Raw genomic sequence first — 288,358 nt, 5'->3', positions numbered from 1 at the left:
GCGCCCCTATTCTCACTTTTTAATGGTGTCCTTTTTCATGCAGAGGTTTTAAGGTTTGATGACATTAAACCAATTGATTTTTCCCCTTAACTGTTTATGCTTCTTGTATCTTAAACAAGACTTCTTTCCTGAATATCACAATTCAAAAAAGTTATTCTTCTGCATTTTTTTCCTGAAACTAAAAAAACTTTGTTTTTCATATTTAGCGTTTTAATACTCCTAAAATGGACTTTTAGATCTGGTGTGAGTTCAGCGTCTACATTATCTTTTTTCATATGGCTAATCAATTGACCTCAAACTATTTATTGAATAATTAATCCTTCCTCACTGATTTATATTGTTGGCTCAGGGATAGAGCAGGTTTCTATATTTACTTTCTAATATGTTTTAACTATCCTTTTGTCTTTACCATGTCAAAATCTTAATGACTTAATCATTATACTTGATAATGATATTTTTAAGCAAGGTTTTTATTTTAATTCCATTGTAATTAACATGCAGTGATTTAGTAGTTTCCTGTATAGTGATATTTAGCAAGGACATTTTTAGCAAGGACATTTTTCACAAAAAATGTTTTGATTTCTTGGACCTTTTTTCCTTCAGAGAAGGAATTCAATTTAATTCAATTAAATTGAATCAAGGAATTCAATTTAATTCAATTCAATTTAACATTGGCCTGCCAAGTTCCACACAAAAACTTAATGAAATTTGAAATGAACTTTATTGAAGTTATTGACTAATTTGGAGAGAGTTATTTATTTTTGTTACAGAAGATATTCTCAACCATGAACATGGTCTAACAAGCAGCTTCCCTAATCTTTGTCCCTTTCTCCAACGTGAGAATTTGCTCATAAGGCCGTTTGTCTCTTAGTTCTGTTTTCCTTTCTGAATCATTCATTTATTCATTCAGAAATATTTACCGAGTGTCTCGTCTGTGCTATCTCATTAGCTACCCTGAATTCCACTGTGTGAGATTTCATTCAGACCTGCCTGTGACTTCATCTTCTTTCAAACAAAGCTATCTTTTTTGGCTTTTGAAGTTTTAATTTTAATTCCAGTTAATTAATATGCAGTGTACAATAGAGTGGTTCAGTGCTCCCATACAATACCTGGTGCTCATCGCGGCAAGTGCCCCCTTCATCCCCATCACCTGTTCCACCCATCCCCCACACACTCCCCTCTGGTGACCATCAGTTTGTTCTCTAGAGTGGAAAATCTGGTTCTTGGTTTGTCTCTCCCTCTCTCTTTCTTTTTTCCTTTGCTCATTTGTTTTGTTTCTTAAATTCCACATATGAGTGAAATTGTATGGTATTTGTCTTTCTCTGACTGATTCATTTTGCTTAGCGTAATGCTTTCTATCTCCATCCCAGTCATTGCAAATGGCAAGATTTCATTCTTTTTTATGGCTGAGTAATATTCCATATTATATATACTAAAAATTCAAAAATATGTTTGATATAATGTATATTAAGTAATAAATACTATATTAAATTATATATATTAAAATATATATTAACATAAATATAGAATTTGTGAGTCATTCTTGCCCAGGGGCCATGCTAATCTTACCTGTATCGTTCCAATTTTAGTATACATATTACCAAAGTCAGCACAAACAAGAATATATCTTATTATTTTTTTCTTCTCTCTCTCTTTTTAAAAATAGTTTATTTGTTTAAGCAATCTCGACACCCAGTGTGGGGCTCGAATTTGTAATCCTGAGGCCAAGACCTGCACCTTCCACTGACTGAGACAGTCAGGTGCCCCCCAAACCACATTTTAAACTAAACTGGATGTTAACTTAAAATAGAATGACTAATAGGATTAAACCCTCCTAATGTGTGTTTGTGATTATTAAATAGAGCTGTCCACATACATCAGTCTCTGATACAAGCCACCTAGGTACAAGCCACCTAGGAAATATTTGAGCTTTGTCGATGTGTTTTATGTCTCTTCCCTCGAGTGCATCTGCTGGAGTACGGAAGTGTGGAATCAGTCATTCTGCTTCTTGTTCCTCAGCCTCCATCCACTCGGGAGCTCCATTCAGGAGCCATCTGTGGGAAGAACCTCCACGGCACAACTCATCCTGCGTGTCCCAGACAAGAAGTAAGCTCAGAGAGCTTGTGTGGTGTATGACAGAATGGAGGGAGACTTTGAAGGGGACTCAGCTGAAGTAAGGCCTCAGGGGACAAGGCTAAGTGTAGAAACTCAGGACACGATAATCAAAACCAGGAGGAACGTAGACATTTAAACTGTCTTATTTGCTCACATTTTGTTGTTCCTGGAAGAATACTGGGCAATAAGGAGATAACCATCGTGTTTCATACTGAATCCTGGTAGAGAAGTTCTGTGACTTTGAACATATTGAGAATACAGTCTCTTCCTTCCACCATAAAGTGCAAAAGGCACTTTGATCTTCTGCTGGTAAAAATAAAAATCAAGAGGGGCGCCTGGGTGGCTCAGTTGTTAAGTGTCCTCCTTCAGCTCAGGTCCTGATCCCAGGGTCCTGGGATCGAGCCCTCCATCAGACTCCCTCCCTGCTCGGTGGGAAGCCTGCTTCTCCCTCTCCCACTACCCTTGCCTGTGTTCCCTCTCTCATGTGTCTCTCTGTCAAATAAATAAATACAGTCTTTAAAAAAAATCATGAAAATGATTCTTAATCTTTGAGGACTGACTTCAAATTTCAGAAGCAGTCTTTTTCTGGGGGGGGTTTAAAAGGTTATGTTTAATTTTTTTCCTATTATTTAACTATTTTTTTCTCCCCTTAGTACATGCCCTCCCCATTGTCCAGCCCCCCCATCCCATCCCTTCCGCCCCCCCCCCCCCCCAGCAACCTTCAGTTTGTTTCCTGAGCTAAGAGTCTCTTACACTTTGTGTCCTTCTCTGGTTTCCTCCTGTTTCATTTTCCCTCCCTTCCCCTATGATCCTCTGTCTTGCTTCTCAAATTCCTCATATCAGAAAGTCTTTAATCTTCCAACTTAAAAAGTCACAAAGTATTTGGACCCCGTGGTTTTCCTTTTAACCACTTGAGAGGGAGGAAGTTTTTCAACTTCCTCGTGAATACATACACATCATATAAAGACTTTTCAAGTACAAATAAATCATTTGCTATTGCAATGACTTCAAATAGTTGGTTTTTTTTTTTTTTAATTTAAGGAGGGTGGAAATGTCTCTCTGTCTCTCTTTTTTTTTTTTTCCAGAATGAAATCACACTTGTACAGAGTTTGATAGAGCGGATGGATATAACACACGTTAAGAGGCTAAATATCTTGCACTCAGAGAAAATTCACATTTTATAAGAATTGTCTGGGTTTTCATTTTGCTTTTGTCACGATGGCTTCTTCAGGCCTCTGTTCTGTGCCTTAATGAACCTCGGAGGAAAGAGGAAGTGAAGGCTACACGCCCTGCCGGAGCCGGAGCACCGAGCAAGCTTTTTATAGCCGATGTTCCTTGCACATTTATAGGTGTGAAATACAAATGCAGTAGCCTTTCCTTTTGGCAATGATAAAAAGTTATTCTGACCACGAAAGCAGGAAGAAAATACGCTATTTTCTGTGGCTGTTGCCTTTTTATTCTCTTGTCTTCCCTTTTTCTCACTGTCAACTCCTCCTCCTTCTTTTGGTGCAGAATGATACAGAATAAAAAGATTAAAAGGCAGCTGTGAGCGTAAGTGTGCTGGCTAAAGGCTGTCATAATATCATGCCAATAAGCCGGCTCTGGGTGGGTTAATGTTAGTATTAAAACTTTAAAATATATGGTCTTGGGCACGTGGGTGTCTCAGTCATTAAGCGTCTGCCTTTGCCTCTGGTCATGATCTCAGGGTCCTGGGATCGAGCCCCACATCAGGCTCCCTGCTCTGCGGAAAACCTGCTTCTCCCTCACCCTCTCCCCCTTGCTTGTGATCCCTCTCTTGCTGTGTCCCTCTCTGTCAAATAAATAAATAAAACCTTAAAAAAACTGTATTGTCTTTCTACTTGGCCATTGTGAGTGACCACCGGTGGTGATTAAGCCTAAAGCCTCTTTGGACTAATCATTTTGTGTTACCTGTAGGGCTGAACTGTCACTCCTGTTCTTGGTACAGTTTTTACATTTTTTTTTTTAAGATTTTATTTATTTACTTGAAGAGAGAGAGAGAGAGTCTGAGCAGGGGAAGGGACTGTAGGACTGTGGGATGGTTTGAACCTGCTGTTTTTCAGTTTTAAGAACATGCTTCCTCAGTAGCTGGAATTCAGAATTCTTCAAAGTTAGCCCGCAGAGAGATTAAGTGAAAAAAAATCCTACAGCTAATAGTGGAAAACCTGGACTCAGTCAAGCCCCAATTTTTAAATAAGTCAGCTCTATTGTGGTACAGTTTATGCACAATAAAAATACATTCATTAAAAAGGTACCTTTCTGGGGGTACCTGGGTGGCTCAGTCGGTTAAACGTCTGCTTTCGGCTCAGGTCCTGATCTCCGCGTTCTGGGATCAAGCCCCGTATCAGGCTTCCTGCTCAGCAGGGAGTCTGCTTCTCCCTCTCCCTCTGCCTCTGCCCTTCCTTACTGCTCATTCTCTCTTTCCCTCTCTCTCTCTCAAATAAATAAATAAAAATCTAAAAAAAAAAAAAGAGGCACATTTCAATGATTTTTTGAAACATTTCTACATCCCTATGATTACCACCAAGATCAAAACACAACGCTTCCATCGTGTCAAAGCGTTCCCGGCCCCGTCCAAGCACCCTTCCCCGCCATGCCTCGCCCAGGCAACAGCTGGTCTGCTTTCCGTCACGGCAGATTACAGGTGTCTCTTCCAGGTTTTCAGAAAAATGGAGTCGCTCAGTGTGTCCTCTTTCTGTTTGCCTTCTCTTCCTCAGTATCATGATTTTGAGGTTCATCTATGCTGTCTGAATCAGTAGTCATCCCGGCTTAGGTAAGTTGACTCTGTATAAATTACAACTTCCCTACAACTAGTTTGTTTGATTTTTTTTATCCTTAAGATGACATTTTGATTATGCAAGATATATGTAGGGTGAGGTCTGGGGAAGTTCTCAAACACAGAGCTTCTCTGCCATCGGCTCACGGAGTCGGAGCGCATCATCCTCCTGGTGCATCAGCCTTCAGTGAACCCGCTGGGTGCGTTCACCAGCCAGGAAGCCCCGCTGACCTTCGGGGTCCAGAGTTATGTCATGTAGACACGATTGATTGACTCACCAGTCAAGAGACTGAACTCAAATCTCCAGACCCCCTCTCTTCCCTGGATTTCTGGCAGCCGAAAGCCTCAAACTTTCTGTCATGTGCTTGGTCTTTCTGTAGACCATCCCCATCCTGAAACTTTCTAGGGGTCCATCCTAAGCCACATTATTAGCCTAACAAAGGCATTCTTTTTTTTTTTTTTAAACTCGGGAAATTCCAGGAACCAAGAACAAAACACGTATGTCTTCTTCCTTGTACCACACCTCCCCACACTCATGCTCCCATGTCGCTCTCTGTCTAACTTATTTTACTTAGCAAAATGCTTTCAAGTCCCATCCATCTTGTGACCAATGTCAGGATTTCCTTCTTTCTCATGGTTGGATAATATTTCACTGGGCATCCATACTATACCTTCTTTACCCCTTCATCTGTTGGTGGACACTTAGGTTGTTTCCTTATCTTGGCTTCTGTGGATAATGTTACGATGTTCCTGCAATTCCTGTACAGGTGTCTTTTCAAAATCCTGTTTTCATTTCCTTTGGCTATATACCCCAAAGTGGAATTGCCGGATTGTACTTCTATTTTTCAAGTTTTTGAGGTTCTCCAAACTGTTTCCTGCAGTATCTGCACCTGTTTGCCTTCCAGCCAATGGCATATAAGATTCCCATTTCTCACCAGCACTTGTCTTTTGTGATTGATTTTTTATAATATTCCACCCCATGAGTTGCCTTTTTGCTCTGTGTTTTATTTTGTTTTAACTACAGGTGACTCTATTGAATGTTCCAAGGGAATGAATGCCAGGAATCTCATACCAGCAAATGCAATGCAGTACAACTTAGCCTTGAATGGAGTCTGCTTGCTCCAACAGACACTAGCCATCTTTGATCTGGTTTAAATTTTACAAAGTCAAACATACGTAAGTGCTGAAATCATACTTAAAGTTAAAGCCAATGGCATCTGCAGGAGGAGAAGCCTACTTATATTAATTTCAATGTAAAGTTACAAGAATGAATGCATGTTAATTTTGAAGTAATCTTAATAGCTAACACGTCATGGTGGCTTACATGGGCCAGAATCCTATTAAATGCATCACGTGGCTAAGGGAGATTGGAATGTTAGAGTGGATTTGTCACTTCAGACCTGTTTACCCACACTGGGAGGGTCCAGAATACACACCTTTCACAAGTACTATGAGAAATATGTTTGCAAAAGGAGCGCTGGCATCCTTGGGGAACTTTGTAATTGCTGTTCTCTGCAGACCCCAACTTATAGTGGGAACTGCTGTCACTGAACTGGGAAACCTAAATGCAATGAGAGTAATTGGATCCAAGGTGGCAAGGGCCAATTCCAGGATCAAAAGGAGGAGACATCACTACAGGTCCATATACATTACCAGGATAAAACGGAATGTTGCGAACAATGGTCAGCCAGTACCTTCAACTAGTTCGAGGAAATGGACATACTCCTTGGAAGGCACCAAATATCAAGCTCAAGCAAGAAGAAATAAACAACCTTGGGTTTTATCTCTACGAAGAACTTTCAGTTTTGTAGTTGAAAATCTTTACCCAAAGAAAACTGGTAGTTGAATACTATCAAATGTTTCCATAATTCCCTTCCCTGCAGAGTTCCCTCCAGAGTTAATGTCCTCCATGGGGGCATTTGCATGTGAGACTTGGAAGGGGGAGGCCAAGCAGCAGCAAGTAGCTTTCATGTGCAGAGGGTGGGTGCAGCATAGCAGCTGTCCTGCTCATGCGTGGTCTTACTCTCTGCTGGCTCATCTGGTTTAAAGGGACAGGAGCCAGGCCCGCATCTCCTCCAGCTCCTGTGCTAGGCTGGAGCACTTAGCTTTGGCACAAGAGTTCACCTACAGGTCACTCGAATCCTGGAAGCTGGGAGCAGTGAGAGGGGTGGACTTGAGCTTGTCCATCTGTGCTCCATCTCATGTCCTTACAGCTTCCAATCTTTCCTTTCTCTATCTCCCACTCACATCCACCTTTCCTTCCTGAGTGCCTGCCCCACTCACTCTGGGCCCCAGCACTGGAAACAAAAGCCTTCGATGTCTGGTTTAACCAACTCCCTCAGTTCGGTTGGGTCAAATCACTATTTTAAATCCCTTATTACACATAGCTCCTCTTGGTCCTATTTCTCTGATGGAACCTTGATTGAAATACCAGCTGAGGGGCATCTGGGTGGCTCAGTGGGTTAAAGCCTCTGCCTTCAGCTCAGGTCATGATCCCAGGGTCCTGGGATCGAGCCTCACATCGGGCTCTCTGCTCAGCAGGGAGCCTGCTTCCTCCTCTCTCTCTGCTGCCTCTCTGCCTACTTGTGATCTGTGTCTGTCAAATAAATAAATAAAATCTTAAAAAAAAAAAAAAGAAAGAAATACCAGCTGAGCTACTGTTTAAGACTTCAGCCATTTGCAGTGACTCTTTTTTTTTTTTTTTACAAGAAACATTGTGTATTTCTATCAAATACCAGTTGGAATTTAAAAATATGTATATATGACATAGATGTTCATACTCTAAATAAATATTGTGCAGGTCTACAAATGCCTTGGGCAGCTTCTGCTTCTAGTAAGAAGGTCAATGAATTAGGCCTCTTGATTTTTCTTTCTTCTTTTATTTCATTGTCCTCTTTTTGTTTTCCCAAGTTTCTTCCCCACTCCCTCACCTTTGGCCCCAGTCAACATTTTAATTAGTTAATTAAAATGTTTGTTGAGTATTTACTATGTGAGTGCATGTACAATGTATCAGTCATGTGGGGGCAACTAAGTACAGAATGGAGAACACCATACAGATAGTTTAATGTTGGTCTTCTGGGAGACAGGCGTGAAACAAAGGAATAAACACAGGGATATATGAAGGGTGGGAAAGGAGGATTCATAAGAATGGCCACCAAGAAACATACTTGCACATGACATTTTTCAGTTCCTAGCCTCCCACAAGGTTGTAGTTTACAGAGTACAAGCAGAACCCTGGAACCTCATACTCCCTCCAGAAGTGGAAACTTCTAGTCAAGATCTACCATACGCATTACATAGTTATTTTTCTTTGATAATTTCAAAAACTGCCTTCAGAGTTTTTCCTGTTACCACCAGGCGGTAAACTTATTATAATACATTTTCCATAATGTTAATTCATAGGAGATCTGGATTTATATTAGGTTAGATAACTGGCTTTAATTAAGAACAGGAGAAAAAGTAGGTGATTCATTTTGACTGATGGAATGACTTTTGGTCACCAGCACCAGATCTGTGGTAATCCACAGCGCCCATCTTCTTGTGGTAAGTGACCTTAGAGATTCATTTCCAAACCTGGTCCTATTCATTTTCCCATGTTGCCCAAATCTTTCAAGTTTCTGTATTTGTGTATTTTGTAAATATATCTATCAACATATTTTCTTAGATGCAGGAAACCACAGATGTTGGTGAAGATGTGGAGGAAGAGGAACCCTCCTGCACTGTTGGTGGGAAGGCAAACTGGTGTAGCCACTCTGGAAATCAGTAAGGAGGTCCTCAGAAAAAGTTAAAAAAGAAAAAAAATAGAGCTACCCTGTGATCCAGCAATTGCACAAGATATTTACCCAAAGGACACAAAAATGCTGACTTGAAGGAACATACGTGCCCTGACGTTTATAGCAGCATTAGCAACACTAGCCAAATTATGGAAAGAGTCCAAATATCCATCAATAGATGAATAAGGATAAGGAAGGTATGGTACATATACATACATATGTACGCACATGGAATATTACTAAGAACAAAAATCTTGCCATTTGCAACAACACGTATGGAGCTAGAGTGAAGTAAGTCAGTCAGGGAAAGACAAATACTGTATGATTTCATTCACATGTGGAATTTAAGAAATGAAGCAGATGACTATAAAGGAGAAAAAAAGAGAGAGGCAAACCATAAAACAGACTCTTAACCACAGAGAACAAACTGACCATTGCCAGAGGGGAGATGGGTGGGGGTGGGGGGTTAGGGAGGGCACTTGTGATGAGCACTGGGTGTTATATGTAAGTGATGAGTCACTAAATTCCACTCCTGAAACTAATTTTACCCTATTATGTTAACTAACTGGAATTAAAACAAGACAAAACAGAACAAAAAACTTGAAACAAACAAAAAAATCGGTATTTTCTTAGAAAAGCTGGCGTTCAAAATGGATAAAGTGCCACTCTAAATACAGCTTTTATTTTTACGTTTCAGATTACTTTCCAGTCATTTTCACCTAAGTCCTCATTTCTTCTATTAATTAAACAGTAATTGACGCCGCTGAAGAAACATTTGGGAGCAAGTTACCGTCTCTGTTCAGTAGATGGCGCTAGACACCAGGTTACCAGTCCTCCCCGCCCTTAACTTGAAGTGTTTGTTTTTTTTAATAAGCTAAAGGCTCCCATGAGTGTGGTAATCCTATTCGTTTTTTAAAGGAATATCACATTTGCTTAGTTTATTTATTTATTTTTTTTGCTCAACTGCCATATGGTTGAAATCTTTACTTTTTAAAATTCCACAATCTGAGAAACGTTTATTTTGAGGGCATTTTTAAATGGTTCTTGATCATGCTTATGAAAGTTCTAGAAATAAAGCTTATTTTATGCGCTCAAAGGAATACCATAAGCATTTATAGAGTTTGAAATACTTTTTGATGCATAACAGTAAAAAAATTGCCTGTGATCTGTGTTGATGAGGCTGATTTTGCCAGCTTTTTAGAAACTTTTCGGTTTTTGTTTTGTTTTGTTTTTGTTTTTTTTAAGAGATAGTGCACGTGTGGGCGCCAGCTTGTGGCACATGTGGAGGGATAGAGGGAGAGAGAGACTCTCCAGCAGACTCCATACTGAGTGCAGAGCCCAACTCAGGGATCCATCTCACCACCCTGAGATCATGACCTGAGCCAAAACTAAGAGTCAGACATCAGCCGACTGAGCCCCCGCCCCCAGGCACCCTGAAAGTTTTCATCTTTTAATACTTTCCCCATGAACTCTTCAGGGATGACTGTGTGTAATGCTATCTGTGTTTTATGCAGACTGAGTAAGAAGACTGTAGCCTACTTCACAAATGATTGTCTCCTTTAGTAGCAGTCACTAGAATGGGGAGCTCCTAAGGCTTTGGGAATTGACTAGAACCACTCAATACTTCAACATTTGGGCATGTCAGTTCGGATAATGTTACATTAACATTTTCTAGTTTCTTACATACTTGGACAGCGTTTGGGCTATGTGTGAATATCTTTGGAAAATGAGGTTCTGAGCATCTTTAAAATGCGTGACTTTATATGTGAACATAATTCTTAGCTACACATGCCAAGTATACACGGACATCTCGAGGGAAATTAAAATCACCAACATAATGAATTATCTCTCTTTAAATGTGGCCCTATGACTGACATTTGACTCTCGTACATCTGTGAAAATAGTAGCTGTTCTTTATGTTTAAGCAAGTACTCATGTTATTACACTGTCTGTTTAGCCCCAAAGAGGGCAGAACCAGGAGACCCAGTGCTAGGGGATTTACAGTTAGTCTCTTGTTTCTTGGTACATATGCTCATTAACATCCTGTGGGAATTCACTTTGGCATAGAACTGAATTTTCCAGCAAACTGAAGATGATTTCTTAGCCAAATACATAAATATTAAAAGAAAATTTCACTTGAAAATTCCTTAGGTTATCTTTCTAATTCAAAGTATACTGAATGTTTAATAATATATTTCTTCAATGAGACATTCTACTCAATAATTAGTCACCATTTCAGTGATTTTCATTACTGATCATTTTCAATAATTAATCATCATTTCAAACATCATTGCTAGTTTCTAAACTAACCATTTTTATAGAGTAGATGTGATGGGTGCTTTTCTATGTTTTATCATCTAGGTGATCTAAATATCAAAACTATTCAACATTGAGTACAGCATGGACATAGATATTAGAATGCATGCTGGCTAGAAACACCTACCCCACCGGACCAGGGGCTGCTGGCTATTAGCACCTGTGTTTACTTCTTCTGGTCTGATTCTCTACTCAACAAATTGCATTCTGATGACTAATTTGGGTCTCAGGTATTTTCATTGCTGGAAAAATGTGCTCCCGAGATTGAATATAAGTCTTCTGGTGACCTCTGTAAGGATGCATTGTCCTTGACCGGAAACGAACAAGCTGGTATTTGATCCATTGGTGACATGAGGGTCTAGTAGCTGCTAAGGAAGACTGAGGGCCAGACCTTTTATGGCAAACCCTCCAAACTGTGAGGCCCTTCCACAAAACCAGCTTACCCTGCCCCCTCCTGACCTGCTGCCTCTCTCCCATTTCTCTCTTTCACATCGATACTATCAACAGCGGAGGAGGAGAGAATCTAAAGTATGCTTTATGAGAAATTCTCCAGGTTGCCCACACTCCAAGATCAAGAATCATATGCTCTACCGACTGAGCCAGCCAGGTGCCTCTCTTTTGTACCTTTCAGTGAAAGCGTTGTTTCTCAAAGTATGGTCCTCTGGCCAGCATCATCAATCATCACCTGGGAACTTGCTAAAAATGTAAATTGCCTCACTGTAGGCTTACTGAACCGGATTCTTGTGGGAGGGCTCAGTAAACCATGATTTACTAAACTATGAATCAGTGGGAATTGAATGCTAAATTTCGAGAATCACTGCTCCGAGCATCACAGTTCTGACGTCCAAAGTCCTCTTGACAAGTGTGTTCTCTCCCTGGAGGCAGATCTGCTAGAGGAATGCAATCCTATCTTCAGGATCCTTGGTTTGAATCAAGGGGACTTAGAGGAATCAAGATATTGATGACTGACATAACTTGATTCATCTTTGTACAGTGGAAAGAGAACACCAATGAAAACAGTGTGCAAAATCCTTTGGGAAGATTTTTCTTGGTGAGTACTTGGGGGTACGCTGTCAATATTTGCTTTTGTATCCCTTCTTTTATTAATACTTCCATGGCTTTTAAAAAAAATGAGGTATAATTGACAAATAAAATTACAAGATATTTAAAGTATACAATGTGATGATTTGATATATGTATATACATTGTTTATTTGTTTATGGACTGTAAAAAGTAAACAGTTTTTTTTTTAAAGATTTATTTATTTATTTGAAAGAGAGAGGAACTGGAGCAGGAGGAGGGGCAGAGTGAGAGGGAGAGAGAGAATCCCAAGTAGACGCAAAAGCTGGGAGCCTGATGCAGGGCTTGATCTCATGACTGTGAGATCATGACCTGAGTTGAAGCCAAGAATCAGATGCTCAATTGATTGAGCCACCCAAGTGCCCCAAGAATGAATTTTTTTTTAATAGGGATCTTTGTTTTAAAATGAATCAAAGTGAAAGGAAGTGCCCATAAATGTGTCCATAAACGTGCTGTGTTGTATTTGCATGATAAGAAATCCATTCTGAGTAAGCCTATTTCTCTATCTTTACTATTTCTGTATTATATCTTAGTATTCCTGGAAGTCCTGCCTGGGACACACCCTGTGGTTGACTCTTTCAGCACCCATTTAAGCAGCTTTCCCTTCTCTCCTCTTACCACAGAGCATTGGAAGCCATATTCCCACCTCAGATTCTGGAACCCCTGGGGAGGCCATGTGACAGTCCAGCCCTTGAAGGATAGGCAAAAGTCACAAGGCAGTTCTGGGAACGCCTGTGCTTCTTAGGTACAGATGTCTCCCCTTTCTGATTTGGTTCTTCATCTTCCTCTGGGGGAAATGGCCTTGATTTCTGGAGTTTCCCAAGCTACTTTGAACATTAGGCCACAGCCTTGGGCCTGATACCACAGCCTTGGGCCTGATACCTTTGAGCCGCTGAAATGAAGCCAGCAACTGTCGAACCTCATGACATCAGTATGAGAGAGAAAAAAATCCTCACATAGTTACATTTTTCTACTAGTCGGGTTTTCTTCACACAACCCCTGTCTGAAGCACTGACTCCATAGAACTGGGCTGAGAGGAATTTTTCACAAATGATTTAGAATGAAGGTAGCAATGAGACCCATAGAAAGAGTTAAGAAGGCAGGACAAGGGCGCCTGAGTGGCTCTGTGGGTTGGGCCGCTGCCTTCGGCTCAGGTCATGATCTCAGGGTTTTGGGATCGAGTTCCGCATCGGGCTCTCTGCTCAGCAGGGAGCCTGCTTCCTCCTCTCTCTCTGCCTGCCTCTCTGCCTATTTGTGATCTCTCTCTGTCAAATAAATAAATAAAATCTTAAAAAAAAAAAAAAAGAAGAAGGCAGGACAAGCGGCATTCAGAGAGTGAATTTAGAGAGCTAGGGAACAAATTGCCAACAGGGCCTTCTCTGGGATGCCGCCGCATCTGCTAGTGCAGACAGTAGTTGGCAAACAAGTGTGATTTCCTAGACAGGCTCAGAGAAGGCAGCCACAAGTCCATGTTCGGTTGGAGGTGTTTGTGCCCTTTTCATTGCTCTCCAAGAGAATGTTCTCCATGTTTTGGGCAAGACCTTTCATCATTTGGAGAAACTCTCATATACATCGTGGCATAGCTCTCGTAACAAGCCTCTGATTATTAAATGTTATTTTGACAAACAAAAATATATCCTCACATTTCAAAGCCACCTGGCAGAGTGACCATATGTCTGGGTGAGAAATACCTTTTTAAAAAAAATATAATTTTTTATTTTTAATTAACATATAATGTATTATCTGCCCCAGGGGTACAGGGTGTGAATTGCCAGGTTTACACACTTCACAGCACTCACCATAGCACACACCCTCCCCGATGTCCATAACCCCACCACCCTCTCCTTACCCCCCAACCCTGGCATCCCTCAGTTTGTTCTGTGAGATTAAGAGTCTCTTATGGTTTGTCTCCCTCCCGATCCCATCTTGTTTCATTTATTCCTTCACTACCCCCCAAGCCCCCCACGTTGCCTCTCAACTTCCTCATATCAGGAAGATCATATGATAATTGTCTTTCTCTGATTGACCTATGAGAAATACCTTTTTAGAGATCTAACACAGAGCCCTGAGAATGGACAGTATGGCACTAAGTGGCTCATTTTCAGTGGTGTGCTGGTAAGCTAGTTCTCAAAACAAAACAAAACAAAACAAAAACCCAAAAAAAACAAAAACAAAAACAACCCAACAGAAAGCCCCCAACAAACTTGGTTGGGATTCCTTTGCCAAATTCTGTGCCCTAAATGTTACAAACACAGCAATTTCGTGTTATCCATGGTTTAACTGTTGGCTTGTGAAATTTCTAAATATTTAACCATTGGCTTTGGAAAGGGAGTAGGCTAGCTCCAGCATACCCCCGGGCACGTAGAGGCTCAGAGTTGGAAGGAACTGAGGATCACTTCATCCCCATTGTTTTATGAAAGAACCCTCCAGAAGGTTCACAAACACACACATTTTTGGCATGACCAGCCTGTCTTTGCCTAAACAATGCCACTACTGATTTCCCAGGGAGCCTGAAATGTTTCACCCTTCGCCACTCAAAGATGAGGGGAATGGAAGTGACTCAGGTCACAGATTTGGTGACAAATTTGTTTGGAGCACATTGTCTTTGAGTTTGTGAAGGTCCACATAACATGCGCCCATTATTTTGGTTAAACCCAGAAGCTTAGGTTTATTTGTTGCTTCCCATAACACTAAGGCTTGGTGGGGCAGAAGAAATGTCCTACCCAGAAGGCTTTCTCTCCTGCATCTCCCTGTTTGCAGTAGCCAACCCACGCCTCTGGCTGGAATGGGGAGAAGAAGCCCTTATTGGCAGCTTACATTCACCTGAGACACCAGATAACCTTTGCTGGGCCTGGGCCAGGGGACAGGTGGCACCGACAGGGTCCATGCGGTTGCAGCAGTGACAGGCTTGGGAGCTCGCCTGCTCACGTGAAGCTCTCCAGATAGAAAGCGGGAATCCGCCCTTTTTAGGAGACTAGCAGGTTGCTGCTCTGATTGTCTTTGGCTTCAACTAGATGTGGCCCAGGATTTTACGCTCTCAGATCACCGCCCTGCCTCTCGTGGTCCTGAAGCCAACGCTATCATGATCACATCCCAAATGATCAATTTCCGATCTAAGGTAATATATTGATGTAGACAAGTAGCATGGACCACCTCTACAGAAACCTTTGTTGCCTGGTGCAGCCCGGCAGGACCTTCCTGGGATTCTATACAGCTCTAGTGTCAGAGCTGGGACTAGAACTCGGGCCTCCCAGTTTCCAGGTGTTAATTAACTTGCCAGCATCATACAGCTAGTAAATAGCTACTAGATCCCAGAACCATGGTTCCAACCTAGGTTGGCTTACCCATTACCTATTATTTTCTTTGTAAAGAAAGGGAGGTAGCCAGCTTGCTTTCATCTTTTCTTGGGTATTTCCAAGAATCCTGAGAGAATGTGCTAGGTTAGATTTGGGCACTAGGTGGAACACTTAATCTAATGTGACTGTCTCTCCAAACCCATTGTTGATATAGATCTGAGGTTTAAGCGCGAGGGTCTTCAATATTTCCAGGACAGCAATATCTCCTGTGTTATAAACCCACACATAAGGTTTATATTGTCTATTCAATATATTCTGTACCTTTAGATCTGAGCTAGGCTGCCTCCTGTTTCAGGAGGCACGGGCAGATATAAACAACTATTTTTCTTGGTGTCATTGGTGAGAGAGAAAGGAAAGACCCTATAAGTCATACAGAAAAGTGAGGGAAGAGGAAGAAAAAAATAGATGGCAGTTGGATAAAATTCAAACTATCCAACGATTCAAACAGACTTGAAACTGAACAAATTCTGATGATGAGATGATAACTAAATGTTTTTCATCTTGCAACCATGGAAGTATTGGTCTGTGTTATGAGACGTCTGTTTCCACAATTACAGTTTTGTAATGTAATTTGATCCATTGTGATACTTGGAGGCATTTTAATTTTGAAAAGTTGTTGATGTAAAATATAACACTCAAAGCAGAAGTGTTAAAAATTCAGGGAAAAAAACGATCCAAAACCCAGAAGTAAGAACAGTGCATCTCTGAAGTGCTAATTAGTACCAGTTAATTGTGCACACACCAAGAAGACAGTTTGGAAAACCAAGAGCACTTGAACTAGAACATGGAATGAGGCTCACAGGTATATTGCTAATAAGAAGCTTATATACTGTGGAGGAGGTAACTGTTCATTCTTCACGGTGATTGGTTCCCATCTGAGAGTTTCTTAAATCAAAGGGAATTGGGTAGTGGCCACCTCCCATCAATTTTGGGGAATAATTTAAGTTTTGCTTATGCTTCTCAGCGACATTAGCAAGAAGGGACCCAGGTCAAGTTGACCCCAATTGTCTTACGAAAGTAGCTGAATTTACTTTGCTTGTATGACTAAACTGGTTTTGTCTGCTCTGGAAATTTTCAAGTCTGGTCTCCTTTTGTGTTTGAGTTTAACAGAAGGAAAAGAAGGGAAAATGAACAATAGCCAGAGATAAAATAAAGGACTATAACAAGAAACCCCAAAACCAGGGACAGACTGATGAAGTTTCAGAGTTCAAAGAATATTTAGAAGTATGTTACAAGCACATAGAACTTTGGTTGCATATGAGGGAGTATATTCTTCCCGTGTTGGTCAGTTTTATTTCAAGCAATTTTTTAAAAAGATTCAGAATTATCCTCTTATTTTATATGAGGACATGCTCAAAGTTTATATGCCAAATGCGTCAAGTCCACACTTGCTCTTACAGGCTAACTATAGAAGTGCCTTTGTTTACTATTTATTGAATGAGGACAATAGCCTCAAGCATGTGTGTTTTTTTGGGGGGCCATAATTTTAAATCCTTGAGACATTTATTTTAGAAATATCTTCTTTACTTAGCATATTGAGGATTACAAAAGGAGTATGTTTTAAAAAAGTATAAAAAGAGCCCCTGTTCTCAAGGAGCTTAGTTGTGGAATTATTGACATTCAAATCTACAGCCATACAAAAGAGATAGTGAATTAGCACACAAAGAAGACATCCTTTGGATTCAGCCTTTCTAGGTTTCTCAGCTTCTCCATTTAGTGGCCTTGATCTTAGGGAAATAATTTAACCTCTCCTATATAAAATAGAGATTTTAGCTATAGCAAGTGGAAGTAATGAGGGATAATCTATTCAAATAATCTATTCAAATGAGAGCTAGTATTATAATGAGTAGCCACGCTGCGGGAGGCAGATGCACCTGCCTCTAGGATTGCACAGGGATGCTTACTCGGGCTGCAGTGGTTTGAGAGTTTTCAATTATTAGTAGAATTTTGAAAGATGTGGGGTAATGAAGGAGCTCTTCCAGTTACGGGGAACAGTGTGAGCAAAATATTGGAGTATTACCTATCTAGTGACAATAAGAAGGTGTGACCTTGACCAAAATGGGCTTGTTTAGGGAGTCCAGCAAGTAGAGCCTGGACAGTAGGAAGAAGGTTTGAATGTGTGGATGGCTGTACATTTAGAGAGAGTGACCCTGTAGGCCTGGTTATGCAAGAAGGCTGGGACAGGATTCACACTGAGCCCCCATGATGTATTCTATCTCTACAGTTTTGTCTTTTCCAGAATGGCAGATAAATGAAATCACATATTGTTGGCCTTTTGGATTAGGCCTCATTCAGTTATTTTAAATGCATTTGAGATTGTAGGATGCTTTGCAGCATTCTTGGCCTCTGTTCACTAGAAGCCAGAAGCACTTTTACCCCAGGCGTGACAACCAAAAATGTTTCTAGATGTGGCCCAGTGTCCCTGGGAGGCAGCCCTTACTTCCACTCTCTCATCGAAAACCACCACTCTACCTCACTGGTTATTTATATATAATTTCTCTCTCTCCCTGAATTATAAACTCTAGGAGAGCAGGATCTCTGTGTTTTTTCTCAGTTCTAGATTCCCAAGAACATAGTGCATAGTACTTCTCACATGCTGTGCAAACATTCATCAAATAAATGAATAAAGAGACGGCTAAGCGGGGGTTTCTGAGCCCAACAAGCGCAGAGACTAAAGTGAAAGAGACAAAGAAATACACTTGAGCCGCATTTACAGAGTGAAAAGACAGGTGATGGGGTGGAACCATTATCCAATGTTGAATGCCACTACTGAACGCCTAAGTGATTTTATCGGTTTTATAGGACTTGACTTTACCAACTGTAAGGGCCTATTTAGCCAGAGTGATTTCACCTTGGTTGAACAGCCATTTTGTTGTTTATGCAGTAAAACTTAAACCTACCCTGCCCCCTCAGAGGAACTTACTTAGAAACAAGTCTGGGAAACCAGTAAAATATGGCTGACCAGCCCCTGACAACAGAGCCCATACACCAGGATGTGTCAGCTCAGGGAGAGATAACAAAGCCCAGATGCAAAGAGGAGTCGGGCCAGGTGGAGACATCCAATCAGTAAAGCGCACATACTATCTCCCTGACTACCAAGGAATGTGGGCCCGCCTTCTGGGCACCAAATCTGACCAGGGTGATAGGCTAGTTCAAATAGCTACTACGGGGTGAATTGTAATTCAACTGGCCATCCGTGTGTGACGCAGTATGACTGCAGCTTTCGCTGTATGTTGCAATCTCACTGACCACCTGTGTGTGGCCAGGCTCAACCACATGGCCCTTGCTCTATAAAAATTAGTCTGTGAGGCTGGGAGGGGTGGGTCACCCTCTCTGTAAGAGGCTGCCCCCAGCCGGTGGCTTTGGTTCTCAATGCTTGACTCAAAATAAAGCTTTGCTTGACCTTCGCTTTGTATTGCTCTCATCCTTTTGTCCACGGACCCTTCACCAACAACCTGCAAGCATTTAATACTATCCTGATTTTATTTTTAAAGATTTTTATTTATTTATTTGAGAGAGAGAGAGATTACATGTAGGCAGAGAGGCAGGCAGAGAGAGGGGGGAAGCAGGCTCCCCGCTGAGCAGAGAGCCCGACGTGGGACTCCATTCGGTGACATCATGACCTGAGCAGGAGGCAGAGGCTTAACCCACTGAGCCACCCAGGTGCCCCTAGCCTTACTTTAAAGTTGAGCTAATTGAGACCCAGAAAGACTCAGAGAGTCCCCGCCCACAGGGGAGGAGCCGCTCCACAAGTCAACCTGTCTCCAAAGCTGGAGGTCTTTCGGTTTTGTGCCATCTGTCGGAAACACTACTGGAGTCTGGACTCAGCCAAGAGCTATGGACACCATCACAAATACAACAATGTAAGCCTCCATCGTTAGGAAATAAGAAACTAGGAGCTAGGAAGTCTGTTCTTTATTCCCCGCGAGAAGCCCCGCAAACTTTTGGTTACATGGAAGTGGTACTAGTCTTGGTGAGATGGTGCGGGGGCAGACGGTGGCAGGTTAGCAGCTTAGCAGGGTTGTTTTTTTAAATTTTACTTGCGAGAGAGCGAGTGCGCGTGCGTGCATGAGGGGGCGGGGCAGAGGGAGGGGCTCTTGAAGCCGACTCCCCGCTGAGCGCGCAGAGCCCCGCCTCTGCCTGATCTCACCAGCCTGAGATCAGACCCGGTCCCCGTGATTCTTCAACTGCAGCAGAGCCCCCTTTGCCCGGGTGCTTTCCCGGGCTCTACAGCCGGGGTTTCTGTTGCAGGAAGATGTCGGAGGGACTGAACCTCGGTGCTTACTAAGCATTTCTGGGAGGTTCTGATGCAAGTGGTCTGTCTGCACTCCACATTTTCAGAAAATCTGGACTCTAGAAGAAAGAATAAGCAAGATGCATGCCAAGGGAAGGTGAGAAATGAACGTTAGGAATGAGGGGTTTTGGGGGTCAAGGGCTGAACGGGTATGCTTTGCGGGGCTTTGTGTTCCGAGTGTGAGGACCCGCTGCTGGGTGATGCGGACAGGGCCCGAGTCGTTCCTTCGGATCCCCAGCAACCTGGAAGCTGAAAACCCAGACTGTCTTTAAGTCTTTAAATATCAGTACAAGTATTCATTTGTATCAAAGATGGGGAAAATGCAGCCCATGGGCAAATCCGGCCCACCGCCTTTTCTTACAAATTAAATTTTATTGGAATATACCCTCACTCGTGTATTTATGTGGAGTCTGCGGTGCTTCCCCGCTGTCCAAGGTAGAGCTGTGTAGCTGCCCCAACTGACCTCATGGTTTGCATGTGTATCCAATGGTACACATGGTATAAATATTCACTATTTGGCCCCTTACAATAAAAGTGTGACCCTCCCCCTTTTTTGCAGAATATGTGTAGAATATGGGCCCTCAGTCAGTGGTTAAAGTATCCTTATGGCTTTGATGACATGCAAAAAGGAATTTTTATGTCACTGTTGCCCCCCAGCACAGGTGTGTCAGCGATTTGTGTGGAGGGAACCTACTGCAGAGGTGGGCTTTCCTCAAGGACATTATGTCCTGTCATGGCGCTGATTTTGAAGGGATTTAAGTGCATCCTACTCTCCTCTTCCTAAAAGATCAGAACTTCTTCTTTTTAAGAAATCAACCTTCTAGTTTTCTAAAGAACAGTTACTTTGCTGAGAATGAGGGAGAATGACGAGAAGGAGACTCACGGTCCCCTGGGGTAGAAACCATTTTTATAGCTCCTGCCTTGCCGAAAGCCACAAATCTGTTTATTTTGTGGCCGCTGACAGGATATACAAATTCTTGCTCGGAGACTGAGAGTCGCTTTCGTAGTTCATTCGCGGACTCATTCAACAAGGATGCACGAAGGCTTGAGGAACTCGGGGGCCTGACGGGGCAGGGATGTATAAAATGCATTGCGTGTTTGCCGCCTACTGGCAGCAAGACTGCTGATTGCCTGGAAGGCAGCCTCACATGTGCTGAAATAAAGCAACTATGGGAGGGCAGGGAAGGTCCCACCAAGGGGGGATAGAACTGGAGGGAAGATGGGCTTTGCACCTCAAATTACGCTTCTGTTTGTTACACAACAAATGATACACGAAGGTGCTAATAGCCATACATTAGAAAAAGCTTTGCCCCCAGATCTGAAACTCAAAAGAGCATCAAATGTAAGAATCAAATTTAAACTCATCATTTCCCAACCAATCTGCTTCCAGTTGCTCTCAAGCAACATCTGTCAGGCTTAAGCTCCAAGTGCCCCGGGACAGCTGGGGACAGAGAGAAACATATGGGATGCAGATGGTCCAAGGGAAATCAGGGGTGCCTGACACCTGCCTTCACATATAACCAGGGTCTCTTCAGGAATGTACCTGTCCTTGGTTTCTTTTAACAGGCGGGTCCAGCCCACCGAGCTGGTAGCTTTTTCTGGACTTATTTTCATTGGTAAGGAGTAAAATAAGTCTCAAGCAGTGGTTCTCAAAGATTGCTGCATATTAGAATCAACTGTAGGGCTTTTAAGAGACAACTGGCGTTTTAAACTCAGATGGTTCTAATGGGTAGCCAGATCTCAAATGGCTGCTCTAAATCAGTGGTCCTCCATTACCCGGAGGGCTTATCAGACTCAGACTGCAGGATTCTTCCGCCCGAGTTTCTGATTTGGTGGCTCAGGGGGCAGCTAGTGCCTTTGCATTTCTAACACGTGCCCGGGTGACGCTGGTGTTGGCTGGTCAGGGTCAACACTTTGAGAAGCACTGCTCTAAATGAAGATGATGAAAAGGAATGTTTGCTACAGAAGAGAAATGGTTCTTATTTTGACAAAAAATCTGTCCATTCTGCGTTTGGCAGAACGAGAAGAGGGAGATGAGTCTGGAGATGTCACTGCAGTATTTGCTGTGTGAGACCCACGTTCCTGGAATTGTGTGTGTCCATCTCTGGAATGCTCTCGTGTACCACCTGGGAAAACATGCTGCTTTGCAGGATTCTTGCTCTTTCTTTCCTTCCATTTCTCTTTTTACTTCTTTTTCTTTTTTTTTTTTTTTTTTACTTTCTGTTTCTGCCTGACTTTGTTAAAATACTAAAGAACTTCTGAAGGACTCAGGTGCATTCCAAATGCTTTTAATTTTACAGAAAACTTGAAATTTGAAAGTATTTTTTTTTGCAAAAAATAATCATTTTTAAAAAGATTTATTTATTTGAGAGAGAGAGAGAATGAATAGTGGGAAGGGGCAGAGGGAGAGAGAGAGAGAGAAGCAGACTCCATGCTGAGCATGAAGCCCGATGCTGGGCTCAATCCCAGGACCTGGAGAGCTTGGTCTGAGCTGAAGGTTGATGCTTGACTGACTGAGCCACCCAGGTGTCCCCCCTTTCTTTCTTTTGCAAAAAAATTATCTTAAATGATATAGGTATTTCTGATGGAAATACAGCTCTGTAGCCATCTAGGAAAAACTTGTAGCTAGTAACCCAAAGAACCCTTCCATAAGAAATAATTGTTGAAAAGTAATAAAAACACAACACAAATAATTAAATATATATGAAATCTCTATATTGATGTCAGCAAACAGGACCACACCCAATTACCTTCATCATTTAGGAAGCAATCTCATACTACCCCAAAATAATTTCTCCTTTAGCCCTATTTTATTATTTTTTTAAAGATTTATTTATTTGAGAAAGAGAGTGTGCAGGGCGGGGCACAGAGGGAGAGAGCATCCTCAAGCAGACTTCCCACTGAGCACAGAGCCCGAGGTGGCTCCAGCCCATACACGGAGCGGGAATCAAGAGTCAGACCCTTAACCAACTGAGCCAGCCAGGCCCACCAGCCCATCGCTCAGATGGTCATATTTCATTTTAAATACCTTTTCAGAAGCTGTATTCTCAACTGAGGGAATAATCTTCTCAATGAGCATGCCTATTTAGCATTGTTCTGTTTATACATATCATTTAATGAGCAAAGATTGCCCAGCTGGGTCTGGAATCCTAGGAAGCAGGTCAGGACAGGAAGCATGCTCACCCACTGCGGAACTGCAGCCTCGAGGGGAATCTGACACCGACACAGATGTCTCAGGAAGGAGGTAGTGAAGTCAGTCGGGCAGTGTCTGCAGAAGTAAGATCCGAGCTGGCCAGGAACGCTGTCCCTCTGGATAAATGCATTTTGAGTCTCCGCCTCTGGGAAACCAACAGCTCTTGAATATGCTATTTTTCTGCCTGGGTGGCTCAGTGGGTTAAGCCTCTGTCTTCGACTCAGGTCATGATCTCAGGATCCTGGGATCGAGCCCCGCATCAGGCTCTTCACTCAGCAGGGAGCCTGCTTCCCCACCCCCCCTCTCTCTGCCTGCTTCTCTGTCTACTTGTGATCTCTGTCTGTCAAATAAATAAATCTTAAAAAAAAAATCCCTTCATAAGGTTATTTCATCTTTACACTTGACTTTGCCCAATTCCACAGTCCAAGAAGACTTTAAAACTCCTTGCTCTGGGGGTTATGCGGCTATGACTAAAGGTTTGCGAATGAAGTCAAATCTGTAGAGGGCAGATGGCTGATTAGGATGGGGCTAGAGGAGGTGCGGTCTGGGGTTGTCTCTCACCGGCTCTGCGGCTCTGGCAAGGTAATGAACTTCTGTTTTCCAAATGTGAAGTTAGCGAGGCTAACTGCGGGTGCTCGAGGGGAAACTGAGAAGTGTCTGCTGCACGGTGCGGTGGTGCAGTAAATGTTGGCTCCTGCGCTTCCTGCTCCTTTGGGGACTTATTTCCTTGAGCAAATATTCACGGAGAGTCTTCTCCGTGGTGTGTTCCAGGAACACGCAGGTGGGCAAGAGTTCCTCCTTCAGGAGGACGTCCTAGTCTAAGGAGAAAGAAAACAGATACTTAAAAAACACTATGGTTAGGGCGACACAGGAGGGAATATGGGGGTAAGGGGCTCTCTGAGGGAATTCCCTGCAGGCAGAAGCCGGAGGCAATGGGGGGGGGGGACTTGTGTGTTTCCCTTTTCCCAGGGAATACAGCTTTGTGCTGCCTGCTCTCTGGCTGAAGATTGTTGTTTCTTACCTTTTTGTTTGATTTTTTGTTTGCCGTAATTGTGAACTGCCTCATTTCCTCACAGCCAAGGTGGATGTCCAAAAGCACTTTTAAATAAATTATGAAAAAGTTTTCAAGCTACTGACATTTTTTTCCCTGTTAGTTTCTCCCAAATATATAAAATTGGGGAATTTTGGAAGTAGATCTCAGAGGATATAAGCCTTGCATAGATGACTCCATTTGTTCCAAATGACTAAGTGGTTTGCTATCAACCAGGACTAGGTCCCTGGACTTCTAGTGCAGGATTCATAGACCATATCACACTTCTTAGGGCCCAGGTGTCATACATTTACTCTTCTAATAACATCTTTGTGCAGAACATTATACTCTTGTAATAATTTAATTAAATATTCCCTTTTGATTTAATGAAATGAAATACTTATTTAAATTAAATATACCAGTAATACTCTTTTCCTAATAGATTTTTTTCTTATACATTTTAATCTTTGTAAAGTTTCAAGCATCTACATTGAGTTTTCTTTTTTTTTAAAGGATTAAATCCAATGACTATTTTTTTCACTGAAGTCTTTTTTTGTTATTTTTAAGTTCAGTTAGCCACTGTAGAGAACATAATTAGTCCTTGATGCAGTGTTCAGTGATTCATTAGTTAAGTAGAACCCCCAGTGCCCATCACAGCACGTGCCCTCCACAATACTCATCACCCCGGCACCTTGGGTTTTCTTTTTTATTTTTCTTTCTTTCTTTCTTTTTTTTTTTTTAAAGATTTTATTTATTTATTTGACAGACAGAGATCACAAGTAGGCAGAGAGGAGGAAGCAGGCTCTCTGCAGAGAGCCCAATGTAGGACTCAATCCCAGAACCCTGGGATCATGACCTGAGCTGAAGGCAGAAGCTTTAACCCACTGAGCCATCCAGGCGCCCCTCACCTTGGGTTTTCAATGATGCCTGCCACCATTCCTTATTTTTATTCACACAAAGGATGCTGAGGGGACAGCCTTCAGATGCTTTTTCTAAATTCAAGAGACTCTTTAGAACCCTTCTACTGATTGAAAAATTTATTGTAATGTTAGGGAATTCCGAGTCAATAAGGGAAAAAAGGCTCAAAGATTCGATTCCACACTATTTATTGAGCACCTACCAAGTTCTGTATGCTATCTCTGCTCTTGAGATGTATTTCTGGGTGTCAATGACTAAACAACAATGAACCCCAGAGATCCCTGCTCAAGGGTGTGTGTGTGCACAGAAATAGTCAAGATATAAGTTACATGGCATAGATGAGTAAAGCACCTATTATTTTCTTAGGCAAAAAGTGACAGGGATAAGCTATAGAAGAGAAAAATCAAAGATCAGAATGAGGAGGATGGGAAGGGCTGGGATGGTGGGTGCATTACAACTTTAAACAGGGTGTCAGAGTAAGTAGGCTTCACTGAGAAAATTATCTTCAAGCAAAGGTGTGAGGGAAGTGAGTGAATTAACCTGACCAATATCACAACAGGGTGTTCCAGAAGGATCAAGCCAGGCTTTGTTGAGAGTGTGTCTGGAGTGTTCTAGGAAGAGCTGAGAAGTCACTGAGGCTGGTGAGGGGAAAAGAGAGAAAGAATAAAAGGTCAGGATAGGGAGTAAGACAGACCATATAAGCCTTTATAAACTGAAAATAAATAAATACATAAATTTAACCTCTGATGACATGGTTTTCAACATTAAGTAAACCAACACTATTTTCTACTCATAATTTTCTATAACAGTTATTTATCATTTCACGTAAATGAGTCTTTAGGTCTCATTAGGTCAACAGTCTTTAGAAATATTAAAACAGGTTTCTGGATAGTGGAGGGAAGATAATGGACCTTCTTAAGAAAGATATACTCAGAAGCCTGAACCCATAATGACAAGGGTCAGAATAAATATTGATTTAAATAAATTTTGCAGAAACTGTCATCCAAATACTTTTTAACTTTTTTCCTTCCCTAATTAAGCAAAAGTTAATGGCTAGCCTACTGTTTTTAGTATCAAAAACATGTGTATTGCTGACCTCTTTTTAAAAAATTAGTGCTATTTAATATACAAATTTTATTTATTTATTTATTTTAAAAAGATTTTATTTATTTATTTGACAGAGGGACACAGCAAGAGAGGGAACACAAGCAGGGGCAGTGGGAAAAGGAGAAGCAGGCTTCCGGCTGAACAGGGAGTCTGATGTGGGGCTCGATCCCAGGGCCCTGGCATAACTAAGACTAAATACGTCCCTATAACTAAAGAGTACACAGAATACACACCCATTTTAAAAGCCAAATACTTGACTTTCCAGCAATGAGACAGTCTTGCCTTATGTGAATGAAGTATAAAAAAAATTTTTTTTGGTAATACTTTAATTCTTAAAAAGAGAAACATCTGAAGAAATACGGCAAAATGTTAGTATCTGTTTAAAAAAACTTGGTAGTGTGTAGTTGGGAGTTTATTATACTATTTTCTGTAGTTATCTATACCTTTGAAATATTTCATAATTTATTTTCTTAGTGAATGATAGTTGGGGAAATGGAGGTAGTGTGCCTAGAACCTTTGATTAGAGAATTCTTACCCTGGCTGAGCTCATCCAGACTTCTAAAAATAATTTAAATACTGATAACAGCAACATTTTTCTTTGTAACTCTAACTTCTCCTGTGAGAGGTACACTCTTATGAACACAGTGAGCTATTCTACAGAGCCAGCGGGTACCCTAAACTTAGCCACACACGTTTCTGATTCCCCCTTCTGCCTGCTCCTTCTGAATGGGCTATCTTATAAATACTTATATAGAATAACAAATGGAAGCTAAAGCCCATAGTGATTGGAGACCAAGTTTCTAATGGCCAAATAGTGACACAGGTACACACAAAGTGAAAAAGCAAGGACTCAGTGCCCCCCTGCATGAACCTTCCTCTCTCAACATGCTGTCTTGGCTTAATGGGTCAGAATAACGCTGTCCATTCTCCCTGAGAAGTGCTGGAAAGTGGCTACTTGACCACAGTTTGGCATGGGGGAAGAAGTCAGTCCCGAGAAATCTGGTTCCCTCTCAGATGGAAATATGAAACTTTTCTCATAACTCTAGGTCCAGGAGACAGTCATAGAATAGTCAGTGACTGCTGGAGACAAAACACAAGTAAAACATAATCTAGGGAGGAAATCAATCAATGCCACAGAGAAGAGTGTTAACTCGAGAATTAAAAATAATTGAACTATTTTTTTTTAAATTTAGGGCTTTGTATTGTTTTGCTTTGTCCTTTTTTTTTTTTTTTAAGTAATTCTACACCCAAGGTGGGGTCGGAACTCACAACCTCAAGATCGAGTTGCATGGTTTGCTGACCGAGCCACCCCGATGCTCCTAGAACTAATTGAAATTGACAAGATATGTTGTTGAAAAGGGTAAAAAAGAAATAGATTTCAAGTGAAACAAAAGATTATGAAAAAGGAGCATGAGAAATTAGAAAACAGTTATTGTCCTAGAAATGAAAAATAGAATCACTGAAATTAAATGCTCAAGAGATGAGCTAATAGCTAACTAGACGTGGCTGCTTGTGCGTATGTCTGAAGAAACCATCCTAACTACACCATGAGAGGAAGTGATAGAACATATGAGCAGCTCCAGGTCACAGAGAGTAGATTGTATGTGTGCCTGTGGGGCTGGGCGTGGAGACACCTAGTGGGTCTTCAGTTGTCCCCATGTTAGTTTCCTGTGGCTGTTGTGACAAGGTGCCATGGTTGCATCAGTCCATTTGTTCATCATTGCATCAATATCCTAGTGTAGCTTTGGAATAAATCTTGTTACCTGGTAGTGTAGAAACTCTCAGCTTCGTTCTTCAAATTTGCTTTGGCCATTCCAGATTCTTTCCATCTCCATGTAAAATTTAGAATCAGCTAATCATTTCCTCGAAATATACCTGCAGGACAATTGAGATTACATTGAATATATAAACAGATTTGGGAGAATTCACTTTACCGTTTGGGTCTTCCAGTTCATAAGCATGCTATGTTGCTCATTTATTTAGTCATTCTCTAAAGCTTCTTAGCAATGTTTTAAAGTTCTCGGTACATCAACGTAGCACATCTTTCAATAGCTTGGTATTTTTTGGTGCTACTGTGTATGGTATTGATTTTTTACTTTGTCCTCCAACTAGTTTTTGTTGTTGTTGTAATTGTTAATATGTAGAAACATGATACTGAGCTTTTAACCAGCAACTTTGTTAAATTCTCTTTTTAATTTTGATAGTTTGGCTTTTTTTTCTATGAATACAATTATGTCCTCTATGAGTAACGACAGGATTACTTCTTTTTAATCATTACACTGCTTATGTATTTTTTTCATTAATTGCATTGGCTAGGATCTCATCTATGTATGTGCATACACACACACACACACACACACACTTATGTTCAGAAGTGGTTATGGTGGCTATCCATGTATTGTTTCCGATTTCAAGAAGAAAACTTTCAATAGTTTTCCATTACGTGTGAAGTTAACAACAGGTTTTTTGCAGGTAACTTTTGTCAGAAGGCTATTTTGTTCTAGACTTCATTTGCTGAAAATTATTTTTTAATCATGAGAGGATGTTCAATTTGATCAAATGCATTTTCTGCATATAATTTCTCTCATTTATTCTATCAACTTGATGGAAATAAAGTTTTAAAGGACAATATTGAGACAATTGAGGAAACTTGAGTATGGATTTTGTATGAAGAAACACAATTAAATCAAATTTCTTCATTATCATGATAGAATTCTGTTTATGTATAAATATGTTCTAGTTTTTAGGAGATACACGCTGAATTTTTTATGCCTAAAACTTATTTTTAAGTGATTCTGCAAAAAAAAATCTATCTGTTAAGATACATAAAAACACACAAATTGTATCTATCTATATAAAAATGTCGTAAAATGCTAGCAGTTGGTGAATTTAGGTGAGGGGTTTATGGGACATCCTTTTAATTTTATTATAGGTTTGAAAATTTTCAAAATAAAAGAAATTTGAGGATAAACAAGGAGGATACAAATACTACAGTAAAGGTGATTTAATAGTGAATCTTTTTCTTAAAAAATATTTATTTATTTATTTTAGAGAGAGAATGTGGGGGAGGAGGGCAGAGGGAGAGAGAATCTCAAGCAGACTCCATGCTCAGCATGAAGTTGGACACGGGGCTCAATCTCACAACCATTAGATCACAACCTGAGCTGAAATCAAGAGTCAGATGTTCAACTGACTGAGTTACCCATGCTCCCCTAATATTGAACTTTCTACCTCTCTAAGTGACTGGACCTTCTTTCCCAATTAATGTAACATTTAAAAAACTATTCATATATTAAACTGGAGAAAATCTTAACAAATGTAAAAACTAATTTTTTTAAAAAGATTTTATTTATTTATTTGATACAGAGAGACGGATCACAAGCAGACAGAGCGGCCGGCAGAGAGAGAGAGGGGGAAGAAGGCTTCCCGCAGAGCAGAGAGCCCAATGCAGGGCTTGATCCCAGGACCCTGAGATCATGACCTAAGCCACTCAGGTGCCCTTTTTAAAAAAGATTTATTTGGGGGCACCTGGGTGGCTCAGTGGGTTAAAACCTCTGCCTTCGGCTTAGGTCATGATCCCAGGGTCCTGGGATTGAGCCCCACATCGGGCTCTCTGCTCAGCAGGGAGCCTGCTTCCTCCCCCCTCTCTCTCTGCCTGAATCTCTGCCTACTTGTGATCTCTGTCTGTCAAATAAATAAACAAAATCTTAAAAAAAAATAAATAAAAAGATTTATTTTTTTGAAGTAATCTCTAGACCCAACATGGGGCTCAAATTTATAAACCCAAGATCAAGAGTCACATGACCTACTGACTGAGTCATCCAGGCACCCCATCAAAATTAGTTCAACAGAACTCTTTCTCATACTATATGAGATGAACTAAGTAAAAATTAATCATAGATGTTTAACTAAAAATCTAATCACCTTTACATTAAAATTTAAGTAAAGACTTTAATGTTTTAAAGTTTAATTATTTGAAATTCATATCATATTTAGATATGGAAAGCAGTCATATAAAAACATACCAATTCTGGACAAAGGAATAATCAGAAAAATTCACATCTTACATGTTTTATTTTATTGTTACATAAGAAAGAGTAATGAAGGGGCGCCTTGGTGGCTCAGTCCTTAAGTGTCTGCCTTAGGCTCAGGTCCTTCCTTATCCCAGGGTCTTGGGATTAAGGCCCGCATCCAGCTCCCTGCTCAGCGGGAAGCCTGCTTCTCCCTCTCCCACTCCCCCTGCTTGTGTTCCTTCTCTCGCTGTCTCTCTCTCTCTGTCAAATAAATAAATAAGTCTTAAAAAAAAAAAAGAAAAAGTAGTGAACTAAGCTAAAAATATTCTAGGAAGTTAACAAAATATCCTTTTTGCTTTTGCAACTTTTAATTGCTGTTTTCCTAATTATTTCCATTCTGCATGCTATTTATGCTACTATATGTCCTTTAATAATAAACATCATGTTTTTCAGATTTTTACTGTTATGAACAATACAGAGCAGGAATATTGGCTGAAAATTAATTAGAAAAAGGCCAAAGTATAGAAAAACTTTTTCTGACATTGTATGTGAAGTATAACATTGGAGAATGTATATATGTAATAGAATTGTGTTTTTGGCCCACCAAAACCACTGATAATGGGGAAAGAAGAAAGGCGTGACAAAGAGAATGATTTTGTTTTATTTCATTCTTAATTAATTATTTTTTAGATTTTATTTTATTTATTTTATAGACAGCGTAAGCCAGGGGAGTGACAGGCAGAGGGAAAGGGAGAAGCAGGCACCCTACTGGGCAAGAAGCCCAACATGGGGGTCAGTCCCAGGACCCTGAGATCATGACCTGAGCTGAAGGCAGAGACTTAACAGACTGAGCCACCCAGGTGTTCCCAAAACAATCATTTTAGATCAAATGTTCGTTTTAATAAAATTGTTCTGTTGGTTACCTTTCAATCAGATTGTTTTTGGATAGTTAGGGTTAGGATAAAGAGTGTGCTACCAAAACCAAAGCAGATAACAGAAAAGTATGTGTATTAGTTTTTCCATTTTGTATCAGAATTTTAAGAGTGGCTGTTGTCATTTTCACGGATTTATTGAGGTATAATTAACATCCAATAAACTATGCATATGAAATAGTACAATTGGATAGGTTTCGACATATGTATACACACTTGCGACCAACTCCACAATTTCTTTATTCCCCTTTGTAAATATCTCTTTCCCGCCTTTCCCTGCCCTCCCCTCCTTCTCTAGGCAAGCGGTGATCTTCTTTTTTCCTGTTGATTTTCATTTTGTAGAATTTTATACGAACAGAATCCTATAGTATGTACTCTTTTTGCTGACTCTTTTTCATTCAGTGTAATTCTTCCAAGATTAATTCACATTGTTGTTTGCAACAGCTGTTCATTTCTCATTATGGTTTACTGTATTCCATTGTGTGGATGTACCATAGTATATCTATTCACCTGTTGATGGACACTTGGATTGCTTCTAGTTGTATTATAAATACTATTGTTACGAACATCTGCATAGTATTTATTGTATGGTGATACATTTCCTTCTTCTTTGGTAAAAACTTGAGAGTGGAATGGCTGTTGTGTGGAATGTATATAGTCAACTTTTTAGGAAACCTTCCAACTGTTTCAGGTGGTTTACCATATTGGCTTTGTTATCACCAGAGTATGAGACGTCCAATTGCTCTGCGTTCTCACCAGCCCTTGCTTGGTAGGGTTAGTCTAGTCATCCCAATAGTTGTGTAATGGTATTTTACTGTAGATTTAATTAACATTTCCCTAGTGACTAATGAGGTTGAATATCTGCTCATGTGCCTATTTACCATTCACTTACCTTGCAGCAAATTTTATTGGGTTATATACCTTCTTATTACTGAGTTATAAGATTTCTCTGTATGTTGTTGGTACAAATCCTTTTGCAGATGTGATTCACAAATATTTGATTCCAGTCTGTGCCTTCATAGTCAGTGAAAGAACAAGAGTTCTTAATTTCAAGACAGTCCCCTTTATCACTTTTTTGGTTTAGCACTCATGGTTCTAGAAGTCTTATCTAAAATTTAACGTATAGGTCTATGATTCATTTTGAGCTCTCTCTGTCTCTCTCTTTTTTTGAATCTGGTTATTCAGTTGTTCAGGCACCATTTGTTGAAAAGCTATCCTATCTCCCCCAAATTTCCTTTATACTTTGTTAAATATCAATTGATTGTATACATGTGGGTCCACTCTTGAACTCTCTATTCTGTCTCATTGTTGAATTCGTCTTTACCACACTGTCTCAATTAATACAGCTTTATGTTTACTCTTCAAATCAGATAGTGTAGGTCATTTTCAAAGCTGTTTTGGTTATGCTATGTTGTATGCAATTATGAATTAAAATCATCTTGTCAAAATCTACGAAAATATTCTATACATTTTTCTGATCAGTTTGGGAGAGAGGGAACATGTTAGCAATATCCGGTCTTGTAACCTATTCATTAATGTGCTCTATCTTCCATTTACTAACATTTATTTAGGTTTTCTTCCATTTCTCTCTGTGGTCCTCTGAGTTTCCAGTGTATAAATCTTACACATCATTTGTCAGATTTATTTCTCAGCATTTTGCATATTTAAATACTAGTGTAAATAATACCTCTTTTCCAGAAAATATGGTCTACTCATTCATTTTTATGGTAAATGTTTTTTTAAAGGTTCTGATTGTTGTTAGTATATAGAATATAGCTGATTTTTGTATGTTGGCTTTGTATCCTGCAGTGTTGCTACATTCATTCATAGTTTAAGGTTTAAAAAAAAAATCTAAGATGACACCCTTTGTCTTAAATTTTTTTTTTCCTCCCTGTGGTAAGAACATCTAACATGAGATCTGATCTCTAAAATTTTCAAGTACGTAGGGCGGTATTGCTAGCTGGAGGCTCAACGCTGTGCAGCAGATGTCTAGAACTTATTCATCTTGCGCAAGATGGGAAACTGCTGTCCAATAAACCTTTTAATTTGCGTGCTTAGAATATTTATGTTTAATATAATTGTTCACATTGTTGGATTAAAATCTATCATCTTGCCAGGAGGCAAGGAAGAGCAGCCAGGTGGGAAGACACTGAGCCTCTCACTCAGCTCTTTTTTCTATCACCTCCACAGAACAAAAGTCTCAATCTGCTGAAGAAAGAGCAAACACATCTCACTACCCTCAGGACCAGGTGAGGACTTGAGGCACGGGGGAGTGGGAGGAAAAAAGAAACATTCTACTCCTGTGGGAAGAGCAGGGATATGTCCTGATACAAACTATTCCAGATCTTCTAAGGGAGAGCTAAGGAAGATCTCCTTGAAGGAGATCTTAAGGGAGAAGCAGGATCCCTGGGAAGACCCCACGCAGTTCAGGGATGGAGGACCTGAGGAAAAAATGCAACAACTCAGAACTCATGAGGAGAGGAGAGAAGCGCTGAGCGCTGCAGACATTGGAGAGGGCCTACCTCCTTGCAGGCTCTTCTCCACAAACCCTCCCAGGGGATTATGAGCAAGGCTGGAACAGGAAGGGATAGTGGAGGAAGCCTCCTTGTGGTATTGCTCTGTCCCTGGATTCCCCATGGGTCCATACACGCCTGCCATCTTCCAGTCAGACTTGAGTAACTTCAGAATTTCACCAGTCAGAATGGCTACCAAGAAACAACCAGTGTTGGTGAGGATGTGGAGAAGAAGGAATCTTTGCACACAGTTGGCAGGAATGTAAGTTAATGCAGCTGCTGTGAAAAATAAAACAAATGAACAAAAAAACAACAGAAACAGACTCATAAATACAGAGAGCAAACTGGTGGTTGTGGGGGGGATGGGGAGGGGGAGGTGTAAGCACAAAAGGAGAGGGGGATTAAGAGGTACTATTTTCCAGTTGTAAAATAAATCCTAGGGATGAAAAGTACAGCCAAGGGAGTAGAGTCAATAATAATAGTGTAACGACTTTGTATGGCGACAGATGGTTCCTCCGCTCCTCATAGAGAGCATTTTGTAATGCACGCAATTGTCCAAGCGCTCTGTTACGCACCTGAAGTGAATATGATGCTGTATGTCAACGATTACTCAATTAAAAGTCCCTCAATTAAATTAATTTTCAGTTAATTTACTGCAATTAAAAGTGAAAATGAAAAAAGTTACCTCATGGATCAGAGATGGGGAAAAAAAAAGAATTTCCGCTGAATTCTTCCTGCCAGCTTGAATGGTTTCCAGTATTTGCCAGAGGTAGACAGCTGTGCTCACAGCCAGTTTTTCATTGGAAACACCTGTCTTTCCTTAGCTTTGGGTGAACTGGTTGTTCTGTGAACATGATTTTTTGATGGATTTTAAACAGCTGTGACTATGCAAATTATTCAGCCTGCTTTTTATAAGTGGGAGCACTCTTTCCAGCTTTTTACATCCTATTCGGAAGCCAGAAGTCAAAAAATCATCATTTGAATAGGTGTGTGAAATGATGCTTGGATAAGAGATATTTTAAAATTGTTCTTCATTACAAATTTTACTCACCACAGTTGCAAATATATTAGAAATAAATCACTTACGTGGGAGACGAAATCCTTCAAACACCCAAACATTGGAATTGTTACAGAAAAGCTCTTTTTAAGACAATCATCACTGATTTTACAAAATTCTATGGCAATGATTGAAGCAGAATTTGTTATTGTGGCAGTATTTAGTGAGGGCATAATCACCCACATGCAAATAAATGACTGTGATCAGTATCAGCTCAATTCATTAGTGTCTGATGAGGTGCCCTCTTCCTGCCAGACACGTGGGGGCTTAACAACTCTGTTAGAATACTGCATTGTTAACTGTGTGCATATGATAGTTCTTTCTTTCTCTCTCTCTCTCTCTCTCTCTCTCTCATGCCCTTCTGATTATAAGGGACACAAACTTGGAATCAGTTTAATCCAGAAGAGATCAGTTCCCAGGTACTCTGTGTAAGCAAAACTGATGATAAATAATAACCCACCCTTCATGCTTCATGATGCTATTGCTAGGATCAAAAGAAATATATAATATAAATGGGAGTGCTTCTTAAACTCTGAAACTCTATACAAATAGAAGAGTTCAGGACAATGATGACTACATAAATATAGTGGCTTTTAGCGGCAAAGTTAAGTATCTCATAGCTAAATTGTGAGAACCCTGACAGATATTAATGAATAATAGGACCTCTTAGAGTTTCTTAGAAATAATTCTTGGGACGCCTGGGTGGCTCAGTTGGTTGGACGACTGCCTCCGGCTCAGGGCGTGATCCCGGATTCCCGGGATCGAGTCCCACATCAGGCTCCCAGCTCCAACATTTATACACTATATATTAATATATTTTCAGTTTTCTATATTATATAGACAATGTTTATATACATATATAATGTACTATATGTTCATGAGTATGTACACATCATATATATATATATATATATTCATTTACATTGTTTGTGGGATTCAGCCATATTGATACATGAAGATTCAGTGCATTTATTTTCACTGTTGTATAGAATTTCATTGTAGGAATATGTCATTATCCATTGTATTTTTTAAAAAGATTTTATTTTTTTATTAATTAATTAATTTATTTATAGTGAGTAGGAGAGCATTGAAGGGGGGCCAACGGAGAAAAGTAGACTCTTTGCTGAACACAGAGCAAGGCTGTGAAGCCTGATCTCATGACCCTGAGATCATGACCTGAGCTGAAATCAAGAGTCGCTTCACTGACTGAGCCATCCAAGTGTCCCTCCATTGCCTTGTTGATGAACATTTGGGTTGTTTCCAGGTATTTGTCATCAAAATAATGCTGAATAAAATTCATACAAGTATCTGTTTGGCATCATGTGCAAGAATTACTCTAGGGCTTGCACCTAGGGGTAAAACTGTTAGAGTATATGGTATACCTATCTTAAACTTTACTGAATAATGACAGTGGCTTTCTTTTTTTTTTAATTTTAAATTTTTTATTGTGTTATGTTAGTCACCATACAGTACATCATTAGTTTTTGATGTAGTGTTCCAAGATTCATTGTTTGTGTATAATACCCAATGCTCCATGCAATACATGTCCTCCTTAATACCCACGACCAGGCTCACCCATCCCCCCACCTACCTCCCTTCTAAAACCCTCAGTTTGTTTCTCAGCGTCCACAGTCTCTCATGGTTTGTCTCTGCCTCCAATTCTCTTCCCTTCATTTTTTTGACTGTGCATACCAATCTGCATTTTCCCACCAGCAATGGTTGGGATTTCTATTTTTCCACCAACAAATAGTAATTTTTTTTAAGAGTTTATTTACTTATTTCAGGGAGAACGAGCAAGCGAGCCAGCGAGCAAGAGAGCGTGAGCAGAGGGAGGAGCAGAGGGAAGCAGCTTGTCCGAGGATCAGGGAGCCTTGTGGGGCACTTGATCCTTGTGGGGCACTTGATCCCAGGACCCTGGGATCATGACCTGAGCCGAAAGCAGAGGCTAAACTGACTGAGCCTCCCAGGAGCCCCTCCACAAACAAACAGTATTACCAACATTTTCATTTTTGTGAAATTGATGGATGGGAAATAATATCCTTTTTTCAGTGTGTTTGCATTTCCCTGAGTCCCATTGAGTTGGAGCATTTCCTCATATGCATTTGGCTATGTGGTTTTCTCTTCTGTAAATTACCTTTTCATGTCTGTTACTCCTTTTCCTACTGTGTTGTTTGCTTTTTTAATGTATTGATTTCTGATGGTTCATATACATCTGCTATACTTTCATGTCACTTACATATATTCCCAAATTTTTCTTTCAATTTTTTTGGCCCTTTTAATTCTATTGTTTGATCCATGCAAGGCTTAGCGTTAATTAAAATTTATCTATCTTTTGTTTGCATTCTTACAGATATAAAGAATTTAACCAAAATTCTAAAAGAGCATTCATGTTTATATTTATTCCCAGACTAGAAAGATATCCCACAATAATTCTTTTTGATTTTGATATCTTGCTCTTGTTTTATTTTCCCCATTTAATTCAGATACTTTTATTCTTCATGATATGAGTGAATTAAAAAAGTAACAAATTTTAAAACTTATTTTTGGCTATGAGTTTTCCTATTTATCAATAGCAGTAGTATACCAAGTACTTGTCGAGCACCGGATGACTCTCAAGAGATAGAATATGGTGCTCTGTCTTCAGTGGCATTCTGATCCAGTTGAAGGGGAGGGTAAAATTATTAATACAAAATAAGCGTGCAATGATGTAGGTATTTGTTTGCTTTGTTGAGAGAAGGAGACATGCTATGGATAAAAAAGGAGAGACATTAAATTGACATATTCATGGTATTCTTCATAATATTAATGGGTTTGGAGCATATTCATGGATATGAAATGAATAGACAGAGGAAAGTGAACACATAGTGAGATTTAAACTCACTATGATAGTAACGTTCCTTGCGTCTTGGTATATAAATTAGGACACCTAACACCACAGAGCAGAACATTTGAGACAGAAACCAAGTCTGGGTTAAGGTCATAAACTAACACCTTTCACAGGCTGGGCACACAGCGACAACTAATTACTTACCATGCTAGTTGAATGCTTGAGATAATGCATAATGGGGAGAAAAAAGACAACTTTTGTTAGATTTTGACTGCCGGACCAAAAAAGTTAGATCTGGTGTTGTATGTGATGGGAAATCTTTTTTTTTTTTTGACCCCAGGTTTACTAGTAGCTAACACTTTACCCTAGGTTAGAAACATGGGAATAATTGGGTTTGTATCTTGATTTTTAATATCTAATCAAATTTTATCCTTTCCTACTTTGAAGTAAGTTTAAAATTTTCCTCTTTTCTACCTTCTCACTGCTGGTACTTTAAATTAGACCAGCATCTCTTCACAGCCGTGTTCCTGTTGGAGGTTCCTGGTGGTCCTCCAAATTTATTCTGTATTCACTTCCTAGGCGAAAATACTGCTGGCGTCACTTCACTATTGCTCAGAAACATACAAAACCTGCTTATTGTCCTTAAGTTACATTTCAGTCTTCTTGCTTTTAAAGTCTCTACTGTCTATTCTTTATTTCCCACTCGTTCCGCATCCTCCGTACGACTTTTCCTCTCCATCATTAAGCATATCCTCATTGTCCCCAGCTCATATCCAAGTTTATGCTACACAAAGTTAATTTATTCACCTTAATTTCCCAGCCTAGAATGCTGTTCTTCTTTTCTTTCTCTTACTTAGACTTAGCTCATCATTTATTAATTTTTTCAACTGGTGCGGCTTCAGTCCCAATTTAAAAAAAAAAAAAAAGGCTCCCGTACGCCTTTATCCCATTTCCCTAATTCCCTGATCTAATTAACAGGCAAACTTAAATGTAACGGGTATACTTCCTTTCCGTATCTTTGTACCAATCATAGACAGAAAGGCACAAATAGCGAGTGGGTGAGCAGACCCAAGTTCATTGCAGGAGCTTGATATATGTTGATTTATGACCAAGCAGAGAGGCAGAGAACAAGTATGTCAGCCCCATAGAGCTGAGAAAGGGGGGACTCACACCCACTGATAGGCAGTGGAATACAAGTTCTATAATAATGACTACTCCAATTTACTGTTTGCATAGGAAACTCCAGTTTAAATATTTATTATATTCTTTAGAACAGTGCCGTAATTGCCTTGTATCTTTCACTCTAGTAATTTCCCCCTCTAACCCTAACACTCCCTCTACCTGCTCCCTCTACCTCCCTGATACCTGGAACAGCTTACTCTCATCCCTCATTTGATGTCCCCTTTCCTTTATTCCTTTCACTTGTTTAAGCTCCATAACTTTTATATTATCTCCCCAAATTTCTCTATTTTTTTCCCTTGATACTGAAGATCAGGTTAGCCTGGATAGGAAAATATCGTCAAAAGATTTTTTAAAATTTCTGCACATTTTTTTGCCTTCAGCATTTTAACTCATTTTCATTGTTTGGGAAAGCAAACACCATAATAGCCCAAAGTGAATCAAATGACACCCTGTAATTTGCAGAATGTAGGGCTGACTCAGAGCTCTGATGAGTCACGCTGAATAACTCGTGGGGGGCTTACAGCTTTTGTCCCATCGCAGCCAAGGCCGCGGCCCGCCTGTTCTCACAACGCTCCTGGTACAGTGTTACTTAACTCAACACCCTGTAAAAGCAGGTCATCCGGGGGGCATCCTAACCTCAAAATTTGTCTTCTGCAGAGGAGACTAAAGGAGTTTTAGCTTAAGCCGGTAGCCTCCATGCAGCTTCTTGGTGCCTGTTCTTTTCATCATCAATTTGCTTTCAAAAGTAGTCTGCTCACTCCTTTGGAACTAGCTGACTCCAGGAAGCACTGCTCAGTGAATAGTTAGCAAAGCGTTGGACTGTGGGTCACCACCTATCCCTTAGCATCTCCACAGAGTATGAAAATGGGTCTGCAACTGAGACCATGCACCACGTGTGACGCTAGTTCCCGGAGCCACATCTGCTCTCCTTTGCTGTACCGTTTAGGTGATTCTGGGAGCCTGGCTAATGAATGGGGAATGGTGGATAGAATATACCTCATTTGCTTATATAAAGAAATAGGTATACTTGTCTTGGTCTATTTTTTAAATATATATATATAGATAGATTCTCCTCTCAATACTTTAAAGACTTTCTTGGTCAAAGAAACAAGTAAATAGAAATATTGGCCCCGAAGCAAACTAAATCCCAGTAACAATAATTTGGACATAAAAAATGGGGAGCATATTTATATAGTAAAATATTTCACAGCCATTAATAATTATATTTTCTGAGTTTTTTAAAAAAAAAGATTTATTTAAACAAAAAAATTAAAGATTTATTTATTTATTTTAGAGAGAGAGAGCATAAGTAGGAGAGCATAGGGAGAGAGAATCTCATGCAGACTCTGCTGAGTGAGGAGCCCAATGTGGGGCTCGATCTCACCACCCTGAGATCATGACCCGAGTCAAAACCAAGAGTCTGTGCCACCTAGACACCCACTCCCCCTTTTTTTTTTAAGTAATTTCTATGCCCATCATGGGGCTTGAACTCATGACCATGAGATCAAGAGCCAAGCACCCCTCTATTTTCAAAAAGTTTTTGATGGTGTTTGAAAATATTTGTCTTTTTTTTTTTTTTAAAGATTTTTTATTTATTTATTTGAGAGAGAGAGACAGTGAGAGAGAGCATGAGCGAGGAGAAGGTCAGAGAGCGAAGCAGACTCCCCATGGAGCTGGGAGTCTGATGTGGGACTCGATCCCGGGACTCCAGGATCACGCCCTGAGCCGAAGGCAGTCGTCCAACCAACTGAGCCACCCAGGCGTCCCTGAAAATATTTGTCTTAAGTAAAAAAAGCATCACCTCGATTTTATAAATATTACATTAAATCCAACTTCTTGTTCATACGCATGCATAGAAAATATTATGGAAGCTATCCAGAGTTAACAACGGTTAATTCTGTATGGTGGAATAAATTTTTTTCTTATACACTTTTCTTTTTCTAGAATACATGTTATACTTATTTATATTAAATATTTATATTAAATATAAATTGCTTTTCCCCTCAGATATTAGATGCTCCATATTTCCCTGTCGAATGAAGATACCCCAAAAGGATAAGGGCTCTGTCACCTTACTAGCTAACAAAATGACAGAGCTTTTGGTACAAAGAGCATGTGGCTCTTGATCATGGGGTTGTGAGTTCGAGCCCCACATCAGGAGCAGAGATTACTTAAATAAATAAATAAACTTAAGAAAAAAAAAGTGACAGAGCTTGACAACCACATGGGGATAGTTCATATCAAAAATTGAGTTGCTAAGGTCCTATGTATGAATCCTTGAATCAGTTTTGGGAACCACTCCTTTGTGTGTGACTTCATTAAACTTCTACCAGATGGGGCTGAGTCCTGAGTGCATGGAGGTATTCAAAAGGGAGGTTGGAGAAAAAAGAAACCCGAATTGTTCCATGATTTTGTTCAGGATTGCCTGTCTTGTTGAAAAACGGCATAAAACAATCCAACCATCCATTGAGGGGCTACTCTGAGTTAAGAAAACATTTTTTTTTCCCTGACAGCCATATCCAGGTCTACACAGTCATGGTACACAGTTAGTACCTTAAAGGGAGTGACTTAATTCATAGGATTCTGCTGTATATGGGCTGTGCTGAGGCTCAGGGCTTGTTGTGTTGTTCAGTCTTGGAAATTATCCTTAAGGAAAAATTTTAGGAGTGTTTTCTTCACCTTTTCATCAGTGCTCTTGTTTTTCTATATTTAATGTTTCCCTTTCATAGTTGTCTTTTACTGTCAGCTTCAAATCCTTTTTGGAAGTTAAGAGAGATATAAGCAACAAGCATACAAACATGCTTAAAAATGGGGCGCCTGGGTGGCTCAGTGGGTTAAGCTGCTGCCTTCAGCTCAGGTCCTGATCTCAGGGTCCTGGGATCGAGCCCCGCATTGGGCTCTCTGCTCAGCAGGGAGCCTGCTTCCTCCTCTCTCTGTGTCTGCCTCTCTGCCTACTTGTGATCTCTGTCTGTCAAATAAATAAATAAAATCTTAAAAAAACAACAACAACAACAAAACATGCTTAAAAATATTTGCTTTGGTTCTTTGGTAGGGGAGTGTAATTTTTCAAAAAGTTTTAATTTCAGTAATCTCTACACCCAACATGGGGCTCCAACTCATGACCCCTAGATCAAGAGTTGCATGCTCTTCCTATGAGCCAGCCGGGTGCCCTGAGGATGTATTTTTATTTATTTATTTTTTAAAGATTCCATCCATTTGGAGAGAGAGATCAAAAGTAGGCAGAGAGGCAGACAGAGAGAGGGGGGAAGCCGACTCCCCGCTGAGCAGAGAGCCCAATGCGGGGCTTGATCCCAGGACCCTGAGATCATGAACTGAGCCAAAGGCAGAGGCTTAACCCACTGAGCTACCCAGGCACCCCGAGGATGTATTTTTAAACAATGCAACCTATTTCATAAGAGTGCAATAAGTATAAATTATTATATTTTAATATTTTCCAGTTAGACTTTCGATATTCAATTTTTGCATCAAAACATTGTCATCATTTTCATTTCTTTTGATTTCCTTTAATTCACTGTGTTTTATAATTTAGGGCATACATAAATTAGTTTCTCTAGATCACCAAGGACATTTTGAACATTAATTTGCATTTTTATTGGCTGAATAAAAGCAGAAATGAAATTAGTACAAAATTCTGCTAATGAGTTCTTGATTTATAGAAATGAGTTATGCTATAAGAAACATGAATCATTAATTTAGTGTTTAATGTAGAGGAAATAAAGTTTACAAAATGTTGCAGCTTTATTATTATTACAAAGTTTACAAATTTATTATAAAATGTTGCAGCTTTTTTATTATTGAAATATATATGTGCACAGAAATATAATTGCATGTTATTATGCACTGTATTTACTGAAATTTATGACATCCTAAAGCATAATAAAGAGTTTTAATTTAGGTATTCAGGTATGCCTTAGTCATCTTGTGCTGCCATAACAAAATACTAGATACTGGGGGATTAAGCAATAGACATTTCTCAGAGTTTAGGAGTTTGGGAAGTCCAAGATCAAGGGCTTGGCAGATTCAGTTGAGGACACTCTTCCTGGCTTACAGATGGCAGCCTCTTGCTGTGTCCTAATATGGTAGAGAGAACAAGGGAGCAAGAGAGCAAGAGAAGGAGAGCTGTGGTCTCTCTCTCTCTCTTCTTTTAAGGACTTGAATCCCATCATGCAATTCCATCTTATGATCTCATCTACACCTAACTACTTCCCAAAGGTCCCACCTGCCATCACATTGCAGGGTAAGGAAGGAGGGCTTTAACATAAGAATTTTGAAGGGACCCAAACATTAAGTCCATAACAAGGTAACAGTGCTCTAGTGTGGGGACTCAACTCTTTTTGACAAATGTGTCTACATATCACACATGTAAGTAAAAGGATCATTGTATTTGTGGGAGTTAGATGGATGGCCGTGAAGGGAGATGTTTATTTGACATAAGTGGACACAGGCCTTTTCCTTTCAGAAACACCCTTGAAGAGAGGAGTGTCAGTATATTTTAAGGTACAATTGACCATAATGAGCTTCAAGATCAAGGTGAAGGATAGAAAGCTCCTTGATGCTCTCACTGAATTTACTATTGAGCCACCTGGTATTGGGCTACAGAGAGACTCTCTGCATGGATGGGAAAAGAAATGGTCTTATTATTTAACCCCCTTGGAATATGGTCTTTTGTTATTTATAGTCCAAAGCATCTTAAATGTTATAAAAATACATAGACTACCTGTCTACCAATGATCTATCTATCCATCTTTCAATAAATTAATTTTTTCTAAAACTAGTATTCTAACCAACATAATATTTCAGGTTTTATCAACCTAACAATGGATGATGGATGGATTTCTGCATGAATAATTTACTGCTACCCCATTATTTAAATGATTATATAATATTCTATTGAATAATATGCATGTATGAATAATTTTTATGTATAATTAATCCCCTATTTTTGGATTTTTAGCTCACATCATGTTTTTTACTAAAATAAGCAGGATGTAAAACAACATTCCAGCAGGTACCTCTCTGCATAAATTCAAACTTATTTACTTTGCATCTATTTCAAGAGATAGGAATGCTGAGGTGTATAATTGTGACCTTAGACCAAGGATTCTTCAAAGTATAATCTACATTCGCTGTTTTCTCTTCACAAACTTTTTATTTCCTGGACCACTGAATTTCGATTTCTCTCTGCATTTATTCCTCTGAAACTTTTCTTTCCAAGGCAAATTTAATGATGACTTTCCTAGTTTTTATCCTACTTGAGCTCCTTGTGGTATTGGAATTATTTGAAGTTCTTTCTTTTTGCTTTCTGCAATACCTACTTCTCCTCGCTTACTTTCTATTCTTCAGATTGTTCTTTCAAAGAGTTCATCGTCGGCTTTCATGCTACCATCCACCTCTTCCAATGTAGAGAGCAGCAGGTTTCATCTTTGGCCTGCTGTGCTTTTGGCACTCTTCATTCTCCACCTTGGGATGGACAAGTGTGGGCCTTCAGTGGTAGCTGAATCTCCTTGTTTGGGGGAGTCCCCATTTCCATGAGTGACAGGGGAAGACCAGGTTAATCCCTCTTCCTGTATACTGATAACCAGGATGGATAAGTGACCTAGACTTGGCAAACTTGATGTCTGATTTTTGGCCTTTGGGTATGTGGTGGAAAGGCAGAGGAGTGCTGATATTTGTGGTGTCCACAGACAAGGGCAGTGTCCTGATGCCTCTGGCAGGACTGGAAGTGCTAAGCTCATTACTGTGCTTCCTGTTTCTTGGGTCTCTGTAGTCCCCTTGGTTCCTGCCATTTTCCAATTCCAGTTTTCCAACCTTCAGACAAGTTTGTGAGTCCTTGATAGATGTTCAGTAAGGCCCTTTTAAAATTAAAAAAAAGTTTATATGGTGATTTTTTGAGAGATAACCAACATATGGCATTTTATAAATTTGAGTCATACAGTGTTTTCATTGTACACATTTATATGTTACAATAAGATCAATAATGTAGCGTTAGCTAACATGTCACGTAATCATTATGTTTTTGTGTTGAGAACAATTAAGATTTAATCTCTTAGCCACTTGGAAGCTCATTATACAGTATTTGACTATAATCCCTGGGTTGTGCAGGAGATACCCAGACTTATTTTTTGACTAGTGGCATGTTCATACCCTTAATCAACATCTCCACAGTTCTGCCAATCCCAACCTCTGGTGAACACCATTCTGCTCTCTATTTTCCCAAATTCAGCTTTTTTGGATTCCACATATAAGTGATATCATAAGGAATTTATATTTCTCTGTCTGACTTACCTCACTTAGTGTAAGGCCCTCAAGGTCTGTCCATGTTATCACAAATGCCAGGGTTTCCCATGTTCATAGATATGTATGTATCTCATATCTTATAAAGCCCTTTTTAAAAATTAAGATAACCATAGTTGCTTTTGTTTGTACTCAAAATCTCTTCTTGGAATAACATATACTTTTGTGGCTACTGCTGTGGCTTAAACTACTACCTGTATGCTTATGACTTCTAACTCAGGACTCTCCAAATCCCTACTGAATTCCAAATCACTACATCCCACTGCTCACTGAATATTTCTATCAAGATGCCTGTGGACAACACAGCTTGCTAAAAAGTGAACTATTTATCTTCTCTTCCAAATCCTTTCTGCTCTTCTATTCTCAAATACATATATACAATAGAAAATCAGCATCAGACAGAAGAACACATGATCTATTTTTTACAAGATGATATATTCACTGTTGTCTCTTCATATCTTTTGTATTTCCCAGAACCCTGAATTTTTATTTCTGTCTGCATTAATTCCACTGAAACTTTCCCAACCTACCAAAACCCATTCCAGTTTTGTCTTCTTAGCATCTCTCGCGTTGGCCCACCTTCTGCTCTCCTACTCACGCTTCTGAATTACTGCAGTTGGTAAACACTGTGATGTGTGCTTTTTGTTGCTCTCATTAGGACTTTTGCTTGAACATATGATATACTTCTGTTTCAATATTACTTTATAATTTATGTATGTCATTGGAATTATCATGTACTTTCAAAGACAGAAAAGTATAGTAATAACTGCCACACTTTCATTGTATAACATCTCAGTGATGGGGTCAATCCACACTTAGGACATGCTGGCAGAGAACCTTTCAGATTCCTGATGTATTTCTTCTATTTCTTCTCCTTTTCCTCCTCCCCCTCCCCCTTCCCTTCCCCCTTCTTCTTCTTCTCCTTCTCCTCTTCCTCCTCCTCCTCCTCCTTCTTCTTTTTCTTCAAGATTTATTTATTTATTTTGAGAAAGAGCAAGAGAGAGAATAAGCAGCAGGGAGGGGCAAAGGAGAAGAAAAGAGAATCTTAAGCAGCCTCTGCACTGAGCCTGGAGCCAGAGGCAGGGCTTGATCTCACCGTCCTAACCAAAATCAGGAGTTGGCTGCTTATCCTACTGATCCATCCAGGTGCCGCATGTCTTGATCATTTCTGAAAGCTCACTGTGTATCATGGATCAACATATGTTGTTAAATAAGTGAATAGTTAGTAAATAAATCATATTAGTAGTTGACTGTTCAGATTTGAGTATGTTAAATAGCTATGGCAAATTTTAATGTCCAGGATTGCTTTTCTCTTCTATCTAACTTGATTTTAGATATCTTATCACCTTCTGTGTTGTCATGGAATGCAGAATAATTTTGACTATAGAAATTTAATATACTTTAATCAAAGCATATTAAAAGTAAAATTAAAGGAAAAATGATGTTCTCTTTTCTAAATTACTCATCCCTCAGCCTTCTGCATATTTCCTCACATCTGTAGTCTGGCTTTATTCTCAATAAATGGCAGTTCTGGGACTCCCAGTCTAATATCCTCGATGAGGAACAAGATGATTTTGGGCACAGATATTTTGCTATTACAGTTTTTTATTTGCTTTGTTTGATTTAACAGAGCAAAGTCCAGTTTAAGATTAACTTTAGAATTTATTGATCATTGATTCCTTAGACATTTATTACTGAAATTAATTTAGAATTTTTTTTATTACTACTATTTTAAAATATTTTATTTATTTATTTGACAGAAAGATAGAGAGAGCACAGGTAGGCAGAGTGGCAGGGAGAGGGAGAAGCAGGCTCTCCATTGAGCAGGGAACCCAATGCAGGGCTCGATCCCAGGACCCTGGGATCATGATCTGAGCTAAAGGCAGCCACTTAACCGACTGAGCCCCCTGGGTGCCCCTAGAATTTATCATTTTCAATTCCTTAGAATTTATTGATTTTTGACTTCTTAGTTAAAAACCAGTCTTGATGACCCTGACTTGTATTCCAGGCTGTATGTACTCCAAAGCTTTTATTGTAATACTCCTATGACAACCAGAATGAAAAGAGACAGGGCCTTGAGGATAAAATTCCAGAACTAAGTGTTATAAGCAGGGTTGCGTCTTTGATCCTATACTTTTAAATTTTGTTTTCAAAACTGAGGGCAGTTTTTAGAGGGACTAAATGTTTGGTCTTGCCATATTACAGCAAATATTTATTTTTATGGAGTCTATATTTTGAGTATTTGAAAAGATTGAAGGCAACATGTTTAGGAAAAATTTAAATGTTCTCCAGCAGTCTATATTCACAGATGATATGGCCTTTCATTTATGTAAGACAACAAATCAAATTATTTGGTTTTATATCTATATATAAACTTTGCCTCTTAGATGTCTGGTAGCTAATGTAGTGTATATGGATTTTTTTTCATAATCAGTAGTACTCAGAGATAAAAGGCCAGCCTTTAAAATCCTGTCTCAGTTACCTGTTTGCACAAAATAAACATACCCAGCGGCTTAAAATAACAACCATTTATTTCTCAAGGTGGCATGTTGGCTGGGCTCTGCTGGGTGATTCTTCTCTACAAGGTGTTGACTGGCATTGGAGGCCTCTTAGGGCTCTGCTGGGCCTGAATCTGAAGGGAGGTCATACACATCACCACCAGTTGGTTCTGGCTGTTGCCTGGAGCACCTTGCTTCTGCTCACTGTGGCTTCTCTTTGTGGCTTGGTTTGGACATGCATGGAGGCCATACTTCAAGAGGATTAAATGGCAAATACCCATCGTCTTAAGGCCAAGGCTAAGACGGTCTCTTCTACTGCATTCCATTGGTCATAGTACCTAATTACAGGAAAGGCCTCTTTATGGGAGAGGTGAAATCAACTCTAGCCCTCACTGTGTGAAGTGAATTGGAAGAAAGGAATTGGGGGTTACAAATAATGATAGTTGTGTTGTGCACCTTGTTTCCCTGGTTTTTTGACCTCCAGGGAATTCAAGTCAAGTTTTGTGTCACTTAGCTAACTAGCCTAAGTCAGTTAAGCTACCCTTTTTAGTACTTCTTCTTCTTCTTTTTTTCTTTTTTAAATTAAGCTCTATGCCCAACGTGGGGCTCAAACTCACAACCCTGAGATCAAGAGTTGTATGCTCTACTGACTGAGCCAGCCAGGCAGCACCCTATTTAAAACTTTTGTTACCATTATTCCTCCTTATAATATGGCTCTTATGTATTAATTTTTATTTTGTATATTTATGTTATTAGTCATTAGATATTTATATATATAAACTAAAGATGTTTATATTTTTAAATGTTTTACTTTTAAAAATAGGTAATACAATCTTAATAATTCAAATATCTAAAGTATAAAAAAGATATACTGTGAGAAGTCTCCCTCCCATCCCTGCCTCTTTATATCAAGTTCCCATCCCCCTATTTCTTGTTGTTCTTGCCAGAATTTTTTTAATGCCTATAGAAAAAGAAAAATTCATTTATTTTTATTTTCCCCTCTCTTTTACTCAAATGGTAGCATGTCAAGTATACTGCTCTGTACACTTTATTTTTCATGTAACAATTATGGGAGTTACATTTTGTATAAATTATATGGAAGGGTGACCTTCCATATAAAAATATATATATACATATTTAAGAGATTTTTCTGCCTTTGGGAGTAGGTCAGATATAAACTGTAAATTCATAAATGATGAGCCAACTGTAGGATCTCTTCCAAAGATCAATCCATTCATTTGTTGTGTTGGATGGTATATATTATCATTTTCCTTCTTATCCCTCACCACAGAATTAGCTATATTTTTTCTCCTGGAATCATTGATCATTTATTTATTTCTTTAGGCTCATTTATTGTCTCCCTGCCACAGTTTCTAAGTTAATCCTGAAATATGTAAGAATCCTCTTCAAAAGTAAATTGTGTTGGGGCGCCTGGGTGGCTCAGTTGGCTAAGCATCTGCCTTCAGCTCAGGTCATGATCCCAGGGTCCTGGAGTGGAGCCCCATGTTGGGCTCCTTGCTCAGTGAGGATCCTGCTTCTCCCTCTCCTCCCTCTCTCTTTCTCAAATAAATAAACACAATCTTAAAAAAACAAAAACAAAGGTAAATCATCTCAAATGACTAAATCTGCTATAGGCATGGTTGCCAGTATACCTGGAGTAATCCCTAGACTTAAGAAAGGCTAGCCTTTCTTCACATCAGCTTGACCACATGCTCACGTTTGACCGAGATTTTGCCCTAGGCTCCCAATTTGTACTGTCGTTACTCCTTCCTCTGGGGTTGGATTCATATCCTGAAACCTTCTCATTTTTGCCCCTGATTAGCTTTGCCAATCAACTTCCTCAAGGACAGAATGTTTCCTTTAATGTTCTCTATCTTCCTGGATGAATATAGTACTAGAATTTGCTTCGGAATAAATTCTCTTGGACTCACACTGTCTACAGTCCCTTTCCTTACCTTTTATCACTTCATGGAAACTGGAAGCCTCTTCTCAAGTGGTTGACCAGAGTTCCAGGAGATTGCTAAACCAAATCCAAGTTCACCATTCATCTGTGGATATCCAGTTTGTACTAATGGTGACTAACATGGGGTATTATCCCTGAATCTCTCAAATTCCTTGCTCTGGACACAGTGTCTTTACATTTTCCTTCTTGTTTGGTGCTTAAATCCCAGCACGCCAGGAAGCCAGGCACACCTGATCTCTGATCCCATTCAACTTTCCGTGTATGTTCTGTTCATTATATTTATGAATCAGACAGTAGAAATAATTTATTGAATAACCTATTTGACCAGAGTTGATGAAATTTAAAAAAGACAGGGTTTTACTGAAGTAGTAACCTCCAGAAAGTATTTCAAAAGACAAAATAACACGAGCACACAGACACTTTACAGATCACTGGCCAATGAGTAGTATGTATGATTTAATACTGATGAACTCTTTCTAGGATTATAACATTTTGAATTTTGCTCACTCCTATTTCGTGACTGATTATAGTTTGAAAGTTATATCAGTCTGTTTCCACTTAAAAAATAGGTGAGCCATTATAGAAAAGAATTACCCTGAAACTAAGCTGCCTGTTAATCAATTTTTTTCTTTCAGATACTCAGTCTAAGTACTCATCTGCTTCATTTGGCAACATCATACAAATAGAAACATTATTTACATTATTAATTGCAAATAAATATTATGTCTAGTGGGCTTCTTTAAGTCATCTATTTATGGCACAGAATAATAACTTTGGCTCAACTGACTGGCTCAGTCTGGCTCAGTTGATAGAGCATGTGACCCTTGATCTCAAGATTGTGAGTTCAAGCCCCAGGCTGGGAACAGAGTTCCCTAAAAAAGAGAGGGGGGAGAAAGAAAAAGAATAATAGCCCCATTTGACAAAATATCTGGTATTATCACAGATCATATTACATAAGAACCTATTCCACATATAATTTGAGCAGTAGACCCCTTAAATTGGATAGTAAGAGTTAAGAATTTCAATAGACGTAAAATGAAACCGCATGTCTTCAGGCTCATATTCCACAGTATCCTCTTAATTAATTGTACAGAGACATGAAGGACAATGTGTATTTTATATAAGGAAGTTGGCCTCTTCTGGATTTCTCCCAATGTTTATTTAATTGTAGTCAGTAGGGTTTTTGTTTTTTTTTTTTACCATATGTACCAATTATAGCAAACTCTTTCTTCTAATTATTCGAAGTATGATTTCCCTCTTTATCCCCATTCAAAAGAAAGATGAAAGTGATGTTTCTTAAAAGAAGGCATAGAATGTACAAAGATGTGTCTTCTTCGTGCTTGAAAGGAAGCAATTTCTTCATTCATGGCATAACATTAAAATTCAATGAGGAAGATCTGATACAATGATTTGGAAGTAAAAGAAGTACACTGATTCTCCAAATCTTCAGCTCTTTGTTAGCACTCTTACAATTGCTGTTAGAAAAGCACTGTAGCTCTTGGAAGTGCTGGGGGCTAATGCCCTTGTTAGCTGAAAGGCACAGGCATGGCGTCAGAGGGTGACTGTGAATTAGTTTAGGCAGGTCTCCACTGGCAGTCTGGGCTGTGTTCAGGACTCACTGCATCTCAGTTGGCCTGTTCATTTACAGGAAGTCAGGCACCGAGGGGTGGCCATGTTGTCATGCCAGGAAGATATCTTCAGTGCACAGGGCTTTTCCCCAATAGGTGCTGATTGAGTGCAAAATCGCAGGCTGCGTTTGAACCACAAAGATGCCATTCCTCAAAGGAACTCTTTGATTTTCTGGGTCCAGCTTCTCTAGAAAATCTTGAAGTGTGTGATTGAAACCCGACTTGGGGAAGAGAAATGTCAAAGATTACATGCAGAGAGGAAATTCAAAGAGTGGCCGTGGGCCAAGATAGTTTACAAGTGGAGGCAACTGGGCTTTCCTCCAAGGTCATGTGTGAGGACTCCACCTGCTCTGCCCTTAAGCTGTAACTGTCACCCTCTCTCAGGTCAAATAAAGAATTATTTTCTTCAATAGGTATTTGATGCAGAACAGATTTTTCCTAAACTCCCACCATTGTGATGATTACTCTCATGGGACAGCACAGAAATATTAGGTGTCGCACCTGATCTTAAGCATCTGGTAAGATTATTGAAGAGATAGTACAGTTAAAAAATATGATTAAGACAGGTTGTAATAATATGCTTAAATGATATAAAATGGATGGAATATACCACAGGAATTTAAAGAAAGGTCAGTGTTAGATGACATTTAAGGTACCAGACTTTATAGGATGGATGCGTTTTGTCTGTGCAGGGAGGGTGAGTCAGTAGGGTGATTGGATCGGTCCCAATCCTGTTCCCTTGTCTCCACATCCCCATAGTTCAGCCCACTGATTTTGCCTCCTATAGACCCAGGCCTGGCCCCATTTCTGAACCATCCTAAGTGGGGTGTTTCCCAGCTTTTATCTGTTGGAAGGCTCTCAGATCGCCTTTGCTGCTAAAGAGGCCCAGAGTATCAAGCCCTGGTGACGCCATGGCCACTCTTTTATTTCAAAGTTCACACATATTTTGGGTCACATTGCATCTTCCTTCATCTCTCCAAACAGGTTGAAGCTGGAACCCCTGGTACCTATGAGAGGGGCCTTACTGGGAAATAGGGACTTTGCAGATGCAATCAAGTTTAGATGAGATCCTACTGGATTAGTGTGGGCCCTACTCCAATGACTGCTGTCCATATGAGAAGGACAGCTGGACTCAGGGACACACAGAGAGGAAAACGCCATATGAAGAGACAGTGTCACACAGGGAGAAGGCCATGTGAGGACAGAGGCAGAAACTGGCGTGAGGACACTACATGCCAGGGATTGTTGGCCCCCACTGGAAGTGAGAAGAGAAGCAAGAATCCTTTCCTAGAGCTGTCAGAGGAAACATAGTCTTACCAATGCCTTGACCTTGGAGTTCTAGTCTCTAGAGCTGTAAGAGAATAAATTTCTGTTGTTGAAGCCCCAGTCTGTGGTAATTTGTTATGGCAACCCTAGGAAACAAATACACATGGATTTTGAAAACCTTTAAGAGTTTCTTGCAATTTTCTTCCAGCACCTGCTTACTTTTATTCCCAGAACTTCTTTTTGCTGACTGTTCCTAACGATCCCTTTTTAGAGCAATGATGAGGTTGGGAATAATCAAAACAATCCAAACAGTAGACTGGTTAAAGAAATGATAGGTTAGCTCTACAGTGTTTGCTCTGCAATCACTCAAATGAGGGAGAGAGATATAGTTCTTATTCTGGAAATGACATGTCTTTGGGAAGGAAAGGCAAGTTACCAAATGGTATGTGTGAAACTATTTATTATTTTAAAATATATCTGAATACAAAGATATGTAAGTTAAAATGTGGAAAGGAATAGGTCCAGAGGTAAATAGTGGTTACCTCTGGGTAATAGGATATGGGGGATTTCTGTATTCGTATTTACTCGTATCAATTTTCTAATCTGTCTTAAGAACATTTATTTATTGTAAGATCCAAAGTTATTTATTAAATTGTTTGGCAACAAATAAATGCAGTTTATTATACTCAGTTGCCTCTTTAATAGGCTAAGTTTTCTTTGGCTTTAGCTTTCTTTGGCTTTCTCTTTGGCTGTTCTAAGTTTAATACTATGCCTTAGGTTGGATTATATTTTATCATCTCCAAGCCAGAAATTCAGAATATCTGCTCCTTTTGTAAAATAGGATCATTTTTATGGCCAAAAGAGAAGTATTTAATGGAGATAAAAACATGCATTTGTCATTTGTTTTTCTGTGTGAACTCTGAACATTGTGTAGCATTTAAACAAAACAAGCGTGGAGCCTCCTGTTATATTAAATGATGTACCCAACCATCTTCTCTCCTCTAGGGTGTCTTAGAAATCATGACAAAGTCAATTACTCATATGGCACTGACCATATGACCTGTTCATCCTCCAAAACCTGACTTAACTATCATTTCTAAAGAACCTCCCCCCCCATCTGCAGTTTTACTTTTGTGGTTTTCTATACAGCTTGAGGATAAAACCCAAAGATTTGATAAATGTATAATTTAGCTATTCAGGCAATGGGGTAGTAGAAACACTAGAAACTGTTCAGAAGCAAATAGACCCAGGTTTAGACCCCAGCTTTGCCACTTACTAGCTCTATGAGGGGTAAACCTTTATTTCTCTTAGTTTGCTTTCTATGTGTAGGTATGATAATGGACATACACGGTACAGTAAATATTACATGACTAAAGAGACCAGCCTGGGAACTCACACGAGAAACGGGCGCTACTACAAATCTTTGTAAAAACACTCGGAGCTGCATTTTGCTGTAAACAGTTCGCCGCTCTTCCTGACTGGTAAGGGGGGTGGGGAGAAGCTTGTTGCATTCCCAAGGCCACACACAAGGCTGGTCGATGCTTATTTCCAAAAGCTAAACGCATTTTCTTAGGCAGTCTTTTGTCATTTTAGTTATTAAAATCTTCAATTTCTTGGTATTCACATTTCCTTATTGAAAGGAAATTATTTTCCTCCCCTCACCTCGTGAGAAGGGAAATTTACTTCTTCAATAAGAGAGACAAGAAAAAAAAAATGAGATGAAAGTAAAAGCTGACAAAAACGTACACTTTCGTGGCTTATCTCTAAATATGTCTGTCACACATGTTTTATAAATTATTTTTAAAAAGAGAAGATTTACTACGAATTAAATATTGTACATGGACGTTAAAACTTGATAAAGCTCATGGATCTTGGCCGCTCTGTTGTCATTTTTGTAGCTGAATATTTTTTGGGGTAACAATTTAGTCCCATTTCATGAAGTAAATTTTGGAAAAACGTAATAGAGTGTTTTGATCTTGTCTTAGTTTTGAATCGAGCCACAAATGCTGCCCAGCGTGTGCGCCTTTCATTTCCACTCACGGGACCTCTTGCACAAGGATGGCAGGTCCTTGTGGGCAGTGCTTGGTCTGAACATTCCCCTTGGGCCTTGACTTGGTGCTTTAGCCCAAATCCAAGGCCATGCAGTGGCGCTGCTATGGGGTTTAAATAAGGAGCAGTGACCTCCCCTCTGTCTGTTGGCTGCAGTCTTTTGTTGTCACTGCCGAATTGAATCCTTGAAACTTCCAGGCGCCTGGGTGGCTCAGTGGGTTAAAGCCTCTGCCTTCGGCTCAGGTCATGATCTCAGGGTCCTGGGATTGAGTCCCACATCTGGCTCTCTGCTCTGCAGGGAGCCTGCTTCCTCCTCTCTCTCTGCCTGCCTCTCTGCCTACTTGCAGTCTCTGAATCCTTGAAACTTCCATTACTTTTAATGGTGGTGGTGGAAAAGGAACTGTAGGTAAATTGACAAACTACGATTTTGGTCCCTTGCATCTGTTGGGTATTGTCTCTCCCAGAAAGGTCAAGGACTATATTTTGATGAAATAAATAGGGCCTGACTTTAATTCTTCCAGGAGAGCCTGTTGGGGTTATTTGTACCCCCATCACTGTGCGATGTCTCCTGCAAGTCCCCGTGATACTGGGTTTTATGCGTCAATTTGACTGGTGCACAGGTGCCTAGACATTTCATCAATATTATTCTGGGTGTGCCTGTGAGAGTGTTTCTGGATGAGATTAGGCTTTGAGTTGGTAGACTGAATAAAGTAGGTTGACTGCCAGAAGTGGATGGGCCTCATCTGATCAGTTGAAGTTGAAGACCTCAATGGAATCAAAAGCCTCAGTAAGGGGAAACTCATCTTGAAAGAGAACTTTGGCTGGTTCCATTTTAACCTCAAAAGTAAATCATAAAAAGTTGGAACTACCAGACCAAGAAAACAAGGGCCAACTAGCCATCCAGAAGAAAGCACCCTTGAAATTTTTATCACATTGACCAAGAGTTTTAGGAAGATGATGTCACAGTTTCCTCCATTCTGTTTTCCCAGAAAAGAGGGCTTAGGGAGCCACAGTGTTGTTAGGAACTGTGTCGGTCAGTGTTCTGAGAAACAGAACTGATAGGCTGTACATATGGAAAGAAAAGAGATTCATGACAGGGAATTATTGGCTCACGTGATTATGGAGGCCAATTTCTACTTAGGTTCTTTCCAGCTTATCTCTTGGCTCAGGAGGAAGGACCTCTGATGGGAACTGAACCTCCCCCCTCAAGCAATAAGGACTGCCTTGAGCTAGAAAGACCCTCCCCGTGATTGACTCCAAAACAGTGAACAATTTGACCTTCACTCCCTACCTGCACCTACCCCCTATCCTGCACCTACCTCTGCCCCCCATTTTCTTTCTATAAACCTGGAAGTATTTTTGGCATTTTGGAGACAGGCTTTGAGATGCTAGGCCACTGTCTTCCCAATGTTTGCCTCACTGAAATAATTTCCTTTTTTGTTTTGCAACCATAAGTCTCTCTCCCTTTAGATTTTGTCAGTGGTGAGTGGCTGAATCTGGTATGTTTGGGACCCCTGGAACCAGGCACTCTCACACCCCTGAGCCCCTGCTACCATCTTGCCTGGCTGTCTTGAGCTGGGGCATAAGTTTTTTTTTTTTGTTTTTTGCCTTCAGATACTGAAACATCTGTTTTTTTGGGGTCTGGTGCCTGCCCGCGTTCAGACTGGGACTCACACCATTCGCTTGTTGGAGGAAGTCATTGAGAGGATGTGACCTCTGGCTGACCTGTGAGCTGGACCCCGGTGACTAGTCCCCTCCCCCTGCCCTTGGAAGATGTGCTCCCCTACTGTTCCCACTGCGGGAGCCGTTTGCAAGGATGCAGCCTGGAGAGAGAGATGGACAGTGTCCCTGCTGACCCAGGGAAGGCCTCTATATAAATTTTTAAGATTCTGGCAGGCTGGTGCGGAGATCTGCTGCCTTGAGCGCCCAAGACAAGCCTCAGATGTAAGTCCCCTTGCTCGTTCAGCCTGCAGCCTACTGATGGGAGCCGTTGCCTTTTCTTCCTGCACATATGGGGCAGTTTGTGAATCAGCACTGCCCTCCTGCTTCTCAGATGGCCAGCCTCAGCCTGAATGTCCACCCCTGGCTCGCTGTCTCTCCAGCTTCCCGACTGCAGACCTCAGGACCCCTCAGCCTCCATAATCACATGAGTCAGTAATTCCTTGTCACGGATTTTTTCTTTCCATATGTACAGCCTGTCGGTTGTGTTTCTCGAGAGAACCGTGACCAACACAGTTCCTAACGACACTGTGGCTCTCTACACCCTCTTTCCTGGGAAAACGGAATGGAGGAAACTGTGACGTCATCCTCCTAAAGCTCTTGGTCAGTGTGATGAAAGTTTCAAGTGTGCTTTCTTCTGGATGGCTAGTTGTTTTCTTGGTCTGGTGGTCTCAACTTTTTATGATTTACTTTTAATTTCATTGAATCGTTTAAGTTTCTCATAGTGCCTAGTGAGGTTTGAAGCAGGTTGTTCCAAGACAAACATTTAAATTGGATTGGAAAAGTGAGATGCTGCCCAATTCATGAATCACTAAATAAAGTGAATTAGAGCTTCAAAAATCAATCAATCAACCAATCAGAGTGGGAAGGAGGTTCCACCAACAATAAAGTGTACTTTTTACACCATTTAGTTTGATTATGATGTAAATTTCCATAGATATTGCCTGGCTGAGTAGAAAGAGCTTGGCTTTTGGTGTCAATAGATGGAATTTCAAGTTCAAGTTCCATCACTGATAAGCTTTGTGGTTTGGGGTAATTATATAATCACCTCAGGTTTTCAGTTTTTCACCTGAAAAACTGTGATGATGATGATGATGTTACCAATAACTCATTCCACACAGGACACTGGGTTTTTATGGGAAAAGGTGAAATGAGTGTGAGGTTGAATCAGCCAACTGTAGCCATCCTTGAAAGTTTAGTTCAGTTGCTATCTTCTGCCATAAAATCTTTTCTGATCCCGTTTCCTTTCCATGTTGGGAATATACTCTCACTTTTCTGATTCTTTAGTTTTTATCTCTATTTTTCTTATGGCAACTTTATTCCTTTATGTTAGAATAATTGAGTGTACGTTTCTGAAGATAGAATTCATGTCTAAGTCATCCTTTTGCAGCCTAAAATATTTATTTAAAAATTTCTTGTATGTAGCAGGTGTTCATAAATACCAATTGTTCATAAATACATGAAAACTTTTTCATTAAAATTTAATAAATTATCAGTTCATTGATTTATTCAAAATTTGTTTCTTAAATTAAAATAATCTATTCATAAACTATGCATTTTAAAAAATGGGATGACTTCCACATTCTTTTAAAAAAATATGTGGAGGGACGCCTGGGTGGCTCAGTGGATTAAAGCCTTTGCCTTCGGCTCAGGTCATGATCCCAGGCTCCTGGGATCGAGCCCCACATCGGGCTCTCTGCTTAGCGGGGGGCCTGTTTCCCTCTCTCTCTCTCTCTCTACCTGCTTCTCTGCCTACTTGTGATCTCTGTCTGTCAAATAAATAAATAAAATCTTAAAAAAATGTGGACTAGGATAATGTACATTTTGGGGTTATCTGGTATTACCAGTGGAAGGAGGGAGGGGATCCTCCAAGGCTCTTTTGTTCTCTGAAGGAAATCTTTGGAACTTTGCACAATCCACTGGAATCAGGGGAAGGATCTTCCACAGACTGAAATGGAATGCCTTTCTACCAAGTGAGTTGAAGCACTGTAGGGAATTTTACCTTTTTTTTTTTTTTGAACAGGGACTAAAGTAATGAGATATTTCTTGCTCTCATGAGTTTCTGGGACCCTGGGGTTGCCAATTTATATGTCCTCCTCATGGGAGTACACAGCTGATGTAGTGTCTATCCTGTAAGCTCAGCTGAAGAAGTTTAAGTCTGCAACACGTTTGGTACCCAAGATGGTCATCGTGCAGGGGGACTCTCAATCCAGTTCACCTGACCTCAGAAGGCACTGATAAGCATGCAGGGGCAATGAATTCCTGAAAAGACCTTAGATCAGTGGTTCTGAAACTTTAATGTTCATTAGAATCACATGGGGGTACTTAAAAATATTCTGATGTCCTGGGGAGCACCCCCTACCAATGACATCAGAATGTCTGGGTGTGGGAGCCAGGTGATGTCAATGTCCAGCAAAGCCTGGGAACCATTCCTTGCCTTAGACTGTCCATCTGTTTCTGAGCCTCCTACTCTTTCATGTACTACGATTTTTGTGTTTTTACTCCAAGTACCTAGTGGACATGGGTCTTGTTTAAGTTTCTGGAATAGCTTTCTTCAAAGCTCCTCTGGCATAATCTACTCCCTTTTACCTATCTATCTGATCAGTAGGTGCAAGTACTTTAAGACTTTGGTTCTTCCTAGGTCTCCTGCCCTGTTTGGTCTTGCATTAATTAATTAATGAATGGATTAATTAAAACTTGGTCATATGGAGACATTTTCTAAAATGTAAAAACTGAAGGATGATTCTGCTATATTTACTGAAGTTGGAAGTAACATTTGGCCAAGTGACATCTGATATTCCATAAAGCTTCACCAGAGCAGTATTTACTTTAGAACAGTGGTTCTTAAACTTGTCTGTACACTGGAATCACCTGAGGTGGGGAAATGAAGAGTTCTTGGTCAAAGGGTACAAACTTCCATTTCTAAGATGAATAAGTATCGTGGATCTAATATATAGCATGGTGATTATAGTTAATATTATATAATTGAAAGATGCTAGGAGAGTAGATATTAAATATTCTCATCATATCAAAAAATTATAGTTCTGTGAGGTAGCAAAATAACTAACCTTATTCTGGTAATCATTTCATGATATATACATGTATCAAATAATCACATGGTATACCTTACACTTACACAATATTATTTATCCTAACTCAGTATAGCCAGAAAAGATCCACATGTAAACATGGTGTATTTCCTAGCAAGATAAACATAAAATCTCACAACTGATGGTCTTTCCTCAATTCCTATTCCCTGAAACATCACATATGCCTTTCAACAAAAAATTACTAGGCATCCTAAAGGATTAAAAAAAAACCCCAAAATAAAAAACCAGAGCAGGGTGAAGAGACACATTAGACAATACAACAAGATTCAGAGATGGCAGAGATTTTGGAATTTAAAGTAACTATGTTATGGTATCTAATGAAAAAAAGTGGACAACATGCAAGACCAGATGGGTAAATTTGGGCAGAAAGATGGAGACGCTAAGAATTCAAAAGAAATGCTCTAATCACAAACAGTGTAACAGAAATGAGGACTACCTTTGTGGGGCTTGCCACTAAACTGGACATGGAGTAGGAGAGAATTAGTAAGTTTGAAGATATTTATTTTTTCTTTTTTTAAGATGCAGACTGAGATCTATAGACTGTATATCCCAGACTGAGATACAAACAGAAAAAAGAGAATGGAAAAATTGAACAGAAGATCAAAGAACTGTGGGGAAGTTACAAAGAAGATGATTTATGCATGATGGGAATATCAGAAGGAGCAGGAAGAAAAAAGAGCTGCAAAAATATCTTTAGTAATAATGACTGAGAATTTTCAAAAATTAACAGACCCCAAATCACAGATCCAGAAAACTCAGAGAATACCAGCAGGATAAGTCCTAAAAAATCTATAGCTAGCTGTATTGGGTTAATGTTGCAGAAAACCAAAGAAAAAACCTTGAAAACGTAGAGTAATGAGGATAGAAGTTATGCTGGATATCTTAAAAACTAGAAGCAACCAAGATGTCCTTCATTAAGGAAATGAATGAACAAACTGTGGTGTATTCATATAATTGCATTTAAATCAGTAATAGAAAGAAATGCACTATCAAACCCCCCAAAGACATGGATGGATCAGAAATGAATATTCCTAAGTGAAAAAGCTTTCATAATGAGAAGCTACACACCGTATGATTTTAACCACAGAACATCATTCTGGAACAGACAGTTATAGAATCTAAAAAAAAAAAAAAAGCAGTTGTCAGGGGCTTGGGAGGTGAATGGGTAGGGATGAACAGTGGCGCAGAGGGAATTTATAGGGTGATGAAACCGTCTGTATCATGCTGTCATAGTGGCTCTATGAGATGCATTGGACATAGTCCGTAGAGCTATATAGTGTGAAGAGTGAATCCTGATGTATGCTTTGGAGTTAGCTAATAAAATTTTTAAAAAAGGGGTTCATTTCTTCATTCAAAAAGTTCATTAAACATTTACTGTGTGCCTTTGTCATGTCACTGCTCCTCTAAGTGCTGGGGATATGGCAAATGTCCCTGCCCCTATCAATTTTACGTGGTAGTTGAGGAGACAGGTGATAAATCAATATGTAAATGTGCTAGGTGGCAGTTAGTAAATGCAGGTAAGTGTATAAAGATGGGGGAAGGCTGCTACCGTACACAGATGTTAGGGAAGGCCTTCCCGTTAAGACTGGACATATCAACAGATTTTTAGGGGAGTCTCATGAGCAAGTCATGTGGGTGTTTGAGGGAAGAGATTTTCAAGGAAAATAAATTGGCAGCATAAGGGTCCTAAAGTGGTCCTAAAGAGTGTGGCTGGTGTGCTGGAAAAATGGCAAAGAGGCCAGGGTGTGAGAAGGAAGAGAGAGCATGGAGATGGGATACAGGGGATATATGGGGAGGTGACAGGGGGCCATGTTAGGGTTTTGGCTTTGGCTCTGAGTAAGAAGGCAGGTCAATGAGATGGAAATGACATGACTTGATATGTTTTAAGGGGAGAATCTAACTTGGGGAGAATAGATTCTTGGAAGGCATGCTCAGAAGCAGGAAAATGCAATAGGTTTCTTTTTTCTTTCTTTCTTTCTTTTAAAATCTAGCCAGAAAAGTTGGTTTCTGATTGCTACTATATTGGGTCAATCAGCCTCTATTTTTCGGTAGGGTTGATTCTAGCAGTTTATACCTTACATTGAGAAACAATTTTTTGTTGTTGTTGTTGGCGGGGGGCAGTACCTGGATGGCTCAGTCACTTAAGCTTCCAATTCTTGATCTCAGCTCAGGTCTTGATCTCAGGGTGGTGAGTTCAAGCCCTGCATTGGACTTCTTGCTGCACATGGAGCCTGCTTAAAAAAAAAATTTTTTTTTTTTTTAAACTCAACAACTTTAGCATCCAAAGAGTGTCAATTATGATGTGTCACCAGGAAGAAGGAATACTAAAGCTTAGCCAAAATAATGATTTGTGTTTTGGGGAAAGGGACATGTTTTATTGTTTAAATCACTAACTTCCTGAGTTTCAATTTCCTTGTTTAAAAAAACATCGGCTTGGGTTAAATTTACAAGTTCTGAAATTCTATGAAAAAAATGCTTACAATTTTAATTCAATTATCATTGTACAAATTTATGTGGATGCTACAAATGCAGATAACAAAGTCAAGAATATCTTGCTAGTAAAATCCCACTTATGTAATTTCATAAAGAAATTAATTTCTAAAGAAATTAAAATAGACTTGACGTGGAGCACCTGGCTGGTTCAGTTAGTTGGGAAAACATGCAACATTTGACCTTGGGATCATGAATTCCAGCCTCCCATTGGGTTTAAAGATTACTAAAAAAATTAACTTAAAAAAAGGTTAAGGGGCACCTGGGTAGCTCAGTCGATTTAGTATCTGCCTTCGGCTCAGGTCATGATCCCAGGGTCCTGGGATCAAGTCCCGCATTGAGCTCCTTGCTCAACGGGGAGCCTGCTTCTCCCTCTGTCTGCCATGCCCCCTGCTTGTGTTCTCTCTCTCTCTCTCTCTGACAAATAAATAAAAGCCTTAAAAAAAAGCTTAAAATACACTTGATGGATCTTAATATTCATCATACAGATTAAATAAAACAATAAAATTTCATTTTATAACCAATTTTAATTTCTCCATCTCCTTTACATAATACTATATTTGAAATAGCTTTATTTTCTCTCATACATGGTGTGTACATGTTAGCATAAATATTGAAATATACAGATATTATTTCCAGCAGGAGTTAAAACTGTCATTATTGGCCAAACTATTATAAAATTGAACTTTAACATGTATATGTTGATATACAGATATCTGGTTATATAACATATCATATGATTCACAACATATAAATGACTCAATAGAATAGAAGTTAATGTTGCAGGAAAAAAAGTAGCAAATAGAGATGCCTGAGTAGCTCAGTTATGCATCTGCCTTTGGCTAGGGTCATGATCCTGGGGTCCTGGGATTGAGCCCTGCATCAGGTTCCCTGCTCAGTGGCAAGCCTGTTTCTCCTTCTCCTGTTCCCCCTGCTTGTGCTCTCTGTCTCTCTGTAAAATAAATGAATAAAATCTTTTAAAAATGTAGAAGATAAATAGGTTATTATTTTTGCTTCTGCTGCCACATTAATAATTAGTGATTAGAACTAAAATTTTAAGCCTTTAGTATTCTAATAGTATCAGTCATTAACCTATACACATACATTTTTAAAATAAATAACAATGCCAACTTATTACTGCTAGTTATTATCTGTGGCTATGAGAAAGTCATATAATCTTTCTAAACCTTTGGTTCCTCAGCTAGTAAATAGGAAACTAATAATTGCTATAAGTTTTCCTAATAAATTAAAAATCATATATGTTAGCTTCTGGCACAAGCTTAGCACACAAATTTAGAGAATGTAACTTGTGGACATATAGTTGATGTAAGAATTGGGAATCACAGTCAACTAATTTCAGTGTCTTAAATTTCCAAGACAATACTTAGAGTTTGCCTTGTTTATAAGAGAAAAAACCAATTTCAAATAAATGTTTAGTGTCTTCTTAGGTTAGCACATCATTTTTCTTTATGATAAAATACAGAGTCTGAGTTGGATTCAGTAACCAGCAAATAGCATTTTCTAGGTTTTTAAACACAAATTATTCCATGTCCTTTTTTGTCTAAAAGAAATATATATTTAGATACTTATTTTGCACAGGGATCACAGATTTGGGGGAAAGTTTCTTTGAGGATTTTCTTTGAGGATTTTCAATTCTATGGGTTCTTAGTTGTACTACTGGTAGATGTTTTTCTTTCATCTGTTTGCACGTGCTACGTTAGATGTCGTGGCCGACAGTCATACCTTGAGTGGTTTTTCAGTACTGCCCCCCACTGTGCTTTTGATTAGAAATTAGAGACTCAGAGCTGCAGGAGAGTACCTGATGTTCTACACCATGAAACGCCTCTCGAAGGACTTTCGAAACTTGGTATAATGCGCCTGCATGTATAAGGGATTTACTCTATTTCTCAGACCGTAGTGTCTAGATGACCTCTCAAAAATTGTAATAATCTAATTTCAGTTTTTATTTCATAAGTAGTTTATATAATTTTCTACTGTTTGGAGTCTCTTATATTTAATTAAATCTGCTTTTCTATGATTTTTTACTCACAGATTCTAATTTTTCCTCCCTTGCATTTCAGACATTTAGATTTGGTTCAACTTTCAACAATACTAGCCCTTCAACTATTTAAGGATCAATTATGGTACCATGTATGTTGTCTTTTCTAAGGTAAATACCTCCAGTTTCTGTAGTGGTTACCATGATAACACTGGGAAAGATGACAGATGATATATATATATATATATATATATATATTCATTGTTTATGCACCACACCCAGTGCTCCATGCAATACGTGCCCTCCTTAATGCCCACTACTAGGCTTATTCCACCCCCCACCCACCTCCCCTTCAAAACCCTTTTGTTTCTCAGAGTCCACAGTCTCTCATGGTTTGTTTTTATTTGAGTCTAGCTTATACACAGTATTACATTAGTTTCAGGTGTATGACATAGTGATTCAACTTCTTTATCTGTTATGCTCACTGCAAGTGTAGCTACCACCTGTTACCATATAATGCTATTACAGTACTAAGAGTATTGCCTATGCTGTGCCATTCATTCCTGTGACTTATTCATTCCATAACTAGAAGCATGTGTCTTCCACTCCTCTTCACCAATACCCCTACTTGCTCACACCCCCTACTCCCCTCCCTTTTGGCAACCATCAGTTTGTTCTCTGTACATACAGGTCTGATTCTGCTTTTTGTTTGTTTGTTTATTCATTGGTTATTTAGATCCCATATATGAGTGAAATCATATGGTGTTTGTCTGATCTCACTTAACATAAGACCCTCTAGATCCATCCAGGTTGACACAATCTCATCCTTTTCTTTTCTTTTTTTTTTTTATGGTGGCAAAATATTCCATTATGTATGTATTACATCTTATTCAAGGTTGAGAAGAACATTTGCAGATATCATTCACAAAAGTTAATTCAAATGTAGGAGTTGAAACCATACAACTTCTGGAAGAAAATGTTGGGAAAAATGTTCATGATATTGGTCTTGGCAATGATTTTTTTTTAATATGACATCAAAAGCACAAGCAACAAAAGCAAAAATCAAGTGGGATTCTATCAAACTAAAAAGGCTTCTGCACAGCAGAAATCAAGTGGGATTCTATCAAATTAAAAATCTCCTGCACAACAAAATGAACAATCAACAAAATGAAGAAAGGACTAAGGTAGGGGACAAAATACTTGCAAATAATTGTATCTGATAAGGGGATTAATATCCTGAACATATAAGGAACACCTACAACTCAATAGTAAAAAACCAGATAACCCAACTAAGAAATGGGCAAAGGATCCACCTAGCATTTTTCCAAAGAAAATATGCAAATGGCTAACAGGAACAAGAAAGCAAATTCAACCTTATTAAATCACCAGGGAAATGCAAATCAAAACCACAGTGCTAACACTTTACACTTGTTGGAATGGTTATCAAAAAGACAAGAATGCACACGTGCTGGTAAGGATATGGAGAAAAGGGAACTCTTTTTGTGGGAATATAAACTGGTTCAGGCACTGGAAAACTGTGTGCAAGCTCCTTGAAAAATTTAAAAATAGATTTACCGTATAATCCAGCAATCCCACATTTGGGTACTTCTCTGAAGGGAATGAAATCATTATCTCAAAGTGATATACTTTAGGTGAACTAAATGTTTCTTTGGTGTAATTTGAGCAAGGAAAACAAAAAGCCTACTTGCTTTTCAACATTTATCTCAGTCTCAGGTTATCCAACTCCTAAAAATTTTTTTTTAAGATTTATTTATTTATCAGAGATTGAGAGAGAGAGAGAGAGAGCACTATAGCTTGCAAGGTGGAGGGGAAGAGGGACAAGGAGAGAGAGTCTTAAGCAGACTCCACACTGAACTCGGGGCCCCACTCAGGACTAGACTTCGTGATTGAGCCAACTCCTAAAATTCTAACCCTTATCATTTCTTTAATTTCAATCACTTCAGTCAGAGGTTCTCAAAAAATGTAACCAGCAATCATAAAATTAAATCTAGCAGCAATATTGTAATTTTTGTAATTATTATTACAAATAATAAACAGACTAATCTGACTAATCAACAACCCTAATAATAACTGTGATTTATTATTTATTATGTTCTGTACACTGGGCTAAGTGCATTTCACTTCATTTATTTCTCATAATAACCGAAGAGCTATTACCATATTAAACAAATGAGGAAGCTAAGACACATGTTTTTGTTTTTAAAGTTTTATTTATTGAAGTTTATTTATCTCTACACCTAGCACGGGGCTTGAACTCACTACCCCAAGATCAAAAGTCACATGGTCTTCTGACTGACTAGCCAGGCACCCCTGTGGCACATGAATTTAAGCAACAAACCGACCTCTGCTAGCTATACTAAATGGAGAAATCACCAAAATTTAGGTCATCTGACTCTCTAACACAAATGTTTGCTATTGTGACTGTGTTATCTTTGCAAAGAGAAAAACCTTGACAGGAGGCAAGATAGGCAGATAGGTATTTCAAGACTAGAAGGACACAAAATGGTCTAGGACACACAGGATGCTCTACAGGATCTGGCAAAGAAGAAGAGGAAGAGAGCTTTGCAGAGCCAGGATTCAGCAGGGGCAAGCCCAAGTCACAGGAATAGTCAAAACTCTAGAAAGCAGGGATCTCAATATTTAGATGGTCACCTTGAGGCATAATCAGTTAATTTCAAAATTAAGTAAGCATTAGGGACATAAATACTTCAGTGCTATAAATCTTGATGTCCTACTCAACTGTTCATTTTCTTAGGCTAAGAAGGAAGGCTCTGTTTGACAACATTTTACTTCTAATTAAAGGGATGGCATGATTAATAATACTGATATGTGCTAGGTAATTACAGCGTTAAGCCTAATATTAGTGTGAGAGAATAGTGAATTTTTAATGTGTTGAAGAATAAGAAAGCCTGAAAGAATATTGCATAGACAATTAATTATAATCAATTTTGTAGAAGATAGGCAGCTACATTAATAGTCAGAATGTGGTTTACTGTTCACAGTTTATGCAGGAGCATCTGAAGGAGGCAGTGGGAGAGGAAACACTGTCTTCTGCATAAGCTGTTAGAAGATTATACCATGGGCTGGGGGCTTAACTGACTGGAGTTCTTTCTCTCAAGGTCATGACCACTAGATATCCAAAATCAAGATGTTATCAGGGTTACTTCCGGTGAGACCTTCATTCCTGGTTTGTAGACTTCTGCCTTCTTGTGCTGTCCTCACATGGCCTCTTTTCTGCAAACACACACACACACACACACACACACACACACACTCATACACACAGTACTGGTATCTTTTTCTCTGATAAGGACACCAGTTCTATTGATTAGGTCCCCATCCTATGGCCTCATTTAACCTTAATTACTTCCCTATAGGTTCTATCTCCAAGTATAGTCACATTAGGGCCTTCAACAGATGAATTCTGGGGGTTTATATTTTAGTCCATAATGTGCTGAATCCCACACAATCCTACTTATGCAGGGGGGAGAGTTCCTGTTTCTTCCCTTCTTAAAACACTCTTCCTTGGGCTTCTAACTGTGGATGTTATAAATAGTACCTCTCTCACAGGACTGATGTGAAGGTCAAACGCCTTATAACATAAAAGCCCATAGCACAGTGCTTGGTTGTGCTTAGGCTCAGAAAATGTTAGATATTGGTATTGTTGTTGGCTAGGTTTTAACTTTTGGAGAAATTGGGCAATGGGTTACATACTAAGATTTGAAAAAATTCATATGAAGAATGTTACAGGAAGGTGGAATTGACATTAGAGATATTAGAAAGGTCTTATGGGACAAAGAATTTATTTAAGGCGTAAAGGTCAACTTGTTTACCTCTTTGTTCCTAAGAAGTAAGAATAAATTATCAAAATAATGGGAGAAAAAATGGATTTTTCTCATAGCTGCTTGTTTGAAAAATGTCAACCTTTTAAGAATTTACAAGGGTGCAGTGACAATACATTAATTACATCATGAAATATGCAAATGGAGGTCAGTATTTAAAAGCATGAAATTCTGGATAAAATGAACATTTCTCACAGAAGTACCAAATTGATAATTATAATTTTCATGGAAGCTCTAAAAATACAACAGCTATGAAAGCAAAGCTTTAGAAAAACGAAAAGCATAGTATCATAAAATGATTTCTGATTTTGTTCAAATCCAGGAGGCTTTTGCACAAAGTTAATAACCTCCTGATGAAAAAACTCATAAAGATATTCCTGGGGATGAGTTAAATTCCCGGGAATGAATTACATAAATATATGATATATATAACATATATGGTTATAAAAGTTATGTATATTTATTAGAAAGAATTCTATTAATTAATCATTAGAGGTTTAGGATTCAGACTAGGAGAAACTTATTTTATATATGGATGCCAGGGATATGTTTCTGTTTAACAGATTATCTCTAAAACTTAGTAGCTTAAAATAATAATAAATACTATCTCACTCTTACAGTTCCTGTGGGTCAGGAATCTGGGAGTGGCTTAGCTGGGTGGGTCTGTCTTGAGATTTTCCACTACGTTTTGGGCAACATGAAGTCCCCTGAAGGTTTGGCTGGGCTTTGGGTATCAGCAAGACAGCTCTCTCCCATGGCTCTGGACTGCAGCCCTCAGTCCCTTGCTGGCTATTTGCAGGTGCCAGTCTCCTGGCACAGGGACCTCTCCTCGGGGCTGCTAGAGAGTCTGCATGACAAAGCAGTTACCTTGCCCCAGAATGGAGAGAAGAGAATAAGGCAGAGCTGGCAATGTCTTTCATGACCTTACCTTGAAAGTCACACACCATCACTTCTGCCAAATTTTTTATGACAATCAGTCACTATGATATTAATTTAGGAGGTGCCGACAGAGAAGAAAGCAGACCGAATGAGAATGCCTAGATCTCAACAGGGACAGCGTGAGTTTGTGTGTGTCGGGGGGAGGCAGCACAGGGGTGGTGATGGAAGGAGTTAAGGGAGGATGGTATTAAGTTAAAAAAATAAACCAAGAGGACAGCAAACCTCACCATCCTCCTTGTTGTCTTACTCCTAATGACCCAGCCAAGTTAAAGTGAAGTCGTATGAGTTTTGTGAGATTTTATTAAGATTTTATTTATTTGACACGCACACACAGAGAGAGCGAGTGAGCAGAAGCAGGGGAGCTGTAGGCAGAGGAGAGAGAGAGAGAGAAGCAGGCTCCCCGCAGATCAGGGAGCCTGATGCAGGGCTCGATCCCAGGACCCTGGGTCAAGACCGGGGCCAAAGGCAGTTAGTTGCTTAACCAACTGAGCCACCCAGGTACCCCCAAATCCTATGAGTTTAAGGGTCATATCTCTTTTTAGCTTTGTATTAGGTTCACAGTATAGAAAGCCTTCATTCTATAGAGGCCTGGACTTTGTGCTAAAATATACTCCAGGTAAAACCCATAAAGATTATTTATTGTTAGGCCAGAAAAGAATGTCTGTGAAAGGAACTGTTTAGTAACAGAAAGGTAGAAATGTGCTTTTGATTGTGAGTGTGGGTTGATGCAGATTTAGACAAAGTGACCTGATTCAGGGAAGGTAAGTTATCATTCTCAGTCATGCATGGTCATGATATCGTGAAGCTTGCATTGAGTAGTAACAGGGCTTGGATTTTTGTGGGTAGTTATAAATTCGGATTTTCTCTCTTGACGTCAGGAGTTCCGTTGAGCTGGAGAGACCTGAGCTGCCAGGTGTTGGTGAAGCTGAAGGGATGGTAATGGTCAAACCTCTGATTATTTCCTCAGTAGTATGAGCAAGAGGTGAACCCACAGAGAGTGTCCACCCCCGCCACGTTCCATTACTGTGGCCTATAGGAGGCGTGGGAGGGCGCCTCCTGGTGAGGCCCGTCCAGGTAAAGCCTTTCTAAGTACCTGAGGTTACACCTGATAGATGCAACAGGTTTGTAGCCAACAGCTGGATGCCTCAGTTGTTCCAGTTAAAAACCTGGTCAGATTGTATTTGACCACTTTTGATTCGGGAAATACGGTCACTGCAATTCTGGCTTTCTAATTGTGTTCCTTTTCTTCTGCCTCTGCAAGCTTGTAGCTTATACAGACTTCTTACTATAAAATTGGTAAAGGGTTTTCACTGAGGCACATAGGAGGAAAAATCAAAGGGCTTTATTGACAACTATGAAAAATAAATACTTGTGAAATGTACTGAACTTAGACCAACCTTTGCCGCTCTAGACCTGATATTTCTTTCTCAGTCTAGCGCAGCACATACCCTTAGTAAAATCGGTGAACATTTGCTTTGCATGTTTGCTTTTCTACATCTCCGTACCTTCTCTGACCTTCCAAAAGACAGTGACCTCACATTGCTCCCCTTGTTTTCCGAGCCTTGTGTTTCATTCTTCCACATCAAACTGCTTATGAACTAAACACTTAAGCAGATGTTCCCAAATATTTCTTTGTAGTTTGTCACCTGGAGATCACCATTCCCCTCAACTCCATCTTAGAGGTTGGTGTTAGAAGAAAAACAACTTGTTCAATGAAGGTACGCTAGAATTTTTGTGATTAATAGCCTGCCAGGTCTCATAAGTATGTTTGCATTTTAAATAAATGCAGCAACAAAACAAGTTGACCCAGATTGATCTCTAGATGATAGATTGTGGACTTCCAGGGAAAGTAATCAAGGAGGCATGGAATTGGAGCCAGAGAGGAGAAATGGGTGGGGTGAGAGTCGTTAAGTAGAAAGAACTTTTATATTCCTAAATTCTGTCGCTTAGATGTAGTCCCACTCTACTAGATACTCCGAGCTGTTCTTTTGCTTGAAGACAGACTGAAAAATTAGAATGAGAAAAATTAAGCAAATAGTCTCATCATTCACTGAATTGCTAGGCCAAAATCCTCAGTACCCATCTTTGATTCCTTATTTCATCTCACATCCCCTACCTTATTGGTCACCAAACCTGTAGATTTTTATAGGGTATCCAGATCTAACCACTGCTTCTCCTCCCCATGTCTACATTTGGTCCAAGACCCCATTTTGTGTCACATGACAACCTAACCTTCCATTGCTCCCCAGCACTCCTCAATACTGCTGCCACCACGCTCCTCTCTCAATGAGGTCAGATTGGGTCAACTGTGTCATTCCCCTGCTCCTAAGTCCAGTGGTTTCCCTCACAGTAAGAGGAAAATCCAAAGTCTGTCTATGCTTTGGTCCCTGGTTATCTCTTAGATCTCATTTCCCACCTCTCTCTCTTCCGCTCACTGTGTTCCAACTCCAGTAGCCTTCTTGTTGTGCCTTGAATGTGCCGAACATTTTCCCATGTCAAGGCATTTCCTTTTGCTGTCCCTTCCTTCCTCTTCCTCTTGGGGGTGGAGGTGGGCAGGGGAGGTCTCTGGATATTCACACGATTCTTCTCTCCATTCAGTCAGGTCTTTCTTCAGAGACTCCATACCCAGAAACCCGATCTAGCAAAGTTTTGCCTTCACTATTTACTTACCCTAATTCATTTTTTTCTTCATAGCCATGTAATATGTAGTAGTATGTTTCCCTACAGAAACAGAACAATAATTACATCCATTTATCTTTCATCTATCGCCTGTCGTCTCTCTAATCCGTCTATCTCTGATGATATGCCATCAGTAAGCTGGAGACCCAGGAAAGCCAATGGTGTAATTCAGTCCAAGTCCAAAGGCCTGAGAACCAGGAGCCCCAAGGGCAGAAGATTGATGTCTCAGGAAGTAAATAGGCAGAAAGTGCTGAATTGCAGTCAGGCCCTCAGTGGATTAGATGATGCCCATTCATATTGAGGAAGGCAGCCCTCTTCACTGACTTTACCAGTCAAGTGCTAATTTCATCTGGAAACACTCTCATGGACATACTTAACAAAAGTTGTCTAGCCAAATATCTGGGTCCCTTGTTATCAAGTCAGCTTGAGATATAAAATAACACACACACACACACACACACATACACACACAAACTTTACTCTCTACCCCTCACTAGAATATATGCTTCATATGGCAAAGGAAATTGTGTTTTATTCATTACTTTGTCTCCAGGACCTAGAGCAGTACTTGATATATAATAGCTGTTTAATTAAATATTTGTTGAATAAATGAATAATCTTTAAAAAGTAAGCATCTATTCTTTACATATATATATTTATTTTATATATATATATATATATGCATACATATATATATATATATATTTTTTAAGATTTTATTTTTAGGTAATCTCCATACCCAATGTGGGGCTTGAATTCACAACTCCAAGGTCAAGAGTCACATGCCTTTGGGTGGCCTGGGTGGTGCAGTCAGTTGAGTGTCTGACTCTTGATTTTGGCTCAGCTTATGAACCCAGCCAGGGTCATGAGATCTAGCTGTGTTGGGCTCTGCACTCAGCGCGAAGTGTGCATGAGAGTCTCTCCCCCTCTCTTTCTGCCTCTCCCCTTCCTCACATGTGTGTGTTCTCTATCTCTCTCTCTACCTAAAATAAATAAATAAATCTTTATTTAAAAAAGTCACATGCTTTCCTTACTGAGCCAGTCAGGCGCCCCTTTTTATATTTTTGATAAACAATAATAAATCTATTAAATTATTTTTTTTAATTCCTTGAGGAGAAAACCAGGACCTCATAACCTAAGGATAACAGAGAAGGAAGAAATGACAAAACCTATCATTGAGGAGCTCATGAATAGGAGGAGATAGAGTATTGTTGATTCTGTCCAGAGCCAATCACCTGTATTTTCACATTAAAATATTCTATAAGGGGCACCTGGGTGGCTCAGTGGGTTAAAGCCTCTGCCTTCAGCTCAGGTCATGGTCTCAGGGTCCTGGGATCGAGCCCCAAGTCTGGCTCTCTGCTCAGCGGGGAGCCTGCTTCCTCCTCTAGCTCTCTCTGCCTGCCTATCTGTCTACTTGTGATCTCTGTCTGTCAAATAAGGAAATAAAAAATAAAATAAAATAAAATATTCTATAAAATATACTAGCATTCTAAATATACACATACACACACATTAGCATTCTCACACAGTAGGCTAAAGTGATTACTGAAAAAAGTAATATAAGACAAAGTAATGAAAAATTAAGTAGTAATTGGATATGGTACTTCAATTTCAGTCCGAGTTCTGAAAAAAATTTTTTTTTCTTAATTCATAGAACCGTTTTCTGTCTGGATAGAAAAATGTAGCATCAAATTTATTGAAATATGATTTTTCCATGGTTTCACTCATTTTCCTTAGTACAGTACTTATTTTTCTCACTGTGTAAGATCATTTTGCCTCTTTGGGCTATGTAATCACTCAGTGCTATGGTTCATGTGGTCTGGCTGTTCTAAATGCTAGGGGAGCATGAAAATGTTGAATATTTTAGATTGTGAGCTCATTAAAGCTGTCCCCAGAAGGCTGATCACTGTAAAGGAACAAATGAAGGTAATGGCTAATTTTCTAGAAATCTGGGGAAAGGGTGTAACCAGGAGTGGAGCTGTCCCTGACATCAGACACCCCAGGCAGTCCCATTTCCCCAGAGCTATGGCCTGGGTGATTTTAAGAGAGAATGAGGCAGCCCTAAAACACAGGAAGCATTATTCCACTCGTGCTCGGGCTCAGGCCCACAAGGTAGAAATCCTTTTATACAGCCTTAGCTGTTGAAAGCCCCGGAAAGAATCCGTTGAAGTGTAGCTGGAGGTCTTCGAGAATCCTGGTGCTATTTCAAAGCAGATTCTTTTTCCTATAAAATTTCCCATCTTAATAGCAAGATTATTTATTTCTAAATATATTTCATTTACTTTCTCCCAGGCAATACATAGGACTTCTGATATGACTTGACAGAAATCATCATTGTGCCACCAAGGACCTTTATATCTCTTGTTTTAATGATTTCAAAGTCATTATGAAAGAAAGCGCCAGCAGCTTTGTACATATTTGCTCAAGTCTCTCTGCCACTTCTTTATTATTTCAACAAAGAGCAGATGGAACTTTAAAACCAGCCATGAAAATGGTGTATTTGCTCCTTTATCTATCTCAGTTTTTTTTTCCTATTTGAATTTTCCCCCCATCTCTGCTTTTTAGTATTATTAAATTCAGATGTAGGATTTCATATTTTGTTGTCCTTCCCTTGAATATTTGAATGTGTACTTTTTGTTTTGGGTTTCCATAGTTATACCATTTTCCCTGGAATCCCATAATGTTACATGCGCACAAGAAAGGATCAGAGGAAAATAGGAGAAGGCAGGTGATTATAAGGCAAAAATTACAGTTTTATTAAAATGTTGGAACTTAAGAGAAGCCTTGTAGCTAATAAGTTATTGAACTGGAATTCAAACCTTACACTCCTATGTCCAAATGCTGAATTCTTTCTATTATATCCAAGTGAAAAGTAGAGAGTGTTTGTGGGGGGGTAAATGTTAGGGATGCAGCAGAGAGAAATGATCATCACAAGCCAAGTGTTAAGTGGATATAATTGGGTACTATGCTGTCCACTGTGGAACTATGATATCAAGATTTTAAAAAGATACAGATGTAGTGAAAAGAAGGGCATCTGTACCCCGGTGTTCATAGCAGCAATGGCCATAGTCGCCAAACTGGAAAGAACCAAGATGCCCTTCAACAGATGAATGGATAAAGAAGATGTGGTCCATATATACAATGGAGCATTATGCCTCCATCAGAAAGGATGAATACCCAGCTTTTGTAGCAACATGAACAGGACTGGAGGAGATTATGCTGAGTGAAATAAGTCAAACAGAGAGAGTCAAGTATCATACGGTTTCACTTATTTGTGGACCATAAGGAATAACACAGAAGACACTGGGAGATGGAGAAGAGAAGAGAGTTGGGGGAAATCGGAGGGGGAGACGAACCATGAGAGACTGTGGACTCGGAGAAACAAACTGAGGGTTTTGGAGGGGAGGGGGGAGGGAGGATGTGTGAACCTTGTGGTGGGTATTAAGGAGGGTACGGATTGCATGGAGCCCTGGGTGGTGGATAAACAATGGGTCTTGGAACACTGAAAACAAAATAAAATTAAATTTAAAAAAGAAGTCTAATAGAAAAAAAAAGATTTAAAAACATGTTCATTCAAAATCTGTAACAAATATCTTTTACCCAGGATGATGAGTTTTAGGTTGGTAATATTTCTAGAATTGGGCTAGGATGTTGTATGTAGACACAATTTAAATCCCATTCTTAGACTCCTTGCTTTTTTAAAATACTACCATCACCGAAGTCATGCATTAATAACAAAACCATGTTGATTTCAATGAAACTTATTATATTATATTATATATGTTACAGTCCATCCCAATTTAGCTGTGTCACCATGCCAACAGGAGGATGTCACCAATGTGTCATTTATAATCGGGTGAAGAGGATAGATTGGCCCAGTTTGTCCACAAAGGGGACCTAGGTACACAAAGGGGGCATAGGCTTTGTTCTCAAAGGATTTGCTTTTTAGAGAAATGCAAATGGAGGGTTTTTAGGAATATTTGGGAAATGTCCTCTCTGGGTGAGTAGCTTGTGTCAGGGTTATAGGCTCTTTGGGAATAAAGAAATGACCGGTATTATGAGGCACTCTTTCCAGGATCATGATTATTCCAGGATCATAAAGCTTTCGGTAAACCTCTTTTGCTCCCTTAGAGTCATTTCTTTGCTCTGGGTCCTGACAGTCCTTATCTTTGCCCCTGGCCATTTCTCAGCTTCCCCTCTGCATGATCTGGATCATTATGGCTCCCGTTGTCCTTTGGGTGAGTCCGGGCCCCTCACCTAGTTAGTGTTCTTTGATGGGTGCCCTGGAGTGTCCACAGGAGTCACACTGATCTGGTTTCAACACTCCTGATTTATATCCTCTGCGAAGTTACTTTTCCCTTCTGGTCTGTTATCTTCATTTCCTCTAAAATGTGGGTTATCGTGTCCTTTTCAAATTAGTTGAAGAAATAACCAAGAGCAGTCATTTGAAGCATAACCTGCTTGTTCCATACTTCAGTTCCTCATCAACTGCTTGATTTTAAGTCCTTACCTACCTTATCTGCTGCTGTGTTAAGTCAGAATCAAGGAAGCAAGAGAAAATGTTTATTTAAAAGCGAGAATATGAAAACCAAACAAACCCAGGTCTTTTGAATTATCCTTCTTACTTGTCTTTAAACCTTTCCTCTTGTTGCCTATTACATTTTTTAATCTTACCCCAGATGTGTCAAGGTTTGCCTACTCATCTGTGAGTGATACTTCGAAATTCCCATGGCAACTACAGGCCATATAATTCCTGTCCCAGCCAACTGTGTGAGCTTTTCATGGTGTCCACTGAGCTGTGAGAACAGGTCAGAGCTGTAGAAGTGTCACCTTCTCTGACACTGACCATCAGTAGTTTTGGGGTTTTGCCATATTGCCAGCTGTTATCCCAGCTGTGGCTGAGGGGGGCGAGGGGGAGAGGTCGGTAGTGGGAGCAGACCCATAACAGACATGATAGAATTAACTTATAATATCTCTTTAATAAAGACAATATTGTCTACATTTTAAAGATGAGGAAATGGAGTCTTGGCTTAATTAATTGTGATCACACCCTGGATTCAAATTCAGGGCTGTGTGACTTCAGAATCGAATAAGCTAGGGTATGACTGCACCAGGCTGGTGAGGCCTCCTTGGTCTAGGACCTGATGGTCAGCCCAGACCTGCCCATTTGCTCTCTGACCCTGGCTCATCCGTTCACTCTGGATGTGGTCATTCTCTTCATCCACTTTCAGCCTCTGACCCTGGCTTTTCTGGGATGCCCTTGACCAAATTGTTCAGCTGAAGAGGGTGCTGTTATCTAATATACAGACACAAAAGAGGCCATTGGAGTCCCAGATCATGGCTTAGTTGTGCTGGCACTTGTGTGTCTTCCTCAGTTGTATTGAATGCATTAGGGATGGCTATTTGCTTTCAGTGGAGACAGAAATTGAAAGAGAAGTTGGTCTCCCCAAAGTTCCTCCTCTGCCTTCCTTATGAGATGACAACATCACAGGGAGCAGGTCTCACCTTTCCATAGCCAGACAAGATGGCGGTGGCTCCAAACCAAGCTCACCCCAAATGCTGGAGTAAGTCTGACCTAATGAAGCTGTTATGAAACAGGGGTAAATAATCCAAGTAGAACTTGGAAAAAGAGGAACCCAAGAGTTTGGGAGAGAGAACAGGTGGGATCATAAAGCCACAACCAAGTTCGAGGGCACGCAGCCTGTAGGTGGCAGACAAGCAAGCTAGCCATGATTGTCATAAGCTGAGCTCATACCAGTTGTTAATCATAAAACGTTTATGAGCTTTCTGTTTTGGAGGCTTTAGCATTTATACTCGCTTGGGGACTTTTGGCTTAGAAGAATGAAAGTTCATTTTTTGTTCTGATATTCTAACTGTTCCTATATCTAGCATATCAAATCCTATATAGTCGTTTCTATAGTGGAAGTGAATCTGAGTGTTTTCCTGTTATGCCCTTGTCAGTATCGGCCAACCTGTAGCGCACTCACAGGAAGTTTCAAAATGGTGTGTTGCAAAAATGTGTAATCTCAAGTAGAACTTTAGCTTTTTTCTTATTTTGGCCACATTTTAGTGACCTGTTCCAAGAAAAAGATTCATTATCTACCCTTTTAGGATGACTATGTTTATGTCATTAAAAATAGGTATATTCATGGATAAGTGAGGTAATATCTTAATCATTCAACGTATATTATTCCTATTGGGCAACATCATGGTGATTTTTAAATAATTTCTGAGATATGGTGTAATGAACAAATGATTGAATGTTATCTTCAGAAACGATCTAGAAGGCCATAAGACGAGGCATCTGGTTAGTGTATAATACGAAGCATAATCGCACATATTATTGGGGCAAATGGCAATTGTAGACTATATAAACACAGACTTAGTTACAGAAAGTTGGATATAATGGAAGAAATCTAATGAATAGATATATGAGAAATCCAGGGATTTTGTGTTTTAACATAAAGCTGCCCTAAAGGAAAAATAGAACAGATTTTCAGTTTGTCAAATGCTTGAGCGGTGTAAAAGCAAAGCCAAAATTGTTCAATCTCAAATAAGCATAAATCCAGTAGAGGGACTAATTATTTTCTGCTAGGATGCTTCCAAAGTGAGAGTAATTTAATTCTTTTTAAAGCTTAGTTTAAGAGCAGAATTTTAACCATATATTTTGCTTGTTAGTAGCGGCTTTAATAGCAAGATCTGATTTAAGAGAAAATCAATAATTTCTTGCATGTGTTATATGGTATTTTGGATTAAAAAACATTTTGTTGAGAAACAAGACAAAGAATCATAGGGAAGGGAGGAAAAAATGAAACAAGGTGAAACCAGAGAAGGAGACAAACAATAAGAGACTCTTAATCTCAGGAAACAAACTGAGGATTGCTGGAGGGAGGGATGGGGTGGTCGGGTGATGGACATTGGGGAGGGTATGCGCTATGGCGAGTGCTGTGAATTGTGTAAGACTGATGAATCACAGACCTGTACCCCTGAAACAAATAATACATTATAAGTTAATAAAAAAATGAAATTAAAAAAAACTGTTTTGTTATTTTCTCTCCATAACAACAGTGTGAAGTAAGAAAAGCATCATTATTCTCATCATAAAAAGGAGTAAACAGAGACTAGACTGTTCTAAGTTGTTTTTGTAGCTATTTCTATGGTTCTGGGCTCCTTTGTCTGGTCTTGGTTTTTGGTGACTGACCTAGGTAGGGGAAGCCATCTGAAGACAATAAATTGAGTGATATTCACACACACAAAAGTCCAACAAACAGCCATAAAACGTGGCATTGTTAAGCAAGTAGACCAAGAGCACATCTCTTTGGGGATTAGAGGCCTTGGCAGCTGCTTCTCAGGTCCGGGATCTTGAGCCTCTACCCCCATTTAGAGGCAGAGTAAGGATCTGCTTCCATTTTTTGATATAAGTAGTGTCAAAAGCCATTTTACCTTAAAAAAAGTCAGTAGCATATTTGCTATCTCCTGTAGCATATTTTGTTCTTGCCATTATTCATTCCTTTGATTTATCCACTGAGGGTCAATGTCAAAATAACATCTCAGGAGTGAGAAATGAGAAACATTACACTGTCATCAGCGTCAATGCCTTGGCTTGAATTAACATTCAGCTACAGAACTGAATTAGTTTATCTCATTATACAGTCCCTTATCAGAAGCCCAGTAGAATGGACACAAGGCAAGTTCATCTGGGAAAGGAAGAGGAAAGAAAGCAAAAGTTGGAAGAAAGGCATTCTGGATTGGGCACACTTGGGGAGTATAGGCAGCTTGCTGAATTGTCAATTAGAATGTGCTAAGCAAAATTATCTGAAATCTGGTAAAACATAGACGTGAAATTCTGTGCTCCTGCCCAGACTCGAATTCCATTTGTGCTTTTCTCAAATGCTATCATTTTCTTCTATCTTCTGGTAAGGTGAGAAGGAAATAGGAGGTCTGGTAAAGTCTGGGGGCTTCATTTGATAATTTCAAGGAGTATGTTTGGTTGTGGTGATGTAGTTGTAGTATTTAAATAGCTGTTTAATTATATCCAGATATAATTAAATGATAAGCAAACTTTAGAAGCACAAACACTTAAGAAGCACAAGGTATTGCATACTTTGGTACTTAATAATTACATGCTTGTTGAAATAGTTGATCAACTTTCACATTAATATCATAAAAAAGGCAACCGCATAACCCGTATAGGTTTCACATTTCTTAAAATATCCACCAGCAAATGAAACTGTTTAACATTAGTGCAAGAATCATTAAAAGGACAATTTAATTTTTTAACTATAGAATTAAAGTATTTCTGAAACAGTGGAGTGTCTTATAGTTTTGATAAATATGTGATTCCAGAAATATCTTGGTTAATGGAGAGGGCAACATCCATTCATATTGATAAATAGAAATGGAGTCAGCAGCTTCCTGAATTCCTTTGTTTAATCTTTATTTTATTCTTTTGAAAATTTAGCAAACCTGAAAAAACAGCAGTTATATTCACTGCTAGATTTATGAGATATATTTTTATCCCACTGTGCAAACTGAATAATATCTAATATGTACATACAACATCATCACCATAGAGAATCTAGAGATCCTTTAATCCAACCCCATCTTTAACAGCAACACTTCTCCTAAATCTCAAAGTTTCCTTTTATGTCAAGGAAACTCAATATAAACTCCTAGACTCTCTTTATTCATTGCAGGAACATTTACTTGATTAGTACATTTGGAAGAGTAACTGGAGTTATATATTATGTGTTTTCCTGTCACATTTGAGAATATTCAGTTCTGCTGGATGGGAAACAAGAAAAACAAATGGGATAGATGAAACTCCCAGGCTGTGGTAAGTGCCTACACTGAAGTCACTAACCTGTATGACACAGTTAAGCCAGATAAACTCAAGGGACATACAAGGGTTGGACACAGATGAAGAAGGATGGAGCAAATGAGAGCTGCTTCTAGATAGGAAAGGACTGGAATTAGTGAGTGAACATTAAATATTAATAAAGCATGGATCATGCCACATTCATACTGACAGCAGTATGATCCCTAAATCAGCCACCTGTTGGTGACACCAATATTGGCCCCAAGTATACAATGATGCAAAACTTCAGAAATAAGTCAGGTGATGCAGCAGGTCATTGAGAGCTACAAGTGTGGGTGGGCAAGCTTGCCTCTGCCTTCCCCAGTAGGGCAAGTGTGTGTTGACTCCAGGTGCCAGCCACCTGTTGGGTCCCTTTGTTCAATCTCAACTTTGTAACCACACCGTCAGCAGGGAAGGCTGATCCAGCACAGAGAAACAACGCAGGTGAACAGTGCATAATCCAGGACATATTGGAGTGGTCCTCCCGACTACACCATATTGTATCTGGTCTCTTCCCTTTGCTTCTTGCTGTATGTTTTAAACTTGATTCAATAAATTGTGTCACATTAACGTGATAGCCATGGTAGCCATTGGTAGCCATTGGTAGCCATTGGTAACTATTGATAGCCATTGGTAGCCATTGGTAGCCATGCCCTCCTACTGTGGGATCTAGCTGCTCAGAGAGAGCATCTACTTTAAGTTTCCCTAGAATTAAGATCTTCTGCAGCAGGGGAGGTTGGCTCAACTTGCCCACTAATGTTACCTGTGACAGGGAAGTCTATCTAGTCCTGTCCTATTTGGTTCTTACAATAGGCTGGGTCCCCATCTTACTCCTCACAGTTAATAAAGGTAACATTTTGACCTTTTACCTGTCATTGCTTTATTTTGTTTCTCAATTCATCACCTAGGGACCAAAGAGGAATGTTATTTACTGGACCATCTCAGAGGCCCCAGCCCTCCTCACTTTAGGGTTGGGGGAATTAAGGCCCAGGGAGTCCGCAGAACATTATATTGTCCTTGCTAGGAGAGTGGGTATAGTGGAGTTCTCATTTCTGTAATACAACAATGGAGGTACGGACTCCTAAGTGGTACCCTCCATCCCTCAGCTATTTTTCCTGTGGACGTTAACAAATTGGTGGCTTACCCTGTGGCTTTATTCTCTGGATGTGGAAGTATATACAACAACAAAAAAAACATTTTTTGCCCAAATGTTTAAAAGAGTCATTACATGGACATCAGGTCACCCTGCGCTATACTTAATTATCTCCTTCACTCTACCTATGTCTTATGTAGGTTAAGGACAGCGTGAAATCCAGGTATCTCTGTCTAGAATTACAGAAACGTGTTTCTCATTAGTTTCTACAGGTAATTCTTACTTAGTGATTCCTGGCTCTGAGTTTATACTTAGGCTGTGTCAGACCAGTGCTTCAGTGTTCTTGGTAGCAGGCAATGTGACCCTTTGACACTGTACTGGAGTTCTATACTCGCTAGACTTTCCTCTCTTGGGTCAGCTTCCTGCTGAGATCCCAACATTCTCCTTGTCATTTCTAAGTGTGTGGCCTCAGCTAGACTGCTTTCAAAGTCCTGGTTTCCTGACTTATGGATGTCACCTTTTCTGTCCTTTCTTCATTCTGTTTGTCCACTTAAGAAAGTGCTAAGATATTTTTTTAAGATTTTATTTTTAAGTCAACTCTACACCCAACATGGGGCTTGAACTCACAACCCTGAGACCAAGAATCATCTGCTCTACTGACTGAGCCAGCCAGGAGCCCCAGAAAGTGCTACAGTTTTATTTCTGAATTTTATGGGAGAAGACTTCCCTCATAGAATGATTAAAACAGTTCATTCACGGGCGCCTGGGTGGCTCAGTGGGTTAAGCCACTGCCTTTGGCTCAGGTCATGATCTCAGGGTCCTGGGATCAAGTCCTGCATCGGGCTCTCTGCTCAGCAGGGAGCCTGCTTCCTCTTCTCTCTCTCTCTCTGCCTGCCTCTCTGCCTACTTGTGAACTCTCTCTGTCAAATAAATAAATAATATCTTTAAAACAAAAAACAAAAAATAAAAACCAGTTCATTAACTGAGGCACCTGGCTGGCTCAGTTGGTTAAGTGTCTGCCTCTTGATCTCAGCTCTGGTCTTGATCTGAGGGTTGTGAGTTCAAGGCTTGCATTGGGTTCCATGCTGGCTGTGGAGCCTATTTCAAAAAACAACCAAACAGATAAACAAAACAGTTCAGTCACTAATAAAAAGGAGACTAATACCTTACATTTCATTTCAGCTGTTACCCACCTTCAACATCATTCAATTTCTTTGCCTTTATTTAGGTAGGTGCATTTTGTTCCAAGATCCATTGCTAACATTGAGAATGATGATTGCATTTTGTTTATCCACGATTCCCAGGACCTAGCACAATTCCTGGGGAATAAGGAGGAAATATATCATAGTGATTCAGAGCCATTGGAGGTAAACATTGTTTTCGCTTTGTCGTTCAGTATTTATTTTCCTTTCCTCGAATAGCACCCTGATACTTATTTATGGGACCAACTATGGCCAGAACTGGATATAATCCGGCAGGATTGTCATTCATTGTGCCCCAGGTGTGACTGCATGCCCCAATCTATGTCAATCAGACACTCATTCCCTGCATTTCAGAGATAAAAGCAATTTGTTGGTGGTGGTTGGTCACAGAGGAGCACCTGGGGGAGGGAGATGTCCACCAGTTCTTTTTTAAAATTTGAGGTGAAAAATCACAAAACATGCAGTTAACCATCTTCAGGAGTGCAATTCATTGGACTCACGAGTCCAATGAACTACCACCACTCTCCCCAAAAGACAACCCTATACCCACTAAGTCCTCATTCCCTTTCATTCCACCAGTCTTGCCGCCAAGATGCTTATTGTTATTTCTGGTCCTTTGATGTTTCCTTTAATTCTGTGAACTACTCAAGATCTTTAAAATAATTCTTTTTTTAAACTCAAGTTATTCAAAGTTACTTTCTCTTGCCTGCAACCAACTAATTGCTATTAAGACAAAGCTAAGAGTTTTGGTATCAGGAAATTGTAACCTCAACCGTAAACAGAAATTGTCAGGATTAAGTGAGATAATTCACGCAGGGCAATTCGAGATCTTAGTGCAGTGTATACACTAAATCAATGATAGGTATAATTGTTGCTATTATTATTATTGCCATTATTATTATTAAGTATTAAATGCATATTTAGTGGGTGAATTACTACTCAGTAAAATATCTCATCTCTCCCATGGTGTGTTTGCAAATTTGAACTTGGTCAAGTCTAGAAATGGGTAAATAAGATGAATAGGTACAAAGACACCGTATGGAGACATGCACATTAGGCAGGAGGAAAATGACCAAGTAAATAAATATTCAGAAACCTACTGGTGAATGCGTAACATTTTCCCTCCATTGTTATGTTTCTTTCCAAGTGAAGTGATGTCAATTATGTACCCCCTCCTGGCCTCTCTCTGTTACGAGTTTAGGAGCAGAAAGCAGGCATGTAACCCTCTGATTCTTCCTTTTTCTCTTTCTTGGATATGAGGCTTCTGCAGGAAGTGAAGCAAAGGTCCTGCTCTGGTTCTGGGGACAAGATCTGGGAGTTGGAAAACCGCAGCAGCTAGAGCTGCTGTGACTTATTTTCTCTTGGATTCCCTTGGGTTCCTGATGATGACATTGCTTTTTGCATTGTCATTTGGGAGGGAAAAAAATCTGTTTCCACCACTGATTAGAGAAAGAAGATACTGCCAAGATAGCGTGGAGATCACAAAATTCTGAGCTGGCCTGAAAAGGAGTGGAGAGAGATTGGATATTAGTTTTCAGTCAGTCACTGGGGATGTGGGTGTTTATTTGCTAGAGTGTTGATGTGAAAACTATGCATAGGTGAACCATGGGGAAACATATCTTTCCACAATTTAGAAGAGACAGTTGAAGGAACTGTAGTCACTGCTTTGCTTAAAATGACTTGAGTTAATTTATGAAGCTATTGCTAATAGGTTTTGAAGCTTACTCTTTTGATAGTTTGATTTAGTACCTGTGGATTAATTCTTCTGCATGGCAAATTTTTAAAAAGTCAGCATAGCTCTTTTGCTGTGATTTCTCAAGGTACGCTATTTTCTTAGCTGAGATAATCATTTGTTAAACTAATGGGAAATAATTGCCTAAGTACATTAGAAGAGACACGATTTCTTCCAGAGTTAATATATGGCTCAGGTTTAAGTTTTCTTTGACAAGCCCAATTATCAAGAACGAAGAAGGGAAAGGTCAGAAGAGGAAGTTATTCCCTCAAAAAAGTGGATTTTGTTGGATAGAACCAATATGATGGTGTTAAGAGTATGGGTCAATATAATAATGCTTGACATCTTCACAGAAGATTTCTTGAAAAAGAATTCTTTGGCTTGGTAGAAAACATCACTCTTTTAGGAAAAGAAGTCTCCTTTTTAACCCAACAAACATTCAAGGAAAGTAGGCAGAAGCTGAAGAAAGAAGATGGATCGTAAATTATTCAGCTAACAATGTTGACATAAGGTGTGAAGATTGATATGCCACTTAGCATATCAATGCATGCTCATTTTGTGGTCAATACAGACTCAGAATACATTGAATATATATTGAATAATATGATGAATACATTTGTTCGATATGCTTAGAATATAGTCATTAACATAACTTTATTTCCTTATAAGTGATCTCCATAAGATAGTCTTTCCAGGGCACCTGGGTGGCTCAGTGGGTTAAGGCCTCTGCCTTCGGCTCAGGTCGTGATCCCAGGGTCCTGGGATCGAGCCCCACATCGGGCTCTCTGCTCAGCAGGGAGCCTGCTTCCTCCTCTCTCTCTGCCTGCTTGTGATCTCTGTCTGTCAAATAAATAAATACAATCTTTAAAAAAAAAATAAGATAGTCTTTCCACTGTTTTCCATGGCTGCAAATTATGTCATGGTTGCACAAAAAGAAAATTTGTTCTTAAAGGCCCTTACAAAGGCAGAACTAATGTTAAAAGGTCTATGAATTTCAGTGAAGAAAAAAAGAAATAAATGATGTAATTTGGGGTGAGTGGCCAAGGGCCAAAGGGGGAGTCAGACATCAGGTTGATTTTCCAGTGTGATCTTCTCAGCAGAAAGCCCGAGGTCAGTCTGTCATCTGCCCCAATCTCTGGAAACTCCTTACTGTTGCCCAGCCACACCCTGGGCCAGTCTGGACCACACTTTGGTTCATGCCCTTCACTATACCTGGAAGCTTCTGAGCACTGGATTTATTAAAATCTTGGCTAGCTTTTAGGGGAAATTAAAAAAAAAAAAAAAGATGCCTCTTCCATGAAGTCTTCCCTCAGCACCATGGCCAGAATAACTGTTTCTTGCTCTGAGTGACAAGATATTTATGCTATTAGGTTACTTCCCGTATTTCACCCTACTTTGAAGATATTTGGTTTTCTCCTTTGGCTCTTTCTAGTCAGGGGTTCCAGAAGGAGAGCATAGTTTCTTCATATTTATATACACCAAAAATTCTTAGTACTAGAATTTATTTATTTATTTAACATAGAATGTATTATTTGTTTCAGGGGTACAGGTCTATGATTCATCAGTCTTATGCAATTCACAGTGCTCACCCTAGCACATGCCCTCCCCAATATCCAGCCCCACATGTCCATCTCCCAGCCACCCCATTTCTCCCCCCTCCCCTCCAGCAGCCCTCAGTTTGTTTCCTGAGATTAAGAGTCTCTTATGGTTTGTCTCCCTCTCTGGTTTCCTCTTGTTTCATTTTTCCCTCCCTTCCCCCATGATCCTCTGTCTTGTTTCTCAAATTCCTCATATCAGTGAGATCATATGATAATTTTCTTTCTCTGATTGACCTATTTTGCTTAGCATAACACCCTCTAGTTCCATTCAGCATTTATTTATTTTTTTATAAGTGTTTTATTTATTTGCTTTCTAAAATTCTAGAATAGTTAACATATTCTGTTTTATAAGTTTCGGGTGTCTCATACAGTGATTCAGCACTTCCATACGTCACCTGGTGCTCGTCACCAGTGCTCTCCTCATCCTACCCTGCTTTCCCCATCCCCCGCCCCACATCCCCTCTGGTGACCATCAGTTTGTTCTCTGTAGTTGAGAGTCTGTTTCTTGGTCTTAGGACTGTAATTTATTGTCATAGTCACCCAGTAGATATTTCTTGAATGAGGTTCTGATCTGAGTGATTACCATAATTTATGAGAGAATAAGAACTTGAATTAAAAAAAAGGGCTGTTACTCAGAGTTGGTAAAGGTATGGAGGATGACACACATTCCCAGAATGGTGGTTTTGTGGAATTGCTGCATCCTTTCTGGAAGGCAATTTTGCTAGTCATCAAAATTTGTTGCACACACCCTCTGTGACTGGGCAACTTAACTTCTTATATATGAAATGTAAGGCTTTTCAGAGTATGCACACATAGGAGAATGTCTTCCTGTTGTGTCTATCATAACAAAACCCAACTAACCACAAACAAAAAACTCAAAGCATCACATTACTATAGGGGACATGAATAGGATTTTTAATTTCCTATATGACCATCTGTGTAATTTGATTTTTTTTTTAACAATGAGTGTGTATTACTTTTTATAGAAAGAAGGAAATTCTCTTTTTTTTTTTCTTTGCTCAAAAAATTCCTGCTATGTTTTGGGGATTGTTCCTGAATAAAGATGCATCTGCCTCCCGTTTTAATTTAGCACAGAGGACAAGAATAATCTCTGAATCTGGTTTACAGCATTTTCTTAATTAAATCCTGTGCTATCCATCTACATATTTTTCACCAGTCACTCTCAAGCTCAAGTTCATGTCTCCTTAGTTCCCACAGAAGAAAGTCTGAACGTGCAGAATTGAGGGACATTCAGATGGACATCCCTTGTGGCCCTGTGCTCTATGCTTTTCTAGAGTGTCTCTACTCTCCAAAACTTGCCTTCTATCAGGCTTTCATGATTTTGACTTTCTGCTCCTGTCTTCTAGAATGCTTGGCTGGTAGCTACCCACCTTCCTTCCTTCCTTCCATGAAGCCTCTGCTAGTATGTCCCCTTCTCTGTGATGGTCTCTCTCACTATTCAGGTGTCAGGAAATTCTCCATTCATGGTGCTCTAGTCCCCTCATCTGCTCTAAGGTCATCCCATATTTATGGAGGCATCTTCTCTACCTGATGAATGCCCCTTGGGGACAGAGCTTTATTCATCTTTGTGTTCCCAGCTGTAGATGATTTTCATGAATTTTATAGAGGAACTGTTTGACTGTGGAAATTATGTTTTACTTCAAAATTACTACAAACTGATGATCATGGACTATTGTTTTCTCAAAGAACATCTTTTTCTCCACCATGATTTTAACCATTATGGTACCAAGGCAAAGACTCCTTTCTCTGCTCTAGTTACAAAGCTGGTTCATTCACTTTTCTTTGAAACCCATGATTTCTTCACCCAGTGTTTATGAGACATGGTGTGAATCCTGTTCTAGCTCTTTCTCATGAGGACTTTCTTGCAGCAGTTTTTAGATCATCTCTCCTTTCACATTCTCCTGCACTCATTACCACTTATTTCTCTTCCGGGAAGGACCCTCACAAAGTCACAGCCCTCACCTGACCCCATCATATATAGGACTGGATTAAAACCTTTACAGAGGCTGGAAAAATTGTGATCCCCTATCATAATGTCAGCCCCCACATTATGAAATGATAAAACACCAACTTACGTACATGCCAAAATTATAACTTCTCCGAAATTCTGTGATTATAGAAGTTTTTCAGAGCTTGACTTTTCTTCGGTGCCTTTGCTTTGCTGTGTCCAAATCCACATTTTAGTCTCCAGGTGTGGTGGTCTTTTAGCACTGGTAGCCTATTTCCACAAAGGGTGTTGAAAGATTTGCTTTAATATTGAGTATCGAAATACTTATTTTCATAACTCTAGGAGATGAGAGGGTCCATTCATATTCAATAGCTGTTATATAAGTTTGTCACTCTGGTTTTGAAGGAGATTTTGATTATCATTATTTCTGCCCACAGGTTACAAAGATTTACCAAGGCTAAGAACTTTTTTGCCAGCTACCCACAGTGTGCTGAACAGCTGGGATAAGAATTTCTTAACTATTGAGCTGGTTTTGTTTCTACCACCCCATGTTGTTTGCGTACTCTGTTTCTGTTTTCTGAAGGGTAGGGTTGCCAGATTTAATAAATACAAACACATGCAACGTTTGGGACCTACTTATATGAGAAAATTTTTTGTTGTTTATCTAAAATCTGAATTTAACTGAGCCTATTTTATCCAGCTATCCTCTCTGGAGAGAGAAGAAAAAGAAACCCTAGTATTTAATGAGAACTGAGTTCATTGCTTTTACTCATTTCATTGACTCTTAACAAAAAACCCTGCAACTTAAAAAATTTTTTTAGAAAATATTTTTATATAAATATGATGTGGTTTTATATTGTTATGGATAAAGAAACTGAAGCTTAGAGAAGTTACACTTTCAGTGCCAAGAATGGAGCACAGAAATTAAACTCTGGAGCAGGGATCAGATGAGGAAAAATGTTTGTGATTTTCTTTTTAATACTCCTGAATTCCTCTGGGTTCCTTTTGTTTGCATTATTTGTTTTATTTCCTCATCTTGGGGGGGGGGATTCCTTTGGAGAGCAGTACCTTCTGGTTTTGTCCAACTTAAACTCAAAATTAATCTCTTAGGCACTTGTCTTTGCAGATGGACATCACCTCAGCCTTTTAAGATGTGTATTCTCGGGGCATCTGGGTGGCTCAGTCGGTGAAGTGTCTGTCTTTGGAGTCAAGCCCTGAATCTGGCTCCCTGCTCAGCGGAGAGTCTGCATCTCCCTCTCCCTCTGCTCCCGCTTATGCTTTCTCTCCTTCTCTCTCTCTTTCAGATAAATAAATAAAATCTTAAATAAAATGTGCATTCTCCTAGTTCTCCTAGTGAGGATTTTAATCCCCAAGTTTTCAGGCTCTAAGTGTCTTGAGGATCACCTTATCTTTGGCAGAAAGCACTACTTTTCCACTTGCCAAGAGGAAGTGCAATATGCCTTTCTCCTTCGGGAAAGGCATAGTCAGATTTCTGAGGTCCTCTAGGCTCTGCAGCCTTAGATTTTTTTTTTTTTTTTGCCTAGAGGCTATTGCAATGTACTGCACGAGAATAGAAGGCTATGCAAATTATTTCAAGTGTGCATCCAAACACTTAATTTTTTTTATCTCCCACAAAGCATTTTTCAGTTCTCTCATATGAATTGAATTTTTCAGCCAAATCGTTCCATGGACAGGCAGTTACATTTACTTTCTTCATTGCTGATAAAACCTTCCAACTACAGAAGGCATTGTGCCTCCTGCCCGAAGTTACAGATTTCTTTCGTTGTTATCTTTGGAGTAGGAGAACAGTGTGTTCATCAACATTTACTGAGCACCCACTGGGCATAATGAGCGCTGTACTTGGGGAGTATAGCGCTGAGGAGTTTGAAAAATGGGAAAGCTATTCAGCCTTTCTTAAATAATTTAGAGTGATATGAAGAAGAAAATCTCAAATGTAAAATGAAAACAAGCTGAATTACTCCTGGGCCTGGAGATGTCGACCATCAGGTTGAAGAAACCAAGCCCGTTGCAGACCATAATGAGAGGCCTGCCCAGGGGCCAGGCATGCTTCTGGCCAAGTGCAGACAGACATTTGGAAACATGCAGATTCACAGAGTCCTTTGATGTAACTGGAAGGACATATGAAAGAGCTTTATCAGAACTGAACACTTGGGAGTTGGGGAAGACAACTTTGCAGGCTCCTATCAGTCGGGTGGAGAGGAAGTGAAGCCCAGGTTTAGGATTTCTTGCCAGAAACTGAAATATTTCTTCGTGGTTGTTGGCTTGTCCAGTGCTTCTCTGTTCAAATGTTCAAGGCCCAAACTTGATGCTTCCCTACATCTCTTCCTGACTTTGGACTCATGTGGATGGAGGATCCCAGTCCTTGCCTTTTCTCTTCCCTGTTGGTGGATGGAATCAGGCTAAGAGGTGAGCCCTTACTTGGCCAAGTAAGAACTTTATTTAGCTTTCAAAGCAACTTCTTTGAGACTGATTCTCTCACACTTACCTTTTCATATAGTTATGATTCTATTAATGGGATTAATTTAATCTATACCAACTGCAGTTTTACGTCATTTTTTTGAAGTGCTTAATATTTGGATTATTTTGAATGGTCCCGAAAGATTCTTTTGACTGCTTAGGGCCCACCTGATTACTTGAGGCATATTGGGAAATGGATAGCTTCTGAACATGAGGCATATACGTAAACTATATGACATTATATTAAATATGATCACAAAGAAACGAAAATATCCGGGGGAAGGTGAACTTTGGTAGAGTAATTATATATCTGTAATACTAAACGCAAATTTAATAAATATTTGTTGAGGGCTTGCTTTCCAATGGCAAATAAGAGCAAATAAGATAGAGCCCTAAGTAAGGAGAAACCACGAAATAAAGAGAATTTCCAAAAGTTAATTTCTTATATTAGTTTTACAAGATGTTGCTAGGTCTTGCTCAGAGCAGGGGCTCCATGGTGAAATCAGCTTGAATTACACTGAGATAAATATGTCTTTCTTATTAGGACCTCTTGGCACATTTGAAATGTTCTAAAATTTTTTAATCCTTGTGTGTGTGTGTGAGTGTGTACTAGTATTCTGCTTAATGCACTAAAGCACATGGACAGATGAGATGGTAAAGAAGTCAGCTGGTAGAGGGAGAGGAGGAGGGGGAGAGAAGGAAACTGTCATATTAATGGCAGAGCACTAGAGTGAAAATTCTTGTGGGTTGGAGGCAAATGGTTGTCCAGTTCCACTGTCTAAGAAGCAAGCCTTATTCTTTGATACTGGAAGAGCCAGTTTCCTCTGTCATATATATGTTAATATTTATATATAACAATCATTATATATAATTATATATTATACGTACTTACTTGTAATGTTCCCTTGCCTCATGCCCCAAACCACATCTACTCTTAACCTGCTTGACCTGAACCTTAGCATGGCTAGCCAGAGCGGGTATTCTTTCCTTGTAATCGACTGTGCTTAATATTTAATCATAATATTTAATCATAAAATTTCATCATTTAAATAAATTTGGTAACTAAACTTTTATCATTTCTTATGGTTTTCAAATGTATTCACATACATTCTCTCTCTTCTTTCTTCCAACAATTTCTGCAATAAGATAGGTATCGTTTTTAGTATTATTTTATTGATTAAGATGGTGTATTTCTTAGTCTCTTGAGGGTGATGATTGACATTTCAGGCAGAATGAGCGTTGACTATGAGGATATTGTAACCTGTTAGAAACTCTGGTTCCTAGGCACTCAATGCCCAAGCTCAGTCAACTTTAACCACTTCTGTATTTTTTTCCAAACCCTCCTCCAGGAGTGGATACAGCCACCAAGTTAGAGTCAGGGATCCTGCAGATAGAATATGATTGATCTGGATTTCCAATTCAACTGTTCTGACCACAAAGCTCATTGTCCTTCTGCTACAAAGAAATGTGTTTTTTCTTATTAGAGTCTGATAACCAGATAACAGGTGGACCTGACTGTACCTGAAAATGACTGTTGATTGAATGAATGGATGGTTGAGTAAACATAGATAGGTAGCCATGGAGGCCAGGTACCAATTTAAAGTTACAAAATTGAAAGGAAGAGAGAATTTGTTCAAGCCCCTTTTATAAAAGGTCATTTTCAATTGATTTTTGATGGAGTTTTTTTGCTTTTTTTTTTTTTTTTGGTGGAGATGCTGGGGAGAATAGAGGAAGGAAATCTTTATGAAACAGTCATAGCTATGGCAGAGACTATAACTTGGAATTAAAAACTATAGACTCCATTTATTACTGTTTATATCTTCCTTTATGAAGAAGTCTAGGGCGATGTATAGAAATCAAGTCTGTAATACTCTCTCTCTTTCATTCTTTCTTCAAATAATTTCCATTATGTGTACTTTATGTACTGGCTATTGAAAGAATGAAAATGCATAAAAGAGAGAGAGATGTGGTTGAGAACTATTACATATTCTGTGGAAAATGATCCTGGGTCTCATTACAGGTGATTTAGAAATAGGCAGGAGTGTCATTTTAAACTCTGGACTTTCCTAGTCATTGTATTCCGTGAGTTGTTGAAAAATCCAAACCTTACAATTGGAATTCATGTGAAATTATAGCCCATTGTCTTTTCTTCTTCAAAAGCAGTGCTCAATGTTTTATATGTACCGGGAGTGTCACTGTCAACCCTCCATCATGCCACCAACCTAAAAAAATTTGCTATCCTGAATTTGTTTGGTCTACTGTATGTAGATATTCTAGATAGCTCTTCTGGCCAAGAATGTAGATCATTTGTAATATAAGGGCAAGTTGATACAAGGAATCATGAAACTAGAGCAGATTTCACACACAAAAAACCCAAAAAACCAAAAACAAAAACTGCTAATAGGAGAAGGAATTTCATGGAGAAACCCTAGCAGGGAGAGCTGAAAGAAAACAGACCGGTAAATCTGAAGGGGCCCCCAAATGCTGGCATTTTATTTTCAGGACAGTTGTTGTGATACAGACTTGTCAGATATAAAATAATAATTTTATCTAGCTATTCAAATTACATTTTTAAAAAAAGATTTTATTTATTTATTTGACAGACAGAGATCACAAGTAGGCAGAGAGGCAGGCAGAGAGAGGGGAGGAAGCAGGCTCCCCGTTGTGCGGAGAGCCTGATGCGGGGCTTGATCCCAGGACCCGGGGACCACGACCTGAGCTGAAGGCAGAGGCTTTAACCCACTGAGCCACCCAGGTGCCCCCAAGTTACATTTTAAATTCTGGTACATGACAAAATGGTTCTTTTGGTATTAATCTCCGTTGTGGATTTGGAGAGCCATTGATTCAGCATTCTTCAGAGACAACTGTTTTTGTAGTACATTTTGTATTTGTATTCGAGTTTTGACAGGAAGTCTATGAAGTGCTTTATTCTAGCGATCTCTCTTTTGATGGAACGACACCAGCTGCCTCAACCTGAAAACAAAGGCCATAATAAGTCTCTCACTGTCCTTTATCCAGTCATCACGAAGACAGATCAGCTCCCCTAGAATCCCTCCAATCCTCACTTCCGCCTTCCTCCACCACAGTCCCTGTGTAAGGTGTCTTCATTTGTATGTACACACAACTGCCTCTCGAGTGACTTCCTAGTGATCAGGTCTTTGATTCGCCAACAAAGTATTCCTTTCAGTATGCAAATCCAACTCCAACTTCTTCAGTTGCTCTCTATCATAGGATGGAATAGAAACTGTCCTGGAACAGAAAGGGACATCATGAGCAAGCACTTCTCATCTGCGCACTTTGTGCTTGCTCCGCTCTATCACCAGCTAAACGAAACATCTCATGTTTTTGTCTTCCTCCGAGAGGTCCTCCTTCTCCTTCTAGTGCTTCTCCTTCATGTGCTTATCCTTCTCTTTCTAGGGAACATGGGCTTATCCTTCAAGTCTTGGCTTGGCTTCAAGTCCTCTCTTGGATATTTGAGTCAACACACCTCAGCAGACATAGAGACTACACTTCCTGACACTTTAATGTTTCTTGAACTTACTCATGATATTTCATTATGGTTTATTTTCATACTTGTCTACACAGCAGATGGTGAATTAACTGAAGCAAGAGCCTCTGTCTTTTCTGTCTTGAGTCCCATTATCTGCACTGTTGAGGGTTACATAGTATACACCCAATACATACTGAGTAAAAGGATGGATCAACTAGCTTGATTGTGGCAACTGTTTCATAATGTACACATATACTAAAACATCATGTTGTGTGCTTTAAATATAGATAATTTTGTGTGCCAAGTATACCTCAATAAACCCGAAAAAAGGGAAGTGTCATCAGTAGAAACAGTTATGTAAACAGCACTGTCCAGCTAAAGGAGAAATTGTTAGCAAATGCCTCTCCTTTGTGTTCTGGATTCTGAAAGAAAGAACATTTCTTCTTTTTTTCTTCACTTGTTTTGAAGAAGTGGAGATAATTGAAAAGGGGCCGTTAGGATATGGAACCAAGAACCTTCTGGCTATTACAGAGTCTAGAACAACAGCAACAAAGGGAACTCTTTAAGTGTCTAGTTGTTTAATTTGGAAGATAGTTTGCAGGTGGATAATAGAGAGTGGTCCTCTGAGAGTCAGGGGAGTGAGATGATGAAGCATCTGAAAGAGAATCTGAACCTGAGCTTGTCTGTTTGCCGGCACGACACTCAGATCAACTCACACAGAGTGCATAGTCAGGGCCCTTCGCAGAATCTGTCTTAGGGCGTCTGTTCTTTTGTTCTAGGAACCAGACGCGATTCCTGTCCCTTTCCCCTTGTTGGGTTTGCCTCCCTCTAGTAGCACTTAGTATACATGTGGTCTCTCCTGATAGATTTCCTTGAGGGCTGTGTATTTGATACACTTCTGCAAACTCCACCATAGGATGGTGGAGTTAAGTTTATCACCTAATCTGTAACACCCAAATTTTTCATCAACTCTGCAGATCAGACCAGAGTTTGATAGATTGTGCATGATAAGCAGTTGAATAGTCATTGTTGGTAATACTGATGGCGTGTCACAGATGTGTTTATTTCCCAAAAACTATATCCTAAGACTCATTTTGGCAGTTTCAGTTAAAAAAAAAAACACAGTTTTTCCCAAACATTTCTCCACCGTTTCTTCTTGAGGAGGAATCAACTAAATTCCTTCTACGTCATTGATTTCTCCAGTTCTTAGACCAAGGACTGTATAATTCTGCTCCTCAGGATTTGCAGGTTAATGAAGGATTGGGATTAGGTATTAAGTATATTGATATTTTTGAGAAAAAAAATTAGAGAAATCTCACTAGATACTAATATGGAAGAACTCTGTCATCTGTATGACCTAGGTCTCTCAAGCTCAGCAAGTAGAAAGTAGTAGAACTTGCAAGGTCAAAATGCCCATTACCTGGGATTCTGTGATTTAATAAGCCTGGTCATATAGAAGAAAAAATGTAAACTAAGAGTGTCCAGGCCTTCTTGAGTTTTTAGGTTATAACTGATACATGTAATGATTGTATTTTTGTATTTTTGTTTTTTACTAAAGTAATTCCTATACCCAATGTGGGGCTCAAACTGTATGCTCTTTTGGCCAAGCCAGCCGGACATCCTGGTTCTTAATAATAATAGGTATCTTCTGAAGATCCTCTATCTGTGGATAAGAGGAAAACATGAAAATGAAAATTTTCATTAAAAGCACAGTTCATAGTCCTCCAAATGCTGTCCTATACACTGAGGGTGGGGTGGCAGAGAATATAAAAGGGGGGTACAGTAATACATAAGCAGACCCCTGAAGGAAAGTGAAATGAAGAAAGAAAAACAAACCCAACTTTCATACTCTTTCGAACGGGCTTTCTTAGAATTTTTCAACTTATGGTCCAATAGAAGTATTTCTTATATCTTATGATAAATGTATTGTTCTAGTGACTCTTTTGATCTTTAAGTTATAAAATGTTTGGTAAAAAACCATTAGCTTATAGATAACCATATAATCTGTAAATAACAAATAGTTATATCTCTATTTAAAAATGTTTATATTTCTTATTTCTATTTAAAAAATACTTCTATTCCTTACTGCAGTTTCTTGTATCATATATATGGGTTAAAACCTCAGGTGCAGGGGCGCCTGGGTGGCTCAGTGGGTTAAGCCTCCGCCGAGCAGAGAGCCTGCTTCCCTCCCCACCTCCGCCTGCCTCTCTACCTACTTGTGATCTCTCTCTGTCAAATAAATAAATAAAATCTTAAAAAACAAAACAAAACAAAAAAACCCTCAGGTGCAATGTTGAGTAGATGTGATGAGAGCAAGCATCTTTTCCTGTTCTTTTAGGGAAAATGTTTCTAAGGCTTTAACAACACATTTGGATTTTAATTGATCATCTGTATTTGGATTAAAGAAATTGCCTTCAGTTCCTATTTTTTTAGGAGATTGACTCGTAAATAGTTGAATTTTATCAGATTTTTTTTCATCTATTGGGATACTCATATGGGTTTTGCTACTTTAATCTGTTGTGTAAATTAAACTAAGAGTAGTGAAACTATCCTTGATATTTTATTTTTTAATATTTAAAAAAAGATTTTACTTATTTGTCTGACCCAGAGAGAGATCACTAGAGAGGGAACAGAAGCACAGGGAGTGGGACAGGCAGAGCAGGCTGCTCACTGAGCAGGGAGCCCAACAGAGGGCTCGGTCCCAGGATCCTGGGATCATGACCTGAGCCAAAGGCAGACGCTTAACGACTGAGCCATCCAGGCATCCCATCCCTGATATTTAAAAAATTAGAAACAAACTTAAAAAAAGAGGAGATCCTACATTTTGTAATTATTACTGTTTTTTCTCTACACTCCTGGACTTGGTTCATAAATACTTATCTCAGATTTTTGTATCAATAGTTCCAAGGGGGAATGGGCCGATCAACTTGAGCATGGAAAGGAAAGGAAAGAAACCATTACTCTACCCATAGGCTGTACGAGGGTGGACTCGGTGCGTCTGTCTGTGAAAGAGAAAGAATCTTCCTCCCCTCATTGCATCCTGGGCAGTGTGCAGAGGAGAGGGGAGGCTCGCAGCTTCAGGGAACAGGGGTTAATCATGGGAATGGTGCAGTGAAAATCCTGCCATCCAGAACCAGCCCCACCTTCAGGAGGGAAGCGTGTCACAGGGGAGACCTGTGGCTCTTCATGAGGCAGGGACAGTTCTTCTGACAGCTGCTGCCATGCACTGGGCATAGCCGCTACCACCATAGGCATTTGCCCAGGGGAAGGGAGAAAGTGTCCCAGAGAAGACAAGACCCACAACAACAAAGTTGTCATCTCTGAGATCTGACGGGAGTATGCCGTTAGGCAGGTTGCTTCTCAGGGATCAAAGCTATGGCCCCTTTGGGAATGGCTTGCTCCGTTTAAAAGCTGTCATTCAAGAGACAATTACAATGGCGTGTTCACCTCACCCAGCCTTTCTGCTATCTCAGATCAAAACCTGTCCTTTCTCTCCTCTGCTAATCAGATATGCACGCAGCGAGGGCGATGTATTCATAAAGCCCGTCCATTACTCACCAGCTCCACTGATGGAGGGTTTGCTCTTCTCACTGACTGAAGGTGACAATGTCCCATTTATTCTATTGAACTAAAAAATGACATTTTACTCTCCCAGGGCAAAAAGCTAGCTTAAGCTTCAAATGATGATTCCTAGCTAGGAATTTCAATAAAAAACAAAAGCATAAGATAATGTTACAATAGACCATCTTCCTTTAGTTCTCTCTGGTTATTGCTTGGATTCTTAGCCTAATTCAAGGGAACTGAGTCGACTCTATGAATAATTTAATTTCTTGCTTCCCTGCTTAAAAAAAAAAAAAAGCTCGTAACGCAAGTTACCCAACAGCGTCCAAAGACTTACATATAATCGTTACTTTATTAATCAGAGAGACGCCTATGAGTTTCAGAGCAGGGCTTGTGTGAGTCAAAGTTTTGGTTTGGGTACATTTGTGAATTTTTAAAAGGAGGAGCTGCACTACCTTCATTATATCCTTAAAATACCCAAATACCAAAAATGTTAAAAACTACTGACATGGCAGAATGTGTTTTGTTGTTTTTGTTGTTGTTTTGTTTCTTTTGTTTTGAAGTATTAGTGTACCTTCTTAGAGAAACTGGAAAATCCCCTGGACAGTGGCCAATTTGGTGTCCTGCTTTCTGAGGTCACTTTTATTTTTTATTTATTTATTTTTAAAGATTTTATTTATTTATTTGACACAGAGAGATCACAAGTAGGCAGAGAGGCAGGCAGAGAGAGAGAGGAGGAAGCAGGCTCCCTGCTGAGCAGAGAGCCCGATGCGGGACTCGATCCCAGACCCTGAGATCATGACCCGAGCTGAAGGCAGCAGCTTAACCCACTGAGCCACCCAGGCGCCCCCTGAGGTCACTTTTAAAACTAGATATAAGGATTCAAGGGAAACTAAAAACTAAAATGGACTAGTAATTGTTTTTTAAAGTTTCATTTTCAGCTCTTATAATGCTGAATATGATATATACTCTTTGATAAAATGCATTATTGAAAATACTACAAGAAGACGGGTTACATTTGAGTTGTACCTCCACGTCTTGAGGAAGTAGATTTTGTAGACTACTGAGCTAGGTGGGCATGTCGGTTGTGGACTGTCAGGTTACCTTAAGTGGAAACAATTTTCCTAAGGAAAATGAGAAACTCTTTAGGGAATTTAATTGTAACATAATTCTTAGGCATGCCATTGTGTTCATTTTGTATTAAATGTTGATAATAATTATATTGGCTATTTTTTTAGCTATTGGAAAAATAGAGAAATTATATATTATATAACATATATGTTATATAACATATATACAACATATATAACATATATCATATATGTTATATAGAAAATATATAACATATATAAAAATAATATATATAACATATAACACATATATAACATATATAAAAAGAATACGGTAAAAATGGGGAATTTGACATGTGGCTTCATTTCATTTTGAAAATGTATGTTAAACACTAAACAAATTTATTTTCTACATAGGAATTTTAAGTAATTATTCACTGATTTTTTTATGGATCACATGCTAGGTGCCAGGCACACATCAGGCTGCTGGGGATACAGCTGGGGACGAAAGAGACAAAATCCCCGTTCTCCTGCAGTTTGTATCCTAGGGGGAAGAAATGCAATAGATGAATAAATCAATCAGTATAATCAATAAATATAAAGTTCCACACAGCATTAGATTTTGCTGTGAAACAAAAGAAAATAGGGTAAAAGAAAAGAGAATTATGGCTGTTAAAGATAAGGTGGTTCACTGAAGTATCTGTGGGGGGTAACTTGAGGTAACTCTAACATCCTTATGTTAGAAATAACATAAGGATGATGCAAGTTATGCAAAATGTAGAGAAGGAAAGAAGGAAAAGAAAAATAAAGAAAAAAAAGGAAGGGAGAAGGAGTAAGAAAAAAGGAAAGAAGGAGCACCTGGAAAATCTATGAGGACCTCACTGAAGTAACTTATAGGTAATGATCTTAACATTGATTGTGACCCATGTATATTTAAAATATTGTACACATGCACATGCACATCTCTCACACCAGAGAGCAGGCATCCAAATCGAACATCTCTTTTAGTTCAGTATTACCTTTTTACCAATGCAGCCATTTTGGTAATGCTTGAGAATGCCTATTTAGAAATAGCTATTAGAAAGAGTTATGAACTGCACAATAATATATACTTGGAGTTCATTTTTGACAAAGAGTACTTTACCAGCCTGATCACCCACTTTTTTCTTTAGATTTCACTCTGATGGTTTCTGGCTATTTCAAAAAATCAATGCACATTCAAAAGATGGAGGAATGCAAGCAGAAAAAATGAGCTACTAGCCTGAAGGCCATTTCAACAGGACTTTCCAAAAAAGAAAGAGAAAGAAAGACAGATAGATTTGAGCAACTACTTTTAAAAAAGTTTTTTTTAATGAGTGTAATTGACACAAAATGTTACATTAGTTTCACGTGTACAACACAGTGATTCAACTTCTTAATCCATTATGTTAATACTCAACACAAATGTAGCTACCGTCTATCCCTATACAACTCTCTTACCACATCATTGACTATATTCCCCATGCTATGCCTTTTATCCCCATGACATACTCATTCTATAACTGGAAGCTTTTTTTTTTTTTAAGATTTTTATTTATTTATTTGACAGAGATCACAAACAGGCAGGGAGGCAAGCAGAGAGAGAGGGGGGGAAGCAGGCCCCTCTGCTGAGCAGAGAGCACGATCCTAGGACCCTGAGATCATGACCTGGGCCGAAGGCAGAGGCTTAACCCACTGAACCACCCAGGTGCCCCTATAACTGGAAGCTTTAGCTCCCACTCCCCTCCACGCATTCTGCCCATTCCCTCCTTCCCCCACTTCTGGTTTATTCTCTGTATTTATAGACCTGATTCTGTTTTTTTTTTGTTGTTTATTCATTTGTTTTGTTTTTAAGATTCCACATATAAGTGAAATAATATGGTATTTGCCTTTCTCTAACATATTTCACTTAACACTGTACTTTCTATATCCACCCATGTTATTGCAAATGACAAGATTTCATTCTTATGGCTGAGTAAGAGTGCATTGTGTGCATGCCCGTGTGTGTGTGTGTGTGTGTGTGTGTGTACACCACATCTTCTTTATACATTCATCTATTGTTGAGCACTTGGGTTGCTTCCATATCTCAGCTATTGTAAATAATGGTGCAGTAAATATAGAGGTGCATATATCTATTCAAGTAGTGTTTTCATTTTCTTTAGCTAAATGTGCTATAGTGAAATTATTGGATCATATAATATTTCTATTTTTAATTTTTTGAGGAATCTCTGTACTGGTTCCCACAATGGCTATACTAATTTATATTCCCATCAATAGTGCATGACAGTTCATTTTTCTCCACATCCTCACTAACACGGGTTATTTCTTGTGTTTATTATTTTACCCACTTTAACAGTTATAAGGTGATGTCTCCCTGTGGTTTTGATTTCCATTTTCCCGACGATGAGTAATACTGAACATCTCATCTGTCTGTTGACCGATGCCTTCTCTGAGAAAAAATGTCTGTTCAAGTCCTCCACTTATTTTAATTGGATAATTTGTGGAGTGTTTTGTTTGTTTGTCCAGGTTTGAGTTGCATAAGTTTATGTATTTTGGAGATTATCCCCTTATTGAATATATCATTTGAAAATATCTTCTTTCATTCAGTAGGTTGTCTTTTTGATTTGTTGATGCTTTCCTTTGCTGTGCAAAATCTTCTTATGTTGATGTAGTTCCAAAAGTTTATTTTTGCTTTTGTTTCTCTGGCTTTGGGAGATGTATCTAGAAAAATGTTGCTACTACCAATGTCAAAGGAGTCACTGCCTATTATTTCTTCTAAGAGTTTTATGGTTTCAGGCCTCATATTTAGGTCTTCAGTTCATTCTGAGTTTATTTTTGTGTATGGTATTAAAAAGTGGTCTGGTTTCATTCTTTTGCATGCAGCTCTAGTTTCCCCAGCATTTGTTAAAGAGATTGTCTTTGACTTTCATGGATTTTTGCCTTCTTTGTGATAGATTAATTGACTATGTAAGAATGGGTTTTCCTCCCTGGGCTCTCTATTCTGTTCCAATGATCTATCTGTTTATTTTTGTGCCAGTACCATACTGTTTTAATTACTACAGCTCTGTAGATATCTTGAAATCTGGAATTGTGATACTTCCAGCTTTATTCTTCTTTCTCAAGATTCCTTTGGTTATTTGGTTACTTTGTTGTACTCACAAATTTTTGGTGTTTTTTTTTTGCTCTAGTTCTATGAAAAATGCTGTTGGTATTTTGATAGAGATTGCTTTGAATCTGTAGATTGCTTTGGGGACTATGGGCATTTTGATAGTATCAGTTCTTCTAGTCAATGAGCATGGAATATCTTTCCATCTCTGTTTTTGTCGTCTTCAGTTTCTTTCATCAGTGTTTTATAGTTGTCAGAGTACAAGTCTTTTACCTCCTTGGTTAAGTTTATTCCTAGGTATTTTATTCTTTTTGGACAATAGAAAATGAGTTTGTTTTCTTAACTTCTGATTTTGCTACTTTGTTATTAGTGTATAGAAATTCTACCAATTTCTGGGCATTAATTTTATATCCTACAACTTTACTGAATTAATTTATTACTTCTAGTAATTCTTTGGTAGAGTCTTGAGGGGCTTTTTAAATATACAGTATCATGTCATCTGCAAATAGTGATAGTTTTACTTCTTCTTTACCAGAATAGATGATTTTTATTTCGTTTTATTTCCTTTTTTTTTTAAAGATTTACCTATTTATTTTGAAAGAGAGAGAAAAAGTGGGGGAGGGACAGAGGGAGAGGGAGAGAGAGAACCTCTAGCAGACTCCCCACGGAGCCTGGAGCTGGATTGGGTCAGGGGGTCAGGAGGGCTGGATCCCAAGTCCCCGAGATCATGACCTAAGTTCATCCCTAGGTGGTTCCTAATATAAATAAAAGATGAAGTATAGAAAAGCACGAAACGTCGGTCACACATGTCCTTATATGTCTTTATAATACATTTATTTTTTAGAAAAGAAAAAGCAAAAGTATCCTGTAAATATAACATTTGAGAAAGCTACTAACAGGGCTATTCATGTAATGAAATAAATTCAATTTGTTGAAGTATCTTGGTTTTCAATCAAAAACAAGGGGAAATTTTCTTATGAAGTATTCAAAATTGGATGTAATATCTTGATAAATAAATAGATGCCAAAACTAAAAGAAAAAAAGAAAAAATCAAGGAAAATGTATTAATCCCTCCGACCTATGCCAAGTATGATCACCTTTTCTTGAGGTTATAAAGCCCTTTTGGTAAATATAGTTCACTAAGCCAGATACTTCTTCCTATGCTTTAAGTCATCACTTGGGTCCCTCTTTTCCTTCCACATAATCTTGCATCCATCAGCATTACCAATGGTAGACAGGATTTCAGGGTGTTTCTTAAGAGGTTTTTTCCCTACATCTTTTAAGCAGTTCATGCGAGTGGATATATCATGCTAGGGACATCACAGGGAGCCTTGAGCTCTCTGACCTACCATTTTATACATACACTCTCTTTCTCTCTCTCACACACATACATATGTATATATATACTTAACAGTCAATCTTCATTCTTCATGGATTCCATATTTACAAATTTGCCTACTTGCTAAAATTTATTTGTAACCCCCAAATCAATACCTGGGTGTTTTCATTGTCATTCCTGGACAAGCACAGAGAGGTGAAAAATTTGACTCTTCTGATACACATTCTCAGCTGAGGTCAAGCAAGGTGACCTCCTGCCTTCTTGTTTCAGCTCTTAGACTCTTCATTCTTTTTACGGTCCATTTAGTATCATGTTTTTCACATTTTTGTTCTATTTGTTGGTGGGTTTTTTTCTGTTTGAAATGGCCCCCAAGTGTAGCGCAGAGGTGCTGACTAATGTTTCTGAGCCCAAGAAGGCTGTGATGCGTCTGTTGAAGAAAATACACGTTAGATTAACTTTGTTCAGGCATGAGTTATAGTGCTGTTGTTTGTGGGCTCAATGTTTATGACTCAACAATGTATATGAAATATGGTGTCTTTAAACAGAAACACACACATAAGCCAAACTTATGTATTGATTTGTTGATGAAAGTGTGACCAGAGGCTTGCAGTAAGCTAACCCAATATTTCCTATAGGAGTAATGGTTCAGTATTTGCTATGTCAGTGTTTTTGGTAAATCTATAGAGCAAAACTGCTATGAATAATGAAAATCTACTCTATGTCTGTGTGTGTGTTTGTATACAAATTTATTTACTCCCTGTCATTTTTAAGTAATTCATTAAAAACAACTTTACAGTAAATGAAAAATTAATAAGCATCAGAGTAGATACTATGAAAGATGCATCAAGAAGACATTGTTCTTGGGTGGGAGAAAAGATATTGATCAAAGGGTGCAAACTTCCAGTTATAAGATGTGTAAGTTCTGGCAGCCTAATGTGCAGCATGGTGAATATTGTTAATAATAATGTATACTTGAGGGGCGCCTGGGTGGCTCAGTGGGTTAAAGCCTCTGCCTTCAGCTCAGGTCATGATCCTAGGGCCCTGGGATCTAGCACATCGGGCTCTCTGCTCAGCAGGGAGCCTGTTTCCCCGGCTTTCTCTCTGCCTGCCTCTCTGCCTACTTGTGATCTCTGTCTGTCAAATAAATAAATAAAATCTTAAAAAAAAATAATGTATACATGAAATTTTCTAAGACAGTAGATCTCAGATGTTCTCACCACATAAAAAAAAGGTTAGCTATGTGACATTGATGTGCCGATTCCTTTGATTGTGGTAATTATTTTATAATATATAGATATATCAAAACATCACATTGTACACCTTAAATATATTTAATTTTTATTTGTTAATCATTTCCTCAATAAGGCTGGAAAAAAAGAAAAGACATTGTTTTTACTTTGAGGTTGAGTAGATACGAATACATTTCTTTGAATTTACTAGATGGAAATTGCGTATATTTAAGGAGGCAATTCTAGATCTGGAAGGGGAGCAAAGAGAGTGGACATGGACATCCACAGAACACTGGGAACAAGTGTTGGAACTCTGGAGCCAGAATGCCAGGATTAAACCCTGGCTCTTCCACTTCCTGACTGGTTGGCTCTTCCCCAAGCCTGTTTCTCTTCTTCCTGGGCATACCAGCAGACTCTACAAATATGGCCGCATCACTGGGTTCTCTCCAATGGAACGTGAACAGGAATGATGTGTACCACTTGAAGAGCTGGATCATCAAAACTGATTGCTTGGCTCTCCTCGTTCTTCCCCCATGTGCCAGTTCATGAAGACAAGCACTCTATGACCTAAGTTCATCCCTAGGCAGAGCAGTAGCCCTGCCAGAGATGTCTAGGTCCTGATCCCCAGAACCCGTGAGTTTGGTACATTACATGGCAAAGGGTTGCAGATGGAATTAAGGTTGCTCATCAGCCAACCTTAAAATTAGTGAGATAATTCTGGTTTATCCAAGTGGACCCAGTGTAATCACAAGGTCCTTAAATACAGAAGAGGGAGGTAAAGAGAGAGCTGGAGAGATGGAGGCAGGTAAAGGAGCTGCACTGACATTGTTAGCTTTGAACATGTTGGAGGGAGCCGTGAGCCAAAGAAAGCAGGTCTAAAAGCTGCGAAGGGCAAAGAAACAGAGATTCTCCTCCAGAGTCTCCAGAAAGGAGAGCAGGCCCGCCAACAACCCGAGCATAGCCCAGGGAGACCTGTGTCTGAGCTGATCTACAGATCTGTGAGGTATTTATGCTGTCTAAATTCATGGTCATTTGTTACAGCAGTGATAGGAAATTAATATATACTACAGCTTGAAAACCATGTGTTGAAGGTGTCAGAGCCATCAAAGGGAGGGAGTATGGGTCCTTGCGTCTGCTCTAAGAAGAGAGCAGCAATCAGTCAGAACATCTGCTTTGGACTTGACATGACCAAAAATTAAAATTCTATTGTTTTGGAATTTGTTTTTATGGTGGCCAGTGGTACCTTGATTAAAACAACTTGGCAAGTTGCAAAGCCTCTCGCTGTCTTAGTTTCCTCGTCTGTAAAACATGTTGCTTATCACTTGGAGGGTTGGTTTTGCTCACCTCAAATTATAAAAATTAAAATTTATACCTATGAACCTGGGAGACTCTAGATTAGAAATGCTGGCGAAGTATAGGACTGTGGGTATGCTGTTTTTTCCTAGATTTTCTTAGGTATTTCCCATGTTGCTTTCTGGTGTAATGAGGAAAATTAGGTGTTAGTTTCTAGGCTGCTCTGGGTCGCTTTGTCTTTTTGATTTAAGTACAGTGACTCAACTCTCTTTCTAGAAAAAGCAGAGAAACAGCATTTCTTCCAGAAGTGTTGGGAGTTTGGGAAGTGTTATTTTTTTCTTCTTGATCAGCTCTGGCCGTGCTTTCTCTCCACCCGAGGCCCTGCCAATTGCAGGCAATTCCTCCTTGGTACCTTCTGGCATTGACCATCATCCAGGTTCTTTTGACACTTAAAAGATCACACATACACTAGACTTTGGTATTTAATACGATTTAAGGCTAAGGTAGGTGATTTATAACACAGAGCATTTTGCCACAAGTGTGCTAAAATTGGATAATATTTGAACCAATATTGAGTAATATTGATTTAAATAAATTTGCTTGGTCATTTTCCTTGAGTATCTGCTTGTGAAGAGTCCCAGTATCTGGCTATCTTGCTGGGCTCCTTCTTTTTAGTCCCCCTCCCTCTAATTGTCTTATGTCTCTCTCTCTCTCAAGCCATTGGAAGTAGCTCCAAATTCCCTCTTGTTGTAGTAAGTCACGCAATTTTACTTTTTATTTTATTTCTTTGACTTTTGGATTGTTCACTTTCACCTTTCTTCTTCAAACCCAAAACAGCCATTCATGGTTTTAAATAAAGGGCCATAGAGATAAGTAGTGCCATTTACTCAGAATTCCTGTAGTCAATATCGGTTTTGAGTGATTATTTCATTCTCTCCCATGGAGAATTGAGGGTAGAAATTCATGTTTGCATGAAAGGACTAATTTTACATGAGTCAGTCTGTGATGCTTAATAATTCTGACCAATATGTGATCAGTTTTAGGGATAAATTGTCTTCTCAGTTTTACACATGAGGAATTTAATGGGCATATGGAGGTTTTTATTTGTCTAAAATCATAAAACCAGCAAGTGGCAGAACTAGACCTTTGGTCACAGGTCCTTGGATTTCTATACCAGGATTCTTTACAATACACCAACCAACACTGATACACATTAATGATATACATTAATGAGATAAGCTGCATAGAGAAACTGCAAGGGAATAACTGGAAATCATAGACTCATTACAGAGTTTGAGGTGTTGGCATCAAGAAAAGAAATGAGAAGTTTTATGGAAAGGTCACGGAAGAGCTTTATAATTTTAAACAACTGGATGTCAAAGTCTGTGGAGACTAGAAGATGTGGTCCGGTTAATAGTCTGCTAAGCTACGATTATGCCTCTGACAGTGGCTCCAAGGTACATTTTGTGAAAGGACATGTTTGTGTTCTGTGACATTAACTTCAAAAGGTTATAGTTGTAGCTGAAAAAAATCCTAGCTTCCCTTGATCAGTTTGTGGAATCATCCATGAATTTTACCGAACTCTCCAAAGGTCCTACTTTTTGTTTATAATATCTTTGGATTTTATAAATATACTATACAAAGTAATTAATTTTTTATATGTCTCCCAAAAGACACTTTAAAAATTTGATGATGGGATGAAATAGCCTATCATTGGGGCAGACTAGATTACTTTATATTTGTGTGAAATTCATATTTGGGTGAAATGGCTAATTTTACATGAATCAGTCTGTGATGTTCAATAATTCTGACCAATATCAGATCAGTTTCAGGGATAAATCATCTCCCTAAATATTGTATCCCAACGGCGTGAAGTGAGCCACTAGCTGGTGGTATAGTGAAGGTCAGCCCAGCCAGGAATCACCTGGGAGTCACAGTCAGATTTATGTGGATCTGGAGAGTGCCTGAGAGCGGAGTGAGGCCTGGTTTAAATCCCCATTATTGTCTACCCATAGCCTGAGAACAGAGCATAAGACTTCCCTCCACTGGCACCAGGGACCCCATTAGTCTCTCCAAAGACCCAATAGGAAGAGGAGTTTTGGGCTCACTCGTTAATCTTGACTCTTGATTCATAAAAGGAAGTTTTTGTGTAGTTGAAGGATATCAAGATGTACCAACTTCACCAGTTATAAAATAAATAACTCTTGGAATGGAAAGTACAACAAAGTTATGAAGTACAATAACTCTTGGAATGGAAAGTCAGTAATACTATGATAATTTTGTATGGTAACTATACTTACCATGGTGAACTTTGTGTAATGTATAGAATTGTTGAATCACTATGTTGTACCCCTGAAACTAATACAACATTGTATGTCAGCTAAAGTTTTTTATTTAGATAATCTCTACACCCAACGTGGGGCTCCAACTCACAACCCCGAGATCAAGAGTCACATGTTCCTCCAACTGAGCCAGCTGGGTGCCGCTATGTCAACTGTATTTCAGTGAAAAATAAGGGGTTTTTTTTTGTCATTTAGAAACCCCATTTTTCATTTTTTCTTTCAAAAAAATCTGTTTCTTAAGACTGACTTTATGCCTAAGGATGCTATGCTAGAAGTTGAAGGCTGTAACTGGTCTTTTTTTTTTTTTGTAACTAACTGACATGTCTTATGTTCATTCTTGCTCAAAAGATCCCAGTTCTCCACCAGACTGTGTGGTACCTAGCTGACCAAGAGGAAAAGGATCACAGTGATTCATTTCAAAAATATTTCTATATTACATTTACATATGTGCATAAATAGACAATAAAGAAACACATACAGGCTTTCTTAACATATCCTGGTGTATGACAGGGAGTAACAATAAATCAATTCAGAAGTGCACAATTACAAACCTTTGGGATATAATAACTTTAGTCAGTGATATATATTAGTTATATATTAATTAATGGGTTTATTAACCTATTAATTCACCAGTAGTTAAAATAAATTGATAATCTTTTCCTTCATTAAAAAACAAACAAAACACAACAAAACAATTGTGGAACTAGAATTGTCATTGTTTTTCCAGAAAAGAAAATGTGGGGAGGTAAGTTGGTATATTGCTTCCATGTAGAGGTTAGCTTTAAGAGGAAATAGATTGAATCCATTATGTAATTGCATACATACTGTGGATTTGTTGCAAAACATCCTGGAGTTGGAGAACTTTCCTTATGGCCTTCTCAACATCTTGAGTGACTTGAGCAGGGACTTGAGCAGGGACTGAGAACCTGAAGTAAAGCTCTTCAGCAATGTGGACACAGAAACCTGCCAAAAGGAACTTAACGGAATTTTTTAACCTGAAAATATCTGTATCTGTGTATTTGTTATTTCCCAGGCTGTTATTTAACAATTTTAAAATTTACCTTTAATTTGGAGAATTAAGTATGGTAAGTATTGAGTGAGGGGAAATTGATCAATTAGAAATCAATTATTTTAGCCAGCTACGGCCGAGGACCCCGGCAGCAGGGCCAGTTTCAGGACTGTGAGCTGGCTCAGATCTACAAATTCAGGGAGAATAGAGACATAGATCACATTTGAGAATTGGAATGCAGTTACATGAAGTAACTGTCTTAAGTTCCAAGAAAGCCAAATCCTAAACTGGCATTTAGAAAAACCAAGAACCATTGCAACTTACATTATGGAATCCTCAAAAGTTCAGGAATTGGTGGCAGTAGGTACTTCTAGAACTGGGTGAAACCAAGCGCTTGGATCAGAAGGATGTTTCTGAGTGAGCCCTGCTGTTTCCTCCCCAGCTCCCAACTCCAGTGTCCCTGGGAGACTGTCCCTGCCCCCACCCTAGCAGAAGAATGAAGGGGCCCCTCCCCTTAGAGAGTAGGAGACACGGAGTTCCTATACTGGGCACACAAAGGTGGATTTATGATGTGAAAACTATTTAATAAAGTTCAGCTTCAGGGCCCTTGGCTTACGTGGACCTTGTCCAGAGCCCCGGAAAGAACCCTCACTGTGTGTTCGCATGATCCTGTGTTTTTGCAAACATCAAAACTGTAGTTCTACTGTACTCAGTTAAGAAAACCTCTGCCTTCACTTCCTCCTTTTTCTGCTTTATACTAACTAACCCTTGCGTCAGGCAGCTTTGAAGTAGCCTAGGCCTTTTTTGGAATGTGACTTGAGGACTGAATTAGGAGTATGCTGTTTTAGCTGCAATCTGTAGATATCTTTTGAAAACATTGCTAAAACCACGAGAAAGTGCAAATTCCTGAGTTGCAAATATACAAAGGGTACCTTTGGTCCTCTTTAAGTGTACTTAAAAAAGACAAGGGGCGTTAGCGAGGAGAAGGGAATTTGGGTAAATTGGAAGGGGAGGTGAACCATGAGAGACTATGGACTCTGAAAAACAATCTGAGGGGTTTGAAGTGGCAGGGGGGTGGGAGGTTGGGGTACCAGGTGGTGGGTATTATAGAGGGCACGGCTTGCATGGAGCACTGGGTGTGGTGAAAAAATAATGAATAATGTTTTTCTGAAAATAAATAAATTGGAAAATAAATAAATAAATAAATAAATATTTAAAAAAAAACAAAAAAACAAAAAACGAAGGGAAAGGGGCATGGCTCAGTCACAGTCAGTAGAATAGGCAATGTGATCTCGAGGTTGTGAGTTCAAGCCCCACGTTGGGCATGCTTTAAAAAAAAGTATACCTTAAACTTTCACAATGTTACATATATCCATTGTATCTCAGTAAAGCTGGAAAACACTTAGAAAAAAAGCTGAGGGGAAAAGTGAGGTCAAAACAAAAGTGACAACAGTGAGCAATTAGAGATATTCTTGAAATCAAAGTACGACAAAACATTTTCAAATTGTACTACAAGCTAGTAATTCATTACAAGAACAAGACCAGTTTTAATTAGGGACGATGGTTCATGCTTGATGGTTCATGTTTGATGACCTAGTTAATAAAGAGGAGGAGCAAATCATATGAACGCGCTGATAAAACATTTAAATTTCTTAACGTGAAAAATAATGAAGATGACAAAACCCATGGTGTGCCCTCCTCCAGGGACCAGCTGGTTACCCCCATTAATTCAGGGAGTGGTTAAGATTAGTCATCATACAAGAAAAACTGATAAATGTCCTGAAATCTTAGTTTATTTATGAAAGAAACATGAGATTTTCCTAAATTTTACAACAGTTCTAAAATTTGTATTGTATTTATAGATTACTTGTAAGTTAAAAAATTTTTTCTAAACTGTCAGTAATAGAAAATAAATTTCAGTCGACGATACTAGAGGAAAGCCTGAATTACCTTTCTTTTCTCTTGAAGAAAATGATGTTAACCCACTCTGTGTCACATGAAGGGGCAATCGTAGACTACGCAGCTGAAAAATGTAGGGAAATGAATACAGAGGTGTGTCAGGCAGACGATTAATAAAAACATCAGGTTATTCTTGATTCTATGATGTTCGTGTTATTTGTCAGCTTCTATAACTTGTAATTTGTTATGTTCTTTTCTCTAAATAAACACTCAGTTTCACGACTATTTTTATATTGGTGGGTTTTTTTTTAATTTTTTTTTTTTAAAGATTTTATTTTTAAGTCATCTCTACACCCAACATCGGGCTCAAACTCACAACCCTGAGATCAAGAGTCACATGCTCTACCAACTGAGCCATCCAGGGGCCCTGTCCTGTTCTTAGATTTGTAAATTTGCATTCTTTTTCTTTAAAAGGGGTTGCAAAATCATATATGCTTCAGGCCCACAAAACTCAGATGCACTGTAAGCCCAGTTGAGGACAGGACTGCCGTCCTGATGGCAGGAGGAGGAAGTGAAGGAATGAGTGGGGAATGTGAAGACAACCCTCAACTCTTAGGTTGGAACCTGCAGGACACACACACACACATACACACACACACTTGACCTCTTCTACTCACTGAGCTCACAAAACAGTCCTGTGACCAGAGAGCAGAAGAATCTTCTCTGCCCAGAAAAGTAAAGACTAGGTACTGATGTCAGGGGTTCCCCACAAATCCGCTCAGCCAGGCCACTCTACACAGTAGACAGATCTCATCAGAGCAGTCTCGGCTTCTAATCAGCTGTTTTGTCTTCTGTTACCCATGGGAACAGACACCCAAGAATTACCACAACCCGAGGGGAGTGTTGAGTAGTTTTGAAAAATGGAGACAGAAGCAGAAGACAAGTTAAGGGGGAACAGACTACAGGAAGAAGAAATATTTTCTAAAGCTATCACTAAGGTTGTCAGAGAGAGAAGGCATCTGTGAAATTAAAAAAAAACAGGATACCATGAAAAATAAAAATAAATTTAAAAAAAACACAGGACATCCTGAAAATTTAAAAGAGATCTCAGAAATTAAAAATAGGATAGCAGAAGTGGGGCACTTGGCTGCCTCGGTTGGGGGCAATTTGCAACTCTTGATCTCAGAGTCATGAGTTCGAGCCCCACCTTGGGTGTAGAGATTACTTACATAAATGAATAAATAAAAATTTTTAAAAGTGTGTGATAGCAGAAATGGAAAACTAGACAAGGTAAGGAAATGTTGAAAAGTAGAAATTAGAGAAGCAACCAAGGAGGGACATCATCAGAATCACAAGAATTTCAGAAATAAGAGGCAGAGAAAATGGAAAGAAACCAACCAAAACCACATTAAAAAAAAAAAAAATCCCAGAACGAAAGATTATAAACTGCCAGACTGAAAGAGTTTGGCATTTACCCCAGCCCAATGAACCAAATCAGACCCACAAGGTACATCATTGTGATATTTCACACCACTGGGGACAAACGTGATCCAAAGTGGGTCACCTACAAAGGGTAGAAACCACGTGCTTTCGACTCCACCACCACAGCAGCACTGGGAAAGGAGAAGCCGCCAAGCAGTGCCTTCGAGATTCTGAAAGAAATTAAGTCCTGCCTATATTTGATACCCACACTAGCTGGTGTGAGGCAGAGTGAAACGGGTTTTGGTCTTGCGAAGTCTGAAGAAAGTACCTCACACACACTTTAACTCCACCCAAACGAGGAGTAAACCGACATAGAGGAAGACACGGGTTCCAGGTGGCAGAATTCCTGGGAGAGGTGAAAGGAATCCGTGTGAGGGAAGTGAAGGGGAGAGCCTGGGCCGCCAGCTGTTCCTCAGGGACCACCGTGGACGCTGCTTCCAGAAGTGAACCCCTGATGCGAATCAATGTATTGACTGCGGATTGACCAGGGAGGTAAGAGAGGGATAAATGAGGTAAGAGAGGGATAAATCCATAGAAAATTCAGCACCTGCAAGAAAGATGACAATATCTGGAAAAGCAAAAACATAGTGTTACCAGTCACGTATTGCTGTGTAATAAATTCCCCCACAACACAGTGTCTCCAAACTACAGTACGGGTTTCTGCAGGTCAGGAATTCGGGAGTGGCTTAGCTGGAGGGGTTGGCTCAGATCACGGCAGTCTTCTGAAGCTTTGGCCGAGGTGGAAACATCTGTTGGCTGCCACCCCATATAGGAAGGAAAAGAAATCACATTATTCCCCTACTAGTTTACTTAGTATTGATCTAACCAAATCACAGAACTGTGTGGAGGAGAAGAGGAGAAGCAGATAGGCCTTTGTGTCATGGGGGGTGGAGGCCTGGAAAAGGTTGCTTGGTTTCTTAAATCGTCCCCTTCCAAAACAAAAAGGAGCTAGTGCCTAAAACCTAACAAGAGCTAGCAACAGAAGCATTTTTGTTTAGAGCTGCAAAGGTAGATGCCAGTAAAACCAATGGAGTCAAAAGTGCTGGTCTTGGGCAAGTGGGATGAGGCCGGGGGAGGGAGGGCAGAAAATAATGTCTCACTTAACAGACTTTGCTGTCTTATTAAACTATACCCACATAGAATTTGGATGAAAGCAAACTCTGATTAATAAAAGGAAACCAGTAAAAAAAAAAAAAAAATCAATTATTTTAAAATCGTAGAGCTAATTCTTCTTAAGGTACTATCTTACCTTAGTAACTATCTTAAATAAATAATGATCCTCTTAACAATGAATGAAAGTACAACCTTCAATGCTGTTAGAGTCTAATGAGTGTATAAGTGCATGAAATGAGAAAATTGAACTAATTTCCTTGTTTGCTTCCAACTCTGACAGCTGTGAGTCCACGGTACTGTCAAATGTAGATAATGTTTCATATCCTCCCTGTTGGGTGAAATTCGTTTTAAGTATCACTAGTAATAATTTCATATAGGATTTGATGCCCATAGTCCTAGAATTTTGTCCAAATGTTTGGACTAAAACCAAAATTCTTTTGGAATTTTTTCTTATTACGTAGATACTGTTATATTCATTTTGAAATAGCATATTGATCTGAAACATGGAAGTTTCTAAATATCTATGGTTTGCTTATGGAGCACCTTCCAGCACGAGAGCGGGACGTTGATTGATCCATCACTTGTAAGTTCAGTAAGCACTTAAGCCAAGGTGTCACTTTGGGAAATTTTGCCCCTTTTTGGATTGTTCATCCTGTTTTTGTTTGTTTGTTGTTTGCTTGTTTTGTTTTTTATCTTTCTCTGTATTTCCATTTCCTAATTTTTGAAGTTAGGGATTTGCTTGTGTTTTTCCTGGGTTTTCAGGATTTCCCACTATATTTTTCAACTTGGGCTGCCATACCAAGACACCACAGCCCGAGTGGCTTAAACAATAGACATTTATTTTCTCGAAGCTCTGAAGATCGGACATCCAAGGTCAAGCTGCTGCAGGATTGGTTTCTGGTAAAACCTCTTCCTGGCTTGTAGATGGGCGCCTTCCCCTCTGTTTCCACAATGTGTTTTCTTACCTTTCCCTTTCCAGGAAGAGAGAGAGAAAGAGAGCGAGCGAGCGAGAGAGAGAGAGACAGTGTGTGTGTGTGTGTGTGTGTGTGTGTGTGTGTGTGTGTGTGTGTGTCTGCAAACACTCTGGCATCTCTTTCTTTTCTTATAAGGACACCATTCCTTTTGGATAAGGGCCTCACCCTTATGACCTCATTTAATCTTATTCACGCCCGAAAGCCCCCATCTCCAAATACAGTCACGGTGAGCGTTAGGGTCTCAACATATGAATTTTGGGGGACACAATTCAGTCCATAACACCCATCATCATTCCCTGCTCATCTCCAAAACATCTTCTGCCTTCATCCTTCCTCAAAATCCAAATGGATTTGTTCCTACTCTTAGGGCTATTCTCTTTGCTCATTAAATGAATGAGTTTTTACTGACGACTGGTGGGTAAGACATTAACAGTAGCCTAAGGTAATATATTTGTATTTAAAAAGGAATCTTCCACAAATGCTACCTTACTGCAAGTTAGGTAAGCATTGCTAAGGTGGCAATCTTAGCCACACCTAAGTGGAAAACACAAGGGCTTCCAGAACACTACCATGGATGTCATTCTGTGAGAATGAATTCTCAAACTTCTGGTTGTCAGCGTGCCTATGTTAAAAGTGGAAATTGCAGACAGGACATCTCCAGTTAGTCAGACCTTACTGGCAACTGGACAGTGCCTTCGTTATTTCTAATGCATGATAAGAAATAACTAGTCAAAGATCTTTTCAAGATAGGGGAATCAAAGGATTAAGCATAAACTTTCAAGATCATAGGACAGAAGACGAAGACGATTCATTTTTTTTTTAAAGATTTTATTTATTTATTTGACAGAGAGAGAGAGAGAGAGATCACAAGTAGGACAGGAGGCAGGCAGAGAGAAAGGGGGGAAGCAGGCCTCATCCTGAGCAGAGATCCTGATGCGGGCCTCGATCCCAGGACCCTGAGATCATGACCTGAGCCGAAGGCAGAGGCTTAATCCACTGAGCCACACAGGTGCCCCAGAAGATGATTCTTGACCTAGTCACCCAGATGAAGGGAACTTGAAAAGTTGCAACCATCCTAGTAAGGTGTGTTTGTCACTAAAGTATTCATTATAATGGAAGACCTTGAAGGAACTTTCTGGCACCTGGCATCAAAGGATGCTTTGAACTTTTGTTCTTCTTGCTACTGATTTGTCCAGACTGTGTTTGAAATGGTAATAGTCTGGTTTCCTTGCATGTGGTGAACCCTACTAATTCTGTGAGTAGGCTTCCTTAAAAAATAATAACTGGCTTTCAGCTCTGCCTGTGGATTGATTCAGAATATAATTCTGCCTTTGGAAGAGCATTATATGAAGCTTTGAACCCCCAGATTTTTCAAAAGGACTCCCTTTTACCTCAGAGTAAATTCAGAAATACATTCACCATTTGTGAAGCTTTCTTTTTGCTCGACTCAGAAACCGTTTGCCTCATAGGTAACACTGTCTGTGATTCCAGACCAACACAACATAATTTCTCATGAATACAACCCACCAGTCACATCTGACTTGGAAGAAAACCATGGTGGCTGTTACTTGCTAGCATCCAGAGAGATCTCTTTGTACACCCCGTGTTTCCATTTGTTGTAAGTAAGCACTTTGCAGGCGCCTGTTCACTCTCATCATTGTCCCAGGGGCCCTACGGTGGTTGTTGCGATCTGTGAATCTCATGAGCCAAAGGAAAACAAAAAATTCTTGAGCAAATGGACAATTTCAATGTAATGGATGGATTCTCAGACATTCAGGAGGGGTCTTGGTGAACTGGCTCCGGTCACTGGGAAGATTTTAGGCAGACTATATGAGTGGTTTTGAGAGCTGATTGTGTTGGGCTACAGGTAAGCAAGGGAAGGCTTTCAGAGACTTAGAACACAGGGGATTCTATGTTGCACCACATCCTCAGGGGACCGTACTAGTTGCCTTAGGAAATTTACTTCAATCATCACAGGAGTATGTTCAGGTTAAGTCCCTATCTTTAATATCGGGAAAGCTCAGGTTAGTATCTTCCCTGAGAATGTTCCTGTTTGCTGCCTCGGAGTCAGGAGGTTGGTGTCACTAATATTCGCCAAGTCTTTCTGCACCAACAGGTCCCTCCTTGCTAATTTTGTGGGTCATAAGAACAAAGAGGACTTTAAAGAATGAAAAGCAGTGTGCCTAGGCATCCTTGGTAGCTGTCAACTCCTACCATTGTTCTGGAAGATTCTAACGATGTGGCAAGACCAAAGAGAACCTTCCCGTATTATGCAGTGTTTACTTGGCTCACACCAGCCTAGAGAGGCTTTGGATCTGATAATGTGTATCTACCTGATTTCCTTTTGTGTTCATTTTAATCCTGGTCCAATGGTTTCATTTGCTACTATCTATAAGGGCATTATTAAAGAGAAGTAAACTGCTAATCAGTGCAATGCACCATCTGGAAATTTTGAAAATACAAATAAACAAACAAACAAAACCTGGCCTCAAACCTCAAGTTGAGGCATGGGGGGAGCCGTTTGTTTGCATTTCCTAATCTGCTCTCCTGGCACCCTATTCTGCTCTTTTTCCGTGGGAATTCAACAACAGATATGTGCAGAGCTTATTAATTTGTTGCATTTTTCAGCTCAAATCTTGTCCAGAATTCCCCAGAACCATTAATCTTAAGCTTATCGTGAATGTGATATATACTTCTGGTTGTACACTTCAATTGTTTTTATCAAAATATGCATTTTCATTATAATGGGAAAATACATTAAATTATCATATTTGTTAGAGGCTTTGCACAGTCTTATTTTTTTCAGAAGTAGAAGTCTGTCATTCCTGTTCAGAGCAAGGGGGTTTATTCGGTTTATGTCTAAATAACATTACCTTGGCCCTTGAGTCATGCGTACACTGGTTAGGATGCTCTTGGCTGTTAGTAACAGAAGATCTGATTACAATTGACTTCAACAGTGTGGGTTGATTATTTTTTTACATAACAGAAAGTCCAGAGGTGAATGTTTTTTTATTTCTTTTAGGCATTCAATCATGTTATCCAGGACCAGATTTCCTTCAGCCTGTAATCTCTGCCTTGCACAGCAGGTCAGTGATGTCTACACTGAGGGACAAAAGATCACCACAGGGGCTACCCTGATTATGTCTGAATACTTTTGTCTTCAGAGTCAGGGAAGGGGGCCAGGTTCGAAGGGGCAGAGTGGGGAACTACCTCTTCTTTGCCACGGGGAGTCTTTCATGAAAGAGCCCTCTTATCACTTTCTTTTATGTTTGTTGATCATGATTGGATCATATTCTCTCCTGAGCTGAGTAAAAGCTATGGTGATGAGTATCAGGTATTTGAACTCATCTCTAGAATCTGGCCTTCCTACATGGGCCAGGACAGTAGGCCAGCATGGCCTGGCCCTCAGGTGGGCCAGCATCACTCCCCGATGTACTTTTTCTCTTCTTTTCTTTTTAAATATTTTATTTATTTATTTGATACAGAGAGATCACAAGTAGACAGAGAGGCAGACGGGGTGGGGGAGGGGGGAAGCAGGCTCCCCGCTGAGCAGAGAGCCCAATGCAGGGCTAGATCCCAGGATCCTGAGATCATGACCTGAGCTGAAGGCAGAGGCTTAACCCACTGAACCAACCAGGCGCCCCCGATGTGCTGTTTCTCATGGTGGTATGTTCCAGACTGAGATCCAGGCCAGAGACTGGGCCCACCTTCTTTCAAAGGAAAGAAGGGCATGTCTTTTTTTTTTTTTTTTAAAGACTTTATTTATTTATTTGACAGACAGAGATCACAAGTAGGCAGAGAGAGAGAGGGAGGAAAGCAGGCTCCCTGCTGAGCAGAGAGCCCGATATGGGGCTCGATCCCAGGATCCCAAGATCATGACCTGAGCCGAAGGCAGAGGCTTAACCCACTGAGCCACCCAGGTGCCCCAAGAAGGGCATGTCTTGAAGAAAAAACTTTTGAGTGACTTTATAGCAAGTTAAGCAAGACCATCCCTATGAAATGTACTTCCTTTATGTGTTCAGTAATTTTAGAGAAGAAATTCAGTTCTTTGAATCTCTGAACGTGCTGTAGGATTTGTCAGTGTTGATTAATGACTGCTTTCTCCTTGGGAGCCAAGTGAGGAGAGTCTTCTAGCAACAAGTTATTTTGGTTTCTTTCTGATTTCTTTGGCTGTTTCTTTATAAAAGTTTCTCAGCCTTTTCCTTCTTGTCTGGCCTTTCAATATTCGTGTTCTCTGGGGTTCACTCTGTTCTCGGCACGCTTCTTGCTCTGGCCGCTCATCTGCTCTCTCCAATCTCACAGCTATTCTAGTCTCAATGAATCGATGACTTCCAAATCTTATCATCCAGTTTGCATTTTTTAATCAAGCAAGCTCCAGATTCCTGTAACCAGTTCCTACTGGCTGAACATGTCACTGGTAATTGTCTCATCGATTCTTTAAGCTCAGATGTACCTGGGCTGTATTTGCCTCTTCTCCTCTTTGTGCTGACCACCCCCGGTTTGCTTTGCATCTTTTATTCCTGTGTCCTCGGCTCTACCTAGTTATCTCAGCGCCCTTTCATCTTTCACATAGAATCCCTCCCCAAGCCCCGATTGCACCTCCTGATTTTTCTGCAATCAGCGTCCTTCTGTCCATGTCGGTGACACAGCCCGAGATCAGCCCCGTCTCATGTTTCCCCTTGATTATTCACTCAACGAGCCCTTTAGGCTGCTGCCACCTTCCCTTCCAGCCCACATCCTTTCCTGCTGCTGTCCCAAGTCAAACTAATTATATTGAAATTCATATCCGATTAAGAGATTTCCCTTCCTTGGAATTCTCAGACGGCATTACAGAAACTTCAGGACAAATATCCAGACTCATAGCACATTAGCACGAGACCTTCAATGACCTTTAATATTTTTTGGTTCGTAGATCTTTTCAGGTTTCCGAGGCAGGGTATGAAATGGCTCTGCCCGCTTGTGTCAAAGCACCTCTGGTGATAAATGCTGATTTTCTGTTCACACGCCTGTCTTTGCGTATTTCTGTAGGATCTTTGAAAACATGGTCTAGTCCTTTGGAGCTGCAGTACCTAATGTGTCTGACACATAGTGGCCATTTCAAAGTATTCGCTGATTGAATAATGTCTGTCCTCTTTCAGTGTCTATGTTAATGGTCAATGTATACGATTTTAATATATACAATCTTAATATATACAATCTTAATATACGATCTTAATATATAGGTTACTTTAGAGACAATGTCGGTATCTTTATTTCAGTGGTCCCCTATTGTCATCTTATAATGGGGATTTTCATTATCTTATTTTCCCTTTCAGTGAAAATATATGAGCATCTGAAAGGATTGCAGCCTGACCATTACACTCAAAATTTCTATTACCAATCTATCCAAATGGAGCAATAATGACTAGGTATTGGCATAGGAAGTACCCAGAGGAGGACCATTAATGTTCTCCGCGCTTGATAATGCTCCATGAAAGGGAGTCACTTCACCTCCATCCCGATTCTCTGTCTCTAAGACACGGAAGTATGGAAGGAAGCGTGATGGTTTCCCTTTATCATCCTCTTAAAGCATTTTCTGTATAAACACATCTCCAGAAGTCCTTCTCTCTCGACAATACATTCATTGATTATACATTTCACTCCGTGAAGTCACCGATTTAAATCATTTTAAGCTATCAGGGAAATTACACTGACAAATTTCCCTAACATTCAGTATCAAGTTGCACTAGATACTTATGTAAAAATAACCTGAATTCTATCCTGAGGACATCCTGTGTAAACTCTCAAATGGCAAATACAGATTTAAAGAAGATTGTAAATCCACTGCATTTAAATAATTACATGGAAATGTGCACATTGAATATGACAGAATAAAAAAAAAAACACGAATGGATGGATAGTCACAAGTGAATAGGGAGATGCAGAGGGCTTTTCTTTCTTGCGTCAGTAATGGCTATAATTTCTTACCATGCATATTGATTTACACTAATAAGATAGGTACATTTCTTTTATGTATGGGCCCATGATCTGGTTTTTAAAAAATGACACGTGAATGGCTATATGAAATTAAAAAGGGCATACCCGCTGGAGCTTGAGTTCCTGGATCCAAATTCCAATTCTGCAGTTTGCTAGGGGCGTGAGTCTGGGCAAGCCATTTGATCTTTCCACATCCTGCTTTCCTTTTAAATGGTACTTTAACAACAATAATGATACTTACCTGAAAGGACTAACATGAGGGTTCAATGAATCACACTTGTCAAGTTCTTATGCCTGTGTGTGGCGGCATGAGAGTGGGTAGACACGAGAAGGGGGATGATGACCCTCATTGAACAGGACACCAAATGCTCATTGAACACAATCAAGAATGCCCGCACTGTGCACCTACTTACTGTGCCCTATCATTCCATTCCAACAGACGTGTTTGCATTAGTGTTTTTTGTTTGTTTTTTAACTTGCATTGGACAGATGAGGACTCTGATGTTTAGTAGTTAAATGACTTTTGTCCCAGCTTAGCAAATGCCTGAACTGGAATCTGATCCACTGTCCCCTACTAGGATGGTGAGGAATTTGCATAAGAAAACAGTCCATTTCAACGTCTGAAATCGAAAGGCTTTTTATTTTGAAAAATAAGGTAATCCAGTAGTCCCTAAAAATGACTAATGGTGGAAGACATTTTTTATGTTTTTAAAAATTTTATTTATTTATTTGAGAGAGAGAGAGAGGGAATGAGAGAGAGAGAGAGCATGAGAGGAGAGAGGTCAGTGGGAGAAGCAGACTCCCTGCTGAGCAGGGAGCCTGATGTGGGACTCGATCCTGGGACTCCAGGATCATGACATGAGTCAAAGGGAATTGCTTAACCCACTGAGCTACCCAGGCACCTGGAAATTTTTTTTTTAGAAATCATGGTAAGGTGGTAAGAGTGATACTTATTTGTGCTCAAGTGTACTTTCTCTGTTTTTGCCTGCCCTGATCGATACTAACTGCTCAGTATGATGCAACATACATAAAAGTGTAATTGCAAAGCTTCTCTTTCACTTTGCAGCCAGCAAATACTCAGTTTTCTGGGTCTAATAGAAGGAATGGAAGGGATGACTGTGGGGCATTTCCAGCTGGAGTGACCTTTACTAGACCTGCCTGTACAATAGAAGAATGAGTAATTATTCCTCAGTTTAAGATAGCAGAGAAAGAGTGAAAGATACAGTTTAAAGTTTAATCTCTTATTTAAATTTTGTACTAAGTGTATCTTTAATATTTGCTTCCTATCTTCACATAAAGAAAAGTCACTCATAATGACTATGTCTCTAATGGGAAGAACAGTTCCACATGACAAGCACCGTGGAGGGCTTAGTCCTGCCCTCGTACTGTGTGGGTTCTGCCCATAGCCCCAGTGCTTTATGCTTTATTCGTACACCTCTATATTCCGCCCTCTGTGAGGGTCTGCTGTGTGCTGAGTCTGGGCTGTGTGGGCTGAGGAGAACATGGCGAGCCATGTAGACTGCCTTGCGTTGGACTTACGGTATAATGAGGAAGAGTAGTTAACAGGTAAAATAATACACGTTCAGTCTAAATCGTTCTTTTTTCAGTTAATGATGTCACAATTTCCTGCTGGAATGGGTGAATACTTGCTTTGTCTTCCGGAAGAGTCTACTTGAGTTCTGTTCCCAGAATTAAGGGCTATCTCAAAGGTAAATTCAATTCTTTCTCTGAGAAAAGCTACATTACAGTCTCAAGGTGTCATTTTTCTGGGTTTCCCTCCAAGGTCTGAGGTCTTGTAAAGGTGCCCCACCCCAGAAGGACATGGGCTCATTTTGCTCTCTGTTGCTATCTTGTTTGACAGACGTTGTTTGCTCTTTGCAATCCCTCAACAGGACTCCATTCTTTTGAAGAAACTGCACTTTTTACTTTTTTATATTTATATTCATTCTTGTGTCCTGTCCTTTCTAAAGGCACCATATGCTTTGCTGTTTTCCACTCGAGCCAAATTGTGGCTCAAGGAAATGGCTACCTTCACGTTTTTCATACCAACTGTGCTTGCAGCCGGGGCAGGTCCAGCATGAGGGGCCCCAGAGTTAGCTGGCGGGTGACAGCAGGGGCAGACTTCTTGGCAGAATAGAACTGTTTGTCAGCCATTCCCCCAGGGACAGCAGCAGTGGCCACAAAACCGTGGGGATGGCTGACTCCCATTTTTTGGGATATGAAGCAGATGCACAATATCATGGAGTTTTCCTGTCCTTACCTTATTTTTTTTTTTAAAGATTTTATTTATTTATTTGACAGACAGAGTTCACAGTAGGCAGGCAGAGGGAGAGGAGGAAGCAGGCTCCCCGCTGAGCAGAGAGCCGGATGCGGAGCTCCATCCCAGGATCCTGGGATCATGACCTGAGCCGAAGGCAGAAACTTTAGCCCACTGAGCCTCCTAGGTGCCCCTCTCGTTACCTTATTTATCGTTACTCTTGTTACCTTAGTTATGGTGCCTATATGCTAGATGTAACAATCCCCATTTATTTCTCTTCCTCCAAGCCAGACGTATCATTGAGGGCAGTATTTTCCCAAGATATCTGACCAGGGAGCCCTTTGTAAATTACAATAAATCAAGAAAACCCATAGGAGTTACTAAGCTCTAATGCACACTTGAAATGAGGTTAAAGACCAAGAAATATTAAATATCACAACTACATATTGTAATTTGGGGGAAAAAAGGCACGCATTTACTAAAGGTCATCATACAAATGCCTTGCAAAATGAAGGATCTGTGGTGTTATTTGTGAGTTAATATTCAGATCAAACGTTCAGCTCATGCAATTTTCAGGCATTCGTTTATATGCCAAAAGACTTCCCCCCAAAAAAAGCACTGAGTACAGTTGTCTCCTAATTGTCCTCTATATACATGACTAGTATTTTTTAGCATATATATTTACATATACTTGTAAACAGATACATTTAAAGTAATACATATAATATTCCTAGCCTTAACTTTTTAAAGACATTTTTATTGTTTAAATGGAACATCTGTTTTTCATGAAACATACCTTGCACTATACTAATCTATGGAAATGAGCAGTTGTATTTATGTTATTTTCTTTTCTTTAGGATGTCAGTTTACCTTACAAAATGAAAATTATATTTTTGGGTATAATTTTGAAAAATTACTTGGCCCGAGTTCTAGGCATGGCTCTGCCAGAGATCAGCGATGAAAGTCTATGGGTCATGTCAATGAACTTACCTGCCTTTCCCCGTCTCCTTCCTGAGATAAATTTCCCTAGCAGTGTTTCTTGCTCAAATAGGCAGTTCCAGGCTATTCTTTGCCCAAGAAGTCTTACTGAATGGACCAGATATGGCCTCGTGACCTCAGAGTGGCCTGGAATGGAATGGTCTATCTCTTATGTGTGGTCCCATGTAGAAGAGATGAGGTATTCCTCAACCTATCAGCTCCCAATTTTGATAATGCAAATCAGAATTATGGAGAGATTTTTCCACCGGTGGTAGATCAGAAAGCAGCCAACGTACAGAATGCAGCCAACCAAGTGTGATATTTGGAGTGAATTTTCATTGACTTCCTCTTAGGAATATCGCCTTTGAATTCTATTTTTTTTTTTTAACACAGATCAAATAGTTCCTATTTCTATATCTTCTCATTGCTCTTTTGATTCTTTTTAGAGCTTTTTCTCAATGCCTATTAGCTTGCCCGGGGTATTTTGTATGTTGAGATCATTTTAAGGAAGTCAATTTTTATATTCAGTATAAAGTTATTGGATTAAAATACTGCATAAAACTGGAAAGCCTTTCAATTTTCTAACTTATTTGTTATGAAATGAGAACCAATATTCTAAACAAACACTGTGGTTATTCTTCTGTTTTTCTAGCGTATCAGTCAACTCAGGCTGCTGTAACAAAATACCACAGGCCAGGTGTTTCAAACAACAGAAGTTGATTTTTTTTCGCACAGTTCTGGAGCCTCCAAGTTCAAGATTAACATCCAGTGGAGTCAGTTTCTGGTGAGAGCTCTCTTTCTGGGTAGCAAGATCTCTGCCTTCTTGGTGTGTCCTCATATGCTGGAGAGAGGGAGAAAGAAAGGGTAGAAGAGGAGGAGGAAAGAAAGCTATCTTCTTCTTTGACCAGAGCCCCACCCTTATGACCTCTTTTAGCCTTAATTACTTCCTAGAGACCCTGTCTCCAAAAACAGGCGCATAGGGGATTGGGCTGCAAAAATGAATCTGGAGGAAGGGGACACAATTTAGTCCATAACAACCACTAACATTCCCTCTTGATTCAAAAACATTTCAGAAAGCTACTTTTTAGACCTATTTTTTGGAGTAATTGACTTTTAAAAGAAATTGAGACCATCCATCAAACATTCCTTTCTCACTGACCCTTAAAAAGGCCTCTCTGCCATTATGTAATTCCCTTGAGAGAAGGGACCTGAAGGAGGATAAGAAAAATAATCAAAAAAACAAATCAAGCATGGATTTAAAAGAAAAGCTTTCTATCAGCCTCTTTTCCTTCCTTTTTTTTTTTTAAACCCAAGAATGACTGATTCACATTTCGCCTGCCCTAATGCTATTTTATTGAGTTTCCAACTGCCAAGTCATGTCTGAGCTGTCGATCTAAGTTTCAAACTTTTAGAGAAAGAAGTGTTCCATATTGAGCCATTTCTGCTTGTTTAATTTCATGTAAAGAAATTGCCTTCAAACCTCTGGGGATGAGGGTATCTGGCTTGGAGGGCCCAGACCCCTTGGCTTAACTTTCTACCATGTTGTCCTTTAAAGTACCTGAATGTTGGAAAATAATCTCACCACAGCACCAAGAACTCCTGTTGAGAATTGAGCAGATGGAGCACCTGGGTGACTCAGTGGGTTAAAGCCTCTGCCTTTGGCTTGGGTCATGATCCCAGGGTCCTGGGATCGAGCTCTGCATCGGTCTCTTTGCTCAGCAGGGAGCCTGCTTCCCTTCCTCTCTCTCTGCCTACTTGTGATCTCTGTCTGTCAAATTAATAAATAAAAAATCTTAAAAAAAAAAAAGAATTGAGCAGATGGGGGTTCTGATAGCGGTTTTAATGGCACAGAAAACAGAAGAATAAGAAACAGCTTTGGCCTGTTTCCTAAAGCTGTAGGTCCCGAATGGAGTGGGTACAGCCTGGATGCTCTCTCTGTCCCTCTGTGCTGGGGGACTAGAAAAGTCAGAAAGATGCATTGATACATTGTTGCAGTGGTTCCTAAACCTTTGAACTTTGGAACGCAGATTTATGGGCCCTGCTCCCAGAGTTTCTGGTCCAGTGGGATGAAACCTGAGAATTGGCATCTCACCTGGTCCCTGATAACACGACATTACTGGTTTGGGGGCTAAGTTTTGCAAACCACGGTCTTACAGGGCTCCTCTCTGTGGCAGCTGAGCTGAAACTAAGGGAAATTAGAGAGCAGCCCCAGGCCAGTGGTTCCCTGCTTTGGCTGTTAGATCTCTTGGGGGAACATTTAAATACAGTGATGTTAGAATCTCTGAGATGTGCGTGGGTATTTTTTAGGGCTCCCCAGTCTTTTCGGTGTACGCACAGATTTGAGACCCTTTGTCATGTCCTAATCAGGCATTCCAGATTAACAGAATTAGTAGTGCCTGGACAAGCGCCTGAAAGGCAGACAAGGAGAGACTTAGTGACAAACTCTCTCAAGGTAACTTTTAATCAGGGTTTTGAGTAGGCGTAATCATGGGTCTCACTTTTGTCCTCCAATTTGGAAACCAATGACCATGTTTTCACCCTATACAAAGTCGGTGGGAAGTTCTTCCTGCTGAGAGTCCAAGGATGGGAACACTTCTATGTGGAAACCCAATCTTTCAAAGGTCTTTTATTTATAGGGAATGTACTAGGCACTTTAAATTGCAGAATATATCCTCCAGCATCAGAACTGGGAGGTGAACTTGTCTGCGAGCAGTATAATTTGTGAACTCTTTGCTGTATCCTAACACTAAGCCTGGGTAAATTGCATTCTGCTCAAGGACGAATCAACTGAGAAAATCAGATCGAAAGCTCATAAAACTGTCTGCAGCCGAAGAGAAGAGCATAACTGGAAGTATTCAAGAGAACATCCTTCCTAGCAAATAGGATTACTACATGGTGCGAAAACAGCAAAAACAACAACCCACAAACATTTAAAATACCTGCCTGAGAGCCCAGTTTGTTTTAGTGGAATGTTATTTGTAATCATACCTAGGCCAAGATAAATGGAGACTAGTTTGTGATAAGAAAGGGGCAAGAATCTAACAGTCCCAGAAGCGATAGAAGGAAAAACCTGGTATCAGAGGAAATGAAATGATTAACACTGTATTTTTATCTGTATTTTAAAAATGGGAACATACACATATATACACAAAAATAAAAAAAGGAAAATAAAAGCTAGTTTAGGGTTCTGTGGGTTTTTTTTTTTAAATACCGAGAAAGATCATTTCTCCATAAATAAAAATAGGAATCAAGAATCTTATGTAACCCATGATAAGAGTTTGATGCCCCACCAAATATCTTGAGGAAGATTTTTAATTATAATCTGTAAATATTGAACTTGGTGTATCTTCCACTGTCACATCTTAGAGAAGCATGTTTGGATGCACGGAACCTCATGGGAGATGCTGTGGTTGGTGAGCACTTCCTAAGCAGGACACCTGTCTTGGTCCCTGCGTGCATATCTGCCCCATTGGCAGGATAACTGGGAAAATTCCAGCTTCCCTGCGCCTCACTAGACTGGGAAATCTAGACGTAGAACCAGTCCTAAGCTAGCAGCTACCTGCTTTGAGCCCTAAACCCTAACCTGGTCCCTCTTAGCTTTTGTGAGATCCTAGAGAAACAAGCGTTTCCAAAATGACCCAGTTAAATAAATAATGACCCCAAATAATTCTGAAGGGAAGAGAAAATGTTTAGTTAAGGATAGCTATGCAATTCTGGTCTGTGCCATTAAAAGGAGGGGCCTTTGCTACCCTGATGGAGTAAAAGAAGTCATCAAAGAGAAGAGCCCTAAGGGTCTTAGTGTTGGTGAATTACACACATGTAAGTCTATAGCCTCTTGTGTTAGTGATCAGTGGGGTGACACTGGGGCCCCAACAGTCATGTTTCAACTGGATGTGCTGCCACTGATGGAGAAGGAGGCACTGATGTTCCCCGGATGATGGTATGTAACATTGCACCCCACTGAACCCATGGTGAATTTGGAGAGTTCAAGCATTTGAAGGATCATGGAGTTTGAAGACCTGCCGCACATGGTAGAGGCTTTTGGAGTCGCTCTATGTGGAGGCCCCTTCACTGCCCACCATTAGCTGCTCTGTTTCCTCTCATCCTCCTACCCCACCTTCCAAGTACCGATTCATCCCCATTCTTTGGAACACTCAGCCATCTGAGAGAGTACCCATCCAATCTTCCTATCTCATGCCTTATAAGCTTTGTTATCTCTGGCTAGGAGAGGACATGAGGAAAGAAAAGGCTTTCTTTTCATCAGGACTCTCCCATCAGAGCCAGTGAGCTCATGCATCCTGACGGGGAAGATCTCAAACGTCTCAATTCCATTTAGATTCCCTCCCCAGGGATGGCATCAGAAACCTCTCCTTGTGATTGAGGCAAACATGACTTACCAACTTTAGCATATTAGGCACCTTTGGTTTTCAGCAACTGACAACAGTCAGGCCTGGAAGAAAGAGAAACAGGGCAGCCCCGGCTGTCTACTTGACAGGAACTGCTAGATTGTCTCACCCAGGTACTTCCCCTGAATATGTGGATTCTAACCATTTTCCTCATTTTTGTGTCACCCCTCTGAGGTTTCACATCTAAGGAGAGAATGTTCAAATGGCTGAACCTGAGTCCTGCGGCTAACCCTGGACCAGGACAGCAAAAGGAAGGATCTGGCGGGAGAGATCTCTGAGGTCCCATTAGTCTTAAGTGGCAGCTCGGGACTCTTTACCTGTACAATCTTACCAAGCCTTTGTGTGACAAAAAAGGCTGCATTTTCCATATATAGTGTAAAGGGCCTTCCAGAAGGAGTAATAGATGCTGAGTGGCCCGAAAATGACAATTGATTTCTAGAAGAAGAGTTAATTTTCTCCCCAAAACAAGACAGCTTATGTTCATCTAGAAAAAGCATATTCCTTTTATAATATAATATAGACCCTATTTCTTGCAAAATTACAAGTTCTTTATTGTGTTAAAAGAAGATTTTGCCTTCTTGGGTCCTTTTCCATCCTAGAGAGCTCTTTATAATCTTTTTATTATCATTTCAAATCTATACAGAATTTCTCAGCTCCTGATCCTTTGATGTTCTTGAGTAGGGAGAGAAGACAGAAAAAAGGATGGGGGAGGGGGCAGCAACCTCCTTTGACCCCAGAGTGAGGTAATGTCCTATGTGTGAACTGTTCATGTCAATGATGTCCTTTTATTGCCCATAGAGATTTATTTATCCATTTCTCAGCCATCTCAAAAGTTTTCTTCCCTGAGAAATCCAGTAGCACTCTATCTTTACTAATAGTTTTCCTACTAATTTTCAAATGATTTTACTATCAAACTTGTTAATACTTAGAACCACAGTCAGTCTGATGATTAAGGACAATCAAATAATGATCAGCCTTCTGGGAGACCAGGACTCATCAGTTTAAGTGCAAAAGAGTAATCACATAATTTATTGTCTAAATCAGAACAATTTTAAAAGTGAAAGAGAACACATTAAAAATTAAATTATGCCCATGGTTTTTAACTGGGATTCCACGCAAAATTTTGAAAGACTTCTACTTCTTTTTTTGATTTCTGGCTCTATAACTTCCAAGGAGGTTAAGAAAATTTGTGATATCCTTCTTTTTTTTTTTTTTTATTAATTAATTTATTTATTTGATAGACAGAGAGAGATCACAAGTAGGCAGAGAGGCAGGCAGAGAGAGAGGGGGAAGCAGGCTCCCCGCTGAGCAGAGAGCCTGATGTGGGGCTCGATCCCAGGACCCTGAGATCATGACCTGAGCCAAAGGCAGAGGCCTAAACCACTGAGCCACCCAGGTGCCCTTGTGATATCCTTCTTAAAAGCACAAGTCCATTCAGTTTCTGTTGCATGTTGAATCTTGTCAGATCCAATTTTATTCCTGTATTTTTAGTTGCCTTTTTCTTCCTTAATTGAATTTAGATACACATAAATGTTAAGCACATGATTTTTTTAACTTTATCCCCCCTACCCCTTCCCATCTGTAGGTCCCTGTCATTTTTATTTTCCATCTCCATGTTAGTGGAGAGGCAAGTGCACTGAAATCTGAATCAGAAAACATGAATGCATTTAACTGTGTGAACTTGTCCAATCATTTAACTTTGCTAGCCTCAATTTCCTCATTTGTTGAAAGAGATGTCAGTAATTGCTTACCCTACCTATTTATTTATTTATTTATTTACAGATTTTATTTATTTATTTGACAGAGAAAGATCACAGTAGGCAGAGAGGCAGGCAGAGAGAGAGAAGGGGGGGGGAAAGCAGGCTCCCTGCTGAGCAGAGAGCCCATTGTGGGACTCAATCCCAGGACACTGAGATCATGACCTGAGCCTAAGGCAGAGGCTTAACCCACTGAGCTACCCAGGTGCCCTCCTACCTAAAGCTATTTAAAAGAATAACAAAATGTTGGGGGCACCTGGGTCACTCAGTTGGTTAATTATCCGATTCTTGATCTCAGCTTAGGTCTTGATCCCAGGGTTGTGAGCTCAACCACCGCACCCCCCCCCCGCCTTGGGACTTTAACTAACTAAATAAATAAATGAAAAACACAAGACAAAATAAAAATCGTAATATGATTTCTATTATAATCATGTCATATACCATAGTAACTAATGCTTCAACACTTAGCGTGTTTTAGACAGAGGTGATAATTAACCATGTGTTAAAGTTATCAAACTCCTATACTGATTGGTAAAAGCCACTGTTACTCACCACCATGGCCATCCTTTTCCCTTCCCAGGATTCTGGACCACTTCTCTAGTTCAGCAACAACAACAACAACAAAAGCAATGCATGGGATATTGGCAGACCTAGTGTCCCATTCAAAAATTACATTCTGGTTGGTTAGCAACTAGACAATTCAGGCTCCCAGAGTTCTGTATTTGAGGCGCCTTCATTGGTTCTCCCATCCCTCTCTTCTCAGAGGGCTGGCCAAGATCTTTCACATGCACTTGAACTGTCCTTGCATGACCCTGTGCCATGGTGGTGTGGCTGGCACTCAGAGGTTGTAGCTATTTGCCTCTGGCCAAAGATTTCCCTCTTATGGTTTTATCTGAGAACATCAACCATCATGGCTTTGGGGTTGTGAGAACCTGTAGGAGAAACAGGCACTGGTGGGAAGGCAATTATGGGGTCTACCTCAGACAATGACTGGGTGCTACAGGCTCTGTTGGCACAGTATGTATCCCTGTAGCAAGATGGAGAATGGGGATGGGTGGGGCCTTTGGCGGCCACTTAGGAATAGGGAATATCAGCGTATGGATGTGCTTTCCATGCTCCCTTTTATTTTTAGTTCCATTTAATGGTACAAATCCTTTAAAACACACTGAATGTCCACTTATGATGACATTGAATATTAACTTTAGTAATTAATATCAAATGGATCATTCCCCTGAAAATATTTAAGGGTTATATAAAACAGAGTTACTATTTGTTGCCAGTAGTAGGGGTTACTAGCTTATAAAGCAATCATTTATTCTTTCAGTTAGTGTTTAAATAAACTTTGATTCATTTTTACGGGGACAAAGGAGTTATTAAAATTTCAACTTACCTGTTTTTGTTAGAGCACTCTCTTAAACATCTCAAGCATGTTTGTAAAATTAAAATCTATTGTTTTTTTTCACATCCACAATACATTTGCTATTAGTGGAAAAGGGGTTTCAGAATATGGGGATAGGTGTCTTAAAAAGTATAGTTACTGTCATTGAAAATGAATTGCGATAACAAGAAAAATGTACCAGTACTAGCGTTTTTACCACCACTAATTATTTGATTAGTGAATGATGTGACTAGAAAATAATCATACTAGTATTTTATAGTTTAGCTCTAACACCTATAATTAGATCACATTGTCATGGTAACTGGAAAGAAAGTCTTAAATAATGGTGAATGTTCTATTTAAAATTCTATATCTAATATTCTTTTGTCCAACGAGGTGTGTAACAGGCTGTTAGCTTTAAGATGAACAAATAAATCACCAGTATAGCATAGAGTCTAAAAGAAATATCTCCGTCAAAGAAATATATTATCCCAATTTTAAATATGTAGTTTGTGTCGAAAAATTCTTCACAGAGCAGATAAATAAGGTCACTGTGGTTGCTTTTACAAAGAAATATTTTACTGCTAAAATGTATTATTATTCCAATGACATAAATACCAATGGATTGTCTTTTACATACTATGTTCAATTTCAACGCGATGGTCTCATATGATTTTCAGTGTGGAAAATGGAATCAATAGTCACATATTTGTTTATGAATTTTTCTTTATATTTGGTAGTATGAATGATGAAAATTATGGCAGCCCAATGTGGAATTAATTTATGCATATTATATATTCCCTGGATATTCCAGCATATCTCACAATCTGAATTAGCTACCAAAAGATACTTCACTGCATCAAATAGAGTATACATTAAAATATAGTACAGGTTGCTATGTGCTTCCTTTATTATTCCAAATTTCAAGTGTCTAAATATTACATGCAAAATAATGAATTTGGGCCCTCTATACCATATCCAAAAATTAACTCTAAATGAATCAAAGCCCTAAATATTAGAGCCAAAACTATAAAACTCCTAGAGGAAAACACACAGGAGTAAATATTAATAAAAGACCACTGGGTTTGGCAATGGTTTTTAACTATAACAGCAAAAGTACAAGCAACCAAATGGAAAAAAAATAAATAAACTGGACCTCATCAAACTTAAAAAAGTTTGTATTGAAGGACACTATCAAGAAAGTGAAAAAGCAATCTGTGGAATGGGAAAAAATATTTTCAAATCATACATCTGATGAGGGTCTGGCACCCAAACTATACAAAGAAGTTCTACAATTCAACAACAAAAAGATAATCTAACTAAAAAAAATGGGTTGAGAGCTTGAATAGACATTTCTTGGAAGAGCGTGTAAAATGGTCAACGGGCACATGAAAAGACATGCAACATCATCAGTCATAGGCAAATTAACACCATGGTGAGATACCACCTTATTCCTCTAGGGATGGCTGTCACCAAAAAAGGGGAAGTAAGTAGCAAGGATATCGAGAAATTGGAGTTAGAACAACTGTGCATAAATGATAGAAATGTTAAATGGCACAGCCCACGGTAGAAAATGGTTTGGTGGTTCCTCCAAAGACTAAACATGGAATTACCATAAACCCCAGCAATTCTACATCTAGGTACATGCCCCAAAGAACTGAAAGCAGGTGTTCAAAACAAAAACTTGTGGTGGGCCTGGGTGGCTCAGTCGGTTAAGCTCCCGCCTTCAGCTCAGCTCAAGATCCCAGAGTCCTGGGATCCAGTCCCAGGTCTGGCTCCCTGCTTCAGAGCCTCCTTACCCCTCTGCCTGCTGCTCCCCCTGCTTGTGCTCATTCTCTCTCTCTCTCTGACAAATAAATAAACAAAATCTTAAGACAAAACAAAAACAAAAACTTGTATATGAATGTTTATAGTGGCACTAAATTACAACAGCTAAAAGGTAACCTTCACCCAGCTCTGCCATAATCTAAAACAATGTTTAAGCGACCAAGTTAAAAAATATGAAATTTGAGTTGCAGCCCCCCAGAATCTCTGATCTAATTTTTGTACAAAATTTGCTGATATATCTCAATTATTCAGTCTTTGCTTATTTAATATATTGGTTAGTCCAGATTTTTAGCAAATGAAAAAGGATCTGGGAGCCATTGACCTGTATATGAAAAAATTATTAAACCTTCATGAAATGGAACCCCAGAAGTTCAGATAATGATGTTCCACTTTGTAAAAACTTCTTCTTGATGAATTATATGTAGTCACGATCTCCACCACATTTTCTTGTGAGTTTCTTAAGAATTTCAGGAGGATGCCTGGGTGGCTCAATGGATTAGGCCGCTGCCTTTGGCTCAGGTCATGATCTCAGGGTCCTGGGATCGAGTCCCACATCAGGCTCTCTGCTCAGCAGGGAGTCTGCTTCCCTCTCTCTCTCTCTGCCTGCCTCTCTGCCTGCTTGTGATCTCTCTCTGCAAATAAATAAATAAAATCTTAAAAAAAAAAAAAGAATTTCAGGAGCTATGACATGGGAGGGGAATTTGGTATGTTTGTTTTGGAAGAATTTTCCTAGGTTTCTGTAAGGAGCTTGAAGCTTTGCCACACCTTTCATAGATCAATGGTTGGGAGAAGGAGGCTATTTTCCATGTCACTTGAATGATCAAGATGACAATGCTGTCTTGAATACAATTAAAAAAATTTTTTAATCTACATATAATGTATTATTTACCCCAGAGGTACAGGTCTGTGAATCGTCAGGCTTATACACTTCGCCAGGCTTATACACTTCACAGCACTCACCGTAGCATATACCTCCCCAATGTCCATAACCCCACCCCCCTCTCCCTACTCCCTCCCCTTGGCAACCCTCAGTTTGTTTTGTGACATTAAGAGTCTTATGGTTTGTCTCCCTCCCGATCCCATCTTGTCTCATTTTTTCCTTCCCTACCCCCCAAACCCCTCACTTTGCCTCTCAAACTCCTCATATCAGGGAGATCATATGATAGTTGTCTTTCTCTGATTGACTTATTTCACTCAGCATAATACCCTCTAGTTCCATCCACGTCATTGCAAATGGCAAGATTTCATTTCTTTTGATGGCTGCATTCATTTAAACTTTGATTAGTTAATAAGTTACATTGTCAAAATACAAAAGTTATCAGAGTCTCTCAATCACTCAGTTCTCCCAAATCTTGGGTATCCAAGATTTCATTTCAGCACACTTTGCAGCGAGTGTCTTTTACCAAAAGTGGTCAGTGGCAGCTATATTATAACACTCCTCTGTACTTAAAAAAAGTTAAATGCATATTTTTATAGCTTGTTATATACCAGATTTTATAGGTCTCCTTTACTAAAAGAAAGAAAAGAAAAGGCAGGGGGAGAGAAGGCAACATTGAACCTGAATATTATTTAAATATCAACATATCTGGATTGATTGCAAATGTTCCTTTTGCCCCCAAATTGTCAAGGCTGGGTATCATTATGCTCTCCCTGTGACATTGGGTGACATTTTGGGTACATTTTGTTCTTGGATTAAACGTTTGAATTTCTGAATAATTTAGTGTAAAATTGTGACAGATGTTTCTTCCAACTCACACTGATATATTCTTTGCATAATTATGTGATTGTGGTCTGAGACTCAGGTTCTGTTATATGAAGTCAAAATAAGCACTCAGGTCACAAATTCTCTTGTTTCTATGGTGCAGGCTTAATCAATTCCAACTTCTTATTTTAAATGATGGACTTTTTGGCAGTATGTAGCTCTAGTCTTGTCAGATATATTTAGAGAAATTGAAAAAAGAAAAACAAGAAAAGACTTTTATAGTCAGCTTTTTAAAAACAGTGTTAAAAATGCATATGATTCAAAGACATGTTTCAGGGCTTTCATTCTATCCTAAACTAATACTCATTTTTGTAATTTTTATTAAAAATACCATGATTGCATAGAATACTAATACTTTTGTTCTGATCCAAGTGCTTAATTTTAAAGTTTGAAATATTAGCTTATAGCCAAAAACCTGTGAAATGGGAAAGTGGCAATATACCCTAAGTCATTTTTCTTTAAAGAAATAATGTTCAAAGTCAAGGATAACTTTAGTTTCTCATAAATCTCTTAACACACTTTGTGGTTTTATTTGCATATCTGGAAAAAAGATCAGAATTGTACTTTGTAAAAAGTAAAAAAAAACAATGCCTAAAATTTAATAAAGTGATGTACATGAGAATACAGGAAATTGCAGTCCTCCAGGGTACAAACAAACTACTGTATATGAGATCCTGCAAATTATCTTGAGGGTCTTTTGTTGATTTACATATTAATATTTTTGTAACTGAATGTAATTTAACTTATCATACTTTTATTGAAAAATATTTTCAAGAAGATGGCATAATTTATAACTAAAGATAACTTAAGAAATGCTTTATCATAATTCATATCATAATGACTATTCCTTAAATATAGAGAAATTATTTAGTCTTGGTAAAATGAACCAACTTCCTAACTATAGTTTAATTTTTTCCATATTTTGTAGTTATTGGTGTTGAGCAGAATCATGCAAATAAAAACATAAATGAAAGATTTATAGGTTTTTCCCCCCCACTGGAAATCTTGGCTAAAGATTTATAGTTTTAAATAATAACAATAGCTCACTTAATTGAAAACTTGCTATGGGCAAGACATTGTTCTTAATCATCTACATGTAAGAATGCCTTTAACGCATGTATTAAGGCTTTGCTAGGATATCATAACAAAGGCCCACCAAATGGATGGATGGCTTAAAAGACAGAAATTTATTTCTTATAATTCTGGAGGCTGGAAGTCCAAGATCAAGGTGTCAGCAGGACTGATTCTGTCTAAAGGCTTTGAGAAGGAATCTGCTCCATGCCTGTCCCCTAGCTTCTGGAGGGTTGCAGGCAATCTTCTGCATTCCTCAGCTTGTTGAAGCCTCATCCTGACCTCTTGCTTAATCTTCACATGTTTTCTCTCCATGTGACCCTCTTCAAGTTTCTTCCTATATAAGGACACCAATCAGGGACTCCTGGGTGGCTCAGTTGGTTAAGCATCTGACTTTTGTTTTTGGCTTAGGTCATGATCTCAGGGTTGTGGGATCGAGTGGAGTCTGCTTTTCTCTCTCTCCCTCTCCCTCTCCCTCTGCCCTTCCCTGCATGTTCTCTCTCTCTCTTTCAGATAAATAAATAAACCTAAAAAAAAAAGTTGTATTGAATTAGGGTCCACCTGACTCATATGACCTCATCTGAACTAATTATATCTGCAATGGTGATTTTTCCAAAATGATTTTTCCTATTTTTCCAAATAGGGTAAGTTCTGAGGTTACAGGGGTTGGGGTTTCACGATATGAATTTTGGGGGGACAATTCAATGTACAACAGCTAACCCAACCTTATAAAGCATGAACCAATGTTATCTCCAATAATTAGACGAAAGAACTGAAGCAGAGAGAGGTTCAGTTAAGTAACTGAATCTTGAGTCAGGTAGAGAAGACAATCTTATCAAAAGAAAGTGACAGGGCTGGGATTTAAATGAAGCCAGTTGAGCTCCAGAGTCTATACGATTTTTTTTTTCCAGCTTATTTTTCCTTTAATGTGCTTCAGGATATAATTTATTAATATTTCACATTTTGTCTCAATATGCAAATATGAATTTGTTCTATCTAAGGCCAATTTCTCCACTAGAGCACTGAATTTTCTTATCTTAGGGACTTTCAGAGTCTACTCTCTACCACTAACTACCATAATCTCTCATGATGTTACCAACAATTTATGGCAGGCTAACTTTACTTGTGATTTGAGTAACAATTTATGATCTTTATTTTACTTTATTTATTATTTGTAATTTTTAAAGAGATTTATTTATTTTAGAGAGAGAGAGAGCACACACATGTGCCAGAGCAGTTGGGACAGAGGGGAAGGAGTGAATCTTCTAGCAGACTCCCCACTGAGCTTGCAGCCTGATGTGGGGCTCAGTCCTAGGACTCATGAGATCATGATCTGAGCCGAAACCAGGAGTAGGAAGCTTAACTGACTGAGCCACCCAAACACCCCTACAGCCTTTATTTTAGAAGCCTAATCTTCTAACCTCTCTAAAATATCTATAATCAATTTAATATAAATATATTCAAATGTGTGAAACTTCCATCGAATCCATACTCTGATCATGTCATGCTTGTGTTGTCTCTAAAGAACAATTTTGAAAAGAAACACAATGGGGGCACCTGGGTGGCTCAGTCAGTTGAGCATTTACCTTCAGCTCAGGTCATGATCTCAGGGTCCTTGGATGGAGCCCTGAGTTTTGCTCCCTGCTCCGTGGAGAGTCTACTTCTCCATGTCCTTCTACCACTTCCCTGCTTGTACTCTTTCTCTCATTTTCTCTCTCTCAAATAAATAAATAAAATCTAAAAAAAAAAGAGAAAGAAACAAAGAACAACTACTATCTGAACTCTTCTGCTCCTTCTACCATATGTGAAAGAAAATTCACATTAATCTTCTAAGAAGGAGAAGGTAGCTGAGTCTCATCCCATAAGGAAACAGGCCTTCTGTAAATACTATAGTGATGGGGAACTCAGTTATCTCTATTCTGACCTAAATTGTCACAAGTACAGAGTGGAAGTAACTGGTGGAGTTGTTTCAAATTCTTGGAAAATACACTGAATAGTGAAGAGGGGTTTTGGCAGGAAAGATACTCCTCCTACCTCCCAGGCTGTTGCCCTTATCTGCACAGTCAGAGTTGGGTCACTGCATCTTCTGTGAATATTCCATCAGCTGGAAGGGGGTGCAAGGGGTGGACACAAACCAGAAGTTGCACAGATCGCTTTTGCTTTCATCTCCTTTGCAGTATTTGTTACGTGGCTACATCTAGCTGCAAGAGAAGCTGGGAACATTCCAAACCTTTTTTTTAATAGGGAAAAAGAGAAAATAGGTATTGAGAGTTGAGAGATTAATAGAAGACAGTTTCTGCCACAAATGGGAAAATGTAGGCTCTGTGGCAATACAATATGACAATAAAAGAGTACTCTTTACATTGAATAGTAGGAAATTGAAACATTCAATCTGCCCTTTATGAAAAAGAATAAAACATAGTAAAGCTTCCAAGTACACATGAAAGTAGAGACAGTGGTATAAAAAACCTAGGTATCCATCAACAATCTTTGAAGAGTAATTATTAATTCTGATACAACTTCAACTTTACCCCCATTCAAGTACCACTTCCACCCACCGATTGTTTTAGAGCAAATCTCAGGCATCGCATAGTTATTATTCATAAATATGTAGTATGTATTTTCAAAAAGAGAGAGATGTTTAAAAATACAATTGTAATACCATTGTCACATTTTAAAAAGTTAATGATAATACTTAAATATCATCAAATATCTAGTCTGTGTTCCGATTTCTCTGATAGTCTCATGAATGTTTTTCTCATTTACTTTTTTCTTGTTTTTCTTATTGTTCAAATTAAGATCCAGCTTAGGTGGATATATCTTAATTGTCTTTTATTCTATAATATTTTCTTTCATTTCTCCCCCCCCAATTTCTTTGTTGAAAGTTTTATTTGTTGTCGAATTTCTTATATTTTGTTTTTTCCTGATAACATCCCCATGGTGTTACCCAACATATCTTTCTCTTTTTTATGTTTTCTTAAATTACTGGTACATGGCACTTGGTTGGTTTTTTATTGTGATGTTAGTAGTTATTGATGATAATTGCCTAGAGGTATGAGTTACTAGATATTGAAAAATGATATTCTAATTCTATCATTCTTCCTTGATTAGCTAGACTACACCTATAAAGAAGTACTTATATGAATAAGTACAGTACACGCTCTAAGTACTTATATACATGAAGAGTATCTTCTATTAACCTTTTGAGTATCCTGAATTACATTTTACCTATGAAAGATGATAAATTCTTGATTTTTCCCCCCTTGGAAAATAATGAGTTGGTTTTGTAACCTCTTCTAAAGTAACTGGGATTTTCTCCCTTCTATTTGGAATATCACTACAGACTCATGGATTTAAGTATATTTGATCCTTAAATCTATTGCAGATATTATGTTTACAGATGCTCAATTTTCCCCACATTGTGGCAGCAAATAGTCCTAGCTTGCATCAGAGTCCTACAAACACCTTAGTAGTCATTAACAGCTTCTTGACTTCTTGACATGACAAAATGTTCCAGACTTGTCTTGTATACTTTCCATTCCTCATTTGAAAATAAAGTAATAAATGGAATCAAACTTTTTGTATTTTAATGTCTGTAATATTCCACCTGTCTCTTATTAAATGTCTCATAATGTATTTTTCTACATTATTTTAATATTTGCATAGTAGTCTCATTGTATGTATAATTTATTTAAATAGACCCTCTGATTATTTCCAGTTCATAATTATCAGAATTATGAAGATGAATACCAATGTAGCTAGATATTTTCCTACATGGGTATATTATTATTCTGATCATAAAATCAGTATTTCTTTAATTGCTGAAGCAAACAGACGGACATTTTCAAGAGTTTGTTACATATTAGCACCGTTTTTCAGAATTTTTGCATTAATTTGCTTGGCAACCAACAATGTTTGAGTGCCATTTTCTTACATCATATGGGTCATTTTCATTTAAAAAATGTGGCCAATTTGATAGATTAAAATTGCACTCTTTTTATTACTAATCAAGATGAAAAATTTTTGTTGTCCTTTGAACATTTGATTTAGTCTTTTCTTAACTGTCACTTCGAACCCCTTGCTTTCACCTGTACTAATTTATTCTTTTTAGAGTTATGTAAGAGCCCTTAATATATTAACTCTTGGTTCATTTCATGGTTTGGTAATATTCTCCCCAATTTGTCATTTTATTTTTCAGAATTGTGACATCTAATCGTTTTAAATGTTGATATCCATATTTATGAAATTTTACTTTATTGTTTTTGCCTTTTGTTCCCAACCCCAAAAGACCTTCTTACCCTAGCATCGTTGTTCATAATTGAGCCACTTCCTTCAAAGTAACACATTTGCAATGGCATCTACCTTATACTGTCATCACCTGAAGATAGCTGTATTATTTCTTATATGGCATCCCACAAATACAGGGTCTTTTCACACAACTCAGAATAATCACCATTCAGATACATAAAACCCAGATATTTTATGGGTACATAAGAAAACTTTTCTATCCCTAATGAAAAGCTACTGAAAGACTTTCCTTTCAGGCATGGAAAGTTACACAGAATATGGTTGTTTTCCTTAATTTTTATTCTACTGGAATACTCCTAAGGGCAGAGGAAAGTGATTAGGTCTCCCAGTGTAAGTGATAGTAGAGCTTGAGGCAGGTATAACATACAAAGGATTCTTTTTAATTTTTACTTTAAAGCTTAAACACTTAAGCAAAGTTTGTCTTCCACTACCGAACATACTTGTTTGTGTTTTCCAGAAGTCAGATTTATTGAGGTATAATTTACATACAGAATCTATTACTCTCTAAAGTTGTATAGTTATATGAATTTTGACAAATGTATATAGTCATGCATTATCACCACAATCAGGACATAGAATATTTCCATCATTCCAACAGCTTCCGTTATGTCCCTTATAGACAATACTCTATCCTCCCTTCCAGCCCGTGGAACCACTGACCTGATTTTTGTCCCTGTAGCATTGCCTTTTTCTGGAATGTAAAGGAAATTCTATAGTACATAGCTTTTAATGTCAGCATAAATTATTTTGAGATTTGGGGCACCTGGGTGGCTCAACTGGTTAGGTGGCTGCCTTCAGCTCAGGTCATGATCCCAGGGTCTGGGATGGAGCCCCACATCAGGCTCCTTGCTCAGCCAGGACCCTGCTTCTCTCTTTGTCTGCCACTCCCCCTGCTTGTGATTTCTCTCTCTCTCTCTCTCTCTCTCTCTGACAAAGAAACAAAATCTTAAAAAAAAAACTCTTAAAATTAAAAAAAAATTATTTTGAGATTCATCAATGTTGTTGCAAGTGTCAGTACTTGTTTCTTTTTATTGGTGAGTGGTGTTTCATTATGCAGTGTATATCCACGCATTTCCCATCGACATTTGAGTTGTTCTTGGTTTGGGCTATTACGAATGAAGGTACTCTGAATATTTGTGTATAGGTCTCTGTTTTGGACATATATTTTCACTTGTCTTGGTTAAACATCAAGGGTTAAGATTGTGATTAGTATGAGGACTGCATGTTTAAGTAGAAAAAAGTGCCAAATTGTTTTCCAAAATAGCTGTACCATTTTGCATTCTTATGTGCTCTCTGTGAAAGTTACAGTTGTCCACATCCTTGCCTGTCATATTCTAAAGTTTTAGCTATTCTAATAGGTGTATAGTCCCATCTCATTGTTCTCCTAGTTTGCGTTTTCCCAATAACTAGTGATATGAGCATCAGTTTTTGGTGCTATGCCATCTGTATCTTTCTTAATTACAATATTTTATCCATTTTTATTGAGGTGTTTTCTTATTACTGACTTGTGACTTTATTTTATCTTCTTTACTTATTTTTAAAGATTTTATTTTATTTTAAGTAATCTCCACACCCAACATGGAGCTTGAACTCACCAGTCTGAGATCAGGAATCACGTGCTCTATTGACTGAGTCAGCCAGACACCCTCACGTATTTATTTTAGATACAACCCCCTTACTATGTATGTGTTTTGCAAACATTTTATTCTATTCTGTGACTTCTATTTATATTTCTTTAATGGTATCCTTCAAAGGGAAGGTATTTAAATTGCTTTCAGTAAACTTTTGATTTTGGAATTCTACCTTTTGGAATTAGGAAATAATGCAAATCCATAGCTAGTGCTCTGTGTGTGTGTGTGTGTGTGTGTGTGTGTGTGTGTGTTTCAGAGAGGAAAAGGGCGGCAGGGGCAGAGAGAGAATCTTAAGCAAGCTCCACGCTCGTGCAGAGCCGGACATGAGGCTTGATCTCACAACCTGAGATCATGATTTGAGTCAGTCAGGAGTTAGATTGTTAACCAGCTGAGTCACCCAGGCATCCCTTGTACTATCTTTGTTTTGATTCACAAACCCCACCTGTATTTGGCGGTTTCTGTTTTTCTGTCCCAGGCTGTTTTAGGTAATCAAGCACTCTATCATCGAGCGTCTAACATCAACCAATTAAGCAGAGCTGGCTCTACTGAATGAACACTTTGGATGAAATGCGTGGCCGCAAAGTCCAGGCCTGTGTCATTCCCCGTTTCTCTCCCTCTTTTTTTCTTCCTAACTTGCTCTTTCTTCTGCTAGATACAAATAGTACTGGTAGTAGAGGCAGGACTATTGCTGGGGAAGGTTTCATTGCATAAATATGTGGCTTGTGGCATTGGCCAGGATCTTGACAACAATGCCTGATAGAAGAATTATGTCTGGCTTCAATGAGTGTTTTCTTATTATTCCCGCCCCTCCCTCCTTAAGACCATCCCTTTATCATCTTACCAGATAAATAAGGCTGAAGAGACACCAGCATTTGGTTGAAGATGGGGATCAATTTGGGCATGGCATCTGCGAGGCACAAAAACTGACCACAAGATGAAGTAAGACCCATTATCCCCAAACTGACTCCAAATTCTCTGGAAGGTCCAATAACTTAAGGAAACCTGAGAAGAGGAATCGAATTTATAACAGTAAGTATTTTTAAAGGAGAGTATCTGGTCATATTTTTAAAAATTGTTATCTCAGGAACAGTTGAAAATTTTCTTATTTATTGCACGTTATAGAAACTCTAAAAACTCAACTGTTATTATTGCAGGAAAAAATTTTCTGAATAATGGCTATCTGAGGCAACGTTAATCTATTTCTGTTCCAGAGAAGGAAAGAGTGGCTCTGGGATTATTAAACTCTAGGTAACAAGTGATTATTTTCCTTGTTGTTTTGGTCTGTTCTCTAAGTTTCACCTTTAATAGGAGGAACTTTTATCTGTATAAGCAGACTAAGTTAAAGCAGAAATTGTACTCTTTTTTTTTTTTTCAACTGAAGTACAGCTGATACACAACGTTCACTGGTTTTAGACTCACAGCATAGTCATTTGACAACTGTGTAGGTGAGGTGTGCTCACCCCAAGTGTGGCTACCATCTGTCATCATATAATGTGGTTACAGTTACGATACCATTGATTACATTCTCTATGCTGTACCTATTATCCCTACAACTCATTCCATAACTGGAAACCTGGCTCTCCCACTCCGCTTCACCCATTTTGCCCATCCCCCCATGCTATCCCCTCTGGCAACCCTCAGTTTGTTTTCTTCAGTAATTTTACTTTTTGACCCCAACAGACTCTGATTTTCTACAGATTTAGTTTTAATTGGTTGGTTCAGCAAGAAAAGGAAAACTTCAGCTGATTCATGACATTCATCACTAAAAAGTTATTTTTGAATACAATAATCAAGTTAGGTTCAATTTGCCAATTTTATTTTATTTACTAAAAGATCTGTGTTAAATTATAAATCCGACATTTGAATCATAATCTTGAAACCATTGAATTATTGGCGAGTTTATTACATTTATGCTTTCTTTTAAAGCTCATTCTTTTCGGTATACTCAAGAGGCTATTACAGATTTCTGCTTTAGTAAGCATTTCTTATGTTCATTAAGATTTACTTTGAAATGGTCTCACCTTTATTGCTTTTATGCATGCTTGGACAGTAACATAATCATCTCTGCAAGATTGTCTCAGTATAGATCAGTTCAGTGGGTGACTTCAGCAACTATTTTTAAATGAAGATCATGGAGATTCATAGGTATAGGGCATTAGTTAGAAAAACCTCAAGAAACTTAGGAAAACACCAGGTAGAGCTTTAACCATAATTTTGTTGGCAGAGTAAAAATAGATAGCTATAAGTAATAGCTATAATAAATAAAATCTCTACTTCATACTTATCCATTCACTAATTTTTTATCCATTAGATGTTGTCACCACAATGGGAAATAATAAAAGGTATAAAGATAATACTACTGCCCTTAAAGTACAGGTTTGCATATGAGATAAGAAATGTTTGCCTGTAAGTTTAATTATGAAATGGGAAATGACAAGTTCCATTAGAGAGCTTCATAGAAATTATGTATCTGTTAGGAAATGCTAGGTTATGCTGACATAACAAACAGCCCCAAATCTTAATAGTCCCCAATGACATGTTTATTTTTGATGCACATTATGTGCTCATTATGGGTTCCCTGGGGGCTCTGCTCCATATCTTCTCACTCTTGGGCCCAGCCTAAGGGAGTTTCCACTCGCAGGAATGTGACTGGTGTTCAACAAGGTAAATAGTGAGGGTGGGAAAACACGAACATTTTGCACTGGCTTTTATAGTCTTCTGCCCATATTCCACTGGATCAAAATAACTTACTTGGCCAGCCTGACTTCAAGGGGATTAACAAGTGTGATTATAGTGCCTGCTTGGAAGCAGGAGAACTAGAATATATGTGTCATCTTTAACGACTACAACAAAGGAGAATTGCATCTTAATAGGAAGACCAATGAGGGCTTCATGGAGGAGGTGACATCTGAGTTAGATTATTATCGATGAGTAGAATGTTAGATCTGGGATTAAAGTAGCTTTGTGGAAATAATAAGTCTTGTGAAACTAACCAAAATTTGAAAACAATGTTTCTTGAACATAGTTGGCTCTTTTTGTGACCTATTTCAGCATGACATTACAGTCAAAAGAATGACTAGCTCTTCATAATATTGTCAAAATACTGAAGTCGTTGTGTGGCACAAGAGTGGGTGATCCCCCCAAAATACATACAGGAAAACTTAAAATTCCTGATTTTCTCTGTTTTTTTTTTTTTTTTTTTTTTAAATCACGGTAGTTCAAAAAGCATAGAAACTGCTTCCAGAATGTCTGCTGCTTCCCCCTCATCAAATTCAACCCAGTTCTCTCCAGACTGATCTCACATGGGGTCAAACTGATTCTACACCAGTGTGATCATTCTACCCTTTCTGTTACAGAATTCCTTTCTCTCTTCCTGAGCTGTTCTCCTTCTAGTGTAGCTAAATCTAGCCTTTCTGGACTTTTTTTTCTTTTTCTTTTTCTTTAGCTCTCCTGGCTATTGGTTTTGCAGATACACACACCAAAAATCACCCAGTGCATTAGTCTCCCAAGCAACAGATGCTATTTTCTTTTTGAAGGTGAGGAGGAAAGAAGGCTATAAATACATGTACACTGATATCTGTGTCTATTTTACCCAATGTCATGTGTGTGACTATGTTGTTTTCACAGAAACATGGCTCTTAGAGTCAGAGAGAATCTTGGGTTAGTGGCTGGTCTTGCTTCTTGCTTCAGGTCCTTTAGGCATTATTATTCTCATGTTATTCGAGACTTGAGGAAGTGGTCTGGTGTATAAGGGTCATGGGTTGATGGGAAAACACATGGATAAACAGGTAGTTATTGACACTCTGATGTGTGCTTTTCAACCATACTATGCTACCTGAAACATCACCATTCTGGCTGTTCTGTATTATTAACCTCCAAGAAGTCAATGTCAATAGACTTCTATTTAATATCTAAATGTTTAACAGCCTGCCAAATTCTGAACACTCGACTCACTACTAGAGATTTAAAAGGTTACTTTTTACGAGGTCCCAACCTTCAAGGTGTTCACGACTTAGTGAAGACACAAATGCTGACCATTCTCGCCAAATCTAGTTGGTGACCAGGTGACTGGCGGAACAAACAAAATGGAACGCGAGTGGAATGGAACAGGGAGGACGAGATTCTGCCTGAATGTTGAGTAGCGGCCACAATGGTGGTGTGCAGCATTTTTGAAATATATAAAGAGGGGCCCTGGGGGTAGCAGTTAGAAGATCCCGGTTTAGGTCTTGGCAATGTCCCCCTCTCAGCAAAAGCATTACCTATTTTACCATTTTAAGCATATCTTGTAACTCTTCTGTGGTTTGGTTTCTTCATCAGTAACATGGGAAGGTGGGACAAGATTATTTCTGAAGGAACGTCCAACGCATGAGAGCATTTTTAATGAAAAGAAATATTTTAGTTCATCACTAAATTCCTCGTTTTGAAAATGAGATTCTGAGAGGTAAGGTCGATTTGCCCAACACCTCCACTTTTGTTGACAGTCAGGCTAATAGTTCTTCTCTTTCCCCAGCTGCTGCCTCTCTCAAAACTAATGGGATTTTATTCATTAAAAAGAGGCTTCTTAAGAGCAGGTGCTCGAGAACTATTAGCAGGGAGTCCAGGTTAAATTTTCTTTCTGAAAATATTGAAAATGCATTATTTTAAAAGCATAGTAACCAATGTAATAAGGCAAAAAAAAAAAAAAAGAAAAGAAAAAGAGGAAAAAGGAAAGAAAGGGCATTCAAATGGGAAAGAAAGACATAATGATGTCGGACATGATTTACTACGTATAAAAACCCTGATGTGTATGAAAAAGAAGCTCCTAGAAGCAGAAGAAAGCTAAAGCAAATAACTTCAGTGTTTCTGTATAGCAATGCAGTAATTTTGTCTGGGGAAGATGTGATTTCAGCTATTAACTGCTCCATGATGGCTTTCCTGTCATAAAAGCATCTCAGGGTGACAGTTTGGGGCGTGTGCCCTTGGCCAGCTTCAGCGAGTACATTCAGGAGCTGTGTCCCAGTGGCTTCACTCCCCGTTATGGGAACTACCGAGGGCAGGTGCTAAGAGCCCGTCACTAGATACGGATTTTTAAAATGACAGTTTTTCAGTCAAGTCAACAGACGTAAAATATGTACACGTAGCATCAGAAATGATGCAAGGCGTAGATATTGAGATTAAAAGGTGAGGGAGAGCGGGCACCTCAGTCAGTTAAGTGTCTGTGCTCAGCTTAGGTCATGATCCCAGGGTCCTGGGATCCTGGGATTGAGCCTCTCATCGAGCCCCGCATGGGCTCCCTGCTCAGCGGGGAGCCTGCTTCTCCCTCTTTTTCCCTCTCACTCTGTCCCTCCCCACCCCCACCCCCTGCTCATGCTCTCTCTCTCATTCACTGTCTCTCTCAAATAAATAAATAAAATCTTAGAAATAAAATAAAAATAAAAGATGAAGGGGGTAATGTCTACTCCACTGCCCCCTCCCCTGAAATGAACAGTTAACATCTTACATTCTTGCTGAAGCTGTAGAGCTCATATATAGGAACATGTAGGAAATGATCATAAAAACAGACACAGTAAGTACAGTTTTGAGCATAGAAACACTTGCGGAAAATGGTGTTAATTGTACCTACTCCGAAGGTTAATTATGGAAATTCAATGACATTCATGTAAAATCACCATTTAAATTGTAAAGAGCTTTGCAAATGTCTGATGATTTCATTATTTTTAAGGGTATTACTATATTAATGGAGAAAGAGCATGGAACTTGGCATTTTGCAGGGTTGATCAAGTGTGGCTTTGGGGGGCTTATCACAGCTTATTCATTTCTCTGCTCCTCAGGTCCCTCATAAGTAGAGTGATGATTGCTTTTTTTTTATTTTTTTGGGTTGTTCTGATGAGGAAATGAGCTGCTCCTGCTCTGCATTTGGTTCCTTGCTCAGAATCTTGCACAGAGCACTTAGGAAATACGAGCTTCTTTCTCTCCCTGGTTATTGTAAACAGCCATCACTCATTTGTCACTGACCTGTTCACGTCCCTTTTCTCTACTTCATTTCTAACCGGTTTGCTCGGGAGGTAAGCAGACTAGCCCACTAGACAGTCCCAGGATATTAAAAAAAAAAAAATGGAGCCAGGGGATTCACCCAGCCCTTGTATTTCTCCCTCCCTTTCTCAGAGAGAAACAGGGGTCTCCCTCCCGCTGGCCAGACAGGGCTCAGCCTGGTTTACCTTTTCAAGGGGGCCCAGCTGCCTGCTGCTTCCTTATTTGAGCCCATGGGCAAATTCTTAAATATCCTCTTTGTTATGGTCTCACTTTGGGATTAGGGAATAAGGAAAACAGAAGTGCATGTTAGCCACCTAAGGAAAATCCCAGAGCATATTGTCATGCATCACAATGACTACTTTGGGATTAGGCACAGAGCACATTTATTTATTTATTAACATATAAGTTATTATTTGCCCCGGGATACAAAACAAGTGAGAAATGTTACTACGCTGGATAGGGGGTCTTGGTTACAAGAGGACTTTTAATTGCTTTCTTTCTTTCTTTGTTTTTTTAAGCTAATATTTATTTATTTATTTATTTGACACAGAGAGAAAGTACAAGCAGGATGAGCAGCAGAGGGAGAGGGAAAGGGGGCTGAGCAGGGAGCCCCCACACTTAACCAACTGAGCCAGCCAGGCTCCCCAGAGGACTTCTGATTTCTAAACGTGAGTTATTTCTACTTCTCCTTAAGTAAGAGAACATATTTAAATGATTGATGATTGGAATTTTGCTTCTCTGACCATGTCTTGGGAATCTGTGAAAGGCGGATCTCAGTTCTGATGAACCGTTTTGGAAGCTGGCTCTGTTTCCCTGGGCCGGAGCTGCAGGCACGGGGAGCCACGATGGTGGGTCCGAGACCTTGCAGGCGTGCTGGGGTGACTGTGGTTGCTGATACCCCTGTTGCGGTGACGGCCTGCATAGTGTTCTTACTCTTTTCAACCCACCTCTGACGAAAACTTGGACAGGGGGTCCTAGTGGTCTTGGAGGAGTCATTACTATTGCCTTTACAGAGAAAATGTGACCCTTTCCTTCTACGCTCACTATACCAGTACATGGCACTCACTCCCTTGTAAAAGCACCTCCCGTGGAAAATGTTCCAGTTGGTAGTTAGATATGGCGGAATTAGGGAAAATTAAAACTTAACAGTTTTTCCATGTCATTGTTTAAAATTTTAGGGCAGCTTTTTATTTAATTCACTATTTCACCCTCTTCCACACCAATCCGCAGCCAAGCACACACATGCTGTTATCTTAATTTTGAAGTTTCTGGAAAGAGTCACAGAGGGGGAAACGTACACACCACTGGCAAGGGAGAGGCTGTGTGGCTTATGGGCTGCCTTTGTGACAATGAAATCCTTTTAAGTTCTCTGTGTTTCTGATTTAATGAAGGAAATCAGCGTATGTTTATTTCGTTTGTGCCTCAGTGCCTGCGCAGGCTTTTCCCAGCATCAAGATCAGGTTCTCTGCTCAGCATGGAGTCTGCTTCCCCTTCTCTCTCTACCTGCTTCCCTGCCTACTTCTGATCTCTCTCTTTGTCAAATAAATAAATAAAATCTTAAAAAAATGTTGGTTAGATCTTAAAAAAAAAAAAAGAAAGAAAAAAGAGTCTAAGGGAAATGATGGTGCCAGCATGGATCAAGGGAAAGGAATGTCACTATTGAAATAAAATTAAATCACAAAAACTTGACTCATTCTCTAAAGCCTTTGAAAATGCCCAGAAGTTAAAGCATCTTGACAAACATTTCTACCAGCTTTCCTTTTATCCCTCTAACCAAACGTCATTTAAGTTTTATAAGAAACTCATTTGCTTGCATTGTTCTTTAAGGTTTGTTTTGGGTATCCTGCTATATAGCAAGAGCCTGCTCATTTTCTTTAAAGGTTGTATTTAGGTTCATTGGTGAGGTAGCACAGTAAACGAGGGTCACAGCTGGTTTTCTACATTGGGGTGACATGGATCTGTGTGAGGTAGCCATAAACCTACCACTAATACATAAATTGTCATTTCTATAGGAAAGTGTGAATCTCGTCCCTGACAGCTGACCCTCTGGCAAATGTAGGACACGGACTAAATACTCAAGTCTCAAGTTGGTGCATTTTCATTTTCCTCCCTTCCTCCCCCACAACTCCCATCCACCTGCATCCCTACCTCTCTACCCCCTGTCTGTCTCTCTATCAACTTAGCAAGCTGTCTGGCTTTCTTCATCATTATCTGTTTCCCCCAAGTTCTCTTCCACTTGTGTTCTAGACAGTCTTCGCTACTTTCTAAGGCAAATAGCTTCCAAGTCTCTCCTTTTAACCGTTCGACAGAAGACCAAAGCTTTTACCTTTTAACTACAATTTCTTTTGTATCTTTTTAATTTCTGAATTTCTTAACCACGCCTTCTTTATTCTTCTTATCATCCCTGCCTTCAGTGACTGTAGACAAATGGAAAGGCCATCTCCCTGTTGTTCTTCTTTACATTTATTTGGAACACTACAATGCTCTTCATTTCCTTCTTATTTCTTTAAGGACTGATTTTTTTTTTTTTTTTTGTCATTTCTTTCGGAAACTTAAAACATTTCCAATGTTTCCTCCTGTCTCTGTGGGAGACAACTTTGTTTTTTCTTCTTTTTCTCCCCACCCCCTAATTCTGGCTGTGAGTTCAACGTCCTCTTTTATAGTATAAGGCAGGTCACCTGCTAGCTTGGTGGTGCAAGGATCTAGCATCAGAAGGACCAGTGTTTGGATACTGAATCTTTGACCTTGGGCAAGTTATTTGACCTCTCCAGTCTAGTTTCCCAATCTGTAAAAAAGGTCCAGTAATACCTGTGCCTTTAGTAGAGAGTAGTTGTAAGGCTTAAATCAGATCCAGTAAGAATGCTAAGCCCAGGGCCTGACAGGTAGTAAGGACTCAGTGAATGAGACATTTAGTGTCCTTTGGAGGATTCCTTCTTTGCTTCAAATATCGTCATCCCTGGTAATAACCCCCAGACTTAATCCAGATATCATCAGCTCTGATATCTAAGCTCAGTCCTGGAGCTTTCAATGCCTCCAGCAGCCTCCACACAGATGATGGAGAAAAATCAACAGGCCCCAAGCTAGTGGAATAAGGGGTCCTGGAGAACCCTGACTGATGCAGTGTTGCCGTAAGAGTTCTGGCATATGTCCTGTGGGGGTTGACATTTTCAAGCAAACACCTCTTTATAATGAGATGGTCTCTCTTTGGTCTTCAGACTGTTCCCTCAAGTAGTAGAAACTTTAATGCTTTCAATATAAAGCTGACAGTTGCAATTTGATTAGAATGTGGTTGAGTCTAGGGTTAAGACCATTTTTGAAAATTAAGAGGATTCACATTATCATTTTAAGGACTTTTGGGTTACTTATGTTGAGCCACCTCTGTGCCTATATATGAGAGACAGAGAAAGACATAAATACACACACACACACACAGACACACAGACACACACACACACACACACACAGAGACACACAGAGACACAGACACACACACACACACACACACATCTCTTATTTATTACAGAGATTTATTTCAAGGAGTTGGCTTCTGTGATATGTAATTATAAAGGCCGATAAGTTGGTCTATTGTGTAGGTTGGTAGTTTGAAAATTGAGATAGAATTGGATGCTGCCATCTTGAGTCAGAATGTCTTCCTTCTTAGAGAAACTTCAGTTTTGTTTTCCAGCCCTTCTGACTCATCAGACGTGGCCTACCCACATTACTGAGAATAATCTACTGAGAATTATCATTATAGTCAACTGACTGTAGCAGTTTACCACACCTACAAAATACCTTTCCAGCACACCTAGATTACTATTTGATTGAGCCAATGGGTACTGTAGCCCAGCCAAGTTGACAACATGCAATGAACCATCACAGACACCGACAAATATTCGCCAGGAACCAACTCTACTTTTCCAATTTTTACATTTCAAAAGCTTGAGAATTCTTGATTTAAGACTCTATGTTAAATAATTCTGTTGGGGTCCGTTATCAAAGGAACGAGACTGAGACAAGGGGACAGTTATTTAAAGCTTTGTTTTATGCCAAGTATTAGAAGTCAGACTGATCAGCCAGGGGAACGAGACTGGAACAAAGTTAAAGTTATGCAAAGCTTTATTCTATGCCAAGCATTAGAAGTCAGACTGACTGGCTAGGGCCGTCTCCGAAGAGAATGACCACCCCCAGCTTACAGGCTCAAGAACGGACTGACTGGTCAGGGCCGCCTCTAAAGAGAGCGACCCCTCCCAGCCTCACAGACTAACTTTATAGAGCAAAAGCCTGGCCACACATAGGTGGCCAATGAGACTGTAACATTGCATCGTCATGTTAGGCCACACGCAGGTGGCCAACTGAATTACAATTTACCCTATAGTAGCTGTTTGAACTAACCTATTACTCTGGTCAGAATTGGCGCTCACGTTTGGCGCCCTAAAGGTGGGGTTTACATTCTTTGGTGGTTAGGGAGACAGTATGTGTGCTTTTTATTGATTGGATGGCTCCACCTGGCCTGACTCGTCCTTGTATTCTGGGCTCTGTCATTAGGAACTGGCGACCATATTTTACTGGTCAATGGGCCACCGTATCTCTGTCACTAGGAACTGGCGACCATATTTTACTGGTCAGTGGGCCACCGAATCTCTGTCATTAGGAACTGGCAACCATATTTTACTGGTCAATGGGCCACCATATCTCTGTCATTAGGAACTGGCGACCATATTTATTTTACTGGTCAATGGGCCACCGAATCTCTGTCATTAGGAACTGGCGACCATATTTTACTGGTCAATGGGCCACCGTATCTCTGTCATTAGGAACTGGCGACCATATTTTACTGGTCAATGGGCCCCGAATCTCTCCCAGAGGGCTCTCTGCTGTCACCCTTGTGTGGGCTCTCAGGCCTCATGTCAGAACTATGACAATAAAACCGCTCAATTTGATATTCCCTCTCTGCTGTTTTCTCTTCTTCTGCTGTTTTAGGGATGGACTGCATACTTCAGCAGGCTATCAAAGATCAGCTTGAGTTTGTACAGGATTGATGTGAACCATCATTCCTTTCCCAGCCCGAAAGAATGCTCCGTGTGAGTCAACTTGCGTGTTCACAGGAACACATACACGCACTTGCTTGACTGTTTAAATACATATTTATACTTGAAACATTTATTTATACCAGATTTATATTCCATTTGTATTCATATACATGAGAGTATTATTGAAACACAAAGTAAATTTGCTCCAAGCGATTTAACAGCAAACATAAATTCTCATTTGCATGTTGATGTCCTAGCTTTCTTTCAGCCCTCCAAGATCGACCGGTAGTTTCTAAACCCATAGCCCTACATATGAAAGAATTAATTTTTAAATGAATGAATGAATATGACACTCCATCTGGAAATCTTTCTCAATTTGTCTCTGAGTCTGAGTAGTTTTCCACTACCATTTCTAAGTCCAAATATCAATTCAGTCTTCCTCTGGGGCTAATTTAAAAGGGGAAAAATGAGGAACAGCAGGGTTATTACAAGCAGCAGAGGCAATTTACTTACTTAACTATTGCTAAGGGCAGGAGGAAAAGCCAAGCCAAAACAGTCTGTGCTTTTGCATAGCAATATGGCAATCAGAATGTCAGCCTGGCACCCCAATTTAAAAAGTGGGGAAGAAATAAAACAGGGTAAAAAGACAAACAAAGGAAAAGCTGAAACTGAGTAACATCTTCAAGACAAGTATCCGGATAAAATAGCTCTTGACTTAGCAATATCCTATTCAGCTGATGATTTTTCCTTAAAAAAAAAAAAAAAATTTTTTTTTTTTTTTTTTTTTGGTTATTGTGATAAAATGCAACAATGAATTTCTGCCCTCTGTTTAATATCTAGCTCCTTGGTACTACGGACTGTCTTAATCAAGGAAAAATGTTAATAAAAAATAATTTCTTTTACGCCATCTCTTTTTCTCCTTAAGGACGTTGATTCCATTAATCTGATACCTATGAATGGTATAATTGTGGATGCAGAGCTCTAATACACTGATGTAAGACTTTTGCATATTAGGCAATTAGCAGGTATTTATTATTTCCATATCACAGGGAATGAACGATGCAACTACTTTGCGAGTAGTTACAATACATTTTTTATAATAATTAATAATTGTCTTTTTTTAAATAATTATCTTTTAATAATAATTCTGGGAAAAGAAATTTTGTAGTCATTGTCAATACAGCAGCTATAGATTGTTTATTATTATTTGAGTTCATGGAGTCCTTGACCAAGATGGAGCATCTCACAGTTTATATCTTGCACCAAGTGATAGCGTAAGTTTCTTTTCTCTTTTTTAAAATTTTTTTGAGAGAGAGAGAGAGAGAGAGAGAGCATATGCAAGTCAGGGGTAGGGATAGAAGGAGATGGAGAGAAAGAATCTTAAGCAGGTTCCATGCCCAACACAGAGCTTGACACTGGGCTTGAACCCACAGCCCTGAGATCCCAACCTGAGTGGAAGTCAAGAGTTGGATGCTTGGGTTGCCTGGGTGGCTCAATGGGTTAAAGTCTCTGCCTTCGGCTCAGGTCATGATCTTAGGGTCCTGGGATCGAGCCCCGCATCGGGCTCTCTGCTCGACATGGAGCCTGCTCCCCAACCCCGCTCTGCCTGTCTCTCTGCCTACTTGTGATCTCTCTCTGTCAAATAAATAAATAAAAATCTTAAAAAAAAAAAAAAAAGCACATGATAAAGTATTCTTCAAATAAACCCACTGCATTGATTCCTTTTCTCAGGGCCACCCTAAGGTCTTGGGGTGTGTGTGGGGGGGTGCTGGGCAAAAGTTGAGGGAGGCGGTCCTGGGTCCCTACTGATTATTGATGAGACACCCCATTTTCCTGCTTGTTGAGTGCCTGTGGGCTTTGTGGCACTACCTGTCTTGGAACACATCTTTGGCATTTGTAGGAACCTACTGTCCAGCGTTATTTCTCAGTAGGTGTCCCACATACCCACCCCACGGGGGCTGTGGCTGGACACAGAGCACTGGCCTGACATGCTACTGTCCAAACCCACAGGCCCCCATCCCACTGGAACCTCAGAGTAGGATTCCCTTGCTGCCCGGGAGCATCTCTTCTCTCTTTGCCTCAGGTACCCTCCCTCTCCTCTCCAAAAGGCTGAGACTTTAAAAAAAATAATTTTTCAAAGGATTTAGACTTAAAAAAAAAAGTGCATTCCAAAAGCCTGGACACAAGAAATTAAAAAAGCCAAGCTACCTTGAAATGAGTGGAGATGTGAGGGAAAAACGATTCATTCATTAATATTAAACAAATTACTACTGAAATATTAATATTTCATTGACTCCACATGTCAACAAATTATCCTTCCAGAAGGTTTTCTATCTGTAGGTAAAAAGTGAAGAGTGAGTTTCGTGATGTTTTTTTTTTAACACTTCCAGGGTCTCTTTTCGGGTTTCAGTTTTTTCTTTTCCTTAACATTGTCAGCCCTCTGACTCTGAGCTGATGTTAGAACAAGAGAGAAAAAAAAAAAAAAGCATCTTTCAGTATGTTAAACAGATGCTTTTAAAAAAAAATTAAAATCAGTTAATTAACATGTAGCCATTATTAATTCCAGAGGTAGAATTCAGTGATTGAACAGTTGCGTATCACACCCAGTACTCATGATATCACACCCATCCCCCAGTAACTCCGTCCCTTCTACTACCCCCAGCAACTCTCAGTTTGTTTCCTAGAGTTAAGAGTCTCTTATAGTTTGTCTTTTTCTCTGATTTCATCTTATTTCTCCTTCCATCCCTCTCTGTTCATCTGAACAGATGCTTCTGTTCAAATTAGGAATCGAGGGAAAGCAAGCATGAATAAATAAATACCCTTGTGCTATAGATACCATAGTTTACCCCATAACAGCTGTAAAAATCCCTGAACCATAGACACAAGAGAAGAGAAGATAAAGTGTTAACGATGGTCATAAGGCTGAAGGAGTGGAGGAACTGTCATAACATCCCACAGGGGACAGGTGGGTACGGGGGAGGTTTATGATTCTAGGTTGTACTTGAATGCTTGGGCCCTAGAGCCCAGGGCAGTGTTCTCCCTTAAGAAAGGACCTCCAGTAAACAGAGTCACTTATCCTACATCATAGAAGGGATACAGGGGTCCTTACTGCATATAAGGTTAATTGTCAATCAGTGTTTTCCCTTGGTGCTCTTTGTTGCCTCCTTGGCTGGCTGTCTTGGCCGCCTCTGCCTGTCCATTTGCTTCTGTTTCCACGGCTGCTTTCCAGCTGATGAACTTTTCTCATCCTGAATCCCCCATTTTCCTCGCTTTCTTCTCTCTTATTTCATTTAACGATCTAATTCATTTTATAGCATCCGGTCTTGTCCCTTTGAATCTATGTTCCATACAATGACTGCAATAATATTTCTAAATTTTGAATTTCAAAGTACAATTTGCTCACAATATTTGTACCACTCCCTTGTGCCTCCAGGATGAAGCCAAAGCTCTTTTATGTCCTATTCAAAGCCCTTCACGGTCTGGCCCTCTCTCTAGAGCCTCTCCTCTCTCTTCCAGGCCTACGACTGAGTCATCACAAACTCTTTTAATTTCTCCCCACACACGGTGCATTTCCACATGTTCTTACCTCTTCCTAGAATGCACGTCTCCTTCCAGTCTGCCTGGAAATCCCTATTGATCATCCAAACCCTGTTCAGGTATTATCTTTTATATGAAGTGCTCCCTGTCTTCCAGACTGTGTTTGTAGCCTTTTCCACTGTCCTACTTATATATTTTATACACTTTCCCTTTTGTGCATTACACAGAACAGTTTTATTTGCTTATAAATCTGCCTTTCTGGTAACGACTCTAAGAGCAGAGACTATGTCCTTCTCAGCATCGTGCTGGGCAGATGATAGACACTGGACTAAACTTTAGTACCTACTCTGGGCTGAAGTGAACCACAAGCAGAAAGTCATGGATATTGGCCAAGACTCCTTTCTCCCTTGTGACCTCAAGACCTGGTATATGATAGCAATCAGACCTGTGAAGTATGGATTGGCATTCATTTCTAATTCCAGCACCCCTCTTCCTGTCTTACAAATGTACACTGGCTGAGGACAGGGATAGACAACCTCTGCCCAGAATTCCTGGATGTTGGGGATTAGAGCTGTTCCTCTTCTTGTCTGTCTTGCTGTGAATGCCTCCCATGGACACCGATGCTTCACAGAAAGGGACACCACTGTCTTTAGCCCCAGCTGTTTTCAAAAGTTGCTTTCATGTAAATTTGAGCCTGATCTGTCTTGTACATATGGCTGTACTTCTCTGTATGAGTCTCATGGCCACTTTTGGGCAGAGCATTGCTCTGTGTGGGCTTTGCAAGGTGGTCCTGTGTTGTCTATTACTTACATAAAGTGGTGGGGAGATGTTGTAGCAGGCTGTTCACCACGAGTGTTGTACTCAAGGGTCTTCTTTCCCAGGGCCGTGTAACTAGAGTCCACAGACTAATTCTGCTCAAGGTAGAAGACCTATCATGACATCCTATGGGGAGTATTCTTGCCAGCCTGTGTCCCATTCTTTTTTTTTTTTTTTTCTTCTAAATTCTAGAAGTTCTGCTCATGCTGCACTTTGACTTGTCAAATCCCCCTACTTGTCCAGTTCATGTTTTTGGTAGCATCCAGGACTTCTGGACGTATCCTTAGCCATCATTTTCTTTTCTATTCATTTTTTAAGATTTTATTTATTAATTTGAGAGAGAGAGAGTACATGAACAGGGGGAGGGGCAGAGGCAGAGGGAGAAGCAGACTCCTCACTGAGCACAGAGCTGGACACGGGGCTCGAACCCAGGACCCTGAGATCAAGAACTGAGCAGAAGTCAGTTGCTTAACTGACTGAGCCACCCAGGCACCCCCATCATTTAATTTCTGATTTCCCAAGGTCTTTAAAGAGTTTATTTGAGGGGCACCTGTGTGGCTCAGTGGGTTAAGCATCTGACTTCAACTCAGGTCATGATCCCAGGGTCCTGGGATTGAGCCCCGTATTACGCTCCCTGCTCGGTGGGGAGCCTACTTTTGCCTCTCCTCTCTGCTTGTGCTCTCTGTTGCCATCTCTGTCTCTGTCTCTCTCAAATAGATAAATAAAATATATATACATACATATATATGTATATATATTTTAAAAGTTTATTTGATATACCCAAGAAAATGGTATAACTATTCAAGGTGTCAGCACTTACAGACAAGACATGTAACTTCAAAAAAGTCTCCCATGCCCTACCCAACTGCCCTACCCAACTGAGTGTTTACTGATGGGAATGTTGAGTGGGATGAGCAGAAGTTGGGTAGCAATTTTTGTTTTCCTCATAGGAAGTGAACTTCTAATTAATTTAATGTTATATAAAATAAACCACTTCCCCCCAGGCATGTATATGTCATGGCACTGATAGAAAATGACATTATTTGCATATAACAATGGTATAATCAGATGAAACTGCCCAGGGATAGAAAGAACTGACCTGGCACTCTGGCCACTGTGGTCCTCAGACTTGTGGTGGCTGAATGTGGTTAATATCTCAGCATACCTGTAACCACCCAGGTTGGAAGACTATCCTTCAACAGCTATCTCTCCACACCGTGTTAGGGCAGTCATTATTGGGATCATTACCTTTGCCTATTTTGAAGTGGTAGGGGAGGAAGCTGCAATATTTAATACTCCCCAATATTCTGTTGGGATACAAAGATTCCTGAAAATGGCCTCATGTGCTTTATGGAAGACAGTCTAGATCTACAACAAAAGCTTTCTTTACCATTCCCACTATTACCAATAGTTTTATAATTTTGGGTATGGGCATTTTAGAGAAATTTTTATTAGTTTTCTTAGAACCAGGGATAGCACATTATCTCATTTGTATATTTTCAAGAGAAAGGTTACAAAGTCTGTCTAACGGAGAGTAAGTATGATTAAACTTGAAAAGAGAAAAGTCCGTAGCAAGATCTTATTTTGGAGCAAGGCAGTCTCTGAAAGGCTATCATGTAATGGAGGGGACCAAATTTTCACGTATTGCTTTCGAAAGCTGATCTGGAACCAGTAGTTTGAATTTTTATAGAGAGAAATATTTTAGGCTCAATATTTTTTAAAAAAGGATAAAAAATAAATTAGGAAAGAGTAGGTTGTCTGGAAAAGAGTGGCCACTCCTTTATCTGAAATATTTATAAAGATGGCTGGAAGACAATTTGTGTTTTTGGAAAAGAGCTTGCCCAGGACATGTGTTTGGTTGAAATACATGGTATATAATTCCATAATTTCATCTATTGTCATCTTAGTTCAGTGTATTTGACATGTTATACTGGTTGCTGATTGACAGTGAGCTGTCTCATGTTCTATTTCCCAAAGTATATTTTTTAAAATATTTAGGGACTCTATTAGTGTTCCTAAAGTTCAAAAGTCTTAGTGTGAGAAGATTTACCGTAAGGGAAAAGACTAGTTTGTGGTGACCAGAAACTAGATTAAATACCCTGAGAAAGATGAGCCATAGCAGATATATTTTTTAAAATGAAGAAATGCAAAGAGCTTTGTTAGTTATATATTGGCCAGGGAGAATAATGAGAGGAAACACATCTTTATTTAAAAATTGCTTTTGTATGATTTTTTTCAGATGTCAGAAGTTATCTTCGGCCAGAGTTATTGAACATAACGCTTAAAGCTATTGATTGAATGCCCTGAAATAGCAACAAAAATCTCAATATTCAGGGAAATAGGTGCGCTGCATTGACTGATCAATAATTTTAAGTATGTGTCCAAGACAATGTAGGCTCATTGATTAGGGACTTTGTCCCTCCTGTTTAGCTATGCCTAGCATAGGGTTTGAGAGAAAGAATTGTCCAAAAGTGTTTGTTAGATAGATGAACACATGTTGTGCCAGTGGGCCCAGAGTAACCAAGAGGGTCCCCAGTAATTTCTAGAATTTCAGCAATTTCCACAATTTATGCAGCTTCTCTTCTTCAGCATAAATATTCTCTCCAAGTTCCCGCTCATGTTGTATCTTCTCCTTAATATCTTCCCTGACTGAATACTCGTTGACCTCATTCTTTGAACACTTGCAGTCCTTGTCCGAGATCATGTTATTTAACTTTATCATATGATTATGTTGGCCCATTTTGTTGTCTTTCGTTCATGTTTTTCTTGCACCTGGAACTAAATTATCGCTGCTCTGATGCTAATAATCACATCCTAATCTCCCCCATTCACTCTGCCCCAGTTACCCTGGACAACGCTGTCAGTAAATGCTTACTAAGTGTGTTTATTAGATGCCATTCAGAACCTGGTGTATTTGGCAAAAGGGTAGATGGGAGAAAGCCCCATTAATTCACGATCACTGTAGAAAGATGTTTCATTACCAGGTTTGCCACCGAGATTTAATGGATTCTTAGTGTGGAGGGAAGAGAAAAGAGTGGGGAGATGAGAACGTAAATGATGGTGGGTCCTCCGAAGAAATCCGTTTTAGCTTAAATCTGGTCCTGATAGATCTGAAATAAAAGGGAACCCATGTCATAATGTCCATGGAGTGACTTCATCCAAAATTAGTTTAATTTAAATAATCCTCTTCCTGGGGTGCCTGACCTCTTGGTTTCAGCTCAGGTCATGTTCTTGTGCATCCTGGGATCCAGCCCCAAGTCATGCTCTGTGGTTAGGGGGAGTCGGCTTGAAGATTCTCTCTCCCTCTTCCTTTGCCCCTCCTCCTACTGGCACTTGTGCTCTTTCTCTTTCTCTCGCAAATAAATAAATCTGACAAAAAATAAATAAATAAACCTCTTCCCTCCAATATTACTCCCAAGAGCCTGGGAGTTGACAATATTTAGAGTATCAACTAGTCATTGAACTAAGGTGAGTTTTCTCCTCAGTAAGTTACAGGTAGAGACTGAACCAGAGGGAGTTGTCACCCAAAGTATCTTTATTTGCAGCAAATAAGAAGATTGTGGGGAAAGAGTTCCAAAGCCAAGAACCACCCCCTCTAATCCCCTACTGCTTCCCTTGTCACCATGCAGGGGTGAGCAAGTTCTTTTATTTGGGGTTTAAGATCTACATTTGAAAAGGGGGGCTTGCTTTTTCATTGCATGTAAAGGTGGGCATAACATTGTGCAGGTGTGCCTATGCCTGCATTGTCTGTTATGTTAATGAAACTTGTGATGTTCCAAGGGTGGAGTCTTGACCATTATAATGAAGCAGAGGTACCTTGGATTTGGGGGCATGCTCCAAGAGCCAGTTATAAATTGGACTGGGCTCATCTTGGGTGGGGTCCGCAGGACCTTTCTTGTTCTCTGTCTGGAACCCAATCAGTTAACCTTGAGTCTTTCGCAGAGACTGTTAGTGTTTTTGCTAGTGGGGTCTGAAAAGAAATAACAGATGATTAGGGAGAAACAGTTCTCTGAAAAACCAAGCTTTAAATTTTCTGCTAGTTTTAACCTCATTCAGGCTATGAGGCACGGATTCAGTCCTGCCAAGAATGTGAGTTAGGTCAATCTTGACTTTTGAAACAGCACTGGGAATTTTACCAGTGAATTTATTGTTTCTGCTATGGTTAGGCTATTTCCTAGATGGTTAGTTTTTGAATTCCTTTTGTTCCCCTAAAATCTTTACTGAGGTTTTGCATTGTTTGTAATTCTAACACCTCAGTAGCAAGTTCTGCAGCAGGGGTACTAGGGCCAGTAAGCCTGTAGGGCCCAGATCATGAAAATAGCTGGGGGCCAAAAAAGACTTGTGTCCCGAAAGTGGTCTCATCTTCCTTTTCCTGGGGCTCCCTAAACTTTCCACTTACCAAGTCTCCTACCCAAGATGATTGGGCATCTTGAATTGTCTGCCAATTCATGGTCACAGTCATCCAAGTGGGAGTGAAGCCTCCTCAGAAGCCCCTGTGGGTGTTTTGACTGATGAAAACAGCCACAGGCAAGAGACTATAAGGGAAGATGATACTCCAGGCTTACTTTGCTTTTCTTAGGTCTGTGTGAGCTTCTCTTCCAGAGGCTGTTTTTATCCCAATAGTAAACTGGGACCACTTTTCCAGAGAAAATAAACTTTACTAATTCACTATACTTTCTTTCTAGGGAATTTTCTATGATGGTGTCTGTATCATAATTCTTGCTCTACTGTTTTAAGAATATATAAAAAATAGCTTTTAGTGACATTTTTAAGTGATGATAAATCGGGTATAAAACAGAACGCACAGTATGATTCCAAACTGAAACTTCCTCCCTCCCTCCCCATACATATATTCTACATACATTGATTTATTCTTATGCATTTTTATGTAGATAAAACCAGAAAGGACATGCTGCAAACTTCAGCAGTGATTATCTTTTGATGTCATCATATGTTTCCCCCTCCCCTCGCCGTATTCTGCACACTTTTCATGTGTTTTTTTTTTTTTTAAAGATTTTATTTATTTATTTGACAGAGAGAGAGATCACAAGCAGGCAGAGAGGCAGGCAGAGAGAGAGGAGGAAGGAGGCTCCCTGCTGAGCAGAGAGCCCGATGCAGGGTTCGATCCCAGGACCCTGAGATCATGACCTGAGCCGAAGGCAGAGGCTTAACCACTGAGCCACCCAGGCGCCCCACTTTTCATGTTTTTAATCAGAAGAATAACACTTTTCTTTTCTTTCTTTTTGGATTTTATTTTTTTATTTGAGAGAGAGACATAGTGAGAGAGGGCACAAGTGGGGGGAAGGAGAGGCAAAGGGAGAAGCAGAGTCCCCACTGACCGGGGAACTCAACGCTGGGCTTGATCCCAGGACCCTGGGGATTATGCCTGAGCCAAAAGCAGACACTTATCTGACTGAGCCACCCAGTCATCCTGAAAAACAACACTTTTCAAAAGTGACTTTGTCAGCAGGGAAATAGGATTGGGGATAGACCCAAACTGCAATTCTTACTTTTCAGATGTGGAATCTAGAGGCAGAGCCAGGATCATCACTAGAAGGCCAGAGAGAACAAGGGTAGCTACGTGGGGGTCTCCAAAGCTCTGTTGTAATTATCTCAGACCTATTCTTTGGGTTCAATAAAGAAAGTAGCAACTGAGGGACAAAAGACATGAACTGTTTAGGAGTAAGCATGACTCGGCTGGGAAGCACAGAAGCTGGGGTGGGGGGTAGGAAGCCCTTGCTCTGGGAGCACTAGTTTTTTCATCTTTCGGGAACTTCATCACTTGGTGGAGGTAGTGGACGCTTGAATGCCTTGTAGACATTTTCGGACCTGCCATTCAGCTCGAAGGATTCCAAAGAGTGAGAGAAACTGAGCTAGAAGTCAAAACTCTTGGAACAGGGAGTGGGAGGGGCTGGGAGAGCACCGATGTCCAGAAGCCACTGACACAAGCAGGTGCCCACCACAGAGGCAGAGAAAGCATCAGTGATGACAAGGTCTCTGTAGACTGTGGTGGTGTTGGCCTCACTTTCACTTCCCTTCAGGACTCCCTTGTGTGCTAGTTCTCCCAAGAGTCATTCGCTTTTCACAGAACGTTTCCGTGATTGTAGTTCTCTAGTGTGTGTGATCCGGCCTTAGCCAGCCCTCAGCTTCTGTGGAAATCCTGCTCACTGGTTTTAATTCCCTGTAAGCTCTCTTCCACCTGACAGGGCTTTATCACTTGTAGGTGACTTTGGGGTCCATCCACCCTAATCTTATCTTCCTCTTCCCTCACCTATATCTGCTATCAAAGCTGTAAAGGCTAACCTCTTGCTTTTCTAGCTTTTTTTTTCTTTTTTTTTTGCAGTTATGAGTGTCCTTTGCTGTAGCTCTTGTCAATGAGACACATGGGGAAGTCTATGGTATCTGGAAACCACAGGGAAAGGACTCAATATGAAGATATTGATCATGAAAGGCTTGACTACTGAACCAATGCAGACAACTACCTACTTCTGACTTCTTCATATAAAAAGAAATGAACTTTTGTAGGTTTTTTTTTTTTTAAGATTTTGTTTATTTATTTGACAGAGAGAGAACACAAGTAGGCAGAGAGGCAGGCAGAGAGAGAGGAAAACAGGCTCCCTGCTGAGTAGAGAGCCCGATGCAGGACTTGATCCCAGGACCCTGAGATCATGATCTGAGCCAAAGGCAGAGGCTTAACCCACTGAGCCACCCAGGTGTCCGCCACCGCCCCCCCACCCCCACTTTTTAAAAAGATTTTATACTTTTTTTGGTTTAAACCACTGACTATATTGAGGTTTTCTTTTACGTGCAGGCAAAACAGCGGCAACTGACGGAGTTTAACTTTTCAGAACCCAACATCTCCTTTTGTGCTGTGGAAACTACCAAGTCCTACCTATCTTCACTGAGAGCTTCTAGTGCTTTTCAGCTTGTGTGAAAACATGACTTTTTTTCTGTGCCTGAAGGGTCTTCCCATCTGACCAGACTCTGCTCATCCTTCACATCTTACTTTAATGCAGATCCCGGCCAGAAACACCATTTTATTTCTTACACTGGACTCCCCAATGGCTTTCTCAAGTGCTTCTCCTGTTCCTCTCCTTTTTCCATTCTGCAACGAAGTGTAGACATTCATATATTTCTCTTACCCTTATTCACTACCCTGATAAGACTGAAGCTGTTTTAAAGCTGATTTCTATACTATATCTTTAAGTAGATAGGCTTGCTAAAAGAAAGTACTATTTGTCTTGTTTCAATTCAACACATACTTATCATCTTGTTTCCTTTTCCATAGCTTACTATCAGTTAAAGTTTATGCTGGCATCTTAAAGATTTTTAGGAAAGGCAACACTAGCTTACTTCAGTGAAAGTCTTGGGGGTGACACGTCCTGGAGAAAGAAAGACCAGCTGCTTATTGGCTTACTCAAAACGCCACTGTCTAGCAGCAGTAGTTAGAAAAAACATACATTAGTATCTGGAGACTAAACCAAGCTTTCGAAGAAATGTTTTGTAGATGAGATCATACTAATCAATGCTCCAGGGCTATTTGAAGTTTAGAGCAGAAAGCACAGAGTGGAGTACCTACCAGGATTGTAGGATTCTAGGCACATTTCTCTGTTTGGGGCAAGGGCCCTTCACTTAGACTCATACCTCCTCTGCTTTCATGGGAGATTCTGGTTTAACACAGGGACTAGGAGCTGGTGGTTTTGATATTTTTCTGAGAATGGATTTAAGGGGATTTGAGAGATCTGATTTTGAGCTGTTCGGTTATGTTTAGCTTTTGTTGTCGTTTTCAAAGGGAAAAGCGTCTTATTTAATATGGAGCTATAGTGGGTTCTGAGAATGGCCTAGATGTACTGATTTATTTTTTTCTTTATTAATTTCATTTTTTATAGTAAAAACCCTTAACATGAGATCTATCTTCTTTAAAAAAATTTTTTAACAAAATTTTAAGGCAACAATACTGTATTACCAACTACATACAGGTAGGTACAGGTTTGTACAAAGCATCTCTCAAATTTATTCATTTTGCCTAACTGAAACTTTATGCTCTTTTATTAGCAACTCTGCCTTCCCTCCATTCCCAGCCTCTGCCAACCACTATTCCACTCTTTGGTGCTATGAATTTGACTATTTTCGATACCACATATAAGTGGGGTCATGACTATTTGTCTTTCTGTGACAGGTTTATTTTATTTAGCATGTAGTTTAGTTTGAAATTACAATATTTTATGGGATATTGAAATTTTTGTGTTTCCTGAAAGTAGAATTTTTTTTTTTTAAAGATTTATTTATTTATTTATTTGAGAGAGAGAGACAGTGAGAGAGAGCATGAGCGAGGAGAAGGTCAGAGAGCGAAGCAGACTCCCCATGGAGCTGGGAGCCTGATGTGGGACTCGATCCCGGGACTCCAGGATCACGCCCTGAGCCGAAGGCAGTCGTCCAACCAACTGAGCCACCCAGGCGTCCCTGAAAGTAGAATTTAAGGGCCTCTCACTACAATGGTGTTTTTGCTTTGCTTTATTTGGGTGTGGGTTTTGTTTGTTTGTTTTAAATTTCTTTTTTTTTTTTTAAACCTCGTGTTCTTTTTTGATAAATTATGGAATGAATAGAACCTCTCCCTTATTAAGTTCCTAATTCGTGACAGGCACTGTGAAAGGTGTTGTATAAGCATCATTTCACTGAATTTTCCCAGGGATGACATGACTATATACCATTATCCTCAATTATACATGAAGAAATTGAGATTGGATAACCCACCATGTAACGAGGCTAGTGAATGGGAAAGTCAGCATCTGCAAACAGATCTTTTTTTCTCTCTCCTTTTCAAAACTCACAATCTTTTTTTTCTCTAAAAATAAGGTGGTAAACACGCATTTGGTTACTAGGGTGAGAAATTTGCACATATTTTCTTTCACATGCAGGTTTTCATAATATCTCTTTTTATTTAACATTTTACTCCCAGCAGCATTTTACTTAGTATCTAAATTTAGACTAAGTACTTGATTGTACAAGGGATTTATACAATCCCTTTATTTGAAAAGTGTTAATTTGATTCTTTTCTTCTGGGCACTACATAGATAATTTCAAGGACAAGCCTTCAATATCATCAGAATTTAATTAAACTGATTTCTCCTTAATTCAAGTTATTTTTATTGAGCCATTATAATTAATATTGGGATAAAAGAAAGTGTGCTTAAAGAGAAGCAGGGAGAGATGGCCAATAGGCAGACTGATACAGTAAGAGGGGAGAGGCTCTGCTGAGTACTGCTGAGTTCAGGTAAGTGTTCTCTAAGGTTTGAATATATTTTTTTTTATTTGAGAGAGAGAGAGAGAGAGAGAAAGCATGAGCAGTGGGGAGGGGTAAAAGGAGAGGGAGAAGCAGACTCCCTGCTGAGTGGAGAACCTGATGTGGGGCTTGAACCCAGGACCCAGACATCATGAAGGCAGATGCCTAACCAAATGACCTACCCAGGCATAAAGTTTGAATATTAAGGCTGAGCTGATTGAAAAACCAGCTAATAAATTTTATAGTGGGATTTCCCGTGAAGCTTAGGGGCAGAAAGCTCCCTGGTACACACTATTGTTATTTCTCTGTGGTTTTTAAACACTTCATTTTAACTTTTTTAACCCAAACTAGTAGAGTTTTCAAGTTGTTGTTTTTAAGTAAAAGCTTCCACAAAGAAGATACACAGATGGCAAATAAGCACATGAAATGATGTTTCACATCATATGCCATCAGGGGAACACAAATGAGAACCATGAGATACCACCACACACCTATGAGAATGGCCAAATCTGAAACATGGACAGCACTAAATCCTGGAGAGAATGGAAAGCAACAGGAACTCTCATTCATTTCTGGTGCAGATACAAAATGGTACTGTCATTTTGGAAACCAGTTTGACTATATCTTACAAAACTAAATGTCCTCTTGTCATATGACCCCTGCAATTGCCCCCCTTTGTATTTACCCAAAGAGTTGAAAACTTCTGTCCACACAAAAATACACACATGGATGTTTACAGCAGCTTTATCTATCATTATTGACAAAACTTGGAAGCAACTAAGATGTCTTCCAATAGGTCAATGGGTAAATACACTAGGTACATCCAGACAGTGAAATATCGTTCAGTGCTGAAAAGAAATGAGCTAACAAGTCACGAAAAGACATGGAGGAAATGGACATGTATATACTAAGTGAAAGAAGCCAATCTGAAAAGGCTGTAAAAATTTATGATTCCAACTACGTGACATTCTGGGAAAGGCAAAACTATGGAAACAATTAAAAAAAAAAACAGTGCTTGCCAGAGGTGTGAGGGGAGGGGGAGGTGAATAGGAGCACAGAGAGTATTTAGGGCAGTGATCCATGTGATACCATAATGGTGGACACATGCCACTATAAATTTGTCTGCATCGATGGGATCATGTACTTAAGTAAAATACACCACACGAAACGTGAACTATGGACTTTGAATGATTATGATTTTTCAGTGTAGGTTTATCAGCTGTAACAGACGGACCAGTCTGATGGGGGATGATGATAATGGGGGGATTATTTATGAGTGGTGGTAAGTGGTAAGCGGAAAAGCTTCAGACCCTCTGCTCAGTTTTGCTGTGAACCTAACACTGCTCTAAAAAATAAAGTCCATTAAAAGATAAAAGTTACTGGTATAATACATCACGGAATGTGATATTCTAAAAAATTAGACAAATATAGTACTCAAACACATGAAACCTGACTAATACAGAAGAACTTTAATTCACCACCTAATTATTTTGAAAATGCTTTAAATTAACCTGTGCGGGAATTAACAAATGTAAAAGTGGTTTCATTGATTATTTTACCAGTACCATAGACACTAAATATTGTTATTTTCAACTTTGACCTAATTTTACCCGTGTAAGTGTGGCATATGAATAAGTCATGATCGAAAGAAGTACAGTTGTGTCATCTCTTTATTGGTATCAGGTGCTGGTTGTTTTTTTTTTTTTCAATTCTCTAATTAGATGTATAAACACAACCTATTTGAGTCAGTTGGGAAGTGTTAACATAGAAAAATCACCACGTGGCTTCATGGTTTATGTATGTTTAATATCTGTAATTTAGGATGATAATGAATACAGACGAGATTGTTGCTTTGGCCTGGAGATATTCATCTGGTAGGAATCACCATTGGAGCTGCAACAGCATAAAATTAAAGTCTCAGACTTAAGTCTTGACAGATAGAAGCATAATCATTGAGAGTTTAGAATACAGATTATCTGGTTTGCTTTCCAAATATTTGTCAGCTATTATGGGAAAAGGTATTCTTTGAATAGCAAACTTGTGTGAAAGTGTTTTTTATTATTTTATATAATGCAGGCAGTATGTTCATGGGATTTTAAGAGATAGTAACCTGAAAAACTAGGTAAATAACTATATATAGATAGGGAAAAAATCTAGCTGTTGGCTACCTAGTCTTTCAGAGTCCTGAAATACCAAGTATTTATAGGTAAGCCACAAATTTCTAAGTAAAATGGTTATTACACTCACACACAAATAAATATTTTATATGTATGCATATCATATATATATATTTCTTATCAGCTGATGTTTTGAACCCCCAACATATCTATGAAGATCTATGTCTATCTTCAGTATGTATATATAAAATGTATTCACATATTATATGTATTATTATATAAATTATCTACATGTTCTACTATACTAATATGTTTTTTAAAAACATATGCAAATATAGATATTTAAAAAATATAAGATAAAAATAAACCCCTAATATTTAACTTCTTTTTCTTCTTTTTTCTTCTTTTTTGATATAACATCATTTTCTTGCCACTAAAATTTTATTAATGGTTCTACTGGCTTACTTTTTAAAATGTTTTGTTCATAGTGTTACCCTCATACCATCATGGGCTATTAGCTGAAGACAGAATACAGACTCAGTGTGAGGCTTATCATTAGATATAATGGATGCAAATTCAGACTTTCCCTAGTATTCTTGATAATTTCAGCTTGGGGATCTTATCTGATCTCATTAGATCATTATTATTTTTTTCTCAAATGGAAGTAACACCTTGTTTTAGTTGTAAGAAAAGGGTAAGTTCTGGCATTTTTTTGTTGTTCTCACATACTTTAATGATAAATATTATAGGTCACCTATGGCTTCCTGTAGGCATGTTTTAAAGGTACGTTCTCATATTGTGAGGGTTATTTGAGTTCAAAGAGTTGAAATAATGTATTCTATAAGAACTCTTAACCGGAAGCCCACCTTGTCATACTCTGATGAGTAGTGATCTTCAGTGCCCATTTCTGGTATAACTGTCACTCTGCTTGGATATCGTTGTCCTTGATGTTTGCTGTATGGACAGGTCAATCCATGTAGTAAATATCAGTAAATATGTTACATTCTTTTTTTTTTAAGGGAAGGATTTTTTAATAAAGTTGGAATACTGTAGTTCCCTCCTAGATTCACTCATAATAGACATCAGAGTTTTATATGCTTTCTCAAACCACAAAAGACAAGAGTCACAATAATGCATTCAAGTTTCCCCCATTTGGGGAAATTGCAGGGATCAGCACATCTGGAGTGCAATGGAAAAGCCTTCCCCTGGGAAGATCACCTTTGTGATCAAGTAAATGTTACATTCTTTCTTAATTTTAGATGAACACACTAATAAAGTACTGGTTTTCCCTGAACCCTAGTGGGTCATCGTGGCAAATCCTGGTGGGAACGTGCCTGCTACCACTTTGGAGACCTCAGGTAAATATACAATGGTAAGTGAGTTAGCTGTTCAGAAAAAGACAGCTATTTGGGCTGCCTCTGTGCAAACACCATCTTTAATCCATAAATTTTTCTTTTCTAAATAGAGACAAACACTTAAACATTTGTGATGTAGACAGTCCCATCTAGAGTAAGCCTAGTCCACTGAACACATAGACTGAGCAGTGCTTGCATGAATAGCTCCATAACAAGACAGAGGAGAGCAAGAACAGAAGGTAATGATGGCTCAGTTGGATTCATAGTTGTATACTCTGTGCATTTCCATCGTCTACAGTTCTACTACCCTAGTTCAATTCTCCCTTCTATTTGGATTTCCTAAATATTTAGCTCCAGCTCTGTCCTTCCTGGATTCCAAAGGCACATGAAATCTTGAAGTTTAAAGGTACCTGGACTATAAATCACCCAACATCTATTCAAGGCATAAATCCTCTCAACAAATGTCTTAGAGATGGAAACCCAGTTTCTGGGTTTTTACTTGTAACATGGGCTGCCTATTCCCACCAAAAGCCAGGTGTAATTTTTTCCTCTCATGATGGCTCCAAATCTTTTTAAGGTCAAATATTCACAGGTTTTCAGTTGTAATAAACATGACAAAGAATTGTCAGTACACTGCTGAATTCCTTCGAGCATCCTATGATCTACTTTGCCAGTTTTTCCTAAAATTTGAAATATATGTGAAATAAGTGTGAAACAATGATCAAAAATACTCCATGTGTTTTGGTACAGTGCAAAGTGATTCTGTTAAGCCCTTTGATTTGGCCCTTGTACCACTAATAATGTAGACTAGAAGTACAATCACTTTTTACAGCAGGTAGAATATGATGATTGTACATAATGCATTCATCTAGCCAACAGGTCTGCTGTCCCTATTTTAAGAACTTTCCTAAGAATTTCTGCTAAGAGGCATCACTCATTTATTTGAACATCTGACCTTTGGAAAGAATGGAGTCCCAGGGACTTTTTCTTGTTTGTTTGTGTTTCTGACCATCACTCTATCGATGTGTTACCTTGCACACAGAGACCATAAATTATCCATCATTGTATTTGACAGCGTATGTGAAGTGAATTTTGTATAATAGATGTTTAATTTGTTTGGATTTGTGGCTAAAGTAATACAAACTTATGTTGCAGCCGGACGGTCCTTTTAAACTTGAAATGAGGGAAGGCTGGCATGCGTTACTAAAAGAAGGAAAGAGGAAATATTAAGTGACAGAGAACATGGGAAGAAATTGTCCTAATGCTGACACAGAAAGGTGGAGAATTCAAGCCCCAACTATAGGGAAAAGTCCAATAAGGAGCAGCAAGTCTTAATAGCTTGGTATGTTCTGACATTTTGGTTGGGTAGGACTTGTCTATATGGTCCCTAAACAGAGATTATTGAATATGAGGATTAATATTAGCATCTCTAGCTTTGGTATCAGCCTGTGCAGGTATTACTACTAATTTTGATTATAATTACCACCAGAAGAATTACTCTCCTGTACTTTAGCCCCTGCATATACATGTAACTCTACATCTCTCCTCCTTGAGATCTGTCAAACCGATTACACACCATGAGCCTGGCGATAACATAGGCTTTGTCAGCTGTTTGCACATTAGAGTGAATGAAATTGTTTGATCATCTTCTGAAGCATCCTTTAATCTATGAATCTCTAATGGTTCTTGGGAGTAGCCTAGAGAGGGCATGTGTTATGGGAATTTGTGGCTTCTCTAAGGCAAACCTTGTGGTATTAATCATTCTGCCTGGGGCCATCTTGTCTTTTAGAAACCTCCAGACTGGTTAGGAACTCTGGATGATTTCTTCTTGCCTGTGTTTCAGAAAGAGGTCTGATGCTTTAAAATAATAGAAACAGGGATATAAACCCTGCCCAAATGCTTCAAATAAACTAAAAAATATAACAGAAATAGTAACATTGTTCTACTTAAAGAGATGGCTTTCAGAAAGATAAATGTAGCTTTCCCTCCACCGGTGTGTGGAGGGAGGTGTGTGGAGGTATGTGTGAGCTAGAGCTCATTGCGTGGCTTTGGATATTTGAGGACCAGATAGGCTGGCTTTGCCATAGAAAGATCATAATCAAATAATGTAATGGGGGAATAAATTAGGAATTCTGTCTATCAGATCATAACATAGGGTAATTGGGGTCTTCTTGATAATCCATCTTTTTGTCATTGTTGATATTGAGAGAGAGCATTGGTTTGCTGCTACTGGGAAATCTGCTTCCTGGCCTAGAATCTCAAAAATTTGCCAATCTTCTGTTTTGAGGCAATTTTACGACTCCAGATTTGGTCAGTAAGGACCATTCCTTAATTTCCTTGTTGTTAGTTCCATATTTGTTAAATGTTTCCTGTTAAGCTAGCCACATTAAGTACTTTTTTTTTTTTTTTTTTAAGTAAGCTCAATGCCCAACATGGGGCTTGAACTCAGGACCCTGAGACAAGACCTAAAGATCAAGAGTTGCGTGCTCTACCGACTCAGCCAGCCAGGGGCCCAAGTACAGTTTAAATACAAGCAGAAGTCACATGTAGGACCCATACACCTCCCTCAAGGCTTAGCATTAGTTCCCATCCCATCTCATGATTTTCACTTGCCTTGCTCAATTACATTAAGGTCTTTACTGTTTACACCATCATTCTCAAAAGGGTTATATTTGTTGAACTCTTATCTTAGTCTCACATAGTTCCAACACTAATCTCATGGGGTAGAGATCAGTATAGTCATTATTATTATTTATCACCATTATTATTACTATATGAAGCTATTTAGTTCCAGAAGTATTACCTCATTTGTCCAACCTCAGATAGTCACTGTGTTACAGAGCCAGGAATGGACTGAATCTCTCTAGAGCCCATGCTCTGTGCCATTATATCTATGAAGTGTTCATAGAGGTTTGCTGGGAAAAAATCATGGCTACAGTTACATATTCTCCTAAAATGTCTTTTAAAAATTAGGCTGTCTTGATTGTTCTTGTAGCACTATGATCATCCATGCACCTTTAAGAAATGGCAGGACTCACTCCCTACCATATCCCCAAATCCAGATAAGTAGTTTGGGAGATCATGTTGAGTATGAATGAAAGATGTTAGGTTTGAAGTTGAGATCAGATGCAGAGACTGTATTGATTCTATAACATTCGAGATGATACATTCTTACATTTGATAATTCTAACCAATGTTATGTGTATTGTCTTTTAAATTAGTTTTTGTTTTTGTTTTAAACTCTTATGAACTCCTTTTGGATGAGCATAATGAAATTTTTATCATGTACTACAGTCAATCTATTTCAGGAAACTTTGATCTATGATGTATGTTCTCACACATGACTATTCATCAATCAACATTTATTTTTTTAAGAACCTACTATGTATTTATAGATATACAGGATGCTCAGGAGGGTGGAAAATCTGTTGTTCTGGGAACTGCAGACATTGTTCTCCATTTGTCTTTTACCTGTAGTTTTCTTCCCTCTTTGAGTGCAGAGATAGTACCTTCTATTGATTTATATTGTCTAGCAATGGAGAGCCTAGTTTTGGGAATATGTGAACATAGGACAATATATTACTCCTAACAAAGAGCTAAAATAAACAGAAATCAATCTATTAACTTTTTAATTTTTCAGGCATTTGTTCAGCATGACTACAAAAATGAGTTTTCAGCCACATTGAAGTATTTTAATTAAGTCTGTCTCTTCACTCCAGCCAGGTTGATAGTTATTCTTAAATTGACTGATTCCAGTTACTAATGTGTAGCCACACTTGGAGGCATTTTAATTTAGAATTATTTTCTAGAATTTGAATGGCGTCTCACGAAGACTTACATTGCAACTGCTTATTAATTTTTACTGGTATCATGTCTCCTTCCCCAACAGATACTGGGGAATCTTAGAAGTAAACTATCTGCACTTTGCTTTTTGCATTGTTCATTATGTCTTTCAAATAATTTGCCATACGGATGAATTTGATAGACAGCTTTTCACTCTTTCTTGACAAATGATAGATTACAGCTTAATGACCCCGCCTTAAGGTCTCAGCGTGCTACACTATAATGGTAGAAAAGAATAATAATAAGAGTGAACATCTGAGGGTGAGAGGGAACAGAGCTGGTTTCTAAAATAGTTCCATGTGCATCACTGGAACTGATGTTTAACTGAACTCCCTAACATGAAGACTATAAAAACAGGGGTTTTAGAATTAAAAAAGGAACAAACAAACAAACCAGTTTCAATGAGGCAACTTTTAAGGTTGATTTGGCTTAAGTATGTCTGTTGGATCTAAAGAATGAAGAGCAGTCATCACCAAAGCTGGTTTAATTGGATGTAATAAGCACAAAAAGTTTTCCCAGAAAGATGCTGGTTAGTACATATATTGAAAGGGGGAATGGGTCAAGCTTCAAAAAGAGCAAGGCCAGTCCCAACAGGTGTCTCCAGCACCATCATGGTTTGCCATGTCTCCTTCCTGCATATAAGGATTTGGTTCTTCTAAGCATCTTTTTCCAGATGACAATGGAAATGCCCAGGAGCAGGCTCATTAGCTTGTAACTCCAGGGTCAGAGGGGATAGGACTATCCTTCTAATACTCCTGGGAAGAAATCCCCCTTGGCTTGGCTGAGGTCATGGGACCTGCCTCTATGGAGCAATCTTAGAGGGCTGGCACTTAAAGCACAGGCTCTGGTACTGGGTTGCCTGCTTACTACTCTGTGATCTTGGCAAGTTTACTTAACTACCCTGCACCTCAATTTCCTTCTCTGTAAAATGGCAATAATTAGTAAGCTTTTAAAATGAAGTGAGTATTACCTAAGGCCAGGGCAAGAGAGGTTCTTGGTTGGGTCCCACATTGAAAAGGGCTCTTAGGGACTGAATCTTGTTCCTTTCAAATTCATATGTAGAAGCCCATACCCTGTTTTCAGAATGTGACTCTTTGGAGATGGGGGTCTTTCAAGAGGTGATTACCTTAAAATGAGGCCATTAGAATGGGCCTAAATCCAGCTGATTGGTGTCCTTTCAAAAGGAGGAAATTTGGACACACTGAGATAGCAGGATGCCAGTGGGTAGAAAAAAGACCATGTCTCTGCCCTGACCAGGCAGAATGGCTACTTTTGCTTCACACTGGATGCCCCAAAGGGGCTCGGCGGCCCGGCTTCCCCAGATAATGGTGCTACCTCTCCCTATGCTTCTGCTACAGTGATACGCGGCTAGGAGACATTCTTAGAATGGTCTGGAAATCCCAAATGGGAAATGTGAGATACAAGGGAAAAGAATCTGTTTATCTTTTTTTCCCTGGGGACCTGTTCCGTCCCCTAATTTGGGTTTGAGTTTGACAGAGGCTTTATTTATAACCTTAAAATTAGATATAAAAAATGTAGTCTCTATTTTTTACTCTTGCCCCAAAATGTTAGGGATAATATGACTTGATACATGTTAATACATGCTAGGGCATGGCCCATAATAGCATCCAAGAATTTTTATTATTGTTGTTTTATTGTAGAATCTGGACCAGGGTTGGAGGTCTATGATTGACCTTTCTTCGATCGTCTGTTCTTCTCTGTGGCACAGGTGTTGGTCATTGTGGTTAGCAATCTTCATCTGAACTGGACAGATTATAGAGTAACATTTTATAGTACTATGAACAATCCTGTTAGAAAAAGAACAGGTTACCAATTACAGAAATTTCCCTTGTTCCCTCAAAATTGTTCTTCAATGTTTTCATATTTTATTATTTTTAAATAATATTTTATATACTTATATATATTTTCTCTTTGTTCTATGGAAATGATATTATCTTTGTTTTACTCCATTTCATATGGAGTAACTAATAATAAGCACCCTGAGGTAACGCATAGCCTCAAAATTCACATTATATTATAAATGTTGTGCTTGAAACCAAATTGTGGAGATGTGAGGGAGGGTAAGGTAAAATAAATGATCCAACTTACTGTAATTTTACTCCTTCATTTTCACAAAGCAACGTTAAGTGTTTTTTAAGTGGAGAAAAGTGTTTCATAATCTAAGTTAAATTCTCTGAAGTATTTTCACCACCTTAAACTTCTATGGAAGCAAATAAAAAGAGAAACAGCTTTATGGAAAGCAGAACAAATCTATTCTTCCTAATAAAAAGAGCAGGAACATAGACAATTTTTGTGTCATTTGCATTACATTCTCCTCTGTCCTGCCTTGCTGGTCATGCTGGCTGGTCATGGAGGTGTGTGTCAGGTGGGTAGGTGGGGAAGGGCTGGGTAACATTTCAATTTAGTCTGTAGTCTAAAAATAGATAATGAAACTATAGATTGGCTTTGGTAATTTATAAGAAGCATTTTATTTTAGGCTGAAAGGAAATATTTCTTATTACCTTCCTGTCAAAATTGACCTGCAAAAAAAAAAAAATCTTTCGTACTTTAACATGACATTTTATATATTTTTTAAGAGTATTTTGAAACCGACTCAACGTCAAGCAGCACAGTTTTAAACAGATCGCTTGTGTAAACCGGCATGGTTCAGTGACATTTGTTCTTTCCTCTTAAGCATAGGAGTGAAGGGCAAGAAAAACACGTGAGAGGTCAAGATTTTTAGGGTCATATAATTCATAATTGAGTGTATCTGTAAAAATTGTAGCCTTAGTGATCCATGGATTTATCTAGATCCTACCGGTAGAATTTTGAGGCTTTTAGTCCACTACAAGCTTTGGGAGAGTTTGTGGGGAGAAATAAATAATATTAATGAAAAGATTATCATATCAAATTTGTGGTTGTGTTATTATAATAGTATTAGAGACAACAATTCTTCCATTCACAAATACTTATGGGGGGGGTCTGCTCTTTGACAACCATTGTACTAGGTGATGATAATCAAAACCAGGCTTGATCTCCGCTTTCCTAGCATTGATGGCCCCATGAGAGAATCAACATTAATTTAACACAGTATTTGTGACACCTGTTACAAAGCTCATGTTGACATCCGTGCCTACACTGTGGGTACTAGATGTAGACAGAGCCCAAGCAACATTTCCCTGAGAAAGTGATTCTGGAGCTTGAGTCTCGAGGGTGAGAAGGAATTCACTGGGCAAAGAGCTTTCCAGGGCATAAGAAAGAGCTTGGAGCAAACAGCTCAACGGACAGGTCGGGAGACCAAGGTAATAACGGGAATCATGGTGTCATTTGAGGCTGGATAATTCCTTTTGAAAGATTGTCAGACTTTGGGAGCAGAAAGTGTCTGTTTGAAGTGATGCAATTTGCTGCACATTCTGCACCTTATAATTGTAACACTAAGTGCATAAAGCAGTGATATATTAGATGTGCTAGTTTTTAAAATGGCTCTCTCTCGGCCAAATAATTACATTATGTGTTTGCACAGATGTCTGCAGGATCTATGTGATTTATTGAACCAAGTGATTAATGCTTTTGGTACAAAAGTCCATGGAATGTTTTTTCCGTGTAATGATATATGAGGTCCATTGAAAGCCATGGAATAGTTTTAGAAGGGATTATAGGGATCCTTTAAGTCAATCTTCTCTTAGAGAAACCAAGGTGGACAGAAAGGAGCATTTCCCATGGTTTCATAGTGGCTTAGTTACAGAGCTGATGTTAAAATATGAATTTCTTAATTTTTATTCCATTGCTTTCATTCATCACACAAGTTGCAATTACAGTGTTACCTATTTTAGATTACTCACAGAAGTAATGTTTTTTTTCCTATTTTTCCACTTCTACCTCCAGAAGAACATTACATGTGTGAAAACAGTTTAACACACTTTGGTTCTGTTAATATTAACTATACTCAATATCATTGTGGCAGAGATCCAAATGGACAAAAAAGATTTTGAATATAGCTGGCTGAGACATAGAATAAATATTTCGTATACATGGAAATCCTTTAAAACTAGCCTTGAAAGCAAAATGAGCTGGGGGGAGGGGTATGCTGCCAATTACTGTGGATAGGCGTTTGATGGAAAGGTACAGAAAATGAATCATCTCCATAAGAATATAGTTAAGGACACTTGAACTTTGATTCTTTTTAAAGGTCACTTTCTTGCCTTGCACTCACACATACATCCTCTCACAAGAATACATAAACATCTTTCCATCATGCCTCTTTCATTTTTTTTAAGAGTTTATTTATTTATTTGACAGAGAAAGACACAGGGAGAGAGGGAGCAAAGCAGGGAAGGTGGGAGAAGGAGAAGCAGGCTCCCCACTGAGCAGGGAGCCCAATGTGAGCTCCCTCCCAGAACCCTGGGATCATGACCTGAGCCCAAGGTGGATACTTAACAACTGAGCCACCCAGGTGCCTCCATCATGTCTCTTTCAAATCTGTGATAGGATGCAGCTTTTGGGAAGCTTAACTCAAGCTGAAAAGTACTCAATCGTGTATCACAAATCTATCTTCTTTGAATGGAAGATACTCAGTGTTATGTTTAATAAGGTGGTATGGGAATTTCAAGTACTTCATTATTTACTTGTTTTTTTTAAAGATTTTATTTATTTATTTGACAGATCACAAGTAGGCAGAGAGGCAAGCGGGGTGGGGGGTGCTGCGGGTGAGGAGCAGGCTCCCCGCTGAGCAGAGATCCTGATGCGGGGCTCGATTTCAGGACCCTGGGATCATGACCTGAGCCGAAGGCAGAGGCTTTAACCCACCTGAGCCACCAAGGTGCCCCCATTATTCTATTCCATTATTACAACTTATTCTATTTTTTTGTTTGTTTCTTTCTTTTTTTCTTTCTTGAAGGGGAAGGGGAACATCTTCCAATAGTGAAATCAGACATGATGGGAGAAGCACTGGAGAATTTACCTGGTATAAGAATCATTTCTACAAATGAAGCACTTTTGTGTTTTCTGTTTTTGTTAATTATGAAGAGCATCTTCTGAGCTTTTCACTACAAACGCAGGATCCTGGTGAGATCATCTGCTTAAAGCATTGCTGCTCCCAGCTGGGGTTGAGGGGCCTCTCTGAATGACCTTCTTTCCTGTTTTCAGTCTCTGGCAGGACTCTGATACAGATCACAGTGGGGTTTTAAATTGATCCATTGAATTCTAAGACCAGGAACCAATTCAGAGCAGAATTCTGTGTTATGCCTAGTGCACACTACGTAGCTTTCTTGTATCCTCCTAATGCTACTTAAATGTATTTGTCTTTCTATGATAAAAATACATCATTGTCTCTCTTGAGAATAGAAACTGTGCACCATGTATTTTTCTGCCCACAGTACCAACTTATCAAGTTAATTTCAATGGAATATATGATTCAAATTTCAAAAGTTGACTTAAAAATAAACTTACGGAACAAATCGCATACGTGCATGTATAGCATGACACCATATGGTCAATCAGATTCTATATAAATACATAAATACAATTGTATGTGCATGCATTTGAGTTTTGCAAATGAAAATGTATTATTCTTAAAATACCTATATTTATATATTCATGCTGAGAGATATGAAGCAAAACACTCAGAGCTTAGTGATTAATGATTCTTGAATTAAAATATCCTTTTATTTTTTTACTTTACCACTCATATCCTTAATTTTCTTGGGTCCCTTTAGGAAACACATTGTTTCACCTGCAGCAACATGAAGGTGGTAAACTTTACACTAGTGATAGAACACATTTAGCTCACAGTACGAGTAAATAAAATATAGATAGAAGGCTTTCCTAATGATAACTTAGATTGCTGCTGTTCAAACATGGATTTATTACTGATAGGTTTGAAGGGATGCAGCTTTGATTTGGGAGTTGGGAGAAGGTGGTGGTAGGAGTGGTCGTTTTTAATTTTTATCTTTTTTTTCCCCCCAGAACTTGACTATAGTGATCAAGGAACCCCCACTCCTACCTAGTCTATGTATCCCATTCATGTATTCCTGAAATTTGTCTCTAATAAAAATTCCTGGGGCACCTGGGTGGCTCAATGGGTTAAGCCGCTGCCTTCGGCTCAGGTCATGATCTCAGAGTCCTGGGATTGAGTCCCGCATCGGGCTCTCTGCTCAGCAGGGAGCCTGCTTCCTCCTCTCTCTCTCTGCCTGCCTCTCTGCCTACTTGTGATCTCTCTCTGTCAAATAAATAAATAAAATCTTTAAAAAAAAATTCCTAAATTAAAGGATGTGGAGATGGCTTCCTTCATTCTTTCATCCAGCATTTGCTGAGCACCAGCTTATCCCAAGCACTGTCTTAAACTCTGATAACACGAGGAGGAGTCAGCCGGATTTCTCCCACTCTAGGAACCCTGCCCTGAATCTTGCAGGTGTAATTGTAAGTGCTTTTGTATGCGTGCGCGCTCGCGCTGGAGGGTGTGCGTGCGCATGAGCACAGGTGTACGTGCGCGTGAGCGCAGGCGGGCCTGCGGGCGTGCGCGTGCGCATGTGCATGTGCCGAAGCGCAGGTGTGGGGGTGTGTGTGGTGTTGATTGTGGGTGTTGTGGCAGCTTTCAGTGCAAATGTATCCCAGGGAAAAGGATTTCTGAGGTTTCTAAGACTCTCCAGTAACTACTCCGAGTCACCATTACGACGCGGTCTGGGGAAATAGAAAGTACTTGGGGGTCGAAGCCCCTGAGAGCTCGGTTGGAATCTCGGGTCTGGGGAATGCTCAGATCCGAACGTCTGTGCCGCCCAGCGCTGCGACGACGACCGAGATAACTTAGGTAAAGTGAGGTGCGAGATGAGCACGTAGTAGCTGCCTTAGATTTGTTGGAATACAATTGTGAACGACTACTGTCCACTGCTGACTCGGGAGAGCCAGCCTGACATTATGGGCAAGAGCCCAGTTGCGGAGCCGGCCCCGCTGGGTTCTGGTTCAGACCCAGCCGCGCTCCGGTTCCTCTGATCTCGGGGAAGGGATCTGGGCCAGTGTTTTCTCGGGGGGGGGGGGTCACCGATGAAGAGCAAATGACTTAATGTTAAAATTAGACCGCTCAGAATAGTTCCCGGCACATACTGAGTACTCTGTGAATATTTGTTAAAATCAGATATATTTGCTTTATTTGACTCCATAGACTCCACTTTGTATTGATGATATTAGCTATCGACTTTCAAGGTTTGGGAGGGAGTTTTAGTAGCTTCTCAGTGAGTTGACAGTATCAAAACAAACTGCTGACTCGGTTACCTCTAGGCATGTTTGATAGGTCTCAGTAATAACAATTACTATCTGGACTAAAAATATTTTATAAAAATTTACTTTCATTCTTTGAGTACTGTTCTTTTTTTCTTGTATTTACTGTTCTTGTCGCTAAATGATTTCAAGCTTATATTTTAAAAAAAGGATTCATAGAGATGATTTTAGTTTAGAGATGTTTAGAGGAGATGTCTTTCAAACATCACCTCTCATTGTTGGTTAATAAAGTCCGGGGATTAATTGACTTGTTGGCCACTCTGGAAACATCGGGAGGTGAAAGACGTTAAAGTTATGGTAAAAAAAAAAATGTGACTTTAAAAATTACTGTGGTGGACGTCAGGATTTTTTTTTTTAAAGATTTATTTATTTATTTGACAGAAATCACAAGGCATCAGAGAGGCAGGCAGAGAGAGAGGAGGAAGCAGGCTCCCTGCTGAGCAGAGAGACCGATGTGGGGCTCCATCCCAGGACCCTGGGATCATGCCCCGAGTGGAAGGCAGAGACTTTAACCCACTGAACCACCCAGGCGCCCTTGTCAGAATTTTTTTTTAACCTCTATTGCACACTACCCCCAATACTGCTGGGCTGTGCATAGTTTGACAGGCAGAATCAGCAGTATGACTTGCATGAAATTAGCAATGGCATTTTCCAGTTAAGAACTCTCATCTGTCATCATACTGTTGGAGAACCAGCTGTTGTAGCTGCTGAAGTTATTTAGCAGTGTAATAGCAGTTTTGTCTGGGAATGTTGTGAAAGTGAAGGAGACTCTTATCTGTTAGTGTTGGTAGTGCAAATGTCAAAAGTCTAATTTATATTTGTATATTTTCCTCCAAAGACTTTAGAGATACTTTGGAAAGCATCAATAAATTGCCATACATTCTGTTATAAGAAACATTTAGGGGAAAAAAAATAAATAAATTAAAAAAAAAAGAAACATTTAGGGGATGCCTGGGTGGCTTAGTTGATGAAGCACTTGTCTTTGGCTCAGGTCATGATCTTGGGGTACAGAGATCTAGCCCCGCATGGGGCTCCCTGCTCAGCTGGGAGCTTGCTTCTCCCTCTGGCTGTCGCTCCTCCTGTTTGTGTTCTCTCTCTCTCTCTCTTTGACAAATAAATAAATAAAAATCTTTAAAAAAAATTCAGAAAGAGAACATTTATGATATTCATTGTTCTTTTAAAATTCTTTTTAATTGTCTAGTTTTAACAATAACTACTTCATTTGCTATGTAACTAATTTTGTCTCTAACCTCACTACTTTTTGAATGATACTGATAACTAATTAGGGTTGCCAGGAAAAAAAAAAACAAAAAACAAAACCTCGGCTTCATTTCAGATTAACAATAAGTAATCATACTCTATAATTGTTTGTTGTTTATCTGAAATTAAAATTGAACTGGGAGTCCAACACTTTTTTTTTTCACAAGTTCTAGAAACCCTATAAATGATGTTACAAGCCCAAGAAGAAAACTTAGAAGTCTGTGGTTTGGAAGTTTAGCATCCATTTTAGACAGAAATTAACTGTTACTTCTGTGAAATATCCCTGATGCCTCCAGGAAGATTCAGCTTTCTGTTTAACTTCCACAGCCTGGAATGTGCCTATGTCATGGCACATATCACAAAATATTACCATTTATCTTCATAGCTTCTCTTGTGTGCCAGCCTAAGAAAGCAGGGGCTCTGTTTTAGTCATCTTGGAGTCCCCAGAATGTAGCTCTGTGATTGACAGATTAAAAAAAAAGATATTTGTGGGGCACCTGGGTGGCTCAGAGGTTAAGCCTCTAACTTCAGCTCTGGTTATGGTCTCAGGGTCCTAGGATCAAGCCCCACGTCTGGCTGTCTACACAGCGGGAAGCCTGTTTCTCCCTCCCTCTCTGCCTGCCTCTCTGCCTACTTGTGATCTCTCTCTCTCTGTGTCAAATAAATAAATAAAATCTTAAAAAAAAAAAAAAGCTATTTGTTAATGAATAACGGAGGCATTCTGGTGCCCAGCCTCCAGTCTCCCAACTGAGGTCCAGATGAGTGGATATCTGAGGGACCTCATTTTGTCCATATCAATATATCCACAACTTAATTTGTCATCTTTCCATAAGGGCTGACACCATCTTTCCACTTCCTAGTCTGGTTAATGGCAGCACCATTCATCCAAGTCAGCCAAGTGACAACTGTGAAAGTCTTGCTAGTTATATTCCTTTCCATTCCTGCTTCCTGTATCTCTTCAGTGCATGAGATCCTAAAGGCTCTGCTTTAATATCTGTTGTATACAGCCCTCATTCCCAACCTCAGTGCAAAATAATAGGGAAGCATAGTAATACCAAAGACAAAGTAAAACTGAAATTCAGAAATAGTAAATGACTGGAACGCCTGAATGGCTCAGTCGGATAAGTGTCCTTTGACTCTTGATTTCAGCTCAGGTCATGATCTCAGGGTCATGGGATCAAGCTTCTAGGGCTCTGCACTCAGTGGGGAGTCTGTTTGAAATTCTCTGTCTCTGTCTCCCCAAAGTAAATAAATAAATCTTAAAAAAAACAAATAATAAATGACTTATGAATACAAACATTTTTTAATTTAGCATTTGTGGGAAATCCTAACACAACCCCCAAAGTATCTGATACCTGAGTTTTAGAAGAAAGTAGTCTATTATGTCTGCAATAGTAGAATTTTTGGTTAACTCCAAAATGCTATGTAAAGGGACATAATTTTATTTACAGTGATTGTACCCATGAAATAATTCAATATAAAAATCTACTTTATTCGTGTTTTTATGGATATTCAGAGTAGTTTTTATTCAGCTTCTTCTTTACCTCCCTTTCTCTCTCCCCTCCTCCTGAGGAACTCAGAACAACTTGAGACTCAGTCAGGATTATGTGACTCATTCTCAGCCACCCAAGTGCTGGCAGTATCCAGAATGGTTGGGTCTTCTTCAACCTAAGCCATTGCTTTTCTAAATGTGTGCTTGGAATTTGCCTGTTTTTTAACAGGCAACATACTGGTCCATGTATAACCTTTTAAGAAGGATATTATCATTTGTGTTTTAAAAGATCAGTTTTATAATTGTATGGTCTTAAGTAGATGCTTGTGCACACATACACACACACACATACACACACACACAACAATCTTCTCTAATATCTAGTCTAAAAAATGTGGTATATGTGGGCAAGAGAAACTGTATTATTTGCATTGTTTTCGCTTATTCGGCAGAATGGTAGATTTAGAATGAAGAAGAATGGGACTTATACTCTGGTTTGGTTACTTTCTGGGTGTTGGGTGTTACATAAATTATTTGGCTTCTCTAGTCCTCATCTTTCTAATTTATAAGGTGGGAAAAATGCCTACTCTGTACCCAGCAGTGTTGGTTTACCTCTCTTTTGCCATCCCGTTAATGTTAGAAAACAAATGATTTACTTATATGAATAAGTACTTATATGTTTTCTTAGTTTAGCCAAAGTTTTTTTTTTAATTTCTCATTAGAATTATCTTCAAAAAAAAAAATACATGGCCAAAGATACCTAGTTAGTTTGAATGCAGACATCTAGGCTTTACAGAGTAGGCACTGAAATACTGGTCTCTGAAAGTTTTATACCATTTTAGCATAGTATATACTAAAAATGTTTTAGCAACTCAGTTGAATGTTTCATGATCACATGAGAGTACCTTTGTAAGTTTCCTGAAAAAAGTTCTGTAGATCCATGCTGTGTGCTCATCACAGACTAGTAGAGCCCATTGTATTTGAATAATTACTTCATGAACAGAATTAATTGTTTTTTCCATTTATGCTAGATTAATCTTTGCAAATTAGGATTCTGTGTGTCAAAATCTTTGTAAAGTGCAAATGTTGATTTACTTCAGCAGGCTGAATAGAGAAATGCCTCAGAGAATGAGAGATTCTACATAAATATATTTCTAGCTAATTAAACCTCTGGACTATTTGCGTTTCTGTAATTATGAACGAGGGTAAGAATCTTTGAAAACATACTACGACAAATTCAATACATACAAAAAAAGGCTTAAAGGCAAAGAAATGCACTGACATACTATCTTTGTTCATGCTGTATAGCTCAAGAAATAAAACTTTACCAATTAGTTGGAAGTGACTCTCCATCCAAAATTTGGAGTTTACATAAGATACCTTGGAATAACCCTAGCCAAAGAGGTGAAGGATCTATACTCTAGAAACTATAGAACACTTACGAAAAAAATTGAAGAAGACACACAAAAAAGAAAAACATTCCATGCTCATAGATTAGAAGAATAAACATTGTTAAAATGTCTATGTTGCCTGGCACAATCTTTACTTTCAACGCCATCCCAATCAAAATACCAATGACATTGTCCAAAGTGCTGGAACAAACAGTCCTAAAATTTGTATGAAACGAGAAAGGACTCTGAATCACCAAGGAAATGCTGAAAAAGAAAAACAAAGCTGGGGACATCATGTTGCCTGATTTCAAGCTATATTACAAAGCTATGATCATCAAGACAGCATGGTACTGCACAAAAACAGATACATAGACCAGTAGAACAGAATAGAGAGCCCAGATATGGATCCTCAACTCTATGGTCAACTGTTCTTCAACAAAGCAGGAAAAAATACCCAATGGAAAAAAGGCAGTCTCTTCAATAAATGGTGCTGGGAAAACTGGACAGCTATATACTGAAGAATGAAACTAGACCATTCTATTATACCATACACAAAGATAAACTCTAAATGGATGAAAGACCTCAATGTGAGACAGGAATCCATCAAAGTCCTAGAAGAGAACATAGGTAGTAACCTCTTTGACATCAGCCACAGCAACTTCTTTCCAGACCTGTGTCCAAAGGCAAGGGAAACAAAAGCAAAAATGAATTGTTGTGACTCCATCAAGATAAAAAGCTTCTGCACATCAAAGGAAACAGTCAACAAAACAAAAAGGCAACCGCAGAATGGGAGAAGATATTTGCAAATGATACTACAGATCAAGGGCTGGTATCCAAGATCTATAAAGAACTTCTCAAACTCAACACCCAAAAAACAATCAAATCAAAGGTCAAAAAATGGGCAAAAGACATGAACAGACACTTCTCCAAAGAAGACATACAAATGGCTAATGGACACATGAAAAAATGTTCAACATCATTAGCCCTCAGGGAAATTCAAATCAAAACTGCATTGAGATACCACCTTACACCAGTTAGAATGGCAAAAATTGACAAGACAGGAAACAACAAATGTTGGAGAGGATGTGGAAAAGGGGAACCCTCTTACACTGTTCGTGGGAATCCAAGTTGATACAGCCACTTTGGAAAACAGTGTGGAGGTTCCTTAAAAAGTTAAAAATAGAGCTACCCTATGGCCCAGCAATGACACTACTGGGCATTTACCCCAAAGATAACAGATGTAGGGAAAGAAGGGCCACATACACCCGAATGTTCATACCAGCAATGTCAACAATAGGCAAACTGTGGAAAGAGCTGAGATGCCCTTCAACAGACAAACAGATAAAGAAGATGTGGTACATATACACAATGGGATTTTACTCAGCCTTCAGAAAGGATGAATACCCAACTTTTGCATCAACATAAATGGGACTGGATGAGATTAGGCCAAGTGAAATAAGCCAAGCGGAGAAAGTAAATTATTATATAGTTTCATGTATTTGTGAAACATAAGGACTAGTATGGAGGACAATAGAAGGAAGGGAAAATTGAAGGGGAGGAAATTGGAGGGGGAGAAGAACCATGAGAGACTCTGGACTCCGGGAAACAAACTGAGGGTTTTAGAGGTGAGGGGGTATGGGGGATGGATTAGCCCAGTGATGGGTATTAAGGAGGGCATGTTTTGCATGGAGCACTGGGTGTTATATACAAACAATGAATCATGGAACACCACATCAAGAACTAATGATATCCTGTATGGTGACTAACGTAACAGAATTAAAAAACCCAAAAAACAAAAATCAAAACAAAATTTGGAGTTTAATGTGCCATGTATTCTTTCTTAAATAGACTTTTGTTACATATATTCATTTCCTAATACATGTAGCCTAGATTTACATGTTTTAAAAATTTATATAAGTAATATATTTTGTTTACACCTATGCTCCTTTTTCTTTCCTGCTCAATGTTAGTTTACTGAGATCCGTCTTTGCTGATACTTGTAACTCTAGTTCATTTATTTATTTTCACTGCTATTAAAAGTTTGCCATTATTCAGTTGGCAGATAATTGTTTTCAGATTTTTTTTTTCCAGTTACAAAAATTGCTGCCATGGACATACTTGTACATATATATGACTTTTTTTTTTTTTTTTTTACTTTTGTTTCTCATACACATATGAGTGGGATTTCTGGGACCTATGTATATATCTTTATAAGACACTGCAGTACTCCTTACCAATATGATTGTATTAACTTACACTGGCCAGCAATGTATAAGATTTCCTTTCAGAGGTACAGTTAGTCTACTAACTGGCTCAGTTAGTAGAGCATGTGACTCTTGATCTTGGCATTGTAAATTCAAGCCACATGTTGGTTGTAGAGATTACTTAAAAATGAAAATCTTTAAAAAAATTCCCTTTGTTTCACATTCTGTCTAAATTGTGCTTTAATATGACTTTTATGTACACAGTAGGATCAACTAGTGGCTTAATTTGCATTTCTCAGATTGTTAATGACTTTAAGATATTTTAACTTGTTTTTTTTGGTCATTTGCAATTTTTCTTCTTGTGAGTGGCTTTCAAAAAATATCTTCAAATTACTTTGTGATGGCTAATTTTATGTGTCAAGTTGACTAGGCTAAAGGATGCCTAAAGAGCTGGTAAACATGATTTCTGGGCAATATGGAACTCTTTTTTGGCTTGTATACATGTGTATTGTAATTTTCATTTATTTGACTGTAACTGAGTTTCAGAAACTCATATATAAAAGCCTTTTTCCCCCCTCTAAAAGAGTAATTCTTTTTGTTGATTTATGTGAACCCTTAGGTATTTCTAGGTGGAATCATTTTTACTTATCATTCTATGTGTTATTTATAAAATCTTGAATCAAAAACAGAATCTTATTTTTCTTTGGTTGTTCTTATATTTTCTTCCTTTCTAAGATCTTTAGTTGGATATCAAATTGCTTTAAAAAGTGATCTATGTAAATATTTTAAAATTAGATCTTTTTTCCCCCAGCAAGGCTCATGGAGGAAATTTTAGCAAACACTAAAAGTTTTACTTTTAAGATAAATGCATATTCCTTGGATAAGATGTATTTTTAAGTATTGTCCATTTTTATCTTCACCCTCCCTTCATTTGACTAAACTTTGACAGGTTTCTTCCTGGCTATAGGCCTCTGACCCTCTCCCTCTATTTAGAGCATTTCTTTAGGAAACTTGAACTTATAAACTCTTTCTCTGTCTCCTTTTAAATGTATAACTTTTAAAAACCTTTTGCCAGGGAATGATTTTTTTAGGGAACCATTATTTTTCAATGTAATCTAGCGAGGGGCATCTGGGTGGCTCAGTTGGTTAAGCATCTGACTCTTGATTTTAGCTCAGGGTTGTGAGATCAGGCCCCACCTTGGGCTCTGTGTGCCTGGAGCCTGCTTTAGATTCTCTTTCCCTCTCCCTCAGCACCTCACCCCCCTAACCCCAGAGCTTGTGTGTGTATACACACACACACACACACACAGTCACCGTGCTCCATGTTGTAAAATCATAAAGACAGAAGAAAGTTTACTCTTCCTTTATTGCCTGGATCTCTTACTTTTTCTCTAGTCACCTTATCTTTTATTTGAACCACCCATTCCCACAGTCACAGCTTTGGATCTCGTCATCAATAGTAATTGCTCTACTTCCAAAATGGCTAATTCAGTCAGTCATCTTGCTCCCTGACCACATCCTCTATCTTTGCAACTTGCTTGTCCAAACAACCCAGTTGCAGCCATCCTCCAGCCTCTTTGAGCCATCAGACCATTGACCTGTCCTCCCAATTCCTTGTTACCTACTTTTCTTTTCTCTCCTAATCCAGGTTAGAAATCATGACCTAGGATTGCAACACTACTCTTGTGCTTTTTCCCATTCCTCTGACAAAACTCTAATCCTAGTTGCATTTAGCTATTCATTTTTTTCTGTGTCTTAGTTAAGTTGCCATTTTCTGATTATTTCTGGAGAAAGTCACATAAAAGAGAATATTAGTTCCAATATATTCAGGTTCCACTCACATCCAATGGGCTCTTCATATTGCTTGGCAAACCAACTGAATTGCTATTCATTGTATGCTCCAATTTTCAAAATCACAATTTCAAATTTTATTTTTTCTCTTGAGTATTTGAAATTCTATCATCCTTAGTAATTTTACCTTACTCTATTTTTCAGAGAAGATAGAGCCATCAGATAAAACTCCTTTATTCTCCATATCAAATATATATATATTACCTACACATGTATTCACCCTCTCCTTACCTTCTGCTTCATTATGCTAGTTTGAATATGCAAATCATGAACCTGGGTTATTTTTAAATCAGCTTTATTGAAGTAAAATTGATAAAAAGCTTCACATATTTAATGTATACAATTCGACGAGTCTGGGCATATCCATACACTTAATGAAACTATCATCACAATCAAGGTAACCAACATATCCAGCATTTCCAAAAGTTTCCTTGTGCCCTGTTGTTTTTGTTTTGTTTTTGTGGTGATTACGCTTAACATGAGATCTACCCTCTTAACAATTTTTTTAAGTGCACAATTCAGTATTGTTAACTATAGGCATTATGTTGTACAACAGATCTCTAGAACTTACTCATCTCGCATAACTAAAACTTTACACCCATTGACCAACTTCCCATTTCCCTCTTCTAGCATTCCCTGGCAACCACCATTCTACTCTTCATTTCTGTGAGTTTAATTGTTCTAGATACTTCTTATATGTGGAATCATGATATCCATCTTTCTGTGACAGGCTTATTTTATTTAGCATAATGTTCTCCAGATTCATCCATGTTGTCATATGGCAGGATTTCCTTCTTTTTAAAGGCTAGATAAAATTCCATTGTTTGTATGTACCACATTTTCTTTATCCATCCATCCATGGATAGATACTAGGTTGTTTTCATATTTGACTGTTATGAATAATGTTGTAAAGAACCTGGGAATGTTGATATTGTATAGACATCCAAGATTCCAATTCCTTAGGTAAATACCCAGAAGTAGAGTTGCTGGATTATATTGTAGTTTTCTTTTTAATATTTTGAGGAAACTCAATATTATTTTCCATAATCGTTGTGCTAGTTTACATTTCCACTGAGAGTGTAGAAGGATTCCAATTTTTCCACATTCTTCACAATGCTTGTTAACTTTTGTTATTTTGGTAATGGTCATCCTAACAGTTATGAGGTAATAGCTCACTGTGGTTTTGATTTGCGTTTCTCTGATGATTGGTGATGTTGAACATTTTTTTTTTAAGATTTTTATTTATTTATTTGACACAGAGAGAGTGATCACAAGTACGCAGAGAGGCAGGCAGGGGTGGGGGGTGGGAAGCAGGCTCCCTGCTGAGCAGAGAGCCTGATGTGGGGCTCAATCCCAGGACCCTGAGATCATGACCTGAGCCGAAGGCAGAGGCTGTAGCCCACTGAGCCACCCAGGCGCCCCTGAACACGTTTTCTTATACCTTTATACCTATTGGCCATAAGTATGTCTTCTTTGATGAAGTATCTATTCAAGTTCTTTGCCCATTTCTTAATCTGGTCATATACATACATATGCTATTGAGTTATAGAAGTTTCTTATGTATTTTAGATATTTAACACCTTATCAGATGTATGTTTACAGATATTTTCTTCCATTCTGTAAGTTGCTGTTTCATTTGTCTCTTTTGCTCTACAGAGCTTTATAGTTTGATATAGTCCCACATACCTGTTTTTACTTCTGTTGTGGACTCTTGACAATTGCTGTAAACTAAGTGGCATTTTGGAAAGGTGGGAACCAAGAAGATACACTCTGTTCTTTCGCCTTCTTTCTGATGCCACTGAATAGTCTTCTGTGGCTTTTGGCAACATTAAGTACAGAGTTCTAAGAAATGATTTTTCTTGGGATTCTAAGGGGGGTAGGGCTCAGCTGTGGCGGTCTTAAGTGGGCTATTGATACTTTGAACTCATTAAAGGTGAACGTTATGAGAGATTTAATATTGAATTAAAACCACTAATACCTGAAGAAATCCATAGATCAGGACATAGCTGCACAAAGAACATCCATACATATGGGCTGCAAAACTCCTCTCTCAGTAGAATAAGAAATTGAGATATTTATTTCTTTAGACTCTTAATTCACAAAGACAAGAGAATTTAATTTCAGACTTTGGATTTCCATATCTTTGGGCTTTAATTTGCAAACAGATTTGGTCTTCAGATTTCATTTTTTCCATGGGAATTTGATAGTGTGGGCTTCATGCCCAATTTGGGACATCTTCATTTGTTTTCTCTATTATGTGGGGTCTCTTTATGTTACCATTTTGGAAGGCATTTGAAAGCTCTCATCATGTTGGTCCCACATTTCTGCAGGGGCAAGGAGCTGGGAGCTTGGAGCTGGTGGCTGTTCTCCGGTTGGTCCCCGTGCTCCCAGGCTCTCTTCACCCAGTTTCATTAAATCCCCATTAGTGCATGATTTTAACACAGGCTTTGACGTCAGACCTGAGTTCAAAGCCCATAACTGCAACTTACTCTCTCTGTGATGTCTGGCAATTTAATCAACCTCTCTGATTTTTTTTTTTTTTAACTCATCTGCAAAATGGGAAGAAGGAGACTTACCCTTCTAGCATTGTTCTGTTGGTTAATTATAATGTAAAACACTCAGCCTGGTACTGGGCATGTAGTAGAGGTTCAGCATAAAGCAGCTTTTATGAAATAATGTTGCTGCGTAGGGAGAAAGGACAGAAATGTAGCTCTTTGTATATTTGGGGATGGCAGTATGACTTTTGATGGCAAAATAAGGCAGCTTTTGATAAAATACAGTGCTAAAAAATTGTACGATGTGTTTGGAAATATGGTTTGGAATAATAAATAGAACAGAGATAGTATGGACTTAAGGGAAAAACCTCCTGAAGTGATTTAAGGGATAGACACTTGAGGGCATTGTGGGAGCATGCTGTTCTCAGAAAATCCCTTCTGCTCACTGGTGGTCTCAGGTGGATCCACAGTGGAGGTTGGTATTAGGAGAGTGGCTCGACAGCCAGGCTATAATGGCTCTGTTAGGCTGCTTACCTTCTTGCCCAATAGGATGACCCAAGCTCTTCCTTTATCAAAGGCTTAAGGATTCAAGCCAATGCATTAAGTGAACCAAAAGCAAGGTGGGTTCCTTTCTCTTGATTCCAGGCAGAGGGGGTCACTGCTATAGCACCTTTCCGGCTTTTCTCTACCCCTCGCCCTTCTCTCCAAGACGAAAAGGAATAAATTGTTACTGGGACAAGGGATCAGGCTCAGCCCTTCTCTGCCTTCTGTTTATGATCTTTCTGTCACAGGAGAGCAGGGTGTTTTGATTTGTCCTTGCCTATGCTGCAAGCTTAGCTTAGACCTTTGGTCAACTAGACCTGTGGTTGACTCGTGTTCTCTGTGACTGGTTGGAGAAATACGGGATTAGGTATTAGGGAAATCGCTATTGTTCTCAATGTTTCCAACCCAGTTTTAACCAACAATAATGCTCGTATTTTGATCTCCAGATTCCTCACTCTGTGCTCTCACAATTGATTAATCCTGTTCTGCTTGGATTTTTTCAGCTTCCCTTCTCTCCTCTGCTGTGTATTCTCAACACAGTAGCATGAGCTGTTCCTTTGACATAGGTCAGAGTAGGCGGCTTCTCTCCCCCACACTCTCTGATGGCTGCATACCTTGCCTAGAATTAAGCCAAAATCGATGCAGTGCTCTGTCAGGACCTCACAGACCACACAGCCTTTACCTCTGTGACTTCATCTCTTAGACCAGTTCCCATGACCACTTCCCTTCTCACCCTCTCTGTCTGAGCCTTCCTGCCTTCTTCCTGTTTCTTTGACACCAGGTCCCCTGACCTCTCTGATCCATCTTCCTGGAACACTCTTCCCCAACTATTTTCATGCTCAGCTGCCTCCCCTCCTCGGCTCTGAGCTCAGATAGGACCTCCGTGAAGCGTTCCCCATCCACCTAATCTAAAGTTTGCTTCCATCCCTCATACACCTCCTCCCCCTGCTTCGCTTTGTTTTCTTCATAGTCTCTGTCACTCTCTGGAAACTACATACTGTGATGATTTATTTACTGTTTTTTTTTGTTTGTTTGTTTTGTTTTGTTTTTTTAAGTAGAAACTAGACTCAGTGAAGGCAGGAGGTATTGTCTGTTTTGTTCAATGCTGTACCTCTAGCACATAAAATGGGTTCAATAAAAATATACCCAGTAAGAGACTGAACCACTCTGGGTAGTTTCTTCCTGTATAAGAAAGTGAACTCTAGAGACTCAGGTTACTGAGAAGAGAGGAAATTGAGTAAATTTAGGTATCAAATGTAAATCAGCTCTCTTTCAGAAATGATGTTCTAGTCAACAGTTTGTTCAGATATAAGTTGACTTATAGATAACTTGTAACTTGTAGGTAATTTACTAATCTAGCCTAAGAACTCATTAATTTGCAGATAGTCCAAACAAACATTAAAGGTTTTTCTTCCCCCCAACACTGTGCAATAGTGTTGTCCCTAAAAGCATCCCCGAGGCCCGCTGAGTGACACTGAAGATTTTTATAAATATTTCAAGGGATAAAAAGGTAAGCTTTGGGGCTACATTCAGTTTCATGTATCCTAATTCCTTGAAAATCGGTAACCTATGCAGGGTTTGTTATATGGATCTTAGTGGATCAGGAGATTCGGTTAACCAGGACACTTTGTTTATGCATTCAGAGGTATTTACCAAGTGTCACTAAATGCCAGCCCTCATGTCGGCCACAGGTGATACAGACGTGGGCAGACACCGTCCCTGCCTGTGAGGAGTGAGTAGTCTGGAAGTAAGAAGGTTTATTATATTTTATTTCTCATCTCGCCCTCTATGTTAGAAACTTGTTCTCTTGTGTGACTGTCAAACAGACTTCTGACAGTCTTTTGACTGGGGAAAAACACGTGTTAAAGTTAATTCTCTTTCTCAAGATCACTTCCTAGTAGAGAATATTCTTAATTTTAAAATGATTGTTTCTAAATATGTGACATCCTCTGCATGTTTACATGTGGCCTCTGCAACTGTGGTTTTTCTTTTTTTATATCCACTTACATCCTATATCCGACCTCATTTCCTTATTTTAAAAAAACATAGTATTTCTTTGCTGTGGAACAGTGGCCCCAGTTAGTATACGTCATGTTGCTTGGAGCATGAAACTGGTGGGCTGATGGGAAAATTTATCTGACATATTATTTCCCAATTTGGGGCTTATCACATCATCCTAATTACATTAATTTCCTTTGTTAAATCAACTTAAGTCCACATTTCTCCTTACTTCTTTATTATCAGCCTCTGGAGGTAGTGATTCCACCTGCAACACAATATAACTGAAAAAAAATTGTGCTTGACATTCTTGCTTTGGTTAAAGGCAATGTCTTAGAATGTGTGTGTGCTTTCTTCTTCAATGTGTAACAAAAAGCATGTCAAACACTGCTGAACGTGGAATATAATAAACATTTTTAGATATTAACAGATTAATTCTTTCAGACTGAATGTGTCTATCCCTAATCTCTGCTTGTCTCCCAGAATTATGACATTGCTTGAATTGATAGGTGAACACTATCAAAAACAGGTTTGAGGGGCTCCTGGGTGGCTCAGTGGGTTAAAGCCACTGCCTTCGGCTTGGGTCATGATCCCAGGGTCCTCGGATCCAGCCCCACATCTGGCTCTCTGCTCAGCAGGGAGCCTGCTTCCTCCTCTCTCTCTGAGCACCTCTCTGCCTACTTGTGATCTCTGTCTGTCAAATAAATAAATAAAATCTTAAAAAAAACCAGGTTTAATTTCTTAAAAAGGATAGTTAATTTAATTCACAATATGAGTGAACTGATTAGTTGTTAGGGATGACTTTTTATCCTGGGGACCTTACAAACCTGGGGATTATTGTAGACACAAGAGAGGCATTTTGAGATACTAGCAAGAATTTGGATTAGGGGTTAGAAGGTTAAGCCAATAAGTGGTTTTGTAGTATTGACCTAGTCTTTTAACCTGTGTGTCTTATTCTTCTTTCAAAAGATGGAGATGTCTCATGCCCAGTAAAATGGGTCAGAATTTTGAGAGAATATAATGAGAAGAACCTTTGAACATTATAAGAACCATGTCTCTGTAAATGTTTTAAAATTTGTTAAAAGCGATATTCGTGCGAATACAAGATATTTGTTATTATCATCAATACCTATTATGTTTTCATTACTTTTAGGCAAACGTTATTGATGAGGGAACAGAAGGCTGACTGAGGACAAAGAAAAAGCTGACACCCTGAAACCTTCCCCCACCACCACATATGTGACATTCTTTGGGAATCTCCCAACTATCTCAATGTTCATACCTTGCTAGAGGGAAAAAAAACCTTGACAACAAAAAGGCCTCAAGGCCTCTGTTATCTTGTAGGTGCTCTTCAGCATATGAAAGTTCTGTTGAAACCTCCCTTTTTCCTTCCCTCCCCCAACCCCGTCGTATAGAAGCTGCCTCCCCTCACAACCCCAGTGCAGCAGCTCTTTCTGTCCACGGGTCCTGTGCCCGTTCTTTAATAAGCCACCCCTTTGCATCAAAGATGTCTCAAGAATTCCTTCTTGGGCATCGGCTCCAGACTCCACCCCACTGAACCTCACCTATGTTCTAAAACTTCATCATTAGCATTAGAAGAGTCAGATTAATAAAAAGGCAAGATTTGTTGCAATCATACGAGTCAATGAAACAAGATATTTGTCGTTAAACATTTTAAAATATACTTCTAGGTTAAGGTTGTAAATGATACTTGATGATGATGGCTTTTTATGGATTTAAAATCTGCTACCTCATTACTGATTGCAAATTAGGGAGCAAAAATAATTGTTCATGTTTACAGTGCTCAAGTAGAAATCTCTCTTCCGGCCATGCTGTGAAGATTTAGTATGTTGTGTTCTTCTAAGTCCCCCGTTTAGGACTAGGTTCCAAAAGTCCATTTTAAGTAAACTTTTTGGAGCAGAGAAAATCTTTTTGTTCTTCCAATGGGGGGAAAAAAAAAAGCCCTGCATACTCTGGGAGTCTCCACTTTTGCCTTTGCTCATCTTCCTCACCCCCGAAAGGAGTTTGAACTTTCCTCATTTATCAAGGCCCAAGACAGTGAGTCTGCTGAGAGCAGAGAGCATATAGTAATATTCATTTGTGAGAACTGCAGTGTCCACAGGTTTCCCATCCCACCCAGCTATCCTTCCCTTTCAGGTGCAAATGTGATGGCAAGAGTCCTCCCTCTCATTCCCGGCAGGATGAGGGATCTAGCTTTGTTTCTGTTGTTCAGAGGGTTCTGCGGTAGAATCTTTGGCTCTGTTTGTTGCTTTGTCCTTCTCTGAGTTGCCACTCCATATTGCTCTGGGTTTCCCTTAAATGCTGGCACAGCACCCCAGATTACCCAACAAGAGGCTGACTTGAACACTTTGCAGAAGAGGAATAGTTAACGTTGGGTGTTGGAGAACATTCTCCTGGATGCTGTCAGCCAGGCTTGCACGGGGGTTCACCATGATTTCTTCATTTCCAGCTCCCATTGCCTGCCTGTTGGCTGAGACCTCTTTCCTTTTCCCTGTGGAATTCCCCTCAATCTTGCCCTTGGTCCTCAGAGCCCAAGCCCAGTACCCCTGCTTTCTTGTTCTGGTGGATTGATAAAGAAACAAGAAAAAAGAAAGCTCTCAGAAGCCTGCTGCTATCTGTATCCTCACTGATTTACACAATGAACAGAATAATTAGCATCTCTTTCTGAAGCTTTGGATTATTTTAGCAGTGTTTGCAGTTGCTTCAAAGCTGCAGAAAAGGGTGGCCAAGCTGTAAAACTGAAAGTACTCACCAGAGTGGTCTCTTGAGAACAAACGGGAAATTGGTTTTTCTGCCCTTAGAAGTCACAGGAAATAAATTGCTTTCTGGCAATTTAAAAATAGTGATTTTGTCTTATTTTTATAATCAGGAGTGAAGAATAACTTGCTATGTTTCATTTCCAGCATATACCTAGTTGATACTATGCACTGGATTCATGTTTGCAGTGAATAACGGGATGAATAAACAATAGATGGCATTTATCAAGCCTTTCTTAATTGTCTTTGTTGAAAAGAACTTCACTTTGATTAACCAGCGCATTCTATATATACTTTCCTAACTTTTCAAAATCACTTTCTGACATGGATTATGGTTATTTGTGCCCATTTCATGTTCCCTACTGTAGTGTAAGTGCATTGGGAAGAGTGAATGTATGTTTTCATTATTTATTTCATAGTAGTGCTAAGTGATATGTGTAGGAGTCAGTTTCCTGTCTGGCTGGAGTGTCAGGACATTGCTGTATACAACTAAGGCAGATTGTTCTATAGATCAGGTCTTGAGGACTCATGTTAGTGTACCTCTGGTAGGTTTTGATTGTGTGAGTACTTACACCAGTTGCTCATGGCTGTCGCTGTCTTGGGCATTCCACTGAGAGTGTTTGAAATTAATCCTGTGGCAAAATTCAGTGGATCAAACTGAATTGCTGTTTTGAGTCTTGGGATGTAAAAGGAAAACAAAACAAGAAAGAACCAGAGAGCGCCTTCACTGGGTGAATTCTCTGATAGCCCCATCAAGGAGGTGTGGGCTTTCTTAAATTCGTCCCTGATCAGCTCTGTAGATGCGGTCTGTGAGCTTTAGCGGACATGTTTTCATGTCTTCTCTTAAAAAAACAAAGTAAAGCTAAGCCCTTCTGGGTGCTGTTAACTTCCACTGAGAGGCTGTAAAAGAACTAGCAACTGCAGATGCTTCTTTTAATGTTCATTGATTGAAATCTCAAGAATAGCAAGCACTGTTTATGAAGTTTTCATTGATGTTGTGTGTTTCCCCAAATGCAGTTTGTGTTACAAACAAGAGCCTCCGCTTGATGTTGATTCATTGCGAACCTATACCATGAAAAAAAAAAGATATTACTCGAAAATGTGTCGAGGGTTTCAGCTAAGAATAGTATATCACTGTTATGTGAAAAGAAATTTAAAAAGAAAAGAATTAAAAAAAAGGAATAGTATATCAGATTTATGGTTTCTCTCTTTTCAGTGCTATCAGTATACTAAAGCATTATGTTTATGTTGAGGAAGAGTAGATTGGCAAAGGGAGTGGATTAAAAGACATTTATCTGTCTCATATTTTATCACTGGTACGTTATTTCCACTTAAAAGTATGTGATTCCATGAAACTGCTTTTTTTAACCTTTACTTTTTAAAAATTGAGTTATAGTGGACATATAGTGGACATATTGAGTTATAGTGGACATATAGTGGACATACTGTATTAGTTTAAGGTCTACAGTATAATGATATAGGTAGGTATTGAGAAATGATTGCCTGAAGATTAGTTAATATCTTTCATCTCACAATAGTTACAGATTATTTTTTCTTGTGATGAGAACTTCTAAGTTCTACTCTCTCAGCAACAAAACTGATTGTTTCTAAACAAATGTATCAATTTGGTATTGTTTCCTCTGAAAAGATCATGCTTCCAAATGCTGCTATTACAGAAATATCCTGGGCTTTCTGTCTTCTAATTGCTTTCTATAATAAATGTACATGAAAATGAACATCCTCCACTCTAACAAATCTTCAGGTTTTAAAGGTAGGTTGCAAAGTTGCTTGAGACAAAGTCTTTTGAGTTAAAAATGTGTATAATATTTGAAAATTGCCTTTTTTAAATACTAAGAACTAGAATATTTTCATTACTTGGAAGCCAACCACCAAACCAGTTTCCTACTTTGTGTTTTATTATGTAAAAGGTATTCAGTTTTCTACATGATGAATTGATTGACTCTTTTGACTTTTTGTGATGAATTCAGCATCAGTGATACCACTGAAGGTGTGTGGAATGCTCACTAGAATGCCTTCTCTTGTGATTTGGAAATAATTGCTTTCTTGGTCTTGGGCAAATTGTAGTTGCTCTGTTGCTGTGGATAGGGATAGGTGGCTCAGTCAATTAAGCGTCTGCCTTTGGCTCAGGTCTTGATCTCAGAGCCCTGGGATGAAGCCCCACTTCAGGCTCCCTGCTCAGTGTGTGCAGTCTGCTTCTCTCTCTCTCTCTCTCTCTCTGCCCCTCCCCCTGCTCATGCTCTCTCTTTCTTTCTCAAATAAATGAATAAATAAAATCTAAAAAAAAAAAAAAGTGTGTCTTAAACCATCATTTTAAGAGAGATAATTGTGTACTTGAAAGTAAGAAATCTGACCTTTTCAAGTTTTCTGTCTTCTGAGTAATATTATTGTCACATGTCTTCTAATGTCCCTCTTTTTTTTTTTTTTTTTTTTGATAAGCTCTGTGGTCCCAAGAAGCCACATGAATGACTTTAACAAGATTCAGGGAAACAGTGAAAAAGATCTAAACAAAGTACAATGGGAGGTCAAAAGTGAGGCTCATTCCTTGTGCCTCCTAGGATTGGGAAAAGTTTTATGGAGACAATCCCATTTAAACTAACTTCCACAATAGCAAGCAAACAGAGAGGAGGGGGCTTCCTAAGAGAAATAAGTAGTAGGGGCAAAATCAGAGCAGACTGAAGGTAAATTTCATTTTTTTGATAACGGAAAATCATGTCATAATGGGATTGAACCATGATATGTGTGTGTGCGTGCGTGTGTGTGTGTGTGAGGGAGAGAGATAGAGAGATTAGTGTGGGATGGTGGTGGACGATGTCTTGTGGCTATAGATCTTAGGATGACAGGAGATCTAGAGAACAGGGGCTGCTGATCTGTGTTTTCCACTACAAAATATAGGATTTAAAAATTTTTAAAGAAAGAAATGGTTCAGTAGCATACCCTGAATTTAACTTAGTTGGGAAAGAATGGATTAGCAGGTCTCAGGGAGAGCCCTAGAGCTCAGAAAATTGGAATGAGTTGTTCCATGGTTCTGGGAAGAAAGTCACCCACAGGTCAGTGGAGATTTTCTCTGCCACTTACTTACATAAGATTTAGCAAGTAATTGTGCCCCAGAATTGACCTTTATTATTAGTCTTAACAGTTAAGCTAGGGCTAACTCTGTATAATTTGTTGTATAAAGCTATTTTTTTTTAAATAAAGAAACTACAGAGTGCTTTCTGCATTTATTTCCTGAACAAGTTCTTTTCTGTTTTCTTTACCATGAATGCCACTTTGTTCTCTTTCTGGTCTGTGTTGTTTGCTTTTTGTGGTCCCTTTTCAACCTAGTGTTAGTTGTTCAAACACTGCAAAGAAAATGTATCCAGGGTCTTGTCAGTCACCTGCTCATGTCTGGCATGGACATCTGCAGTTTTTAGATGCTGTACTGGGTTCACGTTCTTTCTGGAACTTAAGAATGTGACCTTGTTTGGAAATAGAGTTGTTGTGTTATGGGTTAAGATGAGACCATACTGGAGTAGGGAGGACTGGTGTCCTTATGAGAAGAGAGGAGACACACAGAGAGACACAGCATGTGACGATGGAGGCAGAGACCTGCCAGATAATGTCCGCAAGTGAAGAACGCCACAGGTTGACAGCAACAGTGGAAGCTGGGAGAGGTGCTTAGAATAGGTTCTACACGAGAGCCTTCAGAGAGAGCCTAGTCCGGCTGGTACCTGGCGTCCAGACTTCCAGCCTTGAGAGGGAACTGTGAGAGAACAGATTTCTGTTGTTACAAGCCACCAAGTTTGTAGCCCTTTGTTAGAGCAGCCCTAGCGATCTCGTACAGGTGCCCTTGGCTTCTTCAAAGAAGTCAGGGCTAAAAGCCCCTGATCATTGTAGACTTTGCAAATAAATGTCTGTATAGACGTTCAAGGGATGGATAAAAATAGAATCCGAAGCGTGGTGTTAAAGATTGGGCAACATAAACACAATCTGATTAATATGGTAATTTATATTGCTACCAAACAGTCAAAAAGTTAAATGAATTAGTCTTTGCCTGATTCTTCAAGATTTGTTGACCATGGGAGGCAGGCTTTAGAAAGTTTACTTGATGGGGAAAATGTAGTCATTCATATCTTGTTGGAGAATTATTTGGATTTGGAAGCTTTGCCCAGGCAAATTGTCAGGGTCAGGTGATTCTGGTATGAGCCAAGATAGAGCTTGGCATATCATTTGAATCTGGTGCCGAAGCTGGCCATTTGCTGAACTGGGTTCTCTATTAGTTTTCTAGGGCTGCTATAACAAAATACCACAGACTGGTGGCATAAACAGCAGAGATAAATTTTCTCTCAAATAGAATACCATCAAGGAGGCTAAAAGTTGGAGATCAAGATGCCAGCAGAATTGGTTTCCTTTGAGGCATCTATCCTTGCTTTGCAGATGGCCACCCTCTTGCTTCCCTCGGTGCACTCATGCCTCTGGTGTCTGTGTGTCCAAATTTTCTCTGCTCATTAGGATACCAGTCAGATTGGATCAGACAGCCTTACATCCCTGTTTTAACATAATCACCTCTTCAAAAGACTCATCTCCAAAAACAGTCATATTCTGCAATCCTGGGGGTTAGGACGTAAACATATGAATTTTGGGGAAGGGTTCAAGATAATTGAGATGTATTTCTGTGTCTGATATTGGGAAGAATAAAATTTTTAAGAGGAATAATATCACAGAAGAATGAAAAATAGACACTTGAGGATGTCAATTGAATATATTCTGTGGTTAAGTGAGTGTTCCTGAGTTGATTCTCAGAATGAAAAAAATCTACTACTGGATCATCCAAGGGTAGCTGATTTTGTCACACATTTTCTCATAAATCAAACAGCAGAACAGTAACTGAAGATATTAAATGAGGTCAGAGTCACTGACATTTACTTCAGAAAGAATTTAGTTTCTTTATGACACTTCTAAGTTTTCCTCTTTTCTATGATTTCTTATTGGAATTATTTTGTTCATCTGTATAAATGCTTAGCAAGAACAATTCAGAGATGTTATGATTCTCATTCCCATCTGGAAATGTAATAGCATAGTGCACAGCATCTGCCCATAAAGTACAAATACTAATAAGGCTTCTGAGATGCAGAATAATTTAGATAGAGTGCCACCCCAGGGGTTGTGAAATGTGGATTCTACAGTGTTCTTACATTAAATACATGTTGTAAGATTTATCTCTGGCCTTTTAATCCCCTTTTATCCCATTGCTGAGTAACTGAAAGACCATCTTTTAAATCAGATTCTAGCATGATAGGAAATACATTGTCTCATCAAAATTATGCCATAATAGAATATGTGTCCCTTGGGGGCATCATCAGCAACGTGGTAGAGATGGTAGAGGTGGAGGGGCAGAATCAGAACTCCAGCCAGGTTGGTGACGTCTGAGGGATGTAGGTCTAGAAAACGGGACATATTTTCCAGAAGAGTAATTCTAGCTCATTTTATGGAGTGTGCCAGGCTTGTTTTAAGTGCCTTACAACGTGAACATTAATAAGGTAGGTGATGCTTGTATTTACTGTTAGAGGAAGAAACGGAATCACAGAAAGGCTAAGGAAGTTGCCTGAATTACACACCTGGTAAATGACAAAGGCAGAATTTGAACATAGGAAATCTAATTACAGAGTCCTCACTCTGAACCACCCTGCTCTATTGTCCTTTATAAAAGTGAGGCTAAAACCCTCTTGTTACCACTAAACAAGGTTGTGATCAAAGGGGCATCATGCCCAAAGGCAAGGAGAGAAGTTTCAAGAGGTCTTCAGTTGAGAATGATAGGCTGATTTTGGAATCTGGATGGTCTAGCAGTAAGGGATGATGATCTTCTTTAAAAAAATCTAGTCGACAAGCATAGGAAACGCCCCATAGAAAAGAGGCTTATTGAAAAATGAGTCTGAGTTCTCCTCTTGCCTTCTCACCGATGATAGAACATATTTTCATTTTGTGGAGGGCTGAAACCTGAATAGGATAGCAAGTGGGGATGTCTGGATAGATCTAGAGTGTGAAGGGGGTGTGAGAAGGATCTGATTCTCTGGTGAGAATCTAGCTTTTACCGTCTTTCAAGGCCTTGCCATAGCCTTGGGGCTGATGGGGCTGATGGACAAACAAGATGCCAAGGGTTGTAAGAATGCACCCAACTCCTGCAGAGGGTTGTCCCTGTCACCACACAGCTGAGCTCCCAGTTCCTGCACTGCCAGACGTGGCCACTGAGTGGACTCTAGCTTCGGTTTAAGGCAGTGAATGGGTTGCCCCATAAGTGGCTGACTTGGGGCTCTCTGAACCTTCTAGATAATTAAATTCCAGATCCAGCTTTTTGCAGTAGCTTTTTCTCTCTGGCTTTGGCTCTGACATCTTCTGGTTAAGCAATTCTTTTCCCGCTCCCACCACTAATCTGGCCTTGGTCTCGGCCCACATAGTTATGTTGTCAACCTCCACGTGGAACAAGACCCTACCAGTCACTTAAGCAGTTTCCTGACAGTACAGCTGGCTCAGGGTGTGCCCTCAGCCCTGGCAGGGAGCAGCAAGCCCATGCCACAGCAACAAAACCCTGCACTGTTGCAGAAACTTCAGTTTCTATAGCATCCTTTTAGGTACTTTACAGAAAATTAGCTCAGTGCAACTGAATGTGCTTAGTACTCTGGTCATCAAGATGAAAATCACCTTATGGGGTTTTAACTATGACCATAAAAAACTTATGCCCAAGTTTTCGTGTCCTAGAAACCACCAAGGAGCCAACACCGATGTAATCACACGAGGATTTATTTGAGAAGCTTAAGCTTGGGCCCAAGTATACCCAAGGAAGAGGAGTAGGGACTTGGACCCCAAGCTTAGTTAAGGCAGGGGTATTTATGGGTTCCTGTTACTAAAGCGGGGTGGGGATTCCTGGAACCAAAGCAGGGTGGGGCTTACTAAAGTAGGGTGGGGGTCCTTAGAACTAAAGTAGGGTGGGGCTTCCTGAAACTAAAGTAAAGTAGGGGAAAGTTCAGCCCTTGAGCACAGGGGTCTGAGATGGCTGTACTTACGCTAAAGCTAAACCTGAGGTGGGATGGCCTTGATTTTTCTCGGCCTCTACATAAAGGTGACTCTGTTTTAATCTGTCCTTTACAAGTTGAGTAAAAAAGTGTAGAATCATAGCTCCCAAATGTTAAAGCATATTCAGTTTTCTTTTTCTTTCTTTTTTTTTTTTTTTTTAAAGATTTTATTTATTTATTTGACAGACAGAGACCGCAAGTAGGCAGAGAGGCAGGCAGAGAGAGGAAGGTAAGCTGGCTCCTTGCCAAGCAGAGAGCCCGATGTGGGGCTCGATCCCAGGACCCTGGGATCATGACCTGAGCCGAAGGCAGAGGCTTTAACACTGAGCCACCCAGGTGCCCCATCATATTAAATTTTCAAATGAAAATCCATTTACTTTTATTTGTTTAATCATGGAAGTTGGATTCTAATTCCCACTGGAATATTTCTTTTAGGAAATATTTCCACTTTCAGCCGGAGTTAAATTGACTACCTGTTCATTTTGGATTTTGCATTTTTTTTTCTGTTGAAAATTAAGTTAGATTTTTTTTTTGTCTACTTTTCCAGGAAGAATTTCACTTTCTGTAGGTTGTGCTTTGCTCTGGTTAGTGCCTGGCTCCTTGGTGTGCAGGAGAAACATTCTTAGGGTCTTGCTTCCTTTTTACAGTATTTTCCACATTGTACAATCAGTGAAATCCTTGTTTGCTCTCAGTTTGAAATACATGATTTTGCTCTGATTGCTTAAGAAGAATGCCTTATTAAGTCTCTCTAGTATTTTTCTACTAAGACTAAAGAATTTAAGCAAATATTTATTGAGTGACTAATATGTGCAAGGGATTTGCCATGCACTTCAAGTCTTAAAAAAAAAAAAAAAGGGAACATTTTTGTATCTTCCTCTATTTCTGTGCCTTCAAATACACCAAGTATAACATAAAACCTATTATGTATATCAAAAGTATTGGCTGATTAATATCTAAGGGAGTTGACCAGTCTCCAAGTTAATGCTGGTCCCCAGACGCAGGGCATTCTCGCTCCTATTGGGGTATTACTTTCCAACCTGTCACCTCTGATGGCTCCCTCCCCCTTTTCTTTATCTTCGATATCAGTCCGCCGTTCCCACTCTGCTTTACCTGCCCACTGGCGTCTTCTCCCCCTGTAGAGATCCAGACGTGTATAATTCTGATCTCAGGCTGATTTCATGGGTGACTGGAGTTCTTTGGTAGGTAATCAGCTCACTTTGGGGTACAAGTTGAAAAGGCGCCTCCTCCTACTTCCCCGCCATCTTGTCCCTCCCCCCTCTATCTAAGGGAGTTGAAGAAGGAAAGATTCTGGTTATTAATATTCTTAGAAAATCCAGGGAAAGACACTGATGTACCTCTATTTTTTCAAAATTCTTCTCGGTCATATTTATTTGTGTGGGTTTTTTTTTTCCCCCTACAATAAATCTGGACTAGGTTAGTGTTTGTATCCCAATTTATAAACAAAGAAACAATGGGAGATGTGAACTGCCTAAGTCCAATCCCAGAGCAAAGTGTGAAATAAACATCCTGTTTTAAGTTTTATAGATGGCATAAAGATTCTTGCCTGGTTGCTGCTCTGTTCTCAGTAATGCCAGATTGCTTGTGCCTTACTCAGCGTACCCCCTTGGCATTTAAACCTGCCTCTGCTGCTGATGACATTTTATTGCCATCTGTGAACACTCCCCCCAACTGAAAGGACAAAGTGATATCAAACACTGCTTATTTCAGAGCTTCCTCATTGCTTCTCCCCTTTGCCTCCTGTCTCACCTACTTGAAATGCAGTTGGTTTTGCTCGTGTAACCATTCCAGTACTTGCCGTTCCTCCTCAATTATCTTCTCCCTGTGTATACCAGCCTCCAGAAATATCTAATTACATCTTATCCCGCAATGTCTTTAAAGCAGAATCTGCGGATGGCATAGATAAGATGTCCTCTGTCACGCTAACTGGACAGCAGCATTTTGCTTCCCAGGTTTCCAGAAAAATTTGAAAACCACCTAACATCACAGGTTTGCAATTACAAATTGAAATTAAGATAAACTATGGTCAAGAATGACTCTGATGGAATAGTTATTTGAAGTTGCAATAACGAATTCTTCTTGCCTTTGTTGCTGTTTGGTTAAGGCTGCAATTTTTCTAAGTCAGTATTATTTTTAAAAACGATGTCATTTGGAACTAAATTCTTTGGCTGCCACATCATCCTAATCATCTCAGCCAATGGCAGATAAGGTGTTAAAAAATAATTCAGACACCTGGGATTCAATGGATTACTAAAGGAAACAATTTCATCCATTTTAAATCATCTCCAGTTAGAGAAGATTGATTACTCACCATATCTCACTGTCAGAGGAATGCAGCATTTCAATCTATTTTTTTTTGGTTGACTAGGTATTCTAATTAAAAATGTCATTAATACCACCAGTGGAATTTTACCATAATGATAAGCTGTATGTGGTTAATAATGTACAACATAAGGTAATAAGACATTACCAAACAGTTGGTGTATATGAGTTTAATTTATCTTTATAATTATAAACAATTAGACAAAAGAAGTAAAAAAAATTTGATTTATTAGCATATTTGCAATTTTTAGGAAATAGCAAGCCATTATCTGCTCTTTAGTATAGCCATGGAATATAATAATAAATTAACTTATATTATGTGAAGTGTGTAATCCTGGCGATTCATAGACCTGTACCGCTGGGGATAAAAATATATGTTTATAAAAAATTAAAAATTAAAAAAAATTAACTTACATTAGAAATTATTCATTATTATAAAGGAATTTATCAGGCAATTGCATTTTAAATATAATTTCCTTCAAATTGGAGTATATTCCAACTTATTTTTATAGTTTAAAGGCACGGAGTTATAGAGACAAAGGTAAATTTTCAAAATACCAGTATTCCCATTTGGAGTTTTTTACATTTGTTAATTGTTGAAATTCTACTAAACTCTTTGGACTCTCTCATGCCAGAAAAATATACTTAGCCACAAGAACAGGCGTGTATACAAAAATATGCACATACTTTCAACCCTTGAATCCTCAGATTAAGAATACTTGTCCTATTGGATGTAGAGTACTATCTAGAGTACAATTAATATTTATTTATTTATTAAAATATTTTTATTTATTTATTTGACAGACAGAGATTACAAGTAGGCAGAGAGACAGGCAGAGAGAGAGGGGAGGAAGCAGGCTTCTGGCAGAGCAGAGAGCCCGATGCGGGGCTCAATCCCAGGACCCTGGGATCATGACCTGAGCTGAAGGCAGAGGCTTTAACCCACTGAGCCACCCAGGCACCCCACTACAATTAATATTTAAAACTAAGTAATCAAACTAAAAATTAATTATTACATCATAGCTAATTAAATCATTATAATAAAATAAAACAGGATTTAATGAAGCTATTAAATTTGAGTTATTAATTTTATTTTAAATTATTAATTTAAATCTAATAATTAAATAAACATTTCCTGGATTTGTTAAACCAGGAAAACTTTCTAGTAATAAAAGACCTGAATCTTTTTAGATTGGCACCACCAATAGTGTAAAAAAATTGGGAACAACCAACCAGAAAATACACCCTAGTGAAACTATGAGACTTTAAAAAAAAAAATCCTTAGCACTTATGTATTAACAGACCAAATAATTTGCAAGGACAAGATAATGAGTGCAGCCTCAGACTTTTCAAAATCAACATTTAAAGTAAGGTGGGAATGGAGCAATATTTTGGGGAAATTTAAGGGAAAAAGGTGTCACTTGAGGACTTTATATCAAATAAGTTCTATGTCTTCTTTCTACTAGGGAACTTATTTGCATTCTTAGCTCCTGAATTCTTAATGGTATTAAACATCTGTATATTCTCTTTTATGTTCATTTGTCCCAAACCACCTAATGTCCACTGTGTGTGTATGGCTTGAGATCATCCCATGACAGAGAATAAATTCTATATGTATGTGCTGTTACCATGAATACATATGTTAATTTCCATATTAACTATTCTGGTAAGATCAGAACTGCTTATGAGAAGTTTTCAATTTTGAAAGTTTTAATCCTATGTAAATTGAAACACTACATTAAAAAATAAAGTACACAAAGGGTTTTTGAAAAATATATCCTTGGTTCTTAGGTGAAAAGAGTTGTAAAAGCAAATTCAAATGTTCATGAAATCTTTATTTATGTAGAATGGCCATTATTATTCACTCAGTTACAGACATAAATTTTCTGAGAAATGTTTGGAGGTCCTTTTAGCATTGTTCTGATGACAAAGAGATCGAATTTCAGTTTATGATACATTCTGGATACCTGCTCTCTAAGATACGGTGACCAGTAGCATGATAACGGAACGCTGTTTCTCTTGGAGCCTATTTTTATATTCTGAGCATTTCCCCAATTATTATTTTAACCAAACTGTTTGGTATAGTTCACCAGACTGGTATGATTGATATAAATCTGGAAATATTGGTGATTCTTATGAATCTCTGGAATAGAGCATTTCCTTCATGAACCTACAATTTATACTTCTAAGCACTTCACAACTATTACCCCACTTAATGCTTCTAAAAACACTCTATTTTATCTCCAGTTTACAGATGAGGAAATTTAAGCACAAGATAACAAAAGCTATTAAATAGTGGAAATGGGATTTGAACACAAGCATTCTGCCTCCAAAATTTGTTCTCCTCAAATTTAATAGATGAAAAGGTAGACTCACGATTTATTCTTGTGTTACCTCTCATGAATAATGTTTAAAATGCTGCTATAGACTGAATGTTTGTGCCTTCTCCAAATTCTTTTTTTTTTCTTTTAAAGATTTTATTTATTTATTTGAGAGAAAATGAGTGAGAGAGAACATGAGAGAGAAGAAGATCAGAGGGAGAAGCAGACTCCCCAAGGAGCTGGGAGCCCCATGCGGGACTCAATCCTGGAAGTCCAGGATTATGACCTGAGCCAAAGACAGCTGCTCAACCAACTGAACCACCCAGGTGCCTGCCTTCTCCAAATTCTTATGTTGAAATTTAATCCCCAATGTGATGGAATTTGAAGGTGGGGACTTTGGAAGTTGATCGGGTCTTAAGGGTCCCATTAATCAGAATAGGATGAATGCCCTTATAGAAGAAAAGCCAGAGAGTTCCCTTGCTCCTTGGGCCACATAAGAACACAGAGAAGACTGCTGTCTATGAACCAGGATGATGATTCTCCCCAGATGCTGAATCTGCTGAGGTCTTTATCCTGACTTCCCTATCTGTTGAACAATGGGAAATAAACTTCTGTTGTTTATAAAACACCTAATCTATTTTGTTATAGCACCTGGATGGACTAAGAGAAATCCCTTATGAAAATCCCATGATTTTTTCTTACATGTAGGACATAGTAGATAATACAATAAAATATGAGAGCAAATTCTAGTACTCATATAGATGAGGTGAAAATTCGCATGTGAGCAAACACAAATCACGGGTTGTTCTGTGATAAAAAAAAAATTGACAGTGGGAGCCGGGTATAAGTGACTGCCTGGAATCATAGCTAGAAGTTTAAGCAAGAGTGGGTTCGAGAGAAAGGAGGTAGGGACTAGAACACAGTCTATTTCTTTCTTTCCTTTTTAAAGATTTTATTTATTTATTTGACACAGAGAAAGCACAAGCAGGGGGTGTGGCAGGCAGAGGGCGAAGCAGGCTCCCTGCTGAGTGGGGAGCCCGATGGGGACTCCATCCTAGGACCCTGGGATCATGATCTCGGCCTGATTGGCGAAGGCAGACGCTTAACCGATTGAGCCACCAGGTGCCCCTCATTTGTCCATTTCTGATACTATTGATACCCATGGTGTTAAAATAATTAAATTTATCACGAATAACACAATGCAGACGAGACTAAGAAAACTTGTCGATCTGGGTGAAGAGTACTGAAGTGTTCAGAGTTCGTCTGAGATGGATTCCACTGGGCTGTGAATCAGGTGGTGTTCCTACCGTTATACTTCTCTTGGAAGCTGTGTGTCCTGATTGCTAACAGTAGTACCCAGGTGTTGCATCTTTTTAATAGGATTTGGAGAACTTGACAGCTTCAGACTGATTGGACTTAGCTTCATACCTCTGACCCTAGTTTTTTAGAGTGGAGAGTAATTACTTTCCTTTTGTATTCAACCCTGCCTCTTTTACCTTGGATAACTTTATTTGCATTTCTATCATAATGCTTTTGAATTCAAAAGAACTATTTATAGAAATTGAAAGAAATGTTGAATATTAAGGATTTTTTTTCTTTGCCTCCATAGGCATTTATCTTTTCCAGGAAACTTACAGGACTCTCCCTGATCCACTACTTCCTTACGAATACCTGTGAGGCCTGACACATAGCAAGTAGTCAGTCAGTACATGTTTACTGAGGAATGAAGTGTCAGAAGCCAGATAGTGAATCCAGAAGTAAATGGGAAATGACAAAGTGCAAAAGTAGCCATGGAGGAAATGAAGAACTTCTGTACTGGACAATTTTGAATTGTATACTGCTGCTAGATAAAACACAGTTGATAGAGGAAACTGGCATTGCCATATTTTCTGGAACATGCTAGATTTTGACCAATCAAGAATTTCCTTAGAACCACATAGTTTCCAGAGCCTTCCATTGTGACAGATTTTGTTGCCAGTCTGTAAATGTTCCTGTTAGAACTGTAGACGATATTTTTGGTTATAGTCATAGATTCTCAGTTGGATTCTGCCTAGTTCAGACTTTATTTAGTTGTTATTCTGATTTCACTGCTCTGTTTTGCACCTTTGTGCCAGTGATCCCTTCTTTTATTTACCATCCCCTTAGAATAAATGTTGCCATCAAGTAAAGCAAATTGTCCCACCTTGTTTCCTTCAGGAAAGGCTTACTACTTTTTTTTTTTTTTTTTTTTTTTTTTAAGGCTTACTACTCTTGAGCTTTCACATTTCCATGTAAATTTTAGGACTAGTTTGTCAAGTTCAGCACACAAAACTACTGGCATTTTTGTTGAGATTGCCTGAAATCAACTTGAGGAGGCCTGATATTTTTACTACATTGCATCTTCCAATCCATGAATATGGCATATCTCAATGTACTTGTGCCTTATTCAACTTTTAAAAAAAGATTTTATTTACTTACATGTGAGAGAGAGATAGGGAGACTGCAGGAGCGGTAGGGAGGGACAGAGGGAGAGGAAGAAGCCTATTCGCTGTTGAGCAGGGAGCCCGATGGGGATGCAGGGCTGGATCCCAGGACCCTGAGATCATGAACTGAACCAGAGGCAGACACTTAACCTGCTGAGCCACCCAGGTGCCCCCTTATTCAACTTTCTTACTTATTTCTTATAACTTTACATGTACAAGTTTTGCATATCTCTGTTTAATTTTATTTCTAGGTATTTGCTATTTTTGATGTTATTATATGTACTATTTCAAAACATTTTATTTTCTGACAATTGATGGTATATAGAAATACAACTAATTTTTGTATATTAACTAAATATCCTGAATCTATGTCAAGCGCTTAGTAATTCTAATGATTTATCTGTAGATGATTCTGGATTTTATTTATTTATTTATTTATTTTTCCAAAGATTTTATTTATTTATTTGACAGACAGAGATCACAAGTAGACAGAGAGGCAGGCGGGGGAGGGGAATGGGCCCCCCGCTGAGCAGAGAGCCCAATGTGGGACTCCATCCCAGGACCCTGGGATCATGACCTGAGCCAAAGGCAGAGGCTTGAACCCACTAAGTTACCCAGGCACTCCTTATTTTATTTTTTAAAAAAATATTTTATTTATTTATTTATTTACCAGAGAGAGAGGGGGGGAGAGAGAGAGAGCATGAGAGTACAAGCAGGGGGTCAGCAGGCACAGGGAGAAGCAGACTCCCCCATGAGCAGGGATCCTGATGTGGGACTCCATCCCAGGTCCTGGGATCATGACCTGAGACGAAGGCAGATGCTTAGCAGACTGAGGCACCCCGGAGTCCCTATTCTGGATTTTATGACCTCATACATTATTTTATAATCCTCAAATAATGAGATTATAATTATACCTCAAATCTATATAGCTTTATCTATCACCATTATCTGTCTATCTTTATTGCCTGATTGTTCTAGCTAGGATTTCTTCTTATTATTATTTTAAACAGGTCATTTAGCAGATTTGCCAAGTTTCCTTTTTTTTTAGATTGAGTTTTAGTAATTCCTTTAATAAATCTTTTGAGATACGTACATATTTTTCCTTTCATGTGTTAAGTTATAATGATTATCTGATGTTAAATCGTCATTGCATTCATAAATAAATCTATCATCATTTAATGTTTTATATGTATTCATGTATTCATTTTGTTACTAATTTGATTAGGAATCTTGCAACTATGTTCATGAGTAAAAATCTCATGTCATTTACCTTCCTTGTTCTGTCCCTATCAGTTTGGTAACGGTTTTATTGGTCACATAAAATGATTGGAAAATGATCTTCCTTTTTTTAATCTTTGGAATATTTTTTGTGCTTGCTATTTTGGCTTCTTTAAATATATGGATTTATTTCACAGATTTCACTAGTGAAGCCATCTGGGCCAGGAGTTCTTTTAAATGAAAACTTTTAAATATAGATTGAATTTCTTATTTTTTTATGAAAAGCTATGTTGTATTTCTTTTCCTAGGAATTGTTTCATTTCATATACATTTTCAAATTCATGGAAATAATTTTTGTTAATATTCTTTTATTTTCCTTTTAGTAATTTCATACTCTATTGTGATGTCTCCTTTTACAATCTTGACATTGGTTATTTGCTGTTCTCTTTCTTTCTGGTAAGTTTGTTTGGTAACTTTTATTTATTTTATTTATTTATTTAAAAATAATTAAAATATTTTTAGATATGTTTTATTAAAAAATTAAAAAATTTTTAATATATATTTTTAAATATGTTTTTTGTTTGGTTACTTTTAAATTTTGTTGATCTTTTCATAGAACAAACTTATTAATCCTCTGTTGTATGTGAAGTTTAATTAATTTCTTTTTTTTTTAAAGATTTTATTTATTTTATTTGACAGAGAGAGAGATCACAAGTAGGCAGAGAGGCAGGCAGAGACAGAGGGGAAAGCAGACTCCCTGCTGAGCAGAGAGCCCGATGTGGGGCTCGATCCCAGGACACTGAGATCATGACCTGAGCCGAAGGCAGCGGCTTAATCCACTGAGCCACCCAGGTGCCCCAAGTTTAATTAATTTCTGCTCCTTATAATTTAATTTATTTTTCTTTATTTGGGCTTATTTTGCTTTTATCTTCTGAAGATGAGTCCTTACCTATTTAAAATTTTTTTTTCTTTTTTAATATTTTTGTAGTTGTGGGAGTAAATCTTTAAACCCTGCTATACCTGTATGTCACAAGTTTTTATATGTAGTATTTTAATTATTCAGTTCAAAAATGTTTTCTTATTTCTGTTATTTTCTTTTTTTTTAAATTTATATTTCCAAATATATAGGATTTTCTTATTACCTTTTATGTTACTGATTTTCAGCTTTATTAATTATATGACTTATTCTCAGAAAATTTTGTTGGACTTTTTTTTTTGTTGTTGATTTTAATTTACCTTTCTAAAAATTTCTGTTTTTATTATTGAAGTAGAGTTGATACACAGTGTTATTTAGTTTCAGGTGTACAACACGGTGATTTTTTTTTTTCCAGTTTTTTTTTTCAGCTCACTCCAATAAGTAAGTTATGATCTATTACTGCACAAAGTTACTAAATATTATTGACCTTATTCCCTGTGCTGTATTTTTCATCCCTGTGACTTACTTATTTTGCAACTGGAGACCTGCACCTCTTAATCCCCTTCACCTATTGCGCCCATCCTCCCACCAGGCTCTCTTTATGGCCTGCCGTATCGTCACTTTTTTCTAAATGCTTGATCTGACCTGAAGAGATTTCGGTTTTCTGAAGTTGTTAGGTATAGTGTTCTTTTTTTTTTTTTTAATTATTTATTTTCAGAAAAACAGGATTCATTATTTTTTCACCACACCCAGTGCTAGATTTTTCTTCATCCTTAAAGCATTTGTCTGCTTTGTTTCTCAGCAACTAAAAAGTGCATGTTAAAACCTCACAAAGTAATTGTTTTTTTTTCTATTGTTCATTGTAGTTCTGAAATTTTGCTTTATGTATTCTCAAGTCATGTTATTTGGTCCATACAATTTAGAACTTACATATTTTCCTGGTGAATTTAACCAGTCTCATTTTGAAGTGTTTGTCTCCAGTAATACTGTTTGCCTTGAAGTAATTTGGTTTATTAGGCTTCATCATTATTTTCAGTTGTTTTATTTAATGTTCACATAAAATTTTTTTTCTTGCTGCTTACTTTCATCTTTGCTATATCATACTGTTTTAGATTTGTTTATAAACTGCACATGCTTGTATGTCTCTGTGCATTGCAGTCAAAAAGTTTTTGTCTTTTAATTGTAAGAGTTAAAGTCCATCTACATGTAATTGTAATAATGGCTAGATATGGTTTAAATCTACCATTTTAATATTTTAGTATTAAATATATTTTAATATTTTCTCTTTGTTTTACCTGTACTGTGTTCCATTTTCCCTCCTTTCTGATTTTCTTGGGTTTATCAAATACTTGTAAGAATTCCATTTTTCTCCCCATTAGTTTGGAAGTTAACTATTTTTTTATGCCTATTTTACCCTAAAGATTTCCTTCAATTATCATGGTCTAAGTTAATTGCTACTTTTTATTGTTTTGACAGATGATAAGATCTGACAATTCATAAGTTCTATTTATCTTCTCTCTTTATGTGTTACTGTTGTTTTGTACTATAATTTGATATATATTTCAAAAATTACCGGAGTTATTATGATTGTTTTATATTTAATATTATTCTAAACCTACCCATGTACTCTTCTTTTCTTGCTGTCTTTTTCTCCATTTGTTTTTGCATTCCTAATTTTCAATATGGGATTACTTTTTCTTTGCCTGAATTTCTAATTTGAGGAAGTGTGCCCACTTATTAAATTTGAAACCTCATTATATTCCCCTAAAATTGTTTTATTACTCTGGTTTTTTTTTTTTTTTTTTCAGTTGAAGTGAGAGTGAGGAAAAGTAGTTACCCTCTTATTAACTGGATGATTGAGTCAGTGCTAGGGATGATTTATACAGAATACTATTTATATTCACTGTTATTTTAAATGAAAGGCCTTTGGGTATCTAGGAGGCACACTGTGTCGGCCCAAGTTTTATGAGTTTTTCTCCACTTCTCTGGTTATTATTTCAGTGTGTTGTTATTTCAATTCCCTGCTGAATACTTCTGTTTCAAGAGAATTGCCTGTGAGTGAATTGAGATGTTGAGAATGGAGATAATATGAAAATTGTTTATAAATATATTTGTAGTTTTTATCAAAACTTATATTAACAGAAAACTTTCAGAGAAAGTAATAGTTGAGATTATTAGTTTAAATAACAAAAAGTGAGTACATATCAATGTGAAAACAAAAATCTGTAGAGTTAGTTAGTGTGTAGCATATAGAAAGAAGAATAAACAATTTGAGTATATTGTGAGCTATGTGCTAGATAGGAATAAGACAATAAATACAAATCAAAATAAAAAGGCAGTACAAGGAAGCTTTAAGGTTATAAATAAAAATTTTAAATCAATAGGAATTACTCTCGGGAATATACCTGTTGCTCAAGAAAGTAATTATAACTCTACTTTATCTTGTCTTATGAAGCATCTTAGAGGATGAATCCTAAATAAACTGTTATGATTGGGTTTCTATAAAGTATGCTTTGTGGTGAATTTTAAAAGCAGTCCAATTTTACTTTACTCTAGAGCTCTTAGGAAAAAAAATCCTTGTTTCCACAGCCAGTATGCCATCTACTAATAAAAATTCAAATACATACACAATTATTGCAACAATTACTAGAGAACTTCACTGTTTTGGTTTTGTAGTAAGATATGGTATATATATATATATATATATATATATATATATATATACCAAAAATGATGTATAATAGCTAACCCTTAACTGTTTGCATAGAGATTCTATTTTTGTATCTGTAGACTTAAATCAGGGACTTCCATAATCAATCCTTGTCTAATTAACACGCCTTTACAAATTTGTGGAAGAGGAAAAATACAAGATATACTTGTTGCTAAAAAGTAAAGCAAAGATAAAAATAATGTATTAGGGTCTTTTTTCTTAAGTCTTTTACACAGCACATTCCAATGCCAGAGTTTAACAATTTGTTCAGTTGGTGAATAAATCATTTACTGGTATTAGGATAAGACTTACAAGTTTAGTATACTAATATTTTCCATCTATGCCATTAAAAAATCTTTTAAAACATTGAAATATTTCACCTGTATTTTGCTCTATTTTCATACTTAAGTAAGTTTATTTACAGGTTGATTTACAACAAGTCCTAGAAACTGACAAATAGTAGAACTCATACTTAAAAAGATATAGTTCTATCTAGCTTTAATATAAGACTTTTTAAATACTTCATAAAGATTTTGTTACATTTTAAACTCTTCATAAGACACAACTTTCCAGATAGAGATTCTTTAGTGTTTCCTTGTTTTCTTCCTTCCGTCTATCTTCTTTTCTTTCTTCTATTAATGGCTGAGCGGAGCTTTCCCAGGTACTCTTTAGTAAGCAATGTTGGCTATCTATAATCAGTGCATAGAATTTGGCTTTTATAGATGAGTTTCCAGTAAAGGCTCAGATACAGCCAGCAAACCAAACATCCATGTTTTGTTAGGCATTTAGCTATAAGTACTAGGTAGTCTGCAATTCCTCAAGTCCTTAAATTCCGAGTTTAAAGGATCAGACAAAATGTCCTTTCATTTCTTGTTGGGGAGTTGTTCTTTCATTCCTTTCTTCTTTATTTTTTCCTTCCTTCTTTTCTTCCTTCCTCTCCTCAAGTTCTGCCTCTACCTCTTCACCCTAACTCCCTCTTCCTTTCCCCCCCTTTCTTCTTTTTTCTTTCTTTTTATTCTTTTCTAAGTAGTTTTAGGACTAGTGAGGAAAAGGAGTGGAGATTTGTATTAAAAAGATAGTGAAATTGGAAAGGCTGTTCTGTCTGAGACAGCTCTAGAGTTATTTGTGTATATTTTGCCCTTTGTGAATTCCTAGATCAGTATTTTTTATTTTAGTAAGATTTCAGTTATTGAGATTATCTAAATTAAGAAATTGATGAGTGAATTTTCCCATAAACAAACAAACAAAAAAATCTGGGAGTCTTCAGGTCATATCTGGCATTTGTTTTACTCTGTGAAATGGAGTGTCTCATTATTTATTTCCAGAGGTTATCACATTCTCCTGCTTCCCTTGCTTCCCTTCTCCCTCCTTTTGTTCCTTCCTACCTTCTTTCCTTTCTTCCCCCTTTTTTCTCTCCTCTTTCCCCTCCCCCTCCTCCCCTCTTCTCTCCCCTACTCTCCCCTCTTCTTTTCTTTTCTCTTTTTTTTTCTTTTCTCCTTTCCTTCCCTTCCCTTTTCTTTCATATACCTTAATGGATCTTCCCTCAAAGATAATATGCAGCTGGAGACCTCACATTTTTAAATTTTTGGTCCAGTGTTTTGTTCACTTGGTGCTGTTCAGTTTTAAAATGCTGTGGTGGGGCACTTGGGTAATTCAGTTGGTTAAGCATCTGACTCTTGGTTTTGGGTCAGGTCATGATCTCAGGGTCCTGGGATGGAGCCCTGTGTCAGGATTCTCTCCCTTTGCCCCTCCTTCCAACTCATGCATGTGTGTGCGTGCGTGCTCTCTCTCAAATAAATAAATAAATATTTTTTTAAAAATGCTGTGGTAGGGACACCTGGCTGGTTCAGTCAGAAGGACATGTGACTCTTGATCTTGGGGTTGTAAGTTTAAGCCCCACATTGGGTGTAGAGATTACTTAAAAATAAAATCTTTAAAAAATAAAATAAAATAAAATAAAATGCTGTAGTAAATATGTTACTGATAAAGCTAGTAGAAAATGATACGAAATAGATTTTTATCAAAACACAAGTATTCCTTGCGGCTTGTTTTGTTAATTTTAAGGTTATGTTCAAGTGATTAATAGGATGGATGTCTTTCTATAGGTGTAAAAGTCGTCAAATTCAAGGCCAACTTGACTGATGGCTTTATTTGCAGAGGCAGGTTTCCAGAGTCAGGAAATATCAACCACAATATTGTATGCATTATGTCATTTAAAGTTTTTCACCTAAAAATTTCCATAAGTAAATGAATCTACCTGTATAAGCCAAATAAAGCTTCATAAGTTGGTGATTATTAGCAAAAATAAAGTTGCCATTTTGATTTTCAATATCATAATAAAGATAGATACAATCTTTATTCTAATGATATTCAAGTTAATAAGTAAACATAATCAGAGGTTTATGACTGTTAAGTCTGAAGTTATTATCATTTTGATTTTTATGTGGTGATTATGGTTGTTTTTTTTTAAAAAATCACTTATTTTGGGGGGCGCCTTGGTTGCTCAGTGAGTTAAATGGCTGTCTTTGGCTCAAGTCATGATCCCAGGGCCTGGGGCTTGAGCCCCATGTGGGACTCTATGCTCAGTGAGAGTGTGCTTTTCCCTTTCCCTGCCATTCCTCCTGCCTGTACTCTGTCTTTCTCACTGTCAAATAAATAAATAAAATCTGGAAAAAAAACCCCACCTTTTTAAAAAAATAACTTACTTTTTTAGAGCAGTTTTAGGTTCACAACAAAATTGAGAGGAAGGTACAGAGATTTCCTCTACACTTCCCATTATCAACATCCACCACCAGAGTGATACATTTATTGCAAATGATGAACCTGTTATAAACATATTCTATTCATCCAGAGTATATACAGTATATATAGTCTTTATTACCTTAAGGTTCGCCCTTGGCGTGACCCATGCTATGGGCTTATCTATAATGTCTGTAATGACATGTACCCATCATTATGACATTATACACTATCTTCACTGCCCTAAAACTCCTCTGTGCTCTGCCTATCCATTCTCCGCCATCCTCAAGACCTCACATTGCAACTGATTTTTTTTTCCTGTTTCCATAGGTTTATCTTTTCTAGACTGCCATATGGTTAGAATTATACAGTGAGTGGCCTTTTCAGATTGGCTTTTTTCACTTAGTAATATGGATTTAAGTTTCTTCCAGGTCTTTTCATGGCTTGATAGCTTATTTTTTTTTCAACATTGAGTAATATTCTATTGTCTGGATATATCAGTTGATGTACCCACTCACCTACTGAAGGACATCTTGACTGCTTTCAAGTTTGGGCAATTACGAATAAAGCTGCTGTAAATATCCATGTGCAGGTTTTTGTGTAGACATAAGTTTTCAACTCTTGTGGGTAAATACCAAGGAGTGAGTTTGTTGGACTGTGTGGTACGAATGTGTTTAGATTTGTAGGAAGTAGCCAAACTGTCTTCCAAGGTGGCTGTACCATTTTCCATTCCCACCAGCAACGTATGAGTTCCTGTTCCTTACACATTTGGTGTTGTCAGTGTTCTGGGTTTTCATCAGTCGAATAGGTCTGTAATGGTATGTTATTGTTTTAGTTTGCAATTCCTAATGACATATGATGTGGAATGTCTTTGTAACTATCCCTCAGAACAATGTACTGCTTAAAATATAGCTTTAAGAAAACATGTACTAACAGGCCTCTGGGGGGCCTCTGGGGTAGAGGATGTTATACTTCCTTGAAGCCCTTGTCCTTGAAGCCCTTGAAGCGAGCAGCTGGGAATTCTCAGCCCTGCTCAGGGTGGAACACAGCCTGCTTCTTTTTTCTGTTATCTCCCCCTCTCCAGAGATCACCTGTAGTTAATTAGATGATCCCTTTAAGTGTGTTTAATCAACCACAAATTCTATACTTCTTGATCCGGCATATCTTGCTTTTCTTCTTGCTTATCTATAACTCATATTCCTTTTTGCTTATCTACAAGGTGCATGGTTAATCTTCTTCGACTCCTTTGTTGATTATTATCTTGTATCTAATGAATACAGGACTGAGGAGTTGTTCGGGGTGACAGTCCTTTCAGCTGTCGACCCCTACTCCCTTTCGCTCACAGCTGACTTGTTCATGCCTCATTCTTTTACGCAATCTTTTTGTACGCTTATTTGCCATCTGTATCTTTTTTGATGAGGTGTCTGTTAAGGTCTTTAACTCATTTTTTAATCATGTTGTTTGTTTTCTTATTGTTGACTTAAGAGTTTAATTGATTCATTTTATCACCGTTACGATGATATATTTATAATTTATACCCATCAGGAACAAACTCCAAATACATTTACACTCTACAATGAATGACATTATCATCAATAATAAGATCTTGTTATTTAACCTTGATACTCAGAAGCTAAAATAAATAAATGGAGATTTCCATTTGTTTCTTAGAATAAGTATGTTTTTATTATAAACTTTAAAAAAACTAAAAGCTAGTAACAGAGTTACAGTTCTTGAAGTCAACTTGAGCCCAGCCCTGAGAGTTTGATGTCTCCATTCTTTTGGGGACCTACAGGAAGAATAACCTTCCTCAGAAAGCAAATGTGACAAGTCAATTTTGTAGGAAAATGGCTTATTGTCAGTCTATTTTTTCTATCTCTTTTATTTAGACTGTAAATCATAGATAATTCAATATGTCTCATTAAGACTGTAAATGAGAAGAAAACTGAGAAAGCATTATTCTTTTTTCTTTTTAAGATTTTATTTTTAAGTGATCTCTCTATCCCAATGTGGGGCTCAAACCCACAACCCTAAGGAATCACACACTCTACCAGTTGAGCCAGCCAGGCACCCTGAAAACACCATGCTCTTTATGATTCTACTACATTAGAAAAGTAGATATGCCTAAATAAAGTGCAGATTTTTCAACATCAGTGTGTAGGAAGTCCAAAAAAGTATTTTTCTACATTTGGAAGTTTATCTGAACAGTAGAATGTTCACATGATCCATGAAAAAGGCAAAAATTCTTCAGCTGGGAAGGTGCATTTGCCTACATGGACAAAACTGGAAAAAAATGAACTGTATAAAAACAGGAAGGAGGAAGGAGGAGGAGGAGGAGGAAGAGGAGGAGAAGAAGCAGAGGAAGAGGAAGAAGAAGAGATGGAGGAAGAAGAGGAAGAAAAGGAAGACAAAGAAGAGGAGGAGGAGGAAGAAAAAGAGAAAGGAACAAGAGGAATAGGAGGAAGAGGAAGAAGACGACAAAGTGGAAGGCAAACCTACAAAACTACAAACCTACAGTCTCCTACACTGCTTTACCTGCTACCTAAGACCAGAGTAGACTTATTTCAGTTACCGGCTCTATTTGTAAGAACCTTTTGCTTCTTTTCCTTCTCCCACCTTCCCTGATCCTGCAGGTAGTAGAAAAGGCAGGAGTAACTGGAGGAGTTTGAAAGCACAAGGGAAAGGAAGAAAAGAAAACCCAACCAAACACCCTTACTTGCTTGTAGTGCCAGTGTAGCAGGCCTAAGGCAGAGGAGAGATGCCATCACTTAAATACATCTCAAATATTTTGAATATTGCATCATATTGAACATTTAAATCATTGAACTGAACTCCTTTGTGAATAGAAGTAAATGTATCACTTTTCATTACTTACAAATAATGAGAAATAACATGGATCTTGCCATGAATTTCATTTAGTTAGCAAGAAAAAAATCTACCCACATGAAATTAATTTTAAGAGATTGTGAGAGATGAAAATAATGTTGCATTATCAGGTATTCCATGATCATGCTTCTTCAACAAAATCATTACACTTACCATAGGCATCAATTAAAGAATATGGGTATGTCCCCCTTGTGTGTCTACTAAAAACATCACATGAAATGGAAAATAATTATGTGAATGCTTACATGTTTCGGGAAACAGATATAATTTGCTTACTATTTTTTTTCAACAAAAGCTACAAATTAAAATGCCTACTAGGTTCTTTTAAAATGGGGAAAATTTTTCATTAATGTTAATGTATTGTCCTTTTTTTTTTTAACCGATAATTGTTTTTTTCTACAGATAGGGTTGTTGCAAAATTATTTGTCAAAAGAGCTTTTATATGACATCTTTAGAAAATGAAGTAGCTGACTTTATGAGAGTCTTAAAATTTTAAGCTATGCTGAAAGCCTCATTCCTATTTTCAACACTACATTTCTCATGAATCAGGCTGCTATGGACATTAGCAGCGAGTTTTATGTATCCTGTCAGGTGCCATCATCCCCATGTGTCACTCAGCAGAGCAGAGCATCTTTAATAATTATAATAATAATGGCATAATTAAAAACTGAAGAATAATTAAAAAAAAAAACCTTTTAGTACAAGTCTGTTGCTTGGATAATTCTGGATAGACTCCCAGTTTACATTTTCTTGCCAGTTTAAATTCTATTAATGATAAATAAAAAACTTTGAAAATGTTGTCACATTATTTTCTCTGTGAAATCAAGATGCATCACCGAACTATTTTCTATACATTTATAGCTGTATCTGTTTAAGATAAAGTGCCTCATATGCATTTTCTCTTCACTTTTACTTTCTCCCATCTCTGTACCACCAAATTCTTGACCTTTATAAATGCAGTGCATAGTTTTGGGGACATTTTTTTTTTATATTCTGTAAAAATAAATACAAATGTACTTTTAAATAGTTTTTGAGATTTTTCACATTTCCATTTACCACCGTTTGTTTCCTTCACTCTTAGCCAATTAGTAAAGTTCCTGCAATGATTATTTTATGATAGTGCATAGATTAAACGTCATCTTTTTTTTTTTAAGAGTTTTTTAATTTATTTGACAGATAGTGATCACAAGTAGGCAGAGAGGCAGGCAGAGAGAGAGAGAGGGAAGCAGGCTCCCCACCGAGCCTGATGGAGGGCTCCATCCCAGGACCTGGGGACCATGACCTGAGCTGAAGGTAGAGGCTTTAACCCACTGAGCCACCCAGGTGCCTCTAGATTAAACATCATCTTAATCCTTGCATTTTAGAATCTTTTTATGTGGCCTTCGAACATTGCAGGACACTTGGCGGTGTGTGCAGGACATTTATGCAGAGAAATGGACACACGGGTAGACGGGTGGATAGATAAATATATGTTAGGTATTATATAAAATATATTATATAGAAAACCCTGCTCTTAAATAAAGTGTTACATTTATTTTTACCTGAATTTAACACAATAAAAAGGCATATGTTAAACTGAAGAAATTACCACATTTACTACATATTTCTTAATCACAAGACATTATTTCTTAAAAGATTCTTTAAGACTAAGAACAAATAACAGGAGAAACTTAAGAGGTGACAATACTTTTCACATACATTTCATCTTGAGACAGTTTTAATATTTCCCTGCTCTGATCAGCATGGCATTGACATTTATATACTTTTCCATTTGCTCTTGCCCCTCTTCTTTTTTCGGTAGTTCTATCGGCATTTTATATTGTACTGAAATACGAGCTTTGCTGTTCCTTATCCATAATTCCCATTGTGGTTTAGTGCCTACTAGGACAATGCCGATGAAACTACTGATAGCATCAGTCCTTTTGCCACAGCTTCTCCAGTGCTGAATTCCCTGTTGATTTGACATAGGAATTTATCCCATCCCACCCTCTTCCTCAAGGAGGCTTCGGATGTTATACATTTTTAATTTTTTTCAAGATGTTAAATTTCTTAAATTGTATCTTGACTGCATGTAACAGTACTGGCGTCACTCTCCCCCTTCCCTCCCCCACCTCCTACCTTGTAGAGATTGTTCCATTTTCTTCCGTAGTTCGTGTTGGGAGAAATGGTTTCCCTGAGAACAGAAAGGTTTTTCTTTGATAGATTTGATATTTGTGCCTGGGATATGCCTAAAGCATATTTTGTCCATCTTTAATGTTTGTCCTTGCAAGTAGAACATCGTTAGTATTGAGCATTTGTATTACATTTTATGGTTTGCAATGTCCTCTCTTAACCCGCAAATGCAGTTTGTTTTATTTTTCAATTTCAGAGAAATTTTCTTGCAGTATGTCCTCAAATATGTATATATCCTTTTCTGCTTGTTGAATTGTCTGTCTTAAGGGAATAAATTTCTAAATGTTTTTTCTTTTCCTTTTTTTGGTTAGTCATGTTTGTCTTTCGGTTTTCTTCTTTTTTAATCTCTTCTGATTTTTATTATTGTTTTGTTGTGTTTCTATATTTGCCATCCCACTTGTTTTCATTTTGCTCATGTTTCAGGAACTGTGTAGTTATTCTTTGTCCTGAAATAGAATAATTAAATTAGCGATTCTCCTCTAACTTTAAGACTTTTTTCCCTCCTTTTCTGAGCTATCACGTGAGTTTGGAAAGGACATACTCTGTGGCCCAAAGGAAGGTTTGGAGAGTAAGAGGTTTGGAAGCAGAGTCTTCAGCCCATGTTACACCATCTGGAAGCCATGCTCTTTTGTGGTATAAGTCTTCCTAGTGTGGAGTGTGTCCCATTTCCAGGACAGATGGAGCTCTATGCAGCCTGTGTAAGTGAAGTTGCTGCTTCCTTCAGAGAAATTCACACTGTGTTCACCTTCTGGCATTCACACTTTCCTCCCAGGGGGAAGAAGAAAAAGATTAAGACAGTATATAACTGACTGCTCTCGATTTGGGGATTGGATTGGGCATTTTCAGGATGGTCATCACCTCAGAACGCCTCATGAAGTCTACAGCAGGATAAGGAGCTAAAAGCTCCTGCACGTGCCTGTGAAATTGTTCAATAAATATTAACTCTAAAGTGGGCAAGTTAATCAATGAAACACAAGTGAGTAAAGAATGATAATGGTGTCTTATTATTCCATAAAAATCCGTAAGCCAACTATTTTATGTTTTATGTCATTTTTAAAATAACTTCAAATTTAGTCAATACCTATCTTTAAGTTGACTTTGAATTACCTCTCTAAGAGCTCAACTTAGTATATGTTAAACAAATTTAAAATATTGACTAATAACTCAAGACTCACTCTTTGCATTGTATTGAAGAAGAGAATTGCAAACTAGAAAATAGGACAATCAGGTTGGAAATAAAGCACAAAGAAAGAAATGTGTTGATTAATGATTATCCTTTTATATAATAGATACTAAAACACAGGATAATTCAAGGTAATTTCTTTGGAAGGTAGTTTCTTTTGAAGGCAAGCAGAAAAATCAATTTTCTTAGATAAATCTGTCAAAAAACAAGCTTTCACTTCTAAGTTAAAGTAGATAGGAATTGTTTTCTCTTGCAGATTGCTGTAGACTTTTCAGAGTGGTAGAAAAATATACATTAATTTTACTTTCTTTTTAAATGAAGAGTAAGAACAATTAAAAGACTGCAACTTTGACTATTTACAAATCTTTGTTTTATTGTAAATCTATTTTATGTTTGTATCTCATAACTTACCTATTTTATTATAAAACTTAGTTTATTTAAAGATCTTTAAGGTTGTACCTAGTTCCAGTTCAGAGAAGAGGATGCAGATGAAAAAAGGGATGATGAGTTAGAAAGGAAAGAAAAAGCAAAGTGGGAGAGAAGCAGAGAAGAATAAAGAATTATGGAAAAAGAGCAGAGTCAAGAAGGAAAAGAAAGGAAAGACCAGAAGGAAAGACGAGAGAAAACAGCCATCATGTGCCAATCCAATCTCCTTCCCCCAGCTTTAGCTGTTTGGCTGTGACCCGCAGATATTTTTGAGGGCTGGTTTGCAGACCTTACAGGTTTTGGTTATTTTTCTCTGCTGAACTCACTTTGAACTTGGCCCTGTGCAGCTGTGCATGGGCAGGGTGACAATACAGAAGGCTGCCTCACTGTCAGAGTTTCCAGCCTTTCTTTCTCTGGGCTTCAGGTCTAATTACATTATGTGTCAGACTGTTTCAACAGCATACATCTGGGAACAAAGTCCTTCTCTGTCTTTGTTACCCATTTTGTCTCTTTTGAATTAAATCAAAACTTTAGCTAACTGAAAATCGATAACCGTGCCTCTTTCTCAGGAGTGCTCTTGTTCTTACTTCTTCAGTGCAATTAGTTCCGTTTCCCAACCCTGCCACCTCAGGGATTCTTTAAAGTTGCAAAGTACACAATCTTCAGGTACCCAATTAACATTCATTGTCTTTGCAATGTCCAGATATCTCTAGCTTGGGTGTCTTTTAGACATTCTGCTTGAAGAGACAGTCCTATTTTTCGATATATGTTTAGAATATTGCAGAGATGCTGTTACAGTTGTAAAGCATGCATATATTTGCACTGTTCATAACGACATGGGATCGCCATCATAGAGCTTATTATGCATTTGGCAAAGTGTAATATAGAGTCACAAAAAGGTATAATAATGGCATGCCAGTATAAGAAAAAAGAGATAAATGCTACAAAAATAATATTATGGGAAATATATATATATATATATATATATATATATATATACACACACACATACATACATATATAGGTATATATATATTTCTTTTTTGAGAGGGATAGGGGGTGGAGAGAGAGGAATCTTACGCAGCCTCCAAACCCAGCACAGAGCCTGATGCAGGTGCCATCTCACAACCCAGATATTAGGACCTGAGTCGAAATCAAGAGTTGGATGCTTAACCTACTGAGCCACCCAGGTGCCCCTGGGAGATACATTTCTTAAGGTGGAATTCTTATCTTGCTTTTCCCAACTGTGATGAAGGTGCTAATGTTGTTTTATTTGCCTAGGAATAATTGAGTGGTGTTTACATCATAACCCTGTCCAGCTCACTTGGTTGGCCTCTAAAAAACCCAGTGGATTGAGGTGGAAGGCAGTAGACTATAATAAAATTAGCTAAGTTATGAATTCCAATTTCTGCTGTGTTGGGTGGTACTGGAGATTTAATAAAGATTTCTTATAGGCTTGAGTGGTTTATGTGGCACATAATAAAGTAGAGAGAGAAAACCAACAATAACTTCTGATGATTAATTTAACTTTTTGGTTTGTTTCTTGAGCACCTCTGCTAGGCACATGGAGTCCAGGGTGTGTAAGGCATGGTTCATGACACCAGGAAGCTCATGGGAAAGTGGGGGAGGGGAACACAGAAATGAAAATGTCATTGTATCAGATTTTCATGCTCTGTGTTTTCCAAAAGGGAACATAAAATGTCAAAACATTGATTATATTCATACAAACCCTGCACTGTCATAGATATCTTAATAGGCGGTCCAGTCCATTCTCAAATATTCAGGAAGGAAGCTTTTGCCTAGGTTCTGGGTATTCACAATCATATAAGGCACAGTCCCTGCTCCCAAAGTTCTCTGGGGGAGAAAAGAAAGTAGAGCATTACCTTAATCCATTTGGGATGCTTTAAACAAATATCATAGACTGCGTGGTTTATAAATAACAGAAATTTATTTCTGCCAGTTTTGGAGGCTGGAAGGCCAGAGTAAAGCCATTGACAGATTTGGTATCTGGTAAAATCCTTCTTCCTTTTCACTGTGTCCTCACATGGCGGAAGGACGAAGGGAGCTCTCTGGGGCCTTTTCTGTAAAGGCACTGATTGCATTCATGAGGACTCTACCCAGAAGACTTAATCACCTCCCAAAGGACCCACTTCCAAATATCACATTGGACTATGTTTCAACCTATGAATTTTGGGGGGACACAAATATTCAGTGCATAATAAACAGACCTGTTGAACAAAGTGTCTGGAGTGTTATATAAACTTGGTCATTCTTTTTCCCATCTGTAAACTGAAATATCTTAATAGCTTTCTGTGGGAATTAGGTCAGTGTTTGTATGTAAAATACTTTGTTGTCTCGTAGCAAAGCAGATAGGAGATAGGAGCCATTATCATTTTAAATGGGTATGTATAGGATGTTCTGGGAGCACCCAAGAGGGAAATTTGTAAATCAGTTGTGGGGAGACCATGGAATACTGCAAGGTAGAGAAAATACTTGCTTGTAGAAGGTTGCTTTATGACAACAACCAGAGAAAAGGGAAAGGACTTTCTTGGTAGGTAGAGGCAGACTGTTTGGGGAGTTGAAGAAGCGAGGTCACATGGCACTTAAGAGGACTCACAGGGGGTTTATATGGCTAAGGAAGTAGAGACAGGTGGAGGTTGGGGGTTAGTGGGGTGTGCAGTGGGAGAGGCTGGTGAGGAATCCTTTGAGAAAGTTAGGTAGTGACTGGTTATTTCAAGTGCCTCTAAGGTATATAAATGATTAAAGCATGGGTTTTGGAGTTAGAATGATTGGGGTGAAACCTAACTCTAACACTTAACTGACTTTGTGGTTTTTGGAAATCATAAAGTACTCTCTACCTTGCAGTTTTTAGTCTGTTAAATAAAGATAATAATAGTAACTAATTCATAGGAAGCATAAATGAGGTAAGGTAATATAATGAATGTACATTCCGTTACTATTATTTGTTGAATATTTATTATTAGCCTAAAAGCTATGGGAATCAAGGAGGGATTTTAAGCAGGAAGTGATATGATTTTATCTGAATTATGGAGCAGTCACTGGATGAGCAATGGAGATACTGGGATATGACGAAAGGGTTTCAGGGTTTGAATATGGGGAGAGCCCGTGAGATGGCTTTTGTAGCGTGAGAAATGAGAAATCAAAGTCGTGGCCATAGGCATGGAGAGGTGGGGAAAGAAAAAGGGGCTTTAAGGAGGTTGCAGCCACAGATTTAATGGTTAGTTCAGTAAGGAGAATGTCTGAGTGAGAAGAAGGAATGAAAATTATCTTCTGTGTGTTTGACTTGGTTGGCTGAGTTAAGTATCAGAATCATTCACTGATGTGGGGGAATACATCAGAAAGTTCAGAAAAAAACAAAAAGTGCAGTTACATTTCGAGTTGAGGAGGGAAGGACCAAAGGATATGCAAACAGACATATACCGTAGATAGTTGGACACGTAGATCTAGAGTCAGCAGAAGCCTCTGGAATAGAGACAGAAAATATGAATTAGGGTGTAAAGGATAGGTAGAACCTTGGAAGAGAAAGAGTTTACTTACAAAGAATAGACGGATAGGAAGAGCTGAAGATGGAACCAAGTATGAGACCAACACTCATCGTGTGAGCAGAGAAGAGCCTGTGAATGAAACTGAGAAGGAATGGCTTGAGAGGTAGGAAGAAACCAGAACACTGTAATGCCACAGGAGCTTAGTAAATGTTTATAAAAAGGAAAGTTGTCAAGTATCCAGAAAAGTGTGGAAAGCTAAAGTATTCGTTAGGATATTTGGACTTCAAAAAATAGAAAAACACAATTCAAAATGAATATAAAAATCAAATTTTATCTCATGTTAACAAGAAATAGGGTTAGAATGGCCTGGATTTGGTTTACTCCATGGTTTATCCATTTCATTGACATGTATATACATTCATGATATGCTGTTGCCACGATAAAAGTTTACCAACTCAAGCTGCTTAACGTTATAATCCTAAAATCAACACCACGATTCCGGATGGCACATTAGCTGCCAGAGGTGGGTAGAGGAGCCTTTCCCCACCTTCTCTCATATCAGCAAGGGAAACTTTTCCAGATAGCACTCAACAGACTTCTCATATTTTGTTGTAGGCAGAATAGTGCCCCCTGCCCCCCTGCAACCTCCCCAGCCTAACATGGCCTGGTCATAATCCCTGGAACCTGTGCATCAGTTGCATTATGTGCAATTGGGAACTAAAGCCACAGATAGAATTAGGTTGCTAATGAGCTGGTCTTGATATGGAGATATTATCCTGCATTATCCAGGTGGGCCCAGCTTAATCACCAAGGGTCTGAGAAGAGGAAGAAGGAGACAAGAGGGAGAACCAGAGAGATGACAGTGTGAGGTTGACTTGGCCAATGTTGCTGGCTTTGAATATGGGGGAGTGGGCTCGAGCCCAGGAATTCAGGCAGTCTCTGGATGGAAAAGCCAAGGAAGTGGGTTTTCCTTTAGAGCTTCAAGAATGGATTTAGCTTTGCTAACCCTTGATTTTGGCCCAGTGAGATGCATTTTGGACTTTTGACCTCCCAGACTCTTAAGATAATGTTTGTGCTGTTTTAAGGCCTCAAGTTTGTGATGAGATGTTAAAGTAGCCATAGAAAATGAACACATACCTCACTGGCCAGAGCTGTAGCAAATACCCTTGCCTAAATTCACTGTCAAGGGGAATGAGATTTCCTGAATTAGCCAAGGCAATCATAAGCGTATGGCCCCCTGATTCCTGAAAAGAAGGGGAAAATGTTGAAAAGATAAGCTTTGTCAGATGTAGGTAAGGATGGGAAAGTACCCATTAGATTTGACAATCTGGAGACCAATAATAATCTAGAGAGAGGAAATTCAGTGGGTGGTAAGAAATCGATGGCAGAAAAAATAAATATTTTAAAGTTATTTCTACATAATTAAAAGGCACTATGAAAATCTATCTGTCCATCTGTCTATCTCTATAGATGTCAAACTATTTTTGTTTATTTTAATATGGGTAATATTTGAATTTTTTTTGTTGTTGTTCTGTTTGTTTTTAGGTAGGGACAGAACCGGATGGGAAGAAGAGCAAGAAAGGTAGAAGACGAAAGAGAGGGGATGATAGAAGGTAAAATTCCCTTAAGACACTCTCTTAGATCAAATATGTTCACATTTCTCCTGTAAGAATATGCTCCTGTGGGAAATCTGTAAAAGGGCAAGAATTCTAGGGTATAAAGAACAATCTTCGAACTCACTTATTTTAGAAGCTCTGATTTTTCTATAATGGTTATTCACAAGCTATAGATTTTTGCAGGCCACCATTGATTGATTTATGGCCCCACTTGTACACAGCATCATTCCAGCGAAAGCTGTAGCGAAGAAGGTTCAAATTATGTTATCTGCTAGAATCTGTGCTGATTTCTGAGCACAGCTTGTGACTTCATGAGGGGACTCTCCTGAGATTTCTCGTCAGGGATGTCTTAAGTTTGGACTCTCCCTTAATAAGGTATTTTGGTGCCTCAGAAACCCAGCCTCTTGGAGACCCTTTAAGAGCATCGACCGTCTCTCTGGGATGGCAATAGGAGGACCGTGGGACTGGACTAGCTGAGTGGTCTCTTGCAATTCTGCATCTAGGAGTCTGTGAATGCTGTCCTTTAGCTGCATTGTCAACCAGTTTCTTAAATTTGTCTTTCCTTTCAGATTGTGTGAGGCGGATTTGCCCTGGTGTGTGGTTCCATGGTTATTTATTAAAATAGCCATGGGGCGAGGGTGGGGAGCAGATGCCCATAGAACAGGCTGGAAGTACTTGCTGTGAGGCATAAAAACGCCCTGCTATGTATGAGATTGGAAGAAAGTAAATAATCAGCAGAGGCAGGAAGTTTGTTACTGATTGCACAGCAGCCCCACAACGTTTCTCTTGTCATCGGCTCTTTCCCTAAGCTCCAAAGCTCCTTTGCAAAACCATTTTCTCTATTGTCACATCTCCTTGCCTCTGAGTCAGGTTCTCTCAACAGCTGACTTGCTTTCCTGTTTTATAGAGAATAGAGAGTTCCCCCAAAGTGAGCTACTCAAACGTCCTTTGAGACCTTGGAACTTGACCCTCCCCACCCATGCTTTCCCTCTAGAGAAGAGGGATGCAATTTGAGGGTCGTATTAATCATGTTTTTTTATTTTCTGTGTATTATGATGTTTTGACATCCCAAAGGAAATTTTTGGTCCGAGAGAGACTGCCCTTCTGGGAGCTGGTCAGTTCTTAGAGGATATGCCTTGTGCTGATTCACCAGCCCAGAGCTGTATCTCCTCTACCTGGCCTGCACGCCCAAGACCGTATTCCCCTGCCTTAGCCAACCCAGGGCCAGGTACCGCACAACTAGACACCACCCTTAGAGCCCAGAGCCCACTGGTATTAATCACATGAGCCAGTCCTAATGATTGATTTTGCCCTGCCTTGCCTTTCCTACAGATATTCCCTTAAAGGCCGTAGCTTAAGTGCTAACCACACTCCTGTCAACGGCCTCCTGATCAAAACCTGACATTCTTCCTCTGGCCCTGCCTGGTGAGTTGTGCTTCTTGTTTTTAGGGGAACGGTCACATGAAACTTTCCTTTCAGTCATAGCATTGACTCCTCCTCTTGTCCCTCAGTCACCTTTGTAAATTAAGACTTGGGGGCCCAACAGTGTCATTACCCCCCACACTCTAACGGTAACCCCCCCGCCCCCCGCACCTGTTCTCTGGATCCCGTATTCTGCTGCCTCCTCAGGAGATTTTGATTGCTTCCTCGCCTCTATTTCTCATCTCGCCTCCTCTATCACTGGCCCTTTCCTAGAACTTAAACTGGTGCCTCCCCAAAACCAAAATCAACAATAGCAGTAAACACAGCATCATAAATGCACCCCAGCAACTGGTAAACCTCATTATCCCCATAAGCAACATCAGTAACTCTCCATGTTTCTCTTTCCTTTCACACTCCGTTATCTGAGAAGTTTGAGATGTGTCTGTGCCAGGTGCTCCCACGGCCTCATTGTCTCCTGAGCTCCTTATAACCTGGCTTCTGTCTGCTGGCTTGGTGCCAGCTGTAGATAACATCAGTCCTTCTCTCAGGTGGCCGCTCCCCCAAGCAGTTTGTATTTCCTCTGTCTACTTCTCCCAATTTTGGTGTCCCTCACCATGTTGCCCAAGCCCTTCCTCTTTTCTCCCTGGAGCGTCCCTCCCTGGATGTTCCATTCCCACGGCTTTAATGAGTGTCTGTATGCTGATAGGCTGAAAATATGCTGATATGCTAATGATACAACTGGATAATGATATGCTAATGCCACACTGACAGTATGATGATAGCATGCTGATACTCCCAAACAACGGATTTCTCTATCAGTCGTGTTATGTCTAAAGCTGAAATCATCTCTACCAAACTGTGATGGTGTCCATCTGACTGGCCTAAAGGATGCCCAGATAACAATGGTCAATGGTTTGTTTGTGAGGGTGTCTCTGGAAGAGATTAGCACTTGATTCAGTGGCCTGAATAAGGGAGGTCCACTCTCAGCCATGTGGGTAGCCACTGTGAGTCCACTGGGGGCCCTAGAGGAACAAAAGGTGGGGGAAGAACAAATTCTCTGTCCTTGAGCTGGGGATTCTATCTTCTCCTGTCGGACAGCAAAGCTGCTGATTCTTGTCCTTCAGACTCTGGGACTTACACTAGTGGTTCCCCCTTCTTAGGCCTTTGGACTCATACAGAATTATACTACCAGGTGTCCTGGGTCTCTAGTTTGTAGACAACAGATTACGGGACTTCTCAGGCTCCATAAACACATGAGCCAATTCCTGTAACACATCTGCTCATATGTATTTGTGTATCCTATCAGTTCTGTTTCTTTGGAGAACCCTGACTCGTATATAAAACTCCTTTTCTCATGTTTCCTATCTCAGTGGGAACCAATATCCATCCAGTTTCCCCAACTAGAAAACAAATTAGCAAACTTGTTTTCCCTCTCTTTCTTACCATTGCACACATAGCAAATGGGTTCATTCTACTACCTCAGTGTTTCTTGTAGCCCTTCATTTCTGTCCATCTGACCTGACTCTCTCGTTGTTTTCAGCATAATCTCTTCCCCAGCGGACATCAGAGGGTCATCTGGGTGCCAGGCCTCTAGCTGCAGGCGGCACGATCCCTCCACTGCTTAAATCTTCCTATAGAGTTTCATTGTTCTTATCATAAAGTCAGACCTTAAATTGGCTTGTGAGGTGTTTTTTTTTTGTTTGTTTGTTTTTGTTTTTTTTTTTTTTAAAGATTTTATTTATTTATTTGACAGAGAGAAATCACAAGTAGGCAGAGAGGCAGGCAGAGAGAGAGAGAGGAGGAAGCAGGCTCCCCGCTGAGCAGAGAGCCCGATGCGGGACTCGATCCCAGGACTCTGAGATCATGACCTGAGCCGAAGGCAGCGGCTTAACCCACTGAGCCACCCAGGCGCCCCTTGTGAGGTGTTTTTAGGTGTGACTTCTGTTTCTTATCTCCTGCTTCTTGCTCTGTGCAAAATGCAGCCCTTTCTTTGCATACTTTTCTTTGACTGGAACTTTGGATCTTGGCTTTCTTGTTCTCCGTTTGCCTTTAATTTGCAAAATGATTGGGTCAGTTCTATCCATGTTTAGATTTTAGCTTTAATGCTACTTCTTCTGGTAAGCTTCTTCCAATTGCCCTTCCCTAGAATGGCCGGTTAGTTTCTCTAGAAGCCAAAGTTGCAATGGAGATTGGGGTGTGTTTATAGGGTACCAACTCCAGTGACAGGAAAGGGACAGGGGACAGGATTGAGCAAAGGACAGAATCAAATGACAGCGTAGCCTTGACAAAGCCTTGGCCAGTCTGGTGGGATGTTCTGGAATGAGTATTGCCAATTAGAGTTGCCTACTTTGGGTTGCAACGGCCCCGCCTTCTCCCCTCCAACTTACTCCCTCACTGAGTACAGGCTGCCACAGGGTAGAGGGGATGGTAGGTAAGGCAGCTCGTGGTAGCTGAGGCAGAGCCTGAAGTTTCTGACTGCTGGAGTGGGGACAGCTATCTCCTGGGTATACTGCCACTGCTGGTCAGCGCGGTCCTCACTGTCTGAGCAGCTCTATCACTGTTTTCACTGTTGGCACTGTATCATACACCACTGTGCCCTATATTATTTGCTTTTTGATTGTCAGACTCATCTGCTTTCTGTAAGCTTCATGAGCAAATGCAACATTTTTGTCTTGCTCACCACTGTGATCTCAGAATAGAACATAGGCTTGATCTACAGTCACACTCAATAAATATTTCTTGAATAAATGGATTTGGGGATCTATTTTTTCAAAAAGATTTTATTTATTTATGAGAGAGAGAGAGAGAGCATGAGCAGGGGGCAGGGGATAGAGGGAGAGGGAGAAGCAGGCTTCCCACTGAGCAGGGAAGCCTGAAGGAGGGCTCGATCCCAGGACCCCAGGATCATGACCTGAGCTGAAGGCAGACACTTAACTGACTGAGCCACCCAGGCACACCTGAGATCTACTTTCTTAATATTTTCCCTCTTGATGATTGCTGAAAACTTCCTTAAATTTCAGCTCAGTTATTTGCCTTGATTTAGTCACCCAGATATTCTAATTGTAGTACTGGATAAGTCCAACAAACTTAGAGCAACTTTCCCATTTATTCCTGGGGACAGGCCTCAACCAAGGCGATGCCATAGAGTAGGAGTAAGTGACAACCCCATTAAGTTGACTTTTCAGTTCCATTGAGTTGATTGTTCAATCCTGTTGAATTGACTACCTAAACCTAGTAAGTGACTAGATACGTGGAAGGTACTAGGAAAGGGAGGTTTGGTTTTGTCTTTCTTTCTTTCTTTCTTTCTTTCTTTCTTTCTTTTCTTCTTTCTTTTTTTGTGAAACAAATCTCACTTTTTAAAAAATTTTTTTAATTAAGTTTTTAAAAATTTTAATTCCAGTAGAGGTGACCTACAGTGTTATATTAGGGGAGGTTTGCTTTTAAATAGCAATGAGCAGTTTAACTGGAACTCACTTCATTTTAAACAATTACTCTACTGGTATTTACTGATCACTGAGTGAGATGTTGGTTTTCTCAAGAAGGATTCTGTATTCATTTTCCTTTCATGTGATTGTAATCATTAAGAGCCTTGTAGTAAGTAAGAGGTCCTATTTGAGGAGCCTGTAGGATTTCTTTCCTAGCCGGGTAGTGAAACACAACACTGTACAGAACACTCAATTCCATTTAAGAACCTTTTGGTCCACTTGACACTAAAGCCTTGGGCAATTCAGCTCCTTCTGATAACTAAGTGTGATTGACAGCTCTTACCCGTGCCCTTACTTTAGGGTTTCTCTTAATCCTTGTCTCTGGAACCTTCATGAATAGCACTGCTTAGGAATCAGAAGTGAAATACCCGTCTTTGTTAGATTTTATCTGTTATCAACCATACCTCCTCTCTTTGCTGCTGAAGTAAAATGAATTTCACTGTGCCTTGAATCTACTTTGTTTAGAAGCAAACTTTTATCCAGTGTTAAAATCATGATTTCAAAAAACTTTTTGGTAATTGTTTGGGGGCACTTAACTAAGTCTGTACTGATATGTACTCTGCCCAACCTAAACCAGTAGATAAATGAAAGGCAAGTTACAAAGTTGATGTTGTGAAATTAAACTTATTCCTGCCACTAACTGATAAAAACATTAATAATAAAATATAGTTTATATAGGTACACTCATTACTCACATACAAAATGTCTATGACAGACATTAAATCAGCAATCTACATCTTTTTCTGAGGTGCTTCCTAATGCCTTTTTTATATCAAGTTGTGTGTTTTGGGGCATGCAAACCAATTGAAAACCTGAAATCACAGTTGGGAAGGTAAGTCTTCTGTAAAAATTGTCTCTTTATATCAAGGTCAGTTAGAAACCCATTTCAATTTTGAAATCTTTTATTCTTATTCATCTACATCACATTTGCCTCCAGTAGGATGGCTAATTCACTGCTAGCATTAGAAATTGATCCCAAGTTACAGTGCGCTTATTTAAGTCGGAATAAAGCACTACGAACTCAAGTTGGCTAAGATACAGATAATTGCACAGTTGACGGTAGCACATAATGGGCAGTAATAGTTTTAGTCAAACAGGGAAAAGAAGAATTATCTAGAATTTAGACACAAGATTCTAAAGAAGCAGTTTACAGAGAGGTTACAGAAGCTGGGAGACCTCTGGGATGCCCTTCCGGTTTCTTAGATTTCATTTGCTGTTGATTCTCTTCAGTTCTCCAACTGATAGCGAATTCGAATAAAAATGCAGAGCCATGGAACAGAAGAAAGCCGTAGCAATGTCTATATCAAATAATTCTATCCACTCAAGAATTTCTTTCAAATATTTCTTATAAAACATTTAAGATCATTCCAGAAGAAGGAAGCTATTTCAGTTCTCAACAGCGAGCAGCAGGATAAACTAATTGATATCTTCCAGCACAGTTTATTCTTGGTTTTCATCTGATCTCAGTCATCCTCAAAGATCTCATAATCTACTGGCCCTTCAGAAAACTGATGTTTTCCAATATGTTCATTAAGTGATGATACTCCTTCCACAAGAAGTGGTGCCTGATTCCTTTCCTCTGACTGCCCCTGGAATTGGTGACTCACTTCTAAGAAATAGAATAAAGCAGAAGTGATAGTGTGTGACTTCTGAGACTAGGTCCTAAAAGGCCATGAGGGCTTTGTTCTTGCTCTTTTTCGCATCATCTGCTTTGGGAGAAGCTGGCTGTCATGTCATGTGTAGCATTATGGAAGGCTCGTGTGATGAGACACAGAAGCCTCTAGTCAACATTTAACAAGAAACTGAGGCCCCCTGGAACAGTCTTGGGAAGGAACCATTGCAGGTGGACACTTGGGCCCCAGTGCAGTGTTGCGATGAATACAACTTTGGCTCACATCGTGACCCGCCTCTGGAGACTCTGAGCCAGAACCACCCTGCTAACCTGCCCTCAGACTCCTGAGCAGCAAAACTTCCGGAAAATCAACGCTGGCCGTTCCAAGCTGCTACAAGCCTTAGGTCATTTGTTACACAGCAACAGATAACGAATGCAGGCACAGAGACCACCCTGGGATGGCAAAAATGTGTCTTTTCCAAGCAAAACTTCAACTGAAAGGAAAATTTGAATTTAATAGACTGAGAACACACTTGGTTTTTTGACTTTATAAAAGGCTCCCCAGTCTCACAACTTTTTTCCTCCCATGCTGCCATGAATTGCCACATTTGAGAAGTTTTGTGAGGACATGGAACAAAGTATGAAACGTGTTTATTTTTATGGTGCAGATGTTTCTGGTCTTTATAGGGAAAAATATATATATTAAGTTTCTGCCAGAGGGGAAGAAGATTTATTTGTTTGCTTAAGATTTATTTATTTGAGAGAGAGAGAGAGAGAGTGAGTGGGAGGGGCAGAGGGAGAAGTAGAGGGAGAGAGAGTCCCAAGCAGACTCAGCACTGAGCTCAAGGCTCCAACCCAGGACGCTGAGATCACGACCTGAGCCAAAATCAAGAGCCAGACGCTTAACAGACTGAGCCACCCAGGAGCTTCTCACTTCTTTAAAAAAGAAAAATAGAGTCCACTTAGAACCATTGTCAGGTGGAGTTCATTAATGATTTGGCTCAACTGGATGAAAAATGACTAGTTATTTTAACCAAGGTGCCATTGTGTGTGAGGAGATTGGCAAACAAGTATATAAGCTTTTCAGCACAGTAAGAAGATTCTGAGTAATAAAACTTAATTTCCACTGCAGGTATAAATTTGAAGACACTTAAAACATTCATTGAGAGGCTGCTATTGTTCAAGTAAATGACATTTCTTTCCCTTTTTTTATTTTTTGTTTCTTTAATAATACAGACCCTAGTTAAAGATCACACCATTGCTATGAGGGCAAAGGAATTGATGTGACGTATTTTCAACTTTAGGAAAGTTCCTAAATCATATTGGGTCTTCTTATGTGCCTACATTAACGAAACAAATTGGAATCAATTATTTGCAAAAAAAGAAAAGAAAAAAAAAGAAAAGGGGGAAGGGAGCGCCTGGGTGGCTCAGTGGGTTAAAGCCTCTGCCATCGTCTCAGGTCAGGATCCCAGGTTCCCGGGATACAGCCCCACATCGGGCTCTCTGCTCTGTGGGGATCCTGCTTCCCCCTCTCTCTCTGCCTGCCTCTCTGCCTACTTATGATCTCTCTCTGTCAAATAAATACATAAAATCTTTAAAAAAAGTCATTTCAATTTTAATTTCATTTTAATTTTAAGCTTTTACTCAAACCCAAAGCATAGCAGTCTCTATTTTGTGTACTACTGAGAAAGAACTGCCAGTGAACGATGCTTACAATGCTTTTTAATACTTAAGTGTTTTATTTTATGCTTTTATTGAAAGAGCTAGTTAAACATAGGTACGATTTTATCATAATTTTATGAAAATTCATTCTTGCGCATATACAATAGGGAAAAATATTAGTGAAACCAATTTTGTTAAGTGTTCCAAAAATTTCCTCAAATACCTAGTCCTAACTTTTAAATAGCTTTTTTGATTTTTCCCATACAATATCATTTTCTGTACAGTTAAGAACATTGGCCAGGAAACATTTCTCCATGTCTCTGACTTGTTCTGTGACTTCGGATAGGTATGCACAAGGAATAACAACTTTGTTATTACATCGCATACATCTGTGCATACGACCAGGCTCTGGCTGGTGGGGATCACACTCTGTTTCTGGATTCCACTGATGTTAAATTATGAAATAATGTGTATCCAGAGAGTTGAGTAAATAGGATAACATACAGTGAATATTTTATTCAATATGCATTATTAAAATATCAAAAAAGTTACATAATTCATAATATTCTGTGGTATGTATGTATGTCATATAGCCCCCACTCAATTACTAAACATTTAGGCTCTTTTCAGTCTTCCCTCATAGAAAAAGTGCAGCATGAGAATGATTTTATGTGCATGTTTTCATATTGTTTCTAGAAAGGTTGTTCCGATTTACCTCTTTATTGCCAACAATATTCATCCTCTATTAGTAACAGTGAATATACTCTAATCAATATCTTACTACTTTATATTTCTTTTACAGTATCCTTTTCTGCTGATTGTGCCATATTTTCTAGTTTGAAAAATTGGTCTTATGGAAAATACAAAGGCTAACCAGTTAGTTTGTAACAATAATGTTTAATAGACCTGTTCAGTTGTCCCTCGTCCTGCTCACACATCTGAACCTTATCTCCCTTCCTTTCTTTCTTCTTTTTTTCTTTTCTCTTTTCTTCTCTTCTTTTTTCTTTCTCTTTTCTCTCTCTGCCTTTCCTTCTCTCTCTCCTCCTTCCTTCAGTTCCCTCCCCTCCTTCCATCTTTCCTTCCTTTTTTCTTTTCTTCCCTCCCTTCTTTCTTTTTCTTATTACCTAACTCTTCTATACAATTCTTTCATACGATGGAATCAGACATTTATATATTTCTAAGCTTTATCTATTTCCAAAAATCAGACAGTATTACAAAATTTTTCTTGCCAATAAATATTTGAGAAAAGTAGTGAAAATCATTTAAGTGGTGTTAATTTTACTAATTTTATTATACTTAAGACATGGCAAATAATTGATTAAAAATATAACTTTAAATTGCTTGCCGCCAAACTGTTATAAAAATAGTTGAAAGGAATTATATCTAAGAGGGATTGGATGAAGGAAATGTAGTTCATTCATTTTTGTAGATACAGTAGTTTCACCAGGCCTCTGGTTGTCAACAAATTATCCTGAAGGTAATAAGGATCCTCCATAGGTGGAGAATTATTTTTTCCCATCACTTGCTGCCCTTTTGCCATTAAGTCCAAATTGATTGCCTCAGGAAAGGAACAGCACAAACTGTCCAGAACATGGAAATAATTGCTTAGCATTGAGCAGATTTTTATAAGTCTGCAGTGGGACAATGGTCTTAAAAGCCTGGATTTTGTGAGAGAAGAAAAAATATTTTCTCAGAATTCTTAGTTTTTGTGTATCAACTCCAAGTCTACAAGTTTAAGCATAGAGAAAAGTACTGAGTGTATAAGATGAGGATATGATACAAAGGATGTTTTTGCTACACAGGAAGAGAAAGCCTTTCATATCTTAGAAGTAATAGCCTGGAAGAGAAACAGAACAAGCCAGGGGTAGTAAGTCACGTAGGGATTTCCTCATTCCTAACAGAAAATCAGAATTTCTAGGGAGAAGGGGGGAATCAGATAGGTTAGAAGAAATACAAGAATATAGGTGTTACTGATCCATGTCTCTGGGTATCCTTCCTAGAGGAGTCCCGTATTTCCAAAGCTCCGTGCTCAGTGTGGTAGCCCAGTGTGGGCTATGAGTGGAAGAACCGTTGGGCCCGCCCCTACCGTGGAGGCCGTGAGCTCACTCAGCCCCGGAGAGGGAATGAATCTAAAAGTCCTTGGATGCCAATAGGAGTGTAAATACTTGGAGTGCAAGGGATAGGAATAGCCCCGAGGCTGGGAAGAAGGAGCTGGGGTTCATAGTCTCTCTCAACCAGATGCAGCATCATTGCTGGCTCTACGGTAAGCCTGTGTTTAGCTTTACAAGCAACTGCCAAACTGCACAAGTGCATTCTCAGCATTGAAGGAAAGTTCTGTTTCTTTCTGCCACTGCCAGCAGTTCGTATAGTCAGCTCTCTGGGTTTTAGTCATTCCAATAGGAGTGTGGTTGTATTCCATTTTTATTTCCAGTTCCCTGATGCCAATTGATATTGATCGTCTTTTTGTATGCTTATTTGCCATTTGTATATCATCTCTGATAAGGTATCTGATTGGTTGTTTTCTTATTGTTCAGTGTTAAACGGTTTTTTGTGTATTTTGGATGTAAGTCCTTTATCAAATATGTGTTTTGCAGATATTTCTTCCCAGTCTGTGGGTGGTTTTTTTTTTTTTTAATTCTCTCTCATATTGTCTTTTGCAGAGTGGAAGTTTTTAATTTTAATAAAGTTCAATTTGTCAATTTTTTCCTATCATCGATTGTGCTTTTGGGATTCTGTTTAAAAACAAACCACAAGGGGCACCTGGGTGGCTCAGTGGGTTAAGTCGCTGCCTTCGGCTCAGGTCGTGATCTCAGGGTCCTGGGATCGAGTCCCGCATCGGGCTCTCTGCTCAGCAGGGAGCCTGCTTCCCTCTCTCTCTCTCTGCCTGCCTCTCTGTCTACTGTGATCTCTCTCTGTCAAATAAATAAATAAAATCTTAAAAAAAAAAAAAACCACAAGCCCAAGGTCATATGAATTTTCTCTCTTGTTTTCTTCAAACACATTTTGATTTTGCATGTTACATTTAGGTCTATGATCCATTTTAAGTTAATTTTTACTTAAGGTGTAAGGTTTGTATCTAGAGTCATTTGTTTGCATATAAATGTCCTCTACTGAAAAACTGGTTTTTTCCTCCACCAAATTGCCTTTGCTCCTTTGTCAGAAATTAGTTGATTGCGTGGGCCTGTTTCTGGGTTCTTTCCACTTGATTGATCTATTTGTCTATTCTTCAATCAACACCACACTTTCTTGATTACCGTAGCTTTATAATAAGTCTTGAAACTAGATAGTATGAGTCTTATAAATTCTTTATTCTTCATTAGTATTTTTTTGGCTATTCTATCTCTTTTGTTGTGCCCTAAAACTTTTAGAATTAGTTTGTCAAGGTCTACAAAATCAAAAGGTAGGATTTTAATTGGGACTGCATTGGATCTGTAGACTAAGTTGGGAAAAATCGATATCTTAAAAATATTGAGTCTTCCAGTCCATGAATACAGAATATCTCTGTATTTATTTAGATCATCTTTGTTTTTTTTTAAATCAGGGTTTTGTATTTTTTTTCATACATGCCCTATACATGTTTTGTTAGATTAATATCTAAGAATTTCATTTCCTGGGTGTTATTCTAAATGGTATTTTTTTCAAATTTAAAACTTAGTAGTTTATTTCTATTTTAAAAAAGCAACTTTTGTATATTAACTTTGTATCTTGTGTTCTTGCTATATTCACTTCTTATTTTCAGGTTTTTATTTTTATTGATTCTTTGGGATTTTGTACATAGATAATCATGTCATCTGAACATAGATAATTCTGTTTCTAACTTCTCAACTTATATACCTTTTCTTTCTTTTATTATCTTTTTGTGCTCCTTAGAACTTGTAGCAAAATGTTGATTAGAGTGGAGATAGAGGTCATCTTGGTTTTGTTTTTCATCTTAGGATGAATATATTTACTCTCTTTACCATTAAGGATGATGTTTTTGTAGATGTTCTCTATCAAACTGAGGAAGTTTATATTCTCAGTTTGCTGATAATTTTTTTTCTTTTTTTTTTTTTCAATTTATTTATTTTCAGAAAAACATTATTCATTATTTTTTCACCACACCCAGTGCTCCATGCAAGCCATGCCCTCTATAATACCCACCACCTGGTACCCCAACCTCCCACCCCCCCCCCCCTACTTCAAACCCCTCAGACTGTTTTTCAGAGTCCATAGTCTCTCATGGTTCACCTCCCCTTCCAATTTACCCAAATTCTCTACTCCTCTCTAACGCCCCTTGTCCTCCATGCTATTTGTTATGCTCCACAAATAAGTGAAATCATATGATAATTGACTCTCTCTGCTTGACTTATTTCACTCAGCATAATCTCTTCCAGTCCTGCCCATGTTGCTACAAAAGTTGGGTATTCATCCTTTCTGATGGAGGCATAATACTCCATAGTGTATATGGACCACATCTTCCTTATCCATTCATCTGTTGAAGGGCATCTTGGTTCTTTCCATAGTTTGGCGATTGTGGCCATTGCTGCTATAAACATTGGGGTACAGATGGTCCTTCTTTTCACGACATCTGTATCTTTGGGGTAAATACCCAGGAGTGCAATTGCAGCATCATAGGGAAGCTCTATTTTTAACTTCTTGAGGAATCTCCACACTGTTCTCCAAAGAGGCTGCACCAACTTGCATTCCCTGACAATTTTTATCATGACTGAATATTGAGTTTTGTTAGATTTTTTTTGCATTAATTGATATGATCATGTAGTTTTTCTAATTTTTCTTGTTAATATATGGATGACATTGATTGATCTTAGAATATTGACCAGGATTTTACATCCAGATTAAATCCCACTTACTTGTGGTATATGATTTTTAAAAATTTCATTTATTTTTATAATTTCTTTTCAGTGTTCCAGAATTCATTGTTTACGCACCACACCCAGTACTCCATGCAATCCGTGCCCTCCATAATACCCACCACTAGGCTCACACAACCTCCCACTCCCACCCCTTCAAAACCCTCAGATTGTTTTTCAGACTCCATAGTCTCTCATGGTTCATCTCCCCCTCCAATTTCCCCCAACTCCCTTCTTCTCTCCTTCTCCCCATGTCCTCCATGTTATTTCTTATGCTCCACAAATAAGCGAAACCGCATGATAATTGGTTGTGTCTGCTTGACTTATTTCACTCAGCATAATCTTTTCCATTCCTGTCCACGTTGATACGGAAGTTGGGTATTCTTCCTTTCTGATGGAGGCATAATACTCCATAGTATATATGGACCACATATGATTCTTTTTTTTAAACTAAGTTCAATTAGCCAACATATAAGTACATCATTAGTTTTTGATGTAGTGCATCAGTTGCATATGTAACACTGTGTGTTATATGCAACTGATGATCTATGATTCATCAGATCATATGCCTAATGTCCATTACCCATTTACCCTATACCCCCAACCACCTCCCTTCTGCAGCCCTCAGATTGTTTTCCAGAGTCCAGAGTCTCTCATGGTTTGTCTTCCTTCTTGATTTTTTCCTATTCTGTTTTCCCTCCTTTCCCTATGGTCCTCTGTGCTATTCCTTATATTCCACATATTAGTGAGACCATAGGATAATTGTCTTTCTCTACTTGACTTATTTCACTTAGCATAATCCCCTCCAGTTCTATCCATATCGATGCAAATGGTAGGTATTCATCCTTTCTGATGGCTGAGTAATATTCCATTGTGTATATGGACCACATCTTCTTTATCCATTCCTCTTTTGAAGGATATCTCAGCTCCTTCCACAGTTTGGCTATTGTGGACATTGCTGCTATGAACATTGGGGTGCATGTGCTCCTTCTTTTCACTACATCTATATCTTTGGGGTAAATACCCAGTTGTGCAATTGCTGGGTTGTAGGGTATCTCTATTTTTAACGTCTTGAGGAATCTCCATACTGTTTTCCAGAGTGGCTGCACCAGCTTGCATTCCCACCAACAGTGTAAGAGGGTTCCCTTTTCTCCACATCCTTATCAGCATTTGTTGTTCCTGTCGTGTCCATTTTTGCCATTCTAACGGGTGTGAGGTGGTATCTCATTGTGGTTTTGATTTGCACTTCCCTGATGGCAAGTGATGTAGAGCATTTTTCCATGTGTCTGTTAGCCATTTGTATCTTCTTTGACAAGTGTCTATTCATATCTTCTGCCCATTTTTTTGACTTAATTATTTGTTTTTTGGGTGCTGAGTTTGAAAAGTTCTTTATAGATCTTAGATATCAGCCCTGCATCTCATGTCATTTAAAAATATCTTTTCCCATTCTGTAGATTATCTTTTAATTTTGTTGACTGTTTCTTTTGCTGTGCAGAAGCTTTTTATCTTGATGAAGTCCCAAAAGTTCATTTTTGTTTTTGTTTCACTTGCCTTCAGGGACACGTCTTGGAAGAAGTTGCTGTGGTCAAGGTCGAAGAGGTTATTGCCTATGTTCTCCTTTAGGATTTTAATGGATTCCTGTCTCACATTTATTATACATTATTTAATTTGGTTTTCTAATATCGTCATGAGGATTTTTGTGTGTTAATATTCATGAGAGATAATTGCCATGTCTCTGCCTTGTTTTGGCGTTAGAGTGATGCTGACCTTAAGAATAAATTTGGAAGTATTTTTTCATCTTCAGTTTTCTGGAAGAATTATGGAGATGTGATTTTATTCTTTCTTTAAATATTTGATGGAATTCACCAGTGAAGCCTTCTGGACCTTTTGGGAAGATAATGAATTATTGCTTTAATTTCTTTAATAGATACAGACCTGCTGAGGTTATCCTCTTCTGTTTATGTGAGTTTTGATAGTTTGTATCATTCAAAGAATTGGCCCATTTCATCAGAGTTACTCAGTTTTTGGGTATGGCATTGTTTGTGCATTTGTTTATTATTCTTTTAATGGTCATGTGATCTATAATAACATTCCTTTCATTTAAGAAACTGGTAAATTATATCTTCTTTATTTTTTCTTGGTTAGCTGGAGAGAGATTTATCACCTTCATTTATCTTTTGAAAGTATCAGCTTTTGATTTTATTTTTTCTGTTGTTTTCCCGTTTTCAAATTTATCTCATATTATTAGCATTTCTTTACTTCTGCTTGCATTTGGCTTAAATAGTTCTTCTTTTCCTTAGTTTCCTAAGATGGAAGCTTAGATTATTGATTTTTTTTCTCTTCTAATAAATGCACTTAATGCTATAAATTTCTTGCTAAGCCCACATTTTTTCTGTCTCCAACATATATTAACAAATTGTATTACATTTTCATTTCCTTTAAAGTATTTTCTAATTTCATGAGATCTCTTCCTTGCCTCATGTGTTATTGAGAAGTATATTGTTTAATTTCCAAATATTTGGCAGTGCTGTAGCTAACCTTCTGTTTCTAATTGCTGGTTTAAGTCCATTGTGATCCAAGAATAATCTTTTTTTTTTTTTTTTGAAGATTTTATTTATTTGACAGAGAGAGATCACAAGTAGACAGAGAGGCAGGCAGAGAGAGAGAGAGGGAAGCAGGCTGCCTGCTGAGCAGAGAGCCCAATGCGGGCCTCGATCCCAGGACCCTGAGATCATGACCCGAGCCGAAGGCAGTGGCTTAACCCACTGAGCCACCCAGGTGCCCCCAAAATAATCTTTTTCTGATTACTATTCTTTTAAAGGTATTTACATGTGTTTTATGGCCAGAAATATGGTCTGTGGTGGAATGTTCCTGTGAGCTTGAAACAAATATGTGTTCTCCAGTTGTTAGATGTAGTGTTCTATACCCATCAATCCGCTCAAGTCATTTGATAGTATTAGTGAGGTCAAATACACCCTTCCTCACTTTCTGCATGCCTGATTTGTTAGTTACTGACAGCGCAGTATCGAAGTCTCCAACTATAATAGTGGATTTGTCTTTTTTATTTTTTCCCATTTAGTTCTGCCAGCTTTAGCTTTACAGACTCTGGGCCTCCGTTGTTTGGTATAGACACATTTAAAATTGTTATGTCTTCTTAGAGAGTTGACCCCTTATGTAGTGCCTCCTCTTTATTCTTGATAGTTTCCCAGGTTCTGTGGTCTGTCTTGTCTGAAATCAAGATAGCTACCCAGCTTTCTTTTGATTAATATTAGCAAAGTATATCTTTCTCCATCCTTTTACTTTTAACCTATCAGAGTCTTCATTTTTAAAAACCTATATATTTGGGTGTCTTTTATCCTCTCTGACAATCTTTGTTTTTTAATTTATGTATTTAGATCATTCCATTTAAAATGACTACTGATATATTTGGATTAGTAACAACCATGTTTGTAACTTTTTCTAAACATCACCGGAGTCTTCTTATTCTGTTTTCTCTGGTTTCAGTTGAATATTTTTAAAATCATTTTTATCATTTTAAACATTTTTATGATTCTATTTTATCTCCTCTCTTAGCATATCAATTATACTTCTTTTAATTTTTTTAGTAGTTTCCCTATGTAAGGTACATTGTACCTTACAAAGTACATTTTTAATTACTCTCTGTCTACCTCCAAATAATACTTACTCACTTCCTATGTAGTGTGGGTGCCTTATAACAGAGAACTCACAATACCTCCCTCTTATTACTTGTAATATTACTATAATTTGTTTCACTTATCTATAATCACCCAATACATTTTTTATTATTACCATATAATTATACTATAATTTGTTTCACTTATGCTATAATCACCCAATACATTTTTTATTATTACCATAAACAAAGTTAGCTTTTAGATTAATTAAAATAAGAAACTATTTTATTTTATCTTCTTTTATTCCTTCTCTGATTTTTCTTTTCTCTGTATGGTCCATGTTTCTGACTCCTATTGTTTTCCTTCTGCTTGAGGAAAATCTTTTAACATTTCTTACAGTGCAGATCTGTTGGTGCTGAATCGCCCAGTTTTTGTTTGTCCAAAAAAGTCTTGCCCATATTGTTCTCTGCTGTATTCCCAATACCTAGACAAATGACTGGCATATAGTGTTCCGTGTTCAGCAAATATGTGTAGGGAGGAAGGAAGGCAGAGAGGGAGGGAAGAAAAGACATAGGTATATATGTGATATATATGAATGTATGGGGTGTGTGTGTGTGTGTGTGTCAGGGGGTGGGATGGGGGCAGAGAGGGAGTGTAAGCTCCTGGAAGTGGAAAGGTGTAGAATTGGTTGTTTCTAGCCTATAGCTTGGTAGTGGATAAAATGGCTTAGGTACAGATGTTAAAGGATAGTGTGTGAAATGAGGAAAAGGACCAAATGTAGGGCCCTGGAGACCACAAACACCTAAGGGACTATAAAGCCAAATACAGAAGCTATAGCTGTAGAGGATTTAAGATGAGGAAGGGAGTGGTAAAGAGTGACCAGTGTTAGAGAGGGTTCAATGAGCTGAGGATGGACATAGGGTCATTGTTCGGTGTGTTTATTTCATTGATGGTTTCCACTGAGGGGAGCCTGAGTCTCATGGAGTTTCTCCCTTCGTCTCACAGCACTGCCTTCGGTTGGGTTTTTGTCCTTCTCTCCCAAGCTTATATTGAAGAATCCTGCGGGAGAAAGCTTCCCCAAAATGCTGATGAATTACTCTGAAGGTATTGCTGATTATTGACTGTTCCCTTTGTGAAGGGCAACATGAAGAAGCATTTTGCAATCAGTTCATAAAGCTGTTAGCTTGCCACCAGGGATTGACATGTTTTCTCTGGACTCGGAGATGTCATTGAGAGATTTTATTTTTTCTGTTCCTGTAACCTGATTTTCTGTATTTATTTATTTTCTGAGATGGTAAAGTAAGGGTAGCTAAGAGCTTATATGTGCTTGCATCGTTGGAAGTATTACAGGAGACAAAGCACTTAGCATAGTACTTGGCTCATAGTTAAATATTCAGTAAGTATTAACGTAAGTATTCATGTACAAAATTATTTTATATATTCTGGTTATAAATTCAGAAATCCCCTGTAGAACAAGGTGGGGAATGAAGAAAATGGTTGTTAGTGACAGAAGAGTTTTGGGATCTCTGGACAAGATATAGGGAGATGGCCTTACTCAGTTACCCCATCCTGTTTGTTTTTGTCGCCTCCAACCCCTGCTGCTCTAAATGCAGGATGATCCCCTCTTGTTTCCATGCCTTTATGAACGCTAGGTTCAAATTTCCTGTAAGGCCCTGGCTGGGAGCTTTCTTTGGCATTTGGAAGGAGGGCCAGAGATTTCTTACGATGCTATGAGCTCTAAATAGTGTTCCATCACAGATGCCAGAGTTTGCCTTGACCCGTCTCTCCTCTCACCCCATCTACCCTGGGAACGATGACATGTGAGACTGCGCAGTGCTTACGTGTCTCATTCGTGGTTGTTTTCTCTGTGAAATGTTAACAGGGCCATTAAATGATAGTGGCCGCATTTAGTGCACAGACGGCCAGGATCCATTTGTTCCGGTTTTGAGCATCTTCTCGCCCTTGGGATTAGATTTTCACACAACTGATTCATCTTAAGTGACTCTATCACTGACGAAGAATCCTTGAGTCATGAATCCTTTAGGTGGCTAAAGTAAACGTTTTCCCTGGGATCTTGTTGCTACTATTTAACTTTCTGCTCTAAAGAAATAGGCAAAAACCAAATAGAACCTGTCATTAGAGCAGTCGGACCAGGAGGATTAAACTGTAAAGAGAGAAGGTATTTGTTCTACAACATAGTAAACATGTTTTTTTTTTTAAACTTGTATTTTCATCCTAAGCTGTTATAGGTCAGTGAAACTGTTTATATGGTCACGGCGTAGGCAGGATGCTTCGGAACAGGCGAGGGTGATCTGACCCAGCCTAGCCACGTGTGAGATTCAAGCCCATGTGCATATACCTGAACTGAGTTTTTGTTTTTGTTTTTTGTTTTTTGTTTTTTGAACTGAGTTTTTGTAAGCATATGGCAATTAACTGCATGAAGAAAGAAGGGAATGATGGAGCTGGGGGGAAAAAAAAGGCTTAGCAACTAGAGAGCCTGGCAAATATTATGAAAAGTTGAGCATGCCAGAAGTGAAGCTTTTGTGTGGGAGAGAGATGAGATCGATGGCTTTAGACATAGGTTTAGATGATCACGGGATTCATTTACAGTGCCCCCTAAAAAGAAGAGGGTCAGTGGACGGACTTAATCAGATTTACTTTTAAGAAAGATCAGCTTGTCAGAAACAAAGGATGAGCTTAATGTTACGGTTTTGAAGCTGGTGGGAAAAATATGTTAGTAGGGGCGCCTGGGTGGCTCAGTGGGTTAAAGCCTCCGCCTTCAACTCAGGTCATGATCCCAGGGTCCTGGGATCGAGCCTCACATCTGGCTCTCTGCTCAGCAGGGAGCCTGCTTCCTCCTCTCTCTCTGCCTGCCTCTCTGCCTACTTGTGATCTCTGTCTGTCCAATAAATAAATAAAATCTTTTAAAAATATATATATATACTATATATATTAACATATATATATGTTAGTAGGCTATTGCTAGAAAATAAGAGAGAGATGTGGAGACGGTGTGGACAGAAGGGAGAGCTAACTTCAAGAAAAGACTTGTTGACCAATCAGATTGGTCTGGCAAAAATGAGGGAGAATTTTAGGATGAACTTGTAGGGTTGGGTTTTGTATATCCTGGTGGACAGTGATGTTCTACATTGGATTCTGCCTGTTTGCCTTAATCATTATCAGAAATACAAGACTCCCTAGTCTACCATTAACAGACTGAGCTCTTATCCACCTGTCCGTTTCTCAATGTAACTTACCCTCCAGTCCTGTCTTCTTTTCAGATCTTGTGCTAAGATTCTGGGAATCCCAAGTATGGGAACAGCTAATTTCTGTCTCTTGAATCTCTTAACCTCTTCATCTTAATGAGCTTAGATTGCTCTCTAAATTCACTGCTTCCTTTTCAGACAAATAGTTATCTTCTTTTTCTCGCACGTTGTATTCTTTGGGGCTAGAAACCAGATGACTAACCTTCTTCCCTTTTCACCACCATCCGCCATTACATTCGGGCCATTGCTGTTTAGCTCTTTCACAAACCTTGCACCCACATTCAGAGGTCATGCGTCTGGACATATCCCCAAGTTTGTGTTCTCACTGTAGTCATCCTATGACTCTGGGGACGTTTATTCATTCATTGCAGATTTTGGATGCTGGCTGTCTTTCTACTCCTCCAACCCATTTCTGTCAACATTCACAAGTGGTGTACATTCTACATTTTGTCCTTCCATTTTTCTGACCTCAACTCCAGGCAAGTTTTTTTTCCATGTTCTATTAGCCACCCATTGTCACGGCTGTGCACTTGACGATGACGACGACTACTACTACTACTACTACTACTTCTTCCTTTTTTTTTTTTTTTTTAAATAAGAAGTTCCATCCCTTAAATCTCAAATGCAAACTTTCTACTTCTCTTCAACCCTAAACTTCTACCCTTGTAGTTCACTAGCTCAGGTACTTACACTACAATGGTCAGTCACGTCCATCTTCACCTACAATCCATTGACTCCAGACCTTTTTTTTTTTTTTTTTTTTTTTTTGGGTATTGCTCAGTATGTTGATCTTTCACTATAATCCTTCACTTGAAAAAAGTCTCAACTCATTCCTTCCATATTCTGATGGTTATATTTGCCAAGCAACACCCAACCCTAGATAAACTCAGTCATATGACCTTGTTATGCCTGCACTTAGGTAGGTGAACACAGTGAGAAATAAAGCTATGGTGGGAATCACTGGTTTAATTGCAAGTGTCTGATATGAAGAATTGCTTGGGCTGTCAGCACGCCTGGTCATTCAATATTCTGTCGCTTATCAGCTGAGTTTCCTCACTTTCCAAGCCAAGTGTTGCAGACACTTTTCTCCTTACCCTCCTATTTACACGATCTTTGTTTTCACTGGAATACTCAAAATTTATGGTTTAACTCTTTTACTGATTACAAAGTAATAAACCAGTACACAAAATCTCCTCTATTTTCCTACACATCTTGAAAATTACTCATATCGGCATCTATTATTTCTTTCTTATTTCCTGAGAGAACTGAGGAAGTGACCTTCTTGCTTTCAAAGACCAGTTTCTAAATATATGTTCTGGAGCCCATCTGTCCTCATCTCCTCAAGGTTTTTTGCTTCTGTAATTCTCCCCCTTTTCTCCCAATATCATCAGTTTTACATGCTGGATCCAATTATTCTTACCAGCATGCAAACATGCTAACATCTCTCCTGCTAAGTACTGGGTGATATATGGAAGTATTGAATCACTATATTGTTGTACACCTGCAACTGTATAACACTGTATGTTGACTTTACTGGAATTAGAGTAAAATTAAAGTAGAAAAAAAACTCATCTGCTCAATCAAAAGAAACAGTCTATAAGCACACTGGCCTCACCCCCCCCCACCAGCCTGCACATGTGGCTGCTTTTCCCTGTCTTCATCACAGCTTGACTTCTCAACAGACTTGTTTCCATGTATGGACTGCACTTCTCCACCCATAATGGTTCGAGTTCTTACTGACTCAACAGTTTTATAGATGCCTTTTATCCAGTTGAGGAACTTCTCTTCTATTTCTAGTCTGTTGAGTGATTTTGCCACAGAAATTGTTGTGTTTTGTCCAGTGCTGTTTCTGCATTAGCTGAGATGATCATGTATTTTTTTTTCCCCTTCTTGCTATTAATAGACTGTGTTGTATTGACTCCCTTTCCCTCCTGGGGGCCTCCTGCTCCAGTGATGGTCCACATAGCTCACATCATCTTGCTGGTGGTCAGGTCTGGGTGAGAAGGCTCTCTCTAGGTGATCTCAGGTGCTTAGCAGCTTGGGGTCACCGAATACACTAAGCCCGTGCCTGTCCCTAACCCACTGCCTGTCCACCTGTCTTTCAGTTTTATATGTGCTAGTGACCCTACAATCATTTCCCAGTTCCACTCTCAAGGTTGGTACTTCTTACTTTGGAAAATCTTAAGTGTTCAGGGTAGACTGTCAAAAGATAGGACATATGATTTGAGACCTGATTGATGAGAAGGAACACTCAGTGGGAAGCTGTGGGAAAAGAGATTCCCAATAGCAGCCATCTGAGTGAGAACTTCATCCTAAACTTGGAGAAGAGATCCTCTCTCGGGCATTCTCTACTGCCTGTTCTCTAAACTAGGTTTGAGGGACCTCCTTAGTCAATCCTTTCAGAGGATGAAAATCTTTTTGGTCATCAGTGAGATTAACTTGCTGGGAGTTCTGAGGCTTGGACATAGAAAGAGGGATGTAAAGGGCAAAAAGAGTAGAGAAGCAGAGTTTATTGAAGAAGAAATTGGAAGAAGACAAAGAGAGAAGTGACGATTATACTGAGATGAGCCCACATTATGGGTGGTGGTAGATTCCGGCTGGAAAAGTCCTCTTCCAACTCAAGGAATGTAAACTTATTATTTATTTATTTTTAATTGACAGTTGAGTCTGCTACAGATATGGAAAGAAATAGGTTCATTTGCAGTTTCTAACTCAATGGTATGTCATTCTTATTTGAAAAATGCAGTGAAAGAAACTAATTATTTTTGCTGTGCACTTGTACAATTTTCTAGGTTGCAGAAATAATTCTTATTTCACTTTTCCTTTTCAGAGGAAAGCAACATCTTGAATCTGAATTGTTCTTACTTGGCTCAGCAACTGATAACAGAGATTAAGGAGGAAACAATCATGAAACACCACATAATCAGAAATAATGACCAAAAATTGGATGAATCTCATTAAAACCTCTACCTGTGCAAAGAGGAAACTTATCCAAAAAAATTAGCCTTTACTCTTGTGCCTTTTCAACCATTATTTTTCATCATTGTGACTGCCTTTTACTTTTTAAAATCTAAAGTTTCTTCTATCCAAAGTCAGTGAAATATTCCAATAAATTAAAGATAAATTCAGGATTATAGGTTGAGCTAGAAACTCCCCCCCCCTTTTTTTTTAAAGTAATCTCTACCCCTAACTCAGGCATTGAACTCATGACCCCAAGACCAAGAGTTTCATGCTTTACTGACTGAGCCAGCCAGGAGCCCTAGACTATATAGTCTGATTGAATACACTAAGAATAAAAATACTCTAGTTGATTACTTTTTGATTATCCATAGAATCTTGGGATTTTTGAGATTAGAAACACCTTGAGTGTCTAATAATTTTCCATTCAGGAAGTTAATGCTGCATCTTAGATAAAGCGATTACCCTCACTCACTGTAATAAAATGACTTTTCTGGTCAACCTGCTTTCTTCTCGCTCTCCCTGAAATTTTGATCATGGATTCTGTCTACATGGAAAATACTCTTGGTACTCATTCCACACACTGAGTCTGAAGAGTGCTCTAATTGCTACGTCTCCTCCTTTCTTGAAGTACGAGTGGCACTGATCACAGGATGGCAGATGATGAGTTATCTGTTATGTTGCAGCTAAAACATCAATTAGTCTTTGTATCTCATTGATTAGGAATAGGACCTAATTAACCACAACTCCAGGTTTTTCAGAATGGACAACTGTGGGATCATAAACAAGAACAGCAAACTGCTTTAGTTTGGGGGAACTGGTTTCTTGGGGCAGATGTCACTGCTGTAAAGCATAAGGTATATTAAGATAATTATAAATCCAGAAAAAACTTTACACAAACAAAAATTAAATATTGGTAGGAAGTATATGTGAATTGATCTCTGCTTTCATGTATTAAAGGAACAAGACATATTTGTTGAAGACATGAATGAATTTGTGAGAAATATTGCAAATCTCCCTATGTTTTAAGTGCTATTTTGTTGCAAAAATAAATGCAATCAGTTATACATTTCCTAAAGGAGATTTTCCCTTTTAAATCAGTGTTATCTTTCTTTAGCGGGATTTCATTTTTTATCATGGAATGCCTTTTTTGTTGTTGTTGTTTGTTAGAACACATAAATGATACTATTAGTCAATGATGATAAATGCTTTTATTTTATCTCTAGAGTTTATAAAAGAAAACTAACTGTCTTTAATTAGGGGTCACTCCAGGTTTTTTTTTAATTATTAAATTTAATTTTTAAAAGTATCTCCTAATGTCAAACCTGTTTTAAAAGCAGAGCATTCCATTATTTACTTACCTATTCTGTTTTCCTCTACTGCCTATAGTTCTCTAATTCTACTCATATGTTTCGGTCTGGCTTTAATTATATAGTTTCCAGATTCTGTGGGTAAAAGCACAAATGCCTTCCCTTTGTGTTTCACTTGCAGGAGGTTTGCAGAGCATCGTCCTGGTTTTCAGGCAAGATCCTTTGGCTACCATGTCCGTTTTTTCTGTAGGGTCTCATTGTCACAGATTTCATTCTTTAATGTGACTTTAATCACATGGAAGCGTTTAATCTCAGGATGGTCTTATGTAAACTTATCCAGTAGGAAAGTTACACAGTGATGCTTTTCATAAAAGCAAATCGTCAAAAAATGTATGTATCCAAAAGATCCGCTAGACCATTGGTCCATGGTAGGTAGCAGAATCGCCTATGTTTGATATGCAGGACATTTCTTTCTTTTACTTCATAGCTACAATACTTAAGAATATATGAAACTCTCTTATTTCCAGTTGGAAACCTGGAAAATTTTTTCTTCTTCATCTGTTAATATGAATATTTTCTCTTCTTTTAAGACTTTAAGGGAAAAAGAAAAAAACTCCAGGCAAAAGGGTTTAGGAGCTGAGAAACTAGAAGAATTTGATGGAGGAAGCTTGCCAAGGGCTAGAAAGAGGAGGTCAGGTAGGCTTCTACGTGGAATGTGACTGTGGCAGTTATACATCTTGAAGTCAAGGTATAATGTTCATATCGTGGGACTTTGGTATCACCCAGATACAGATTTTATTGAGTTGAAAGAGACAGAAATAGTGTATGCAGGTGGAGGAGGGTGTGTGATAGGCTTTTGATACTCTTTTTAGCCTGTTTAAACTGATGTTTGAACCATGTAGTCATTTCTTAATCATTTATGCCATAGAAGGAAGCAGTGATGTGGGTAATCCAAAAAATCATTTATTTTTTACTTCTAACGGGCATTTTTGTTTACAGTGATATGGGTAAGTCAGATTGTTCTAGAACTTGTAACTCTTCAAGCAAAATATTCTGTTTACCTACACTGGCAAAAACATTTTTGAGAACAAGATTTATCTTCTCAGCCTTAATCCTGTTTTCCACCTCAAACATTGGAAATGTGAGTTTTGGAGAGCATCACATGTCACTCACCTGGATTCCAAACCATTGCTAAGCTGTGTTTTTCTCCTTGCCAGCTCACCATATCTTTAATCCACACTTGCCTGGGGATGGGAAAGAACTAACTAGTTTGGCTTACAAAACAAACAGCACAACAAAGTTGTTCCCTGTAGCTGAAGTGTTATCATGGAACCAGGCAAACAGGAGGTTCCATGCTTGCCTCTCATGAATTTTGTGTACCTTTCTACTTCTTCCATAAAATAATACCTACAAACATTTATTTTTCATATGAAGGACTTTGCACAAAGAATTCTATGCACAAATAGTCTCAGAAACAACTTTACAAAAGATATTCAACTAATATCTCTATTTCCCTATTTATCATTTCTTCAACGAATGTGAACCAAATGCCCATGACCAGGCATTGTTCTAGACTGTGGGGGTAGAGCCACAGGCAAAAGAGCCCAGACCCAGCTCTCCCTGAGCCTGTGCCTGATGAAGAAGGGAGGGAACACACAGTTAAATTGGGATCTTTGACTTGATATTAGGTGCTGATAAGTGGCATGGAAAAGAATCCATGGGAGGGAAAGTGACTGGCTAGGAAAGAATTTTAGAAAATGTGATACTTCAGTCTGACATTATAAGAGAATGAAACTTGCGGGTACCTGGGGATGATTATTTCTGTAAAAGGGATGATCAGGTGAGAAGGCTTGAGGAGAGAGCAGCTTGTTGATGAGGGAATAACACAGACAGGAACCAAGCCCAGTGAACCCAGGAAACATGATCCAGCAGGATCAGGGGGCTGAGCTTAGAAGGTTGATAGGATCAGGGTACCTGGGTGGCTCAGTGGGTTAAAGCCTCTGCCTTTGGCTCAGGTCATGATCCCAGGGCCCTGGGATTGAGGCCTGCATCGGGCTCTCTGCTCAGTAGGGAGCCTGCTTCCCTTCCTCTCTCTGCCTGCCTCTCTGCCTACTTGTGGTCTCTGTCAAATAAATAAATAAAAATCTTTAATATAAAAAAGAAAATTGGGAGGATTTGGATTTTATTCCAAGGGGGATGGACCATCATATAGGGTTTTAAGAAAGGAAGTGACATGGGGCGCCTGGGTGACTCAGTCAGTTGAGTCTCTGACTCTTGGTTTCAGCTGAGGTAGTGATCTCAGGGTTGTGGGATCTAGCCCAGCATGGGGCTCCAAGCGCAGAACAGAGTCTGCTTGGCCCTCTCCCTCTGCCCTTCCCTCTCTGCCCTTTCCCCTGCATGTAAGCTCTCCCCTTCTTTCTCTCTAAAAATGAAAACATAAAATCTTTAAAAAAGGAGAAAGGAAGTGTTGTGATCTGATGGACATCTTTATTGGGGAGCTTGTTCGAGATCACGCAGCTTGGATTCAAGATTGGGTTCTCTTAACTACTGAAGTCATATAGTAAAATGTGGTAGTGAAGTACATTTAAAGAGAAATATGGCCACTGAATTTTGAAGAAACCTCAACTTTAACTTCAAATTGGTCAAACCACTCTCTGTTACTTGAGGCCATTTTTTCTCATTTCTGCCAACTACTTCTGTTGAAGTCTTTTTCTAAATTTGATATAGGGAGTTTTCCAGCTCCTGAAAGGAAATCCAAAATTCTTTTATGTTGTTCTGAATGTGAGATGGTTCTTTCGTATGCTGTCCTGTGAATCAGTTTGCTCAGGCCGCCGTAACAGACATTCATTTTCTCACAGTTGGGGACACTTGAAGTTTGTCTTCCCCAACCTGTATCTTCCAATGTTCTTGCCTCTCCAAGTGTTTGTGTTCTCATTTTTTCATATAGATAGCAGTTATATTGGATTAGGACCCACTGTAATGACCTCACTTAACTTAATCACCTCCTTAAAGAACCTGTCTCCTACCATAGTCACCTTTTGAGGTTGGTGGGGGTTAGGACTTGAACATATGAATTTAGAGGTGGTCACAATATTCTGTAGCTGGTATTTCTTTACCTTCTCCAAATAAGTTTTGGTTCTAATCAGGAAGCCAGATGGAAAAAATGTAAACTAAACACAGCTTACCCACTCTTAAAGGAACCTTCTGGTAGTACAGTTGGAGAGAAGGCGGGTGTCTCATGTCTGCATCTGAGTTCTTCACTTAGAACTTTTTTTGGGTGGTGTTTTCTACCACATGTCCATCGCCCTTCATTTCATTCCTGGTCCCTGAATAAAACTCCAAGGAGGTGCAGAAGAGGTGCCAATTCGTGTTCAAACACACTTTCCTTCATTCCCCACAAAACTCCCACCTACGGCTCTACAGGGGTCCTCTATCTTTCCTACTTTGTGGAAGAGGTGGGGCCAACCCAAAAGCATCCTCATGGAGGATATGAGAGCTTAAAAGTAGTGTGCCTGAAGTGATACCCTCGAGTTCAGAACAAAGTTTCTCAGTCATAAACTATAGTACACGATCCTCATCCTGAGGTCTGCCTCCCACCTCTGACAGAGTATCTTCTTCCTTAAATCTCCATAAGGAGAAATTATTACCCAGCCCCAACTCTCCACCACCGCCATCCTGAAAAATCTTCATGGCATATAAGCTTGGCATTGTCCTGAGGGTCACCCTCTACAGCGAGTGTTTCCATCTTGACTGAAGCAGGAGTGGAGAGGGCCATGGAAAGGTCACATGTTCCAGCCTTTTCTAAGACTTCTCTGGCTTTGTTGTCTTTGTTTCTTTCTCTCTATTGTTGTATTCTTTAAGATCATTGGAAGAGTTCTAGAAAATTCCAATTCAAATGACCTTAAATGTTTTGTGATTTCCCATATCTTTCATTATAAGTTAACATGTACAAAGCTCTTGGGATAGTAGCTAGCACTGACTGAACTCTATATAATTTGATATTATCAACATCTTTTGGATTGAAGAAATTGAATATATTTTTCTGTAGTTTATTGAAATCTAGTTAATCAAGTTTTTATTGTATTCTTAGGTTTAGTCAGAAACAGATATTTTGATTGACCTTGTAAAGTCTTCCAGCTCTTATGGCTGTCAACTGGAAAATATCTCCCATACTGACACCTTTTTCTGTTCCGAATTATTTGTTTAACTATATCTTAAAGGCTTAATATAAAGATCTTAAATTTTGTTAAATAAAAAAATGTGATATTTTAGACAGATATTTAGCAGAGACAGAGCCAGTAGTGTTTAAATCCATAAAAAATAAAAATAAAAAACTTTAAATATAGCACAAACCACACAGTTCTGTGTAAATTAAATTACCACTTTATGATTTGGAGTAGTGTCAATAATTAAAGTAATTTGTTTGATATAACCCATACTACTAAGTATTTTTTATTTGTTTGTTTCTTCCATAGATATAGGTAAACCACAGTTCTACTCAGTGCTGCTGAGTCTTTTTGCCCCCCTCCAGCCCTTTTCTGCCTCAAGATATGAGGGTATTTATTATTTGCCAAAAACTGTATTGGGTTCTTATATATGCATCATATAACTTAATAGTCATATAAACCAAAGGCCAAAGTTTATTATCTCCATTTTACAGATAAGAAAATAGATAAAGTAACTTGCTTAAGGGGCACCTGGGTGGCTCAGTTGGTTAAGCTACTACCTTTGGCTTAGGACTTGATTCCAGACTCCTAGGACCAAGTCCTACATTGAGCTCCTTGTTCAGCAGGGGACCTGCTTCTCCCTCTGCCTGCCACTCCCTTGCTTGTGCTCTCTCTCTGACAAATAAAATCTTTAAAAAAAAAAAAAAGAAAAGAAAATAACTTGCTTAAGACCTCTTAACACATGAGTAAAAAGAGGGAGAATCAAGCCCAAGCAAACGATGTCAGTTACATGTGATCCGCTAACTGCTGCGGGACAGTACGAAATTATGGAAGCCAGTGGCCCCTGGCATTCTGTCGTCCACAGGCTGGGGCTGCTGCTAGGGCCAGCGCACTGAGGGCTGGGACCAGGATGGGGTGGAACAACAGGCAAAAGAATACCTCAGTAGTGGGGGGAAAAAAGAAAAGCCTGTTGAGGGCCAAGGTGTGGACATTGTTGTATAGCAGGTGAGCACATGAAGCCACCTAGTGTAAAGACCGTCTTCTCCTCAGCCATGGCAAGTATGGGAACAGGGATGCTCACGTTGTCACGTAGTTCTTCAGAGACAGACGGGAAGTGTCGCGATGGTGAGCAGGCATCAACCAGCAGATAGTGGCACTGGAGTCTCCCTAAATCCTGGAAGATGGGGCACATGGTAGATAAAAAGGGCAGGGAGCAAGTCAGAAACCCAATAACTAATAGAACTGTGATTCAAAGTAGGTGTGGCTCATCAAATGGGGCTGATTTGATGGAGCCTTTCAGACCTTTCTGGAAGCCCTCTTGACTCAGGTTAGGCTCGCCTTCAAACCTGGAATGAAGCTCATCCTACCTGTGGGCTTCCAAGGTGAGCAAGAGAGGACACAGAAGTAGGGAGATAGGTGAACTAGGATGGCAGACCCTAAAATAGGAGTAATGAGAAATTCAGTACTGACTATAACTGCCTTTCTAATAGTATCTGGAGATTTAGTTGTCTGTTCAGAAGATGTGGAGAGATCAGCATCGTTAATGCAGTAAGTTAAAGCTGCGTTACTTCAAAGGAAAATTCAGCATCTCCTCAGGTGCCTGCGTATGCATTTTGAAGCCCAGGGAAAGTGTCCGACGTGGGATTTCTGATTTCCCTTTTCTGAGGGCATTGTGACAATGGGCCTCATTTACTTTGTGAATATATTTGGAATAGCTTTGGAACCTAAACCTCATCACATATATGCTGGTTGGCAGATTTCTTAAGAATTATAGAAGAGCTAGATTAAAAAAAGACTTTAGTGATTAAATTTGTATAAAAAGAACAACAGCAAAAGCCTTTCAGGCTGTAGCTCTTTGCACCTGTTTGCAACGCAGGACGAGCATTGAGGGGGCAGAGAGGGAAATTCACACTGAAATCATATCTCGTGTAAGTTAGACAGCCCGCAGATTGTGAAAATCATTAAAACCCACATGTCATGGATGTTTAAAGCATATCCAATAAATGCCAAAACATTGTTACACCATCCTCTTACACTAAAGTGAATCATCACCTTCTTTTCTTCCTGCTGACAATATGTTCTGTGCTTAATGACTCATTTCTGGCATCACTCTGTTCAGCTGAGCTGCATAAAACATTCTGAATTTTTAATAATTCTATATTAGTTCATTTCTACATGAAATACCCAGAGGTGCTTGTAAAGAAATTTACTTTCATGCCACAATGGCCTTTGAATATTTCTTATTTAATTATAATTTAAACACATGGATGGGGTAGATAGTGGGTTGCTCCTAATGCATGTTAAACTGAAGATGAGGTAAAAGGGTTAATGATTACATTTATGATGCCTAAAATATGATGCTTGGGACTCTAGTAGAAGATACAATTATCTACCATACCTAAGACGTGTTTCCTGGAAGGCAGAAGGATTGGGGCGCCTTACTCCGTGATGCTCTTTTGAAAGAAATACAGCACCAATTTTGCCATGAATGGTTTCTTTGAAAGCCACAGTACAAACTCAGAAACTCTAACTTTGCTGGCGGAAATAATTTGAGTTTCTAGAATGACATTTGGGGAGGCAAAATATTTTAGAGGTCTTCTAAGTTGAGGGGTTCTATCTGCCTTTTGCTAGCTACATAAATCTGGTCTAGTTACTCAACCTCACTGGTCTCGGTGTCCCGCGTCTGGAAAACTTTAGGACAGAACATTTATCTCAAGGATGTTATGAAGATCATATTAGTTAAATAATTAAAAATGCCTAATACTGTCTTAAGGTCATAGGAAGTGCTTGGTAGATTTCTGACACTTTCAAAAGTGTTACCATGATCTCAATTCTATTGTACCTATTTAGAAAACATTGGGGAAATGCTGCATCAGAAAGTCGGGAGTCCCTCAGCATGAAGGCCACTCTACTCCACTCTATGGAGCTTATCTTTTCAAACTTCCATTCTTCCTCATTTGGAGCTACCTTGTAGCAAGTCCAGGGGATTTGTTATTTTCAGACTCTGCTCTGCACACCATGACACCCACCCTTTGGCGACTCTGTTCTTTCTCCTGCTCTGGGTTATTTCTTCTTTTAAGACCTCACTCAAGCCACCTCTTACATTCTTTCATTTTCTGGGATATCAAAATTATGACTGTCATCTCTTTATGTTTCGATATCAAAGGAAAAACAATTAAAACTAAGAAGGTGATGAGCTGTCTATGGAAGTAGACTGCAAGCTTCCTACAGGCGTCTTTGTATCTCTCGACACTAAACACTATATAGACGTCACTCTCAGTGGCTGCTACTAATGATGATAATCCTGCTTTTGCTCCCCTTGATGCATCCCTGGAATGACTTTGATAATTTCACTTCTCTCATTTTTACTTGTTTTCTTTGGCTCGGAAGAAGTAGTATCTTGAGTTTGAAAATCCATGACCTGAATAACAAGGGAATCAAATATCATACAAATTTGGTGTCTCAGTCTTATAATCATGGTTGACATTGAACTTTGAAAACAGATATTCAGGGGCTCCTGGGTGGCTCAGTGGGTTAAAGCCTCTGACTCTGGCTCAGGTCGTAATCCCAGGGTCCTGGGATCGAGCCCCTCATCGGGCTCTCTGCTCAGCGGGGAGCCTGCTTCCTCCTCTCTCTCTCTCTGTCTGCCTCTCTGCCTACTTGTGATCTCTGTCTGTAAATAAATAAATAAAATCTTAAAAAAAAAAAAAAGAAAACATATTCATGCTGTACTGTCTTGCTTCTAAGAGATACTTTTTTAACTAAAAAGTGACTTTTACATTTCAGGAAATTAACTCAAAACGTAAAATATTGCTAAAATGTATTTCAAGCTTGAAATATCTAGTTAATAAAACAGTTACATTTCTTTTTTCTACCAGAGAAAATATAACACATATAGGAAATTTTCCTGATGGTATCATAACAATACTTTTGTGAGGTACACACGTTTCAACCACCATTTCTATCAAAAGACTAACCACTAACCAGTATGCTTATATAAATACATGGGCATAAAATAGCCTTAGAGCAATAACCAGCAGCCCTGAATTCTAGGTGCTCCTGGGAGGGTCCACAGTTACCAGATTCAGCATCAGATTTACCCTAAACTGATTTTGTTCTAGACCAAATGTTTGTGCCTCCACTTTGCATGTTGAAATCTGATCCCCCAGTATGAAGGTATTTAGATGCGGGGCCTTTGGGCTATAATTAGGTCAGAGGGTGGAGCCCTCATGACTGGGATTAGTGCCTTTATAATATAAGAGAGCAGGCTCTCTTTCTGCCATGTGAGGATACAATGAGAAGTAGGCAGTCTTTAAACCGGACAGGGTCCTTGCTAGACCATGCTGATATCCTGATCTTGGACTTCAGCCTTCAGAACCATGAGAAATAAACTTTTGTGATTTGTAAGCCACCCAGTTTATGGTATTTTGTTATCCCGGCCTGAGTTGAGCAAGACAGACATCATATACCTGGTAGCCACTGGGAATAATCAACTCTCAAAAGTCTCCAAAAGTTTTTATTGGTGGGATCAGCCCTCTAGTATACAGACCATGATAATATCTTTGTAGATCTTTGTGGCTCTAGATCAGTTCAAATCTGTACCACAGAGACTTATTCCAGAGTCTACAGAAGGACTGTGGATCTCTAGGTACAAGATTATCTTGGGGTTCGCTATAGCCACAGCTGAAGTAAACAACTACTGACTTTTATTTAGCTGGGATCTCAGGGTACTGCTTTTAGGATAGGGAGCTATGGACACCATAATCTTTTCTAAAAGAGCCCAGAAAGATCCTTAATACTTGTATATGAAAATTAAGGTAAATTCAGTAAGTGATATAAATGCCCAGAAAAGTCAAAATCAACTAGTAGAAGCTGGGGTTTCAAGGACTTTTAGAGTTTAGCTTACTGATTTCCTTTCTTCTTGGAAAAATTACCTTTTGGTTGATTTATTAACTTTATAGTTTTCTGAGTATAAACTTTCTTTCTTTTTACTTCTTTGTTGTTAACATTACTCATTACTGTTTTTTTAAGTTTATCTTAAGCCAAAGGTTTTCGTTTGGCATCTTGTCTAAATGTGTCTGGCTCTTTGGGTGCTACTAGGAAAGAGCAATTTAGAGAGTTTAAGAAGCTTAAAACCTAGCACTTAGGATTTTCATGGAAAAAGTCATCACCACAGATCCTGTTGGTTTGGATATCACACCTGATGGATTTTCCAGGACAATTCCAATTTCATGACCATTATCTCATATCTGAACGCTTCTTCCATCCATTTCCTCTCCCCTTTTTAAACTCTGTGCTGTTAAAGTCTGATAAAGGCATTTTTAAAACAATTTCAGTGGTTAACTCTGATAAATTTTCTTCCTTATGTCAAGATTTTTACTAGAACCTAGAGCATGAAAAGTTTTCAGAAATGTTCATTCAAATGTTCGAGTGTTTCAGTTGACACATTTAAGGCTGATCGAATGTTAAATTGGATATAGTTCTAGAATTCACTTTTTCTTTGACTTCCTAAAGCTTAGATTTCTAAATGTGCCACTGATTTCCTTAGGAAAAAAATAGGAAATCTAATATTATAGACTTGACAAAAAGAAAGGAAATAATCTGTTTAAGTATTTAAAGCTGGAGGAGACAGAATGTGTAGTTCAAGCTCTTTGTGCAAATGTTTTCTTGTTTTTAAGTGAACAAGTGAAATAAAAATGAAATGTCATGTAACTACATCTTAGGGCTTAGTGCTCTGTCCTTTGAAGTTTATTTTAAAAATCAAAATGAAATGCATACTTTAAAAATATGACTTCTACTACATTGAAAATGTGCAATGAAAGTAAACGTATTTGCAAGGTCATTGCATTATGTGTGAACGATACACCAGAAAAAACTGTATACAGACGATTGGCTATAGCTTCCAGGAGAGTGCATGAATCTGGCTGATTCTTAATACTATAACCGAGCAAGAGTTTTCAAAGCATCTGTCATTGTTGAAACTATTAAAAAGAATTGTAAAGTAAGTAAAAAATATAAATTCTGTTCTCATCTATTTAAGATCTTACAAGTGAGAACTGAGTTGGAATATATTTCCAGTATAGCTGCCTTTGTAGTTGTATCAGCTTTTGTGTACTGACTTAGTTCTCTGTTCCTTATCACTTTCTAACATCCCTTTACACCACCTCTTTCTTCTTCCTTTATCCATGACCCTCTCCTGATTTTTTCTGCTTCTTTTTTTTTTTTATCTTGGGAACCCACCATCTTTAACCTGAAATTCCTTTGATTAGGTAGATCTCTTAAAATGCTTTTATTTGAAACTGTTTACTTCCCCTTTAAAGCAGAGCCTACTCCCTCCCTCCCTCCCTCCTTTTTTCCTTCCTCCCTCCCTCCCCTCCCTCTTTCCTCTCTCCTTCCTTCCTCCTCCTTCCCTCCCCCCTTGCTTCCTTTCCTTCCTTCCCTCCTTCCTTTATTCCTTCCTTCCTTCCTTCCTACCTCTCTCCTTCCCTCCCTCCCTCCAATAAAATATAATTTAAAATAGAACTTTATTTGAATAGAGAGATATCGGGATTGAGGCCTTTAAATCACATCACTTAGTTTCCAGCTAACGCTTAAAATTAACCCCGAGAAGATGAAGTCCTGTTGGTAGTCCCCAGCAAGTGCCATGGTCATCTCTCCCTTCATGTTACTGCTTGTCTTAGGTTTCCTCAGACGCAAAATGATGCAGAATGGCCCTATCTATATACTACTCATCCAGAGGGAAAGAAATAGAACTTGGAACTTTGGTCTCCATCTTTTTCAATGTTATATACTTGGGGACAAGTATATGGTATCAAGTAAGATACTTTCGGCTGCAACTAAACAGAAAATCCTGACGGAAAAAGCATAAATGATAAATGGATTATCTCATACAGTTGTTACAGTGGAACTAGGGTGGCAACAAGTATTCTTTTTTTTTTTTTTAAAGATTTTACCTATTTATTTGACAGACAGAAATCACAAGTAGGCAGGCAGAGAGAGAGAGGAGGAAGCAGGCTCCCCACCGAGGAGAGAGCCCGATGTGGGGCTCGATCCCAGAACCCTGGGATCATGACCCGAGCCGAAGGCAGAGGCTTTAACCCACTGAGCCACCCAGGCGCCCCAAGTATTCTTTGTTAAAATGATATATCAAGCATCATTTTAAGCACTTTACATACATTGATTATTTAATTCTTGATAGTAACCCCTAGGGTAAGTATTATTATTTTCTCTGTTTGGGGAGAGTGAGGCACAGGCTTGTTCATGCTCCAGGGCTGGTTAGTTCTGTGGCCCAGCAGTGTCATCGAGAACAAAATCCTTTCTGTCTCTAGTCTCTGGTCTCTAAGCTATCAGATCTGTCTCTCACACTGACTAACTTAGTGACAGCAAAATAGTTCTAGTAGTTCAAGGCATCATTCAGATAAAACAGTATCCACAGTAAAATGAAGGCCCATTACTATCTTGCAGCTCTTGTTTTAGTGGTGGAAGATTATTATTATTATTATCTTTAGTTTCAGGGGTAGAATTTAGTGATTCATGTGTTGCATATAACAGCCCATGATCATTACATCAAGTGCCTTCCTAATGCCCATCACCCAGCTGCCCCACCACCCCCCAAGCAACCCTCAGTTTGTTTCCCAGAGATCTTCAGCATCCCTTATGGTTTACTTCTTTCTCAGTTTTCATCATATTTTATTTTTCCTTCCCTTCCCCTATGTTCATTTGTTTTGTTTCTTAAATTCCATCTATGAGTGAAATCATATATTTGTCTTTCTCTGACTGACTTATTTCACTTGGCATAATACCCTCTAGTTCGACGCACGTCATTGCAAATGGCAAGATTTCATTCTTTCTGGTGCTGAGTAATATTCCATAGTGTGTCCATGTGTGCACACACACACATACACACACACATGCAAACCTCCTTATCCATTCCTCTCTTGATGGACATCTGGGTCCTTTCTATAGTTTGGCTATTGTGGACATTGCTGCTATAAACCTTGGGGTGCAGGTGCCCCTTTGGATCACCATGTTTATACTCTTTGGATAAATACTGAGTAGTGCAGTTGCTGGATCGTAGGGTAGCTCTATTTTTAACTTTTTGAGCAACCTCCATACTGTTTTCCAGAGTGATGATACCAGTTTGCATTCAGTGGTGAGGACACTCTTATTGGCCAGGATTTGATCACATGTTTATACTTATCTTTGGCAAGGGGATACCATTACCATGACTTGCTTAGACCAGTTATTTGGAATGGAATGAATGTTGGCAAATCAGTTACCATAACTACATACATCTTCCATAGTGAGCTCTCAGGGGAATGAAAACATATTGGGAAATCATTATGGGAAAGGCAAAAACCAATCCTAAGTCTAGGATAAGAGAGACTGTCTATATTCAACAAATTTTGATTGGATTTTACCTGGGGGCTTTTAATACAGTCAGTTTATTGGGCTGAACTTCCTTAGTATAGGTGTGGATTTGAATTATCTATCATCTCTGTAATTGTCATAGAACACAGTATTGTGTGTATCATTAAAACTTCTTTCATGTTGTGTTGAGATCAAATGTATCTTGCAGTGCAGTAAACTCAGCTAATGTAGGTTGTTTCTTCACAGTTTTCTGTTTACATAACTTAGCATCTTCTGTAGCAAACTAATTTATAAGTATTGTATGAAGAGTCTTCATTTTGTTTTACATGACTTGGTGTATCATTCGAAATTTTTTTTTTTAAAGATTATTTATTTATTTATTTGACAGAGAGAGAGATCACAAGTAGATAGAGAGGCAGGCAGAGAGAGAGAGAGAGGGAAGCAGGCTCCCCGCTGAGCAGAGAGCCCGATGCAGGACTCAATCCCAGGACCCCGAGATCATGACCTGAGCTGAAGGCAGAGGCTTAACCCACTGAGCCCTCATTCGAAATTTTGATGCGTGTGATCCATAAAGATGAATAAAGGTGTAAGTTGTGCCTAATTCAATTTTTACAACACACTTTAAACTCAGAAAATCTGAATTCTATAACACTAGTTTGTTCCTTGAACGGAAGTAAAAGTTCTTTGGGTTAGACTGTTAGTAGAAAAGAAAAGTAGACTGATAGCAGTTGGTTATAAACTACCATTAAACTAAACCACTGAATACATTTGAAACTTCATGGGAAAAATTTGTAGAACTCTTCTGGAAGTTCCACAGAGAGAAGTCTAGGAAGGTGGTGTGTCTATAAAACATGTAAGCACACAACTTGTCCCCTACAGGAACTGCAGTTCAATGGGAACACCGCACTCTAATTTCCCAAGATGCTGACAGCAGTTTATTACTTTCTTCAAGCCTTTCCTTTCTCACAGTTTCTATCCCTCCAAGCAAATACATTTCTTAGTAGGTTCCCACTGTCCTCTCCTCAGTACTAAAAAGTTCCTGCATTTCTTAGATTTTTTTTGGAGGAGGGTTATCATCAACAGGGAAAGAATTTGGCCAATTTAAAGAAAAATTTAGATTTATTAAGACAGCTGGTCACCAGTTCAAAAGGAGGACTAACTAATCCAGCTTTGGAGAGGCAGAGAAGCATGAACTTCTGCCTGGAGCTGCTGTTAGGTTGACTCTGCTGCCCTGACTTCTGGTCCTGTGTTGCAATGTTCACAAAATAGTGAGTCTCCCTAAACTGAAAAGGTTTGACATAAATGCATGCCTGGAGGGCTGGAAAGGAAAGTCCTGTCTGTTGTCCCCTGATACTCTTTTTAGTCCTATGCTTTTATGACTTAGTTTTTGTGGACATTAAAAGTTGTGTGCCCAAGCATCTTTTCTGCCTTTCCATTGAATACTTTTCATTTGTTTTTCAAGATCTGCTCCTTACTCCTCTTACCATAATTTGTGTGCTGAGGGAGGTCAGATATCGCAGGCTTTATCAAAGCCCACATTTCCCCCTGTCTTCTAGCAGAAGCTGGTTAACAAGAGATGAGGAAAACCATAGGGTCAGGGTGTTCATTTCCATGGCTTTCTCTTGAATGGGTTTCCATGGATTGGTAGGGTTCCTTTTCCAGAACCTGGAGATCCTAATATGCACTCCTTCTACAACTCAGATCTCCAACTAAAACCTCCCTTGTTAACTCGGGTCGAGGGGTGTTACCAGTTTCCTGTGTTTGCTTTACAATGTGCTTTGGCATCTCTTGTTCTCCTTGCCCCTGCCCTAAAATTCATAAATATTACCCTTGTTAAACTCTTCTCAATTACCCATTGGATCCGACATCAAACTTGCTGGAACACCCACTAATAGATCTCTCTTCCTAAGCAGACAATTTTCTTTGGGGAATTGCTTCCCTGCGGTGGTGTAGCACCCTATTAGTTTCATCTGTAACTCTAGGGGTAGGCCCTAATAGGCATAAGTCAATAAACATAATCCCATCTCTGTCCAGTGATTGCTACAGGGATGGGCAGTGACTCAGCCTGAACAGATTAGCCCAAGTTTTTCCATGACAACATATTGGTTCAGTGTGGGACAGTGAGAAAGATGATTAGGACTTTTGTTGGATGTTTTGGAAAGCAAACTTTTTCTCTTCCTGACTGTGAACAATAAAGAATAACCAATAAAGTCTTGTTTACTGCAGACGCAGAAAACACAAACATAAAGGTTAGCAACCCTGACAATGAATCTAATCAATGAAAGATGGAAAGTCTGTTCATTGGGTTTCAGAAAACACAGATGAATCCGTGAACAAGCTATGTCTGACTTGCACTATCTCTGAATTTTTCAATGTTGTGAGCCAGTTAACTCACATTTCCTCTTTTTAAATAATGCTTTTATTCAAGTGTAACAAACATTTACAAAAGTGCAAAAATCATGATTAAACTCCTGATGAATTTTCACGAAGCAAACATATTCATGTAACTGTTGGAACAGAATATTTCAGGGGCACCTAGGTGGCTCAGACAGGTAAGTGTCTGACTCTTGATTTCGACTCAGGTCATGATTTTAGAGTCAGGAGATCGAGTCCTATGTGGGGCTCCACACTGGGTGCATGTGCAAGTGCTTTCGCTCTTAAAAAAAAAAAAAGAAACTGAATATTTCAGATGCATCTTTCATTTCTCCTCATTCATCAAGTTAACTGACACAAGGGGTCAGTTATGCTTTTTTTGAACTTATTGAAAGATAATAATATGGTATATACTTTTATGTGTCTGGCTGCTTTGTTGAATTTTATGTTTGTAAAATAAGTCCAGATTGTTAGGAATAATTGAAGACCCTTCATTTTTCATTGCTATATATTATTCCTATATCTCATTGCTATATACTATTCTGATATAAATCATAATTTGTTAGTCTGTTATATACAGTTGGGTTGGTTTCAGTTTTACAAATACTTGTATACCATTTTCACAGTATTACAGATAGTGCTATTATGAATATTCTTGTACATGTCTTTTTTCTTTTTTATTGAGATGTGACTGACATGTAACATTGTAGAAGTTTAAGGCGTACTATATGTTGGTCTGATACATTTATATATTGTAGTATGATTACTACAATAACATTAGTTAACACCTTTATCATGTCAAATGTTTATCATTTACTTGTGTTGAGACCAGTTACAATTTATTCACTTAACAATTTTGAAATTATAATATGATGTTGTTGACTATAATCACTGTGTTGTACATTATATCTTCATTGCATGTCTATAGATGAACACACTCACATATGTGTATTTTCAGTATATACCTGACACTGAAATTGCTGAATCATAATATATGAATATGTTCAGCTTTTAGTGGACAGTTAGAATTTTCCAAAGTGGTTATACCCAATTATAATCCCACAGCAGTTTATATGAATTTTGGGGGTGTATGGTGGTATCTTTTCATGGTTTTAAACATTTCTCTTTACCTAATTAGGTTGAGCCCTTTTATTGGGCTCAATAATAAATATTGGCCTTTTTGATATCCTATTTCATAATTTTGTCAGGCCATCTTTAAAATTATGTGTTTGCCTTTTTCTTTTTGATTGATTGTGTGTGTGTGTGTGTGTGTGTGTGCGTGTGTGTGTGTGTGTGTGTGTGTGTGTGTGTATTTGAACAAAAGCACTGCATTTTGCTTGAGAATTTGAATTTGACCTTCAGTTAATTTTCCAGCTCTGTTCATTTGGCAACCTGACATGGGTGGGTTGTCAGTTGTGTTGCCTGGGATCATGTTAAAAATGACCCAATTTATAAACTTCATTGAATTGGGAGAACTAGAAATACTATCACTTCCTGAGATGGACAGCTCTTGTAACTGGGCATGTCTTCTACTGAAGACCTAAAAGCCATGCCTTTGGTTTTGTTATAAGAGATTCCGATCTGAAGCATTCATGCCCAGGTGGATCCTGCTCCCGGTAGGTGTAGATCTCATTTCATTACACCTGAACCGTCCTGTCCCGCGCTGTGACTCACTTAGAAGACTCCCACAGAAGACATCTGATGCTGCCCTTCTGGAAAGTGATGTCTTCTAGCACCCTTCTGAGTAGACACGTCAGGTGTAGCCTAGTAAGACGTTTAGTCCAAAAGTTTGGTGGTAACTAACAAGACCTTCTGTTAGGACTAACGTATATTGATCAACCAAAAATTTTAAATTTAATGTTAATTCACCCAATTTTTCTTAATGTTTGTGTTTTTTGGTGTCCCCTTTAAGAAACAAAGATTTCTTAATGTCAAGTTTGTGAAGATACTATCCTGTTTTTTAAGTCTAATTATTTTATCTTTCATATGTAAATCTTTGACCTATTTTAATTTTTTAAAAGATTTTATTTATTTGACAGAGAGAGAGAGAGCGCGCATAAGCAGTGGGGGTGGCAGCAGGCAGAGAAAGATGGAGAAGAAGGCTCCCTGCTGAGCAGGGAGCTCAATGTGGGACTTGATGCCAGGACCCTGGGATCATGACCTGAGCCGAAGGCAGACACTTAACCTACTGAGCCACCCAGGCACTCCTGAGCTATTTTAATTTTATCTTTATGTATGATGTGGTAGGGGTCAAAAATTAGTTTGTTGCCATGGGGATGTACATGTCAGCTACACATTTATTGAAATAGATCCTTCTTTTTCACTGTATCTTGTTGTAATCAAGTGACTATGTATGTGTGGCTCTGTGTCTGCACTTTTATCTGGTCCTCTTGTCTATGTTTCTATCTTGCACCCAAACCATGCCATAATTACTATATCCTTATAATAAGTCTTGATAACTTGCAGAGTAAACATTTTTTTAAAAATTATTTATTTATTTATTTGACAGAGATCACAAGTAGGCAGAGAGGTGGGCAGAGAGAGAGAGGAAGGGAAGCAGGCTCCCTGCTGAGCAGAGAGCCCTATTTGGGGCTTGATCCCAGGACCCTGAGACCATGACCTGAGCCGAAGGCAGAGGCTTAACCCACTGAGCCACCCAGGCGCCCTCAGAGTAAACATTTTATTTGTGTTCTTCTTTATGATGTTTTTACCATTCTTAGCTCTTTGAATTTCCATATACATTTTTGGTATTAGTTTGTTAATATCCACAGCAATCTGAGATTTTTGACTGATACTGATTCAAAGCCTTAGGCCAGTTTGAAGATAGCTGTTGTATTTCATATATTAAATCTTATAAATTGTAAACATGTCATCAGTCCATTCATTTATGTCTTCTTTTTTCATTAATACTTTATGGTTTTTAGAGTAGAGGTGTTAATATATATTTATTACATTTATATTTAAGTATTTCATGCTTTTTGATTCTGTCAAATACATTTTCTGCATCTATTGGAATGATCATAGAAATTTTCTCCTTTTGAAAAATTAATGTGGAAATTTATAATATTGAGATATGCTTTGAATTCTCCCTGGACATAAAGTTACTTGCTCTTAATGTATTATTCTTCTATATATATTACTGGATTTGGTTTGTCAATATTTTGTTCAGAATTTTGTGTCCACATGCATGAGAAAAGTTCGTCAATCATTTTTTTCTTGTAGCCTTGTCATCACGTTTTGGTGGAAAGAGTTTCTTGGCCTTATAAAATATATTGGAAAGTTTAATTTTTTCCCTAGTTCTGGAAAATCTTATGCAAGGTTAGTCTTATTTCTTACTTAAAAGTTTGGGAAGTTTTATTCATGAAGCCATCTGGGTTTGGCATTTTATTTATAGGAAGGCTTTTAATTATCAGTTCAATTTCTCGATAGATAAAAAGTGCTCAGATTTTCTGTTTCTTTTGTTGGTTTTGGTAAGTAATGTTTTCCAAAGAATTCATCAGTTTTATCTGCCTTGTCAAATGAATCGATGTACAGTTCTTTATCAATTAATTCATTATCTTTTAATGTCTGTAGGATCTGTGTCCTCTTTTTTATTCCTCATCCTGGTCATTTGTGTTTTCTCTGTTTGTCCCTTGATAAATCTTACCAGGAATGATAATTTTGTCAGCTTTTTAAAAGAAACTGTTCATTGTTGATTCTTTTTTGCCTTTGTTTATATTCATTATTATTATTTATTGTATCCTTCTATCTAGGTGGGTTGATTTGCTTTTCTCTCTCTACCTTCTCAAGATAGAGGCTTAGATTAAAGCTTTTCTTCACATATTTTATAAAGACACTTTTATTTGTTTTTTACTTACTTGCAACTGAAGGTGTCCTAACTGAATAGACTCCCATTTATATAGCACAGTGCTTCTCAATTTTCAGTGTGTGTACGATTCATGTTGGGATCTTATTAAAATGCAGATACAACTCAGTAGATTTTGTGTGGGGCCTGAGGGTTTGCTTTTCTAACAAGTTCTCAGGTAATTCCAGTGATGTTGATATGAGGACTACACTTTGAAAATCAAACTGGAATAGTGGAAAACAACAGTGGAAAAAATCTGCCAGCAGAAAAGAATCAGAATTGTTTGTATCAGAAAATAAAGTAACATAAAAGTAACAATTTATGAATTATCCTTTGATTTGTATTTTCATGATATATTTTGTAGCTTTGAAAGCTATTTGGTTTTTAAAAGATTTAGATATTTATTTTGTAAAGAGTGAGTGCAGCAGGGAGGGGCAGGGGAGAGGGAGAGGGAATCTCAAGAAGACTCTGTGCTGAGCATGGAACCCAAAGAGGGGCTCTATCTCATGACTCTGAGGTCACTACCTGACTTGAAACCAACAGCTGGATGCTTAACAGTCTGTGGTACCCAGGCACCTGCTATTTGGTTTTTAATCTAGAATTTTTTTTTTAAGATTTTATTTATTTATTTGACAGACAGAGATCACAAGTAGGCAGAGACACAGGCAGAGAGGAGGAAGCAGGCCCCCTGCCGAGCAGAGAGCCCAATGCGGGGCTCGATCCCAGGACCCTGAGATCATGACCTGAGCCGAAGGCAGAGGATTAACCCACTGAGCCACCCAGGCACCCCTAATCTAGAATTTTAATGTATTAATTTTCTTTGACATTCAAAACATATCATAAAAGGTCATTGGAGGGCACCTGGGTGGCTCAGTGGGTTAAAGCCTCTGCCTTTGGCTCAGGTCATGATCTCAGGGTCCTGGGATCAAGCCCCCCATCAGGCTCTCTGCTCAGCGGGGAGTCTGCTTCCCTCTCTCTCTGCCTGCCTCTCTGCCTACTTGTGATCTCTGTCAAATAAATAAATAAAATCTTAAAAAAAAAAAAAGTCATTGGATTTGGATTCTATACCTGTGTTCTAGTTGACCAAAAGCCCTGGAGCACAATTTATTCTCTTATCAAATTCACTTAAGAAGACTGAAGAGGAAACCACAGGGCCCTTGTATAGTGTCAACTGCCAAGAATTAAATGTTATCTTGGATAGAAATTAGGAGTAGCTATTTTCTTTTTCTTTTTTTTTTTAATTGTGATAAGAACACTTAACATGAGATCTACACTTGCAACAAATTTTAAGTGCATAGTACAAAATTGTTAACTCTAGGCCTGATGTCGTACAGCGATTTTCAATGAAATTCACAAGTGATCATCCTTATTCAATAGCTAAAATGGCAGACTGTGAATTAGCACCTGGACAGATAGGGAAGAACATCAGGTATATGTGTTCCTTAATTTTTTCAGGCGGCAGTTAGAAAGGAGAGCAGGAGTTTGTTGTGGTGTTATAACCATATGGGAAAACTGAAATCTAAGGGAATTCAGCGAAGGGCACTGGCCTGTTGTAAAGTCACCAAGTATTCATCTGTGAGAGGATCTGTGTAGGCACAGAAGCCACTCCTGTTTTGATGAAGCGTTGAGGTATGAAGTTGAAGTTGAAGTGTGAAGTATGAAGCGTTGAAGTATGTGAGCAATAACCCCATTCATTCTTTACATCTGGTTTCAGGTGGGTCATCTACATCACAGCTGTAATTGGGAACAGTTGTTACAGGAGACAAATGATAAGAGAAGGGAATGCCTCTGACTCTATATTGACAGATGTGTGTACTTCATCACTGAACAGATTAGATGAGAATTCTCTAAGGCATTTGAATAATAGGAAACTTGCCAGGGAGAATCCGAGTGCCCTGAACTGAGAAGAAGGAGACCAGCTAGCAAACAGCAAACTAAGCAGTGACGGAGTTTTGTAGGAGAAGACGGACTCAGGAAGGAGATGTGGAGAGGTGAAGACAGCCAAGGAGGTGCGTCTGGGACAGCAGCAACAGAAGGCACATCTTGGCAGGAGTTACATCAGCCAATATTTTCATCCAGTATCTTGGTAAACTGGGAGACTGTGAACCTTCAAGATACTGATTTTGCCTATTACAAAATATTTAGTAATTACCACTTTAAAACATGGTTTCTTGTCCATTGTGGAGATGAAGCTTGCCAAATGTGGAGTTGGTACCAGCTAACTGGAGTGTTCTAGATGATGGTTTTCTCAGGATCTTGGGTGGAACCAAGATCCTGAGACATTATGACAGGCCCATAAAACAACCCAGGCTCCTCATGGCACAGACCTTTCTAATTCAGAGGTTACAGTGTGTTGTTTCACAACATGATGTAGTTTACTTACTCGGGGTAAGAAGTGGGGTATAGGAGACCCATGAGAGAGTTTCCTTGCAGGCCTAGAATCTTCTATTGCTGCCATGAAAATACTCTTTTTCCGGGAGCCTGGTGTTTCCGTCGGTTAAGCATCTGACTCTTGATTTCCACTCAGGTCATGATCACAGGGATGTGAGATCGAGCCCCACCATCGGGCTCTCTGCTAGATGTGGGGCCTGCTTAAGATTATGCCTCTTCCCCTCCCTCTGCTCCCCGCCCCCCATTTGTACTTGCTCTCTAAAGAGAAAGTAAATTCTTTGTCTTTTCATGATGTGCTAGGGATTGTGAGTACAGAACACTTTTGTAAAAGTAAATGTCACAGGCATCTGGATGTTTCTTCCTGGTTCATAGACATGTTATCTGAAACAATTGAAAAGAATATTTATTGTTGGCAAATACCCTAGTGATACTAGCCCTTATTTAGAAAAGACCATTTTTGCTCTTTATGTTTTGTAAAAACAAACAAAAACAAACAACAGGCAATGAGAAACAGGTCTCAGAGAGGTTCTAGTGTCTTCCGTTGGGAGAGGGACAGGGAATGAAAAGGCTGATGGGACTGAGGGCCAGCTGTAGCTCGCAGAGACCCTTCTGTAGGTGCAGGGGGCCTCTCAGCAACCTGCCCTCAGTCTTCTTCCCTCTCTGAAGGAGCAGTGCCTGCTCTGATGCCCAGAAGGAGTTGGTAATCAGAATGTGACCTCCAGGCTGAGGACAGTGCTTGTAATTGGCACCACACTTGAATCAAGATAAATAAACTTGGAGCTTCATTCTGTTTGCTCCTCTAAAGTTTTCATCCCCTTGTGATAAAATAATCAAATTAAGACCTGGTGTTCCACATGGTCTCTGTCTTTAGCCGGAGAGCCTTGATTCCTCAAGTTCCCCTAAGTTGTCATTCAACTTCTCCACTACAGTGCCGCCTGCCGAGTGATGCGCCAGTCTGCTCATTTTCTGACCGCTCCTTGCCATTTATTTGGGGTTTGCTGAAAAAATGGTAGACTTTTATCAGAGAGTTTTTATTTCAGTTTCTCTGGCTAATTGATCATTCTTCCTAAAGCTGCTTGGTTAAACTCTCAGCTGGCGCCGTTTTCTAGACCTACAACATCAAATGGACAACCTTGGCTAATCAGGCTCCGGAGAAACTTCCTCTTGGCAACTTGTTTACTCTTACTTTGAAGGTAATGACCGTAAATAGCAGAATAAGGGCAACAGTTTACAAGTCATTTTAGGAAATTACTAGCTTAAATAAACTCATCTCAACCAGCCCGTTTTCTACTCTTCTGGGTACCAATGCAGATGTTTGTATATGTGTGTAGATGTTCGATTTGTCCTTTAGAATTCTCTGTAGATGGTCTTTCATATTTTCCTTCAAAGACGAAGTCCTCTTTAACGTTCATTATTTAACTCTATTTCAGTCTCTCCGAATTTGATCATCTTCCTTTTATCTACACTAATTACATAAGACTGAGTCCCTATTTTCAGATGTTTACAATCAAATCTGTTATGTAACAAAACATCTAAATAAAAATGTTGACAATATAATGCAGGACAAGTTACCAAAGTGTCAAAATGAATGAATCCAGCAAAAATAAGTATTTCTTATGCCTTCAGCTGGGATCCTCTCAGTGCTAATAAAGGAAGAGGGGAGGGCATCAGCCCTTATTAGGGCATGCCTGTGGCTTGTTGACCCCTCTGCTGTGACCGTGGAGGAGGATTTTAATAAAAGGACAATTAAGTCAGGATCTTATTCAAGTGCAGCTTTCTCTCACAGTTGGCTACATTTCTACGTGTGTGTGCCGTATCACCCCGGCTCCGTCCCGTGCATTCTCTGCACTCACACTGGCCAAGAGGGCTGATCCTCCTCTTTCTGCTGCAGAAAGCACACGGTTATTAGTTGTTCCATCATGTCCCTGCTGGTCCTGAGTCTACTATTCCTGGCCTCAGGGGCTCCTGCTTTCCTGTGTGATCTGTAGTCCGGCCATGTATGAATGGGTAGCCCCTGCTGAGTTAGGAGCGAAGTTCACTCCAGCCATGAATGAAAGAAAGACTATTCTGAAGGTGCTTCCTGCTCTGAACAGAAAAGGCTGTGTGTGCATAGACTCTGGTGAGTGCTGAGCTTGTCATCTGTCCTCTGGGGTTTGGGAGTTGTAAAAATTCCATTTCATCTGCAGGTGCACCCGGGAAGGTACGGTTCCTAAGTAGAATTGTTCACAGAGCTACTTCTTGGTGTAACTAGGATAAAAAGAACCCAAAAGAAAGGACAACCATTTATGGAAAATTACAGGAAAATGATGTGGCTGTACTACTGAGAGTTTTCAGTAAATATTCAGTATTTTCAGCCTCTTAGTCTGTATTGGCTCTTTGCCTCTGCATATAATCTTCCTTGAAGCTAATCCATTTTGAGAAAATTATCCCTTAATAGTATATGCCCCATTCTGTTCATCCAGCTTGTTGATAGAAGAGTCTGTACTCCTACACTCCTGCATCTTCCATTCACTCCTGCTTTCCAGATAAGACCCAAAGCATCTGGTAGCTGCTTCAATATTTTACTGGAAATTGGCTCTTCCTCTCATGTTTTCCTGTTTTTTCATTATTTCATCAAATGCATGGAGCACTAGGTGTGGTGCATAAACAATGAACTTTGGAACACTAAAAAAAACAAAATTAAATTAAAAAAAAACCTCATTCATGTTTGCAATTCCATTCTCAAATGAAATACACTAAATTTCTAGTTGGAAAATTTTGAAACATCGTTCAGTTCCTTCTTTAGTGAAATGACTGACACTTCATTCCTGAGAACTCACTCCTCTCTGGGCTTTAGTGATAACCCCCCTCTCTAGTTTCTTTCTTGCCTCTGATCATGACTTCATGTCCTATTCTTTGTTCAGAAACCCCCTAAATACTACCATTAACAGGGCACCCAATGCTGGCTTTTTTTCCTCTATTTGTTCATATTTCTTCCTTCCTTCACCCATCAAATATCTACTGAGCTCCTCTTATAGACAAACTCCATTCTAGGTGCTATTGGGTAAACACTGGATATTAATAGTTTAGTGATAAGGCCAACAGTGTATCCTGATGAATCCAAAATGGAATATAAAACAAAGAAATTAGTGGTGACTTCAGAGATTTCATTCTGATCACCTGGAAAGCTCCAGTTGCCATCATTTGATGTGGTCAAAGCAGTGAGAGGAGAAATTTTGAGTGGGAAAACTAGCGATTTAAAATAGACTTGTGGGGCACCTGGGTAGCTCAGACAGTTGAGTGTCTGATTGTTGATTTTGGCTCCGATTGTGATCTCAGGGTTGAGACTGTGCCGGGCATAGAGCCTGCTTGAAATTCTCTCTCACCCTCAGCCCCTCCCTCCACCTCTCTAAAATAAAAAAAGAAATAGACTTGTAAGTTTAGGATTTGCTATGGACTGAATACTTGTGTCCCCCTAAAAATCACATGTCGGAGCCTTCATGTTGTGGTATTTGAAGATGGGGCCTTTTGGAGGGAACGAGGTCACGAGTGACATGACAGGATGACTGTCCTTATACAGCTAGACAGCAGCCTTCTGACACCAGGAAGAATGCTTTTGCCAGGAACTGAACTGGCTGACACATTTATTCCTAGCCTCCAGAACTGTGAGAAATAAATGTTGCTTAAGCCTCTGAGTCAGTGGTAATTTGTTAAAGTAGCCTATATTGACTAAGACAGAATTGGTCTTAGAAAGCCTGTCTAGGGGCGCCTGGGTGGCTCAGATGGTTAGGCGTCTGCCTTCAGCTCAGGTCATGATCCCAGGGGCCTGGGATAAAGCCCTGCATCAAGTCTCCTTGCTCAGTGGGGAGCCGGCTTCTCCCTCTCCTTCTGCCATTCCCTCCACTTGTGCTCTCTGGCTCTCCTCTCTCTCTCTCTGTCAAATAAATAAATAAAATCTTAAAAAAAAGCTCTTATAAATGTTTAGAAAATAGTTGAAGTGATCTAACTTGAAGCTACACATTTGGGAATCTTCAGAATAGTGATAGTATTTAATGCTTTGAGACTGGTTGAAATGACCAAAGGAGTGAATATAGATAACAGTAAAAAGTACTGAGCCCTGAAAGGAGGAATCTGCCAAGCCACTGAGATGTTTTTGAGGTAGGAGGAAAGCCAAGGATTTGGGTATTCTGTGAGCCAACTACAGCAAGGTAGGGGGGCGGGGGGTGGACAGTGACCAACAAATTCAAGTGTGTGTTGGTCCGAATAAAATAAGAACAAAACTGATCACCAGGTTTCATAATTGGAAGTGCCTTGGTCACATTAGCAGGAGCAGCTTTAGTGCGGTAATGGGGGCAAAAGCCTCACAGGAAGGAGACTGAAGACAGTGGGTGGGAGGACTTGCTCAAGATACTGAGGATTACTCATGCACTTATGTTCCACTGTTTGTATACATGCTCATGACAACCAAATTTATTTGTATATCCCAGTCTCCTCTGTGCCTGGATGGTAGGTATGTTTCTTTAAAAAGCCCACCAACTCCAAATCAATCGTATCCTTGACTCTCTGTTTTGCCCAACAAGAATTATGCATTCCTAGGAATCTGTTTTCTGTCCATACCTCTCTGTGGTACAGTCAAAAAAGGCAAAGACATTTGTGTCAGGTTTATGTGTCTGATCTTTGTTCAAAATCTCATGAATTTCATTTGATTTTGGATTATAAGTGCAAAGTGACTGAAGTTTTGAGTTTCTGTTCCAGAGAGAATATGAAATAATGAAAACATAAAGTAAAAGCAAGGAACCAGACTTGTGTCAATGAACACTTCTGTTTTTAGCCCTGTTGTTTTAGTAGTAATAAGACCTTGATGTGGGAAAGGTAGAGATGTGATGTCTCAGAGAAGGTTGGAGGTAGGGCAAAGTGAAAGTGTATAGATTTTCTTTCCAGTGTTGGTAGTAAATAGCTAATAGCTATATAACTAACAGGTAAAAATTACATTCAGACCACAAATAGCAACATTTTATAAATCGTACAGTGTAGGCATAATCACACACACACAATTACTCTGAAGCCTTGCTTCTTCTTGAATGAAAGAAACCAATAAAAATAGGAATAATGTATGTTATTTTAAATGAAATCTTCAGGATATTGTGGCATTTATATGAAATCTGCATGCATTATTTTGAATAGGGCCATTTTTGGAAACTTTGGTATTACAAATGAAACACATTTTGAACTGAGGAGGGAAACTTGTTGCAAATAAAATTTTTAGCTTTATTGGGTTTTTTTTCCCTCAAATGGAATAATGGCCAAATTTATTCTTGTGTTTTCGTTTTTTTAATTATAAGCAGTGGTGGTTTGAATTTAAAATGTTAGGTTTAGAAATCAAACCATAATAGTTTCATTTGCAGCTGAGCCCCATATAAAACCTCACCAAATAGTTCACCAATTGAGTTGCTGAAATTTTCCTCTTGGCTCTCTGTATTTGTGGGGCTTCTAGATGTCTCTCAGCAGCAAAAGCATCACTAAAATTGTAAACCGTGATTACTAAGTCCATTAACCTAGGGTCAGATTCAACCACAAGTATCACAAATCAAAGCTCTTCCTCCCCCCCCATAGTGGCGGCATTAAATTATGCTAGGAATCCTTTATTTGTTCCTTGCAAATAGAACTTTTGCATGTATCCTCTCACTACGTTACAAAATAAATGCATTATATCCATTAAATTTTCATGTAATATTGAATACATGCAAAAGAGTATTTGTCATATATTTCTAACCCTAAGTTGTGCAGTATAATATTGAACCAGTTATCCCACACAAGAATTAGAACATCACTGAAGTCGTTGAAAACAGTGTGTGTTTTCCTACCTGCTCCACCCACTACCTCCCTTGATTTTTTTGGAAATGTTCCAAAAGTCTTTATATTTAAAATAGTAAAAATAGAGATTTACTCTTACTTGCTTCGCTTGTTAGAAATAAGTGAAATACTGAGAACACATTTGAGGGATTCCTCCCTCTCCTGCTAGGGAAGTGAGGCTATCCAAGTCTGTACCACTGTTTAACATCTTCTAGAATCTAAGCTCTGATAAATCTATGAGTGTACATTGATCGATCACTACAGTGATAGATACCTCTAGTGACAACATCTATACTAGATCCTTTCTAGTATAACAAGATCTAGTATAGACAAGATCTATACTAGATCCTAACTAGTAAATCAATTATCTAATTTTACATTAATATTTATCATAAACCATATGAAATGATCGATATTATTATCTTCAGACTGTAGATGCTTAGCAAAGTTAAGGGACTTGCCCAAAATTCTAGAGCTGGTAAATCTGGTATTCACCTTAGTCCAAACCCTATGCTCTTTCTACCCCAATGCATTTAGTTTTGATCAATATGTGATGGGCCAGTAACTGCACATCAAGATGTGAGTGTAAATTCATTATTTGTAGTGTTTTTCAAGGGCGTACATTTAATATCATTGCCATCACCTTAGGTAATGTTTCTTTCTGTGTGTGTGTTACCACTTAAATTTGTGGCATAAGGTTTAATGAGGGTCAATTAATCTTTGAAGAAATGGGCTAATTGGTTATTCCATGTTTCGCACATTATCTTTCTAATTATCCTTTTGCAGTATTGAATGTGGCACTGCAAAGTTTAAAACAATTAGCATTATTAGTGGTAACCAATTATCCCTTTAACAGGTTTGTGCATGTATCCAGTATGTTTAAATACATCAATTTATACAAAACATTCCGTCAAACTCAAGGAAGTCATGAAATGCGATTTAAGAAAAGATATACAGTTAAGCCTAAGGCTGAGATTTTATTGCTCATGCTGAGTCTGAACAAAATAGCAAAACTAGTAAATCTTCATTTGTGCATGGTTTTTTTCATTTATTTTGCATTTTAAAAATAATAATTACCATTTTTGAGAGCCTATTTATGTTGAGCACTATTCTGTGGAACTTTATAACCCTGACCTTATAATTGCCTTTTATCCTTCTAAGATTCCCATCAGACAGGCATTATTATGTACATTTAACAATGAGAAAATCAACTGCAGTGAAACCTCACAGCTACATAGTGGTGTAACCAGGATTCAATCCTAGAATTTCTTCATGGCTGGGAAGTGGTACTTATCTATAGAAGAAGGTTCTTGAAATTTGGTTCAGGAAATCTGGATGGGGAGTCAGGAACTAGGTCTCAGGCTTTGGTGCTGCCATTGATTATGAATGTGACATTAAACAATTTCTTAGTCTGCTTAGAGGATTGGATGAGATGATGACTTCTAAGATCTGTTCCAAGTAGTACTTTCTTTAGTTAGTCTGTGTCATACTGAATATTCTGTGTGTTCCTGTGGCATAAAACAGGTCATAATTACTCACATGTTATTAAATAATTCTTCAAAGATGTTTTTTAGTAATTTCAAAACGTTTAGTGTGGGTAACAGAGACTTTTGAAGCACGTGGGGGCATGAAACTATTAAGAGCTTTGGACATATTGTTTGAGTGTTAGGCTAGCTGCTGGTGGGCAGAAACTTTATACCTGTTCATGCAAGTTATGGTAATCACTATACAACTTGTTAAGTCAACTGCAAGACTTGAAAGTCGCTCGTTTTGTCAATGAAAAATAATTTCTTAAATACCCGATACTTACTAATTGAACTTTCTGGTGAAAATTTCAATAAAGGTGTCTGATGCTGCTTTCACATCTGGAGTGTGTATTCCTTACCAGTATTTGAGTTATGCTCCAGATGGTTGTTCAAATATTATTGAACATAATATTTAGTAATAATAATAGTATTATTATTTAGAATAATCATAGTATTTTTCAAATACTAACTGATCACGCTTAAAATATTAAAGGATGGACACATGCATCACAGTATTTATGCTGGAGTTTTCAAAGTAAATTCCCATTTCTTTCTTTTTTTTTTAATGTTATTTATTTATTTGACAGAGAGAGACACAGTGAGAGAAGGAACACAAGCAGGGGAATGGGAGAGGGAGAAGCAGGCTGCCCGCTGAGCAGGGAGCCTGATGCAGGACTCAATCCCAGGACCCTGGGATCATGACCTGAGCTGAAGGCAGATACTTGACTGAGCCACCCAGGCAACCCTAAATTCCCACTTGTTAGTATGGTATTAAAAACTTCTGTCCACGCAAAAACGTTTATAGCAGCTTTATTCATAATTGCCAAAATCTGGAAGCAACCGAGATGTTCTTCAGTAGATAAATGGATAAACTGTGTTACATACAATTGAATATTATTCAGCACAGAAAGAAAGGAGCTATCAAACCACGAGAAGACACAGAGGAATCTTAAGTGCATATTACCAAGTGAGAGAAGCCAGTCTGAGAAAGTTATCTACTGTATGATTCCAAGGGTATGACAGTCTGGAAAAGATAAAAATATGGACCCAGTAAAAGGATCAGTGGTTGTCAAGGGTTGGGATGAAGGAGGGATGAACAGGTGGGGCACAGAAGATTTCCGATGGCGTAGCGGTGGATACGTATCATGGTACAATTGTCGGATCACATAAATTATACACCTCCATGTGAACTATGCACTTTGGGTTGCAATGATATGTCCCTCTGGGGAATCTTGGTTTTACTGGAGAACGAGGGAGTGACCTAATTGAGGGATGTTTAGAGAACAGAAACAATGAATAAGACCCACTCTTAGCCCTTAAAGAAGCTGAAGCCCACAGTTGTGCTCTGGGCGTACAGAGGAGACTGGTGGGGCAAGTAGGTTCACAACAAACACTCACCCCGGCTCTGTAAACAGCCCCAGGAGGAGGTGTAGAAGTGAAGAGGAAAGAGCCAGATTTCTTTTCTTTCCATGGGAGAAGTGGGCTGGTTCTCAACAAAGCAGCATTGAGAGGACATTGAAGGAGGCAGAGAATAGACAGCCCCCACACTAGGTGGGGCATGCCTAGAACGCTCCTTCCTTTTCTCCAGTCCCTGGCACCTCTCAACCTCACTACGTGAGAGAATGGACAGGAATAGTAGCAGAGACAAAAACACCATCTGTGTCCTGCTACAGCTTTGGGTTCTGACTATTAGAGCAGTCTTTGTTGACATCCTCATGATGATTTTTGCATCAGAAGACAGGAATCCTAGTGAATCAAGTACCATCTTTCATTTGTAAACCTGAACTTCACCATTCTGCTTTTAAGTAAAGTTTCCACATGAATGCTGGAAGTTTCTCAGGACTTGCAATATGTAAAACATTTATATTTGATTTAAGAAATATTTTTGCATGTGATCTCTGCCCATAAGCACTTGAAGACTCTATAAATGAAAGCAAAGGATAGTTTACTGGTAACCCTCAGCCTAATATATTTTCTTTCTCTTAATTTTCAAGTACCTGTAAATTGGAAAGTATAGATTTCGTTGCTCAGTGGCCAAATCTGTGGGATGATTTTAGAAGAAAACAAGTATTTACTTTCCAAAATATGGTTGTGGAAGGATGATTTACATTACGATGTCCTCAGGGCGTTCAGGGAGCACCTTCCTTCCAGCTCATCAAGTATCCGCATGAGAAGCTCCCTTATTTTAGATATTCACAAATACGGCATGGATATATGTGTGCCGTAGATTTCGTTTGTGAAGTTAGAACCCTTGACAATGAATACTTAGACTCCAGTGCAGCAAATAAGCAATAGGGCAACAGCCAGTCACTGCCATGTGAGGAGGGAAAGAACTCAGCTGAGTGTTAGTTCCTTAGAGATCAGAAGCCCATCTCTCAGGACAGCACCCTCTTTTCTGGACATTTCAGCAGAGGCTGAGTCCCTGGCAAAAGGGATGGAAAGATCTTATTCTCTGATTTTATTAATGATGGTTGGAAGTAGTTTGGTATCAGGAAGTTCAGCTTGACATATTAACTTAAATTGTCTAGAATACTTTCATCCCTAGAATTGCTGTCTCCCTCTACCCCAAACTGAATTGCCTTTGCAGAGTATCAGACTGTTTGCTTCAGCAAATTAATCTCTTTGTCTTTGAGAAACAGACATAGTTTTATGGCTCAGCATCTTGGAGTTTGTTGTTTGTTTGTTTTTTTTTAAAGCTGTTTTCCTCTCAACAGGAGCATCATTTCTAAATCTGCACAGGGAGAATGAGCACATTTTATTACTTAAAATTTCAGTTGATTGTTTTAATGACCGAGCATCTATTCATCTATATGCCCCCCAAGTGCTACATCAAATTTCTACATGTTAGTGTTCTATAGTGCAATATCATAAGCCACTTATTAGAAGATATTTAATGATTCTGTGATTTTCTATGTTCCTAAAATAAGCAAAGTGTCAAATTCTTGTGAATAACAAGAAACATTGTTATGCTTTTAATAAGAGCTTTTTTCTTATCTATTAATTCATAGTGCCTACAACCTCTAAATGCATTAACACTGTAAGCCAAAAAGTAGCATGACATTAGAAATGAACAGAGACTGGGCATTTTTTTTTTCATATCAAAACATCATAAACTTAAATTTAGGCAATAGATTTTCTCAACTCATGCCTTACACAGAAGAAGCAGCTGTTGTTGAAACACATTGTTCAGGTTGTGGGAGAGTGAAGAAGTCTCTGATGCATGGTTTTAGTACTTCCTCTGTCCCCATTTAATATCTGCTAGACAAATCACAAAGCCCGCCTAGGGGATAGCAGCAGATGATCTCTTTGAAGGTTTTCCTCAGTTCTTGGCTCCGGAGTGCATAAATTAGAGGGTCGATGATGGAATTACACATGATCAGGATGAGATACAAGTTAAAGTGAGACATGAAACACACACAGTATGGGTTCTGAGGACAAGAGATGTAGAATATTAAGTGGAGGAAGAAGGGGGCCCAGCAGACCACAAAGACTCCAATCAGTATAGTTAGGGTGATGGCACCCTTCATGTTGGCCCCTTGGCGGATGGCGCCAGAGCCTGGGAGGACCGCGATTCTCTTAATGTGCAGTCTGGCCATGAGGAACATGTGGACATAGAGAGAAGCCATGAGAGCCAACATGGTGAAGAACATGGTGATGAGACAGATGATAACAGCACTGCTGTCTGAGTAGATGATGAACAGAATGCCCGAGACCGTGCAGGCCGCCCAGATACAACTTATGATGATCCCAACCCGCCTAACCGTCATGATGTTATGGTACTGGAGAGCATAAAAGATGGTAAAGTACCTGTCCACTGCAATGGAAAGCAGGCTGCAAATCGATGCAAGCAAGGAGCTACAGATCACCGAGTCAATGACATTATCAATATTCACGGTGAAACTCTGTGCGTCCGTATCGGTGCTGTTTAACAGGGTGATGACAATGGTTTCTGAGCCGTTGGAGACGCTCACCAACATATCAGCCACAGCCAGGCTACAGATGAAAAAGTACATGGGTGAATGCAGATTCTTGTTCTTGGCTATTGCCACGATCACCAGAATATTCTCCAACAAGCTTATGACCCCCAGAGTCACAAACACCTCTGGAGAGACAAAAAGTTGCTCATAGCACCCTCCATCAGAGTAGCCTTTGCCAAGGGACTCACTGGCGTTGGCATGCTGTCCGTAGGTGCTGCGGTTCCAGAAGTGGAGAGAAGTGTGCATGCCGTGGTGGACAGTGGAGTTCATCGTGCCCCGAGTAGGTGCAGATCCCTCCGGACACTGCTTCGATCTCTCTCGGGTCAGGTAGCCTCAGGGATTTTCTCCACGTCTTTGTCCGACCGAAAGTTCTGAGGCTGAAACTGGCATGCCCGTTGCAAGTCAGTGTCACATGCTCCCAAGGCTGGAAACGGAGCTTTTCCTGCCTTCCCTGGCCAGCTCCGAGTCCCTGCACTTTCAAAGCTTAGGCTTCCGAGATGCTCATTCTCAGTTCAAAGAGTCTGCTCTTTGCTTTTTGATCCTCACACCCACCTTAACTTTAGTCTTAAGCATTCAGTCGGGTCCTTTAAAAATCATGCTCCTAGTAGCTGCTGTGCCACTAGGAGCTGAATCCGTGTGCACGTGTTCCCGTGGGCTGCCTCTCAGAGGTCTTAGTTCCCACCTGAAGCGTTGCTTTGAGTGTTAGTAGCTGCTGCTGATTTTATGCTGTGTGAGGGGGAAAAAAATGCTCCGAGTGGCTCCTCCTCTGCTTCCCCCCCAGCCAATCCAGATGCGCTGGAAGTCTGTGAGGCACCGGTGATGTTCGGAGATACAAACTGCAGGGCAACACCGAATCAGACGCAGAAGCGAGCGGAGCGGGGAAGCTGGCAGGAGGACAGAGACTGGATTTTCCTTGTCAAGTTTTCAAGGGAAACGACTTGCTCCCTAGAGGCCGTTCTTTGATGTCACCAAAGCCAGCCACCCCAGATTGATTCCTGCTTCAAAGAGAGACGTGTGTGTGTGTGTGTGTGTGTGTGTGTGTGTGTGTGTGTCCCCCCGCCTGGGCGCGGATGTTCCTGAAATAGGTACACTGCCTTTGTGGTCAGGATTTTGAATTTGTTTCCTCTCAATTGCTTTGAATTAAGAATCCATGAACCGATGCTTCAATTTAAAATACCTGAAACACAGGGAGGATGGTTGATGAGACAGGTACACCGTGCTCCCAATGGGGAACTCCTGTAGGTAGAGCTACAGTTTTTCAAAGGGTTCGAGATGGGGCTCATTTTTTATGCACTGATATTTGGTATTTCTCCATTGCAGAGTTTCTATTATCATGGCTGGGAAAGTTTTCTTTTTATTCATGATATTTAAACACCATATGGCATTAATATCAACTGTATTTACTCTGAACTCAAAAGGAAAAAGTCGATAATTGGGCAAAACTCAGTTTTTAATTTTGAGATGTGACTGATATAATGAAATATTATACATATTTAATGTATATTTTAATGAGTTTGGACATATGCCTCTACCCATGATAAGTATCATCACAATCAAGGTCCTAAACATCTTCACCACCTCCAACATTTTCCTTGTGTAATTATAGGTGTATGTTTCG

The 288,358-nt window shown here is 39.0% G+C and overlaps 1 protein-coding gene and 2 pseudogenes across 1 annotated transcript; all 3 read right to left on the bottom strand.

Moving 5' to 3' along the window:
• Positions 1-1,503: 1,503 nt before the first annotated feature.
• Positions 1,504-1,625, bottom strand: LOC122903830 (annotated as a pseudogene).
• A 167,515-nt stretch (positions 1,626-169,140) lies between these two features.
• Positions 169,141-169,274, bottom strand: LOC122903669 (annotated as a pseudogene).
• Positions 169,275-286,011: 116,737 nt separating this feature from the next.
• MC4R (melanocortin 4 receptor) lies at positions 286,012-287,010 on the bottom strand. The gene has a single exon (XM_044240974.1). The coding sequence runs from the start codon at positions 287,008-287,010 to the stop codon at positions 286,012-286,014; it is 999 nt and encodes a 332-aa protein (XP_044096909.1).
• Between the last annotated feature and the right edge of the window lie 1,348 nt (positions 287,011-288,358).

This window comes from Neovison vison, chromosome 3, assembly GCF_020171115.1.
Source record: "Neovison vison isolate M4711 chromosome 3, ASM_NN_V1, whole genome shotgun sequence".
Taxonomy (NCBI): domain Eukaryota; kingdom Metazoa; phylum Chordata; class Mammalia; order Carnivora; family Mustelidae; genus Neogale; species Neogale vison.
The sequence above is the reverse complement of the archived record's forward strand: the minus strand, read 5'-3'. Positions and strand labels throughout refer to the sequence as shown.

What these genes read in the sequence shown, in the direction of transcription:
- MC4R (XM_044240974.1), bottom strand. Translation starts at nt 287,010, where the DNA reads ATGAACTCCACTGTCCACCACGGCATGCACACTTCTCTCCACTTCTGG.